This window comes from Gorilla gorilla, chromosome 1 (genome assembly GCF_029281585.2).
Source record: "Gorilla gorilla gorilla isolate KB3781 chromosome 1, NHGRI_mGorGor1-v2.1_pri, whole genome shotgun sequence".
Lineage (NCBI taxonomy): Eukaryota > Metazoa > Chordata > Mammalia > Primates > Hominidae > Gorilla > Gorilla gorilla.
This window is the reverse complement of record NC_073224.2, coordinates 44,321,406-44,609,763: the sequence shown is the minus strand read 5'-3', so window position 1 is coordinate 44,609,763 and position 288,358 is coordinate 44,321,406. Positions and strand designations below refer to the sequence as shown.

At 43.8% G+C, this 288,358-nt stretch overlaps 4 protein-coding genes, 1 long non-coding RNA gene and 1 other non-coding gene across 17 annotated transcripts; 3 read left to right on the top strand and 3 right to left on the bottom strand.

Moving 5' to 3' along the window:
* Positions 1–15,665: 15,665 nt before the first annotated feature.
* LOC109027579 (uncharacterized) lies at positions 15,666–29,440 on the bottom strand. 2 transcript variants are annotated; one of them, XR_010133405.1, is made up of 3 exons: positions 29,358–29,440; positions 20,657–20,713; positions 15,666–15,961 (listed from the first exon to the last, which is right to left on the bottom strand). It is a non-coding gene; the product is annotated as an uncharacterized lncRNA (long non-coding RNA). The 2 variants fall into 2 exon arrangements; XR_002006640.4 differs by lacking the exon at positions 29,358–29,440 and adding an exon at positions 24,962–25,195.
* Positions 29,441–78,860: 49,420 nt separating this feature from the next.
* PPP2R5A (protein phosphatase 2 regulatory subunit B'alpha) lies at positions 78,861–152,018 on the top strand. 2 transcript variants are annotated; one of them, XM_019030351.4, is made up of 13 exons: positions 78,861–79,779; positions 118,802–118,998; positions 123,157–123,258; positions 131,851–131,943; positions 135,462–135,592; positions 137,008–137,067; positions 138,057–138,165; positions 138,857–138,910; positions 146,806–146,856; positions 147,130–147,249; positions 147,337–147,464; positions 148,856–148,957; positions 150,803–152,018. In XM_019030351.4, exons 1-13 carry the CDS (start codon positions 79,599–79,601, stop codon positions 150,933–150,935), a joined length of 1,461 nt encoding a protein of 486 aa, XP_018885896.1. In that variant the 5' UTR covers positions 78,861–79,598; the 3' UTR covers positions 150,936–152,018. The 2 variants fall into 2 exon arrangements, with proteins under 2 accessions (XP_018885896.1, XP_018885899.1); XM_019030354.4 differs by lacking the exon at positions 78,861–79,779 and adding an exon at positions 93,748–94,022.
* Positions 101,057–101,529, bottom strand: LOC101123774 (large ribosomal subunit protein uL23-like). The gene has a single exon (XM_055370965.2). It carries the CDS (start codon positions 101,527–101,529, stop codon positions 101,059–101,061), a length of 471 nt encoding a protein of 156 aa, XP_055226940.2. The 3' UTR covers positions 101,057–101,058.
* On the top strand, positions 142,449–142,583 carry LOC115932323 (small nucleolar RNA SNORA16B/SNORA16A family). The gene has a single exon (XR_004068610.1). It is a non-coding gene; the product is annotated as a small nucleolar RNA SNORA16B/SNORA16A family (small nucleolar RNA).
* A 2,610-nt stretch (positions 152,019–154,628) lies between the features above and the next one.
* Positions 154,629–223,933, bottom strand: PACC1 (proton activated chloride channel 1). Of its 9 annotated transcripts, none has more exons than XM_063708742.1 (8): positions 223,738–223,933; positions 201,559–201,655; positions 178,014–178,223; positions 176,401–176,552; positions 171,014–171,156; positions 168,695–168,839; positions 166,338–166,445; positions 154,629–155,531 (listed from the first exon to the last, which is right to left on the bottom strand). In XM_063708742.1, exons 1-8 carry the CDS (start codon positions 223,768–223,770, stop codon positions 155,370–155,372), a joined length of 1,050 nt encoding a protein of 349 aa, XP_063564812.1. In that variant the 5' UTR covers positions 223,771–223,933; the 3' UTR covers positions 154,629–155,369. The 9 variants fall into 9 exon arrangements, with proteins under 9 accessions (XP_063564812.1, XP_018885901.1, XP_055226924.1 ...); XM_019030356.3 differs by lacking the exon at positions 223,738–223,933 and adding an exon at positions 205,851–206,070; XM_055370949.2 differs by lacking the exon at positions 223,738–223,933 and adding an exon at positions 205,974–206,062.
* Positions 223,934–223,964: 31 nt separating this feature from the next.
* NENF (neudesin neurotrophic factor) lies at positions 223,965–237,290 on the top strand. 2 transcript variants are annotated; one of them, XM_055370974.2, is made up of 5 exons: positions 225,861–226,058; positions 228,628–228,786; positions 233,745–233,805; positions 235,520–235,623; positions 236,982–237,290. In XM_055370974.2, exons 2-5 carry the CDS (start codon positions 228,685–228,687, stop codon positions 237,156–237,158), a joined length of 444 nt encoding a protein of 147 aa, XP_055226949.1. In that variant the 5' UTR covers positions 225,861–226,058; positions 228,628–228,684; the 3' UTR covers positions 237,159–237,290. The 2 variants fall into 2 exon arrangements, with proteins under 2 accessions (XP_018885920.2, XP_055226949.1); XM_019030375.4 differs by lacking the exons at positions 225,861–226,058; positions 228,628–228,786 and adding an exon at positions 223,965–224,233.
* Positions 237,291–288,358: the final 51,068 nt, after the last annotated feature.

Below are 288,358 nucleotides of genomic sequence, written 5' to 3'. Positions count from 1 at the left end.
AGTTTCCCAGTTTTTCCCCCAGGCAATGTGAAACACCTGGGATTTGGAACCTGAAACCTGAATTCAAGAGACCAAACTTCCACTAACTGGACAAACCTTGGGCCATTTACTCAAGCCCTCTGGACTTCAGTTTGTTTGTATCCTGGAAAATATAAGATTTTTCCCTTCCTGCCTTATAATCAAAGAAGCTGTGACGATGTAAGAAATAAGGTTTTGGAAAATGCTCTGTAAAGAACTATGTGAATGACAGCTATTATTTTTCATAAAGTGATTTCTTTGGTGGGTTCATAGTGTTGTAGCTCAAATGTATTAGGCACCTACTATGACCTAGGCACAGTGTGAGGTGTTTCAAGAAGTACATAATCAAGAAGTAAAAGGAGTGGCGTGAAGACAGCTCAAAGAAGGGAGCCATTCATAGACAGCACCCACCCCGGGGGGTGTCATAGGTGCTTCTGTTGCAAAAACAGCCCAGAGCCTTTCATCCTTTAGAGTTTGAAGTAACATGGAAGGCATCCTCATTTGGCTTCAGGACACCCCCAGGCCAGTCTGTGAATGGCTCCCTTCTTCGGGCTGTCCTCATTTGCACCCAATGGTACTGGCCACCAACTCTAGGAATGTTGAGAATTAACCAAATACGATCTCTGCCGAAGCAACATATGGATCATGGAGACTGTGTGATTTCAATTATCAGTGTCTATTCTATTAATAATAGGTGTTGTAGGAGGAAAAAAAATAATAGTGTCAGCTAAAATTTGCTTTTACAGATAGGCCAGGCACTATTCCAAGTGATTTATATATATATATTCATTCATTTAATCTTTACAAGAATCCTACCAGGTAGGATCTGGTGTTATCCTCATTTTACAGATGGGGGCACTGGGACACAGAATGTTTAAGTAACTTGCCCCAAGCCTCTCAGACTGGAGCTGGGGAGCCATAATTTGAACCCAGGTAGTCTTGCACCAAAGAAAACGAGGCATGCTGCTAACCTTGACAGCAGCCTCTAGGACAGCCCATGGACTGTGCCCAGAAGGAAAAAAAGCATATTCTGAATGACAAAATAAGCACTGGATGACCTCTTACTGATCACCATCTTTTCCCCAACGCAAACTCCAGAAATACCAGGTCATTAGCAATTATGCAAGGGTTGAGGAGGAAGGAGGTTTTCCACTCTTTATTCCATTTCATTATACTTCTTCTTCTTCTTCTTCTTCTTTTTTTTTTTTTTTTTGAGACAGGGTCTCGCTCTGTCTCCCAGGATGGAGTGCAGTGGGGCGATCTCGGCTCACTGCAACTCACTGCAACCTCCACCTCCTGGGTTCAAGTGATCCACCTGCCTCACCTCCCTAGTAGCTGGGACTGCAGGTGTGTGCTATCACTCCCAGCTAATTTTTTTTTTTTTTTTTTGTATTTTTAGTAGAGGCAGGGTTTCACCATGTTTGCCAGGCTGGTCTTGAACTCCTGACCTCAGGTGATCCGCCTGCCTTGGCCTCTCAAAGTGCTGGGATTACAGGCATGAGCCACCATGCCTGGCCTATACTTCTTATTTAAGAACAACTTGGCCGGGCGCGGTGGCCCACGCCTGTAATCCCAGCACTTTGGGAGGCCAAGGCAGGCAGATCATGAGGTCAGGAGTTCGACACCAGGCTGGCCAATATGGTGAAACCCCATCTCTACTAAAAATACAAAAATTAGCCGGGCATGGTGGCGCGTGCCTGTATTCCCAGCTGCTCAGGAGGCTGAGGCAGAATAATCACTTGAACCCAGGAGGCAAAGGTTGCAGTGAGCCGAACTCATGCCACTGCACTCTAGCCTGGGCGAGAGTGACTCTTATCAAAAAAAAAAAAAAAAAACAAACAAACTAAAAAAAAAAAAGATAAAATCATGACTCTCCTACAGATATAAAATGAAGACATCACTATGGTTTGAATACGTCCCCTAAAAAGCGTATGCTGGAAACTGAATTCCCAATGCAACAGTGTTGGGAGGTGGAGCCTGATGGTGGGTGTTTAGGTCATGAAGGCTCCACCATCATGAATGGATTAATGCTGACTGTGAAAAGACTCGCTGCTGCCAGTCTGAGCTCTCACTCTCATCACGTGATGTCTTCTGCTGTGTTATGATGCAGCAAGGAGGCCCTCACCAGGTGCAGCCCCTGAATCTTGGGCTTTCCAGCTTTTAGAACTGTAAGCCAAATACATTTCTGTTCATTACAAATTACTCAGCCTGTGGTATTCTGTTATAGCAGCATAAAATGGACTAAGACACACATGTTAGGGATTTTTTTTTTTTTTTAAAGACTGAGTACTGCTCTGTCGCGCAGGCTGGAATGCAGTGGTGCGATCTCAGCTCACTGCAACCTCTGCCTCCTGGGTTCAAGTGATTCTTCTGCCTCAGCCTCCAGAGTAGCTGGGACTACAGGTGCATGCCACCACGCCCAGCTAATTTTTGTATTTTTAATAGAGATGGAGTTTCACCATGTTGGCCAGGCTGATCTCGAACTCCTGACCTCGTGATCTGCCCACCTCAGCCTCCCAAAGTGCTGGGATTACAGGCATGAGCCACCGCACCCAGCCACATGTTAGGGATTTTTAAAACTCAGAACTGGATTGAATTTGGGGCTTTGCTGCTTACTAGCTGTATTAACTTAAATGCATTTCTTAACCTATAAAAAGGAGATAGATACCACATGGACAGCAGTGAAGATTAAATGAACCAACCTATGGCTATGAGGAAGATTTCTGATGCAGGTAACAGAGCCCGCAACTTAATATGATATAACACAATAATAAATTATTATATCACATGCTAGGAAGTCCAGAAATATCTCAGGCTCCAGGGGAGAATACTCGGTTCCACCCTCCCGTAGGTGTTACATTCATCCTTAGGTTGACAACAAGATAACTGTAAGAATTTCAGGAATCTCATCTAGAAATAAAAACCAGAGAGAAAGGTCATCTCTTTCTGTGTCTCTTTCACACAATCTTTCTTTTCCAGAACTTTCCTTCATGCTTCATTGGCCAGTGTTTTGTTATTTGACCTTTCCTCAACAAGTCCTTGGCAAGGGAGATGGAAATATCATGACTGGCTTAGACTAATCAATACTTACTTTTGGAATTGGAATGGGGTCACCTTTCTCTGGGTTTCAAAAGGAAACAATAGATGAACAAAATTGAGGTTCTGTTAGCTAAAATGGAAGAATGGAGAAATAGAAGTTGAGTAGGCCACCCGTAGGTTCCACTACCATCAGCGAATGCCCAGTATAAAGATTAATACCCAGCAGGTATATGTCCAAGAAATGTTAGTCATCACTTTTCTCAGTGACACCTGAACGTGATGTACAAAGACTAGTTTGAAGGCCCATCTTCATGCAGCTCTTAACTCAGAAATCAAGTCATCTGACAGGTGCCGATGAAAATTTTTTCAGAAACTTTAGATGGACAGCTTCCAGAAGTAGATGCTGGCTCTTCACAACTTGCCGCACATTGCACAGCACATTACGTTGCCAAGCAGGTATCTTGGGATTGGTGGGTTGCTCCTTCTGCTTAGAGGCCCCAAGCATCTGGTGTTTCTCTCTTCTGTGTTGGCGGATCCTCTGAACTTTGATACAGTCTTCATTCCACAATTGGCAAAGAAAATCTCCTCTGGGATACAGCCCACACACGCCTCACGCCTGGGGAGGCATGACTCCCGGCCCTGTCCTTTCACTTCAAATGAAATATAATAAATATGAAAGGAAACCAAAAGACAGGCAGACAAAAAGCAGACTCAGAAAGACAGAATGAGAAAACACATATAGGCTCACAAAAGCAAGGGAGAACAAAAGAGGGCAAAGGGCAGACATCTCTGTGTCCACTGGAGCTCTGAGGAATCAGAATTTCTAAAGCTTTTTTTTTTTTTTTTTTTTGAGACAGAGTCTCGCACTCTTGTCCCCCAGGCTGGAGTGCAATAGCATGATCTCTGCTCACTGCAACCTCCGCCCCCAGGGTTCAAGCGATTCTCCTGCCTCAGCCTCCCGAGTAGCTGGGATTACAGGTGCCCGCCACCATGCCTGGCTAATTTTTTTGTATTTTTAGTAGAGAGGGGTTTCACCATGTTGGCCAGGCTGGTCTCGAATTCCTGACCTCAGGTGATCCGCCCACCTCGGCTTCCCAAAGTGCTGGGATTATAGGCCTGAGCCACCGAGCCCAGCCTCTAAAGCTATTTTTTAAAATGTAAAGATTTATGAGTTATCCTCTCCTTCCTGATAGCCCTCTTTTCAGCAGTTACTTTATTCGTATTGAGGCAGGAGGATGAACAAAGGATCTTTCCTCCTCAAGAAACACCCCCTCCTTCCTCAGTTCCACACCCCTGCCCTAGGAATCCATGACTCCAGGAAATATTTTCAGATAAAACAATTCCAGTTACTGGAAAATTGCAAGGCTTTCCTCTGTGGGTTTACAACAGCCTGGCCTCTGACCCACCAATAAAAGAGATTTACTAAGTGATAGTAACACCTTTTATGTAGTCTCAACGTGAGGCAAGTCACTTTATCTGTCTCAATCCAGGCTCCTCAGGCTCATAATGGTGAAGGTTGGAATGGATTAGTGGTTTTGAGTGTATGAGCGTATGTATGTATGTACATGCATATTAAACTATGTACATCGTATATACTTTATGTATATGACCCTCCTTCACAGGGGCTCTGAAGGAAAATGGTGACCCTAAGGAGACCCATTTCTCTTCTCTGCTTTCCTTTGTCCCCTTGGTAATGACTTATCTCCTTCCCTCTGACACTGGGGCACCTGACTCAGTACAGACTCTTCTTCCTTCAAGGCATCTAGCTCAAAGGACTTGCCTCCCCTCCTTTTTACATGGGGAGCTATTACATATTAAACAAGAGAACATCATTTCAAATGCCAACATCTTATGTGGCACTTCAACATAAAAACAGGTAAAGGCAAGTGCTTTAATTGAAGGAAGGTGAGCATGGAAGGAGTGGAGTAAGAGCAGGAGAAATCTCTGAAATCCTTATCTTTGGCCACAGCAGCCTCTTGAAGTGTGGCCCCAGGTGGGGCTTCCCAGGGCAATTTGATAACCATTGATCTAGCTACTCTCTAAGGCACTGTAGATCTAAAACACAAAGGTCTTGCTCTGTCTTTATCAAAAAGAAAGTCTGATTCCTCCCTGTGGATTCACACAGTAGCACAACATACCTTGAAGTGGAGAAGGAAGACAAGAACCAGGAGGGCAAAAATCTCCTTCCTAACTCCATTTCTATCTTCTTTGGAATTCTGAAAAAAAAAAAAAAAAAAAAAAAAAAGATAGTGAATGGTACAGGGAATAATATAACTCATACCTACCACCTGTAAGGTTAGCCGAGAGAAAGTACAAGAAAGAAACCCAAGGTTAGGTGAGGAAGTTTATTAACCTGCTGGCTGCCCGCTTAACAGTCAGAGAGGAAGCAGCCCCAAGCTTACAGAATGAGGGGTTTATATTGGGGAGGGGAGTTTGAGGGAGTTCTTTGGTGTGGCCACATCCCAAGGTTGTTTGCTGGTTAATTTTGCCACATATCACCTTGTGACGTTTATTACAGGAGGGTGTAGGTAAAGTTTGTTTATGCTTCCCATGACCTCCCCCTTTGCTGTCTGGATGGTTTGTAATTGGAGTTTGCTTATTGCAGCAAGGTCTGGTAAGTGAAGTCTGCTGGCTTCACCGCGGTGCCTAGATAAGGGCTTAGAAATGTAAAGAGACTTGGGGGAAGGAGAAGAGTTGCAGAGCGTTAGGGGGAGAGGTGGGCAGCACGGAGAGGTTTGAAGGGGAGTGTCGGCAGTACCAAGAAGCTTTTGCGGGCAGTTTGTTTCTAACACCACCCATAATCATAAAATGACAATTTGACATATTTGTCTCAGATAACTTTTTTATTTTTTTATTATTATTTTTTGAGACAGGGTCTTGCTCTGTCGCCCAGGCTTGAGTGCCATGGCATGATCTTGGCTCACTGCAACCTCTGCCACCCGGGTACAAGCGATTCTCCTTCCTCACCCTCCCGAGCAGCCGGGATTACAGGCCCACACCACCATACCTGGTTAAGATAAGTTTTTGTTTGTTTGTTTGAGATGGAGTTTCACTCTTGTTGCCCAGGCTGGAGTGCAGTGGCGCAATCTCGGCTCACCGCAACTTCCGCCTCCCTGGTTCAAGCGATTCTCCTGCCTCAGCCTCCCGAGTGGCTGGGATTACAGGCATACGCTGCCATGCCCGGCTAATTTTGTATTTTTAGTAGAGTTGGGGTTTCTCCATGTTGATCAGGCTGGTCTCGAACTCCTGACGTCAGGTGATCCACCTGCCTCGGCCTCCCAAAGTGTTGGGATTACAGGCGTGAGCCATTGCACCCAGCCAATAAGTTTTTTTAAAGTAAAGAAAACCTGGCAGATGAAGTTCTCTTAGTTCATCACTCTAATCCTATTTTCCTCCTTCTCTCTTCAGTTAAACGCTACCATGACTGACTAATGCCTGCCCCCAACTCCCCCGCCCAAAAGATGTTCACTTACCAACCCCTGGAGCCTGTAAATATGTTGCCATGGCAAAAGAGATTTTGCAGATGTAATTACGGATTTTGAGATGGGGGAGATTATTCTGGGTTCGCCAGCTGGACCCAATATAATCACAGGGGCATTTGTTGGAGGGAGGCAGGAGGTCAGAGGCAGAGAAAGAGATGACACAATGTTGCATGAGGTTGGTGATGATGAAGCAGAGGCTGGTAAGATGCATCCAACAGCTAAGAAATGCAGGCAGCCTCTAGAAGCTGGAAAAGGCAAGTATTCTCCTTTAGATCCTCCAGAAGGAACACAGCCCTGCTTACCAATTGTTGACTTCTGTGTTGTTTCGTGCTATTAAATGTATGCTGATTTGTTACAGCAGCAATAGGAAACTAATACAATGAGCTGGGTGAGTTTCCATCTGCTCCATGTTTTTTTTTAAATATTTATTTACTTATTTATTTATTTATATGAGACGGAGTCTTGCTCTGTCACCCAGGCTGGAGTGCAGCAGCACGATCTCGGCTCACTGCAAGCTCCCCCTCCCGGGTTCACACCATTCTTCTGCCTCAGCCTCCCGAGTAGCTGGGACTACAGGTGACTGCCACCATGCCCGGCTAATTTTGTTTTTATATTTTTAGTAGAGACGGGGTTTCACAGTGTTAGCTAGGATGGTCTTGATCTCCTGACCTCGTGATCCGCCTGCCTCAGCCCCCCAAAGTGCTGGGATTAGAGGTGTGAGCCGCCGCACCTGGCCTCCACGTTTTTTACTTGGACTAGTTGGATAGACACATAGAAATAGAGAAGATAATTTTGTTTTATGTACAGTCACCTGATGTTTTTGAGAATATCCATTTGACATGTAAATATCGAATTCATCCAGTTTAATTGCAATATGGTATTTTGTCATGACTATACCACAGTTTGTTTATGTAAGTCTCTAAAATGGACTGGGCGCCATGGCTCACGCCTGTAATCCCAACACTTTGGGAGGCCGAGGCAGGTGGATCACGAGGTCAGAAGATCGAGACCATCCTGACTAATACAGTGAAACCCTGTCTCTACTAAAAAATACAAAAAATTAGCCGGGTGTGGTGGTGGATGCCTGTAGTCCCAGCTACTCCGGAGGCTGAGGCAGGAGAATGGCGTGAACCCAGGAGGCGGAGCTTGCAGTGAGCCGAGATCATGCCATTGCACTCCAGCCTGGGCAACAGAGCGAGACTCCATCTGAAAAAAAAAAAAACTGTCTTAGTCAGCTTGGGCTGCTATAATGAAAAATCATAAACTGGGTGGCTTAAACAACAATGTATTTCTCACAGTTCTGGAGGCTAGGAAGTGCATGATCAGGCACCAGCAGATTTGGTGTCTGGTGAGGGGTTTCTGGTTCATAGACGGTGCCTTCTAGTTGTGTCCTCACCTGGTAGAAGGGAGGAATGAACTCCCTTGGGCATATTTTATGGAGACACTAATCCCATTCATGAGGGCTTCACCCTCAAGACCTCATCTAATCCTAATTACCTCCCAAATATCACATCTCCTACTATTGTCACATTAGGGGGTAGGATTTCAATATATGAATTTTGGAAAGCCTAGAGCATTCAGTTTATAACAATAACAAATGTTTATTCTAGTTGATTCTGTGGCTAGTTGGGTGATTCTTCTGGTCTGAACTTGTTTGGTTGGGGCTGGATGGTCTAGGAGAGCCCCGCTCATATGTCTGGCCTCATGTGGAATCCCAGGACTGTGGGTAGGGCTGGAGCTTCTTTCCGTGTAGTGCTACCAGGAACAGCTTGTTGACATGGTGCCAGAAGAGTTCCCACAAGCAAAAGCCTCTGCTTGCATGACATTTGCTATCATCCCGTTGGCCAAAGAAGGTCATATAGCCAAGCCCAAATTCAGCAGGTAGAGAAACAGACTCTACTGCTTTTTGAGAAGAGGGGCAAAATCACATTGCAAAGAGCATGCATGCAGAGAGACAAGATAAATTGGAGGGTATTACTGTAACAACCTAACTTAGCTGATAATAAGAATCCAGCTTCTAGTGTGCTTAGAAATCTCAAAATTCATCTCAATTCAAAAAGTATGCTCATTTTCAACTATGGTCTCTGCATGCCGTAAAACTTAACTTCTTGTTGTATGCCAGGCTACTTCCCCCAGGAGCCTTTCCCATGCTGTTTGCTCTGCCTGGAATGCTCCTCCCCTCTCCGTGCCAGGCTAATTATTATATTTCCTTTAAGTCCCTTCCTAAAGTCACTTCCTTAGGGAGCCTTTCCTGACTCTTCAGACCAGGCCAGGTCTCCTGTTCTACACACTCAGGGCACCACAGATGCTGTATTTACAGCACGTACCACCACTGTCATGAATTACTTTGTTGTACAGTTATTTGTTTAATATCAGTCTCTCTCTCTTTCAACCTCAACCAAAGGTGCTCCGGGGCAGAGACTGGGTCTATCTTGTTCGCTGCTGAATTGCCAGCATCTAGTACAATGTCTAGCATGGAGTAAGTGCTCAGAATTGGAGGAATAAATGGATGAATGAATGGCCTGCAATGTGCTCAGCATGGAATAGGCCTGTTTAAAAACCTGTTGGAGTAGCAGATATGGAAAACTGCAACCTGGTGGGGAGTGAAGACTGAGTTGTACAAAATGATTGAGAACAACTCAGAACCAAATAGAGGGTGAAATACCAGATGCTGGGCTGCAAATGCCATGGAGATTGGGAAGAAGGGATCAGGATAGATCAGGTGGTCACAGAAGGTCATAGCGGGTAGCATTTGAGTGAGGTCCAGAGGAGGAGCAAGATTTCGAGGCAAGGATTTAGAGGAGGAGCAGGACTTAGAGGCAGTTTGTAAGGAGGCTAATATATTAAGGTCCTGAGTTTGCTCCTCTATAGTTCCTATTCTACTCATATCCTCATAAGCTCTTTATCATAAGAGAAAGTAGGCAGGAGAGTAAGGGGAGACGGTTCAGTGGAGCCAGTCCTACTGTTATTGAAACAGCTCCAGGAGGTTATGTTTCAGAGGAAACTGCAAAGTTGTGTCATCCACACATGCAAAAAACAGCTCATTTAGAGACCAGAGAGATTCCTCTGAGCCACTGAAACAGAACAATGGTAAACATCTGCTTCTACTCTTCTGGAAACATTGTGGTTTGGATGCTCTGTCTGTCACTCCTCTGCTCTTTTGCTTTTAACTATTTATTATGAAAACTTCCAAACCTACACAAAGAAAAGAGTTTAAGAAATTCCATCACCAACTTCAAAAAACATCAATACTTTGTCACATTTGTTCCATGTCTTTCCCTCCCAACCCTAAGTTTTTTTTCCTCCTGAAGCATTTTAGAGCAAATCCTAGATACCATGTTATAACACTCCGAAATACTTCAGTACAGATATCTAAAAGAAATAAGGGCATTTTCTTATGTAACCACAACACCTTTTCATACCCAACAAAATAAAGCATAATTTGTCAACATCCTTTAACACCCAGTTCATATTCAAAATTTCTTGATTGTCTAAAAAAAAGTCTTTTTACAGTTGGTTTCTTTGAATCAGAATCTAAACAAGATCCTCACATTAATTTAATATCTCTTAAATCTCTTTAAATCTAGACTTTGGATGTTCTCTTTGAGCTGGGGCTTCCTTTACCAACAACCAGCCTCAGCCCTCGCAGTCTTTATCTCACTCCTGGATTGGCAGGGACCTGAAAGATCAGAAGCAGGAGGAATGAAGTCAACACAGGGAGAGGGTGGGAGGGATGGTGTGAGTATCAGATGCCTAAGATCTTATGAAAAAAAAATTCCTAATCAGCTTCAGAAGAAACAGATTAGAATAAGAGACTCTTAAGAACTGGAGTTGACCTGCATGCTCTCCTAACACCTAAGAATGTCAAGAATTTACAGAGATTATAAGAGGCTGATTCCTGTGAGCAAGAGAGGGAGGGCAAGAGAAAGGAAATGACGATGACTCTAATGGACAACATACAAGCATAGGCAGGACCTAATTTACAGGGCCCAGTGCAAGATAAAAGTCTCAGAGCCCTTGTTCAAAAATTATTAGGAATTTCAAGATGGCAATAGCGGTGCATCGAACCAAGCACAGGGCCCTTCAAAGCACAGAGACCTGTGTGACTCCACAGGTTACATGCCTGCCTTTGTGAAACTGGCCCTGTGCAATGGGTGGCCGAGTCTAGGAGGCCCCAGGGAGTTGTCCTACAAGGTAATACTCTACCAACACATGTCTCGTTTGCATTTCAGAGACAAACAAAGGCAGTGGGAATTGTTTCCATATCTCTAGTCACCACCAGCATCTCAGACTTGTCAGGATGTCTAGGGATGGTGAATGGCTTTTAGAAGTCATAGAGATCCACGCTGCATAATTGAATTCTAAACCATGGATAGTGGTGGGTTTGGACCCTCTGGCCTTTATGCTTGTCTCTGTGAGTATAGGCTCTAGAGCCAGAATGCCTGGGGTCATAGCCAGGCTCTATCACTGTGTAACCTTGGTCAGTTACTTGACCTCTCTGTGCCTGTTTTCTCATCTATTAAATGGGGTTAATAAAGATACCTACCTCAGGCCGGGCGTGGTGGCTCATGCCTGTAATCCCAGCACTTTGGGAGGCCGAGGCGGGTGGATCACGAGGTTGGGAGATTGAGACCATCCTGGCTAACACGGTGAAACCCCATCTCTACTAAAAATACAAAAAATTAGCCAGGCGCGGTGGCAGGCACCTATAGTCCCAGCTACTCGGGAGGCTGAGGCAAGAGAATGGCATGAACCCGGAAGGCGGAGCTTGCAGTGAGTGGAGATCGCACCACTGCATTCTAGCCTGGGCAACAGAGCGAAACTCTGTCTTGAAAAAATAAATAAATAAATAAATAATAAATAAAATAAAATAAAGATACCTACCTCAAAGGATTGTTGAATATTAAATTGGTTTATATTTGCTGCACATGGCAAGCACGATGTGTTTGTTAAAACAAGATAAATCCAGAGGCTAGAGCTGTACAGGTCCAGGCAGATATCTGGTAATGGTGAAACCTTCAGGATGAACTGACTCTGCTTTTTCTAGGGGAGAGAGGCTGTGCCTACATCCTGATCCAGCTCCCCAAAAACATACACAGTGGTCATTCACTCAGTAAGTGTTCATCAAGTGCCTACCATGTATCAGGCACTCACTGAGTAGAGAGTGAGCCAGGCATGGTTCTGGTCCTTAAGGTGCTGACCTCTAGCATAGGGAGGGCTCCACCTGCAAAGTCAGTTGTGCCTCTAGGTCTAGGAGCAGACCTTGTTCCAGGTAGGAGGAAGGAGATACTCTCAGCCAGTAGCCCATCAACGAGGCAGTTCTGCAGCTAGTAAGCATGATTTGACTTCAGTATCCTGAGTCCTTATTCCCAGTTTGCTTTATGATATTCTGCTTTGACCAAACACCTGCCTAATAATTCAGCATTTCCCATCTAAGATTCAGTATTTTATTTCCTGCCCCAAAACTCAGACACTCCCAGTCTGACTTCTAATCCCTGCTGTTGAAACCCCTGAGATGCTGTTACCTGCTTCGCTCCTCCCCTTCTTTGAAGGGGTTCTCAGGACCTTGAATTAGGTTTGGGCCACCAATGGTTAACAGTGATCGTGTCATTAAGAAAGACAATGGAGAAGGTGGCTGGGGCACAATGCCAAGACTTTTTATGGCCTTCTCAGGCTGTCCTGGGCCCACGTGTGTCCATCTCTCCAGTAACTAGTCTCTGACCCTGTCCTCATGTCCTTAACACCTGGCCACTCCTTGACTGCATAGCTGCACAGACTTAGATTCCCATCTCACCAACATTCAAGCCCAGGATCTGAAGGATTCCGGTAGGGGAGGCTGCAGGAGCCCTTAGGAATGTCAGTTTGACATTGAAACAAGTTTTTTCCCTCAACTAACAAATTCTTGGCCCTCTGCTAAGGCCTTTGAGGGGGAGTTTGTGGCAGGATGGCCATGGGAGGATAATGCAGGGTCATGGAGATGGAAGGAGGGTCATGGATAAAGACACCAGCTGCTTTCCTTTGGCCGACATCAACCCTGAGGCCATTCTGAAACTGCTCTACTTGGCAGCCTGGAGACACTGCCTAGAATATCACCATCCCAGGCCAGGCATGGTGGCTCATGCCTGTAATCCCAGCACTTTGGGAGGCCGAGGCGGGCAGATCACAAGGTCAGGAGTTTGAGACCAGCCTGACCAACATGGTGAAACCCTATCTCTACTAAAAATACAAAAAAATTAGCCGGGTGTGGTAGCATGCACCTGTGATCCCAGCTACTCAGGAGGCTGAGGCAGGAGAATCGCTTGAACCTGGGAGGTGGAGGTTGCAGTGAGCCAAGATCACACCACTGCACTCCAGCCTGGGCGACAGAGCGAGATTCTGTCTCAAAAAAAAAAAGAAAAAAGAAAAAAAAAAAGAATACCATCATCCTAGCTGAAGGCCTCTGGGCAACTGGACTCTTCAGATAGCTGGTGATAACAAATGGCAGGTGGAAGCCAAGGGAGAACTTTTCACATATCCTTCATCTTTCCTCAATCTCATTTTAGAATTCCTGAAGTAGTGACAATTGGGGGGGAAAAAGTTTCTCCAGGGTCACTTTGGAAGAAGCAATGTATATTAATTTTCTCCTTTATAGCCACTGAACCATGGCAGGTTAGAGAGTGGCAGGTCCTGTTGATGAAGTATTAATATTACTGCAACAGGCTGGTCAACATGGTGAATCCCCGTCTCTGCTAAGAATACAAAAATTAGCCGGGAGTGGTGGCGGGCCACCTGTAATCCCAGCTACTTAGGAGGCTGAGGCAGGAGAATCGCTTGAACATGGGTGGCAGAGGTTGCAGTGAGACAAGATCACGCCATTGCACTCCAGCCTGAGTGACAGAGTGAGACTCCGTCTCAAAAATAAATAAATAAATAAAAATATTACTGCAACAGCAGAGAGCCAGACCCCACAAGGGTGATGGCAAGAAAATTGGAGAGGAATTCAATGCGTAAATCTTGGGTTGCCTCTGAATCCTTTGGCCCTGGGAAGGGAGAGCAGAGCCCACCCTGAGAAGAGGCCAAGCAAGAGGACAGACAATGGGGAAGGAGGCCAGGTCACAGTGCCAGGACGTTTTATCCTATTAGGCCACTGCATTGCTGCAACTTCTGAATATACAACCTAAATCTTTTTTTTTTTTTTCTTGAGACGGAGTCTCACACTGTCACCTGGGCTGGAGTGCAGTGTGTGTGTGTGTGTGTGTGTGTGTGTGTGTGTGTAGTGTATTTTAGGATGTAGGCTGGGCACAGTGGCTCTTACCTATATTCCTAACACTTTGGGAGGCCAAGGCAGGAGGATCACTTAAGCCCAGAAGTTGAAGACCCGCTTGGGTAGCATAGCGACACCTGCCTTTACAAAAAAATTCTTAAAAATTAGCTGGGTGCAGTGCAGTGCACCTGTAGTCTCAGATACTGGGAGGCTAAGGTGGGAGGATCGTGTGAGCCCAGGAGCTTGAGGCTGTAGTGAACTGTGATCGTGCCACTGCACTCCAGCCTGGGTGACAGAACAAAACACTGTCTCTAAAAAATTTTTTAAATTATCGAATTTTTAAAATTTTGTCCTACTAAACTATAATATGCTTTAGGGAAGTCACTTTTTTTATTCTCTCCCACCCTTCCATTAGCCCTTGGCTGTTGTTTAGGAGATAATGTTGATTAATTAATTTGTTGACTGACCCTTTAAGATATCAACATCAATTGTTTTAAAATCTTAGTTTATAGAAAAAATGTTAGCCTAAAGACTGACTCCATTTGTCCCTCATACAGAAGCCAAGAGTTTCTGTAAGATTTAGGTTGTATAGGCCGGGTGCCTATATATCCATATATACATATATGTGTGTGTGTGTGTGTGTGTGTGTGTGTGTGTGTATGTATCTGTATATATCTCCAGGAAGAGAGAAATGTAATAATTTATAGGCAATATAGAATACATTGTTCTGTGGTAGCAGAACTCTTTCCTATGGAGTGTTGAGGATGACTTGGAAAAAGCAGAATTTGGCCTTGCTGGTTGGGGGACTTAGATTATGAAGCACCTATTGGGTGCCAGGCACTGGGCTAAGAACTGGGAACACAAAGATGAGCACTTCATGGGCTCTGTCCCCAAGAGAGTGCTCACAGACTAGTGTGGGTGGCAGATCTGTGAACAGAGAACAGAGCAGAGCCCTGAAAAGAGGAGTGATACCTGTGTGGCTGGGGAGGTGAGCAGGGTGTGTGTGGAGAGAGAGAGACACAGAGAGAGAGAGAGAGACAGAGAGAGAGAGAGAAAGAAAGAAACTTCTGGAGGGGCTTCACTGAGGAGGTGGCATTTGGGTTATGTTTTCTCTGTAGATTTGGAGGAAGAGCATTTTAGACAAGCGGACAGTGAGTTCAAAGGCACAGGTAGATGCCACACAAGAAAGACAGGCATGCATTCAGAGGAGTCCGTGTGATTGGGAGAAAGGCTGCACACACCGTGTGGTAGCAGACAGTCTGGGAAAACTGGGCAGGAGAAAGGTCATTAGGGCCCGGGTGCCAAATAAAGTGTGCATTTCTTTTTATTTTTCTTTGTTTCTTTTTTTTTTTTTTTGAGACAGAGTCTTTCTCTGTCACCCAGGCTGAAGTGCAACGGCACGATCTCAGCTCACTGCAACCTCCGCCACCCAGGTCCAAGCAATTCTCCTGCCTCAGCCTCCCAAGTAGCTGGGATTACAAGTGTGTGCCACCATGCCTGGCTAATTTTTGTACTTTTAGTAAGCACAGGGTTTCACCATGTTGGCCAGGCTGGTCTTCAACTCCTGACTTCAGGTGATCCACCCGCCTTGGCCTCCCACAGTGCTAAGATTACAGGCATGAACCTCCACATCCGGCCAAAGTGTGCATTTCTATCTTTGGGGAGATCGAGAGCCGGCCACTATTTTTGAGCAGGAGAGGAGTGGGTTCATGTTTACCTTTCAGAAAGATCCCCCACTGGGAGAAGGGGGTCTTATTGCTCCAAGAAGCCAGAGAAAGGGAGACCAGTTGTGGGGTGGGTGGGTGGGTTGGTTGGGGGTGGGGGCACTGAGGCTTTTAGGCAAGGACATGGCAGCAGCTGCCAGGATGCCCACAGCTGTGTGGCATGCAAGATGGACTGAAGGCAGGAGTACTATTTGAGGCAAAGGAGACCTTTAGAGAAAATGCCCTGTCAAAGCCATTTATTTTAACAAATACTCTTCCATTGCTCTGTTTTTATTCCCCTCAGATGCAGCTTTCCTTCTGGGATTGTGAAAATGGGTGTCATTTCTGTAGCTTTCTGAAGTTTCGGTAAAGTTTCCTTTTCCTCCCAGTGGATTCTGTGTAGCAGGAAGCATGAGTTGATTTCAGCTTTTTGTCTTCTGAGACCTACTTCAGAGTGTGTTGCTGCTGGTCCGAGGCTGAAAGGAAGGTCTGTGATGTCATAGGCTGTGATTTTTCTAGAAATGTGTACTGAGATCAGCTGGCACAATTGTGTTTGTTTTAAAAACAAAAACATCTCAGGGGCAGTCCCCACATTCTGCATAACGGGACCCTTCACCCCACTGCCTAGATGGTTAATCCCGACAACTCAGAACACCCCACTAACCAAGGTGTTAATGACGTAACTCTCTCCTCACAGGAAAAGCTGCTCTGTAAGAAAAGGGCACTGAAGGAAGTGGCTTTTGTTCTAATGCCGAATTCCGGGGAGGCTGGTGCTTGAAATGTTTACCTCCTCCTGACTTTTTACATGATTTCTCCAGTTCTTGCATTTTATACACCAAAAGCAAAATACAGCTTGACCCTGGACTATTACATGGTGGCCCCACCAGGCTGGCTGTGGAACTCAGGCTCTGCCGTGCAATGGTTGGTTAGTCAGGAGACTGGAGCAGAGAGCAAATAAGGTCAAGGTCATGGTTGAAATTCCTATAGAGGCCAATTGGCTGGGCACACCCTGCCCTCCACTCTCTCTGGCCCTGTAGTACAGGGGACTGAGTAAGAGGGTATAGCTGGCTCCATGCAGCCCAGCACCGCTCTCTTAAATCGCATTGCACATCCTGAATGGCCAGTAAATAATACAGACTTCAGGCACAATGAGACCTTGCTTAAGCAACCCTCTAGAAGAAAGCACCATTATACCTTTCAGCTGTGGTTTTTTTCAGCCTTCATTAGTGATGTGGAACAGCATTGACTGCAGTAACTTTTCTACTAAACAGAAACATTTGTCTGCTGCTCCAGTCAAAAATACCTGCTTTACAGCTTTAATTCGTCCCACAGAACTGCAGGTCCATAAGGTGAGGCCGTTTCCCTTCCCCACTTCCTCTCTCCATGCCCTTTCCTCACTCACTGATGGCCTCTTCTCCTCTGGTAGCCCCCGAAGGGTTTTTTCTCCCTATCAGAGCAAGAAAGGCTCTTAGAATGGTTGTTTGCACGCACAAGTTGACAGACTGCCCTTCATGGCAATGATTCCTGTTACTGTTACTTCACCCAGACATTGAATGTCAGGGTTTTTTCTAGAAGGCTGTCAGTAGAAGTTGGCAGTTAAGAGTGGGTAGTTTAGAACCAGATCAAAGCCAGGCTGGGATCTGGCCCTGACAGTTACTATCTGCGTGCCTTGGGATAAGAACTTAACCTTGCCAAGCCTCGGTTTTCCTCTCTGTAAAGGAAAGCTCATACTGAAATTATTGCATGCCAGCTCTCAGCATTGCCTGTCACATGACAAATGTTAGTTATGACTATTTATTAGCTAACTGACACACAGAAGGCTCTATTCTACTAAAGGCCTACAGCTAGCAAGTGGAGATAATTTTTTATTCAAATTTTTTATTATAAAAAATCTCAAATGCGTAGAAAAGGTGAAATAATAGTACAGTTGACACTGAAATCCCTCTTCTAGATTCTACAGTTGTATACATTTTACCAAATATATGTTTTTTCCTAAACTATTTCAATGTAAGATACAGACATCATCCCTAAATACTTCAACACACATCTCTTGAAAATAAGGACATCCTCTGACATACTCACAGTAACCTTTATTACACTTAAGAAAATTAATGATAATTACCTAATATCCCCTGGTTCCCAATTCCCAAACCATATAAAATTTTCCAAAATGTTTCCCAATATGTCTTCTAACAGATGTTTGTGTGTGTGTGTGTTTTAAAACATTTCAGTAGCTTTTGGGGTACAAATGGTTTTTGGTTACGTGGATGAACCGCAGAGTGGTGATGTCTGACATTTTCATGCACCCATCACCCAATTAGTGTACATTGTACCCAATATGTAGTTTTTTATACCATACCCCTCTCTCATCCGCCCCCTTCTGAGTCTCCAAAGTCGACAGACTTTGGATGTTTTTTTTCAAACAAGATCCAATCAAAATTCTTACATTGCATTTGGTTGTCATGTCTCTATTTTCTTTTATTCTAGAGCGGTAGGTGTGGGGAAATTTTGAGAACAATATTGTTGCTGAAATCAACTATTGGCTGCCAGGTGGAAATGGCTGCTGCCTCCACTGAGGCACACTGGGCCCTGCCACATTTATTAGCACAAGCCCTGTGATATGGTTGCATAGCTTGCTTTGCTGAACTTGTTGGTTACTAGCTACTGCTTAATGACTGGACATTAGAGACTCTTCTGTTGTTTTTATATTCCCACCACCTCCACAGCACCTAACATACAGGTGGTCAGTAAAAGTGGATGGAAGGAAAGGAGGCAGGGAGGAAGAAGGAAGAAAAAGGAGAGTGGGAAAGAGGCAGGCACGGGCAGGCCCCTGCTTCCATGCCAGGTGGGCACCTGGAGAGTGACACTGTGCCCTCCTGGGAAGCACCCACACTCCTTTGATTGGGGGAAGACGATTCCATGTGGCATGTGCCTTTTGTCCAAATATGCCTTCTTCCTTCGCATTCTCCTTTCCCTCTTTCCCATCCTCCTTACCTGAGCACTAGTTGGGATCCCTCAGACCTTCTGCTATCTTTAACTTAGTCTTTCCCTCTCTTCCCATATACAAGATTAACATTTGATATTATTTTAAAAATAATCTATAATAGATTATCTTTTCCTACAATCACACTCATTTTCCCAATTCCCTGGAAGATAATTCCTACAAAATTTGTGGTCAGTAATTAAATTCCTGACCACAATGAATCATGAGGAATATATACTGTGTTCAGAGGGATGGCGTGGTATCCATAAGGGAGCATCTGCTGAAGGGAGAGAGAGGACACATGGGGGTTAGCCCCCCAAAGCCAAGGGGAGCTGTCCTCCAAACACAACCAACAGAGTTTAGCTCAGGCTTCAGGATCAAACTATTGCTTCTATTCTGTGTGGAGAGAACAATGACTGAATTGGCTGGAATAGAACAAAGTTGTTAAAGTGAACTTTCTCCACACCTCATCTCTAATCCCTAAAATTTTGACTTAAACAAAATTTTGAGTTAAGCAAATTTGAGTTAAAAATTTTGAGCAGATACAGGGAATGAATGCAAGAAGCTCTTGATTATCTTCATGGTGGGCTGGCTCATTTTCATTCCAGGCTGACCTCATTGATATGCTTCTGTACCACTTCTCCTTGCTGAGAAGTAGTTGGCGTCTATTCAAAGTACACAGGCCATTTAATTATTAATCGGAGCAAAACATTATTAGGGAAGTTAAACTGTTGAGTAGGTGTGTGTGTGTACACATGTGGATACTTTCTTGATTATCTAGCTGTTTTGTTTCGCCTTTTGCCTTTCTGGGTTCCTGCCCCTCTCCATTTGTGGTGATACCTGTAAGGTGATTATGCCACTGAATTCCTAAGAGCTTTTTGGTCCCTCTCTCATTCTCCTTGGATGTGTGTGGAAATGTTTGTCAGCAGGGGTGGACTGGGGAGGGTTCATGTACACAAGAAGTGACTGACCTTGGCCGCTGAGTGGAGCGTGTATTTGTGACCAGGAAAGGGTTCAGTGTTTGTGTTTGGTGATGGTTTTATGTCCTGCTGTCATTAGAGGGGACTTTATAGGGGTTTCTGATGACCTAGGGCTCCAGGAATCATCATGATTACTTAGCCAATGATTTTAATGGGCCCATATAAACTTATTCTGTTTTTATACTAGTAACAGAGAAGAAGATGTTGGAAGATTAAATATAGAGGAGGATGGGCTTTAGCTTCACTGTTCAGGGCCATTGGGAATTATTCTACAGAATTCGATCCAGCCTATTCTCATTATTTCCTTCTTCTTATGACTTTCATTCTTTCCTTACCTTCCTCCTTTTCCCTTTCTTCTTCTTCTTTTTTTTTTTTTTTTTTGAAACGGAGTCTCTCTCTGCCGCCCAGGCTGGAGTGCAGTGGTGCGATCTCAGCTCACTGCAAGCTCTGCCTCCCAGGTTCACGGCATTCTCCTGCCTCAGCCTCCCAACTGGCTGGAACTACAGGTGCCCGCCACCATGCCCAGCTATTTTTTTGTATTTTTAGTAGAGATGGGGTTTCACTGCCTTAGCCAGGATGGTCTCGATCTCCTGACCTTGTGATCCACCCATCTCGGCCTCCCAAAGTGCTGGATTACAGGCGTGAGCCACTGCTCCCGGCCTCTTCTTTTTTTCTTCCTTGCTTTCTTTCTTTTCCCTCCTCCCTTCCTCTCCCCACCTTTATTTATTTCTTTCAACATGTACCGCCTGCTTACTATATATTAGTCACAGTCTAAATGCTGGAGATGCAGAGATGAATAACACATGGCCCCAGCCCTCCTGGAACTCAGTTTAGCGTGGGAGGCAGATGGAGGCACAGATCATTCCAGTACAGTGGTTAACGATAGAGATAAGTACAGGGTGAGCTCAATGTAGGGGTCCCTAATCCAGCTTGGCTTGGGAGAGAAGGCAGGAAGCTTCCTGGAAGAGATGATGGCAGATTGATTGTGAGTGGCTGAAAAAGGAGCAGGGCTCAAGGCCTTTACCTGGCAGGCCAGGTCATTCACATGGTTTATGAGCACTGGATAAAGGGAATGGGATGAAGGGCTTTGGGGGTATGGGTCTTCCATGAGATATGACACCAGATTTTGATGTCATTGCATATGGTTAGGACCACAGGGGCAGGGCAGAAATGATGTCTACTACTGTGGCACAGTACTAGTGACTTACCTCTGAAATCTGGGGACATTCCAAGGTATCTGCTCAGATGGTTGATCCTGGGGAATCCTGAAAGGAATGAAAGCTGAAATGAAAGATCACTCTTGAAGGCCAGTACATGACATATATGTACTCAGGGGTGAAGAGTCATGTAAGGGGAAATGGGCAGTGGGTAGTCAAGGTGTGAATGAAGATCACTGCTCAATAGAATGGGGCAATGAGGCTTGGGGAGGTGGAGGAGGACTCTTGGCTTCTCTAAAAAAAAAAAAAAGGCCTAACTTGTGCTGCAAGTTTTACTGGATGCCCAGGACTCTGGAGGAGTTTTTGCGCCAGTAGACAGGCAAGTGGCCACAACAGTTCTTATGCCCCACAAGGGCAGAGCCTTACATTGGCAGCTCCCTGAGTTACTTGAAGCAGGAGACCTTTTGTAACCTCAAGAAGACAAGAGGAATTCTGTTGAGGGAAGCTTAATCCCTGCTCCTTGGAGATCTCGGCATGATAGTAGAAAGAGCACATATGAGCTAGGAAAACATAAGTATCACATCTGATGATACCAACTGCAACAATAGTAATAGCCACTGTGTATCTAGTCTCTACCCTGTGGCAGGGCTTTTCATGTATTACTTAACCCTCATAACTACATAATAATATATAATGATATAAGGTACTGTCATTCCCTCCATTTTATAGATGGGGAAATCAAAGTTTGGAAAGGTCACAGGTAGGAAGTCATAGAATCACATTTGAACCCAGGTCATTCTAACTCTAGAGCCTCTGATCTCAACTGCTGTCCTTACTGTGAATAAATATTCAGTGCAGCTTCTCTTTGACTTGACCATAGGACCACAGCCCACCTGAAATGGTAGAATAGAGAGACCCTAGAGCCTGATGAACTGCATTTCTACAGCACTACTAGTTGTTATGAAGATGGATAATCTAAAATTTTCTATTTCTCTAACATGTAGTCTTAGGGCACTCAATATTAGTATTAGCCAAGAACATATGATTTGAGGGGAAAAATATGGATTAGAAAACAATCGCTCTGAAGTCTACTACTTTGGTAGTTGTTATGGAATGAATGTTTGTGTCCCTCCAAAGTTCATAAGTTCAAGTCCTAATCCCCAACCTGGTGGTACTATTAATAGATGAGGTCCTGAGGGCAGAGGCCCATGATTGGATTAGTGCCCTTATAAGAACAGGAAGACAGACAGACTAGAGCTTTCTTTCTTGCTCTCTCTCCATGGGTACACACCAAGGAAAGTCCATGCGAGGACATAGCAAGAAGGCAGCCATCTGCAAGCCACGAAGAGAGCCCTCACCAAGAATCACATCTGCTGGTACTTTGATCTTGGACTGTAAGACACCTCCAGAACTGTGAGAAAATTGACATCTGTTGTTTGAGCCACCCAGTCTATGGTATTGTGTTACAGCAGCCCGAGTTGACTAAGGCAGTAGTTAATAGCAGCAGCTGGGTGAACACACTCTGTGTGCGTGTGTCTGTGAACTAGATCCTCTTAGGCAAAAGGGTTGTTGACCGTGTCTTGAGACCCCTCACTCTCTATATCAGTTTTGGGTGTTCTTTTTCTCATTGGTATTTATGAATAATTTATGCAAAAATGAGTTTTTAAAAACCTTCTGAAAAAAATATATTAGTTGGTTTATGATTCTTCAACAGATCAGAAATTGGGCACTTCCTGTCACCTGTGGCCCCCAGGGAGGCATGCAGATAGCTTTTACAAGTGAGAGGAGAGCTAGGACCTGCAGAGACCACTGGACTGCCTGCCTCCCTCCTTGCTCTGGGAGTTCTCCATGGTTCTGAGGGAGGCACAGATAATCTCTACAAGCTGTCTGGGCTCCCAGGTATTTGCTACAGGAGGTCTCGTGTGTTCAGAGGACCTAAAGCTACGGTACCCTTGAGGTTGAGGAGAAAGGTGTACTTTCTCCCCTGTACAGAAGGCATGTGGAGAGCTGTGGCTTGGGAGGAGAATACCAGTGTGCCTCCCACTTCCTTAGCAGCCAGGCCTCCCTCCCCAGAGGGGCTGCACCACTTCTCAACTAGTGGCAGCTCATGAAATCCTCAAGTAGGAAGTGTATTAGTCAGGGTTCTCTAGAGGGGCAGAACTAATAGGATGGATTTATATATAAAGGGGAGTTTATTAAGAGGATTGACTCACACGATCACAAGATGAGGTCCCATAATAGGCTGGCTGCAAGCTGAGGAGCAAGGAGCCAGTCCGAGTCCCCAAGCTGAATAACTTGGAGTCTGATATTTGAGGGCAGGAAGCAACCAGCATGGGAGGAAGATGTAGGCTGGGAGGCTAAACCAGTCTAGTCTTTTCACGTTCTTCTGCCTGTTTTTATTCTGGCCGCACTGGCAGCTGATTAGACTGTGCCAACCCAGATTGAGGGTGGGTCTGCCTTTCCCAGTCCACTGACTCAAATGTTAATCTCCTTTGGCAACACCCTCACAGACACACCCAGGAACAGTACTTTGCATCCTTCAATCCAATCAAGTTGGCACTCAATATTAACCATCACAGGAGGAATCTGCAAAGGTCATTTAGCCCAGCGCTTCTCAGTCCATAAGGTTCAAGCATTTTACCTGGGAACTTTGTTAGGGAGGAGATTTTTTTTTTTTTTTGAGATGGAGTCTCGCTCTGTCACCCAGGCTGGAGTGCAGTGGCATGATCTTGGCTCACTGCAAGCTCCACCTCCTGGGTTCACACCATTCTCCTGCCTCAGCCTCCTGAGTAGCTGGGACTACAGGCACCTGCCACCACGCCCAGCTATTTTTTTTTTTGTATTTTTTAGTAGAGATGGGGTTTCACCATGTTAGCCAGGATGGTCTCGATCTTCTGACCTCATGATCTGCCCGCCTCGGCCTCCAAAAGTGCTGGGATTACAGGTGTGAGCCACCACGCCCGGCTGAGAGGAGATTCTTATTCAGGAGGTCAGGGTGGGGCCTCAGCATCTTTAACAAGCTCCCAGGTGATGCTGCTGCTGCTGATCTGGGGACCACACTTTGAAGAGCAAGAATTTACTCTACGTCAAGGTAGGCTACATTTCAGTGACCATCACAGTCAACTAAATGTCCATCCTGATACAGAGAAGCAAATTCTCTTCATCAACAGCTTTCTTATCTTTTAGAAGCTCTTACTTAGCAAGCACAAATCCCTTTAGTTTCATGCCCATTTTTTCAAGTTCTTCTCTCAGCAGAGATGGAGATGCAAAGTAGCCCTCTCCCATATCATAATCCTTAGTTATTTAAAGACTACTAAGTCAGATCTATTTTTAAAAGCACCACTTCTCTCTCTGTTCTTATGCCTGCATTACCCAGGTCGGTCTGTAGGAATGAAACTCCTGGGGCACTCTTGGCTGAGGACTTGGCACTGGGAACATTCATGATCTGCTTATGCAGCTGGAATCTCCTCACATGCCCATATACTATTCTTTCTCAGTTCTCTACAGTAAAGGGATGGCAGAGTTATAAAAGTCAAAATCTGAAGAGGAGTGAAAACCTCCACTTAACCTTTAGTGTCATCACTCCTCTTCTCAGAACTCAATCAAGATGTTATTCACAGGTAACAGTGACTTGGTTTCAGTTTTCTCTTTCCTCCCTGGCTCTACATGTCTCATGGTCAAAAGAACTTGGAAGCAAAGACTTAGCCATCTACCATGGCCAAGCAAAGGAACCTGCATAACCCCCAACTGGCCTGGGCACAGTGGCTCATGCCTGTAATCGCAGCACTTTGGGAGACCGAGGCGGGCAGATCACGAGGTCAGGAGATCAAGACCATCCTGGCTAACACAGTGAAACCCCATCTGTACTAAAAAATACAAAAAAATTAGACAGGCATGTTGACGGGTGCCTGTAGTCCCAGCTACTCGGGAGGCTGAGGCAGGAGAATGGCATGAACCCGGGAGGCGGAGCTTGCAGTGAGCTGAGATCACGGAGCCAGACTCCGTCTCAAAAAAAAAAAAAAAATTAATAACCCCCAACCTGAATGAGAGTCCACAGGTTGGATCTGAAGTACCCAATAGTCCGTGTTCGAGGGTTCTATCCCCCTGAGCTCTCTGCTTTCTTTCTGCCCCAGAAAGGACTGCTGTCAGGTCTTTTCACGTTTGTGTGACTTTAAGTCAACATGTTTCCTCTCTCCAGGACACTTGTATTTTAAAAACTTTCTCTCCAGTATGGAATGAAATTTGTCCTTTGTTAAAGAGACTAATGGTCCCTGGTGACAGGTTATTTTATGTATTATACCTGCCTAGGATGGCACAGTAGACATTGCCTACTAGAAAGAAGGTACTGCCACTTACAGGTTCACAGTGATATCCGGGGTGGAAGGGAGGACTCTTCCAGGAGAAAGCAAGGCATCCAGGAGGAGACCACCAAGAGGGCCTGTGTCCTTTGCAGGTTTCTGGGGGTGCAGAGTTATTCAGAAGTCTGCTGTTATCCTGACCCCATCCTCAGCAGAACTTCCTCCATCATTTCAGAAGGTAAAATGAGACAACTAGAGCAGAGGATGAGATGGCAACTTCTGTTTTGCTTTTTTTTTTTTTTTTTTCTGACAGCCAGTGTGTAGGGAGCTCTGTATGGGGAGTATGACTCACCAGTATTGGTCATGACTCTGGGCCCAGGATTCACAAGTGTTCCAAAATTAGCAACTGGCCGTGGTGTACACCCACAGAGCAGTTAGACATTTCCCATTGAAAACACTCAATGGGAAACCTACACGGAGAAAGGGAAGGTTAAAAGAGCTGTAGATTATTACAGCTCTTCTAGTTAGCCTACGGAATATCTTCCTCTCTGCTTGGCCATTTATATTTCTCATTCTCTTTCTGGAGAACACATTCGTCTTTGCTTCAGCATTTAGTACTTGTTCATTCATCCATTTAGGAATTTTTTTTAATTGAACATCTTCCCTGTGTCTAGCACCATTCTGGGTGTGAGGGAGGCGTCAGAAATAAAGCAGTCCTTAGTCTCCTGGAGTTCATGGTTCAGTGGGGGAACCTTGGGCAAGTGACCTAATCTCTTAAAATTTCCTCATTTGTGAAATAGGCATAATAGGCCAGGAGCGGTGGCTCACGCCTGTAATCTCAGCACTTTGGGAGGCCAAGGCAGGTGGATCACCTGAGCTCAGGAGTTCGAGACTAGCCTGGCCAACATGGTGAAACCCTGTCTCTACGAAAAATACAAAAATTAGCCAGATGTGGTGGCACGCACCTGTTAATCCCAGCTACTTGGGAGGCTGAGGCAGGAGACTCGCTTGAACCCGGGAGGCAGAGGTTGCAGTGAGCCGAGATTGAGCCATTGTACTCCAGCTTGGGCAACAAGAGCAAAACTCTGTCTCAAAAAAAAAAAAAAAAAGAAAGAACGAAAAAAAAGAAATAGACATAATAATGTACCTGATTCATTGTATATATACAATGTATATATAGCACTCATCAGAGTGCCTGATGCTTAGCCGACATTTAATCAATGTAAGTTGTTAGCTTCTGTTGAGAAACAACTGGTGTGGGACTAAGATGATTGTTGTCCTGATTTGCCTGTTGGTGTCATAGTCAGATCTTCACCCTGGGAACTTACGGCCTCAACAGTACCATGGCTGGGAACTTAGCTACAGTGGGGAGGGACCCAGAGATGCTGAGCTTAGTATATGCCTCCACTCCATTGGTCAAACTCACTCAATCTAAAAGGAGCTGGGTAATCAGTGAGTGCTTGATGGTGGTAATAAAGAATCTGTCTACAGTGTAATTCAATTTTGTAGTCGTTATCTTTTCCATTTTAGTGTAGGGACCCACCCAATCAGACAGCTGCACAATGAAAATAAAGGCTGGGAATGCCAGGGTGTGTCACTGGTTGTAGTCCCACGCTAGCAAGGGGAAAGTCAGGTTGCAAAACCAGCGCTGCCTGCCTTCAGTGAAGAAACCATGTAACCTCCCAGGCCTGCAGCTTCCCTAGGCCTCAGTTCCTTCCCTGGGCATCCTCCTTGGTGAGGTTTCTGGATCCCTGCAGGCACTGGTAGTTTTTGGTTTGGGTGCTCATATAAAACTCCTTACAAGTCTGTTAACACAATCTTATCTTACTGTCATTATTTGCATGTTAGTTCCTTAATAGGTCCTATTTCTTTCTGTATTCCTGATGACCCTTCCAAGAGCTCCTTTAGGTTTGGAAAAGGCAGAGTAGATCCTCTGGCCTTCCGCAATGAGGACCTGGGTGGGTGGTGGTGGTAGTAGGGGGTCGGTAGACAAAGCCATCTTTAAGGAGGTGCCTTCTGCATCACCCTCCATTGTGAGATTCCAGGCAGGTGCCTTAAAATAGCTCTGCCACTAGCTGATCACTCAATCCCATTCACAAGGGCAAACCTTCTTCTGTCAGGGAGAAAAGGTTTAAACATACAGAGGGAGGTAACTGTTGCAGTAAGTAGCCTTAAAGCAAGCAGAGGGGCGCTAAATCATCTCTAAACTTCCAGGTCTATGATTCTAAGATCTTAATTATCCTAACTGGGAAGGAGAGAAGAAAAGAAAAAAAAAATTAGGTGGCTTAGAAAGTGAGCAGAGAGTGTAAAGCTTGGAGATTTTTCTATTTGAGATTTGGCTGCATTTAGAGCCAGTTTTTAAGCATTGCCAGGTTCACCTTTGTAAAAGGCGTTTAGAAATCTGCCACTATCAGATTTAAATCAATCTGGCTAATTGGTGTGATTGGAAAGTTGCAATGGGGCAAGTAATCAGATTGGTTCCGGAGCCTCCACCCTTTGCTGTGCCTGGGTGCTACCTCCTGCAGGGTAGCATATTCCCAATTTTTGTGGTTTTGCAGTGGCCTCCTTTCCTAAGCCCACTAAGCATTTTCCTGTTCTTTTGCAAGGTCTTCTTTTTGTGTCAGGGTGTGGTGGAGCCACACAGGACTGGCATGATATTCACCACTTGTTACTTATGGAACTTGAACATATTTAACCTCTCTGACCATCAGTTTTCTCATCTGTAAAATGAGACCACATTAACCTAGCTTATAGACTTACTATGAGAATTAAATGTATACATGTGTAGATGATCATATTAGACTTTAATTGAAAAGCTTTCCAGTAGGTGTCTTAGTCTGCTTTCTGTTGCAATAACTAAATCCCTGAGACTAGGTACTTTTTTTTTAAAGGAATTTATTTGGCCAGGCGCAGTGGCTCACGCCTGTAATCCCAGCACTTTGGGAGGCCGAGGTAGGCGGATCACGAGGTCAGGAGATCAAGACCATCCTGGCTAACATGGTGAAACCCCATCTCTACTAAAAATACAAAAAATTAGCCAGGCGTGGTGGCAGGAGCCTGTAGTCCCAGCTACTTGGGAGGCTGAGGCAGAAAAAAGGAATTTATTTCTTACGGTTCTGGAGGCTGAGAAGTCCAGGGACAAAGGATTCCATCTAGTCGGGGCCTTCCTCTTATGGGGACCCTCTGCAGAGTCCCAAGGCAGCTTGGGACATCACATGGTGAGGGGGCTCATGAGAGAGAACCAACCTGGCTTTTTATAACAGACACACTCTTGTGATAACTAACCCACTCACACAATGATAACCTATTATCCATTAACCCAGGAATGGACTAGTCAATCCAATCATGAGGGCAGAGCCCTCATGACTCAGTCACCTCTGAAAGGCCCCACCTCCTGATACTGTTTCACTGGGGAGTGAGTTTCAACATGAGTTTCAAAGGGGACAGTTTCAAATTATAACAGTAGAATTATGTGCATGTCCAGGTGTGCCATTCAGTAGCTATGAGACCTTAAACAAATTACTGTGCCTCAGTTTTTTTATCTGTAAAATAGAGATAATAATACTACCTACTTCAATGGTTTTTGATAATGATTAAAAGAGTTAATATGTGTAAAATGCTTGGCATAGTAATTGGCAGATGGTGTGTACTATGTTTTAGCTTTTAATATTATTATTATGCATATTATGATGCAACACACCCAGTCTAATACCTGGCACAGAGGAATGTTAAAAAAAAAAAAAAGTTTGAATCCCTGTGCTCTGACACCTTTAGCTCCAAACTTGCTGCTGCTACTCAGGATCTCCTTCCTCTCTAGTTGTCCTGTTTAGCTGAGCCTCTCTCCAGCTTATGTGAAACCATGTCTTGGTAGCTGCTGGGCAATTAGGCATTCAAGGCCCATGTTTGGTGGCCTAGGTAGGCCAGCAGGCAAGTTCAGGAGGGACTGAATCGGTGAGAAGGACCAACAACTTTCACTGACCTCATGACTTCATTCCCTTTATTTGTCTGGGGTTCTAGCCTCAGGACACACCAGAGAGGGAAGCCACAGCGTGTCCTTCAGGCCTTCTCAGGAAGCAGGCTTTCCTGAAGGGAGGAGTCCCTAAAACAGACTTGCACCTCTACATTTTGTCAGCCCTGGCACATGCTGTAGGAGGTTCTGGGTTAGCTTCGATGGGGATGTTTTTTCAAGCCTGCAAACTGCAATAGGTGACAACTTCCAGTCCCAAGAGTTTGGCTGGCTCTGCGTTGAACACAAAGCTTCCACTTGCTGCTGAGGGCTGCTGTGCTCTGCCTGCCTTCCAGGGAGAGTTACTTCTGGAAGGCTGTCATGGAGGGAGGAGAGCTAGGCTGCCGGGCCAGCTGCCCACTACGCTGGTTCAAACTGGCTGTGCTGGCTCAACAAGGAAAAGACAATCTCACCAATCAGCAGAATCAATCACAGATTAGGAGCTTACCCTGCGAAGGCACAGTGGAGGGTAAAATGGAACAGAAGACAAAGCCCATGTCCTCAACGAGTTCGCCAAGCTGGTGGAGGAGACGAAAACACTTAAAGAGTAAACTAATAATAACAGGGTATCCGAAGTCACCAGTTTGTCCTTGCAGGTATCAGTGACCTATAGCACTCTTTAAACTCCTGTGGTTCTAGGTAAAACAAACCTTCCCAGCAGAGGCATAATACTACCTATTCTATACCAGGCATTCTTCTAAAGGCTTTTTAATATATTATTTTGTTTAGTTTTCACAGCGACCTTTTGTAGTAGGTGTTAATCTCCTCATTTTCAGATGAGGAAACTCAGGGTCAGACAGGCAAAGGGACTAACCAGAGATCCTCTAGGTAAGAAGTGATGGAACCAGGATCCAAAGCCAGGTTCTCTGGCTCTGGAGGCTGTCCCTTCACCCTCCAGGTTAAACTAGCCGGAGCCAGGGAGGGCAGCTCTGGGAACCACACTGGATAGGACTCCTTCCTCTCTGAGGTTGTGGGGAATCCACTGTTGCCTGCTCCTGCCCTTGCTGACTAAAGGCCTCTTGTGTGTGTTGTGTTCAGTAACTTGAGGGAGAATCTGCTCAGTTTGTCCACCCACCACCCAGGGTAGGAATCCCTCTCAGGGAAGGGGTCTCCTGCCCCCTCATAGGCTTTGGGCCACTCCCAGATGGTTGCTTTTAGGGGAGAAAAGGATGCTAATCCAATCAGTTGTGACCAGGATGGTGGTAGTCACACGGCATAGGGGAATCAAATGGTTCCCGTAACCATCTGATTGTTAGGAGGAGCTTGCCTAGTGCATGCATCTATAAAGAAGGATGTGACAGCTCCTTCCTCCCTACTTATGCTGTATTGCTGCTGGCTGTGCACTCAGAAGCCTTAAAAAACATACATGTTTGCACATAGTATATTTATAAACTGTTAATAGTGAAAAATAAATGTAACTATCCAGCCATAGGGGATGTACCTAAACAACAGACTACCATATAACTGTTGAAATCAATGCTATATAAGTATACTTATTAACATAGAAAGATTTTTTTCAGTATGTTGCTAAATGTCAGGATCCACTTGAAAAACAGAATGAATAGTCTGATCCTATTTTCAGAAGGAAAAAATGTATATGTGTGTATAGAAAAACATTTTCATTTATACATCAACATATTAATGGGGGCTGTCTCTGATAGGAAGGATTTTAGGTTATTTAAGTTCTTTTTGCTTATGTGTATTTACATTTTTCCACAGTAAATATACATTTCTTATTTAATAAACCTGTTATTTTTTTTTTTCCATTTTTATTTATTTATTTATTTATTTTTTATTTTTATTTTTTTTTATTGATCATTCTTGGGTGTTTCTCGCAGAGGGGGATTTGGTAGGGTTACAGGACAATAGTGGAGGGAAGGTCAGCAGATAAGCAAGTGAACAAAGTTCTCTGGTTTCCCTAGGCAGAGGACCCTGCGGCCTTCCGCAGTGTTTGTGTCCCTGGGTACTTGAGATTAGGGAGTGGTGATGGCTCTTAACGAGCATGCTGCCTTCAAGCAACTGTTTAACAAAGCACATCTTGCACCGCCCTTAATCCATTCAACCCTGAGTGGATACAGCACATGTTTCAGAGAGCACAGGGTTGGGGGTAGGGTCACAGATCAACAGGATCCCAAGGCAGAAGAATTTTTTCTTAGTACAGAACAAAATGAAAAGTCTCCCATGTCTACCTCTTTCTACACAGACACGGCAACCATCCGATTTCTCAATCTTTTCCCCACCTTTCCCCCCTTTCCATTCCACAAAACCGCCATTGTCATCATGACCCGTCCTCAATGAGCTGTTGGGTACACCCCCAAGCCGGGGTGGTGGCCGGGCAGAGGGGCTCCCCACCTCCCAGTAGGGGCGGCCGGGCAGAGGTGCCCCTCACCTCCCGGACGGGGTGGCTGGCCGGGCAGGGGGCTGACCCCCCCCACCTCCCTCCTGGTCGGGGCGGCTGGCCGGGCAGAGGGGCTCCTCACTTCCCAGTAGGGGCGGCCGGGCAGAGGCGCCCCTCACCTCCCGGATGGGGCGGCTGGCCAGGCGGGGGGCTGAACCCTCACCTCCCTCCCGGACAGGGCGGCAGGCTGGGCAGTGGGCTGACCCCCCCACCTCCCTCCCGGACGGGGCGGCTGGCCAGGCGGGGGGCTGACCCCCCACCTCCCTCCCGGACAGGGTGGCAGGCTGGGCAGTGGGCTGACCCCCCCACCTCCCTCCCGGACGGGGCGGCTGGCCGGGCTGAGGGGCTCCTCACTTCCCAGTAGGGGCGGCCGGGCAGAGGCGCCCCTCACCTCCCGGACGGGGCGGCTTGCTTGGCGGGGGGCTGACCCCCCCACCTCCCTCCCGGACGGGGCGGCTGGCCGGGCGGGGGGGGCTCCTCACTTCCCAGTAGGGGCGGCCGGGCAGAGGTGCCCCTCACCTCCCGGACGGGGCGGCTGGCCAGGCGGGGGGTTGACCCCCCCACCTCCCTCCCGGACAGAGCGGCTGGCCGGGCAGAGGCGCCCCTCACCTCTCGGACCGGGTGGCCAGCCAGGCGGGGGGCCGAACCCCCACCTCCCTCCTGGACAGGGCGGCAGGCTGGGCGGTGGGCTAACCACCCCACCTCCCTTCCGGACGGGGCGGCTCGCCAGGCGGGGGGCTGGCTCCCCCACCTCCCTCCCGGACGGGGCGGCTGGCCCGGCGGGGGGCTGACCCCCCCACCTCCCTCCCGGACAGGGTGGCAGGCTGGGCGGTGGGCTGACCCCCCCACCTCCCTCCCGGACGGGGCGGCTGGCCGGGCTGAGGGGCTCCTCACTTCCCAGTAGGGGCGGCCGGGCAGAGGCGCCCCTCACCTCCCGGATGGGGCGGCTTGCTTGGCGGGGGGCTGACCCCCCCACCTCCCTCCCGGACGGGGCGGCTGGCCGGGCGGGGGGGGCTCCTCACTTCCCAGTAGGGGCGGCCGGGCAGAGGCGCCCCTCACCTCTCGGACCGGGTGGCCGGCCAGGCGGGGGGCCGAACCCCCACCTCCCTCCTGGACAGGGCGGCAGGCTGGGCGGTGGGCTAACCCCCCCACCTCCCTTCCGGACGGGGCGGCTCGCCGGGCGGGGGGCTGGCCCCCCCACCTCCCTCCCGGACGGGGCGGCTGGCCGGGCGGGGGACTGACCCCCCCCCACCTCCCTCCTGGACGGGTTGGCTGGCCGGGCGGGGGGCTGACCCCCCCACCTCCCTCCCGGACGGAGCGGCTGGCCGCGCAGAGGGGCTCCTCACTTCCCAGTAGGGGTGGCCGGGCAGAGGCGCCCCTCACCTCCCGGACAGGGTGGCTGGCCGGGCGGGGGGCTGATCCCTCCACCTCCCTCCCGGACGAGGTGGCTGCCGGGCGGAGACGCTCCTCACTTCCCAGACGGGGTGGCTGCTGGGCGGAGGGGCTCCTCACTTCTCGGGCGGGGTGGCTGCCGGGCGGAGGGGCTCCTCACTTCTCAGACGGGGCGGTTGCCAGGCAGCGGGTCTCCTCACTTCTCAGACGGGGCGGCCGGGCAGAGACGTTCCTCACATCCTGGACTGGGCGGCAGGGCAGAGGTGCTCCCCACATCTCAGACGATGGGCGGCCGGGCAGAGAGGCTCCTCACTTCCCAGATGTGATGGCGGCTGGGAAGAGGCGCTCCTTGTTTCCTAGATGGGATGGCGGCCGGGCAGAGACGCTCCTCACTTTCCAGACTGGGCAGCCAGGCAGAGGGGCTCCTCACATCCCGGACGATGGGCGGCCAGGCGGAGACGCTCCTCACTTCCCAGACGGGGCGGCAGCCGGGCAGAGGCTGCAATCTCGGCACTTTGGGAGGCCAAGGCAGGCGGCTGGGAGGTGGTTGTAGTGGGCCAAGATCACGCCACTGCACTCCAGCCTGGGCACCATTGAGCACTGAGTTAACCAGACTCTGTCTGCAATCCCGGCACCTCGGGAGGCCGAGGCTGGCTGATCACTCGCGGTTAGGAGCTGGAGACCAGCCCAGCCAACACAGCGAAACCGCGTCTCCACCAAAAAAATACGAAAACCAGTCAGGCGGGGCGGTGCGCGCCTGCAATCGCAGGCACTCGGCAGGCAGAGGCAGGAGAATCAGGCAGGGAGGTTGCAGTGAGCTGAGATGGCAGCAGTACCGTCCAGCTTCGGCTCAGCATCAGAGGGAGACCGTGGAAAGAGGGGAGAGGGGAGAGGGGAGAGGGGAGAGGGGAGAGGGGAGAGGGGAGAGGGGAGAGGGGAGAGGGAGAGGGAGAGGGCTAAACCTGTTATTTTTAAAAGATCTAATGATGTTAGAAATAATCTTAATTTTATAAAAAGAATCATCTCACCTTAAATATGAGAAAACAAAATATCTGAATTTCTTGTTCTTTCTCCCTTTTTCCCCCTTGTTTTTGGTGGAAAGCAGATAGTATTCATTGTGGAGAATGACTCTAGGCTAGTAATTTACCTTAGAGCCATGGCATATGAGAGCTGGAAGAGATTTTGGGGATCATCTAGCCCAATTCCTTATTTAACAGATGAGGAAACTGGACTGAGAGGCTTAGCTAGTTCTATAAGTGCTCGGTAGCAAAACTTTGGTTGGAATCCAGGTCCTTGGACATAGTCCAGGGAATTTTCTTTTCTTTTCTTTTCTTTTTTTTTGTTTCGAGACGGAGTCTCACTCTGTCACCCAGGCTGGAGTGCAGTGGCATGATCTTGGCTCACTGCAACCTCCGCCTCCTGGGTGCAAGTGATTCTCCTGCCTCAGCCTCCTGAGTAGCTGGGACTACAGGCATGTGACACCACGCCTGGCTCATTTTTTGTATTTTTAGTAGAGACGGGGTTTCACCGTGTTAGCCAGGATGGTCTCGAACTCCTGACCTCTGGTGATCCATCCACCTCGGCCTTCCAAAGTGCTGGGATTACAGGCGTGAGCCACTGCACCCGGCCCAGTCCAGGGCATTTTCTACACCACTATGACAGGCTGTTATATTTGCCTCGTTGACACATAGAGAGGACTGTAATCTTTTCGTGTGGAGGTAACAACTCTTAAGCGTAGAAAAGGTTGTCATGCTGACCAGTCACTCTTCTTCAGTCACTATTCTACTGAGAGGAAAACATGGGTTTAACTGATTGCAGATCCAATGTTGAGAGTTACGACATTGTGATGGGTGCTGGGAAAATAATTCTTGCAGTCCCTTCTAGAAATCTCCTACCTAGAAATCTTATATGTGATTCCACAAGAAGGCAGAGGCCAGGCCACAAGGGTTTTTCCATGTCCCCTCCTCTTCTTCAGCTGTTGGGTCATAAAATGCTGCTTGGGATATTTTCATTCCTCTTCCCAACATTTATCTTTCTGAAAAGTAGGTAGTGATAGTTGTTCAAAGTCAGCATACCATAAACATCGCTCTTAACCCTTTTGTGAAACCAGTTTTGAGATATTGCACTGATCATATTGCTTTGCCAACTCTCCTGGAGAATCCTTGGCATTAACTATATTGCATCAGTTAAGACTTTTGGCTACACACATCAGAAACTCCCCTTGAACTAGTTTAGCAAAAAAGGGAATATATTAGCTTATGGAATCCATAGAAAGATTGAGTATCCAAACTAAGAAAAGGTCAGGAAAACATGGAGCTGGGCCTCAGGAACCACAAGCACCAGGGACTTCACTGTGCCGGCCTTTGTCTCTACTGTGCATCTGTTTCTCACTCATGGTTGCTTCATTTCTCTTTTACTGCAGACAGGCTGTCTCCATTTCCATGGCCATATTTCCATAGTACTGTTTCTATCACCAGAGATGAACTTAGCTGATCTTTCACTTGTTCTAAGTTAAGAAATCCCAATGGGAGGGCCAATGTGTGTTCCAGCTGTGACCAGGTTCTGGGTCATCTAAGAACATGATGTTTCCAACATGAACACATTGTCTAGGGGAAAAGCAGGTCTTAGAAGATTGGGAGGTAGGGCTAAGACGAGGATATCCTTCACCCCTAGCTACTCCTTAGAGATAATAAGTTTGATGAGGAGGCAGAACAATTAGGTGATGAGTGAGAATTCTTAAGAAGTGAAAATAAAAATCCTGAGAGTGTGGATGTGCCTGGCCAGGGACATCCATTTTTACAATGTTTTGACATCCAGTGAAAAAATAATTGCAATGAATCTCTCCCTGACTTGGCCCCCAAAGAGGCAGACTTAGGTATTTTAGGACATGAGTCAAGTTTGAAGAACTGTGCTGTCTCTTCCCAACCTTCTCTTCAGAGAACTAAACCACGGGGGTAACAATCCTGTAATTTTGGCCGTATTTATAAATCCCTGATCCTTTATGTAGCGCATTTTTTCTACTCTGCGCTTAGTCTGAATGTTGCTATTTTCACAGAGGAAATCAGAGGAAAGAGACTATAATTATAGGTCAAACACCAGCTCCGGAAACAGTGAAGGCAGCAGAGAGCCTATGACTCCCTGCCCTCTTCCGGGTTACACCCTGGACATCTCCCCCTTCTTTCCTGGAGCCTAGGTCAGCTCTTCGCCTCTTTATCTTCATATCTTTGCTCTCTTGTTTTCCAGTCCAGCATATCACGAGACAAAAAGGGAAAGTTACAACCAAAAGCCGGTGAGTTAAAACTGCACGATACTTGGGCAAGCCTGCCTCTTGGAGATAATTCAAATGGAAAAGAAAAGACAAAAAAACCCACAACATTTCAGGTCATTGGCCTTTTTAAACAGACCGCCGGCAATATTTACTCCTCCTGAAATAGCACAGTCACATGAAATAAAACCGTGTTCGGTAAAGCCTGCAAAACAAAAGGACAATTTACAGGCTGGCATGCTCACTGAGGGCCCTCTGTTTACCGGCCAGATCAGGGCTCTGCTTCCGGGCTCTCTAGCCACCTTCTGCCCAAACCTGCTGGAGAGCTGTGGGGGTCAAGGTCAGATTTTCTTGGAGACCCTCCCCACTCTTTTCCCCTTAAATAATTTGGAAAGGCAGGTTGAGAGTTGGGAACAGGGCTGTGAAGAGTATGTGGCTGATGTGGCCTCTACTGTAGAAGCCCAGGTTGTGAATGTCGCAGGAGGAGCTGCTAATGGTGTCTGCCCTTGTCCAGCATGGTCACCTCTTGTTTCCTCTCTGTTCTTTACTCCTTACTTCTTAATGCATTTACCTCCCCCACACCTCCCCCAGACCCCTGCCTTCTCTCTCTCTCATCTGTTTTCCCCCCTCAGCCTATCTTGTATTCCCCTTTTGCCTTCTCTCCTGACCTTAGTTCTGCCAGGGACCCTTCATGGACCTTTAGTGATTAGTCCAGCTGTTGCCTGGAAGGTCTAAAGTAGCTGCTAATGGTGAGGTTAATGAATGTACAGTCACAGGCCAGATCTGGGGTCATGGTGAATTCCCACTGAGACTGAGACTTCACTGAGGACTCAGGGGAACCTTCTCAATCTCATTCTTTAAGCTTTTCCTCTCCATTACCTGATATTTCTTTGTAAAAATCCAAAAACCATTTAAAATAATACATTATACCTTGTTTCTCAAAGTCTTTTTATATCCGTTGATTTCATCTTTACATCAACCTTGAGAGGGAGGCAAAACAGTTGAGGAAAGAGAAAAACAAAGAAGCTCAGCAACATTCCCAAGTCAGTTACAGAGCTATGTTCTCTGCTCCCTGGGTTCTCCTGAAGCAGGAGAATCTCTTGAACCCGGGAGGTGGAGGTTGCAGTGAGCTGAGATCGTGCCACTGCACTCCAGCCTGGGTGACAGAGAAAGACTCCATCTAAAAAAAAAAAAAAAAAAAGAAGAAAGAAAATAAGATTCATTACATACACCAGAGAGGGATCCTCCAACACCCAGGGTGAGAAGTACATTATCAGGCATCCCTGGCTTATCAAACACTGGACAACACTTTGTTGACAATCAACTTTGTCACCTGGAACTTCATGAAACAGATTTCCCTGAGTGTCTGTGTTTCCTTTCTTTCTTTCTTTTTCTTTTTGAAACGAAGTTTTGCTCTTGTCGCCCAGGCTGGAGTGCAATGGTGCAATCTCAGCTCACTGCAACCTCCACCTCCCAGGTTCAAGTGATTCTCCTGCCTCAGCCTCCCAAAGAGTTGGATTACAGGCGTGTGCCACCACACCTGGCTAATTTTTGTATTTTTAGTAGAGACGGGGTTTCACCATGTTGGCCAGGCTGGTCTTGAGCTCCTGACCTCAGGTGATCTGCCCGCCTTGGCCTCCCAAAGTGCAGGCCTGAGCCACCACGCCCGGCCTGTGTTTCCTTTCTTTACATCAACCATCTAGCAGCTACGGGTTTCATTTTCTTTTGCACATGCCAAAGTATGTACAGTAAGTGGAAGAGTTAGCCAGAGATGTATATAATGTACTCTTATTTTTTCAAATGATTCAAAAGAAAATTATGACTGTAAAAATTTACTTTTAGGCCTCTAGTGGAGCCTCGCTCTCTCTTTCCTTCTCTCTCTTTCTCTCTGTCCATCTACCTATTACAGATACTAAGTGCTCAGCACTGTGATGTAGGAGGTTCTGATATATTTGTTGGAAAAAGAAACCTCGAGAAACAGTGTAGCAGAAATGTGTGCTTTCACTTCTAACAGCCAGCACTTGCATCTCTATGTCAAAGGGCTGCTCTCAGGCTGCCAGGACCACCTTTGCATGAAGGCACAGAGAGCTGAAGGGTCTGGACTTTACACACCCGGAAAGCAGCCCTTACCCAGTGACTGGCAGGTGCAGTGAGTAAACACCCCACTCTGAGGTCTCACTTACACTGTCACTGCCCTGTGGGACTGAGCTCAAGTTACCCTCTGTGGGATTTCACTTGATTCCATATCTTTTTTTCTGGATTCCACATATTCCTCATTCCACCTTCTCACACCCCTACTGTTTTTCCCTGGGAACACATCCTTAAAAAAAATCACTTCCACACCAATTCTTGTCTTAAGATGTGCTTCTGAGGGAACCTAGCTGAAGACAGAGAGTTTGTTTTGTCTTGGGCTCCCTCCCAACCCAAGTCTCTAGGATCAGAGTGAGTGAGAGAGATGGGGGAATGGAAGAGCAGGCTTGTCTTCAGACACCAGAAGGAGACGTAATTAAAAGCTGAAGATGGTGCCTTCCTAAGGACTGGTGATAACAGTTTGCATGTCCCTTCCAAATCTTATGTTGAGATGTAATTCCCAGTGTTGGAGGTGGGGCCTGGTGGGAGGTCTTTGGGTCATCGGGGAGAATCCCTCATGGCTTGGTGCTGTCCTAGTAATAGAGAGTTCTCATGAGATTTGGTTGTTCAAAAGTGTGTGGAACCTCCCCTGGCTTGCTCTCTTGCTCCTGCTCTTGCCGTGTGAGGCACCTGCACCCCCTCCACCTTCCACCATGATTGTAAACCTCCTGCGGCCCTCACCAGAAGCAGATGCCAGCACTACGCTCCTTGTACTGTCTGCAGAAGTGTGAGCCAATCAAACTTCTTTTCTTTATAAATTACCCAGCCCCAGGTTGTTTTTTTTTTTTTTTTAAATAGTAATGCAAGAATGGCCTAACGCCATTCTTGAGGGCAGCACTCAAGCAGGGAGAGACAGTGTTCCCAGGTCTGCACAGAATGTATCTCTAGTGCAGAGGGGAGAGGACTGATGGGAACTGAATATCATTTGACACTTCAGGGTTTGCAGTTTGAAGAATACCAGGAGATGGAACCCATGTGGGAAAATGACATCCTTAAAGTGGGCAGAGGGAGCAGCTTCGAGGCCTTTCTTCCAGGTGGTTTCTGGGGGGCAGATGTGCATGAGCAGACTTAGGCCTGAGTGCATGAGAACCATCATCTGGGATGCCCAGAAATAACTGGGAGAATGAATGAAGCACCGATACATACAACCACATAGATGCACCTTGACAACATGCTAAGGCAAGAAGCCAGTCATAAAAGGCCGTATACTGTTTGGTTCCATTTATATGAAATGTCCAGAACAGGCAAAGCCATGGAGACAGAAAGCAAATTAATGGTTGCCGGGGGCTGGGAGGAGATGGAATTAATGGGAAGTGACTGTTTTGTGGGTAGGGGGTTATCTTTTTCAGTGATGAAAATATTCTGGAACTAGATAGTGGTGATGGTTGTACAGAGTTGTGAAATACTAAAAGCCGCTGAATTGTACACCTTAAAATGGCACATTTTATGATATGTAATTATATACGTAAACCTCAATTTTAGAAAAGAAAGAACTAGGAAATTTGAGGTGGCAGAAGAAAAGCTGAGGTCCTGATTCACAAGAGGAAGTTGCAAGTTAGTAAAATATTTGTTATTAATGCTACTTTCTCTTCATTTATTGCCTGAATTGTTTCTCATTTGCCTGGTGATGATTGGGATCATCTGTGTTACATGAGACAGTATAGAATTCAGTGCTAAGTTGTGCAGCACACATTCTAAGTGTGGAAGGTGGGTTGTATAGATCACATACTGTACAACCTCCTTGTCTGTACATGGTAGCTCTGGTCAGTTACATATTTCTGCAAACTTCAACACAGGATCTCCACACACAAAGATAGAATGCTAGATTCTTTCTTCTAATTGTTTCAATGGAGTGCAGTGGCGAGATCTCAGCTCACTGCAACCTCCGCTCCTGAGTTCAAGCAAATCTCCTGTCTCAGCCTCTCAAGTAGTTGGGACAACAGCCACATGCGTGACTAATTTTTTTGTATTTTTAGTAGAGACAGGGTTTCACCATATTGGCCAGGCTGGTCTCGAACTCCTGGCCTCAAGTGATTCACCCAATTCAGCCTCCCAAAGTGCTGGGATTATAGGCATGAGCCGCCACCGCACAGAACCTGAGACCATGTCTTTTTAAGCAAAGGGATTCCCCCCTTTCTTTGCTGCCTTGAGTCGGGGAGCTATAGGTTCTTCCTGATGCTGTGATCTCCCTACCTGACTCCAAACTGGGTATATACCAGGGGCCTGGCACTGGTGCCCACCCTATGAGAGTCTTCAACCCTGGATAGGGTTCTGTTCTGTTTGCTACGGATCTTCCCAGATTCTTCTCCAAATGTCAGGGTTGGTACGTGGGTCCAAAGATATGCCTCATTTCTGAGGCAACAGAAAAGCAGATTTGATTTCTAGAAGTCATTATGGCATCTGATTTTTCTTGGTCACAATACACTCTAACATGGAGTAGGCTAATTATGATAATGCATTTGATATAAAACTATAGTGAAATTGTCGTCTAAGCACTAATGCCAGTTCAAAAGTCATTACAAGTTTTCTTTTTCAGTGAAAGAAAAAGGAAGTTCCAATTAAAATGTAGGATTTAGCTCCATCCATCCAGTTCTTCTAGCATTCCCTAAGCTTTTGGGACTAAAAATAAATCATTTTCTGACAGTAGTTAGACAGTTCCTTTTCCTCTGAACAGCACGGTCTGAGAGATAGTCAACTTCCCAGGATTCTTCTGTGTATTGTGCGGTGTGTCCAGCCCTCCGCTCCTCACCTCCACACTTCCACCCCGCGAGAGAAATCAGCATAGATGGGTCTCTCCTCCACGGCCTGCATTTCATAAGGGGGTCTGTCTCCAGACACCCAGGTTGGGTGTTTACTTGAAGGCTTGGATGGATAGGAATGCCACTTTCTTATTCCAGAGCTGGTGGAGTGCCTGCTCCCCGCTACTGGCTGTGAGCCAGAGGTGGCCTAAAGTCTAAACATTCCCACTATGTAGGCATGTTTTCAATGTCCCTGAGCTTGAGTCACATCTGAACTCAGAGTTTCTGCCTCCTGAGGGAGTTTATGTGGTTGTGTCTGTGTGTTGGTGGGGTTTGTATATGCATATTATGGATTGGAGTGTTTGTGTGTATGTATGGGTGTATTCTGGGAGTTAAAGTGGCTAAGTGTATATATAAAAATTGATATTTATTGTGAAACAAACAGTAAAGAAAAATGTAAGTTAAAAAACCGTAAAATATCACTTTAGTGGACATTTTCCCATGTATTTCTACACACACACACACACACACACACACACACAGATGTAATTTTCTATAAGTGTTATCAATATATTGGAAGGCTGTTTTCTAAGCTAATAATAAGAAGAATGGAGAGTGAGTGCTTGCTGTGTGCTAAGTACTGTGCTGGTCCCTTGTCCCTTGATATAGATTAACCTCACTTAATTCTCATGGCCACTTTATGAGGTAGGTACTATCATTATCCCCATTTTACAGATGAGAAGACTAAGCCAGAGAGAGGGTAGATAAGGTTAGTCTCAAGTGGGTAGCCACACAGCTAGTAAGGGAATGGAACTGGGATTTGGACTCATCTGACACTGGGGACTCTATTCTTGACCACTGCTTGATAGAACCAGGTGACAGTAGGCAGCACAGCTGGGCAAGGTTATTCTTTCATCATTTACTGAGTGCCTGACATGGACTAGGCCATAAAAATCCGTACAAGACACAGATCTTCTTGAGGCTCAAAGTCTTTTGAAGGAGACAAATGTGTAAGTAAATGATGGCAATTCAGAGTAATTAGGCAAATTACAAAGAGAACAAAAGGGAATCCATTAATAGTACCTGAGGAAATTGTAGAGATAACATTGTAACTGTGTCTCAAAGGAAAAGGAGGAGCTGTTTGTCAGGAGTTAAGGTTGGGTAGGATGGGAAGGAAGGGGAAAAGGCCACTTTAGGCTGAGCAAATAACATGTGCAAGGGTATTGGAAATCTCAAGTGTGTGGTGTAGCTGCAGGTAAAGAGTAAGGGAAGGTCTTTGGCTCATGCCTGTAATCCCAGCACTTTGGGAGGCCGAGGCGGGTGGATCACCTGAGGTCAGGAGTTTGAGACCAGCCTGGCCAACATGGTGAAACCCTGTCTCTACTAAAAATACAAAAAATTAGCCAGGCGTGGTGGTGGGCACCTGTAAGCCCAGCTACTCGGGAGGCTGAGGCAGGAGAATCGCTTGAACTCGGGAGGTGGAGGTTGCAGTGAGCCAAGATTGCACCATTGCACTCCAGCCTGGGCAACAGTGAGACTCTGTCTCAAGAAAAAAAAAAAAAAAAGGCCGGGCGCAGTGGCTCACGCCTGTAATCCCAGCACTTTGGGAGGCCGAGACGGGTGGATCACAGGGTCAGGAGATTGAGACCATCCTGGCTAACACGGTGAAACCCTGACTCTACTAAAAATACCAAAAATTAGCCGGGCGTGGTGGTGGGCGCCTGTAATCCCAGCTACTCGGGAGGCTGAGGCAGGAGAATGGTGTGAAGCCGGGAGGCGGAGGTTGCGGTGAGCTGAAATTGCGCCACTGCACTCCAGCCTAGGCGACAGAGTGAGACTCCGTCTCAAAAACACACACACACACACACAAAACAGTACGGGAAGGGTGGTTCACAGATGGGCATGCAAACTGAGAAGAGTCCGGCTGCTCCATTGAGGATGTTGGCCCCTATTGTATAGGCAGAGGGGAACCACTGCAGCTGCTTGAGCAGGACAGTTGCATCATCACAGTGGTGCTTTAAAAGAACAATTAGACAGCAGTCTGGAGGAAGATCCAGAGTGGAGTGGGATTGGAGTAGAGAAAGTGGTTATGCATACAAACAGTAATGCAAGGGTTCTCAGTATTGACTGCCTATGACAATCACCTAAAGAAGTTTTAAAAAAATACTCAAGTGCAGGCCAAACCCTCAGAGATTTTGATGCAGTTAGTCGGGGTTGAGGCTGGGAAAATGGTAGTCTTTAAAAGCTCCCCAGGTGATTCTAGAGTGCCACCAACGTTGGGACCACATCACTACATGGCAGTGTTTAAGAACACAGGCTCTTGTCTCCACAACTTACCAGAAAGCAGGAGATCTTGGGCAAGCTTAGTTGTTGTTGTCGTTGTTGTTTTCAGACAAAGTCTTGCTCTTGTCCAGGCTGGAGTGCAATAGCGTGATCTCGGCTCACTGCAACCTCCACATCCCGGGTTCAAGCGATTCTCCTGCCTCAGCCTCCTGAGTAGCTGGGATTACAGGTGTGCACCACCACGCCCAGCTAATTTTTGTATTTTTTAAGTAGAGATGGGGTTTCATCATGTTGGCCAGGCTGGTCTCGAACTCCTGACCTCAGGTGATCCACCCACCTTGGCCTCCCAAAGGGCTGGGATTACAGGCATGAGCTACCGCGCCCAGCCAGTTACTTAGTATTTTTAAGCCTTTGGTTTTCTCACCTATAAAATGGGGATGATAATAGTTACCCCATTGATTAGTAATTATGATATAATATTTATTATAAAACAGTCAAACAAAAAGGAAAAATATAAAGTATATGTATGGTTTGAATAACCCCTTGAAAACAAATTTGATTGCTGTTGGCAAAAATATCTGTTTAATTGCAATTAAACAGTTTAAGAGGTAAAACCTTTATTTTTTATTTATTTGAGATGGGGGGTCTCACTCCGTTGACCAGGCTGGAGTGCAATGGTGTAATCACGGCTCATTGCAGCCTTGACCTCCCAGGTTCAAGCAATCCTCCCATCTCAGCCTCCCAACTGAGACTGGGACCACAGACGCACATCACCATACCTGGCTAATTTTCACATTTTTTTTTTTTTTGTAGAGACAGAGTCTTGCTACATTGCTCAGGATGGTCTCATAGAGATAGAACCTTTAAGAGGTGATTAAGTTATGGCTCCACCTTCATAAATAGATTAATGCTGTTATCATGGGAGTGGTCTATTTGTCACAGGAATAGGCTCCTGATAAAAGGATAAATTCAGGCCCCATCTTTCTCTTTGTCTCACAGACTCTCTTGCCCTTCTGCCATGGGATAATGCAACACAAGGCCCTTGCTGGATGCTGGTGCCATGCTCTTGCTCCTCCCAGCCTCCAGAACCATGAATCAAATAAATTTCTTTTCTTTATTAACTACCCAGCCTGTGGTATCCTTTTATAGCAGCAGAAAACAGATGTAGTTAGTATAGTATATAAGGATTTGAGTACTGTTTCTGACACAGAGTAAGCATTCAATATATAGCAGCTATCATTAATACACTGCAGTGACTCAGGAAAGAGATGATAAGGATTGGAACTAAGTCAGAGGCAGGGGAGATTGCAAGAAAATTATGCATTATCCAGATATTTCAAGAGAGTAGGTGAGGAAAAGAGAATAATTGAAGAGAACTCCATGATTTCGAGCTTGAACAACTCGAGAGATGTTGATGCCATCACTGAGTTTGGAGAAACAGGGATAGGACATAAAGCAAGGGGATAAGAAGTAAGTATTGGGATGGAGAAAATAAGTTGGATTAGATGTACTGAGTTGGAGATACCTGTGGGTCATCGGGTGGAGACATCCAGCAGGAAGTTGGCATGATGGTCTGAGCTCAAGAGAGAGGTCTGGGCTGGAGGTATTTTTTTGGGGAGCTATGAACATATGAGTGGAAAGTTGAAGCTATAAAAGTAGATAATGGGCTGGGCGTAGTGGCTCACGCCTGTAATCCCAGCACTTTGGGAGGCCGAGAGGATCACCTGAGGTCGGGAGTTCAAGACCAGCCTGACCAACATGGAGAAACCCCGTCTCCACTAAAAATACAAAATTAGCTGAGCATGGTGGTGCATGCCTGTAATCCAAGCTACTCGGGAGGCTGAGGCAGAAGAATCACTTGAACCTGGGAGGCAGAGGTTGTGGTGAGCCAAGATTGTACCATTGCACTCCAGCCTGGGCAACAGAAGTGAAACTCTGTCTCAAAAAAAAACCAAAAAAGTAGATAATGTTTATCAAAGAGAGTCTATTAGTGAGAATAGATGAAGGTTGAGTTTAGAACATGGGAAATGTCCAAATATATGGGGTGGATAGAAGGAAAAGGAATCTGCCCCCCAGGAATAAGGTAGGGGATAGAAAGAATAGCAGGAATTATAAGGAAAACTAAGAAACAACTATTATCCACAGGAAAAGAAATAAGCCTGGGATAGAAAAAAAGTCTAGTTGGGAGCATTGAGCAAAATAACAAAATTTTTTTACTTAGTCACTTTGATTCAATTTAATAGGATGTTCTTAAAAGACTTTAAAGTTTTTTTCATTTTGTCCACTGCTTCCAAAGGCCATCTTTTCATTCCATATCTAGATGGCAGATACTGGAGCAGAAGAAGTGGCAAAAAGCCTCAGTCACATCTTGCCCTGCGGTAGTCCTGTGCAGGGATGGCATGAATTACTGTAGGAGGCAAAGGAGCAGGCATACCCTTTATACCCTGAGACCTTTGCTCAAAGCTGTCAGTATCTGGCCTGGGAAAGGCTTTTGCTGCCCATCATGCCTCTCAGGCTTTTTGGGACTCAAAGAACCTAGATGACCCTTTTCATCTGTATCAGGAAGCCACTTTTGAACCCTACTGTCAGCACCATCATCTTACTCCTCTCCACCAGGAGGACATATCTTCAAAGTAGCTCCTTCCTACCAGAAAGTTTGGACAATCAGGCCACTCACTGAGTTCAGAGAGACTTCAGAAGTGGCAGCCTAGGGAATCAGTACTGTATAAGTGGCCTGGGCACCAGAGGCTGTGGGAGACTTTTTGAAGCTCATGTCTGATAGTAATGGTTCTCAAAGATTGACCCCTGGGCCAGCAGCAGCATCTGGGAAACTTATTAGAAATGCAGATTCTCAGGACTCATTCCAGGCCTACTGAATCAGGAGCTCTGGGGGTAGGACCCAGCAGTCTGTGTTTTTAACAAGCCTTCTCAAGTTTGAGAACCACTGTCCTGTATAAACAGGACTAGAAACACCAAGGTTAGGAATCTGTCTCCTTTTTTCTCTGTATCTCTCCCTAGTACACAATTCTTCAGGTAGTAGACTTAATAAATGTTGTTCAGCAGGTGTTTATTGAGGATGTAGTATGTGGAAAACTAACGTTGAAGCCAAACACACACGCACACACATGCGCACACACACATTCATTTGCACATACACACGAGACTTTTTCTTTGGGAGTCTATAATTACATATACAAAAGTTAGATCAAAGATAGATCAAGGCTGGGCACAGTATCTCATGCCTGTAATCTCAACACTTTGGGAGGCTGAGGTGGGCGGATTACCTGAGGTCAGGAGTTCAAGACCAGCCTGGCCAACATGGTGAAACCCTGCCTCTACTAAAAATACAAAAATTAGCCAAGCGTGGTGGCACACACCTGTAATCCCAGCTACTCAGGAGGCTGAGGCAGGAACCTGGGAGGTGGAGGTTGCAGTGAGCCGAGATCCCACCACTGTACTCCAGCCTCAGTAACAGAATGAGACTCTGTCTCAAAAAAAAAAAAAAAAAAGATCAAGACAAGGTATTAGGATTGTAATGAGTAGGCTATAAATGATACCACAGGGCAGATCCAGAATGTAGGACATTCTACAGGACAATTAACTTGAGGGGAAAAGTAGAGGAGAGACTATTCTAGCTTAAAAGGAGTTAAAGGGCTGGGCGTGGTGGTTCACACCTGTAATACCAGCACTTTGGGAGACTGAGGCAGGAGGACTGCTTGAGGACAAGACTTAGAGACCAGCCTGGGCAACATAGCAAAATCCTGGGACAGACACGGTGGCTCAGGCCTGTAATCCCAGCACTTTGGTAGGCCGAGGCAGGTGGATCACTTCAGGTCAGAAGTTCAAGACCAGCCTGGCCAACATAGAGAAACCGTGTTTCTACTAAAAATATAAAAATTAGCTGGGCTAGGTGGTGTGCACCTGTAATCCCAGCCACTCTGGAGGCTGAGGCAGGAGAATTGCTTGAGCCTGGGAGGCGGAGGCTGCAGTGAGCCGAGGTCATGCCACTGCACTCCAGCCTGGGTGACAGAACGAAATCATCTCAAAAAAAAGAAAAAAAAAAACAAAAAACCGTCTCTACAAAAAATACAAAAATTAGCCAGGCACGGTGGTGCATGTCTGTAGTCCAGCTACTCAGGAGGCTGAGGTGGGAGGATCGCTTGAGCCTGGGAGGTTCAGGTTGCAGTGAGCAGTGATTGTGCCACTGCACTCCAGCCTGGGTGACAGAACGAAATCATCTCAAAAAAAAAAAAAAAAAAAAAAAGGATTGAAAAGAGACCTCACAGACATAACCAAGTACAATCCTCCCAAAGTGCTGAGATTACAGGTGTGAGCCACCATGCCCGGGATCACAGGCGCCTGCCACCATGCCCGGCTAATTTTTGTATTTTTAGTAGAGACAGGGTTTTGCCATGTTGGCCAGGCTGGTCTGGAGCTCCTGACCTCAGGTGATCTGCCTGCCCTGGCTTCCCAAAGTGCTGGTATTACAGGCATGAGCCACCGCACCTGGTTCTGAAAATGAACTTTTAAAAAGAACAATTTGGGAAACTTCAATATAGACTGTAGACAAGAAGGAATTATCAATTTTTGGCATTGTGGTGATAGAAGAAAATACCCTTTCTAAGATGCATGCTAAAGTATTTGGGAGTAAGTTGACATAACGCCTATAATTTGCTTTAAAATGCTTCAGCAGGTTGGGCGCGGTGGCTCACGCCTGTAATCCCAGCATTTTGGGAGGCCGAGGCGGGTGGATCACAAGGTCAGGCAAGTTCAAGACCAGCCTGGCCAACATGGTGAAACCCCATCTCTACTAAAAATACAAAAATCAGCTGGGCATGGTGGCACATTCCTGTAATGCCAGCTACTCGGGAGGCTGAGGCAGGAGAATTGCTTGAACTGGGACCTAGGAGGCAGAGGTTGCAGTGAGCCAAGATCGTGCCACTGCACTCCAGCCTGGGGTACAGTGAGACTCTGTCTCAAAAAAAGAGAAAAAAAAAAAAAAACTTCAGTCAAAAAGCAAAAAGGTGGGGAGGTAAAGGGAGGATAGATTAAATACGTATGGCAAACTTGATGGCTATTGAAACTGGTTGATGGGGTCATAGGGGTTTTTATGTAAGTCTGGAAATTTTTATAATAAAAGTGGTTTGTTTGTTTTTTATTTATTTAGTTTTTAACACACTTGCACATCATCTGTAGCTTGTCTGTTTTTTAATGAATGGCGTAGACACTGATGGTGGAGTTCAGACGAGGGTGTAGTAGCAAAGACTAGAACCACTGCAGAAAGATTTGCGGGTGAGATGGAAGTGTGCATTTCCTTCCTCCCTCCCTCCCTCCCTCCCTCTCTCCCTTCCTGTGTTACCATCTCCCATACCAGGTAGGGTGCGGTATTAAAACAGCATGGCAGGAGTGTGGGTATCTTTTGGGGAGGTGGGAGATTGCCTGGGGAAGTTGGTGGCCAGAAAGGAGAGGAATGTGGGGAATGCCAGGCTGGGCACCCGGCTGGACCTTGTACTGAAGCCAGTGATGAGGCTTCTGTGCAAAGAGAGTGATGCAACCTGTGTTCCAGGCAGATTAATGTGGATAATGCTGGCATGAGTCCGAGAGGTCTGGTAAGGGGCTGTTACCCAGGTCCAGGCATGAGGAAGGGATAAAAGCTTGCATTGTACAGAAGTGACAGTGACAAGGGACATTTCAGATGAATCAAAAATCAGCAGAATCTGCTGGTGACCATTTATGAAGCTAGTATGGGTGAGGCAAAGTAGTACTTGAACAATGGGATAAAGGGCCGTCCTGTTTAATGGAAATAAGGAAACTGAGATGATTTGGGAGATGAGGATTAGGGGTTGATTTTGAACGTGCAAAATGGGTGGAAACAGAACAACCAAGCTGAGATATTTCAAACAATAGATTGTCCCAAACAATAGGCCATTTCAGGGGTGAGATGAGGAGATGCAGAATCAAATAGATCCACTGGGATGAAATCGTTCACCCCGGCCCCTTCCCCATATAAAACCTGATTGAAGTTTGAGGATGAAGGTCTGAAAATGAATCTGGGAAAGTGAGTGGTCTAGCCAAGATGGAACTATGGGGGAGGGTGAGGAGACAAGTTGGTGTCTCCACAGGTGCTGAAGAAACCTCGCTTTTGACATCCTGCTCTCCTGTGACTTTGCTTCCTGTTGTGATAGGAGAACCTGCCCAGTGTTCCACGGGGCATGGCTCTAGAGTCATTCTGTTTACACCGAGCTGCCTCTCGGTTGGATAACTGTGTGGCTGAAGAACGACACGGAGCATTAAGCTAGGCCCCCGAGAGTGGGGACCAGCTCTGTTTCCCCTGTCCCAAGTACACAGGATATAATGTGCCCTCCCTGGAGATGTCCACAGGGTGCTGCTGACCTCCCAGGTCCCTGCCTCACAGAACAGGGGGATTCTCTTCCTGTCATGACTATTTAGTTACTGGGCTAGCAAACAAGAAAAAGTCACATGGGGCAGGATTTCAAGAGCAGAGTTACTTCAGTTGCCTGTGGAAATAACACCAGGTTGTGCAAGAAGACTTTTAGGCTGAAAAAGGCATGTTAAATCTTGGTCTGATGGTCTGACCATCTGAAAAACACAGCCCATTTTTTCTTTTTCGGAGCTGCAGATAGGACAATGATGAGACCGTACCTCTCTCATGCCCCATAAAAGACACAAAAAGAGAGAGGCCTGAGTTTTGTGATACCCGAGAAGATTTGCATTGGTTTATCTGAGTCCTCATTTTCAGCAAATGACAGCAAGAGGCCAATAAGACACAAAGGGATTTTTTTTTTTTTTTTTTTTTTTTTTGCTCAACTGCCTTCCTTCCTGCTAAAAATCTCTCAAGCTCTGCCCATCCCTCTTCTTTACCCCACCCTGTCCCTACCACAAACCCACTTCCTCCTCAAAGTCCCAGCCCTCCCACTAGCACCCTCTTTCTCCCCTGCCCCTTCTGCTCCCCTCCCATGGCTGCTAGCTCAGGGGTCATGCCCAGGCAGCCTGATGCAGGCCAGGATTCTCACTTCACTCAGCAGCCCCCAACAAAGCTGGCACTGTCTAACTGGGTCACCTTGGGAGAAGGCAGGCAGGAGTGACTGGGGTTGTGTCCTGAGAGCACGGCCAACATGGCCCTGTCTTGTTGTAATCACTTTCAATATGGCTTCTTATTATCACTATTTACAATATTATGAATGTATGAAGAAGAGCTACCACCAAGTGAGTACCTACTGTCTTCCAAGCATAGTGCTCCACACATTACATGCCTTTTCTCCTTTAATCACCCCGCAAACACATGAAGTAGCAGCTATCACAATCCCCTTTTTAAACATGAGGAAATAAGGTTTAGAGAGGTTAAGCAACTTGCCCAAGACCAGGTAACACCAAGCGGCAGCACTGGGATGCAGATTCAGATGTGCCTAGTTCCCAGCCCCCTCTTCTTAACCATCTTGACATAGGCTTGAGTGGCATTTATCTTGACTTATTCCCACCTAATGAAGTAGGAAGACCATTCAAACAGGAAGCCATCTGGGGTGAGGGGAAGCTGGTCACCAGGGATCTGGGGTCAGACTGCCCAGAAACCATGGGGATCTAGAACTGGTCATCTGCAGAGTAGCCTGCTCTTTCTCAAGGGAGTTGTGGCCAAGCTCTATCTTTGCCAGGCCTCTGGGCTAATATCCTAGTTGGTTTAGTGGTAATAGGGCCAAGGTCACGAATCTGATTCCTCTGTGGGCCAGTGTACTTCCATCCACTCCAGTGTCACAGGCAGCACTCCTAACTTTGACCAACGGTTCTCAACTTCAGACCATTGGATGAGAATAAAAATGGTTTAGGCTGGGCGTGGTGGATCATGCCTGCAATCCCAGCACTTTGGGAGGCTGAGACAGGGGGATTGCATGAGCCCAGGAGTTTGAGACCAGCCTGGGCAACATAGTGAGACTCCATCTCTGCAAAAAATATTTTTCAAAACCATTAGCTGGGGATGGTGGTGTGCACCTATAGTCCCAGCTACTCAGGAGACCGAGGTGGGAAGATCACTTGCGCCTAGGAGGTTGAGGCTGCAGTGAGCCAAGATTGTGCCACTGCACTCCAGCCTGGGTGACAGAACAAGACCCTGTCTCAAAACAACAACAACAAAAAAATGGTTTAACACAACTCTTTAATTTTTTTAAATAAATAACCCATAAAAGCATGTACTCTGCAGATGGATGGGCAAGAGTTACAACCCTTATATAAAAACTGTTTTCTATTTGCAATAGAAGAGACCTGGTATCTCAGTGAATCCCAATCCCTGAAAGGACAAGCTCCAAATTTACTCCTTCTCTCCCAAAAGGTATTACTGGGAAATGGTAGAAGTGTTCCAGTCCAGTTGAGATATCACATTTTGTTTAATTGTTTTGAGCTGGTTGAGGTCACGACACACCACGTTCTCATCAGGTGTCTCTGAGACAAAAGTGAAATCTTAATGTTCAGTAACTCAGCACAGATCCAGTACAGGACACAGAACACTGTGGAAATGAATACTATGAGGAAAAGCTATACAAACTGGCCTCTTGTAGAGATGGCTGCAGACTGTAGGGATTGTGAATGATCCCAAACAGGCTCTGGGCCAATGAAGGAGGCAACCTCCACTGTGTACACAGCACTGCAGTGGGCTTGGTGGAGAGCCATGGCCGTCTGTGAACTTTAGCCTGAACTTTGGAGGAGACAGAGCACACATGCATGCATGCAAAAACAGACAGAAACATGCAACCAAAACATTGTGTATGTAATGGTGGGAGGGCAGAGAGACAAAAGGAAAAGAACCAAGTGGATTTAAACAAGAAACAAATTTCTGGCTGGGCGCGGTGGCTCACGCCTGTAATCCCAGCACTTTGGGAGGCCGAGGCGGGTGGACCAACTGAAGTCGGGAGTTCGAGACCAGCCTGACCAACATGGAGAAACCCCACCTCTACTAAAAATACAAAATTAGCCAGGCGTGGTGGCACATGCCTGTAATCCCAGCTACTCAGGAGGCTGAGGCAGGAAAATCGCTTGAACTCAGGAGGTGGAGGTTGCGGTGAGCCGAGATTGCGCCATTGCACTGCAGCCTGGGCAACAAGAGCAAAACTCCATCTCAAAAAAAAAAAAAAAAGAAAAGAAAGAAAAAGAAAGAAAGAAAAACAAATTTCCAAAAGAGGAAAGAGGGAGAGCATGGAGCTTGGAGTTGAAGATTCCAAGTCTAGATGGAGAGAATAATGTGAGTCTGTGTGTAGACAGAGGACTGCGCTCCTAGGGTGCCAGTGGAGCTCCAGGCCTGTGCCCAGGAGAGAACTGGAGATGAGGCCAGCTCTAGTCTATGGCATTGTGCAATGCCAGTTGGTTGGGATGGTTCTACCCCCAATCTATACCAAATTAATTAATTCATCAACATTTATTGAGTGTCTACAAGTGACTGGCATTGTACAAGTCACAGAAATATAATGATGCTTAATAAATAGTTTTACCTTCAAAGAGTCTATGATCCAGTCTAGTTGGGGACTAAAAAGCAAAGAGATGATTACAGTATCCTGTGACTATGATAGAGATCTGCCTGGGATGCTCAGAGGTAACAGAGGAGGGAGATTGAGCTCAGGACAGTGTCAAGGATGGTGGTACCTGAGTTATCTTAAAGAACACATAGAAAATAGATGGTAAAGAAGGTGGGAAAAAGGCAATCTTAGAGCTCAATCTGGGCAAAGGTATAAAAGAGAGTTGCCACCTCACTGGGAACTGTAAGCAGTGTTTAGTGACAGAGAGTGTTGAGAAATGATTTTGAAGATACAGGCAGAACCAAATTTGAATTTAAATGTCAGACCAAGGATGCAGTGGGAAGCATTGTTCAGATGAAAGGTTTTAAGCAAGGAAATACTAGTGTTAGCATTTAATCCTGAGTTGTAGTCATGGATATAGGGTGAGAAGATAGAACAGCTTTTATGGTAAATAACTACAACACCCCTCCTCAATGTCTACCCTTTCTCCCAGCAAGCCTGCTACCTCCAACATTTCCTTTTCCTCATGCCACTTGTACTACTCAACACATACCAAAAATGCTGGGAAAGTCAGCCTAATTCTACTTCCACTAAGGAACATCACCAGGACTGGTGTGGCACTTAAAACGGCCTCGAATTAACTCCAAAGTGCCCTCTAAAGTTACCCAGGAGACCGAGAAGTGATTTGTTAGGAAGATGCCATCCAAAGTCTTACAAATATCTTTTACCTGCCAGTCCAAAATCTCAGGAAAATGGTAGACTCCTGAGTCAGCATAGTCATAATTTTTTTTTTTTTTTGAGACAAGGTCTTGCTCTGTTGCCCAGGCTGGAGTGCAGTGGCATGATCACAGCTCACTGCAGCCTTGACCTCCTGAGCTCAGGTGATCCTCCCACACCAGCCTCCTGAGTACTCAGGACTATAGGCATGTACCACCACACCTAGCTAATATTTTCATTCTTTGTAGAGATGGGTTCTCACCATATTGCCCAGGCTGATCTTGAACTCCTGGGCTCAAGCAATCCTCCTGCCTTGGCCTCCCAAAGTGCTGGAATTACAGGCATGAGCTACCTCACCAGGTCTCATAATCTTGATGTTAGCCCAGAACAATCTGTGACTAGGTAGGATGGATGGATGGTAGATAGATAGATAGATAGATAGATAGATAGATAGATAGATAGATCAGCCAGTACTAGTTTTGGCTTCACAATCATATCCTGCTACCAAATTTTCCTTTTCAACAGCTGCCCTCTTAAAGTTGTAAGAACTTTAACCTATTTATATCTGATTGTTTTGCCTCTAAAGTGATTAAAATGCCCATTTGATTTCCAAGATGCTGTGGGTATTAGGGGCACAGGCTAGCTTTTCAAATGGGTTTGTCTCTTTCAAAACAGGAAGCAGCATTGTCCAAGTTCATTAAAAATCAGCATTGGAGAACACTTACTGAGTGCCTAATTATGTAATCAGATTTTGGCCTGGGGCTGGGAATAACATTTTAAAGAGAGAGGAAGAGTCTGGCTGAACCTGGTTGGATTTAAAAAAAAAAAAAAAGAGCAAAAGTGAAAGATCAAGCCAGCTGGGTCCCTATCCTTGTATGCTGGTCTCTGTTAGTTCCATGTCCTTGAGCCAGGTGGCCAAGGTAACCAGACTTGGCATGTCCTACTTCCCCAGATCCAGAAATTAGCGATCCTTTCCCAGGGATAGTGTCAGACCCCTTTCACGTGTGATTGTCATTGGGGCATCATGCCTAGTGGGAACAGACTAACTTTGAATAAAAAATTTTGAGGCAGTAAGACATGTCTGTATTTTTCAAGCTCAAATGAGTTGATACCCAGCCCAACTCATACTGCGGTTGGTGACAAGAACTGAATCACACCTCTCCTGACTTCCACCATGCTGTCTCCTTTTCTCCTTGCCAATTCACTATCACCTTGGAGCCACAAAAATGCAAAACAAACCTGAACCTTGTGTTGTGAGGTAAGCCCATGAGTCATGGTTGAATAGCAGTTTCTTTTTCTCCATGTTAGCTGTGTTTTTCCTTCACTGTGGCCCAAATAAGCATCAACTTGGTGACATCAATTCATCATGTTATGGAGTAGGCACTGTGTTTGGAGATGGTGGATTCTGCAATGACTCAGGTGGTAGGGTATTTTCTCCTGATAGAGTACCCAGGAGGGATTTATGAGTTCAGAAGGCAGTAGAGTAGGGCACCTGCTTTCATTCACTGTCAGGTGGTCGGCAAAAACTTCAAGCAGAAGAAAGAATTTCAAAACTTGTTAAATGCCTGGGTGTGGGGAAAGCTCCCAGGGCAAGAGGAAGGCAACTCTCAGAATAAGCTGCCTGAGATTTGCAAGATAATTGATTGGCTGAGGCCTTGTGGCACCTTCTAAAATTGGGTGTGGCTGGAAATAGCTGTTGGGGGAACCATGGGAAAGACGGAGCTCTGCTTTGAGTTCTAGGACTGTCCTGCAGGGCAGGTGTGTCCACTATGCTCCTAATCTCTGCTCTGTCCTTAGCCACCACCTCTGCCCTTCTTTTTCCATATCAGCTGTACTCAGCCCTTTCAAGCTTATCTCAAACTTTTGCATAAAACTCCTTCTATCCCGTGATACTTTTTGTCCTTTACAGAGTATACCCAGATCTCCAGGGTCAAAACTCCTTTTTTCCTTCCAACTTTTCCAAATGTTCCTACTTGGTGGCCAAATGTTTTTTTGAGCAATTATCATGTGCTGTTGGGAAATTCACAAGTTATAAAACAGTCACTGTAGCCTGACCAGGGAGACATACAGATGATAATATTAAACAATAATACAAAGTAGTATAGGATTACCTGACAACAATATACAATGGGTGGGAAATGTCTCAGGAATTTAGAGGGTTAGGAGATTATACTGGGGCTGGAATCCACAGTGAGGGCCTCATGGAAAAGCAAATTTTCAGTCTAGCTGGTAAGTGAGTGGGGCTAGGAAGGCTTTAAGTAAGGCAAGTTTAGGGAACATATACTTGGAGAGACAGTTTTATGGTAGGGGATAATAAAAATAACGTTTAACAACTAAAGAGCACCTTATAATTTACAACTTTTCTCACACACACATACACACACACACACACACACACACACATACACAAACACAATTGAATTTAAGAGGGGCAAGATAAGCCAGATAACAGAACCTTCTGAATATCATCAAAGATCTGGAAGTTTCAGCAATGTTGTGGTCACCTACCTCCTGCCAAGCAATCTTGTATATCGTATCTCATTTAATTCAAGAAGTAGTCTTGTGAGGTAGATGTTGTTATCACCATTTTACATATGAGTAAATTAATGGTTAAGGAACTTCTCAAGATCACATAGTTAATAATAATAATAATAGCAATTACACATGGTAATCACTATATGCCAGACACTATTTAAGTATTCTTACAACAACTCTATAAAGTAAGAACTCTTGTTAACCCCATTTTTAGATGGGAAAAACTGAAGTGTGGAGATGTTAAAACACCTGCCTAAGGTATACAACTAAGAAATGTCAGAAACTAGCCACAAATGTGAGACATATACATAATTTTAAATGTTCTAGCAGCCACATTAAAAAATAAAAAGAAACTAGTAAAATTAATTTTAATAATACATTTTATTTAGCCAAATATCTCCAAAGTATTTTAAAATTCATTTTTATGTTTTATGTTTTTAGAGACAGTCTTGCTCTGTCACCCAGGCTGAAGTGCAATGGTGCAATCATAGCTTATTGCAGCCTCAAACTCCTAGGCTCAAGGGATCCTCCCACCTCAGCCTCCCGAGTAGCTTGGACTACCATGCCCAGCCAAAATATTATTTCAACATATAATCCATATTAAAAATTATTAAATATATATAATATTCTTTTTAATGTGAAATCTCTGAATTGAGTATTTTTAAACTTACAGCATATTTCAATTCAAATGCTAAATTTGCATCAGAAATATTTGATCTGTGTATTTCACACACTTTATAGTTTTAAAAAATAGATTCACATACCCAAGTTATTCCAAACATACTTAAAAGTTTTCCAATAACTAAGTTGAGTATCAAAAATAATTTTCTTTTAACATTTACATCCATATTGTCAAATCTGGTTTCTTTATTTTTAGAAGAATTAACTTGACTTTAAAGCAAACTATTATCAGTTTCAAATTATGTCTGTTTAATTCAGTAACTCTTGTGTCAACTCAGTATTATTAAAGTTGAATTCAAAGGGGTATTACATAAGTTGAAAATAAACGATACATTCATCAATTATTATAATGTATTCATATTCTTAGTTTTGCAACAAATTTGCATAATGCTGTTTAATATAATGAAAATTTGCATGTTAATTTGTTAGAAGAATGTATAAGATTGTTATTGATTTGTATTATGAAAAATTTTAGTTTCAACATAGATTTTTGTACTTGTCTAGCTAGGTCATGGATAAGACTTTTCCTTTCCTCGAAGCTTCAAATTTAGCTCATTCATATGCTGTGTGATATCAATGAGAAAACAAAATCACACTGCTGTTTTTGGTCTTTTATTATTAAATATTTGGAAAGTATTCCTTTTGTTTCAAGAAAATTTTAAATGAGAATTAACAGTAAATTAAACCTTTGTAAAGATCTCTCCACTACTCAACCAGTGGGCATTGGAAAAGAGCACAAGATCATTACATTTACTTTCTTTTATGTATTTCTACAGTTCTACAAGCTGATGATTCATAGCATTTGCACATATATTTAACAACTGTATCATGACACTGTTCAGAAAACTGAACATAAATATCTTCAATATGTATAAGAGCAACAAAGTAATAGAAGAAATATCAGTTTCTTGCTTTAAAATTGCAGTAAATCTAGACTTTTGACTTAACATAGCCAGAGCACCCTTCTTTGTGATAGAATCTGTGTTATATCTAGCTGACTGTTTTCTTTGACAGGAATAAAAGACTCAAAAACATCTACACCAGTCAGTTCACTAAATAGGCTGCAAAATAGCAATACTTGTTTTTTATAAGTTTGAAAGTCCTTTTAAGACAAAACACATTCAAAGTATTAATTGGGCAGGTCCTCTTATATAACTTCTCAAAGTAGAAGAAAGTCCTTGTAATTTTCCAAAACTTAAATCAATTGAACTTTGATATTGTTAGAAAAATTTTGTATTCAATAGGCAATTGTTTGGCAGGTTAAATTGAAGGGCTTTCATTCCCCTCCTCCCAGTTTTACTGAGGTATAATTAACAAAAATCGTATATATTTAAGATGTATGATGCAATGATTTGATATACGTATATATTGTGAAATGACTACCACAATCAAGCTAACATACCTATCACCTCACATAACAACCTTTTTTTGTGTGTGTGGTGAGAACACTTAAGATAAACTCTGTTAGCAAATTTTAAGTATACACTACATTATTATTAACTATAGTCATCATGCTATACATTAGATCTTCAGAATTTATTAATCTTATAAAGGAAAGTTTGTACCCTTTGACCAGTATCTCCCTATTTCCCTCACCCTCCATCCCTGGTAACAACCATTCAACTCACTGTTTTTATTTTATTTATTTTTAATTGTTATTAATTAATTAATTAATTAATTTATTTATTTATTTATTTTTTGAGATGGAGTCTTGCTCTGTCACCCAGGCTGGAGTGCAGTGGCACAATCTCGGCTCACTGCAACCTCTGCCTCCCAAGTTCCAGCGATTCTCCTGCCTCAGCCTCCCGAGTAGCTGGGACTACAGGCATGCGCCACCACACCCAGCTAATTTTTGTATATTTTAGTAGAGACAGGGTTTCACCACATTGGCCAGGCTGGTCTCAAACACTTGACCTTGTGATCTACCCGCCTTGGCCTCCCAAAGTGCTGGAATTACAGGCGTGAGCCACCGTGCCCGGCCTATTTTTTTTTTTTTTCAGACAGAGTCTTGCTGTGTTGCCCAGGCTGGAGGGCAGTGGCGCAATCTCGGCTCACTGCAACCTCTGCCTCCCAGGTTCCAGTGATTCTCCTGCCTCAGCCTCTTGAACAGCTGGGACTACAGGCACACGCCACCACACCCAGCTAATTTTTGTATTTTTAGTAGAGATAGGGTTTCACCATATTGGCAAGGCTGGTCTCGAACTCCTGGCCTCAGGTGATCCAGCAGCCTTGGCCTCCCGAAGTGCGGGGATTACAGTCATGAGCCACCATGCCTGGCCAACCCACTGCTTTTATGTTTGACTTTTTTAGATTTCACATAAGTGAGGTTACACATTATTTGCCTTTCTGTGTCTAGCTTTTTTCACTTAGCATAATGTCCTCCAGGTTCATCTATGTTGTCACAAATGACAGGATTTTCTTTTATTTTTTAGGCTGAATAATATTCCTGTGTGTGTGTATCATATTTTCTTTATCAATTCATCTATCAATGGTCATATAATGCTGCAGTGAATGAAGTGCCGATATCTCTTTCAGATACTGATTTCATTTCCTTTGGATATATACCCAGAAATGGGGTTGCTTGATCGTACGATAGTTCTATTTTTTGATTGTTTTAGGAACCTCTGTGCTGTTTTCCATAATGGCTGTACTATGCTTTAACTTTTTGTAAAATATATTTTACATTTTTTATTATACTTTTCCACCAATATATCCATGACTAAAATAATAATTTCTTTTATTACCTCTCTATCTAAAAATGACTTTCTTTTTTGTGTAAGAATCTATGTCATCTTATAGTAGGCCAACATTATATGCTCAGATACCGCGAAAAATTGTTTAAAATATTTGTTGGGCATATAATTCTAATTTCAGGCAACCAATATTAATTCTTTTTTAACTGCTGAGAGTAAATGTCTTATCAAGTTCACTATATATTTGCTGAAAATGTCTCGTACTATTGTTTACTTCTTTTTTTTGATGGGGGGATGGAGTCTTGCTCTGTTGCCCAGGCTGGATTGCATTGGTGCCATCTTGGCTCACTGCAACCTCTGCCTCCTGGGTTCAAGCCTGCCTCAGCCTCCCAAAGTAGCTGGGATTACAGGCATGTGCTCCATGCCTGGCTAATTTTTGTATTTTTAGTAGAGACGGGGTTTCGCCATGTTGGCCAGGCTGGTCTCGAACTCCTTTCCTGAAGTGATCCACCTGCCTCAGCCTCCCAAAGTGCTGGGAGTACAGGTGTGAGCCACTGCACCCGGCCTGTTTACTTTATATTTTTAAATAAAATAAACAGCTTTTAAATTTTGCTCTGCTGCAGCAAATTGCAATTGCTGTTCACTTTGTAAATTTGTGACTTGACTTCTTCCAGTCTCTTTTTTGTTGAGACAGTGTCTGCTGTGTCGCCCAGGCTGGATTGCAGTGCCCCAATCATGGTTCACTGCATCCTCACCTTCCTAGGATCCAGCGATCCTCCCACCTCTTCCTCCCAAGTAGCTGGGACTACAGGTGTGCATCACCATGCCTGGCTAATTTTTTGTATTTTTTGTAGATATGGGGTTTCATTATGTTGCCCAGGCTGGTCTCAAACTCCGAGGCTCAAACGATCCTCCTGTCTCAGCCTCCCAAAATGCTGGTATTATAGGCATGAGCCACTGCACCCTGCCAGTCTCTTTTCTTTTCCTTCTTTTTGAGACAGAGTCTTGCTCTGTCGCCCAGGCTGGAATGCAGTGGCAGTGGCACAATCTAGGCTCACTGCAACCTCCACCTTCTGGGTTCAAGGGATTGTCCTGTCTCAGCCTCCTGAGTAGCTGGGATTACAGGCACGTGCCCCCATGTCTGGCTAATTTTTGTATTTTTAGTAGAGACTATTTTGGTATAGGGCTTCACCATCTTGGCCAGGCTGGTCTCGAACTCCTGATCTCAGGGGATCTGCCTGCCTCATCCTCCCAAAGTGCTGGGATTACAGGCATGAGCCACTGTGTGCAGCCCAGTCTCTTTTCTTTATGGTCCCAGTCATAGTACTTATTAGCTACTGAATCCCTATTCAATTCTGTATCGGTAGAATGTCTTCATTTTAAATATTAAAAATTTTCCATACTCACTTTTTAAACTAAAAACCTAGTTTATTATATAATAATTAAAATTAAAATATGCATTTTAATTATTTATATTATTGTTATATATTATTTATATTATTGTTTATATTAATTATTTATATTATTGTTACAATGTAACAATATTTTCCACACTGTGTTTAATGGAAAAATGATTTTCAGTGTCTCAGGTTTTTGATTAAAATTAAATATAAAATTCAATTCCTCAGTCACACTAGTCACATTTCAAATGCTCAGTAGCCACATTTGTCTAGTGGCTAACATATATTCGACAACACAGCTCTAGAATGTCTCTTAGTGGCAGAAGCTGAGCTATGATTCAAATCCTGATTCTAAGTCAGTATCCCTTCCTCTACCCCTCATTGCCTCTCCAGCAAGGAGTTCTGGCTGCTAGGAGACATCTTTGTGGCCTCCCAGGTTCAAGGTCTATAAACTGGGTCAAGAGATCCAACCAAGACTCCAGGCAAGTAAGAGGCTGAAAGGAGAGGCATGAGTCTACCTAGAAGTGAAAGGAGACAAGTGAAGCATAAACCACTTCTAATAGTTGTGGTCCAAGGACACACAAAGACCTAGGCTCAATAAAAGCAAGAAAAAGCAGAAAAGAATGGAGCTTCAAGTTCAGTTCTGAGATGACCGTTGTCCAAAAATGAGGTAAGAGGAAAGGCTGAAAGCTGGAGATGCCATTCTATTATTTTATTCTCATGAGTTTCTCTCCTCACTCTGCAGTTTGTCTGCACCTTCCAGTATTTGGTTCCTCCAGATGGCCCATCTCTTCTCTTTTATTATCTTTTAGTGTTTGTGCCTTCTAGGTAGGTTTCTATTTTTTCACAAGCTGTACAGTTCCCTACATTTTACAAACCTTTCCCTCTCCTCCCTGGACTAGTGCCTTTAGGTCCAGTCCATTCAGAAAATCACTCCATTATTAAAAATACTCAGAATGCACTTTCTACCTAAATTGATTTTTATTCTACTTGGGGTCTGTTGGATTTCTTGAATGTGTGAGTTTATAGTTTTCATCAAATTTGAAAAATGTTCTGCCATTATTTCTTCAAATAGTATTTCTGTTCTCTCAGCCCTCTTTTAGGATTTTAGTGACACTATTTTAGACCATTTGACATTTTCTCATGGGTAACTGACGTTCTATTTGTCTTTTTTTTTTTTGATAGGAGAATATGCTATTGGGTAACAAGAACTATAAAAAAACTATTGTCAATATGTTTAAGAATTTGAGGGAAAACATAAAAAATGTTGAGGAACAAAATTGAAACTATAAAAAAGAATACAATGGAATTTCTAGAGTTGAAAAGTACAATATCTGAAATAAAAAATTCATTGAATGGGCTATCTCACTCTGTTCCCCAGGCTGGAGTGCAGTGGGGCAATCTTGGCTCACTGCAACCTCCGCCTCTCAGGTTCAAGTGATTTTCATGCCTCAGCCTCCCAAGTAGCTGGGACTACAGGTGCATGCTGCCACGCCCAGCTAATTTTTTTGTTATTTTTAGTAGAGACAGGGTTTCACCATGTTGGCCCAGGCTGGTCTCAAACTCCTGGCCTCAAGTGATCCTCCTGCCTCGGCCTCCCAAAGTGCTGGGATTACAGGCATGGGCCAATGTGCCTAACCTGTCTTTTTCTCTTTTCTTCTAGTTTTCATCCTCTCTGCCATATGGATAGTTACTATTGCTATATGTTCAAGTCCACTGATCTTTTCTTCTTCATTATTTAAGCTGCTGTTAAGCCCATTCAATAAATGTTTTATTTCAGATATTGTACTTTTCAGCTCTAGAAATTCCATTGTATTCTGTTTTATAGTTTCAATTTTGCTCAACATTTTTATGTTTTCCTTTAAATTCTTAAACATATTGACAATAGCTTTTTTTATAGTTCTTGTTACCCAATTGCATATTCTTCTATTATTTCTGGGTCTGTTTCTGTTGACTGATTTTTTTTCTCTCGTTTATGAACCACATTTTCCTTCTTCTTTGGATATCTAGTAATTTTTGATTGGATGTTGGATACTGGATTTCTATATGGCTTGGTGTCTGGTCAAAACTAGCAGATCAGTTTGATCTTTTTTGATGCTTGCTTTTAAGATTGGTTAGGGAAGGTCTAGAGTAGCCTTTACTTTAGGGCTAGTTTTGCCCTACTGCATATACATGAAGCCCTTCTGGGGTCTTTTCTGAATGCCACAGGGGTTCAACAAGGTCTCTCCATTCTCCCTGGTTGGAACTGGAATGTTTCCCAGCCCAGTGGGAGCTCAGGAAATTGTTTAGCTTACAGCTCCCTAAGAGTTTTTTTAGTTATTTATTTTTGCCCAGTGTCATGGAGTTGCATGGACTCAAGGGGGCTCAAGATTTCTGGAGCTCTTTCTCTGCATACCTCTGTCTTCTCTGGTATTCTGCCTCACAAATTCCAGCCTCCTCAGTCTCCTCAAACTCTGATCTTTTTTGTCCTCCTCATAGCAAGATTGTCATATCTACTTGGGTCCCCTTCTTTGTGGTCTGGAAAGTGCCTCCAGGCAGAAAGCCAGGAATATTGTAGGGATCTTTTCATTTCTTTCTCTTTTCTCAGGGATCACAATTCCTCACTGTGTATTGTCCAATGAAAACAACTGTTTCATACATTATGGCCAATTTTCTAGTTGTTACCGGTGAGAGGGCAAGTCAAATTCCAGTTAATTTTCACGTCTGGAAGTTGAAGTTTCTTCATAGCAATCGGTTTTTGCACTGCTGGAATTGTTCTTGATAAGTCAATACAGGTATTTTCCAGAGAAGTCCAAGTGTCTTCTCTTTCTTTCTTCCCTGCTGCTACTGACAGATTACTTCCTAGTCTATGCTTTTTCCCCTCAAGCATCTAAGGAATTACATTTCCCTTGTTTTGTTATAGCAACCCATCTGTTCCTCTAGCTTTCCTCTGCTGGTGCTACTTCAGTGTCACTTTTCCTGTGGTGGGTAATCTCTGGGGGTAGTGCTTGACGCTTTCCATTATTCAGCTCCTTTTGGGGATTCCTACTTTGGTGCATGAGGCTTCGCAGTCATCTGCTGGCTGGATCAAGTGCATGCTGCAAAAGACTCGCTCCATATTCAATTTCCCCTTTTGTAAGTGCCCAAATATCAGCTCAACCTCATCATTTCTAAAATATATAGACCCTACTTTCCTCATTCCAAAATAAAAAATATATATATTATACATACACATCATTTCCTACATACAAACTGTAGAGAATAATGTAATAAACATATACCAATCCAACATCTAGCTGAAAAAAAAAAAAGCATTAAGATATAGCCGAAGCCCTCAGGGTATCCCTCTCATTTATATTTTCCTTCCTGCCTTCCTTCTAGGAAGTAACCAGTTTTTGAATTTGGTGTTTTCAATTCCCATTATATATACAGGAATGTTTCGGAATATATACATATATATATAAAATTGTGTGTGCATGCATATATTTACATGCACTATATATCCCTAAACAATAAAAAGTATTTTACATGTTTTTAGCTCCACTCATTCTTCCATCCAGGGTTATAGCTTTTCTGAGCTTCTGTGTCTGAATGCAACAGACAAAACAAAGAGACATTCAACAGGACTCTTTGCCAGGGGCTAAACATTTTCCCAGTAGAGTGGTTATCTTACGGGGGTGGGGAGAAAAAGGAGCCAGTACAACTGCTTGACTCAATATACAGCCATGATCATCTTAGGAGAAGGGCAATTCTGGCTACAGCAAGAGTTTGCCATTTGGTTTTGTTGCCTGAACTCATGGCAGAATTCTGGGAAGAACAAAAGGGTTACAAGGAAGAACTAACTGTACAACTACTACTGATGCTACCATCGCCACAAGTACCATCACATCTGTCTCACATGCCCATTATGAGTCAGGAACTGTTGTAAGTGTTTTTCAAAGCATTATCTTCTGATTACCAAAACAGTCCTCAGAGTAAAGAAACTAAGGCTACAAAGAACCTTAACCATACCTTTTTCCTGAATATCAGACCCTCATTCCAAGTGTTAATGAGCATCTTTATTCAGAGAGTGCACAGACATGTTAAACACGTCTAAAATTTTGCCCTGCCTGTAGCTTCTACCCTCTTTTCCTCCCAGTTAACAGACGTGAGATTAAACCTCTTAGATCAAAGTCTAATCAACTGCTGTCCTGCCCCAAAGTCTTCAATAGCTTCCCACTACTTGAAGAATTAAGTACAAACTCCTCAACCTGGCATTTAAAGTCCTCTGCAGTAGGTCCCCGACCTATGTTCCTACCTTTATCTCCTACTTTTTTCATATACCGCAGCCAAACCAAACTATTTGCTGTTCTCCAAATATGCCACACATATTCCTCTCTCCGTGACCTTGCTCATGCTGTTTCCCTTACCTGAATGTTCTTCTCCTTTCCCCTACCTAGCTACCCACTGAAATTCTGTGCAATTTTCAAAGTCAATTTTAACCTTCCAGCTGCTCCTCCATGTCCTTTGTTCTTCATTCTCCAATCATAATATTATTTTTCCTCCTTTAGCCCCAATTGCATTTTGTTGATACATCTTTTCTCTTCTTGAATTATACAGTGATTCTCTGTGTGCTTGACTTTTCTTCATCATGAAACTGTAAACTCCATGAGAGCACAATCTGTGTCCTCCTCAACTTTGCTTCCCTAGCACCCAGAAGGATATAGTGCTGTATTAAATCATTGGATTGATGTAGTACTTTCTCTCTTAAGGCCACTATGCAAATAATTCACACTGAAACATGCCCAATGTGTGTAAGGACTGAAATTGCATCTTTCAGTCTGAAGGGCTAAGGTCATTCTCCAGCCCTAGCCCATATCCTTGACCCAAAGTAAGCTGAGAAACAATCACTGTAATTCAGCGTGACGGAGTCGGACTTATCTGCTGAGTGTAAGAAGAGGCCTTAACTAATCAAGAAGCTGGGAAAGCTGGAAGACTTTGCACAGATCTTGCCTGAAACTAGGAGGAGGTGTTCAGTTGGTAAATTGATTTTTTTCTTCCTCTATAAAGGCATCATAAAAAGATCTAGGTATAGTTTTGCTTAGAAGGTGGTTAAGAATTTAGAATGCAGGGTGAGTGTGTGTGTGTGTCTGTGTGTGTGCACATGGTGAGCCCAGAGTGACGGCTGCATTGTTCCTGATCTTTGGCCCACAGCCACAGCAGATACAAGGGGTTGCCCTGGGCCTGGTCCTCTCCTGTGCAGTTCTACTGACTGTTTGGCACTGGAGAATGCAGAGGCACATGACAGGCCATCTTTTGCCCATTTGTTTCTGTCATGATTTTTTTTCCTTAAAGAGGAAAAAGAGGCTTGTGTTGTTTGTGTAATTTCCTTCTTTGCTTTGGCCTACACTAGGCTGTCAGCCCATTCTAGTCATCTTCTTTCTCCAAATTAATATACAACATGTCATCACCTCTTTTTAAAAATAAAGATCCAGCTCTTCAGCTTCAACGACCTTAAAAAGCTCTTTTAACTCAACATTTCTAACCTCAGACTCAATGTTTGCTTCTCTTTCCCTTCCTTCCTCTGACACCCCTCTCTACCTCCTCCCACAAAAGAAAACTGGATCAGCTACTGGACTTTTGTTAAAGGCCCCCAATTTATTTGGTCGCCCAATTCAAAACCTTGGCATCATTTGTAATTTTCCTCTTTGACTTGCCACCTCCCTCCTCCACCTTTAGTCAAATCTTTCCAGTGTAGTATTCTTTTGTAGTATCTCTCACATCTATTCCTAAGGCCATTTTTAGTTCAAGCCACTCATCACCAAGAAATGGAGGATAGGATAGGGGGAGGGGACTGGAGTATCACTTGGGATTTTTTTGAAACTACACGTTTTGCCTTTTCTACCCCAAGATTCTCATGTCCACTGGGGGGCCAGGAAGTTATAGCTTGGAAAAGCTCCATGGGTGCCACTGACACACACTGCTTAGCACCACTCATTCAAGTCCTGGCTGCCTGGACACCTGTAATCATCTCCAGCCAATCTCTTTGGCTTCCATTGCCTTCACCTGGTGATCTTAAAACACTACTTCAACATGACATCTTCTATTCAAATAGTCTCCAGCATCTCCCCACTGACTTCAGGATCAGGTCCAAACTTGCTGACACTCCATAATTTGATACTATCTTCTTTCTCTGCAGTGTCCTCAAGTAAGGGTACCCCAGGGTTTTTTTTTTGTTTTGTTTGTTTTTTTTGGGGGGGGGAACGGAGTCTCACTCTGTCACCCAGGCTGGAGTGCAGTGGCGCGATCTCGGCTCACTGCAAGCTCTGCCTCCCTGGTTCACGCCATTCTCCTGCCTCAGCCTCCTGAGTAGCTGGGACTACAGGTGCCCGCCACCATGCCTGGCTAATTTTTTTGTATTTTTTAGTAGAGACAGGGTTTCACCATGTTAGCCAGGATGGTCTCGATCTCCTGACCTCATGATGCACCCACCTCGGCCTCCCAAAGTGCTGGGGTTACAGGCATGAGCCACTGCGCCCAGCAACCCCAGGGGTTTTCTCACCCTCTTTCCTTATTCTATACACTTCACCCAGGAGAACAAGGGTATTCTTAGAGTTCCAACTCCTAACTGTATACTGATGACTACCAGATCTCTACCTTCAGTACAGATCTCTTTCCTGCAAGCCTGTACTATCCAACTGCTTATTCTCAAAGTGTCCAACTTATTATGTCCACCTCTTCCTCCCTTCCCTGTCTCACTACATGACATTGCTGCCCACCAGTCACTCAGTCTGGATACCTGGGAATCACCCTTTCCTCTTCTGTGTCCCATACCCTTATCCATGCCCAATAAGTCACTAAGTCGTTTTATTTATTTACAATATCTCCTGAGTCTGATCTTGCCATTCCATCTCAGATGCCTGACACAGAGTCTTACTATTTGTCTTCTGGCCCACAGGTCTCCCTTTCTCTGGCCTTGCCCTCTGTAATCAGTTCGTCCTCCACACTGCCAACAGTGTAATTTTTCTAGAATGCAAATCTGATCATGCCACTCTCCTGCTTATTAAAATCCTTCAGTGTCTCCCCACTGACTTGAGGATAATGCCCAATAACCGCACACAAAGCCCTTCATGACCCACTCTGCCCTCCTTAATAGACACGCAGCTTCTGCCCACTGAAGAAAGCTTATACCAAATTCCTTTGGTTTCCAGATGTAGCCCCTTCTCTCAGGGTTCTGCACCTTATAAGTTATATTTCCACTGCTTGGAATGATTTCCTTTTTTTTTTTTTTTTTTGTCTTCCTAATTCCTTCTGGTTTTTCAATTCTCAGATCTAGAGCATCTTCCTCTAGAAAGCCTTTCTTGCTCTCCACGCCAGAGATTCTGTACTTACTCCTCTGTGCTTACCTCTGTCACAGCATTTATGAGACTATCTGTGGTGGGTATGGGGTTTGGAGGGCTTTTTCTTTCCCTCTCCAGACTCTCTGAAGGAAGGAATTGTATTTTTTTTTCCTTTCTATACCCAGAACCTAGACCAGAAAACAGCCAATAATAAACACTGAATGTTTGTTGAATAAGTAAGTAATTGTACCTTTTCCAGCTTTCCCTCCCACTGTTCCCTCCAAAAAGCATCTTCTCCAGTCAATACATCTTTTAACCTCCCATCTACATACTTGTTCTTTCCACTTCCACACCTCGATGTCATTTCTCTCTTTGTTGACTGGTGGATAGCAATATAGTGAGACAGAGAGGGGAGGAAGAGGTCAACATAATAAGTTGGAAACTTGGAGTTTAAGAGGCATGCAGTAAGCAGTTGGATAGTGCTTTCCCTTATCTCTTATCTTTTTCTCTATTTATGTAATTATACCTGAACCTCCAGTTCAAGCTTGAATTCCGTCTTCTCCACCTGAGCACAAATACCACCTATGACCTCCCTCCAAATGTACTATCTTGGCTCTCATCAAATAGTGTTCTGAATGAGAAGTTATCTTTTTGTGAATGCATGCCTCATCTCATCTCTACCCTAGAGCTTGTGCTCTCTTAGGGTAGAGGCCACAAGGTTTAGCTATGGGCCTTGCTAATAATAGGCCTTGAATAAATGTGTTGCTGCGTGTTTAGTTCATAGAGTGACTAACCATCCTGGTTTGCCCAAAAGTGATGGGGTTCCTGGGACACTGGATTTTCAGTACTAGAACTGGGAAAGTCTCTAGCAAACCAGGATGAGTTGGTCACCCTAGAGGTTCTCCTAAGCAGCTTTGAAGGTCTGTGTGTGTAGTCACATGGTGTTTCCTCTGGTGCATATTCCCTGCTTTGTTTCCACAGTTGGACTTTAATTGATGTGAGCTTTCACCATTGGAGACAAGCTCCATGCAGGCTGACTTCGTCTCATTTACCACTATACTCCAAGCACCTGGAACAGGCCAGGCACATTATAAGAAGTTAATTAATGATTTTTGATTGAATGAAAAGAAAACATTAAGCACCATTACATCTCTTGATAATCTCATTTTCCTTCTAGGTAGTAGGCTCCAAAGTTCCATAAACACAAAATTTTTAAAGTGCTAGGCAAGAACAATGTTCTTATGCTAATCCATTCTAATTTCATTTTTTTGTAAATGTTTTTATACAGAGTTAATAAACAGAGCCTTGAATTTCCACTGATTTTTATAAGAATGGAGAACTCCAGAGATGCTAGAATACAAAAAATTGCTCCTGAAAATGGAAGAAGTCACCAAGACCAAACTCCCAAGGGAAAAGACAGGAGTGTCACATAGATGAAAGAGACTTTAAGGGGGGATCTCATTTGATCTCTTTCTGCCAGATTTTTTATATGAATGGTGCCTAGCATTTATAGTAGGTGTTAAATTTATGGTAGAGATGATATGTTTATTTTATTTTGAGACAGAGTCTCGCTCTGTCCCCCAGGCTGGAGTACAGTGGTGCGATCTCAGCTCACTGCAACCTCCGCCTCCCGGGTTCAAGTGATTCTCCTGCCTCAGCCTCCCAAGTAGCTGGGACTACAGGTGCCCGCCACCACGCCCAGCTAATTTTTGTATTTTTAGTAGAGGTGGGGTTTCACTATGTTGCTGAGGCTGGTCTCAAACTCCTGACCTCAGGTGATCCACCCACCTTGGCCTCCCAAAGTGCTGGGATCACAGATGTGAGACACTGCACCTAGCTAAGATTATATTTACACTTACCTACAGACACACAAATTTTTGAAAAAGCCATATTGTTTGCATAGAAGTCAAAGCATAGGGTCTGAAAACATTAATTTCCAATTTAATAATTCCTGAAAAACTCTTAGTACTACCAGTATTATCAAATTGTAGACAACACCTTACATAGAAGACAACAGTGAGTTTGTAGGATTTTCAAAGTAATTTGATCCAAAATAGTAAGCCAATGAGAGAGAATACATTGCTGACATTCAGCAGCTAGGTATTTTAAGACAGGGACTGCCTCAAAACCTACTAGATGCGGACACAGAGTCTTACTATTTGTCTTCTGGCCCACAGGTCTCCCTTTCTCTGGCCTTGCCCTCTGTAATCAGTTCATCCTCCATACTGCCAACAATGTAATTTTTCTAGAATGCAAATCTGATCATGCCACTCTCCTGCTTATTAAAATCCTTCAGTGTCTCCCCACTGACTTAAGGATGAAACCCAATAACTGCACACAAAGCCCTTCATGACCCACTCTGCCCTCCTCAATAGATGCAGCTTCTGCCCACCGAAGAAAGCTTATACCAAATTCCTTTGGTTTCCAGATGTAGCCCCTTCTCTCAGGGTTCTGCACCTTATAAGTTATATTCCCACTGCTTGGAATGATTTCCTTTTTTTTTTGTCTTCAGATGGATGAAAGCAGAAGACCACTTATATATTTACATAAAATATGCATAGTAGAGGAACATGAAGGAACCATATAGTACTTTTGCAATCATTGCTTTTTATGATATACCCAGAGGACAGTTATGTGTTGAAGTTAATCTCTACTTTTTCTTTGCTCATCCACTTCCAGGTCAAATTCTGATACAAGGTGTGGCAGAATATATTCTCCTCTTGCAATGAAATTTTACTTTTTGGTAATAGTTGTGTGGAATAAGTAAATTCATTGAGATACAGAAATCTTCATAGTGACGGAGAAATGTGGTAAGCTAATTTCTGAATGGCAGGCATTTTTCTTCTTTTTTTGGTCTTCTCCATATGATAATTTTGTTTTGTTTCTTTTCTTTTCTTTTTTTTTTTGAGATGGAGTTTTGCTCTTGTTGCCCAGGCTGGAGTGCAATGGCGTGATCTCGGCTCACTGCAACCTCTGCCTCCCGGGTTCAAGCGATTCTCCTGTCTCAGCCTCCCAAGTAGCTGGGATTACAGGCACATGCCACCACGCCCGGATAATTTTTATATTTTTAGCAGAGACGGGTTTTACCATGTTGGTCAGGCTGGTCTCGAACTCCTGACCTCAGGTGATCTGCATGCCTTGGCCTCCCAAAGAGCTGGGATTACAGGTAAGAGCCACTATGCCTGGCCTTTGTTTTGTTTCAAGACTGGCTTCAAACATTACTTTTTCTGTTAAATTTTCTCTTTCTTTCCAAACCAAATTAGATCCTGTATTTCACTGTTTTGCCACACCATAAAAAATATTTCTGATAATTGTTTGTTCATTTGTTTATGTTGTCCCTCCTCACTAGATTGATTTTAAGGCCCATCCTTATCTACCTCTTCATTCCTAGTGACTGGCATATTGCCTGACAAACAGAAGGCACTTGGAAAGTGTTTACAGGGTTGAATTAAAGTGTGGAGAGTTTGCTAACATCAGGTTCTTTCGTCCCACTCTGCAAGGGCAAGGGTATATTGGCATGAGTTGAGCCCCTTCAAACTATGTCCTGGTTCCTCATCTATACAGGTAAAGAACTGGGTAGACCAGGGGCTATTGAACATTTATGATTATAGCCCATTTAGATGGGGCAAAAGATTTCATAGTTATGGAAAGATGATTCAGTGATAATCAGAAAGTATAAATACAGGAGCAGGTTTTCGGGGATTAATAATACCTCTGCCGTATCAACAGCCCACATTCAGTCTATCTGCAAATCCTATATACTCCTCGTCCAAAATAAATCTCCAGTCTAGCCATCTCTACTGCCACTGGCCTAGTCTAAGCTCCTGGTTGACCAACACAATAGCCTGTACAATAGCCCACAACAAATGAGGTGAATCATAATATTAACTAAAAGAAGTTTAAAGTTAAAAAGCAAAAATGGCAGCAATTGAAAATCATGACTTCTAATCATATCAGTATGTTCTTGTGCTTGCAAAATGGCCAGATAGACAATATGGAATTAGAATTCTTTAAAAAAATCTAGAAAAGTAGATAGTAAAATGGTTACTCTAGTAAAGCAGATTAATAGATCTACCCTCTTACATAGTTACCTTTTTGTGACAAGAGCAGGTATGATCTACTTATTTAACAAAAAACGCCTAATATAATACAATTTTTATTAACTTTCCTCCTACATTAGATCTCTAAACTTATTCATCTTACATACATGCTGTTTTGTATCCTTTGACCTACACCTCCCCGTTTCCTCTTCCTCACTGCATCCCACTGTTTCATTCTCTGTGTATTTGAACTCCTTTTTTTTTTAAATCTGCATATAAATGAGATCATGCAATATTTTTCTGTATCTGGCTTATTTCGTTTAGCATAATGTCCTCTAGGTCCATCCATGTTGTGGCAAACGGCAGGATCTCCTCTTAGAGGGCTGAATAACATTCCATTATATATATATATTATATATATTATATATATGTGTCTATAATGCATATGTATATATATATTATATATATAAATAATATCCCATTATACACACACACGTACATACCATTTTCTTTATATGTTCGTCTATTGATGGACATTTAGGTTGTTTCCATGTATTGCCTATTGTGCATAATGCTGCACTTAACATTGGGAATGCACATATCTTTACCAGTGGTATTTCACATTCTTTGGATATACATCCACTAGAAGGATTGCTGGGTCATGAGGTAGTTCTATTTTGAATTTCTTCAGGAACTCCATGCTGTTTTTCATAATAATTGTACCAATCTACATTCCCATCAGTTGTGTACTAGGGTTCCCTTTTCTCTACACCCTCGCCAACATTTGTTGCCTATTGTCTTTTTGGTAATAGCTATCCTTATGGATGTGAACTGATATCTCCTAGTGGTTTTAATTTGCATTTCCCTGATGATAGTGATGTCAAGTACATTTTCATATATGTGTTGACCTTTTTTTTTTTTTTTGAGACAGAGTTTCACTCTTGTTGCTTAGGCTGGAGTGCAATGGTGCAATCTTGGCTTACTGCAACCTCCGCCTCCCGGGTTCAAGCGATTCTCCTGCCTCAGCCTCCCAAGTAGCTGGGATTACAGGGACCCACCATAATGCCCGGCTAATTTTTTGTATTTTTTTTTTTAGTAGAGACGGGGTTTCACCATGTTGGCCAGGCTGGTCTCGAACTCCTGAACTCAGGTGATCCACACACCTCAGCCTCCCAAAGTGCTGGGATTACAGGCATAAGCCACCGTGCCCAGCACCTGTTGACCATTTTTATGTCTTCTTTAGAGAAATGTCTGTTCAGGTCTTTTGTCCATTTTTATTTTATTTATTTATTTGTTTTTGAGACAGAGTCTCCCTCTGTCATCCAGGTTGGAGTGCAGTGGCACTATCTCGGCTCACTGCAACCTCTGCCTCCTGGGTTCAAGTGATTCTTGTGTCTCAGCCTCCCAAGTAGCTGAGACTACAGGTGTGCACCACCACGCCCAACTAACTTTTGCATATTTAGTAGAGACAGGGTTTTGCCACGTTGGCTAGGCTGGTCTCAAACTCCTGGCCTCAAGTGATCTGCTTGCCTTGGCCTCCCAAAGTGCTGGGATTACAGATGTGAGCCGCTGTGCCCAGCCTTGTCAATTAAAAAAAAATTTTTTTTAGGTTATTTATTTTTCTGCTATTGAGTTGTAAGAGTCCTTTATAAATTTTGGATACTAACCCCTTACCAGATATGTGGTTTGCAAAGTTTTTTTCCATTCCATAGGTTACCTTTTAATTTTGTTGATTGTTGCATTTGCCATGCAGAAGCTTTTTGGTTTGATATGTCCCATTTATTTATTTTTGCTTTTGTATCCTGAGCTTTTGATATAATATAAAAACAAAAATCATTGCCAAGGCCAATGTCAAGGAGCATTTTCCCTATGTTGATTTTAAGATGATTTTAGTGTATGGTATAAAGGTCCAATTTCATTGTTTTGCATGTGGATGTATGGTTTTCCTAGCACCTTTATTGAAGAGACTATCATATACGGTTGAATTTATCTCTGGGCTCTCTATTCTGTTCCACTGGTTTATGTGTCTGTTTTTATGCCAGAACTATTCTGTTTTGATTACTATAGCTTTGTAATATACTTTTAAATCAGGAAGTATCATACCTCTAACTTTTCGTTTTTCAGTATTGCTTTGGCTATTTGGGAATTTTTGTGGTTGCAAATGAATTTTATTGTTTTTTCTATTTCTGTGAAGAATGCCATTGGAATTTTGATAGGGATTGGGTTAAATCTATATATTGCTTTGGATAGTATGAACATTTTAACAATATTAATTTCCTTGCTGGAATAGCAGTTAGGATTTGGTGCTCTCTCCTGCAGCTTATTAAAGTGTGACTTTGCTAAGCCTTAAGCAATTAAACACATTATATCTCTGGAAACATATATAAGAAACTGATAGCAGTGGTTGTCCCCAAAGCGGGGAACCAGATGTTGGGAAGCAGGGGTGGGAGTGAGATGTTTCCTGTGGCCCTTTTACTCCTTTTGAATTTTAAATAATGAGAATGTATTTAAATAAATAGAAATGAGGCACTAAAAATTAGTGTATTTTTATAAGTCAGATACTATCTTGATTTAGATTCTAGTAAAGTGGTAGTAAGATGCAAACATTTTTAAAAGATATGAAATATTTTTTATTTTTATTTTTTGAGATAAAGTTTCACTCTTTCTCCCAGGCTAGAGTGCAGTGGCACCATCAGTGCTCATTGCAGCCTTGACTTCCTGGCATCAGGTGATTCTCCCACCTGAGCCTCCTGAGTCACTGGGACTACAAGTGCACACCCCCACCCCCACCTAATTTTCTGTATTTTTAGTAGAGATGGGGTTTTGCCACATTGCCCAGGCTGGTCTTGAATTCCTGGGCTCAAGTGATCCTCCGGCCTTGGCCTCCCAAAGTGCTGGGATTACAGGCATGAGCCACTGTGCCTGATCACGAGAGAAGTTTTGTGTAAATTTGGAAAATACTACCACTCTTTGATTCTGTAGATCCGGCACCTTGGTCTGGTGTTCTATTGGAGCAGTTTGGGAATCATGACTCTTAAGGAAAGAGAATGTTGACAGTCGAAACTTTGCTTGGATATGCTTTAGAGAATTTCACAGTGATTTGAAAAGAACACTCTCTGTGATGTGCTCTTTAAAACCATTACACAACCATTATTTTGATGTTGTGGATATTACTTTTTCTCGCATCATTTTTCTCAACAAAAGGATAAGGTCAGCAAGTGTATATATGTTTATAAACTAAAGAAGTTAAGTAATGTAAGCACAATCCATCCAAGGAATTTGTTAGTGATGCAGTCCTGGCCTCTAAATTGCTCTTGACCAAGGAGCTTCACATATGGGAAGGATCAGAAATTCTATGGCATGGAATCAAAGACACTCTTCCTGCTTCAGGGGCACATATAGATTAGTACTATCATTGCAGTTTCCTATTAGATGATTCTTAGTGACCAAATCTCTGTCTAGGACCCAGATACCTTATTTACTCAAAATAGTGGACGGAAAATAAATGTTTGATATACATGTATGCATAATATTTTCATCTACATAATTTTTATTTCCCTGAGTGTTTTTTCTTGGGTCATATTTAAAACTCATGCCAGCCCTGTGAAGAAGGTTGTCATTTTTTTTTCTGATGTACACATGTGGAAAAAGTGACTGGACAGGATCATTCTATTGATAAGTAGCACAGAGTCAGGCATTTTGATTCTTGGGCTTTTGTTCTTCCCCCTGGAAAATGCTTAGTGACTTGATCTGGAATGCCATCCTCTCTTTTCAGGTTTTGACTTGATCTTTAAAATTATGCTCAAAATTCTTCCCCAAGAGGCTGTTTCAGACAAAGCCCAGATGGTTTTTGCTGGTTCCAAGACTCCCAAAAACTTGTTTCCAGTATTTTCTATTCTATCCAGTATCTATTATTTATCACATTCCAGTATGAACATGGAATATGATTTATTGTATTGACTTACAGAACTTGCTTTATTGTATTTATTTTTTTCTTTTCTTTTTTTTTGAAACGGAGTCTCACTCTGTCACCCAGGCTGGAGTGCAGTGGCGCAATCTTGGCTCACTGCAACCTCCGCCTCCCGGGTTCAAGTGATTCTTCTGCCTCAGCCTCCTGAGTAGCTGGGACTACAGGCTCGTATCACCACGCCTGGCTAATTTTTTATTTTTAGTAGAGATGGGGTTTCACCATGTTGGCCAGGCTGGTCTCAAACTCCTGACCTCGTGATCACCCACCTCGGCCTCCCAAAGTGCTGGGATTACAGACGTGAGCCACTGCGCCCGGCCTGTACTGATTTACTTTCTGCTATTTGTCTCCCTTTCTTATTTTATGTAAATTATTATAAATAGTACTACTCCTGACTTACAGACATTTACATTCTTTTTTTAATAACTTCTAGATGACTAGAGAATAGTAGTTCCAAACTTTTGTGTACATAAGAATAACCTAGGGAAGTTATTAAAAATAGACTTCTCAGTGCTTTTCCCATAGGTTCTAATTCTGTGGGGGGGAGGCGGGGGAGGTCCAGGAATCTGCATTTTCAATAAGCACCCCAGAGGATGCTGATGCAGGTGATCCAGTAACCAGGCTTTCAGAAATTCTGCTGTTGAGAACTAAAAATGTGATTGTTATCCTCTGCTCAGTAGGGGAAACAGAGGTGTAAAGTAAAATAACTGAGTTCTTGCTCTCTTGGTGTTGACAAACTTTCAGCTGTGAGTGGTGTGGACACTAAACGCAATAGGAATACAAAGAAGGGAGGCATCACTTCTGGCTGGATTGTCATGCTTCATAAAAGATAGGGGGTTTGAAGAAAAGAAATTTCAAAAAGATGAAAAAAAAGTGGGCCGGGCGCGGTGGCTCACGCCTGTAATCCCAGCGCTTTGGGAGGCGGAGGTGGCCGAATCACGAGGTCAGGAGTTCGAGACAAGCCTGGCCAACATGGTGAAACCCCATCGCTACTAAAAATACAAAAAATTAGCCGGGCGTGGTGGCAGGTGCCTGTAATCCCAGCTACTCGGGAGGCTGAGGCAGGAGAATCGCTTGAACCCGGGAGGCGGAGCTTGCAGTGAGCCGAGATTGTGCCACCATTGCACTCCAGCCTGGGTGACAGAGCAAGACTCCGTCTCAAAAAAGAAAAAAAAAAGTGGATTATTTCAAGATGTTGGAACAGCAAAGACTAAGTGTTGAGGATGCATAACTTCTTTTAGGGGATCAGTATGTGGAATGATGTGCCTGAACTAAAAAGAGTTTTTGTGGGCACATGTAGGAATTCACACTTGGAAAGACAGGAGTCAGATCGCAGAGAGTCTTGAATTTGGACTCTATTCTGCAGGTATTGGGTGGTTCCTCAAACACGCAGGTAAGATAAAAGTGATCTTAAAAGATTGATGTGGCAGTGAGTTTGAAAGCCCTGAACTACGTTTGGCGGTCTTTGTACACATTGGGAGAAACGCCAATTGTGAAAGTAGATTTAACATGATCTGGAGCTTGACTATGTGAGAAAGCGAAAAGTGTCAGAAACGCTGCTGAGGTTTGAACCTCCTTGACTGGGAGGATTATGTACAATTTCACCGCCCAGCAAATCTGAAGGAGGAAATGTTTTGAGGATAGTATGTTTGGTTCTAGGTCTAGAATTCAACTTCCTGCCAAATTGGGAATCTTCTGTACATATGCATCAGGTGGCTTCGTTTAAATATACGACAATTACTTTTATTATGTTGAAAGGAAAAGGTCTGGAGCTCGAGGGAGGGGATTACAGATTTGGGTCCATTGGCGCAAAGGGAGGCTGACTGTTCAGATTAATAATTATTAACGGCCACCGTATGGAAAGCACTGCACGAAAAACTAAGATGACCAGTCCTCGTCCTTAAGAAATTCAAAATCTAGACGGAATCTCCAAGAAAGAGATTCCGGTAAGAGTACATGGCAAGCCTCCATATCCACACACCACTGACCAATGAATTTGTACTCTTCTCGTTGGAGTAGTTGAGGGCCTTTGGCTCAACGAGGGGTGAAAATTAGCAGGATACTAAATCGGGAATGAGAAATCTCTTTTTAGACGGCATGGACTTGCAGAACTCTTTGAAGCAGCAGATGCTAGACTGCCCAAACCCCACGCGAGAGTAGCTCTCTGGAGTTGCGGAGTCCGAACCTCCCAAGAGCTACAAATTTATTCCGCAACTACCAATTTTGCGGTTTGGGGCCACTAAGGCGCCAAGACCCGCCCAGGTGTCCAGACCTCGCAACGATTGGACGAGCTCACCTTCTCGCCTTCCCCAGGCCCCTCGCCCGTCAATCACACTGCTTGCTCGCCACCTGACCTCTGCTGCGCCCCCTTTCAGTGGTGTAACACCTGGCGCTCTTTCGCGCCCCAGCCCTCCGGCGCCCCACCAATCGCTTCAGTTCTTCATTGGCCAGCAGAGAGGTGAGGGAAGGGAAGGGGCGCTCTATTTTGCTCTCTGAACGCACCCTCTCAAGTTTCCCGGTCTTCTCGCAGACAGTCAGGAGAGCAATGACAGCCTGGAGCAGTCGCGCGTGAGCGCAAAAGTGCCCGCTGGTGGAGGGGCGCTTCCCCTCCCTCCCAAGCGATTTGCCACATTTGTTGTGACGCAGGGGCACCCCGCTCGCCGTCTTCACTAACGATTGGCTGTGGCCGAAGCCCGTCACACAGCCCGCCCCACTCCTCTGCCTCAAGAGGCCGCACCTCACGCCGTCGCTGCAGCTTAGCCGTGTGATTGGCTAAGAGGGCTGGCATGCTTTCCCGCCCCCTCCCCCGCCGCCGCACCAAGAGGCGGGCGGGACCCCGCGGAAGTTGTCAGTCAAACTCCTCCTTCCCACCCCTCGCGAGGCCCCTCCCCGGGCCGCGCGCCGTGGCGCGCGCATACGCGCACACACTCCCCACTCGCCTGTACCAACCACCTTCTCAAGTTGTAGCGGTCGCTCGCCAGGGGTTCTCCGTGGGCGGCCGACGGGCGCGTGGGGGAGGGGGTTCGGGCCGCCCAGCGCGGCAAGGAGCGAGTGTGTGCACGCAGAGGGCCGGGGCTACGGGGCAGCGCCCCGGGCGATGAGGGGCCGGCGTTGACCGGGAAGAGCGGGCACCGCGGCAGTGGCTCCGAGGGGACCCGCGATGGCAGCGCCCCGAGAGGAGGCTCCAGGCAGGGCGGGCTGCGCCGGCAGCGGCCGCTGAGGTGCTGGCCCGCCGGCTGGCTGGCGACCGGGGCAGAAGCGACGAGAGGCGCGCTCGGCACCCGCACCCCCGTGCCCCCGCCTCAGTTGTCTAAACTTCGGCCTCTCTTCCACCCGCTCTGCGCGCCCAGAGTCAACAACTTCTTCAACCCCCTCCGCCCCCGCCCTTCCCTCCGTCAGCCCCGGGAGCTCGCCGCGCGCCGGGGACCAGGAACCTCTGGCGCTGAGATGTGGCCGTGAGGCGTTGGCGGGCGGCGAGGAGAAGCTCGGCGGCGTCCCGGGGCCGGAGGGCCGTGGGGCCGGGGCGCAGGGGCGCGAGCACCCCGCGCCTCTCCCCCGCCTCCTCCTGCCGTCTCCGCCGCTGCCCGTGCCTTGCAAGCAGCAGCCGGAGCTGCCAAGCGTCAGGGCCGCGGAGATGTCGTCGTCGTCGCCGCCGGCGGGGGCTGCCAGCGCCGCCATCTCGGCCTCGGAGAAAGTGGACGGCTTCACCCGGAAATCGGTCCGCAAGGCGCAGAGGCAGAAGCGCTCCCAGGGCTCGTCGCAGTTTCGCAGCCAGGGCAGCCAGGCAGAGCTGCACCCGCTGCCCCAGCTCAAAGGTAACCTCCGAGGGCGCAGCCCCAGCAGCGAGCGCAGGGGCTGGCAACGCTTGCCTCTGCGCCAGCAGAGCCATTTCCTGCTGGGTTTCTCCTGCTCAGTTGGGACTGGTAGTGTGTGAGCCGAGTTCCCCACAATGCCTTGGCGTCACCTCACGCCCTCCTCCTTATTCAAACAGGTTTTCTGTGAAGTCTTGGCTGTTTCCTTCTAATTCCCACCTGAACTCTTTCCATCCTAGGGGAGGCCAACACCCTTTCCCACCTGCGCGCTTGCTTAACCTGCACTTCCTATCTTGCGTCCCGTGAAGTAGAGTCCTTCACTCTTCTTCCAGGTTTGCCCTTTCCCGGTCTTGCTTTAACAACCGCACGAACCTTCCCCGACCTTCACTTTCCCGAGTGTCAGCTCCTCTGTTCGGCCACTTTTAGCTAGTCCTTTACTTTTACAATTATAAAGCCGTCTGCACCCACCTTCTTCTCAACTTCACTTCACATTGATTGCCCCTAAGAGTCATCAGACCAGGAATCCGAATGCAAACAACGGTTAAGAGTTAGCTGGCCTTTGGATGTATTTATAAAGAAAAAGCCTAAAATTTGACCAGTGTAGTATCTTATTCACTGGATCGTTAGCTTTAAATGGTATCCTTTAGCTCAAAGAATAGATTTAAAATATTCTGTTGTCTGAGCCGATACACATGGTCTATTTGGAAATATGAAGGAGTAGGTAGTGTTGCTTTGCAGTCGAATGGGAACTTAATTTGCCAGGCAGTAATTCCAGGGACTTTGTAGGTTTGTACAGGAATTCAAATTGGTATCCGTGCCTAATGCCTTGCAGGAGAACTTGGCACTCTTTTTGGCTCACTTTTCCCACTAGGTTTAGAGGATTTTCGATGTTATTTCCTGGTGTTCTAGTTTATTCTTTGTGTATTACTCATGCTTAATTTTATAATTTTAATGTCCTTGCTTTTTATGAGATAGAAATGTTGGAACAAGATGATAATGCTCCTACATATTTAAATAAAATTTGCAACCTGACGGAAATCCCTATCATCTGATGTTCAGGTTTTTCAATTCATTTGAAAAAGCTGCAGCATCCCCTTCAAGGCCAGTCTGGTTCTCATTTGTCTTTGGGCCTGTGAATCCAGCCTTAGTTTGGCAAGGAGTCTAAAGAAAACCCCAGATCAAATCACAGTTGACCTACAACAGCTCCAGAACCCTATTGAGACCCTACCTTGCCCTGTCTCTTGGAGTGCTTCTAAATCATGACATCTCACAGTTAGAATCAAACTGGCTTTTGAAAAGAGATTTTGAGATATTAGTCTGTGCTATCGAATTTATCATTTGATTGCTCTTTAGCATATAAAAATTGTTAAAATTTACATAGCAAAATGGTAGACTATAATGATAGGCATTGCCAAGACTTTAATTCTTGAATGATGTCATAGCTATAAAAGAATATCGTCTTTGCTATTCATAGATTTTAAAATTTACACTTATTTAAAATATCATAGTTTTTTTATACTACTGATCTTTTTTCTCCCATTAAATTGTCAAACTGTAGTTTGAAGGTTTGGTGCTAGGGTTATTTCATAGTTATTTAATTTGCTTTTTAGTAAGATATTCTAGTTTCTTAGTATTGTACTTCTTAATAGTATACTTTAATAAAAGTAATTGAATATTAAACATTTGGTTGGTTTCAAGCCAGGAGATGCAGCTTTGATAGGTTTTGCTTTTATTTTATTTATTTTATTTTATTTTTTCACTTTCGTTGCCCAGGCTGGAGTGCAATGGCGCGATCTCGGCTCACTGCAACCTCCGCCTCCCGGGTTCAAACAATTCTTCTGCCTCAGCCTCCCAACTAGCTGGGATTACAGGCATGTGTCACCATGGCCGGCTAATTTCGTATTCTTAGTAGAGATGGGGTTTCACCATGTTGGTGAGGCTGGTCTCCAACTCCTGACCTCAGGTGATCAGGCCACCTCAGCCTCCCAAAGTGGTGGGATTACAGGCGTGAGCCACCGCGCCTGGCCACATTTTGCTTTTAAAAGCTTGGCAAAAATATGCATAGAGTCAGTAATCATCTAAGTTATATGATGTAGGGTTCAACAAGTTGAAGGTGCCATATAGTATTTGGTCACTAGTAAAGAAAAAAGTAAATTGGAACTTTACATTAATTGTAGATATTTGCATGAAAATACAGTATTCATCATAAGGAAAATTATTCAGGATAAATTTATGCAAATTTAATTGAGGAAATAAGACCCTTACTTGGATTACAAACTAATAGGAACAACTTCTTTTACTCCAGATGCCAAAATGCTTGAAAGTGATTTAAAAAAAAAAAAAAACCAACATTCAATTGCTTCAATTGGAACTTTGGCAGTGTACTTGATACCACAGTGTTGTGTTTTTTCTGCCAGTGGTAGTTTTTTCCATTTGTGGCCTTCACAAAAACATGGAAAGCCCTTTAGTATGTGTATGAAAGAAAGAATTTTCTTCCTCCTCTGAAATACCATCTTACTGTGGAGTGATTCAGATATCCATGGACTCCAAGATCTTTTAAGTTTCATACCAGCCTGCTTATGTTACACTTTGACCACATGCATCTGAACTGGAAAGGTGCCAACTAGTTTTCCTCAAACCATAGTAAGGATTAACAAAATAATCCAGCCTTTTCACCTGTAAGAAGTATTTGTGCAAAATAATTTAGTAAGTGGGTTGTGGGATTTTAATGGCAAAAATGTTCAGAATAAATTGTTTTATAATTGAAAGTATTTAATAAACAAGCCTTGTTAAAAGGCTTTTCAGTCTAACCTATTTTGTTTAAGATTCTGGAAGGCTTGGTTTGGTAAAGTAGTTGATGCCTTACATTTATATAACATGTTAGCATTTTAAAATTATTTTACCTTAAATTTTTTCTTAAATTATAAAACAGTATTGTTCATACCAAGTGAAACAATCCAAAGATATGTAACCCTTAATCCCTGTGTATCTCCTGCTTTTTCACACCTAGTAAGTAAGGGTAATAACTGTTGTTTGATAATCCATGGCTCATTGTGTTTTTACAGACATCCTATTCATTGAGTCATCCCTGAACTTTTTGCAAGGTCACTATTCCCATTTTATTGATGAGAAAGTTGAGGCCTAAAAAGAATAGTTTCTGGCCTGTGATTAGGTATCTGGATGATGTTGCAGCTGACACTGGGACCTAGGTCAAATGATTTCAGTATTTGTGCTGTTAACTGTTTTACATAAATTTGAAGCAGTGTGATAGAGTTGGGTCTCTGGGGTTAGTCCTGGGTCAAAGGTAAATTTTTAATCTTTCTAAGTCGTTTTCCTTATCTGTAAAATGGGGATAATACAAATCTCCCCAGGCCTGTGGGGATTAAGGGGAATAATTTAAGTGCCTAAAAATAGGCAAAGAATGTTAGTTCCCATTCTCTTAAATATTTGAAAATCCAGATTAAAAATATTTTTAAATGAAGGATTATTAATAGGATTACTTACTTAAATGGTAAACTTTCCTAGTGTATTTAAAGTGTGATTTTATTTATAATCAGTTTTCAGATATGATTTATGTGAACTAAAGTGCAGCTGTAACATCTTTCAGCACGAGTGTAGAAATGGAAATAGGATTAAGTCAGACTCTTTAAAACATTAAAAGCTGTGGTAAGATTTTTTTACCAAGCGAAGAAATCAACCTAACCAGTAGAATTATATAGATGTGCAGTCATCATAGGAGACAGCCGGGAAATAAATAGCAAGATAGGCTGAAACTGGCTTTGAGATTGAAGTCCCCTTCAGAAGAGGTAAAACTTTCCCAAGTAGCACTCAAGATTCTTTGTTGGTCCATTCTTAGCAACTGTCCCACTAGAGGTATTGAGGCCAGTAATAGTGGTGTTGATTGCAGTGCTTCCTTACCTTTAGGGGGAAAAATGTGTGTGTTTTCTAAAGTAGGTGATCTAAGGTAATTGTGGAACAAGAACACTGACATTATCCTAAGTTCTATAGCTAAACCTTTTTGTGGAGAGAAAACCGTACTACTCACTCAACTTTTAAGGTTTATAGATCTTCTCAAAGTTACTATCATTCCATCTAAACACAATTGGGATGGCACTAGAGGAGAGTTCAAATTCATCTGAAGATGTTAAGAAAATTGTTTACAAAAAGAAATAACATTTTAGTCATTTTAGGACTATTTTCTGAGATATCTCTTCTGGAAGAATTATTTTTAAAAAATTTAAAACATTTTTAGGATATTCTTAAGAGAAATTGCTAAATAAAGTGTTCACTGCTAGTCCTCACATAAAGGAAAAACTTTTCTATTTAAACCCATTTTAACATCTTTAGAATTCCTGTTTAGGATCATCTCTTCCTCCTCTCCATTTTATTACCTTTCTGATTGTTAATTGTGGATTATTTTATGAAGTGTCTAACTGAATAAAGTGCTAATCCAATAAAATGTATTTGGTAAAATAATGCAACCATTGTAGTATGTTACTGTCATGTAAACAGTAGATTTAAATTGTCTTCCTGCATCAGTGATGACTTATTCCTTTCAACTTCAGTTTAGCCATTTTCACCTGCAAGAATAACATTTTTCTCTTGATAAAATAACAAAGATGAATTAGTCTTTAAGGAGTTATTGCTGCCTTGGATTTCAAAGACAGGTTTACTAACAGAAATAACACATTTAGATTTTTGTGTTTTATTTTTAAAAGTTAGATTTTTGTAGAAAGCTGGGGATAAAGACTAGTTTGTTTTTATGTGTTTAGCACTGTGGTTCCCAACCCTGGCTATACTTGGAGAGGTCATTTTTTTTTTTTTTTTAATTTTTTTTTTCAGACTGAGTCTCGCTGTGTCCCCAGGCTGGAGTGCAGTGGCACGATCTCTCGGCTCACTGCCACCTCTGCCTCCCAGGTTCAAGCGATTCTCTTGCATGCACCACCATGCCAAGCTAATTTTTGTATTTTTAGGAGAGAGGGGTTTTGCCATGGCTGGTTAGGCTGGTTTCAAACTCCTGACCCCAGGTGTTCTGCCTGCCTTGGCCTCCCAAAGTTATGGGATTACAGGCGTGAGCCACTGCACCCGGCCTATACCTGGAGAGTTTAAAACAAAACAAAACAAAACAAAACAAAAAATCAATACCTGGGCACATCCCTAAGAGATTGTAAATTAATTGGCCTAAGGTAAAATCCACTTACAGTATTTTTAAAAGCTCCCAGGTTGATTCTAACGCGCAGCCAGGATTGAGAATCACCGGGTTAGCATTGTCTGTCTATTGATTTAATTCATTAATTGAGACTTTGTCCTTTTCTCTCTGATATCGTGATTCATTACCCAGCCTATTAACGTTTCCTGCCCTGGCTTCACCTCATGCTATTTACATTTCACTCTCTTAACTTTGCTGCCCCCTATGGCTTATTAGCTACTTTCCTGAAGGGGAGATACTGCCATTAGATTCTGGAATTTAGGTATGATGGGATGATTCTACTGGTTTATTGTCATTACCATAATTAAAGCCCAACTATTATTTGATGTAGGGTGGTCAGTTTTCTTTTCTCTGTGATTTTTGGAGCTGGCAAGTAAAATCGAGAACATATGATAGAGGTTTGCCTAATTTTAATCCCATCATTCAGGGTAGTAAGTAATGATTTCAACCACTTTGGGATGTAAAACTAGTTTCCTCTATATGCTTACAACACTGTTCTGTTTCTTGAAGATCTAGGCCTGATACTACCATTGTATATGTTAAATACAAGATATTGAACAAAGGAACTATTCTTGAACTTTACTGCGTTTTTGGTCATGCCTTATTTTTATTTCACATTAAGAAATGTTTTTCTCCAGAGTGTTTTCATGTCCATCATCTAACTTAATCTTGACCACAACTTTTTATCAAAGGTAGGGCAGTGAGAACTCAGGGCTGCTTATATTCCATATTCCTATTTCGTCTTTGTCTTTTCTGGTAACTGGTTTGAATAATACTTGTGTTAGTTGATTTGTTGTTTGGGTGGGTTTTCAGTTGTTATGTTGTGATGCTCTCTCCAGAATGAGATGGTGAATTTTTCTGTGAAAGCAGAAGTCATTATCTGTTTTTTCAAATCCTGTTATGGTACCAAATACAGTATTTTGTGCATAATGTGGTCATAGAGACAGAGTCACTGTTTTGATGAAGAAATTGTATGTTGGTTGTCTTATAGTCACTCCTTCCCCTTTAGATTGTGCTGCTTTTAGTGATGTTTGGTGCTGTCTACCAGATGTTGATTCTTATCTGTTTTGTTTTTTGGTTTTCCGTATTTTTTTGAGACAGGGTCTTGTTCTATCACCCAGGCTGGAGTGTAGTGGCACAATTGTAACTCACTGCAGCCTCAAACTTCTGGGCTCAGGCAGTTCTCCCAAGTAGCTAGGACTACAGGTGTGTGCTGCCACACCCAGCTAAGTTTTTTATTTTTATTCTTGTACAGACAAGTTCTCGCTATGTTGTCCTGGCTGGTCTTGAACTCCTGGCCTCATGTGATCCTCTGTCTTTGGCTTCCCAAAAGCTGGGATTACAGATGTGAATCACTGCCTCACCCAGTTTTTTGGTTTTAATATATTTATGCCTAAAACTGGTTCAGGATTATTTAAAACAGGGGAATCCAAGGGAGAGAATACAGTCATGGGTTCTTAGTTTCTGTTTTTGGTTGTGCCAGTAAAGCCCCTTCCTCATCCTTCTTTTCTGCTTATCACTAGAGACAGAAACTAAAAACCATGGCTTCAGGATGCTAAAAGCCTAAAACAAAACGAAACAGAACAACAACAACAAAATAAGGTGGATTGGACAAGCTTGATTTAAAGTAAATGAATTCTGGGTCCTTAATATCTTGGTAGTAAATAGTAAATGTAGGTTTAAAACAAAAGATTATTTGTATTTTGCCAATGACCAGTGTGAGTGACATGTAGCATTATTGATTGATTTGTTGCTATGAAAGTTACTGTATAAGATTTGTGAGGAAAAGTAATACTGGGTTGACTCCTAGACATGGACATGTGTGTATAAAATAACTGAAACAATTTGTTTGCAGTAATTTCTAAGTTTGAGATGCAATCTTTCTTTATGAGGATGTCCTTGAAGGAGGTAAAAGGAACAGATTTGAAATATATAATACTTTTAGTGTATTATTATGTAACAAGGAATCTAAATGCTTTGCTGAAAGAGTTTTATATGACAGACTGGGATTATGCAAAATAAACTCTACTTCTCTGAGCAGGATGTTGACTAATAAGCAGTTTCAAGCCTAGTTTTTATATCTGTCTTTTTGAACTGTTACCTGAAGGATTTTATTTATGTGGGACTTTTAAGTAAGTAATGAAGAATTTTAGAAATCCTGTAATTTTGATTGGGTTTGCTGAAGAAACATACTGGAATTTTTTTTTTTTTTGGTGGGGGTAGTCTAACTTGGATACTGAAGACAAGGGATTTCTTGGAAACACACTCCTCCTACTGGAATGGTGATGCTAATTGCAGCTACTATAACCTTACTGTGATGTTATATCTAGTTGAGCTTTCCAGTGCTGAATGGGATCTCAGAAGTCATTCTGGTTTAGCCTCTGTTGGGAATTGATTTCACTCTTGTTATTCTAATAAATATCTTGCCATTTCATCAGAGAAGTTTTCTTTAAGGTAGGGAGGAAAGTACAGGGTTTTAAAACCCTTATTCTCTCAGGTTTTGCTTAGTTAATGAATAAACCATTTAGATAATAGCTAAAAGAGGTTGAATACCTGAAACAAGAATTTTTAAATGGCTTAGAACTTGCAGTTCAGTAGTATCAGATCTAAAATTGTATATTTTTTCAGCAGAACACAGATTTTAAAAAATTGTATATTTTGTCTAATTGGTTTTGCCTTTGTTTCACATTGTATCAAGGATATTCCATAATTATAGCTATTACCATAAGTCAGTGGTTATTTGAACTCATTGTTAATCCCCTGCCTCTAAATTGATAAAAGTGAAAAAGGGAAAAAGGTGAGACAGTTTTTGTTATAACTCCTGAATTTTAATTAGCAAAACTGGGTATATTTTTAAAACAACTTTTCAGACAGGCTTTTCTGAAGAAAAATATCTATTGAAGTTAAAAAGTAAAATAAGACATAACTTCTGTAGGAATGTTTCTAATTTTATTGAAACAAACAACAACAACAAAAACTTGCCCTACCATTCTTCTTTAAATTGGTCAGTGGCAAAATATTTTGTTTGCTGTGAAATTAGACACACACTTTATTTTCAAAAATCTAGTACAGAAATCTTTTCCTTTCTTTGGTTTTCCATAGTGCATAAAATTTTGGTGAACCACTGCAGAGATTAAAACTTAGTAAAGTGAAAACAATGATGAATGCTTTTTCTTTTAAATTTAATGTCTTTAGGAGTTTATAGTTGGTGAATACAGACTTGTAAGCAGGCAGTTGCAATTAATGTGTTCAGTGTCATGATAAGAATAAGCTCTAAAATGTTAAGGGAGTATATGAAGGACTCAGTCCCGTTTTGGTACGGGAGGGGAGCGATCAGGGAAAGTTTCCTGGAGAAAGTGACAGGTAAACTGCCATCTAAAAGGCCAGAAGGTGTTAGGCCAAGATAGATGGGCTAAGAGGTCCACCCAAAAGACAATATATGGAGACCCAAAGGTAATTGAGCATAGCATATTTTGGGAATTACCAGCGGTTTATATAGCTGTGATCTAGAATATAGGTTACATTCTATATCTCTGTGGTATATTCTATATCACTAGAGAAGTGGAACAGCATTTAGGGTCTAGTGCGTAGTCTTGTTGCTATGTTGAAGAATGGATGTAGGCAATTTATTGCATTCATACCTGCCAGTAACATGAAGAACGTATTGGGAAATGAGAGTGAGTAACACTAGTGAGGATACTGACACAGTAATCCAGACAAGAGATAAAGGTGCTTGTCCAAGTGGGGATGGGGTGGTATCATAGGCAAAATCTGGTGAGAGGGAACAATCAACGATGATACATTTCTAACTTGGGCAACTGGATGTATGATAGCAGTTTATTGAAAGGGAAAAAAGACATTAGATTTGGGAGGAGAAGATAATGGTTCTTTGTTGGACAGGTCGAAGTGTCCATGGGAAATTGAAGTGAAGCTGCCTAGTAGGAAGGTGGATTATTTGGATATGGAGCAATGTGCTAGAGATAATTTGAGAGTCTTTGGCTTACATGTGGCATTTGGAGCAATGGAAGTAGAAGCAACTGCCCACTGAAAATGGATAGAATGAGAAGACTCCAAGGAATACCAACATTGAGATAATGGGTAAGGGAAAAAGGTACAACCAAGAGCCAAGAGAGACAGCTGGAGTGGAGGCCAAAGAAGACAGGAGAGAGTGGAGACAAGGCTGTCAGGGGAAGAGAGTCTTTAAAAACTGGATGATGGGTTGGGAAAGTAGTAACAGTGGATAACTGTGGACAAGTCAAGTAAGAACTGAAAAGTTCCCATGGGTTAGTCTTTAGGCAACATTGGTGACTTGAGAGGCGTTTGGAGGACTGATAACGTGAAATGAGATTTGTGTAAGGTGGATAATGAGTGGAAATTGTAAAAGCTGAATGAGTAAGTATGGACAACTCTTTCAGAAAGTTTGGCAGTTAAAAATTACTATAGCTACTGGGTAGAGAATGCATTGTAGCAAAAGAAGATTTTTAGGAGGACAAGTTAGGAGATTAATAAGCCAGGTAAGACTATGTGACTTGGGCCTGGGTAGTAGCCCAAGATGGAGAGAAAAAGATGCATTTGAGATATATCTTAGATAGGACCTTGTTAATGAATTGTTTGGGAGGAGATGGAAAGGCAGAGGTGTAGGAGTCAAGGATGACTCTCACGTGCTTTAGCTTGGACACCTGGGCGGATAGGAATGTGTCCCACCACCGAGAAAGGAGTACACTGGAGGGGGAATCAGGTATAGAGGGAAAATCCAGAGTTGTATTTTGGAAATTTTAAATTTGAGATGCCATTTAGAAACCCAGTTATAAATATCAAATAGATTACTGCATATGTGAATCAAAGAGTGCCCATTTGTTAATTTCTATGACTTCTAAATATTAACTATATTCTTTACATTAACCTTTACTGGCCTGCCAAGACTTTCAGATTTGCTTATAAGAAGACATTGATAGTTTGGGTTGCTGGCCACTTAGTCTCCTGGCCAAATTGGGATTATCTATTCCCTACTCTATAGAACATCTTCTGTGTACACTGCATGATAAGATGTCATTGTTATGTGCATGAAGGAGAGCACAAAATATGCTGGGACAAGTTGCCTGAATAAGGTTAAAGTGCCTGCTTTTTGTCTTTAGACTATAAGTGCTTTGAGACCCAAGACCATATCTTCCTACACAGGATTTAGTCAATGCTATTTTATATTTATTGAATGAAAGAATGAAGCAAAAGCTATTAAATTGATTGAAAGAAAAACATCATTTATATCATACAATAATTTACAATTTTAGGACGATTTATAACTGAGTAATGTTTACCTGCAACACTAAACTGGTTAGCATTTTATAGGTGAAGAAACCAAAACCTAGGTAGGTTACATTCTTATGCCGGTCATGTATGACTTGCTCTTCTCAGTTGGTTGCTGATTCCGCTATTAAATGGAAGGCGTTTGTTGCCTGGACTGAAGCAAAGTTGGATTTCCTTACAGTGCAACAGAGAAATATTTATAATTGAGAACCTTATCAAGAGAAATACGTTTCTTTTCTTTTTCTTTCCTTCTTTTTTTTTTTTTTTGTGACGGAGTCTCACTCTGTCGCCCAGCCTGGAGTGTAATGGCACAATCTCTGCTCACTGCAACCTCTGCCCCCTGGGTCCAAGTGATTCTCCTGCCTCAGCCTCCTGAGTAGCTGCCACCATGCCTGGCTAATTTTTTTTTTTTTTTTTTTTGTATTTTTAGTAGAGACAGGGTTTCACTGTGTTGGCCAGGCTGGTCTTAAACTCCTGACCTCGTGATCCACCCGCTCCGGCCTCCCAAAATGCTGGGATTACAGTCGTGAGCCACCATGCCCAGCCAATACGTTTCTTTTTGATAACTTGAAATGAGATTTGCATAAGGTGAAAAGTGAGTGGAAATTGTAAAAGCTGAATGAGTAAGTCTTTAGACTATAGTCTTTAATCTAACTAAAGACTAAGACTAAACCTATAGCATATAGTCTTTAGACCTTCAGACTGTAGGTGCTGGGCAAGTAAGCCAGTATTGAACATAGATTTTTCTAAGACCTGTTAAAGCAAGGGATCTTTGTTTCTTAAATTCTTCTGATATAAAAATGCTTCATTGATCTTCTTTGAAGCACTGTCCTCTCCTTTTTATGTAACCTAAAGTTTTTCTCAAAAAAATATGAGAGCATTTGTTTTATGAATGAGTACTGAGAAACAAGATGAAGTGAATTGTTAATCATTCAGCACATTTGTGTCACAGTTAGATTTTGGAGTCACCCCTCAAAGTTATAATGATCTGTAATTAGCTTGAAGAAATTGTAGATTATCAAGAACTGATTAGAATCTACTTGTTTTTGCTTCTTTTGGAAATGTTGGTTATATTCTGGTCCCCTTTTACACAAAGTTTTTGAAAACTTTTTAAAATACTCTTCCACATTAGCATAGTACTATCTTTCTGATCATTTCTTCTCAATTTGATAGAGGAAAAAAGTTAGGTCAAGATAACAGAGACTGGGATATAAAAGTCAATTGGGCTAATCTACCACTTGTGACTGATTTTATTATTCCACTAAAACTTCCAGACAAGCTGAAATGAGAGTTAGATGTCATCTCCTCAAATAGTTTTCCACATACTTTTGTGCTTCCAGTGAATGAACCAACCTAATTTTGAATCCAGAGTGAACATAAAGTAGCAAATATGACAATGAAGTGCTTTTAAGATGCATTTATTTCCCCAGTCATATTGCCTTCATAAGACTTTTTTTTTTTTTTTGAGACAGGGTCTCGCTCTGTCCCCCAGGCTGGAGTGCAGTGGTATAATCTTTGCTCACTGCAACCTCCACATCCTGGGTTCAAGCAGTTCTTCTGCCTCAACCTCCCGAGTAGCTGGGATTATAGGCTCCTGCCACCACAACCGGCTAATTTTTGTATTGTTAGTAGATACGGGGTTTTGCCATGTTGGCCATGCTGGTCTCGAACCCTTGACCTCAAGTGATCTGCCTGCCTCTGCCTCCTAAAGTGCAGGGATTAACAGGTGTGAGCCACCGCACCTGGCCCATAAAAAATTTTGATTATTCATATAGGAAAGGTAAAAATAACTCAGCCTTCACCTAGCTGCCATATATCTAGTCACTGGTTTTGGTACTTCATCTGTTTTGATAATCTGTTTTTAATTTGGATCACCTGGATACTCTCTCTATATTTTTAAGAGCTAATTTTTTTAAGGTCTAGAGAAGTAACTTCTCCTATAGAACAGGAATGACTATTTTAGGTTATAATACAATACTTGCTGTGAGTCATAAGCGAATCTCAGTTTTCATGGTTTTCTAAAATAAACTCATTTAAAGAATATGTAATGGGAAGTGTCATATTTTAAACTACCCCATTTTATTATTTATTTATTATTTTTGTAAAAACTTACAGACTCACTGTTAAAACAACTCAAAGGAGAATCTTAACAATGGTAGAAAGTAAAAATTCCCACCCAGAGGAAATCTCTTTTAAATTTTTGAGCATCTTCCCATATTTTCCCGTGAGTGGGATCATACTGTGTATGTTGTTCCATAGCCTATTATTTTCTGTTAATAGAATATTACAAATAGCAAATTTCTGAATGAAAAAAATATTAGAATCAATTTAGAATTGTTTGTGAATAAAGTTTTTATTTCTCGAAATACGGAATCAACTCATTTGAAACCTTGGTTATAAGTTTCTTACGTTTAATGGAAAGGAAATAATTTCTAAGAGTACTAGTATTTAATTTCATGGAAATTATATGCGAATCTCTTGGAAAATCCAATTTAAAGAATGTGCCGTTTTAAAAAATATATATAATATTTTATATAATTTCCAGGGTTCTTGGATTTCCCCACCACCACCATCCCAAAGCCCATTTATGCTGATGGTAGAAGGAAGTGGGATGTCTGTAGAGCTTAGGTCCTGCTCTAGAGACTTGAACACCTTGTTTTTGTTTGTTTGTTTGAGACAGGGTCTTGCTCTGTCACCCAGCTAGAGTGCAGTGGTGCAATGTCCTCACTGCAACTTCTGCCTCCTGGTTGAAGCAATTCTCCTACCTCAGTCTTCTGAGTAGCTGGGATTACAGGTACGAGCCACCACGCCTGGCTAATTTTTGTATTTTTAGTAGAGACGGGGTTTTGCCATGTGGGCCAGCCTGGTCTCGAACTCCTGGCCTCAAGTGATCTGCCCACCTTGGCCCCCCCAAAGTGCTGGGATTACAGGTGTGATCCACCATGCCCAGCCCAGTTAATTTTTTGAAATAAAAAATAGCAGTAGTTGCGGATATACTTACATTTGAATGGTAATTGATTAAAACATGGAAATATTTAAGTTCTTGAAAGTTTTAGTTAGTATTGTAGGGGTTTTCTTAAAATAATACATACATTTATATATTAGAACATTATCAAACTGGTAGTGCGTATGTGTTCTAATTTCCTGAAATACGATGTCTACAATTTTTTCCCACCATTTTCAATTTTAATGAAATCACAGAACCTTAATAAGTCATATTTAGTCACAGTGCTGTGAATCATTTGTTAATAAACATTTCCATTGTTACTTTATAATAGCCTGCTCTCTAAAGTTTCAAATAGAAGCTGATTTTAGATTTTTAGTTATTAATGTTCTAGGGGTATTGCCAAAAAAAGCTACATGTCCTATATTCTGTGCCAGTTTCTTAAATTAGAATCTTGGATTGCATCCTCAGCGTGTCACTGTAGTGGTATTGCTGGGTTGCTATGATACAGTGCTTGTTCTGTAATTTGTAGCATGAATCCTATATGAGATCTTACTTTAGATTTCAAGTATGTTAGCAGCAGTAATTAGGGATGTTTTCCTCTAAAGAAAATTATAGTTATAAAATTATTATTTGTTAGAAATAATTCCTGCTACTTCAAATTATTTATCCTTAAATGTAGAGGATTAACAATGAACAACTTGAAATAACTTGGTTATCACCTCAGAAGTTTAGTTTATCACTGATTTAATGAAGATGGGCAAGAAGAGGAAGGCTTTATGATAATGAGTATGTATATTAAGATTTCAGTGTTCTACTTGGTATTTGAAATCTTGAGGAGAGAAATGAATAGAGACTAGATTTTCTGGGAAGATGCATTTGAAACAGTACAAGCAAAACCACATTACAGGGGAAAACTACAAATTATCTTTACTGTATTGTATTAAAAATTCAGTGAACTGTTCTTAAAACCAACCCTCTGTGGCCATCTTAATAAGCTATTGTTACTACCTCTTTTTCATTTTATGTGTTGGTTTTAGTATTTCATTTACATGTTCCTTGAAAATTTTTATTAACCTAACTTAGTATTATAAGTTATAGGAAACATAAAGACAAAACTAGTGGATTCTATGTATGTGTTGTATACACATTGGTGGTGGAATGAAGTTTATGTGATTATTGGTCAGTGGCATTGCTGCAATTGATCTTTAAACTTTTACTGTCTCTCAGCAATGTTTTGGGTATTTGATTTGAAAGTATTTTAGAGATCAGAACTGGACTAAATTTTTAAAACAGCTCTATTGAGATATAATTCATACACCATGTAATTCCCCATTTAAAGTATACAATTCCATGGCTTTTAGTATATTCACAGACACGTGCAGCTACCACAGTCAATTTTAGAATAGTTTTATCATCTCAAAAAGATATCCCATGCCCTTTAACTGTCACCCCCTATTCCTTTAGGGATTCCCTGAGTAACCATTAATTTACTTTCCGTCTCTAGATTTCCCTATTCTGGACATTTCATGTGAATGGAATATTATAATATGTCGTCTTTCGTAATAGGCTTCTTTCATTCACTTTGCATAATGTTTTCAAGGATTTATTCATGTTGTAGCATGTGTTAGTACTTCATTCCTTTTTATGGCTGAATAATATTCTATTGTATGGTTATACCATGTTTTATTTATCCATTCCTCACTCGATGGACATTTCGGTTCTTTCTACTGTTTGGTTATGAATAATGCTGCTATGAACATTTGTATACAAGTTTTTGTGTGGACATATGTTTTCATTTCTCTTGGGTATATGTAGGAGTGGAACTGCTCGGTCATAAGGTAATTCTGGGCTTAGTCACTTGATAAATTGCCACAGTTTTTTCCATAGTGGCTGCACTATTTTACACTCCCACTTGTGGTATGTGAGGATTTTCATCGCTCCACATCCTTACCAGTACTTCTTATTTTGACTTTTTGATTATAGCCATCCTAATGGATATGAAGTAGTATCTCCTCGTGGTTATGATTTGCATTTCCCTAATTACTAATGATGTCAAGTGTCTTTGAACATGCTTATTGTCCATTTGTATATGTTCCTTGGAGAAATGGCTCTTTAGATCCTTTGCCCACTTTTGAATTGTTATTTGTCTTTTTATCGAGTTGTAAGAATTCTTTATACGTCCTTGATATAAGCCCCTTGTGTCTTTTCACTTTCTTGGTAGTATCCTTTGAAGCGCAAACGTTTTAAATTTTGAGTAAGTCTAAATTCTCTTTTTTCTTGTTACTCGTGCTTTTGGAGTCATTTCTAAGGATCCTTTCCCAAATATGAGGCTATGAAGATTTACTTTGTGTTTTCTTCTAAGAATTTTGTAATTTTAACCTTTACATTTAGGTCTTTGGCCATTTTTAGTTAATTTTTATATAGGGTATGACTTAAGGATTCAAATTCATTATTTTGCGTGTAGTTATCACATTTATCTCCACACCACTTGTTGAAAATACTTCTTTCCCCGTTAGATGGTCTTGGCCTTTTTGTTGAAAATTAGCACATGGTTTTATTTCTGGATTCTCAATTCTATCCCATTGATCTGTATGTCTGTTCTTGTGTCAGTACCACACTGTCTTGATTACTTGTTTTATATAGTAAGTTTTGAGATGGGATAGTGTGAATCTTCCTACTTTGTTTTTCTTTTTCAGGATTGTTTCGGCTGTTATTGGGTTATTTATAATTGCAAAGTTAAGTTTTTGATTTAAAATCTTTTGTTCTTTCTTATATAGACATTTATAGCTATATCTTTCTCTCTAAACACCCTTAAATTTTGGTATGTTATGTCATCATTTTCATTTGTCTCAACGTATTTTTTATTTTCTGTTAGGTTTCTTCTTTGACACATTAGTTGTTTAAGAATCATTTAATTTCCAAAGATTTTTGAATTTCCCAAAAATGTTTTAACTTCTCTTTTTTAAGAGATGGGGTCGGCCAGGTGCGGTGGCTCACTCCTATAATGCCAGCACTTTGGGAGGCCGAGGTGGGTGGATCACCTGAGGTCGGGAGTTCAAGACTAGCCTGACCATCGTGGAGAAACCCCGTCTCTTCTTAAAATACAAAATTAGCCAGGGTGGTGGCGCATGCCTGTAATCCCAGCTACTTGGGAGGCTGAGGCAGGAGAATCGCTTGAACCCGGGAGGCGGAGGTTGCGGTGAGCCGAGATCATGCCATTACACTCCAGCCTGGGCAACAAGAGCAAAACTCCGTTTCAAAAACAAACAAAAAAAGAGATGGGGTCTCGCTATGTTGCCCAGGCTTGAGTGCGGTGGCCGTTCACAGATGCTATAATAGTATGCTGTGGCCTCTTAACTCCTGGCCTCAAAGGGATCCTTGTTGCCTAAGCCTCTCAAGTAACTGAGCCTACAGGTACATGCTACCAAGCCTGGCCCCAGTTTTTTTTTTTTTTTTTGAGAACGGAGTCTCACTCTGTTGCCCAGGCTGGAGTGCAGTGGCATGATCTCGGCTCACTGCAACCCCCACCTCGCAGGTTCAAGCGATTCTTCTGCCCCAGCCTCCTGAGTAGCTGGGACTACAGGTGCGCGCCAACATGCCTGGCTAATTTTTGTATTGTTAGTAGAGACGGGGTTTCACCATGTTGGCCAGGATGATCTTGATCTCCTGACCTCATTAGCCACCCGCCCCTGTGTCCCTGAGTGCTGGGATTACAGGTGGGAGCCGCCACACCCGGCCCCCAATTTTTTTTTTTTTTGTTTTTTTGAGATGGAGTCTCGCTCTCTGTCAGGCTGGAGTGCAGTGGCTCGATCTCAGCTCACTGCAAGCTCCGCCTCCCGGGTTCACGCCATTCTCCTGCCTCAGCCTCCCAAGAAGCTGGGACTATAGGTGCCCGCTACCCCGCCTGGCTAATGTTTTGTATTTTTAGTAGAGATGGGGTTTCACCATGTTAGCCAGGATGGTCTCAATCTCCTGACCTTGTGATCCTCCCAAAGTGCTGGGATTACAGGTGTGAGCCACCGCGCCCGGCCCCAGCCCCCAATTTTTTAATGTTACTGATTTCTAACTTCATTCCTTTGTGGTCAGAGAACATAGTTTGTATTTCTGTTCTTTTAAAATTTTTGAGGTTTGTTTTATTATCTGGTATGTGGTCTGGTCTTTCCTGGTGGATGTACCATGTGTACTTGAGAATATATATTCTCCTGTTGTTGGGTGGAGTGTTCTATAGTGAGTATAAATTCTATAGTGTTCCATAGACACCTCTTAGGTTGTGGTTGGTTTATGTGTGTTCAAAGTCTTCTTCTCGTTGATCTTCCACCTAATTGTTCTATCCATTATTGAAAGTGGGGTGTTGAAGGCTTCAACTATCATTGCTTTTGAATTTTCTATTTCTCTGTTTCTGTCAGTTTTTCTTCATATATTTTGGTACTGTGTTAGTAGGTGCAAATATGTTTATAATTGTTACCCTCTTCCTGAAAGACTGACTCTTCTATCATTACAAAATGACTCTCTTTAGATATGAGATAAAGAGTATCTTTATATAATGATATTTATATCTAAATAAGATATAAGGATGAAAAATAATATATATCCAAACAGCCACAAGAAAACTGGAGTGGCTATACTAATGTTAGGAATAACGCTCAAAATCCTAAGGAAATTGAACACTTGAACAAAGGATTCTTAGCAAAGCAATTTTACTTCTGCACAGAGGGTGCCTCCCTGGCCAGTTGCCCTGAGAGCACACCTGAACAAAGGGGCACGAGAGCCTTTATTCCTGATGCAAGTCCTGCCCCTGTACCCTTTCCCCATTGGCCGGGGTCGGGTCGTACAATCTAAACTAATCCTGGTTGGCTAAACATTATGTTTTTTTTTAGATAGGGTGGGCACGTAAAGGAAAGTGGAGGGAATAGGGGAAGGGGTGTCTGTCATGAGCCATAAAGTTAGTCCTCTTTCCAAATAAGGAAAGGAATGTGAGCTGGTACTGATAACACATGGTAGTGTGGCGTGCCTGGGCATTTAACAAAGGCAAGAAGGGAAGAGGGGAAAAAAGGAGAAGAATGGAGAGGGGGTAACTACGAATTAAAAAATAAAAGATTGATCAGATTATTTGAAGAGAAACCTCATCATATCCCACACTAATGTCAAACAAAACAGACTTTAAAAATATATATAGTTTGATATATATCTTATATCTATGTCTATTTAAGATATGAGACAAAAGTTTTCTGTATATGTCAAACATTTACCTATTTTTTTAAAGTCTGTTTTATCTAATATTGGTATAGCCACTCCAGTTTTCTTATGGTTGTTTACATGATATGTTATTTTTCATCTTTTTATTTTCAATCTACTTGTATTTTTAAATTTAAGTTGTATCTTCTGGAGACTTAGATCATTTTTTAAAAATTCAGTTTGACAATCTCTACCTTTTGATGGGCTTGGTTAATCCATTTACATTTATTTATTTATTTATTTATTTATTTATTGAAACAGAATCTTGCTCGGTCGCCCAGGATGGAGTGTAGTGGCGCAATATCCACTCACTGCAACCTCTGCCGCCAGGGTTCAAGCAATTCTCCTGCCTCAGCCTCCCGAGTAGCTGGGCTTACAGGTACCTGCCACCATGCCTGGCTAATTCTTTTTGTAGTTTTTAGTAGAGACAGGGTTTCACCATCTTGGCCAGGCTGGTCTTGAACTCCTGACCTTGTGATCCACCCACCTGGGTCTCCCAAAGTGCTGGGATTACAGGCGTGAGTCACCACGCCCCTCCGGTTAATCCATTTACACTTAATGTAGTTGTTCATATAGTTGGATTTATGCCTGCCATTTTACTTTCCGTTTTCTCTGTCCCTCATGTCTTTTTTGGTTCTCTATTGTATTCTTTTACTGTTTTCTTTAGTATTAAGTGAATATTCTCTAATGCAGCATTTAAACTTGTGTAATGATTATTTTTCACTACATATTTTTGAGAGTTTTTTTTTTTTTAGTGGCTGCCCTTGGGTTTATTATATGCATCTTAACTTATTAGAATCAGCTTCAAATTTATACAAGCTTTGTTCCAGTGAGATGTAGAATCATTATTCCTATATGCCTCTATTTCCTTTCCTCCTTTTTTGTGATATTAGTGTTATATAATATCTGTTAATGTTACAACCCCGAGAATATATTGTTATAATTATTACTTTACCATCAGTAGTTATTTCTTTAATGCAGCACAACTTTCCTCCCACCTCCTCCTTTGTACTGTTATTAGCAAATACATTACATTTCTATGTATTAACCGTCCAACGGTACATTATATAATACTATTTTATGTAATGGCTGTTAAAATCAGGTAAGAGAAGAAAGAAAAATAGGCACTTATAATGTACTTTATAGTTACATAATTATCTTTACTGGTGCTCTATGTTTTTAAATACAGATTTCAAACTATCATTGGTGGTCATATGCTTGAGCCTGAAGGAAATCCTTTAGTGTTTCTATAAGGTAGAACAGCTAGCAAAAAATTCTCCGTTTTTATTTATTTGGGAACGTCTTCATTTTGCCTTCATTTTTTAAAGATTTAAATACTTCTCGAGATACGGTCTTGCTCTAGTGCCCAGGCTGGAGTGCAGTGGCGTGATCTTGGCTCACTGCAACCTCTGCCTCCTGAGCTCAAGTTATCTTCTTGCCTCAGCCTCCAAGAAGTTATCTTCTTGCCTCAGAATATCTGCCACCACACCTGGCTAATTTTTGTATTTTTTTGTAGAGACAGGTTCTCAACTGTTGCCCAGGCTGATCTTGAACTCCTGAGTCCACCTGCCTCAGCAGCCAAGCCTTCATTTTTGAAAGACCGTTTTATTGGATATAGGATTTTTGGTGACAAGTTTTTTTTTTTCTTTGAGCACTTTGAATATGTTATTCCACTGTTTTCTGGCCTCAGTTGTTTTTGCTAAGAGTCAATTGTTATCTTAGCCCTTGAAAGTAACTAGTTGTTTTTCTCTTGGTGCTTTCAAGGTTTTCTCCTTGTCTTTGACTTTCATCATTTTTACTGTGATGTTTATTTGTGGATCTTGTTGAGTTCATCCTTCTTGGAGTTTCTTGTGTTAGGTTAATGTTAGTCAATACATTATGTTGGTATACTTTTTTTTTTTTTTTTTTTTTGAGATGGAGTCTTGCTCTGTTGCCCAGGCTGGAGTATAGTGGCATGATCTTGGCTCACTGCAACCTGTGCCTCCCAGGTTCAAGTGATTCTCCTGCCTCACCCTCTTGAGTAGCACCTGCCACCATGCTGGGCTAATTTTTGTATTTTCAGTAGAGACAGAGTTTTGCCATGCTGGCCAGGCTGGTCTCAAACTCCTGACCTCAGGTGATCCTCCCGCCTCGGCCTCCCAAAGTGCTGGGATTACAGGCGTGAGCCACCGCACCTGGCTGTATGTTGGTACACTTAATGGTGTCCTACAGGTCTCTGAAGTTCTGTTTATTTTTCTTCATTCTTTTTTCTTTCTGTTCTTCAGATTGCATAATTTCTGTTGATGTATTTTCAAGTTCCCCAATTCTTTCTAATGCCAGTTCTCATCTCCTCATGGGTCCCTTTAGTTTATTTTGCTATTATGTTTTTCAACTCCAGGATTTTCATTTTATTCCTTTTTATTTTTTGTAAATTCTATCTCTTTATGATATCCTCTATTTGATGTGACATTGTCATCATACCTTCTTTTTTTATGGTGAAAAGACATATACATATATATATATATACATATATATATATACACACACATATACATATATATATATATATATATATATATATATATATATTTAGCCAGCTAGACTCAGTTTAGATGATCCCAATTTTGTTGGCAACATCCAAAGCATTGTAATCAGGAGCCAGTCGAACATATGCCTTCTTCTCTCCGTCAGGCCGAATCAGGGTGTTGACCTTGGCCACATCCGTGTCATAGAGCTTCTTCACAGCCTGTTTAATCTGGTGCTTGTTGGCTTTAACATCCACAATGAATGCAAGTGTGTTGTTGTCTTCTATCTTCTTCATGGCAGACTCAGTGGTCAGCGGAAACTTGATGATAGCATAGTGGTCAAGTTTGTTTCTCCTGGGGGCGCTCTTCTGAGGATATTTGGGCTGCCTCCGGAGTCGCAGTGTCTTGGGCCGCCGGAAGGTGGGTGACGTGCGGATCTTCTTTTTTTTGTGGCTGTGGACACCTTTCAACATTGCCTTTTTGGCTTTTAAAGCCGTCGCTTTGGCTTCGGCTTTAGAAGGGGCAGGAGCTTCCTTCTTTGCTTTTGGCGCCATCTTGTGAAAAGCCCTTCTTTACTTCTTTAATCATAGTTTAGTTCTTTGAACATATATAATGACTACTTTAAAGTCATATATTCTGTTAAATCCAACATACGGTCACTCTCACAGGCAGGTTCTACAACCTTCTTTTTTTCTGGTACATGGGTTATATTTTTCCTGTTTCTTTGTGCGTTTTGTTATTAACTGGACATTTAAAATAACAGGTATCCAACCTTTTGGCTTCCCTGGGCCACATTGGAAGAAGAATTGTCTTGGGCCACACATAAAATACACTAACACTAACGATAGCTGACGAGCTAAAAGAAAAAAAAAAGTTCATGCGTAATTTTTGTGATACCCACCACCACAGATAAGCAAAAAAGTCCTCACATCCTAAGGGTTGGACTCGGCTGTTTAAAATAATATATTGTAGCAACTCTTGATACCAACCTTGTTATTGTCACTTGTTTGTTTAGTGACTGGGTGTAGTTTTTCCCCATACTTTGTAAAGCCTCTGATCTTGTTCCGCAGAGAGGTGCAGCTTTGGATATGCCCAGGCACCTTGGGATGACAGTGGTTTTGGCAGGGTTCTCTTTGTCTTTTCCTGACCATACTCCCAACTGTTAAGTTCCATTGATTTTCAGCTGATTGCTCAATTGTTTTCAATAATGCTTTGGGGCACACATTGTTCTACAGACTAATCCAATCAAATCCAAGCTCCTTTGAAGGAATGGTTCCCAAGGTCAGTATGTGATATTTGTTCTAACATCAGGAGGGCTCCACACTGCTGGTTTTTTTTTTTTTTTTTGTCTCTCCTGAAAAATAACTAGCCTACAGTTTAGTCTGTATCCTCATTGAATTTACGGATCTCCCCATTATCTTTCACCAAAACCTCCACTGTTTTTAGGAGTACCCTTAGGCTTGAACATTTTTTTTAATGTCCTGTTGTAAAGAAGTCAGTTGTTTTGGGAAAAGATGAAGAGCTAACTGTTTTATGGCCTACTTCTCCCCGCCCCCCCCCGCCCCCCCCCCCCCGCCCCAAAATCTCTGGAGTCGGGGCTCAGAGCTGGGAGTGGGGACAATTGTATGCTTCTCTCTGAAACCCTGCTTTAGAAGCTGAGCAGTTTGGGGAAGTGGGAGCAGCAGCCTGAGGTCTTCTTTTTGGCTTGCCTCTTCCAGTGTGGAATCACCATTTTATAGGCCAGAACAAAGGTGATTGAGACCCCAGTTATTTTTTTAGCAGTGTTGCACAAAAGGTAGAGCCTCTGCCCCATGCGTGGAGGTTGGGCAGAAGAAAGGAGGCCTGCCTTTCAGTTGCACTTGTCTAGAACTTATCCTCAGCAACAATAAGTTGCTGTGGAAAGGATGAGAAATGCTGATAGGTCCTGCTCCTTACCTAAAGATGTCTGGGAGCTAGAAGTAGAGGAAGAGCCCTGTGTTCTCCGCTGCATCTCTTTGAAGTAGGGTTTCTACATAGCTGAGCCAAGGGGGAAGGAGCTCTCTTGCTTAAAATACAGTCATGTGCTGCATAACGATGTTTTGGTCCATGACGTGGTATATAGGATGGTGGTCCCAAAATATTACAATGGAGCTGAAAAATTCCTATCTCCTAGTGATGTAGCTTTAGTTCATAGAACAAGGCATGACTCACATGTTTATGGTGATGCCAGTGTAAAAAAACCAGCTGCACTATCATATAAAAGTATATATAGCTGCTGGGCATGGTGGCTCACGCCTATCCCAGCACTTTGGGAGGCTGAGGCAGGCGGATCACGAGGTCGGGAGATCGAGACCATCCTGGCTAACACGGTGAAACCCTGTCTCTACTAAAAATACGAAAAATTAGTCGGGTGTGGTGGCAGGCGCCTGTAGTCCCAGCTGCTCCCGGAGGCTGAGGCAGAAGAATGGCATGAACCCAGGAGGCGGAGCCTGCAGTGAGCCATGATCGTGCTACTGCACTCCAGCCTGGGCGACAGAGCAAGACTCCGTCTCAAAGAAAAAAAAAGTATATATAGCATATACAATTATGTACAATACATAATACTTGATGATAAATGTTACTGGCTTATGTATTTATTATACTATTTTTATCATTATTTTAGAGTGTGCTCCTTCTACTTATTACAAAAAAAAAAAGTTAGCTGTAAAGCAGCCTCAGGCAGGCCCTTCAGGAGGTATTCTAGAAGATGTGGAGATGAGACAGTGACGTAGATGATCCTGACCCTGGGTAGGCCTAAGCCAATCCGTGTTTGTGTCTTAGTTTTTAACAAAAAAGTTTAAAAAGTTAAAAAGTCTGAGAAATAGAAAAAAGCTTATAGACTACTGATAGAAAAAATATTTTTATACAGCTGTACAGTGTGCGTTTTAAGCTATGTTATTGCAAAAGAGTAAAAAAGTTAAAATTTTAAAGTTTATATAAAGTTACAGTAAGCTAAGGTTATTATTGGAGAAAGAAAATGTTTTAAATAAATTTAGGGTAGCCTAAGTATACCGTTTATAAAGTCTATAGTAGAGTACAGTAATGTCCTAGGGCTTCACATTCACTCACCACTTACTCATCCAGAGCAACTTCCAGTCTTGTAAGCTCTATTCATGTTAAGTGTCCTAGACAGATGTGCCATTTTTAAATCTTTTATACCATATTTTTTATTGTACCTTTCTATATTTGGATACACTTACAATTGCCTATAGTATTTAGTATAGTAGCATGCTGACAGTTTTGTAGCCTAGGAGCAGTAGGCTCTACCATATAGCCTAGGCGTGTAGTAGGCTGTGCCATCTAAGTTTGTGTAATACCTTCTATGATATTCACACAATGATGAAACTGCCTGAGGATGCATTCTCAGAATGTATTTCTGTCATTTTAAGTGATGCATGACTGTACCACTAGCTCTTGGTATTCTAACTGAATTTTCATAGATATTCCTGAATAGATATTTTTTTGCTGTTTGCCCTTAGGACCATTTCAGAGGCTATAAAAATGGCTGTTTTAAACATAACTTCTATCAGTTTCCCTGGTGAGTAGGTCTGTGGAACTTCTCACCTTGTCTTGTCAGAAGTTGATCTCCCTCTGGACTAGAATTTTAGCTTTTTTTGTAGTAATAATTAGTATCAGCCTTATTTAGGACTTCATAGCTTTCAGGTACATAATCATGCCAATAAATCTGAAAACCTAAGAGGAAATGGGAGAATTCCTTGAAATAAACAGCTTTCTGAAACTGACACAAGAAGAAACAAAAATCTGAATAGTTATGTATCTCTTTGACTGATTCCTAATTTAAAACCCCAACAGGGAAATTACAAGAAAATTATAGACCAATATCCCTTATGAACATAGATTTTTTTAAAGTTGTATACAAAATATTAACAAATTGAATTCGAAATATATAAATAGAATGAGATATTTTGATCATGTGGGATTTATGCCAGGAATGCAAGGCTGGTTTTACATTAAAAAAATGATTTGTTACATAAATAGAATAAAATAAAAATTATCACTTCAACATAAATAGAGAAAATAGAAAGTTCCTTCTCTGTATAGTTGCCTTCTGTTTAGTACTTTTCTATGCAAATCCTAGCCACCTCAGTAGCCCTATCTCTAGTCTTTATTTTGCTCATTAAATCTGTTGTTCTTTTAGGGTTTCTTTTTCCTGTGCTTTCTCTCTCTGGAGAGCCCTAGCAGATAGGGAGCTGGTGCGATTGTGGGGCTTTGTTTTCCTTCCCACAGCGATCACAGTCCTGTACTGCCTGTTTTCTAGCATCTGAAAACAATTGTTTTATATATTTTGTTCAGTTTTTAGTAGTTTACAGTGGAAAGGATAGTCTTCTGGAAGAAGTCTTGCCCACACTTTTTGTCATTCTTACCCAATAGGTATAAAGTGATGTATGACATTTCATGTATAAATTCATGTATACTGTTTATACATACTTACATTTTTTTGGTTACCAGTGTGGTTGAATATCTTTTCATATACTTACCGGTCATTTATGTTTCATGTGACCTTTTTTTCCTATAGATTTTGGGTTTTTTTCTTAATGATTTGTAGGTGTTCTTTTGTACATTCTGTATACCAATTTCTTGTCCACATTTAATTTTTTAGTTCTTTTGGAACTAATTTTTGTGTGTGAAGGAAGGATCTAATTTTAATTTTTTTCGTATGAGTAGCTGGAATAATTTATTGAATTTTAAATATTTCCTACTGACTTAAAAAAAAAAAAACACCAACCCTATTATATGCTAACCTTTTGTATGTGTACACTGGCATGTTTCTAAGTGCCTTATTTTTTTTTCCTCAGTGGTCTGTGAATTCCTGCACAACACCATGTGGTTTTAATTACTAAATGTGGTAAGATGACTCTTCCCTTCTTCATCTTAAAAATCATCTTGGCTATTCTTGGCACTTTATTTTTCCAGATGCATTTTTAAGAACAACTCTAATAGTTCCACCAAAATACCCTATTGAGAATTTAATCTGAATTGTATTCCTTGTATAGATTCATTGGGGGAAAACATTGATTCTTCTCATCCATGAATATAATATATCTCCATTTATTTATCTCTTTCATACATTTCAAGAATGTTTTATAATTATATTCATAAGAGCTTTGCTTGTTTTTCGTTAGACTTCTCAGATTCATTGCCCTTGGAACACAGTTACCATATTATGAGGGAGCTCAGACCGCATGGAGAGGCTATATGTTGGAGGTTCTAGTACTAGCCCCAGCTAGTCTGTCAGCCAAAAGCCAGCAACTACCAGACATATGAGTGATTTAGCCTTCTCAGAATTCCATCCTCTAGTTTTCTAGTCCTTTAGCTGAGGCCTTAGACATCATGGAGCAGAGATAAGCTATCCCTGTTCTGTACTTTCTGAATCCCTGACACAAAGAAATTGAGAAAGGTAGTTTTTTTTTTTTTTTTTTTTTTAAGATGGGTTCTTAAAAAACCCATCTTAAACTCCAGTACTGTTGTCCAGGCTGGAGTGCATGATCACAGCTTATTGCAGCCTCAACCCTCTGGCCTCAAGCCATCCTCCCACTTCAGCCTCCAAGTAGCTGGAACTGCAGGTGTGTGCTACCAAGCCTATTTTTTTTTTTTTTGAGATGGTGTCTCGCCGTAATGCCCAGGGTGAAGTGCAGTGGCTCAGTCTCAGCTCACTGCAAACTCCACTTCCTGGGTTCAAGCGATTATCCTGCCTCAGTCTCCTGAGTAGCTGGGACTACAGGCACGTGCCACCATGCCTGGCTAATTTTTTTTTTTTTTTGTATTTTAGTAGAGATGGGGTTTCACCATATTGGCCAGGTTGGTCTCAACTCCTGACTTGAAGTGATCCGCCCACCTCAGCCTCCCAAAGTGCTGGGATTACAGGCATGAGCCACTGTGCCCAGCCAAGTGTAGCTAAATTTTAAATTTTTCGTAGAGACAAGTTCTTGCTGTGTTGCCCAAGTTGGTCTTCAACTCCTGGGCTCAAGCAGTTCTCCTGCCTCAGCCTCCCAAAGTGTTGGGATTACAGGCGTAAGCCACCACGCCCAGCCTAATAATTGTTTTAAGCCACAGAATTTTGGGATAATTTGTTACTAAGAATAGAAAATGAATACCCCAGGCATCATTATGCTTATGTTATGATTTGGCTTGTTTTATAACTTTTCCTATGGGAACACATAATCAGAATATTCTAATATAGTATATGGGGAATAGTTTCTCATCCTGAATTAATAAATTAGTATTTATTACTGTCTTATGAGCTTGGAGAATTTGCATTTGTATTATGTATGATTTTTAAAAACATACCTGAGTTTGTAAGGCAGAGGAATAGACTCAGACATTGAAAATTCATCATGAACACTATGCTTCTTGGGAAACTGGACTTACTGTCTATTGAGGGTGTACTAACATCCCTGTGTGGTTGAGAATGAGGTTTCATTTTCCATGACATTTCTGTAGTCAGATATATATTACACAGAGTTATAACACCCAAACTTGTCTTAAAGACCTCTTAATTTAGTTGTACAGTCTTCCTAAGTAGGTTTCATAAATCGACATTAAAGAACATAATGTAAAACTTCTTTGCAACATTTTCCTAAAGATTCTAATTTACTTCGAAAAATTCTCACAAAGTTTGCTAATATTGAATGAGTCATTGATATAAGCCAGGCTATATACTCAACTATGTAGATTTTATTTTTTCTCTGATATTTTAATTTTATGTAAATATGAAGTATACATACAAGTACATCTCATTGTATTGTGCTTCACTTTATTGCATTTCCCAGATATCGTGTGTTTTATTTTTTTAAAACAAATGGAAGGTTTTTGGCAAACCTGCATTGAGCAAGTCTGTTGGTCCCATTTTTCCAATAGCATGTGCTCGCTTTGTGTCTGTGTCACATTTTGGAGATTCTCGCAATATAATATCTGTTATGATCGCCTCCAATTAGTGATCTTTAATGTTACTATTGTAATTGTTTTGGGGCATCATGAACCATAGCCATATAAGATGTCACACTTAATCAGTAGGTGTTGTTTGTCTTCTGATGGCTCCACCAACTGGCCATTTCCTGGTCTTTCTTCCTCTCCTTGGGCCTCCCTATTCCCTGAGACAGAACAAAATTGAGATTAGGCCAATTAAATACCTCTGCAATGGCTGCTAAGTGTTGAAGTGAAAGGAAGAGTCTCTCACACCTCACTTTAAATCAGAAGCTAGAAATGATTAAGCTTAGTGAGGAAGGCATGTTGAAAGCTGTGATTGGCCAAAAGCTAGGCCTCTTGTACCAAACAGCCAAGTTGTGAATGCAAAGGAAAAGCTCTTGAAGGACATTAAAAGTGCTACTCCAGTAACCGCATGAATGATAGGAAAGCAAAACAGCCTTATTGTTGATTTGGAGAAAGTTTGAGTGGTCTGAATAGAAGATCAAACAGCCATAACATTTCCTTAAGCCAAAGCCTAATCCAGAACATGTCTAAAAATGCCCTTCCTGAACCTCTGTACTTAATTGATAGTTGACTAGTTACAGAGTTCTAGACTGGCATTAGAATTCTAATAGGATAGCCCCATTATCTTCTGGCATGACTTCTGCTGATAAGAAATTCCATGGATATTTAACCTCTGATTCCTTTGTGGGTGACTTTTTTTTTTTAATCTGAAAGCTTTTATTCTTTCTCCTGGGCATCTGAATTTTCAGTAATGTGCTAAATTATCCCTTTGGGATCATGTATTTCTCTGTATTTGGTTTTATGTCATGTTGCGGTCTCTGGCGATCCTTTATTTTCCATTAATATGTATGGATAAACAAAAAATTACTGTAAGAGTTGGTTGGGGCTTATTGATTATCTGGTTTTGTTTAGAGTAATTGGTTAGGGATCTAGTTACATGCTGGAATGTAGGAACCTCCTCTGGCACTGTTCAGTTTCTTTAGGGAAGAACCTTCTAATTTTCTTTTGTCTGAAGCATGAATGCTTGACTGTCTTTTGGAGTGGGATGGTAGACTCTTCAGCAAGTCCAGACTTTTATTTAATCCCCCATTTCAGTTCATGTCTTAATCCTTTCCGCTGTTTCACTAGATATTTCTTAATCTTGAACTAATCTGAAGTTCTGTAGGACCCTTGTCTGTATTCCCCCTTTTTATTCTAGGACGTGACTTCCTCTTAGTTTTGCCAGTTACCACTTCTCCACCTACTTTGAGTTTTCGCTGAAATTTGTTGAAGTCTCTTGCCTAAGGGCCTATTCTTCTGTTCTCTGTTATTGTGGGTTTTTATCTCTTTTTTTTGGTGGGGGGTCTACTCTCATTTTAGAGGGAAGGGGAGAAAATAAACAAAATTGCCATTTTTAACTGATAGGTACTGTGAATCTCTAATGGGTAACGATTTAGAATACAGCTTTTAAAGGAACATTTGATATTTCAAAAACAGTATTCTCATACTTGTTCACCTTACGTTCTAGGTGGTTTAAATCCCAGCTTCAGTACAAATTTGCTTTATGATCTTGGGCATGCTGTGTAGTGTGGGATCCTGAAGTACTTCACATACTGTAAAGCAGTGGTTTTCAAACTCTTTTTCACTGCAAACTATAGTGAGAAACACATTTTACTTCACAACTTACATACTTCCATGACATCATATCCTTACGTGCAATACACTCTGATTTTTTTTTTTAAACTCTTGATTGTGACCCACTAACTTGATCCTACTGCCCACCAATGGCGTGCAACCTACACTTTGAAAAACAGTATACTAGAGCAGTATTTCTTAAAAGTGTGAGCCAGGGCCAGGTTCAGTGGCTTACGCCTGTAATCCCAGCATTTTAGGAGGCCGAGGCGGGCGGATCACAAGGTCAGGAGTTCGAGACCAGTCTGGCCAAGATGGTGAAACCTCGTCTCTACTAAAAATACAAAAATTAGCTGAGTGTGGTGGTGGGCGCCTGTAGTCCCAGCTACTTGGGAGGCTGAGGCAGGAGAATCGCTTGAACCTGGGAGGCAGAGGTTGCAGTGAGCTGAGACTCAATCTCAAAAAAAAAATTAAAAAAAAAAGTGTGAGCCAGATATATTTTCAAGTTGAGTATTGAAAAACACGTAAGAATTTAGGAAAAACCTAGCTGGGCTTTTGTGAGTTTTAAAAGGTATGTTAATAATCCTCCAAAGATGAAATTCTGCCTTTCCCTAGAGTTATCTTGAGTCACCCTTGGCCCTTGGCTTGAGGCCATGCAGGGATTTTTACAGTGAGAATTATCTTTAGTGAGATCAAGTGGCAGTCATAATAAATTGAAGTACCGTTTAAAATGTGCTTTAAAAACACATCTTTTAGCCAAATTTAAATTAATTATGTATTTAGCAAAGCAAGGCATATCTGTTTTTTTTAAGGTAATTCCTAGATTGTGCAGTTTGTTGTACCTTTCATAATATTCATGCAGAGCTTTTTATATTGTGGATTTAGTGATATTTTCTAGAAGAATGCTGTTTTTAAATTTTTTTATTTTTTATTTTTGGAAGAATGCTTTTAATAAATCCTTAGCTCTGATGCGAGATGACTACAAATTGATACTGCAGGTTATTACATATATTAAGTGCATAGTCAAATTTCCTTGAGGCAACAAAAAGACTTAAGGCATTTGAAATTGTTAAATATGGTATACCATGATAGTAGATAGTAGTCTGAATTGCTCCTTGGTTAATACTTGGGAAGATCAAAATACAGTTGGCCCTCCATATCTGTGGGTTCCACATCTGTGGATTCAACCAATCTTGGATCAAAAATACTCCAGGGAAGGGAGGAAGAATCTATACAGACTATGTACAGACTTTTTTTTCAGGTCATTATTCCTTAAATAATATAACAACTGTTTACATAGCATTTACATTGTATTAGGTATAAGTAATATAGACATGATTTAAAGTACACAGGAGGCTATGCATAGGTTAATGCAAATACTAGATCATTTTACATAAGGGACTTGAGCATCCTCAGATTTTTGTATCTGGGGGAGTCCAGGAACTTGTCCCCATGGATAATGCAGATCAACTGTATACTTATAAATTTATGTGTAGGACATTCTCTTCATTTAAATAGAGGTCACTAGGACCTTAAATACTCATCTCTTATTTACTCATCTATTTATACATTTTGGAAGAAATCAGCATCCATTTGAAACAGATATATGTCATCAGTTCAAGAAAACCTGGTTAAAATTGCCCCAACAAAAACTTGTACCTCTTGTAACAATTAAATTCAGAGTGACTGAGCAAACTACTGTGTTGTAGTACTCAGGGCATGATCCAAAAGTTACCTTGTCAGCCACAACTCTAGTTGCTGATGATGCAGTGCTATAAGGTGTTGTGAATTTTTCCTGTGAACTTGTTTGTTTCTAAAGATGTTTTCATTTTTAAACCTTTAAGTGAAATTTTGATAGAAAATATCAGCATCTCTTGCAGGGAGAATGCCAGGTGAGCAAGTTGTCACTGTAGGAATCAGAATGGACGTTATCATCCGTAGTGAGAATGGCAAACGGATAATCAACATTAGCCCAATTGCCAGACTAAAACATCATTATGACAGACTTCATTTGCAAGAATTCTTAAAACGGAGAAGCTGAAGAATAAAGTGGCCAGTGCAGATATTGTCTGTGCTTTTTACGTTTAACAGATTTATTATGTGTTCTTTTTGTTTTGTTTTCTTTTTTTTTTTTTTGAGACGGAGTTTTGCTCTTGTTGCCCAGGCTGGAGTGCAATGGCGCGATCTTGGCTCACTGCACCCTCTGCCTCCCGGGTTCAAGCGATTCTCCTGCCTCAGTCTCCCGAGTAGCTGGGATTACAGGTGTGCGCCACTACACCCGGCTAATTTTTTTGTATTTTTAGTAGAGGTGGGGTTTCACCATGTTGGCCAGGCTGGTCTCAAACTCCTGACCTCAGGTGATCTGCCCGTCTCAGCCTTCCAAAGTGCTGGGATTACAGGCATGAGACACCGTGCCCAGCCTATGTGTTCTTTTTCTTACAGATTGTTACTCATGTTTATAAAATATAGCAAGAAGACAGGCTGATCTTTTTTCAACCTATTTATATTTTCTGCTCTTTTTTCTTACGAGAAAATTCAGTGTTACTGTTTCACAAATGTACCAGAGTTGGGACATATTAAGCATCTACAAATGCAAAATACTTCATAATTTTTTAAATAATGAAAACCATGATTACCATCTTTTGTTACAGGATAACTACTATGAAAATGTTTTTGACCTATATAAAAATGTTGCATGTCTTGAACCTACAAGTAGGCCAGCCAGCAGTACATGACAGCAGCTTCGCTTCTCTCATTTAACCGTTTACAGTATGGCCTACTCTTCACAACTGTTTTACCTTAGCTGCCAAGAAACTTAGTAAAAACAAAAGCCCTTAAATATAGCAGTGAAATATCTTGTAAAGCTTTCTTGCATTTAATTAATTCTCATTTTATATATTTATTTATTTATTTCATTCTTTTGAGATGGAGTCTCACTCTGTCGCCCAGGCTGGAGTGCAGTGGCGGGATCTGGGCTCACTGCAAGCTCTGCCTCCCGGGTTCACACCATTCTCCTGCCTCAGCCTCCCGAGTAGCTGGGACTACAGGTGCCTGCCACCACGCCCAGCTAATTTTTTTGTGTTTTTAATAGAGACGGTGTTTCACCGTGTTAGCCAGGATGGTCTTGATCTCCTGACCTCGTGATCTGCCCGCCTCAGCCTCCCAAAGTGCTGGGATTACAGGCGTGAGCCACTGCGCCCAGCCCTCTTATTTCATTTTTAATTTTTCTGTTTATATTTAATCTTGTAAGCACTCTTGAATTATTTTTGATTCCAGATTGTGTGGAGAATAGTCAGTATATATGTGGTAAATATATACTGTGGTTGTACCTTTTCCATTTTGTCTGATAGCATTACTTTCTGTGTTCCGTATCTTGCCTTCTCAACTTGCTTCTAATCTTTTGAAGACAGGAAATCATCTCTCAGAATTCGCTTCAAAGGATTGTGTGAAATTAGTGCATATAAAACACTTAGAATTGTCTTTGGAATGAAGTACTAACGTTAGCAGTGGTACTGTATTTTGATACGTAGCACAGCAAGACTGCTCAATAGACCTTATATACTTAATGAGAAGGGTTTATTAGGAAAAGATCTTTCTATATCATAATACCTAAAAATAATCAAGAATTGGAAACTTCTGTTTTAACCCAGAGCCAATGGAGTTGTAACATTAACTGCTTCTAAATACTTCTAATGTTTGGGAAAATTCAGATGTGACCTATCCCACCCAAGCATTATGTAATGCTGGGATATAGTTCTGGGGGAGAAAAAACAAAAACAAATTTAAATGCATCTTTAGGCTAAGAAATGGATAAGCTATGAAAAACATTAATTTCTTTCTAGAGGAGACCCAGGAGTTAGGTGCCCAGAGAAAGTCTTTTTTAAAAAATGTGTAACATGGGGCTGGGCATGGTGGCTCACGCCTGTAATCCCAGCACTTTGGGAGGCCGAGGTGGGTGGATCACGAGGTCAGGAGATCGAGACCAGCCTGACCAACATGGTGAAACCCCGTCTCTACTAAAAATACAAAAATTAGCTGGGTGTGGTGGTGAGCACCTGTAATCCCAGCTACTTGGGAGGCTGAGGCAGGAGAATCTCTTGAACCTGGGAGGCGGAGGTTGCAGTGAGCAGAGATTGTACCACTGCACTCCAGCCTGGGCGACAGAACAAGACTCCATCTCAAAAAAAAAAATGTGTAACATGTTCTTAAACCTACTACAATTATGCTTAACGATGGGGCTATGTACTGAGAAATTCATCATTAGACAAATTTGTCATTGTGCGAACATCATAGAGTATACTTCCACAAACTTAAATGGTATAGTTTACTACACATCTAGGCTGTGTACAAACCTGTACAGCATGTTACTGTTCTGAATACTCTAGGCAATTTGCAAAAGGAAGTGTATGTGTATCTAAACAAGAAAAGGTACAGTAAAAATAGGTTTATATGGGACCACCATCACATATGCAGTCTGTTGTTGACAAAACTTTGTTATGTGGCGCATGACTGTATTTTCCAATCCTGAAAGTCATTTTGTGTCTTCTTTTGTGCTGGCCACAGGCTACTTAGCCTGTAGTGTTAGAAAAACATACTTTCCATTTGTATTTCACCTTGAAATATGTGCACTCATCTTCATGATTGTTATCTCAATCCATTTAATTCTACCATCAAGGTAGATTGTTGATAAAAATGGTCATTATGATTAATTCTTTTTTTTTTTTTTTTTTGAGACAGAGTCTTCTTGCTCTGTCCCCCAGGCTGGAGTGTAGTGGCACAATCTGGGCTCACTGCAAGCTCTGCCTCCCGGGTTCATGCCATTCTTCTGCCTCAGCCTCCTGAGTAGCTGGGACTACAGGTGCCTGTCACCATGTCCGGCTAATTTTTTGTTATTTTTAGTAGGGACAGGGTTTCACCATGTTAGCCAGGATGGTCTTGATCTTCTTACCTTGTGATCCACCCACCTCGGCCTCCCAAAGTGCTGGGATTACAAGCGTGAGCCACCACAGCTGGCATGATTAATTCTTAAACATAGCCATGTTGTAATAATTCATTATTTATGTCACTGTTGATATCCAGCACCAATTTTGAACTACTCCTTGTTCAGTAGACTGTATTTCAGTGCAGTATCTTATTCTTCAAATTCAGAGTTTTTTCAAGCATCAAATAAGTATTTATTAACTCCTTATATACCCTACCCTAGATAAAAAAGAAATAAAAAGGAAACCCTGCTTAGTGAATAATCCTTCCCCTTGAGGAGCCTGAAATCTTTTGGTGGTTGATGAAAGAAACATCTGTTGAATATAGGCCTAAAGATAATGGGTACTCAAATACGTAATTGAAGTTGTGAACACTATAGATCATGAGAGATGGGAGAGATCATTGTATCCTGACCTACCTAAGGGAAATTTTGTGGAGAATGTGAGATTAAGTTTGTTCTTAAAGGGCAAGTAGGATATGGAAAGATAGGGGAGGAAATCTAGTGAAGTATTTCAGGTAGGGAAAAGACTTTGAACAAAGACACGGCCTTCAGAGAATAAGAGGGCTGGTTTCATTCACATTGAGGAGGTGGTAGTGGGAGGAAGGAGAGAATAGGACTGGCGGTATAAGATGATCACATAATTGAAGTGGGATCTTGTGTGAGTTTGTATTACTATTAGCGTTAGGGAAAAAGGGCTAAAATATATCTTAAAACTCTTTTAGAACGCAGCCTCTCAAGATATGGCAACTGTTTCACCAAGTCATCATTATGGAATTTATATTAATTATAAAGATATATATTATAAAATAAAGCCATATATTAAGGATATAGATATCTTTGAAAATAGATAACTGTATAAAGATACTACTGAATAACTGAGAGAACTATGGGGATTTCCTGTACACTATGGATTGAGAAGGATTCTTATAGCCCACATAGTCAACATGTATCTCGTTTAGTGTGTAGTACATACATAAGCAGAGGTGTCCATCTTCTAATTTTCAAACTAAGTACCAATATCAAGCAGACATCTTTTTGTTAGTTGAAATAAATTATTAGCAGACATCATTTATTAATGAAAATTAAATGCACATAACCATTTTAACTTTAAGGGTAAAAAGCCCCAGAAGATTTAAGAAAAGGGCCATTCAAGATACAACTGATTTTACAGAGAAGAAGCAGATTCTGCTTAGAATGACTAATGGCCATTTTGGGATTAAAAAAAGGTAGTAAACATAAGACTGCTGGTTATGTGTAGCATGTATGTTGGCTAGTGGTTCATTTTCACCCCCAATAGAATGAATTTTAATTCTGGGATAAAGATAACTGTTTAGCATATTACTTAGTATTAAAAATAGCTGCAAATTCAATGTTTGTTTTTTTTTTTTAAGGATACATAAAAATACTCCCACTTAAGAACAGTTCCATAAAAGGTGATCTTGAATCAGGGTGAGGTGGCTCACACCTGTAATCCCAGCACTTTGGGAGGCCGAGGCAGGCGGATCATTTGAGGTCAGGAGTTTGAGGCCAGGCTGGCCAACATGGTGAAACTTCATCTCTATTAAAAAAAATACAAAAATTAGCTGGGCGTGGTGGTGCAGGCCTGTAATCCCAGCTACTTGGGAGGCTGAGGCAGGAAAATTGCATGAACCTGGGAGGCAGGGGTTGCAGTGAGCCAAGATCACGCCACCACACTCTAGCCTGGGCAACAGAGTGAGACTCCGTCTCAAAAAAAAAGTGACCCTGAATCAAAAACTTTACCAAATTGGTAGTAAAAAATGTCATATATGTCAATATTACATGGATTCTGAATGCCAATCTTAGGATTATAGACTTTAACCTTCATAAAGCAGAGAGTCATTATTGATTCTGGAACAGGAAATGTTAATACAAGTTCTTTGTAAGTGTGGAGCTATCTTATTTTACTGGCATAGCCACAGATGAACTGCAGCAAATTCAAGTCTTCATATTTTTACTTCAAAAATCATGTGACTTTTGCTGTTCTTTATAATATATCCACATTTGTTTTATTGTAAAATTATTTAATAATAATTGATCAATGAAAAGAATGCGCCTTATGTCTTGTGACTTTGTGTGAGCATGCTTAGAATACCTGACCTACTACGGTTCAGCAGTACCTTATCTAAATCAGCTTTTTTAAAGACAGCAACTTGAATATAATTGAAAGGTAATTTTACTAGCTTCCTGCCCTGGAGTAATTACAAAGCATAGGCATTCTTGATTAGGTTATCACCTTTATGAAGATTTCTGCCTGTATCTTTATATAAAGTATGTACTGGTTTTGAATGGAGGCATAGTTTTGTATATTATGAGATAAATATCAGAGTTGAATATGATTTTTAAAATTTACTCTCAGAAGTTCAGTAAACTTAAGTGATTGAACTAATTGAATTCCTTGTTTATAGAATGAAAGTTCAGAAGTGAAGTTTTATGGTTTTGAAGGTTAGAAACAAAAGGATTTAACATTTGTTAGAATCAAATCAATACAGTGTGTCCATATTTTTGTAATAAGTAGAATATAAAACAATAAACTTTTTAAATCGAGACTTGAGTCTCACTCTGTGGCCCAGGCTGGAGTGCAGTGGCGCTATCTTGGCTCACTGCAACCCCCACCTCCCGCGTTCCAGTGATTCTCCTTCCTCAGCCTTCCCAGTAGCTGGGATTACAGGCGCCCGCCACCACGTTTGGCTAATTTTTGTATTTTTAGTAGAGATGGGGTTTCACCATTTGGCTAGGCTGGTCTTGAACTCCTGACCTCAAGTCATCCGCCTGCCTTGGCCTTCCAAAGTGCTGGGATTACAGGCATGAGCCACCACACCGGCCCATTTTTTGAGGGCCTATTATATGCCAGGCATTGTATTAGATACTAGAAAGAGAAAGAGAAGTAGAGAGATAGAAAGACAGAGATAATTAGATAAGTAAAACTTGGTTTCTGCATTGATTGATTGAGATGTTGTCTCTGTTGCCCAGGCTGGAATGCAGTGGTGCGATTTCGGCTCGCTGCAACCCCAGCCTCCTGGGTTCAAGCGATTCTCTTACCTCAGCCTCTGGAGTAGCTGGGATTACAGGCATGCGCCACCATGCCCGGATAATTTTTGTATTTTTAGTAGAGACGGGGTTTTGCCATGTTGGCAAGGCTGGTCTCGAACTCCTGACCTCAAGTGATCTGCCCGCCTTGGCCTCCCAAAATGCTGGGATTACAGGTGTGAGCCACTGTGCCTAGCCATTGGTTCCTGCTTTTAGTTGAGGGGTGCTGAATATGTAAAATATAATTGCTGTAAAGCACAGTAAATACTATAACAGAGATATGCACCTAAAACACATTTGGGTAAAAGTGGATAAACCAACCAATTTAGCTTCAGTACCATAAGGAAAGCTTCTGAAAACTGTACTCCAGCCCAGGCGACAGAGCAAGACTTTGTCTCAAAAAAATAAAAATTAAAAAAAAAAGAAGGGACTTATGCTGAAACTTTATAAGTAGGTAGTGTTCCCAGGGTGGGAATGTGGGAAGAAGGGCATTCCAGACAGAGGAAACATTGTGTAATCTTCAGGGAACTGCAGAGAGTATGGTTTAACCAAAATGAAGAGGCATGTTGGAAAGGGTTGAGAGATGACTCTTGACAGTAGACAGCTGTACTTTTTATACAGCCCAGAGGAGTTTGAACTTTATTATTTAATTATTGGAGTATCATTGAAAAACATGGAACTTGAACACACCGATTCTCATTTTGGCAAGATTTTGAGGTTGTTTGGAGGGTAAGTCAGGAGTGGTAATGGTTATGGGACCAGATAAGAGGAGCAATTGGAATATCATTGCTGTAGTCCAGATGAGGCATGGTGAGAGTCTGAAATGGCAGTGGGAATGACAAGAATAGATTTCAAATATGTTAAAGACGCCGAATCAGTAACATTTAATGATTAGCTGGGCATGGTGGCACATAATCTCCACTACTCTGGAGGCTGAGGCAGGAGGATCACATGAGCCTAGGAGTTTGAGTCTATCTTGGGCAATGTAGCAAGACCATATTTCTTTAAAAAAATTTTTTTAATGATTGATTGTGAGTAATGAGGGAGAGAGAAGAGTCCAGTATAAATCCCTGAATGATGGGGTTAGATGGGCACATTTCTCACTAGATTTTTGGAAGAAGTTTTACATATGTGAATAGCTTCTACAAAATTAATAAATATATAAAAGTAACTTCTGAGTAGGTTATTTCTAAGTTTTTCTTTATTTTTATTTATAGATGCCACTTCAAATGAACAACAAGAGCTTTTCTGTCAGAAGTTGCAGCAGTGTTGTATACTGTTTGATTTCATGGACTCTGTTTCAGACTTGAAGAGCAAAGAAATTAAAAGAGCAACACTGAATGAACTGGTTGAGTATGTTTCAACTAATCGTGGTGTAATTGTTGAATCAGCGTATTCTGATATAGTAAAAATGGTAAGCCTCTAGAATTATGTTCCTCAGATTTATGTAAATTTAAGATCTGAGGTATAATAATGAATTAATGAGACTGATTTTAAATAAATGTACAGTAATTAATACATCCCCCAAATTTTAGAAAATAGTTCATACCCCATCCATTCCAATGATACCATCATTGCATATACAAGTTTGGGAATTGAGAGTCATAGTGGCTGGTGGCTTCCATATTGGATAGTGCAGATCTAGAGCTTAAGAGAAGGGTTTAGGCCTGGGATTATACAGATTGATAGGTAGTTAATGTCATGGAGGTGAATAGTTACTGAGAACTTTTATTTTTATTTATTTATTTTTGAGACGGAGTCTTGCTGTGTAGCCCAGGCTGGAGTGCAGTGGTGCGATCTTGGCTCACTGCAACCTCTGCCTCCCAGGTTCAAGCAGTTCTCTGCCTCAGCCTCCTGAGTAGCTGGGATTACAAGTGCCCACCACCACGCCCAGCCAATTTTTGTATTTTCAGTAGAGATGGGGTTTCACCATCTTGGCCAGGCTGGTCTTGAACTCCTGACATGGTGATCCACCTGCCACAGCCTCTGAAAATGCTGGGATTATAGGCGTGAGCCACCGCGCCCGGCCATTACTAAGAACTTGTAAAGGGGAAAGGGAAGACCAGTGAAAGACTAGGGATCTCCACATTTAAGCAGTGGGTAAGGGAGTCAGGTATAACACTTTAATTGAAAGTGAGGATCTTTAAGAAGTTATAATATCTGATGTGAAAAAAAACTGCAGCCAACTTTATTGAAGTAAGGTTGTTTAGGATGCTTGCTGTTTATTAATAATTCAACCTTATTTTCTATCAAACAGTATGATTTTGTTGAGTATTTGTGATTTTTTTAAATTTTATTTTATTGTATACTAACAAAATATAAAAATTCAGGCCAGTGCAGTGGCTCACTTATGCTTGTAAACCCCAGCACTTTGGGAGGCTGAGGTGGGAGAATCACTTGAGGCCAAGAGTTCAAGGCCAGCCTGGCCAGCATAGCAAGGACCCATCTCTACAAAAAGTGCTAAAAATAAAAATAAAAATATTAGCTAGGCATGGTGGCATGAGCCTTTAGTAAAGGCCCAGCTACTCAGGAGGCTGAGGTGAGAGGATCGCTTGAGCCCAGGAGTTCAAGACTGAAGTGAGCCATGATCACCACTGCATTCCAGCCTAGGTTGACAGAGAAACACCTTGTCTCAAAAAAAGAAAGTAAAAAAATCAAGTTGGACTAATTAGAGAGTCGCTGAGTACATAATTTAAACTTAGAGTATTGAAGCTAAAAGCAAATATAAATATAACCTACAGTTGCCTTCATTTCTTTCCCCTTGCCTAATATATGTTCTTGGGAAAGAACCAAATGTGTAGTAGGAAATATAAGTTTGGCCCTACTATAGTAGTTGGGTTTCCTTTTATCAATCTGTAGTAGAAGACCTCTCAAAAGGAATTAGGAAATTTTTGATTGTTGGGTTTTTTATTTTTTTCTTTAGAGAGAATAAAAGCCTTTAAAAAAATTTTTTTTTTTTTGGAGACAGAGTTGGCTGGGCACAGTGGCTCATACCTGTAACCCCAGCACTTTGGGAGGCCAAGGCGGGTTGATCACCTGAGGTCAGGAGTTTGAGAACAGCCTGGCCAACATGGTGAAACCCCATCTCTGCTAAAAATACAAAAATTAGCCAGGTGTGGTGGTGGGTGCCTGTAATCCCAACTATTTGGGAGGCTGAGGCCAGAGAATTGCTTGAACCTGGGAGGCAGAGGTTGCAGTGGGCCAAGATTGTGCCACTGCACTCCAGGCTGGGCGACAGAATGAGACCCTGTCTCAGAAAAAAAAAAAAAGAGAGTGTCTCTTTTCCCAGGCTGGAGTGCAGTGGCGTAATCATAGCTCACTGCAGCCTTGACCTCCTGGGCACAAGCTGTCCTCCTGCCTAAGCCTCCTGAGTAGGTAGAACTACAAGCATGCACCACCATGCCCGATTAATTTTTTCATTTTTTTTTTTTTTTTAGAGGTGGAGCCTTGCTTATTGCCCAGGCTGGTCTCAAACTCCTGACCTCAAGCAGTCCTCCTGTCTCGACCTCCCAAAATGCTAGGTTTACATGCATGGGCCACCATGTCCAGCCTCAAAAAAATTTAAAGATTAGCTATAGAGAGAACATTAATCAAAATGAAATTGGCTTAAACTCCTACAGACAATAAAAGGAAGTGATAGTTTGAGAACATAAATATTAAATATTGATGGACTTCTTCAAGTTTTTTTATCATTTAAAAAGTTCAGGGAGAAAAAGCAGTATTTCCTACTGTTACTGATTTCAAATGGCTTATATTCAGGAATTTTTAAAGTCCTGGGAATTAATCTCTAAAATTGTTGACAGATATTGAAAGTCTCAAATATTTGGGTCAAATTTGCTATATACTAATAAATTATGGGATTTAATTTCTTTGCCCAAGTAAAAAGGTGTGTGTTTGTTGTTGCTTTCTTAAATATTTTATTTTGATTTCTGTGGGCACATAGTAGGTATATATTGTTGGTTTTTAAAAAATTTATGAGTACTTAATATCTAAGTAATACTTGAGTCATCTTACCAATTTAGACTCTTGAAGCTCTTCTGAATATTTGTTATATACAGTTAATTTTATTAGTGGCTACAAGGTTAACTTTTTCTTTTACTACTGACAATAATAAGTATGAACTCAAGGACAAATTCTACGCTCTTGTGAAATAGATTTCTTTTCAAATTGTATCGATGGCTTGCTGCTATTCTTTGTGAAATTGATGTCCATCAAACTGTTTATTGGCTTTGCCCTCAAGTACTGACTTTGAGTTCTGGCTGATCAAATTTTAGGTTATTACTTATTAAGTCTTACGGTTACAGTAATTGACTATTAGCAGTTAATTTGTGTACCAAAGATGCCACTTCATAAGAATAGTTGGGAATTTGCTTGCAATTCCTTGTCTTGTCCTCTACCTCTGGAATAGTTTGTCTCAAAATGATCAACCCCTTAGTAGTTGGGCCTTAAATGTTTATTAAACTACTTAGTCTGTCAGTCTGTTCATTATTCTTAAAAAAATTGTAGATTAGGACCACAGTCTATCCTTTGCTAGAGAAAAAGGATATATATTTACCTTAGTACTAATACTAAGATAATGCAAAGCATGAAATTATAAATACTCTATTTCACTGGATCTAAAATGAAGCACATCCTGATTTCAAGGTGGTTAATATGTTTTTTAAAAGTCTCAAAGTAGATGAAATACAGTAAATTAAATCATCAAAAGGTATTATAAACACATTTATATTAACAGTGAAGGCATTCTACCCTCGCTCACCTCTCCCTTAGTGTGGTATGTATGTATAAGAATGGAGAGATTTTACCAAACTCTGAGTTATAAGGCAAGTATAGAATATGGCCATGTTGGAATATGGGAGGAATTATAGAAAGATGAAATGAATCAAATTAAAGATAAGTAGAATTAGTAACATTTTCCCTGGAATTCCCTGTACTCCCTTTCTCTATATTCTCCCTTTCCCTTCTTTTTTATTTTTTTATTTTTATTTTTATTTTTGGAGACAGGGTCTGGCTCTGTCACCCAGGCTGGAGTGCAGTGGTATGATCTCGGCTCACTGCAACCTCCGTCTCCTGGGCTCAAGTGATTCTCCTGCCTCAGCCTCCCCAGTAGTTAGGACCACAAGTGTGCGCCACCATGCCTAGCTAATTTTTGTGTTTTTGTAGAGATGGGGGGTTTCACCATGTTGCCCAGGCTGGTCTTGAACTCCTGACCTCAGACAGTCTGCCCCCGTCGGCCTCCCAAAGTGCTGGGATTACAGGTGTGAGCCACTTCGCCTGGCCCCCTCTTTCTTTTTAAGCAAAATTCGGAAAGAACAATTTATAATTTAAAGAAGATGAATCCAGAGGTTATCTGTAATCTTCAGGATCTTAGGTCTGAGGAAGTCAGAGTTATTGGATAGAGAAAAGAGAAACAAACACCTGCTTTCTTTGTATCTTGAAGAGGTTTACAGATTTTGAACTAAGCTTACAGCTATAACTTTTTTCTTAAAGTGATCTTTGAAATACTTCGTTTTGAATTGTCCAATTCAATTACACATACAACAACGAACGTAAAATTATTTTTTCTTTACAGATCAGTGCTAACATCTTCCGTACACTTCCTCCAAGTGATAATCCAGATTTTGATCCAGAAGAGGATGAACCCACGCTTGAGGCCTCTTGGCCTCACATACAGGTATGAAACATAATTACGTATTGGCAGTTTTTATATTTATGCTATTCTGCAGAAATCATGGTTTTCTCATTTAGATTCTGAGTGTCTGTGTAAAATATTTGACTTTTATGGTTTTATTAACATTATTTTCTTTCATGCAAGTACTGTTTTTCAATGTTTTTTCATTGTAATAAAATACTCTTAACATATATTTACCATTTAAACCATTTTGAAGTATACAATTCAGTGGCACAAAGTACATTCGCCATGTTGTACAACCCATCACCACTCTTTAATTCTATAACTTTTCTATCACCCCAAATGGAAACCCCATTGGCATTTAGCACTCATGCCCCATTCTGCTCTCTTTACAGCCCCTGACAACTACCAATCTGCTTTCTGTCTCTGGATTTGCCTATTTTGGATACTTCATATAAGTGAAATTATGTAATATGTGGGCTTTTGTTTCTGGGTTCTTTCAGTTAGCATAATGTTTTCAAGGTTCATAAATGTAGTCTGTATCAATACTTCATTCCTTTTTTTGGATGAATTATTCCATTGTATGGATATACCACATTTGTTTATCGACTTACCAGTTGATGGACATTTAAATTATTTCCATCATTTGGCTATTGTGAATAGAGCTGTTATGAACAGTTCTATGTATAAGTTTTTGCTTGAACCCATAAATTTTTATACATTATGTTTTTCTTTTCTTTCCTTTTTTTTTTGAGATGGGGTCTGGTTCTGTCACCCAGGCTGGAGTGGAGTGGAGTGGCATGATCTCAGCTCACTGCAACTTCTGCCTCCTGGGCTCAAGCCATCCTCCCACCTCAGCCTCCTAAGTAGCTGCAACTACAGATGTGTGACACTACACCTGCTAATTTTTGTATTTTTAGTAGAGATGGGGTTTTGCCATGTTGCCCAGGCTGGTTTCGAACACCTGAGCTCAAGCAGCACACCCACTTGGTTCCCAAAGTGCTGGGATTACAGGTGTGCAATTAATGACAAATTCTTTCAGTGTTTATCTAGGAATGTCTTAATTTCCTGTTCATTTTTGAAGGAGAGTTTTGCTGGATGTACAACTCTTGGCTAACAGTCTTTTTCTTTCAACACTTTGAACATGTCATCCCATTTGTCTTCTTACGTCCATGGTTTTCTGATGACAAGTTAGCCATTAATCTTATTGAGGATCTCATCATGTATGTGAAAAGTCGTTTTTCTTTTGCTGCTATAAACGTTATCTCTTTGTCTTTAAGTTTTGTCAATTTGATTATGATGTATCTAGGTGTGGATCTTCTTGACTTTATTCTACCTGTTGTTTATTGAGTTACAATTAGAATTCATTATGTAAACTAATATTTTTCATAATATTTTATTTATTTTTGGTCATCATTCAAATATTTTTCCTGCCCTTTTTCTCTCATCTTTTGGGACTCTCATTTATGTGTATGTTGCTATACTTGATGGTGTCCCACAGGTCTCTGGAGCTCTGTTCAATTTTCTTCATTTATATATGGATTCTAGGTATTAATGCCAATTAATTTGCTGATTTTTTTTTTAATTTTGCAAGTATTTATATTTTGTAGTGACCTTTACATTTTCTGTTATTATAAAAAGATGAGAGAGGCCAGGCGTGGTGGCTCACACCTGTAATCCCAGCACTTTGGGAGACCAAGCTGGGTGGATCACCTGAGGTCAGGAGTTCCAGACCAGCCTAACATGGAGAAACCCCGTCTCTACTAAAAATACAAAATTAGCCAGGCGTGGTGGCACATGCCTGTAATCCCAGCTACTCAGGAGGCTGAGGCAGGAGAACCGCTGGAACCCAGGAGGCGGAGGTTGTGGTGAGCCGAGATTGCGCCATTGCACTCCAGCCTGGGCAACAAGAGAGAAACTCCATCTCAAAAAAAAAAAAGATAAAAGATGAGAGAAAGAAAATTACATTCTATGTTGTTTGGGATACTTTATGCAATAGTCTGCCTCATTTATTAATTTATTCATTCTGTGTAGCACCTATACATCCAAATAAAATGGAGCGGTGTCCTAGGATTAGTGAAAGCTGATAACGGTGTTAAGATCTTTCAGCACATTAGAGCTTACAGAACTAGAAAAATCCGAAGTGGTAAATTATTTTTTAATAGAACTGTACACGTTTATCTGAAATTTTGTTCCATAGTTGGTGTAAAATTAATAATGCTGTATTTGAAATGCAAAGGTTTTACATATTCTCATTAGCTGATAAGTTGATAAGCTGATAATGAAAAATTCTCATTAGCTGATTTTTTAATCAGATGTTGTTGAATAGTCTGAAAAAGACCCCTTGGTCTTTGAATTTTTAAAAGTAAAGAAAATGTTTTCATTAGAATATATTTATATGCTCATGGAAAGTAACAGTGGAAATTGAGCCAAGTAGACAATATGCTTTCCATTTTTAACTGGTATGATTTGAGGTTTTATTTAAATTCCCTGAAACCAGTGGTTCTTAACATTTTAGGAGGTGGTAAGTTGCTTTCAAAATATGATTTTTTCTTTTTTTATTTATGTATTTATTTTTGAGATGGAGTCTCACTCTGTTGCCCAGGTTGGAGTGCAGTGGCATGATCTCGGCTCATTGCAACCTCCACCTCCCAAGTTCAAATGATTCTCCTGCCTCGGTCTCTTGAGTATCTGGGACTGCAGGTGCTTGCCACCATGCCCAGCTAATTTTTGTATTTTTAGTGGAGATGGGGTTTCAGCATGTTGGCCAGGCAGGTCTCGCTCAGACCTCAAGTGATCCATCCACCTCAGCCTCCCAAAGTGCTGGGATTACAGGCATGAGCCACTGCGTCCAGCCCAAAATACGATTTTTGAGAAGTAGTTCTCTCTCAAGACAAATTCCCAGAGATACAAGAAATTCTCATTCATCTATGGTCCCTTGATTAAAAGGCTCTGCCTTAGATATATATGTTTATAGTTAAAAAATCTTTCTGAAAACCAAAATTTCTAGAAACCAAAATTTGGCATACAGTTTTTAAATTTGGCAATTAAATAGTCTAAGGACATCAGAAACTGGTAGATACTAAAGTGACCTGATTTATAGGATTTGTCAATATATTGTAGCTACGTTATTAATCATCTTTAGTTTTTTTAGATGGAATATTAAAACTACTCTGACAAATTAGATTATAGGGAATTGTAGCACTGAAGAAATTTGCTCAATGAAAGTTTCTTCTGCTATTATAATGTGTGCTTAACCCACCTGGAATTTGTTTCGTACTAAAAGTTTACGTTTTACATTTAGCTTATGAGATCCTAGATGCTAGAAATTAATTTATTAGGGTGGAAAATAAACATTAGTTGTTAATGAGGGAGTAATTACAAGTAATCTCAAAACTTTTCAAGCCTTTGTTTCCCCACCCTTTTCATGAATTTTCTAAACATGTGCTAATAAAAGTTTATCTCTTTTTACTTATTCTTACACTGTAATGGAAATACTAATGAGCAATGGAATAATGGAATAAAAAGAGATAAAAGAAAGGACCACAAGGAAGGTCATTTCAGTATTAGGGGATAGGTTGTATCTTCTAATTTATTAAGTGTAGTATTACATGGTAACTTAATGTACAACAGTTTTAAATTATTTTCTCATTTCTTTCCTAAGTATTATTGCTTTCTGTTTATTGAAGACTAACAATATATTAATTTTCTGCACTTTTAGATAATTAGGACACTTGGCTGCTGTACTAGCCTGGAATACAGGCAGATTGTGTATTTTCACTTTCTTTTATTAATTACTTTAGTGGCACAGATAATTAAGATTTAATTATGTAGGATAGTGCCTAGAACATAGACCTTTTTAGGAATAAGTTGTATTTTAGGGATTAGAAGGCTTTTCTCTCTGGGCAATATAATTAGAAATTTAAACTAGCAACATACATATTTTACAGTGTACACCTTTACATTCAAATAACTCTTGGCCATATACTATATTTTAAATATTTTCATGGGCTAAGAATCCAAAATGGTAGGAATCATAGCCTAATGCACTAACTTTATAGCCACAAAAATAAAAAGGAATATCTTTTATATAAGGTTGAGAAATACTTTTATTGCTTTGGCCTTTTTCATTGTGAATAGTTATTATCTTTTTAGTTCTTATGGATAAAAGAGCAGAGGGAAAAAACCTAGGCTAACTGTATTTAAACTATTCAAGGTTTATGCACAATCTGTTGTTTTCATAAGGATTACAGAGAAAAAGAGATTCTTAAAAAACTAAGATTTTGTTAATGTTTACCTCATCCCAGGCAATGTTCTTTTTGGGTGCTTAATATATAATATCTCATATAGTTGACTATGCATTAATTTTTATATGAATTCTTTTATATATTAAATCAATTAAAAACCTTATTTACGTTTCCTCTTAATAGAGGTTGGAAAACATTGGTCACCTGTATTACTTGAAAGCAGCCTCTTAGGTACTTGTAGGTCTTTAAAGTTTGCTTCTGAGTCTTTGCCTCTCTGACCCAAACGTTTCTATTCCTTTAGCTTTTTGTATAGGTCTTATTTTTCAGATACTTTAATCATCCATGCTGTTTTCTGTTGGAACTTCTCCCAAGTCTTTTTAATGGTGAAGACCAGAATTTTATGTTTTATTTTAACTCCCTTAGGAAAGACATGGTCAGAACTGAGTAGAATAGTAAGATTACACACCTCAATTCCCTATACTTTTTAGTTATCTTTCACTTTTTAGGGTATTTTTGGTGTACAGAAGTAGGACTAGCCATACATTGAACATAGTTGAAGTTTGTCATTTTATTGGTGAACTGAATTCATTGGTGAAGTGCCTGTTTTTCTTTGCAACACTGTTTCTTAGATTCTTGGAGCAAGTTATTTGTATAGAAGACCATAGAAGGCTGGGTGCAGTGGCTCACGCCCACTTGTAATCCCAGCAATCCCAGTAATCCCAGCACTTTGGGAGGCTGAGGCAGGTGGATCATGAGGTCAGAAGGATCATGAGGTCAGGAGTTCGAGACCAGCCTGAACAACATGGTGAAACCCCGTCTCTATTAAGAATACAAAAATTAGCCAGGCATGGTGGCACACGCCTCTAATCCCAGCTACTCAGGAGGCTGAGGCAGGAGAATGGCTTGAACCCAGGAGGCAGAGGTTGCAGTGAGCCGACATCGCGCCATTGCACTCCAGCCTGGGCGACAAAGCAAGACTCTGTCTCAAAAAAAAAAAAAAGAAAGAAAATAAGATCATAGAAAAACTTCAGTCACTACATAGAAACACACCTTCTTAACAAATGCGATTTTCATTCATTCAGTAAGCATCTATTGTGTGTCAAGCATTTTTGTAAACATTCAGGGTAAAGTAATGAACTAAGCAAAATCCCTTACATCCTAGCAGAGAAGAACAAAATAATAATAAAATAATTGGCATATATTCTATGTTAGGGTGTGATACATTTTATAAAATGTAGGATGGAGTATATAGAGAGTGACACTGGGACAGGATAAATTTTATAGAAGCATAATCTCAATTATTCCATTTTGAAGATTTCCAGCTCTGTAGATCACTAGTGTTTCTTCTACCTCTATTTGGGATAACTATTAATCATTTTTATTTATTTATTTTTCTGAGACGGAGTTTTGCTCTTGTTGCCCAGGCTGGAATGCAATGGAGTAATCTTGGCTCACTGCAACCTCTGCCTCTCAGGTTCAAGCAATTCTCCTGCCTCAGCCTCCCAAGTAGCTGGGATTACAGGCATGCACCACCATGTCTGGCTAATTTTGTATTTTTAGTAGAGACGGGATTTCTGCATGTTGGCCAGGCTGGTCTGGAACTCCCGACCTCAGGTGATCCACCCGCCTCAGGCTCCCAAAGTGCTGGGATTACAGGTGTGAGCCACTGCACCCGGCCCTCAATATGTATTTAAGTAACTTTTTGTCATCATCTCTTTAGTGGTGCTAAGTTGGCGGCATAACAGCATTTTGCTGCTAATTTTGACTGATCACCTAATGTTAACTGTGTCAGGTAAATGATGTAGATGAAAACTATGAAAGAATTTATATGTGGTATTTGTGAATGGCACAGGTTTCAATTATATATATGGTTCAATTATATATGGTTTAGAGAATTCAGTTTGAGAGAATTAGAGAATTCAGTTTGATTTGTAGCTTGATGTCATAAAAGTCTCCCATAGGACAGGCTATTACTCTGAAAACTATTAAGCCTTAAACCCTATATTTCTGATGAAGATCTTAAGAAGGGAGAGTAAATAGGCTAATGCATGCCACATTTGGCTCATGTTTAATGTTTAACCTGATCCCACCTTATGGTGGAATCTCCAGGGATTTGCATGAATATTTGGAGTCTATAATTCCATACCATCAACCTATACTCTGCATTCTCTTCATCTCAAGACATGCTGCTTAAAAAAAAAAAAAAAAAAAAGCCAGGCATGGTGGCTTACACCTTACCAGCATGTTAGGATGCTGAGGCAGGTGCATAGCTTGAGCCTGGGAGTTCGAGACCAGCCTGGGCAACGTGGTGAAACTCTGTCTCTAAAAATAAATAAATATATATATTTTTAAATCAAGACATGCTGCTACATTTCTATAAAATAAAAGCCATCCTCCTCCTGAGGATCCAGAATCAAAACAAAGGATCCAGAATCAAAACAAATGCAGGGCTCAAGTTGCATATCTTCCTTAAAGCTTTTCCTACCTATTCCACAGTGATACACCCCTTTTCTAAATAGCTCCTGCACTTATAGTCTGTGCCACATAATATAATTTTTGTGTAGTGAATGGGCTTTTGGAGCCATACCATCCCTAATGTCTGTTCATACTATACATAGCCCAGTACTGGACATGAAAATAGGCACTGCATGAATTAAGTTGTGCCATTAATGAAACTACATAGCAGTCCATGAGATTGTGCTGACTTTTCAGAGCACTCTGTGATCAGTTTTGTATATCTTTTTGCGTGTGTATACCCCAAAGCAAAATTATCTTTTATCTCTATTGTTGTTTGACTAGAAAATTATCTATGAATAAAAACTTAAATTGCTATCAAGTTTTATTTCTTGTTATATCCTTAATTTATGATAAACACAAAATGTTAGGTAACATTAGACCAGATAAGCATCACTCCTTTTCCACAGTTGGGCAGAGATACATCAAGCAAAATTGTATTTGCTCAGATCCCCAAACTTTTGTTAGCCATAGACTGTTACTGAACTCACAGTAATAAAAATGTGTTGTTACTTGGTGAATGATAAGGCCTAGATCTGGTAGTGCTTTTGTTTGCTCTAAGGTCTATTAATTTAATGTAGCAATCTTTCTTTTCCCTTTTTCTTTTCTAACTTCTACATCAACCTAACTGGCTACCTAAATGTTCATTGAATGACTGTTTTTGCTTTGGGATAGAATCCTCCTTTTTTATTTTTAGGGTGTTAAATTGATATAGTATTGTTTAATAGCTAATAAGATACATTTTGGTCTAAGTTTCTGCCTTTTTATAGCTATTAGGTTACAATAAAAAAAACTTTAGTCATATTTGCCTTTCTCCTTGAAAGCAGGTATGATAGTGACAAGCTGAACCAAATATTTAATTCTGATTTGTGGTAGCAAGTGAACATTTGCTATTACTTGTAGGTTGCTTGGCACTTTTATAGATGGCCTGCTATGACTTCTAGTTTATTTGCTGTGGTTGGTACACAGACATTTCTTCCCTAGCCCTGTACTTAGGTAATTTGGTTCATTATTTCTCAAGTGTGGATAGGATATGCCTGGTTTTGATTTAATTAGTTTTCCCACTGTAGTTTTATAGAAAGACCAGAAGTTTTTCTTTTCCTTTCTTTTTAAAAATTAATGATACACTGCCTGTTTTATCTGGAGGTTGTTGACTCTGCATTTAAGAAACTCTGTAGTGATTAAATTGAGGTAGGTAGCAGTCCACTGGGAAGGAACATGTTCCTAGTGAGTATGGATTACAAAATAGGAATATATTTAATTAAGAAATACTTAATTTTATAGGCATTGTCCTTATTTTCTAGCTCCTGTAATTTAACGTTTTGCATCAAGTTATGTAAATCAATAAATAAATCTCAAAGTTTATCAGCTTAGGAAACCAAATGGTGAATATATAGTTTCTAGGTTTGTTTGTTTGTTTATTTATTTATTTATTTTTGAGACAGAGTCTCACTCTGTTGCCCAGGCTGGAGTGCAGTGGTACGGCACAGTCATGGCTAACTGCAGCCTTGACCTCCAGACTCAAGCAGTCTTCCTACCTCAGCCTCCCAGTAGCTGGGACAACAGACATACGCCACCATGCCTGGCTAATTTTTTGATTATTTGTATAGACAGCGGTCTCACCATGTTGTCCAGGGTGGTCTCAAACTCCTGGGCTCAAGGGATTCTCCCATCTCAGCTTCCTAAAGTGTGTTGGGAGTACAGGTGTGAATTTAAAAAAAAATTTTTTTTTATCAACTCATTACATTTTATAATGAGATCTGAAATCTCCCCACTAAGTTGGTAAGAAAAGGTGTGTTTTTAATATGAAGTGATTATTTAGGGTAATATTCTGTAGCCATCATCTTAGCCTTTATTTGACTTTCTCTCATAGTTGGTATATGAATTCTTCTTGAGATTTTTGGAGAGCCCTGATTTCCAGCCTAGCATTGCAAAACGATACATTGATCAGAAATTCGTACAACAGGTAAGGAACTCTTTTGTCTTAGATTCTCTTATATTCATCTTAGCAATGATTTATTAACTTATGATTAAAATAGTGTAGTCTTTCAAAACTTTAATGGTTTAATTTGACAGCACTTAATATTACTGCCAAACCATTAGAATAAAAGTGAAGTTAGCTCTGAGAGTACAAGAGTATTTTTATCAAGGGTGAGAGTCTAATGAAATCAATCAAATTATCCTATTTAATCCTAAATTATCATAGTTATTTTATAAATACCAGAAAAACAAGCCTTTCTGCAGTATCTGAGAAAATTTGGTATGACCATTCAATCCAAGGGCAAATCTTTGTTTTACGTTTGTAAGTCTTTGAACTTGACATATATTTTAAGCATTGGGACTTTGAAATGACAGGGGAAAAAAGGAGTAGAATCATTGTGAGGAATTTGGGCTTTAGGCTCCTTTCCTAAGTATCAATTACCTTTTCCTTTTTCTTTCCTCTTTGCACCTAAGCATCCCACCACCCAGTTCCTAAACCACAGATAAAATGGAATCATTAAGAACGTAAGGAGGTAGAATTAATTGTGATGCCTTCTTTTTTTTTTATAAACTGCTTATTAGTTGTTATTTTTGGAACCTACATATTCACAATTTCTAAGAATATATTTTTATTTTCAAAACCTTTTCAAAAATTTAAAGGCCTTTTTTTTTTTGAGGGAGTCTTGTTCTGTTGCCCAGACTGGAGCGCAGTGGTGCAACCTCAGCTCACTTCATCCTCCGCCTCCTGGGTTCAAGCGATTCTCCTGCCTCGGCCTCCCAAGTAGCTGGGACTACAGGCACATGCCACCATGCCTGGCTGATTTTTTTTTTTCTATTTCTAGTAGAGACGGGGTTTCACCACATTGGCCAGGCTGGTCTTGAACTCCGGGCCTCAAGGGATCCTCCCGCCTCAGCCTCCTAAAGAGCTAGGATTACAGGTGTGAGCCACTGCACTGGCCAAAGGCCCCTTTTTAACTATATGGAATTGGCTGGCCCCAAAGAAAATTGTGAAATAGACCAAACCTTTCTAGGCCTTTCTAGGCCTGAGTATGCAGGCCTCTTCAGGAATTTGATGCTGAGGCCAGGATTAAAATCATTGCAAGGACCTTTCCTACCCTTCAGACCGCTTTGTATGTGCCCTATGATAAAAATTCTACTAATGTGAGTTTGGTATATTTAGAGCTGATCTTTGGTCATTCGTAACTACCCATGACCTCATATAAAGTATTCTGACCTGTTGCTGTGAAGGATTGATAAATGAAGAACATTGTCAGCCTAAAATATTTCCTTCAACCATTGAAGTAGCTCTTCATAAACTATAAGGAAATATTAGGTGTGTATTAACAGTAACATATACATTTTAATCATGACTAAAAATTACATTAAATGGAGTTGTTATTTTGGTAATTGCAAATGAATGCCTGTTTATTTCCTTGTGCAGCTCTTGTGTGGGATACATTAGGGAGCTCTAGTAATGCCATATGAAATTGTATTTAATACAGTAACAGGTTGAGGGGAACAATTGCCTTAGTGCTTTGTTAGTCTAGAGCTTGAGGTATTTAGACTGCTGTATTATTTTGTGGTGTGAGGGGAGCAAAAAGAAAACTGGTGGGGCAGGATCTATTTTCTACCTTCTACTTTAAATGCCTGAATTATCTGAGAAGCTAGGGCCCAGTAATTGCTTTTAGCAGTTTATATGGCTGTTTTGCTCTTGTTGCCCAGGCTGGAGTGCAGTGGCTGGATCTCGGCTCACTGCAACCTCGGCCTCCCAGGTTCAAGCGATTCTCCTGGATCAGCCTCCCAAGTAGCTGGGACTGCAAATGTGCCGACATGCCTGGCTAATTTTTGTTTGTACTTTTAGTAGAGACAGGGTTTTACTGTGTTGGCCAGGCTGGTATCAAATCCCTGACCTCAAGTGATCCGCCTGCCTTGGCCTCCCAAAGTGCTGGGATTACAGTTGAGAGCCACTTTGCCCGGCTGCCATTTTTAATTAGAACAATTTGATCTGAACTTATTAGGTATATTAACAAAAATTCTCATACTCCATAGATATTTTTTGCTGGAGTCTCATGAGGGCCTTAACAGCCTAGCAAACAAAGAATGGAAACTATAAGTATGGCAGTTGTTTTGGGAGATATAAATATGACTTAAGTCATCCACTCTCGTTTCAGATGCATGTGTTAGCAATTGTATATAATTCAAAACAAAATGGAATAAGAACTTCTGATGAGGTTCAGAGCTTGCTATCTTTATTGTAACTATAAACACGAAAGTTCAGAACATAAAATTCCTTGACAGCTTTACAGATACTTGTACTCTAGAGAGAGTATTTTATATTTTTCTAAGAAAATCCAATGTTTAAAATAGTTTTTTTTTGACAGAAGAAACTAAGTTTCTTTACCATTTTAAATGGAAATTTGAGATTTTGACTTTAACTTTTTCTAAAGTCTCTTCTCTCAGGTTTTGCTGAAAAGTTGTGCAGAATATAGGAGTACACTGATTGGGCCAATTGAGGTATAGGAGAGTGCTGATTGTGGAACTGGTTTAAAATTTTTCAGCTATTTGCTAAGCTGAAAAATCTATGGGCTGGGCATAGTGGCTCACGCCTATAATCCTGGCACTTTGGGACACCGAGGAGGGTAGCTCGCTTGAACTCAGGAGTTTGAGACCAGCCTGGGCAACATGGTGAAACCCTGTCTCTACCAAAAAATATATAAATTAGCTGGGTGTGGTGGCATGTGCATGTAGTCCCAGCTAGTTGGGAGGCTGAGGCAGGAGGATCTTCTGACCCCAGGAGGTCGAGGCTGCAGTGAGTTGTGATTGCATCACTACCCTCCAGTCTAGGCTACAGAGCAAGACTCTGTCTTAAAAGAAAAAAAAAAAATTGGCCTCATCTTTTAGTCCAGTGTTATTTTATATATGATTTCTACTCTATTAGTATGTATCTGCCAATATTTTATCCTAATAACTGAATGTTAATTTTTCAAATGTCTGCATGGTAACTGTCTTGAATTTATTGTAAATTCACAAAAAGAAGTCTTAGTATGTGTACATCTTTCTAGTAAACTAGAAATATACATTTACACATGGATATTTTTAAGACTATTTGATGACTTGCAATCTAAAAACTTAAACGATTTCCTATGTAGTTTTGACGATCAAAAAGCATTAAAAATCCCAAATTTTAACACTCCAAAATTGTGAGCCTCTTTACTATTCAAGAGTAGGATTGAATTTTAAAATCAGTGGGAAGGTAAAGAAAAATCCACTTTTTGAAATATTTATATTTATTGTAAATGTCATATTTTGAAGTGAAATAAGTGAGAAGAAATATTTCCTAAGCTTTTCCTCAGCTTCATTACTTAGCAAGAATAAAGTCAGTGTGGTAAGGAAGAACTCTAAAAAATTTTTAAAAGATGTCATGGATAATCTTTAAAATCAAAATTAGAATAAAGCTTTAGCTCGATTATTTTTTAAAAGTAATTTCTCAGATTTCTTTTAAAGCTCCTGGAGCTTTTTGATAGTGAAGATCCCAGAGAACGTGACTTCCTCAAGACTGTTCTGCACCGAATTTATGGGAAATTTCTTGGATTAAGAGCATTCATCAGAAAACAAATTAACAACATTTTCCTCAGGTAAATTAATCATTTATTGTATATTGCACCTTTTCCTCCTGCATATCTTCTTGTATTCAAGTTCTTTTATTTTTATTTGTTTTTTTGAGACAGGGTCTCACTCTGTCATCCAGGCTGGAGTGCAGTGGTGAGAACATAGCTCATTGTAGCCCCCATCTCCCAGACTCAAGCAATCTTCCTCTCTCAGCCTGCCAAGTAGTGAGACTACAGGTGTGCACCACCATGCCTGGCTAATTTTTTTGACTTTTAGTAGAGACAAGGTCTATGTACTGTATGTACATAGTATATATATGTAACATATGTAACATAGTATATATATGTAACATATATATGTAACGTAGTATATATGTAACATACTATGTATGTTGCCCAGGCTGGTCTTGAACTCCTGAACTCAAGCAGTCCTCTTATATGGGGCCTATCATTTGCTTGTAGTCATCCCTCAGTATCTGGGGAGGATCGATTCCAGGGCCCCTGCTAATAGCAAAATCCAAAGTCCCTTATATAAAATGGCATAGTATTTGCATATAACGTCCACACATCCTCCTGTATACTTTATCTCTAGATTACTTACAATACTTAATACAGTGTGAATGCTATGCAAATAGATGTTATTCTATATTTTAAATTTGTATTTATTTTTCAAAAATATTTTTGATCTGTAGTTGGTTGAATGCACAGATAATGAAACCTGCGGATACAGGGCCAAGTGTACTTTATAAATATTAATCTGTTAAGTAGTTGCTTCAGATCAGGAGATTTCATAACAACACCCACATTCAAGGTTTGGTTTGTTTGTTTTAATTAATTGAAGATCTGGCAAAATTTGGTTACTATTCCCACATTGCAACAATTAGAGATGAGTAATATCTGCCTCCTCTAGAGTGAGTATCTTTCTCCAGTTCTCTGTCATCACTTCCTAAGCCCATTTCAAATATCTGCCCTATTATATTTATGTCTCCCTGCTTTAAAGGCAGCCCTAATCTCGGAAAGCTATGCAGCCTATATAGTTAGAGGTTTAAAGAAATTCTGATTAAAAATGGCTTTATTACATATGGGTCTTTTTCTCTTGGATTTCCCTATAATTAGAGGTTTCTTATTTTAAAAAGTATTTCTTTGAGGAAACTTATCTTTCTTATTAATTATTAAGTTGAATATTCCAGGTGAAATGACAATCTGTTATCTTCACATATGGTGAGTTTTGGCAAAGGCATATGTAGTTCAGTAGGAAACAGATCTTCTTTTTAAAGATTGATATGAATTAACTGTTTAGGGCAAAAGAGCTTATAAGACCCAAAACATGCTTATGTGTTTCTAATAGCTGTCCTTTGGATTGATTTCTTCACCCTCCTGCCTGTTTCTCTTAGTTTTCTGAAGTTTGATTTTGATTACATCTGTCTTTATTTTAAATTCAGGTTTATATATGAAACAGAACATTTCAATGGTGTTGCTGAACTTCTTGAAATATTAGGAAGGTAGGTCAGGTTTTTTTGTTCTTTTTAAGAATTAAGTAAGTGAATGTTTTATGTATTAAAATCTTAGCTGGGGTTGGAGAAATTATGTCATATTTTAGAGTTTAAATGTAGAACACATAGTTTCTCAACTGAAGTCTTTTTTTTTTTTTTTGAGACAGAGTTTCGCTCTTGTTGCCCAGGCTGGAGTGAGTGCAATGGCGTGATCTCGGCTCACTGCAACCTCTGCCTCCCGGGTTCAAGCGATTCCCCAGCCTCAGCCTCCTGAATAGCTGGGATTACAGGTGCCTGCCACCACACCCAACGAATTTTTTAATTTTTATTTTTAGTAGCGATGGGGTTTCACCATGTTGGCCAGGCTGGTCTTGAACTCCTGACCTCAGGCAATCCACCCCCCCGGCCTCCCACAGTGCTGGGATTACAGGCGTGAGCCACCATGCCCAGCCTCAGCTGAATTCTTATTACCTTTTGCCATAACACTTCGCCTTCCTTATTCACTACGTATTAGTATTAAGAGAATTTTAGACCCTTCTGTTACTATTTAGACAATGATTTTAGTTTCCTTTATTAATAGCAGAAAACGATTGTGGAGAGAACTACTTCTTACTTTCACATTATCCAACAAAGTAAGAAAAACTACCCATTTACTTCAGAAAATATTGAACGTTCTAACAATACTGTGATACTGACTCTCCTGGAGCTTTGGGGGCAAAAATAAAAGCAACAATGCATAAAGTGACAGGTTTGATAGAAAATGAAGATAGAAATTACTTGGGAATTAATTGACAATCCTAATTTTCTTTTGGAATCATCAAATGACTTAGAGGAACAGACTTCATAGTAATAGTCTTCCTAAAGTAGTTTGAAGATGAGCAGTCATACAACACCAGGATTGAAGCAGAGCACTGTTCCTTATGTACTCATGGATATGACAGCTTTTAGAAACAAAGTAGTAACTACTTAACCCTTCCCCTGCCTTTTTTTCCCTCCAGTATTATCAATGGCTTTGCATTGCCACTGAAAGCAGAACATAAACAATTTCTAATGAAGGTTCTTATTCCTATGCATACTGCAAAAGGATTAGCTTTGTTTCATGCTCAGGTAAGTTTCAGAAACATTTCAGATGAAATGAATATTATTTCAAAGGCAAATATAAAGGCAGAGAAATTGAGAAATACTGAGATGATAGTTTTAAGTATAATTAAGCAATTTGCTTACAAAATTACCCAAAGCAAATTTTTCTTAAAGTATTTAGTTGTTAAGTAAGACCAATTATTTAATTTCTGTATCTACACTTACAATTTAAGTATAAGATACACACTTTCCTCATATTATAGTCCAGGTCTTGACCTAATTATGTGACTTTGAATAAATCCCACGTATCTACAGAATGTTTCTTCCAGCTGCAATAACCTAGACCTAGTTAGAGAGATTTTGGTCTCTTCTATTAATATTTAGAGAATAATATATCAGCATAGGTGTACATGTAGAAACATGCTGAAAAACTAAATTGTTAGCTCTAGTCTTATTTCAGTTAACTTTATAGTCAGAAATTACTACTAAAAATGTTTTTTAAACTTGAAGTTACTTTCAAGGCTAAAAAGTTACACAATTGTGAGTATAGTTTCACGATTGAGGTATTTCACAATTTCATTCACAGTTGTGAGTATATTTTTATATATTGGAATAATTTATCAAAATGAGGTAGTCTAAAAAAATTGGCTAAATATAAAAATCCTACATTATTAAGTGTTATCTCACTAATATTTATAAACTGTCCCTTACCTTTTAGCTAGCATATTGTGTCGTACAGTTCCTGGAGAAAGATACAACACTAACAGAGCCAGTAAGTGTTCTATTTATTTTCATGTTTTTGGTCTGCATTAATAGCATTTCATTGTAGCTTTCGTTTTATAGCCTTTATAGTTATTAAATAGAATAATGTATGTTAAGCTAAAATCATTTAGAAGAAGAAATGTGAGATTAATCTACATTCAAAGAAGGGGTTAGGAGGGGAGAGTTCTCGTGAGTTATATGTCTTGAATAACCGAAATACAGACTACTGTTAATATGTAGTAGTTAAGATGTACGATGATAGGATCAGATGACCACAGTGAAATTTTATATGCATACTGTCTTCACCAATAATCTTTTAAATCTTCATTCACCTTTTGGAATTAAAGCATACTTCGAGGGTCCCAAAACTACTACTCCCTTGAATTTTGTTTTGTTTTTAATAATAGAATTTTTGCCACTAATTAACAATAAACCACTTGATAGGGATAGAAAACATTTCCTTGCTTTTGGTGATTAAGAGATAAGATGTAATCCTGGAATAAAAGTTGTTTATGAACCAGCAAGGCAACTTAGTCTTTGAATTCTACTGTTATTTGCCTCTAGAATGAAAATTCAGGAGAGAGTGAAAACATAATTAGTTATGAAAATTTACAAGAAAAACAAAAGATGAAGTAGCGTGAAACAGAAAAGTATAAAAGCATAGAAAACATTTTAACCTTGGTGAAGTAAGTATTTTGAGAGAATGCTTTCTAGGCATGTTCAATCTAAATATTTACCTAGTATTAGGTTGGTACAAAAGTGATTGTGGCTTTTGCCATTACTTTTAATGGCAAAAACCACAATCACTTTAGCAGCAACCTAATAAATATTTATAAATAGCAAAGGGTTTGAAAAACTAAAATATATATGTATTTTTACTATATTATGAACCTTCTCAGGCTATCCGTAGGGATGCTTGAAAAAATCATATACTTAGTATTCTCCCTTTCACTTGAACTTTGTGTAATGGAACAAAAGACATTTTTCCACTCCTTAATTTTTATTAGTTTTTTCACTTTTAGATTTACAGTCTTTTCTAGAAACAGCTGTAAACAGTTTTTGAAGACAATTCAGGAGATTTAGAAACCATATATTTATACATGAAACCACATAAACCTCTGAAGTTGATTCCCAGGTGTGCAGTGGCTCACGACTGTAATCCCAGCACTTTGGAAGGCTGAGGCAGGCAGATAACTTGAGGCCAGGAGTTTGAGACCAGCCTGGCCAACATGGTGAAACCCTGTCTCTAGTTAAAATACAAAAATTAGCTGGGCATGGTGGCACAGGCCTGTGGTCCCAGCTACTCAGATGGCAAGGGCACAAGAATTGCTTGAATCCAGGAGGCGTAGGTTGCAGTGATCTGAGCTCATACCAGTGCACTCCAGCCTGGGCAACAGAGTGAGACTCTGTCTTAAAAAAAAAAAGAAAAGTAAAACCTTAATACAAATCTATGATAACTCCCATTAGAATTAAGAAAAAGAAAACCCATAATAACACATATTGAAAAGTCATGGTTCATGCTTGGTAAATAGTATACAAATAAAATTTTATTTAATTAATTTGGGGTGGATAAGGAAGACAGGTGATTTATTTTTAAAGAATGGAAGACAGAGGCTGGGCATGGTGGTTCATGCCTGTAATCCCAGCACTTTGGGAGGCTGAGGCAGGCAGATCACCTGAGGTCAGGGGTTCAAGATCAGCCTGATCAACATGGTGAAACCCCATTTCTACTTAAAAAAAAAAAAAAAATTAGCTGGGCGTGGTGGTGTGTGCCTGTAATCCCAGCTACTAGGGAGGCTGAGGCACAAGAATCACTTGAACCCTGGAGGCGGAGGTTGCAGTGAGCCGAGATGACACCAAAAAAAACCCAAAAACTTGAGGATTAGGGAGAGGGATGATGGCCAGTTATTCAGCTTTTATCTGGTTTGGCTGAGTTGGGTTAATGAAAATAGGAGCAGGATGAGGAGAGAGAGTAAGATAAATACCCAGGTTAAGAAAGGAAAATATTTTCCAACTCATAAAGATCTCTCAATATAGAGATCTTGCAATTTCTAACATAGGCCATTCCAGCACCAAAATAACGGCCATATTATTTGGGTTTAAGCCTTAATACTATTTCTGGAAAGCAGGCATTCCTATCAAAACTTTCTACAAATTGTAAGTAGCTCAGAGCTTTTGTTAGTTTATTACTCAAGCCTGTAATCCCAGCACTTTGGGAGGCTGAGGCAGGCAGATCACCTGAGATCAGGAGTTCAAGACCAGCCTGGCCAACATGATGAAACCCCGTCCCTACTAAAAATACAAAAATTAGCTGGGCGTGATGGCGGGCACCTGTAATCCCAGCTACTTGGGAGACAGGCAGAATTGCTTGAGGCAGGAGAATGGTTTGAACCCAGGAGGGCAGAGGTTGCAGTGAGCCGAGATCACAGCACTGCACTCCAGCCTGGGCAACAGAGTGAGACTCTGTCTAAAAAAAAAAAAGTGCAGAGTGAAAGAGTTAACTAAATATTTATTACAGCTAAGTTTCCATGTAAAGAGGAAAAAAATGAAGAGTCGGCATGACTTTCAAAACTTTTTTTTTTGGCAGTGTAAACCTTTCCTTCCACTCAAAGCTGCATTTTTATAAAACAAGCAAAACAAAACAAAACACCGTTCTTATTCCCAGAAAATCTAACTTGAGCCCCAAAATAATTTTTTTCTTTTTCTTTTTTATTTTATTTTATTTTATTTATTTTATTTTATATTTTATTTTATTTTTTTTTTGAGACAGAGACTCACTCTGTTGCCCAGGCTGGAGTGCAGTCAGTGGCACCATCTCGGCTCACTGCAACCTCCACCTCCTGGGTTCAAGCAATTCTCGTGCCTCAGCCTCCTGAGTAGCTGAGATAACAGGCGCCCGATACCACGCCTGGCTAGTTTTTTTTTTGTATTTTTAGTAGAGATGGAGTTTCGTCATGTTGCCCAGGCTGGTCTCGAACTCCTGAGATCAGGCAGTGTGCCTTCCTTGGCCTTCCAAAGTGCTAGGATTACAGTTATAAGCCACTGCACCTGGCCCACATTGACATCTTTTTGGGGGCCACTAGTCAACCCAGTGTTCGTTATTCAATACTGCCCGACATTGAAATTTGTGTATGATGAGGGTAAGGAACTACATTTGGGTTTGTTTGTTTGTGTTTTGGGGTTTTTTTTTTTTTTCTTTTGAGACAGGATCTCACCACATCACCCAGGATGGAGTGCAGTAGTATGATTGTGGCTGACGGCAGCCCTGACCTCCCAGGCTCAGGTGATCCTCCTGCCTTAGCCTCCCAAGTAGCTGGGACTACAGGCATGCACCACCATGCCCAGCTAATTTTTTTGTATTTTTGGTAAAGATGAGATGGGGTTTCACCATGATGCCCAGGCTGGTATTGATCTCTTGGGCCCAAGCCTGCCTTGGCCTCCCAAAGTGCTGGGATTACAGGCCTGAGCCACCATGCCTGGCCTGCATTCATTTTCAATTACGCATATCAAATGATCACAAAATTTACTGGCTTAAAATAGCAAGCATTTATGGCCTTTATCAAAGCTGCAGCTGCTTCCATGTAGCTGCTGTGGTCAAAAAGAAGCCGAGAGTGACAGTTTTCCTTGATGGTCATAGTTCTGTTTGCTGTAACTGATCTGCAAGATTTTGGGAAAATATCGTTCCATTGGGAGGAAAAATGACAAGCATTTGTTGCCTTAGTTGCTGTGAATCCAGAATCTGGTCACGGCTTACGTGGGCCCTCTGCTCAGGGTCTCTTACAAAGCTGCAATTGGAGTGTTGGCCAGAAGTTGAGTCTCATATAAAGTGTCAGATGGGGAAGGATCTGCTGCTAAGTTCACATGTATGTTGGCAGAATTCAGTTTGTCAAGTTATGTTGGACTGAGAGCCTCAGTTCCTGGCTGGCTGTTGGCCAGAGCCCACCCTCAGATCCTTGTCACCCAGGCTTCTCCAGCATGGCACCTTACTTCATCAAAGCCAAGACAGCGAGTCTACTAGTAAGACAGAAGTCACAGTCTTTTGTATCTTACTCATGAAGTGACATTCTTTCACTTTTGCCACAGTCTGTTCGTTAGAAGCAAGTCACTAGGACAGCTCACACTTAAGGAGAGGGGATTACACAAGGGTGTGAGGAGAGTTAACAAGCTCATGAGATCATCATAGAAGTCTGCCAACCAAAGGAGCCTGCTACATTTTTCCTTTCTAAATAGTGAGCTACCTGTCTCAGTACCACCACTGTTTCCCATGGAACTGAAAGGCCACCTTTGTCATATATTAAAATCCATATATACATGAGTATGTCTAGATACTCATATATATCTTTTCTCTCCATTTCTTTGCCAATATAATCTTGTTTTAATTGCTGATATCCATAATACAGGTTCTGTTCCATTAACTCCCCCCACCAAAAAAAACAATTCTTATCTATTTGCTTATATTTATGGATTTTAGAATAAATGTTTCTAGTTCCAAAAAATAATTCAATTGGCATTTGATTGAAATTATATTAAATTTACTTATAAATTAAGTACAGGAAAAATATCTCTGCACAATATTGAACCACCTCACTTATTTACAGTCATGTGCTGCATAATGACGTTTCGTTTAATAACAGGCTACGGGCCGGGCGCTGTGGCTCAAGCCTGTAATCCCAGCACTTTGAGAGGCTGAGGTGGGTAGATCACGAGGTCAGGAGATCGAGACCATCCTGGCTAACACAGTGAAACCCCGTCTCTACTAAAAATACAAAAAATTAGCTGAGCCTGGTGGCAGGCGCCTGTAGTCCCAGCTACTCAGGAGGCTGAGGCAGGAGAATAGCGTGAACCTGGGAGGCAGAGGTTGCAGTGAGCCGAGATCGTGCCACTGCACTCCAGCCTGGGTGACAGAGCGAGACTCTGTCTCAAAAATAAATAAATAAATAAATAAAAACAACAGGCTACATATAAAATGTCAGTCCCAGACAGGCGTGGTGGCTCAGGACTGTAATCCCAGCTACTTGGGAGGCTGAGGTAGGGGGATCTCTTGAGCCTAGGGGGTTGCAGTGAACTGTGATCACACCAGTGCACCCCAGCCTGGCCGACAATGCAAGACTGGACTGTCTCTTAAAAAATAAAAATGGAACTGGGCATGGTTGCTCATGCCTGTAATCCCAGCACTTTGGGAGGCCAAGGTAGGAAGATTGGTTGAAGCCAGGACTTTAAGACCAGCCTGGGCAACAGAGCAAGACCTTGTTTCTACAAAAAGTAAAAAATTAAAATTAGCCAGGTGCGGTGGCAAACACCCATAGTCCCAGCTACTTGGGAGGCTGAGGCAGGAGGGTCACTTAAGCCTAGGAGTTCAAGGTTACAATAAGCCTAGGAGTTCAAGGTTACAATGACCTCTGATCATGTCACTACACTCCAGCCTAGGCAACAGAGTGAGGCCTCATCAAAAAGAGAGAGAAATGTTGAGAGAGAGAGAGAGAGAGAGAGAGAGAGAGAAATGTGATTCCAAGAGAAAGAGAAAGAAAAATGGTGATCCCATAAGATTATAATGCTATATTTTTACTGTACCTTTCGTGTTTAGATACACAAATACTATTGTTACAACTGCCTACAGTGCCTACGGTATTCAGTACAAGAACATCCTGTACAGATTTGTAGCCTAGGAGCAAAATACAGCCTAGGTGTGTAGTAGCCTAGGTGTCTAGTAGGCCATACCATCTAGGTTTAAGTACACCCTGTGATGTTTAAATGATGAAGTTGCCTAATGACACATTTCTTAGAACGTATCCCCATCATTAAATGACATATAACTGTATTTGTAGTCTTCTATGATCTTCAGTAAAGTTTTATACTTTTCTCCATATGTCTTAAGTATTTCTTGCAAATTTATTCTTTATGAACATTATAGTTCTTGTTGTGAAAAGTACCTTTTTATTATTCATCTGATTTTTACTGATGTTTTATAAAGGTATTGATTTTTATATATTTTTTTTTAATGTGGCCACATACTGAATTTTCCTACTCACTCTAGTAACTTGCAGGTTTGTTTTTTTTTTAAGTTTTAAGGGATATATAAATATATAGTTACACAAATAAGTGTAATTCTGGTATTCCTTTCCAACATTATTCATCACATTGTTATCTTACTGGATTGTCTCCAAAACAGTATTCTTCCCAATTTTAATTTGAATTAGTGTTCCACATTACTGGACCAGACAGACTATAAAGTAACCTAAAAAGCTGTCAAAGATCTATTTCCACAAAACCACCAGGCCTAGATGGTTTTACAGCCTGTCTATCCCCATCATTAAATGACATATAACTGTATTTGTAGTCTTCTATGATCTTCAGTAAAGTTTTATACTTTTCTCCATATGTCTTAAGTATTTCTTGCAAATTTATCCTTTATGAACATTATAGTTCTTGTTGTGAAAAGTACCTTTTTATTATTCATCTGATTTTTACTGATGTTTTATAAAGGTATTGATTTTTATATATATTTTTTTTAATGTGGCCACATACTGAATTTTCCTACTCACTCTAGTAACTTGCAGGTTTGTTTTTTTTTTAAGTTTTAAGGGATATATAAATATATAGTTACACAAATAAGTGTAATTCTGGTATTCCTTTCCAAAATTATTCATCACATTGTTATCTTACTGGATTGTCTCCAAAACAGTATTCTTCCCAATTTTAATTTGAATTAGTGTTCCACATTACTGGACCAGACAGACTATAAAGTAACCTAAAAAGCTGTCAAAGATCTATTTCCACAAAACCACCAGGCCTAGATGGTTTTACAGCCTGTCTCTAATAAATCATTATGTAGAATGATTGCTGGTGGTTTCTGATAAATTCTTTTAGTTCTAGCTTATTAAATTTTTTTATCAGAATATATAGTCAATTAAAAATGTCAAATGACTTGAAAATCTTTTAAAATGATCTGGGTTTTTTTTTTTATTTCCCCTTTTAACCTATGAGTGGAACCATCCTGGCATTTCTGGAATAAGTTACAATTAGGCATATAGCATTCTTCTATTGTGATTCAGTTTAATGCAAGTGTTTTCAACTATGTTTATTTAAATAAATAGTCTCCACTTTGGGAGGCCGAGGCTGGTGGATCACGAGGTCAGGAGCTTAAGACCAGCCTGGCCAAGATGGTGAAACCTGTCTCTACTAAAAATACAAAAATTAGCTGGGCGTGGTGGCAGGCGCCTATAATCCCAGCTACTCGAGAGGCTGAGGCAGAGAATTGCTTAAACTTGGGAGGCCGAGGTTGCAGTGAGCCAAGATCACACCACTGCACTCCAACCTGGGCGACAACGTGAGACTCCATCTCAAAATAAATAAATAAATAAAAATAGTCTCTTTTGTTTCATTGTATTCTGGTTATAAAGATTGTGCTAGCCATGAAATAGACTGAGAAGCTGTCCGGGGTTTTTTTTGTGCTTCATAATGGTTTAAGTAACAGGAATCATCTGTTCCTTAAGGTTTCTCCCTAAAATAACCTCCCTCTCTCACCCCACCAACTTATATTTTCCTTTATTTTCTTAGAAGTAGCACATACTATTAAATTGTTTTATTTATGTGTTTAATTGATCACTTGCATTGGTCTTCCTCCATTAGAATGTAAGCTCTGTGAAAACCAGAGACCTCATCTGTCTTGTACATCAGTGTGTCCCTAGCATCTAGAACAGTATCTGGTACATAATAGGCACCCAGTAAATATTAGTTGAATTAATAAAATTCTAAAGCTGAGCAGAAAGTCTACTTATACACTTATATATTAAGCAATATTGATTTACTTCAGAATGAGTGTTGATATAATCACAGCTATGGAAAATATGCTGGGATTAACTAGCTTCGTTATTAAATTCATGCTAAACTTTTTCTTTTTCGCAGGTGATCAGAGGACTGCTGAAATTTTGGCCAAAAACCTGCAGTCAGAAAGAGGTGGGTTTTGTTCACTAAATGTAGTGCATTTTACTAGAACTTGTCAATCCCAGGGCTATAAACCATGCTTCTTTGGGCTGGCTGTGTTGCTGTTGCTAAACAGCGGGAGATGTACACAGACTTGGTAGAAGACCTGTGCTATAGTAAACTCTGCCATCCAGACATTTTTTTGCCTATTGTATACTATGCAGATTAACCTTCTCATTTGTATGGTTTCTATATTAGTTTCACATAATTTATCATGTTTCTTAAAATAAAATTTTTTTAACCTAGGTGATGTTTTTAGGAGAAATTGAAGAAATCTTAGATGTCATTGAACCAACACAGTTCAAAAAAATTGAAGAGCCACTTTTCAAGCAGATATCCAAGTGTGTATCCAGTTCTCATTTTCAGGTATGATGTTTTCAGTGAAGCCCTTACTTTACACTAGTATTTCTTTCCTATTTTAGTTTTGACTTTTCTCTAAATGTCTTTTTTTAGGTTGCAGAAAGGGCATTGTACTTCTGGAATAATGAATATATTCTTAGTTTGATTGAGGAGAACATTGATAAAATTCTGCCAATTATGTTTGCCAGTTTGTACAAAATTTCCAAAGAACACTGGAATCCGTAAGTATCTTTTATATAGGTCGTATTTTTTTTTTTTAATCTTTTTGTTATTGATTTCCTAACTCATACTTGAAACCTATTACAGATTTGGAAGTTACTCTAAGGTTAACATCAGTTGTATTCTATTCTGTATTTTATATACATATACCTTTATCAAGTTATAAATGTGTGTGTTTGTTCAGTATGTGGTCTTAATGTCAATTTATTTTTAAAATTTTTTTAGAGACAGCCAGGCGCGGTTGCTCACGCCTGTAATCCCAGCACTTTGGGAGGCCGAGGCGGGCGGATCACAACGTCAGGAGATCGAGACCATCCTGGCTAACACGGTGAAACCCCATCTCTACTAAAACTACAAAAAATTAGCCGGGCGTGGTGGCAGGTGCCTGTGGTCCCAGCTACTTGGGAGGCTGAGGCAGGAGAATGGCATGAACCTGGGAGGCAGAGCTTGCAGTGAGCCAAGATTGTGCCACTGCACTCCAGCCTGGGCGACAGAGCAAGACTCCGTCTCCAAAAAAAAAAAAAAAAAGAGAGAGTCTTGCTCTGTTGCCCCGACCGGAGTGCAGTGGTGCAGTCATACCTCACCGTAGCCTCAAACTCCTGGGTTCACGCAATCCTCCTGCCTCAGCCTCCCGAGTAGCTATGACCACAGGTGTGCGCCACCATACCCAGCGAATTTTTATTTTTTTGGGACAGTTGAAGTCTCACTGTATTGCCCAGGCTGGACTGAAACTCCTGGGCTCAAGTGATCATCTCACCTTGGCCTCCCAAAGTGCTGAGATTATAGGCATGTACCACTGTGCCCAGCCTTCATGTCAATTTAAAATTGCAAATCTCCCTGGAGGTTGTGGTCAGACCCTCTTGGGGAGACCAACTGAACATTTGCAGAGGATACACAAACTACTCCGTTAATGCAGAGTTGTGTTGGTCTACTCTCAGTGTATAGTCTCCCCTCTATAAATGGCACTGTCCCAGGGGAAAGCCGAAGTGCTAAGGGTAATATATTCTAACTTCTTTAACATCCTTATCCAGCTTTCTACTTTTCTTATAAGTTTTGGTAATTGGATCTTTTTCATCTTCTTTTAATGTTGTTACTCAGGATTTCAGACATGAGACTGTAAAGCAGAAATGAAGATAACTATAGTGAACATTTTTAACTAGAGTTTAATGTAAGCATGATAAAGTGGAAAAGATTTAAGTTTTCTTAGACTGTCTCTACCACCACTTGCTGTATGACCTTGAGCATATTACAAACCTCTTGAGCCTCAGTTTTATCATCTCTAAAATGGATTAAATGAAATCAGCCAAGCTTTAACCCATTTTAGAGACCATAGTGTTACATTTCCTCTCTGTTAGCAGTATCATAACTCAGGACTGGCTCATTTTCATTTCAGGACCATTGTAGCACTGGTATACAATGTGCTGAAAACCCTAATGGAAATGAATGGCAAGCTTTTCGATGACCTTACTAGCTCATACAAAGCTGAAAGACAGAGGTATTTGATATTTTGAATTACAAAATTATCTATACATTTTATGTTAGTTGAATGTGATTCAGTTCAGGAAGGTATCTTCTTAAATATGAAAATCTGAACTGAGAGAAGTTAATTACCTTATAGTAAACATTACAATGTGAAAGTCTCTTAACATATAAGTCATTTCCAGATAAACTAGCCCCAGTATTTTTATAAATTTGTTAAAGCAGAAAAAGCAGTAACATTTATTTTTGAGGGTAGTTACATAATTTACTTCCTCTAAATGGTTAGATTATGATTTTAATGTGGATCATAAATCCTGTTAATCTCATTCTGAGCCTTAGATTTCCTCAGTCTGTTAGCATCTGCATATGAAATATAATTTATGCTGAATTTTAAATATCAATTTGTACAATTTGATTTTTTATCCATGCATTTACGAAAATCCTTTTTGTCCACGTGGGCTTCCAGAGTGAGCTTTACTTTTCAAGTGTTGTTAGCAGTAGGTAATTCTATGCTGTGGATTATCAGAAGGTGGTATTTTAAAGTCAGCATAGTTCTCATTTGGGAAGAGGGAAGTCACATAATGATATGGCTTAGGGTACTATTAATATGTTGTCCTTGCAATAATATGTATTTTAGAGTATAAATGTTAGCACGTATCAGCCTTTAGGAACATGGCTTAGTGATTACCTCTTTTTGAGAATTTCATAAATTACTATAAAATAATCTTTCAAGAGTTACTTTCTTCTCATGTGTTTATTTCAAACTCAAGAAGCACTTTCTTAAACTTAAGTGGTTAGTAACCAGTGTACCTGAGCCCACCCATTATTTGAGGATAATAGTTACCATTTACTTCTAATAAGCATATTACCTGTTCTGTTTAGAAAAGCTATCTATTTTGACAAGTTCCTAGTTATGGTTATCTTAAAGTAGAAAATGGATAGCCTTTCTTCAAAGCCATCTAGCCCATTAATAACTAACTCAATGCATTATTTCCTTTAAATAGCATTCAGGCAGGAATAGAAATTAAGTACATGTTTTGAGCCTCAGGAAGCAATGGGAAGAAAATAAGATGACTAGGATCATAGGAAACTTGTATTTGAAAAATATGTATTTCACATGACTAAGAATATACTCATCATTTCTTATCTGCATAAATCAGCAAATCCTTTAAAAGGATTTGTCCTTTTAACTCATAACTGCAGAATTATAAGCCTATGTTTTACATGTTCATGGAGCCTTTCAGAATAGACAGGTCCAAGTTATTCAGAAATGTTTTCCTTAGAACTGAAATTAAGTAGTTGAAACGACATATGAAATATTTTGACTTTCATTTTGTTCTAGAGAGAGATTACTGAAACTAAAGTTTTCATTTGACATGTAAAAGAGGAGCTAGTAAGATACAAACTGGTTAGTGGCTAGAGATGTGGCTGTTAGTGGCAAAAATGATGTGGCTTCTGTCTGGTGTGGTGAAGGAAGTGCTTCCTACTGACCTAGTGGCCAGCCCCTTCAGCCTTTGTAATACTGATTAGACTACTACAACTGCAAGATGTTTACGTGAGAAAATTGACGTGTAAGTACTTTGTTGACTATAAAGTACAGTGTCATGGTAGTGGTAATAATGTGTAGGGGACAGAAAGCAAGTAGTAACGTCTAGCTGGTACAGGAGATGCACAGACTCAGTACATTTAGGAGAGTGACAAGAAGAAATTAGGTGCTCCAGGTAAGTGGACTCCAAAGCTTTAGCAGAGGGATTTAAGTGAAATGTGGGTAAGTAATGTGTTCTCCAGTAAGCTGTCAAACAGCACCTCTCTTTGGGTTCTGAAATAATTTCTGATTACAAAAATTTTGGTTTATCTACAGAGAGAAAAAGAAGGAATTGGAACGTGAAGAATTATGGAAAAAATTAGAGGAGCTAAAGCTAAAGAAAGCTCTAGAAAAACAGAATAGTGCTTACAACATGCACAGTATTCTCAGCAATACAAGTGCCGAATAAAAAAAAAGCCTCCCACCTCTGCCGGATAGGCAGAGTTTTGTATGCTTTTTTGAAATATGTAAAAATTACAAAACAAACCTCATCAGTATAATATAATTAAAAGGCCAATTTTTTCTGGCAACTGTAAATGGAAAAATATATGGACTAAACGTAGCCCTGTGCTGTATCATGGCCATAGTATATTGTAACCTTTGTCTAATCATTGGATTTATTGTGTCACTTCTGAAGTTTCACAGAAATGAATGAATTTTTTCATCTATGATATGAGTGAGATAATTATGGGAGTGGTAAGAATTATGACTTGAATTCTTCTTTGATTGTGTTGCACATAGATATGGTAGTCTGCTCTGTATATTTTTCCCTTTTATAATGTGCTTTTCACACTGCTGCAAACCTTAGTTACATCCTAGGAAAAAATACTTCCTAAAATAAAACTAAGGTATCATCCTTACCCTTCTCTTTGTCTCACCCAGAAATATGATGGGGGGAATTACCTGCCCTAACCCCTCCCTCAATAAATATATTACTGTACTCTGGAATTTAGGCAAAACCTTAAATCTCCAGGCTTTTTAAAGCACAAAATATAAATAAAAGCTGGGAAAGTAAACCAAAATTCTTCAGATTGTTCCTCATGAATATCCCCCTTCCTCTGCAATTCTCCAGAGTGGTAACAGATGGGTAGAGGCAGCTCAGGTGAATTACCCAGCTTGCCTCTCAATTCATTCCTCCTCTTCCTCTCAAAGGCTGAAGGCAGGGCCTTTCCAGTCCTCACAACCTGTCCTTCACCTAGTCCCTCCTGACCCAGGGATGGAGGCTTTGAGTCCCACAGTGTGGTGATACAGAGCACTAGTTGTCACTGCCTGGCTTTATTTAAAGGAACTGCAGTAGGCTTCCTCTGTAGAGCTCTGAAAAGGTTGACTATATAGAGGTCTTGTATGTTTTTACTTGGTCAAGTATTTCTCACATCTTTTGTTATCAGAGTACCATTCCAATCTCTTAACTTGCAGTTGTGTGGAAAACTGTTTTGTAATGAAAGATCTTCATTGGGGGATTGAGCAGCATTTAATAAAGTCTATGTTTGTATTTTGCCTTATGTCATCTTTGCTTCTTTTAGCTCTAAGCTTAGGCATACAGGAGAAGTCTGCCCCCCTTTTTACATACATATGTGTATTTATAGAAACTTTTAAGACAAATTGTGGGACGAAGTCTAATTTAAAAATAGGAAGATTGTGTGCCAAGGTTGAGTGTTCTAGCCCTTTACCAAAATATGTTTTACAGAATATTTGCATAAAATTCTAAGTTCTAGGATATCCTTCCATCATCTTTCCTATCCTTGTATGTTAAGAGGATGGGTTTAATTTACTTTGAAGCTAATTTTTCATAATCCATAATAAATAGCACTTTTAATGAAGAGCAGGGAGCCTGTGGCACAGTTAGAAATCAGGTATTATTGGCTGGGTGCGGTGGCTTGTGCCTGTAATCCCAGCATTTTGGGAGGCCGAGGCAGTCCGATCACCTGAGGTCAGGAGTTCAAGACCAGCCTGGCCAACATGGTGAAACTCTGTCTCTACTAAAAATATAAAAACTAGCCATGCGTGCTGGTGGGCGTCTACAATCCCAGCTACTCGGGAGGCTGAGGCAAGAGAATCACTTGAGCCCGCAATGACCCAAGATGCACTCCAGCCTGGGCGACAGAACAAGACTGTCTCAAAAAAAGAGAAAGAAATCAGACATTATTGTAATAAAGTGTTATCTGCTACTGATGTTTACTTCTGCTTTAATATTAAAAACTCTAGCACAGGGAATGCACACTACTCCCAGGTCATCATGAAAGCAGTGTACCAAAAGGAAGAGCACTAAAATTCTTTTACAACAATAGCTCATGCTTTATTTTTCTCAAGTAGTAGGTATTGCAAAGTCATCTTGTCATGGCCATCAGGTTAAGGTGTTCCTTCTAGATTCTCTACACTCACTCAGGGTCAGCTAGTATTGCTGACAGCTGGGGGACAGCGCAGTTAAAAATGATGATCCTACACAAAACAGAAGGAAAAGGCAAGCACCTGCCTTTCCAGAAAGTGAAGGTTATGTCTAAATGTCTATTCTGTAGAAGGTTTAGGTATATTTCTTTTACTGAAGAGCAACCAGAGTAGATTCTGACAGGTTACAGCTAATAAAGGTTTTTCTCTCTGAAAAGGTAAAATCGTTCACTTCCTAATTATGTGCTTACATGAAAGCACATTTAATAGGTCTCTCAAATTTCTTTCTTTCTTTTTTTTTTTTTTGAGACAGAGTCTCACTGTGTTGCCCAGGCTGGGGTGCAGTAGCATGATCTTAGCTCACTGCAACCTCTGCCTCCTGGGTTCAAGTGATTCTCCTGCCTCAGCCTCCCAAGTAGCTGGGATTATAGGCACGCACCACCACACTCGGCTAATTTTAGTATTTTTAGTAGAGATGGGGTTTCACCATGTTAGTCAGGCTGATCTCGAACTCCTGACCTCAGGTGATCCACCCGCCTCAGCCTCCCAAAGTGGTGGGATTATAGGCGTGAGGCACCATGCCCAGTCTCAACTTTCTACAATACAGAGAATATAGTATGTTCATTCAAACAAATTTTATTAGATATTTAAGTAATATTAAAGTGACTGGCCGGGCACAGTGGCTCACGCCTGTAATCACAGCACTTTGGGAGGCTGAGGCGGGTGGATTGCTTGAGCTCAGGAGTTCCAGACCAGCTTGGCCAATATGATGAAACCCTGTCTCTACTAAAAATACAAAAATTAGCCAGGCATGGTGGCACATGCTTGTAATCCCAGCTACTCGGGAGGCTGAGGCAGGAGAATCACCTGAACCCGGGAGGCAGAGGTTGCAATGAGCCGAGATAGCGCCACTGCACTCCAGCCTGGCAACAGAGTGAGTGAGACTCTGTCTCCAAAGAAAAAAAAAAAAAAAGAGAGAAAGTGACATATTGTCAGACATGCTTTAAAAAAACACACCCCCCTTTTTCACCCCCCTTTTTATCAGTACTGTTAATGTAAACTTTTATGCCTGGCTTTGCATTTGCCCTGCAATAAAATAAGATTTTATAAAGAGACCTAGGCTAAAACTTGAATTCTCATGCTTCTGTGGAGCAGAAAAGTGGCAGGGAATATTTCTTTATACAGTTAACTTTTAATCATTCATCCAAAAAACAGTTTCTTCCCATTTAAAATGCCTATTCATACATTTGAGTTATTCCCTTTGGATTATCGGAAGCCAGATTACAAAATTTAGGAAATGCTACCAAGTCCTCTTTGAAGCAACAGGCACATAAATAATTTAAAACTCTGGAAACCATTTTTAGAACCTTAATGTGAAAAATAGACTTTTTTTAATGCATACTCATTTCTGTCAAAGGCTAGGCTAAAAGCTTTTTGAGGGTCATACTGCATATGCCCCTTCCTCAGATGATGGGTAGTTTTGTGGACACAGTAAAGAGTTAACCCAGCTTCCTCGGGGACACCAGGTCACTCTTTCTGGACACCTGCCATCAGTCGCCATGCCTAACAAACCCTTCCCTGGAAGCAGTTAGAACATACCTTGGGAGTCAGATCCATCTTGGGAGTCCAGACTCATACTACCTTTTTGTCCTTGGAAGTCACCAAATGAAAGTAATTGTGCCTGATGATTGAGCAGATATTCATATTGTCACACTCGTTCCTTTTGTATTAACTTTTATTTACCTGTTAATGAAATCATCAAAATACAATGAGTAGGCACCTACTATGTACATCTGTCCTAGTGCTTTTGAGTGTTAATCTAAACTCATACATCAACAAACATTCTAGCCAGACAAGTAGGTGGCTACTCAGTCCATTAAGAAACTTAATTACTAGTTTCTAGTAGCCTTAAAGTCTCATTTAACATTTAACAAATCAAAGAGCATGTCAGAGGCTGGACATCAATGGCAGATGATGCCAAAGTCATAGGGTTTTGCCTTTGTGTACAGTGCATAGGCTCCAAAGCATGACCTGCACGTCTTGATACTCAGGAATTTTTGGAAAAAGAAAATCACACTCTTTTGTCCACTTTTAAAAAGTGAAAAGTAGAGCCTTCATTACCCTAGTAGAGCTTAACCTAATACAATACAATGAACCAAACAGGAAGAAAGGCATCTTCTACAAACCCTATTCAAAAGTCATTGGCCAGCTCTTTAAAAAGTTTATTAATAATTTAAATATTTAAATAACTTGTAGGTTATCCATTAGCTCTCTTCTATTAGGCTCTACACGGCCTCTTTTGGGGCGAGGTTAGAAGTTCCAGTTTGACATGCTGTTCCTCCCAGCAAGGCCCCATTTGTTCAAGTGAGTACAGGATTGTTGATAGCTCCGTTTACAAAGTGGAAGTGATGACAGCTCCCATTGATGTGGACAGTTCTCTAAACAACGCGAGGTGACTTCAGCTTATGTGGCTCGTTGCCTGACCTCTTCTTTTAAGGTATCTCTTTCTAATTTTGATCATCCATTTTATACTCAGTTTGGCAAACTCTGCTGCTTTAAATAATGCCAAGAAGGCGCCACAGAGAAGAGCAATTGTGTTCCAAGGATTGGCAGTGACTATCTGCGAAGCAAACAGAAACAAACAGGATTACTGGTTTGCTTCAGTCTTGATTCTTTTTTTTTTTTTTTTTTTTTTTGAGATGGAGTTTCACTCTTGTCGCCCAGGCTTGTGTGCAGTGGCGCAATCTCGGCTCACTGCAAGCTCCGCTTCCTGGGTTCAAGCAATTCTCCTGCCTCAGCCTCCCGAGTAGCTGGGATTACAGGAACCTGCCACCACGCCTGGCTAATTTTTTGTATGTTTAGTAGTGTTATTATCAAGAGCCCTTCCCAAATTATTGGGACTCTAAGAAAAATACCTGGGTTCTGAAACTGTCATAACTCTATATACTTCATTCAGACTATACTTTTAATGTCCATAGCTCAGTTTGAGGAGAAAAATACTGACTCCTCCCTATAATAAAGTGATTCTGAAAGAAAGCTGTTTTTCAAAAAAGCTCTGCACAAATAAGATAGGCAATATTTAATTTTGTGGCCTAATCCAACCATAAGTGACCTTGCTTTGAGACGAATTTCCCTAAAACTATACCCAATCCATAAGAAGGTGAGCTCCTCTTGTTCCCATCTCATAGTTACCATAGTTTCAAGTGTTTCCTCATTTCTAGTCCAATGGCTGTCTTTCCTCCCAAACTCAGAGGAGGATTCCTGCCTCCAGTCCTCTGCTCTTTTCCCCATCTGCGATGCTTTCCTCCTGTCTAGGTTTACTCATCCTTCAAAGTCTCAGAGCTTTCCCTGACCACTAAGCTAAAACCCTTTCTGGACTTCAGCAGAGCTATTTATCCTATGAATGCCTTTCACAGTTCCTTATGGTCTGGAATCAATAATTTAAAACAATAGGATTGTTCTCTCACTAACTCTTTAAGGCAGAGTTGTAACTCTTTAAGGCAGAGTTCTTATCTTGGATTTCTGACTTCCACAACCTGGTAAGAATAAAATACTTTTTTTTTTTTTTTGAGATGGAGTCTCACTCTGTCGCCAGGCTGGAGTGCAGTGGCGCGATCTCAGTTCATTGCAACCTCCGCCTCCCAGGTTCAATCTATTCTCCTGCCTCAGCCTCCCAAGTAGCTGGGACTACAGGCACGTGCCACCACGGCCGGCTAATTTTTTGTATTTTTAGTAGAGACGGGGTTTCACCATGTTGGCCAGGATGGTCTCGATCTTATGACCTCGTGATCCGCCTGCCTCAGCCTCCCAAATAAAATACTTCTAAGCTCAATTTAGCAGGGTGACCTTAGTATGCATTTCATTGTTCACATATGAAAATGGTGATACCACCACTAGACTGCTGTGAAGCTGAGTAAAGCATGCCTCGGGTACTGGGCTCCACTTGGCCCATAATAGGTACCTCATACTGAATACAGTAGGTTAAAAAATGTTTTATCACACATTACACAACGAGCTGCAAGCCCTTCTCCCCAGTCTTGATTCAATAAGCCTCTGCACATCCCTCTTCATACAAAGCCTTGCCAGTCCATAATTAATAGTGGTAGTGGGTGATAGCAGAGCAAGCACATCCGTATCACAGAATCTCCACCTGGGGGTGGAAGCTTACACGTTTGGGTCTCAGCTATGAAACTGTTTCCTGTAAGCCATGATCACATCAGGATATATTATGATGACATGAATGCCAATCAGTACTAGATTTAGGCCTGGCTCTGGTGGACGGTGTGTCTTAAATGTTCCTTTAGCAAAGCTGTCCAATTATTCCTCCCCTTCCAAGATCATGAGTCAGAATTTGACGTTAGAGGAGGTGGAGCCAGATGGCTAAAGAGAACCCTCCAGTGACAGTCGTCTGCAGCAGCACCAAACTGAGCTACCCATGTAAGAAAGTATCTACACAAGAGCCAAAAAACCAGGTGAGAGATCACAGTATCTGGTTTAGTATAACAACGGGAAAAGACACACTGAAGAAGAGTAGAAAGGAGGGTCTCACGTTGCCTGCACACCCCTCCCCCAGCCTTAGGCAGTGCAGCAGAGAGAATCTGTGGGCTTGGGAGAGGGAAGTGAGTCTGGAACTTGCATTGGAACTTCACGAGGGAAAACAGCACCAGGCAGAATTCTGAGGCCCTGATTCCAGGCTAGAGCCCGTGAAAAGAGTATTAGGACCACCCCAGATCAGAGGGGCATCTACCACCCCAGTGGGAGGAAACCAAGTCTGGGCCCACTTTACAATAGACTAAAGTGGCCTTAGGCCCCAAATAATTTCAGTGGCAGCCAGGCCATAGCAACCACAGCCCTGGTACTGCACTGGTCTGGGAGTCTGTGGGTTTGGGGTGTGATCCAGCATGACACCAGCTGCCTCAACTCCAGGCAGTGCAGCATGGTGGAACACTCCTGCTTGGGCAAAGGAGAGGGAAGAGTGTGAGGGACTTTGCCTTGGAACCTAGTACCAGCCCTGCCACAGCACCAGGAAGAATCCCGAATCCCCTGATTATAGGCTATTGCTCCCAAATGGCACTTCTAAACCCACCCTGGCCAAAAGGCAATCTGCCACCCTAGCAGGATGGACCCAAACCCCAGCCAGCTTCACCACTGGCTGACTAAAGTGGCCTTAAGCAAACCCCAGTATTGCATTGGTTTAGGACGGACCCAGGGTGGTGCCAGCTGTGACAGCCATGGGAGTACCTGCCTTACCCCTCCCCAACTCCAGGCAACTCAGAGCAGAGAGACTCCTTCCCCTTGAGGGAAAGATAAGGGACTTTGCCTGGGAACCCCCAGGGCATTCTCTCTGATCCTCCCCAAGTACATCAGGGCTGGATATCTAGAAGTCTACAAGATAGTCACAGTGTAACTTGGCTTACACTGCCCTCTAGTGCTGAAACAGCTGCAGTGACTGACTACACGCTTAGGGAACTCATCATGAGTCACCTTTCAATTTGTAGAAAATCTCCTGAAGATAGATGGGTATAAACAAGGGCAGACTGTGAAGACTGAAATAAACACCTAAGTCTTCAATGCCCATAGACAGACGTACACAAGCACCAGAAAAGTTAGAGAAATACAACCTCATCAAACAGACTAAGGTGCCAGTGACCAATCCGGGAGAGACAGAGATGTGTGACCACTCAGGGAATTCAAAATAGATGTTCTGAGGAAACTCCAGGAACTTCAATGAAACACAAAGACTCCATTCAGAAATTTATCAAAGAAATTCAACAGAGATTAAAATAATTTTTAAAAATTCAAATAAAAATCCTAGAGCTGAAAAGTACAATTAACAGACTGAAAAATGCATCAGAGTGCCTCAAACACAGAATTGATCAAGCAGAAGAATTAGTGAGCTTAAAGACAAATTATATGAAAATTCACAAATAAAAAAAAAGAATGAAGAACACTCACAAGGTCTAGAAAATAGCCTCAAAAGGGTAAATCAAGAGTCGATGGCCTTGGCCGGGTGCGGTGGCTCATGCCTGTAATCCCAGCACTTTGGGAGGCCGAGGTGGGTGGATCATGAGATCAGGAGATCGAAACCATCCTGGCTAACACGGTGAAACCCCGTCTCTACTAAAAATACAAAAAATTAGCTGGGCATGGTGGCGGGTGCCTGTAGTCCCAGCTACTTGGGAGGCTGAGGCAGGAGAATGGCGTGAACCCAGGAGGCAGAGCTTGCAGTGAGCTGAGATCGTGCCACTTCACTCCAGGCTGGGCGACAGAGCGAGACTCCAAAAAAAAAAAAAAAAGAGTCAATGGCCTTAAAAGGGGGATAGAGAAAGAGATAGAGGTAGAAAGTTTATTCAAAGAAATAATAGCAAAGGACTTTCCAAACCTAGGGAAAGATATGAATATCCAGGTACATGAAGGTCTAGAGAAGGATATGAATATCCAGGTACAAGAAGGTCAAAGAACACTAAGTAGATTCAACCCAAGTAAGAATACTACACTAAAATATATAATAAACTCTCAAAGGTCAAAGCAAAGAGAGGATCCTAAAAGCAGTAAGAAAAAAGCAGCAGACAAGATAAAGGAGCTCTGATACATCTGGCAGCAGACTTCTTAGTGGAAACCTTACACGTCAGGAGGAAGTGGGACGACATATTCGAAGTGCTTAAGGGGGAAGAAAAAAAAGAACTGCCAACTGAGAATACTGTACCCAGCAAAGCTACTGATGCCTTCAAACATGAAGCAGAAATACTTTCCCAGAATAAGTCTGAGGAAATTCATCACCACCAGAACTCTCTTATGAGAAAATCTAAAGGCAGTTCTTTAATCTAAAATAAAAGAACACTAACATGCAATAAGAAATCATCTGATGGTATAAAACTCACTAGTAAAAGTAAGCATACAGACAAATTCAGAATCCTGTAATACTGTAACTGTGGTGTGTAAACCATTCATATCTTTAGTATGAAGACTAAAAGACGAATCGAAAATAAGAACTACAACAATTTATTAAGAGATAGGCAATACAGGCCGGGCACAGTGGCTCATGCCTGTAATCCCAGCACTTTGGGAGGCCGAGGCGGGCGGATCACAAGGTCATGAGATCAAGACCATCCTGGCTAACACGGTGAAACCCTGTTTCTACCAAAAATACAAAAAATTAGCTGGGCATGGTGGCAGGTGCCTGTAGTCCCAGCTACTCGGGAGGCTGAGGCAGGAGAATGGTGTGAACCCGGGAGCTTGCAGTGAGCTGAGATTGGGCCACTGCACTCCAGCCTGGGTGACAGGGTGAGACTCCGTCTCAAAAAAAAAAAAAGAGGCAAAACAAAAATATAAATAGATATAATAAAAAGTCAAAATGTGAGGAGTATGGAGTTGAAGTGTAGTTTTAAAAGTTTTTTGTTTCTTTGTGATCAAAGTTAAGTTGTCCTCAATTTAAAATAACTTGTTTTAACTGCAAGATGTTTTTTATAAGCCTTATGGTAACCATAAAGCAAAAACCTATAATGGATATAATAAAAATAAAAAGTAAGGAATTTAAAGAGATAATCATTTATCCACAAAGACAGTAAGAAGAATGAAGTTACAAAAACAAAAAACAAAAAACGAAATAGCCGTAGTAAGTCCTTCTCTATCAGTAATAATATTGAATGTAAATGGTCCAAATTCTTAAGACACAGTTGCTGAATTTATTAAAAAACAAGACCCAACGGTATGCTGCCATACAGCGTATAGTTCACCTGTAAAGACACACAGATTGAAAGTGAAGAGATAGGCCAGGCGTGATGGCTTATGCCTATAATCCCAGCACTTTGGGAGGCCAAGGTGGGCAGATTGCTTGAGGTCAGGAGTTTGAGACCAGCCTGGTCAACATGGCGAAACCCTGTCTCTACTAAAAATACAAAAATGAGCCAGGTGTGGTGGTGCATGCCTGTAATCTCAGCTACTCGGGAGCCTGAGGCAGCAGAATCACTTGAACCCGGGAGGTGGAGGTTGCAGTGAGCCAAGATCATGCCACTGCACTCCAGCCTGGGCGAGAGAGCAAGACTCCATCTCAGAAAAAAAAAAAAAAAAAAAAAAAGTGAAGGGATAGAAAAAGACATCCCACACAAATATAAATAAAAAAACAGGTTTAACTATACCTGTAACAGATAAAATAGACTTCAAGTCAAAAACTGGAAAAAGAGACAAAGATCATTATGTAATGATGAGGGAGTCAATTCAACAAGAAGATACAACAACTGTAAATATGTATGCATCCAGTATCATCAGAGAAACCAAATATATAAAGCAAATATTAATAGATCTAAAGGGAGAGACAGACTGCAATACAGTAATAGTAGGGGACATCAACGTCCGACTCACAAAAATGGACAGCTTATCTAGACAGAAAATCAACAAACGAACATGGGATTTAAACTATACTCTAGACCAAATGGACCTAACTGACATTTACAAAACATTTCATCTGGCCAGGCGCGGAGGCTCACGCCTGTAATCCCAGCACTTTGGGAGATCAAGGCGGGCAGATCAGGAGGTCAGGTGATTGAGACCATCCTGGCTAACACAGTGAAACCCCGTCTCTACTAAAAAATCCAAAAAAAATTAGCTGGGCGTGGTGGCAGGCGCCTGTAGTCCCAGCTACTCGGGAGGCTGAGGCAGGAGAATGGCGTGAACCCAGGAGGCGGAGCTTGCAGTGAGCCGAGTTCGCACCACTGCACTCCAGCCTGGGCGACAGAACGAGACTCCGTCTCAAAACTCCAACTGCTACAGAATATACATTTTTCTCATCAGCACATGGAACATTCTCCAGGGGAGACCATATGTTGGGCCACAAAACAAGTCTCAACTAATTCAGAAAAATTTAAATCATATTAAGTATCTTGTCTGACCACAGTGGAATAAAACTAGAAATCAATAATGAGGAATTTTGGAAACTGTACAAATACATGGAAATTAAACATGATGCTCTTTAGTGACCAAAGGTCAATGAAGAAATTAAGAAGGAAATTTTAACATTTATTGAACAAATGAAAATGGAAACAATATACCAAAGCCTATGAGATACAGCAAAAGCAGTACTAAGAGGGAAGTTTATAATAAACGCCTACATCAAAAAAAGTAGAGATTTCAAATAAGCTAATGATCACCTCAAAGAACTAGAAAAGAACAAACCCAAATTTATCAGAATAATAATGATCAGAGCAGAAATAAATGAAACTGAAACTTAAATGAAAAGTTAGTTGTTTGAGGCCGGGCGCAGTGGCTCACACCTGTAATCCCAACACTTTGGGAGGCTGAGGCGGGCAGATCACAAGGTCAAGAGATCAAGACCATCCTGGCCAAAATGGTGAAACCTGTCTCTACTAAAAATACAAAAATTGGCTGGGCATGGTGGTGGGCGCCTGTAATCCCAGCTACCTGGGAGGCTGAGGCAGGAGAATCGTTTGAACCCAGGAGGCGTAGGCTGTAATGAGCCAAGATCGCAACCGCACTCCAGCCTTGTGATACAGCAAGACTCCACTTCAAAAAAAAAAAAAAAAAAAGAAAAAGAAAGAAAAGTTAGTTGTTTGAAAAGTTAAACAAAATCTAAGTTAAACAAAATCTATCTAAGAAAAATAGAATGAAGACCCAAATAAATAAAATCACACCAAAATAAAAGACATTACAATTGATGCCACAGTAATATAAAGGATCATTAGAGACTTAATGAAAAACTATATGCCAATAAAGGAAAACCTAAAAGAAGTGGAAAAATTCCTGGATACATAGTCTACCAAGATTGAACCATGAAGAAACAGAAACCCTGAATAGACCAATATGAGTAACAAGATAGAGGCAGTAATAAAAGAAAAGCCCAGCACCTGATGGCTTCGTTGCTAAATTCTATCTAACATTAAAAATTAATAGCAATTCTACTCAAACTATTCCAAAAAATTGAAGAATATTCCCAAACTTGGTTCTGCAAGGCCAGCATTACCCTGATACCAAAACAAGACAAAGACACAACAATAAATGAAAACTACAGGCCAATATCTCTGATGAACACAGATGCAAAAGTCCTCAGCAAAGTATCAGCCAAACAAATTCAGTAATACATTAAAAAGATCATTCACCATGATCAAGAGGGATCCATCTCAGAGATGCAAGGATGATTCAACATATGCAAATCAATAAATGTAATACATCACATTAACAGAATCAAGAACAAAAATCATGTAATCATTTCAATAGATGGTAAAAAAGCATTTAATAAAATTCAACATACTATCATGATAAAAACTCTCAATGTGCCGGATATGGTGGCTCACTCCTGTAATCCCAGCACTTTGGGAGGCTGAGGTGGGCAGATCACTTGAGGTCAGGAGTTTGAGACCAGCCTGGCCAACATGGCGAAACTTCATCTCCACTAAAAATACAAAAATTAGCTGAGCATGGTGATGTGCACCTGTAATCCCAGCTACTCAGGAGGCTGAAGCACAAGAATCATTTGAACCTGGGAGGCAGAGGTTGTAGTGAGCTGAGATCATGCCACTGCACTCCAGCCTGGGAGACAGAATGAAACCGTGTCAAAAAAAAAAAAAAAAAACTCAACAAACTGAGTATAGAAGGAACATACCTAAAAACAATAAAGGCCATACATGACAAACCCACAGCTCACATCATATGGGGAAAAATTCAAAGTCTTTCTTCTAAGATCTGGAACAAGACAAGGGTGCCTACTTTCATTACTTTTGTTCAACATAATACTGGAAGTCCTAGCCAGAGCAATTAGACAAGAGAAAGAAATAAAGGGCATCTGAATTGAAAAGAAGTCAAACTGTCTTTGTTTGCAGATGATATGATCTTATATTTTGAAAAACCTAAACACTCCACCAAAAAACTGGTAGACCTGATAAATTCAGTAAAGTCACAGGATACAAAATCAACACACCCAAATCAGGAATATTTCTATATGCTAACAGCGAACAATCTAAAAAACTTATAGCAATGCAAGAATAAAATAAAAAAGAGAGCAATCCCATTTATAATAGCTATAAGAATATAAAATACCTAGGAATAAATTTAACCAAACAAGTAAAAAATCTCTATAATGAAAACTGTAAAATAGGGATGAAAAAATTGAACAGGACACAAAAAATGGAAAAATATCCTATGGTTCATGGATTGGAAGAACTAGCATAATGTCCACACTACCCAAAGCAATCTACAGATTGAATGCAATTCCTATAAAATACCAATGACATTCTTTACAGAAGTAGAAAAAAAATCCTAAATTTTGTATGGAACTACAAAATACCCCAGATAGCCAAACCAATCCTGGGCAAAAAGAACAAAGCTGAAGGCATCACACTACCTGACTTCAAAATATACTACAAAGTTATAGTAAACAAAGCAGCATGGCATTGGCATAAAAACAGACACATAGACCAATGGAACAGAACAAGAGAATCTAGAAATAAATCCATGTATATGCAATGAACTCATTTTTGACAAAGGCACCAAGAAAATACAATTGGGAAAGGATAATCTCTTCAATAAATGGTGCTGGGAAAATTGGATATCCATATGCAGAAGAATGAAACTAGACCCCTATCTCTTACTATATAGAAAAATCCACTCAAAATAGATTAAAGCCTCAAATCTAAGACTTGAAATTATGAAACTAGAAGAAAACACTGGGATAATGCTTTAGGACAAAGATCTTTTTGGTAAGACCTCAAAAGCAGAGTCAACAAAGGTGAAAACAGAAAAATGGGATTACATTAAGCTAAAAAGCTTCTGTACAGCAAAGGAAACAATCAACAAAGTTAAGAGACAACCTACAGAATGAGAGAAATTATTTGCAAACTATGCATCCAACAAGGGATTAGTAACCAGAATATATAAGGAACTCAACTCAATAGCAAAAAAAGCCAAATAATCCAATTTTAAAATGGGCAAGAGATCTGAATAGAGATTTATCCCAAAAGATGATATTCAAATGGCCAAAAGGCATATGAAAATATGCTCAACAACACTAATCAATCAGGGAAATGCAAACCAAATCCAAAATAAGGTTATCACCTCCCCTCAGTTAAAATGACCACTATCAAAAAGACAGTAAGTAACAGATGCTGGTGAAGATGTGGAAAAAAGGGAATGCTTGTATACTGTTGGTGGGAATGTAATAATTTACATTATTAAACTCACTATGAAAAAACAGTATGGAGGTTCCTCAAAAAGCTAAAACTAGAACTACCATATGATCCAGCAATCTCATTGCTGGATGCATATCCAAAAGAAAGGAAATCAAAAAAGAAAAGAAAAAAAAAAAAAAAAGGAAATCAGTATCCGCACTCCCATGTTTACTGTAGCACTATTCACAACAGCCAAGATATGGAATCAACTCAAGTGTCCATCAACACTTAGGATGAATGGATAAGGAAAATGTGGTATGTATATATATATATATATATATATATAACACAATGGAATATTATTCAGCCATTAAAGAATGAAATCCTGTCATTTGCAGCAAAACGAATGAAACTGGAGAACATTATGTTAAGTGAAATAAGCCAGGCACAGAAAAACAAATATCACACGTTCTCACTCATGTGGGAGCTAAAAAAAAAATGAGTCTCATGGAGGTAGTGAGTAAAATGGTGGTTACCAGAGGCTGGGAAGGGTTGGGGGAAGCAGGAGATGAAGAGAAATTGGTTAATGGGTACAAAAATACAGTAAGATAGATGACATGACAATACAGTAGAGCAATTATAGTTAACAAGAATGTATTATATATTTCAAAATAGCTAGAAGAATGTTCCCAATGCAAGGAAATTATAAATGTTTGAGATGATGGATAACCCAACTACCCTGATTTTTGATCATTAGACTTTGTCTGCATGTATCAAAATATTACATGTACCACATAAATATGTATATTATGTATCAATTTTTAAAAAATATGGCATTAATTAATGCTTTGTTAATATTTTATTTGTACCATTATGTTCTTACTACAAGTAGTATTTATCCTACAGGGAACCATTAAGAAAAAGAATAACTTGCAACTGCAGTAACCTGTATAGTGGTAACTTAATGCTTTCTACTCAATTTATTCAAGGAACATTACTACTAAGCAGCTACTTTGCACTAAGCACTCCACTATATCCCAGATAAATTATGGTGAGCAAAATGAAAGTCCCCCTCCTTTACAGAGAAAGTCTAGTGATGAAGACAAGACCAAACACAAAGAATATATAACACTGATGTCATAAATATAAATTACAAGCTGATTTGTGCTATGAAAAAAGATGAGGACAGGTAGGTAGACTTATCAGTCTACAAGAATGAGCCAAAATGCTTCAGGGCAGCATCATAATCTTAAATAATACTCACATCTATCATAATCTTAAATAATACTATCATAATCTTAAATACTCACATCTTGGACTTTCTGGATGAAAGGATCTTTCCATTCAAAGACCACAAAAAACAACTGAGCACTTTTTTCGGCAGCTGGCCTCTGGTCAATGTAGTTAACCACACTTGTCTAGATGTGGAGGAGAGAAAGCAGTGTTACCACCTCTGTGTGCCCTTCCCTCGCCTGTGCCCAGGGAAAGGAGAGAGAGTAGGCAGGGGATCACAGTCTGTGGTTCTCCTCACACTATCTTTTGGAGAGAGAGTGGCAAAAATCTCATATATACAAGATCCTGACATTGGTAGCAAAGCCAAGGCTTTACCTTGGTTTCCACAGTTCTCTGGGGAAATGCGATCTGTGATTTACAATAGGTGTTTTGGATTGTCACTGAAATTTGTCACTAGGTATCTGTACTCACAGTTAAACCATATTCAGGCCAGGCATGTTGGCTCACGTCTGTAATCCCAACACTTTGGGAGGCCGAGCCAGGCAGATCACCTGAGGTAAGGAGTTTGATACCAGCCTGGTCAACATGGTTAAGACCCGTCTCTACTGAAAATACAAAAATTAGCCAGGTGTAGTGGTGGGCGCCTGCAATCCCAGCTACTCAGGAGGCTGAGGCAGGAGAATCGCTTGAATCTGGGAGGCAGAGGTTGCAGTGAGCCGAAATAGTGCCACTGCACTCCAGCCTGGGGGACAGAGCAAGACTCTGTCTCCAAAAAAAATAAAATATTAAAAATAAACCATATTCAAACTACCATGTAAGACTCACAATTAAAAGCAATAAAAATTCCAAATTTCAAAGTACTTGGTTTTCAGATCAAGTATTTCTCTGAATTTTCAACCCTTGTTTCAACCCTTCAAGTTTACAGGGACAAAGCACAGCTGCATAGATCCACACAGCTGAGCATTCCCTGTAAATACTTAGTAGGTGTGCTTGGTGAGATCTGGTTGTCAATAACTAAAGAGGCTGTGTGGTGTAACGGAGAGCAGACAGGTAACAAAGGCAGAAACCAGCTCCACCCAGAGGCTCGGATCCATCATCGAAGCTGAGCCTCAGCTTTGCCACCCACAAAGTTGAACAAAATGCCTATGTCACTACAGTATAGGGGCATACCTATGTGAGAGCACTCTAAACTCTAAAATGTGATTTTAAAACACATTTTTTAGTTTTGTTCAAAAGAGCTCATAACGCCAACAAAAGACTTCCAATTTAGACAGTAATAAAAGATGCTAAAATTTCTTTAATGTACAGGTTGACTAGAGTTTTCACCCTTTGGTTTCGGATCACAGTGGGAGCTATCAGAAGAGCCAGGGTAGATGGGGTTGAACTTAATTGTAAGGTAAGTGAACACAGTCTCCTTCCTCAGAGCTGCTGTGAAGCCAGATAAGAAAGGACTTGAATTTCTTGGAGCAAATTTGGAGGTAAAAATCTGGGAGATGACAGTTATCTTACAAAACAGGAAGATTTTAAGGTCCAATCACCAGGAGGGGTTGTCACTTCCCAAGGCAGGAAAAATAGCCTTGCTTCCTTGAAGAAAACTGGCTTTGAGCCTCTTCCAAGTATCCAGCCTGGACTAGTCTGAGGAGCTAGGGCTCATGACAGGGCCCTGTTTAAGACTAACCCAAGACAGTCCTCTCCGGCCAGTGATGGCCTAGTTGGCTGGAGTGTGTCCTTCTGCTCCAGATGAGCATCCCAAGCCACTGGGATACAAGAAGAAAAGACTAGCTTTTTTTAGTATTTATTTTTATCTCATCCTTTTAACATTTCTATTTTTGAATGTTTAAAGTGTATATAACACTAAGACAATAATAGTATGTTATATCACCTGCAAAGTTATATGTATATGGAGTATATGATCAAAAAGTTTTTACTAATGGGAAATCTGAACAAAAAGCTTTCAGCCCACTGGCCTAGCAGCCAGGAGATACACGTGGCATCTCTCGCTGTGACACCTGTGAGAGCTGAAGAGGACCTTAGGAAAAGGATCAGCATGCACACTTGGGACCACTGTGTCTAGTCTCTCTTCCCTGCAAATAATCAATCTGCTAGGCCACTGCCAGCCCCTCAAAGTGCTGCTAGATGCAAGACATCAGACACGGCTGGGCGAGTTACTGACCTCTCTGCAAGCCACAATGATCTCTGCCCCACACGTGCATTCCGTGAGGACTGGCCGGTATGTGCGCTGCCTGCAGAAGCACACACAGACTCCCTGGCATAGCACAGGAAGCCCTCCATGGGAGTCCCTTCTCATCCTGACCAAGGCCTACTCACCCTTAAGGCCCTGCTCAAAGGACCCTTCTCTGCAAAGCTTCCCTCCACCTCAGACTCGAATGTGGAAAAGTCACCAGCAGTTTCGAGCAAACCCAGAGCCACCTACCTCCTGCCGGAACTCCACTGCTTCCCGCCCATCCTCCTCCTTGGTCTTCACCAGTGACATCTTGACCCAGGTGCGGAAGCCCCCAGAGAACTTCCAGCTGGAATAGGCACTCTCACAGGCCTGCATGAAGCCTACCCTGTTTGGGCTTGGAGGAAGGAAGAAGGAAGATCCAGGTCAATGCAGGTCTGGCAGCAGGAGTCGAAGCCCCCACTGCAAGCTGGTTTCTTTGCTGGCACAATCAGCATGCTGCCCACTCCCTGCCTCCTCTCCAAATTGTGGTTGCCTCAACAGGGCTGTCAGTCACCAGCAAAAGCAAGGCCCATCCTTCTTTTCTCTCCATTTGGTTTCCAAATGGAGGGGTAGTCACTGGCCTCAAGGCAGGAACATGATCCTTGAAGCTCCCAATGGGAGAAATCTTCCTCCCTCCTCCCATCATTCCTATCGACGGCTACCAAAGCTGTCGGCAATGAAGTTGGCAGAAGCTCCCCAGAACATGGCGCTAACAGCTCCTCAGAGAACTCTGGACTTGAGCAGAGCCTGAGGAAGCCCTCACCGGCCTGTCAGCTCCCATGGAAGGCCCAAAGAGGGGAAGAGGGTTCCTTGGGGAGGTCTCAGCCAGATGGGTCACCTACAGCATCAGCCCCAAGACGGTGCAGATGCAGCAAAATCAAAGCGAACATAAAAACAAGTAAAAACTGCAGCAGCGTACCGAGGAAGCTCACGAATGGAGCGTGGAGTGGGGGCGGGATCCTGGGGAAAGTCTTCTAGGAGGAAGGCAAGATGGCCAGCCTGAAGCAGGGAAGGGAGAGGGAATTCTAGGTGGCAGAAAGGGTGGAAAATGCTAAGGCAGAGGCTCCGAGCTCTGGGGTGGAAGAACAAAGCAGTGGTGGTGTGGAATGGAGGCAGCTCGCAGCATGTCCAGCTGGGGAGCAGCCTCCCTGCTTGCTCTGAATGGAGCCTCTGGGCTCAGTAGGACCTGGTAGGAACTGAGTCCCTCTCAGCTCAGGCACATGAAGAAAATTCTCCTGCCCTCTAGGCTCCACGGTGTGACCCCAAAGCAGTGTGTGCGGAGCAGACAAGAACTTTCTGATGGTCAGGGGACATTCATCACTGTAAATCGAAGACTAAGAGAGGTGGCAGAGCTTATATCCTCATACAAGAGATGCAGTAGACCCTTGAACAACACAGGTTTGAACTAGCTGGGTCCACTCACATGTGGATTTTCTTTTGCCTCTGCCACTCCTGAGACAGCAAGACCAAACCCCCTCCTCCTCAGCCTACTCAACATGAAGGCGATGAGGATGAAGGCCTTTACAATGATCACTTCCACTTAATGAATAGTAAGTATATTTTCTCTTCCTTATGATTTCCTTTTTTTTTTTTTTTTTGGAGTCTCGCTCTGTTGCCCAGGCTGGAGTGCAGTGGTGCAATCTCAGCTCACTGCAACCTCTGCCTCCTGGGTTCAATCGATTCTCCTGCCTCAACCTCTTGAGTAGCTGGGACTACAGGTGCCCACTACCATGCCTGGCTAATTTTTTGTATTTTTAGTAGAGATGGGGTTTCACCATGTTAGCCAGGATGGTCTCGATCTCCTGACCTCATGATCCGCCCACCTTGGCCTCCCAAAGTGGTAGGATTACAGGTGTGAGTCACCACACCTGGCCATGATTTTCTTAATAACATTTTTTTCTCTAGTTTACTTTATCGTAAGAACACATCTATGATATATATAACCACACAATATGTGTTGTTTATGTTATTGGTAAGGCTTCTGTCAACAGTAGGCTGTTAGTAGTTAAGTTTTGGGGGTCAAAAGTTATACACAAATTTTTGGCTGCATAGGCAGGAGTGGTTAAGTTTGGTAATCCCAAACCCCAAGTTGTTCAAGGACCAACTGTATTTCAGGCAAACATACATTAAGCCCGCACTAAGGGCAAGATGTGGTTCCTGTGCACACTGTGGGGGAAACCAAGGAACCACACAAGAACTTGCTCTCAAAGGGACTTACAAATCAAAGGCAACTTCCCCTACTCCTCAGCAGCCCCAGGCAATGGTGAGACCAAATGATCTCTCTAGAACCAGCCAGCACTATGTGCATGGAGAGCCAGCATGCTCCTCCACACCAGATTTGCTTAACTTTGTGATAAGACGTTGAGTGGACCGGCCAAGCTCATGAGGTCCCTTTCTGGGCCAGTGGGTCATCTGAGAATGCCCCTTCCCTTCCCTGCCCTCACCCCTCCGTCTCTAGCCCTGGGACATACACAGCTGGAATAAGATAAAAAGTAGACAGTAAGCCCACTGTGAACTCTAAAAGGCCACCTTTGCAGGAACTCCTGGAAAGAAGAGAAGAGGAGGTAATCAATGGCGCTGAAGTCCTCAATACTCTTGTTCAGGCGGAACTGGAGGAAGACCAGCTCCCGCTTTTTCACTTCCTGGGGCCCCTGGACAATCAGGGCAGATTTCTGCAGAGAGACAAAGGACAGAGTCTCAGTCCTGGGAGAGCACACAGAGGCCTCTGGGTCTGAGGGCAGAAGTACTGACTGGAAAGCCCATAGCTCCTTGCCCAGTGGTCTCCAAAGGGACCACTAGCCAAGAACAGGACTGGGCTGGGACTCATGCTCATTCCTGGGGAGTTTTCCCCATATGATGCCCAACCAGAGCTGAATGCAGCTCATCCTCTGTCCACTTTTCTCATTGGTTGTTTGAGTTATGGAAGCTCTTAATTTAGCAAGGATGATCACTTTCATCTGTTATGTGTGCCAGTCTTTTCTTCCAGTCTGTCATTTTTCTTTTAACTTTGTTTCCAATGTCATTTTTCCTATGGAAACTTTAAATTTAACGTAGTAAAACCTATAAATCCTTTTCTTTATGGCTTTGGGTTTTGCTTGCTGAGGAAAGCCAAAATTATATCAATATTCTCCTCTATTTCTTTATAGCACTTTTTAATCTTTTTTACATTTAGATACTTTATATACCTGGCTTTAAGCTCTGTATATACTGTGAAATAGGGCTCTAACTCCTACTTCCCAAACAATGCATAGAGACAGGTTTTGAAGCCTCTTCCCCTCCCTCCTTTATCCTATACTAAATTCCATGCAGAACCAATATCTATGTCTGCTTCTGGCCCTAGCAGAGCCCACACATTTGTCTGTCTCTGTCCAGTACTGTGCCACTTTGATTCCTGTGGTTTTTCCACTGTTCTGAGGTCTGGGAAGGTGCTCTCCCTACTACTCTTCCCCATCCCCAAACTTGTCTTGGTTATTTTTGAACGTGTTCTAAGTATGCTTTAAGACTAGCTTGCTTAGTTCCACAAAAAAATTCATTGGGACTTTTAACTGTGATAGAAACTGAATTTATAGATTAATTTTAGAAAAAAATGTCTTTTACATCAACTTTTATAAATAAATGCTCTACAGAGATTTGAAAAAGAGTGAGTACACTGTCAGTTACAAAGTTTTGTGCCCCCACATGTATACACACACGTACATACTCTAAATTTATTAACTGCACTATTCAATTCTTATCCTTTCTAGTTTTTGTCTATTTGATCTGTGAATTTCTGAGAGGGGTGTTTAAATCGTGCTCTAAAGTGATGGTATTTTTTACTTCTAATGGGTTTTGCTTAAAATATATAAATGTCATGCAGTTTTGTACATAAAGTTTTGGAACTGTTCAGTCGTCTTAGTGGAGAGTATGGAGTTGAACCTCATCAATATTAAACATCCTTCTTGCAAACTTTTGCACATGGAATTCCACACTGACTATTAATATTGTCACTTCTGGTTTTCGTTGCATCTTCTCAAGACAGCTTTGTCCATCTATTTATTTTTCAACCTTTCTGTACCATTTTGTTTTAAGTGTGCAACAGAAAGCACTGTCCCTGGTTTCTATTATCCATTTCTTCCTTTAGTACTAGAATGGCTTTCCCAACCCAGATTTCAGCAGAATCCACTCCCCCTGCTGGAGCCTCATCTCTGCCCTCAAATGCAGCCACGTGATAAAGTTCCTAATGTGCGAAAGAAAAGGGGACTCATTCAACTCCACCCCATTTCCTGAAAAGGGAACTGCTTGCCCTCCACTTTCCCAGGCCTGGGCATGTGCACAGACACAGACACACACACACACACACACACACACACACACACACACACACTGCCCACAGGGACCAGAACAATGCCCAGGGGACAGCACAGTGACACACACACACACACACACACACACACTGCCCACATGGACCAGAACAATGCCCAGGGGACAGCACAGTGACAAGACAAAAGTCATGGCTGGACTATCCTATGAGGCAGCACTGCCCACTACGCCACACGGCCTGCATGCCAGGACTGTTCTGAGAGAGAGAAGGAGGCTTCTCACTCATCTCAGCCATTGTATTTGTGGGTTTTGTTTTTATTTGGTAGCTTAGCCTATACTCTGACTAATACACAATTTGTTAGCTGACACTGGAGTGTTGTTGTTTTTTTTTTTTTTTTTTTTTGAGACGGAGTCTCGCTCTGTTGCCCAAGCTGGAGTGCACTGGCGTGATCTCGGCTCACTGCAAGCTCCACCTCCCGGGTTCAAGCAATTCTCCTGTCTTGCCCTCCCAAGTAGCTGGGACTACAGGCACGTGCCACTACACACGCCTGATTTTTTTATTTTTATTTTTAGTAGAGACGGGGTTTAACCATGTTAGCCAGGATGGTCTCGATCTCCTGACCTCGTGATCCACCCGCCTCGGCCTCCCAAAGTGCTGGGATTACAGGCATGAGCCACCACGCCCGGCTGGAGTGTTTTATGGTTGCAAAAAAAATCAAAATGAGGGAACAGCCAAACATTTGGGCAGTGGGAAAATAGCGGGCAGTAAGGAAATAGATAAGGATCCCACAGGCTGGAAAGGTGGCAAACCTTATTGTGCCGGAGCAGAGCATTTGGTAAAAAAAAAACTACCATTAAATTGAGAGCATGAAAGAAAGCACCAGAAAATCAGCAAAATTCCGAAGATTTTACAAATACAACAGGATGAGACCCTCGACAGGGGTCACTTTCACATGGACTTGATTACACGCGAACAGCCAGAAGCCTACATATTTCTGAAATCTCACTGCAAACAAAGGCAGTGGCAGGACGCAGGTAAGACGCCGCCCTCCAAGTTTGCGATTGTTTAGCCCTAAAGCTGCTCACACAAGCAGGAAGTGAGTGGCACAAGCTGTGCAGCCACCAGGGAGGGCGTATTTTCTAACGTCCACTTCAGATATGGCCACAGAGCATTACCACCAAGGCAGAAGCTCCCAGGGGACGAGGCCAGAGCACACAGGAGTCTCTTTCTGAGGGCAGCAACAGGTTCAAACCAAGGAGCTTACTTCATGCCAAGAAGGCGTCTCACCGGTCCCACCCTGCAGGGTTCCACCACTGCTGCAGAGCAGAGCTGCGGGCCCTTCCCCTTCTTCCTTTTCCAAATGGGAGCTCTACTGCTCTCATCATATTCTTCCTCCACTGCTATACGCTGGTTTGGGTAGGAAACTTGGTGGATAGGGAGGAGATAACTTCTCTGTTAGTTTATAGCTTGTGGACTTCAAGAAATTGATGGAGGAGATGAACCATCACTCAGAGTTGGGGGCAGTAGCTGCATTCAACTTCATTTCCATAAAAACAACTCTCTCTTTGTGCCCTTATTTCAAGGGTTTTTACACTCTTTAGTCGAATTATGTAACTATTGTAACAAGTGCAACTGGCCTACACAGGTTTGGAAACGACCCTCACTGACTCCTCCTAAGCACACCCTTCAACTGGGGGAGGAGAGGAGGGCATCCAGAGAATAGGCACCCGGTGGGACGGAAGCAGCCACGAGTTTTCATTAGCGTGTTTTACAGAGATGAAGGGAGTTGGGAATCCAGACAAAGAGCTTCTATTATACATATAACTCCACATTGGAATTGTTTAAAAGTTGCTTTCCTTTTTGTTTTAATTAGCTTCCATTTCCCTATTCTAGAGTCCATTCTATTTGTTCATCTTGGTCCTTTTCTGTCGTTGGTTTCATGCAAATGTCTGGTGACCATTAATTCTCCATTCTTATTTATGAATGAAGGATTAGGTTGACTAGTATAGGTCTGGGTTTTGGTTTCTTCCAAAGTAGTAAATTTCTGTTTCTCTAATAGGCCTCTCCCTTGCATGGGAAAGCTAAGTATGCTCTGTGGAAGCACACTGAGTATTCCAGTGTGTTTTACTCTGGGAAGAGTCCTTTCCTTTAGTTCTCTCTCCTTTTCCATTGTAGAAGTCTGCTCTGTTTCCTATGCCTACACAAAGAATCTTCCCTTCGCTTCTGTAGAGAATGGTTCCAGGGTATTTTACCCAGAAGCAACCATCCCCAGCGGCTCTGCATACCTGGGGAGGGTATAGGGTGTGTCTGGCCCAGCCAACAGGCAGTCCAGTAATGACTACCCTGCTCTCTAACGGTGCTGATTCCAAGCTGGGGGTTTGGAAGGAAAGCTTGTACCTCTACAGCAGGTCTCTCCTTCATCTGTTTTGGGTTAGGGGTTTGCTCTAATTTGTTTGCTCCACCAATCTGGCCCAAGCTGTTTTTTATACTTTATACCAGTTCCTCAAAATGTCTGGTCCACTGGTGATATCCTTTCTTCACGTGCAAAGCTATTATTGATGTTCTAGTCTGTTCTATCTCGTTCCTTAGAGAATCATTTCAGCAGGATTTTAGGAGGGGGCCTAGCGTTCACATACTAACAAAAAAAATATTAGTGTGATTCTTTAATCTTAAAACCCACTAACAGTTCCCTGTTACCCAAGGGAGCAAGTGTGGCTCTACAGCACGATGCATGTTCTTTTCTCATCTGGCCATTACTCTGTCCACAGCTTCATCACCCATCAGTCTTCCAGGGCTCCTGACCCTATGAAACATTTCCCCACCAACTGCGATTGTGCCCAGAGGCACAAGTACAACATGTCCTCTCTTCCCTCTAGGTCATGGTGCAATTTCCTCTGCACAGAAAACCTTTCCTTCCCAATTTAATCTGGAAAACTACTGTAGCCCCTTTCAATGCTTTCTGAAGCAAGGATATGAAATGAAAAAGATGAAATATAAATCAATACAAAACGCCTACCCTGTCTTTGAAACCCTGTGCAGTGCCACTCCTCCAGGGCGCTCGGAACCCCATCCCTCAGTCATCCTTCCCAGCCGTGCTGTGTTGTGCATGACAGCATGGCCAGCCCAGGGCCCAGGAGTCCTTGTCCCCAGACCGACACTCCTTTACGCTGGCATATTTATTTCAAACTATGGATTCTCAGGCCCCACCTAAGGAATTATAATTCAGTTGGCTTCACATGGAACCTAGAAATTCATATTTTCAAAAAGTATCCTGGCAATTCTGTCAAGTGGTCAGGTATGGGACCCACTTCGCTATATCACACCAGCCCCACCCTTTAGCCCTGTCATTCTTCCATTGGGGACAGGGTCTCACCGCACTGTCAGGAATCCCTGAGCATTACTCAGCAAAGGCTGGAGGCCTCACTGTCCTCCCTGAATGCAAGTGAGCCAACCACAGCCAAGTGTCCACATGGCACAGCCGCATGTCTCCTTGGGGACTAAGGCCCCACACTGAGTGAGTGGAAGAAGGACTCCTAGGAAGAAGGAAACTTGGGGCCTCGGGTTGAGGGGCTAACAGAGCAGCTGCCCAGACCCAGCTCAGGCAGACAGGAATTACCACAGTCTGATTGGAGAAGGGGTCCGTGTAGTTGATCCTCTGGGTGGTGCAATCCATGTCACCCGGCTGGCCAGGGCTTGTCAGAGGAGGAATGACCTCGTAATGGTGCTTACAGCTGAGCAACTGGGCCTGACCGGGGTACAGGGCAATACCTGGGGGCACAAACAGGAAAAGCAAGTGTCAGAAATCACACTCCTGACCACATCCCTGAAATCATCTCACACCTACCAACAACCTACGTTCTGGACTCCCTGGATGACTGCAGGGAAGGGAGAAGAAAAGGGTTTCAGAGGGTGAGGAGCCACATCTCCTGGCCTCAGAAAGCCCCGCTCTAGCAGAGGGCACAAGCCCCTCCTCAGTAAGCCCCTGGCCAACCTGGGATCCAGCCGCCCTGATGCCCACATCAAAACCCACTCCACCTCAGAGCCCCGCTCCACACCCTCCGAAGGAGTGTCTCTTGACTCAGCCCCTGTGCCATCCCTCTGGGCCAACACCCACCTGCAGAATCACTGGGAGGCTCTAAACTGTGGAACTCCTCAGAACTCATTTTGTCTCTTAGACTGGGAGCCCCAAGTGTGCAAGTCACATCCCAAGAGTCCCTCCCTCTTCCCAGCCCAGGCACCTCTACTGACAGTAGCTGGCCAGCCTCAAGGGCAGCAATGCTAAGACAGCAGCACATGGCATCAGAGACAGACTTCAGAGACACTAAGACACCAGACAGAGAAAGTAAAACGTACAGATAAAGAAGACTCAAGCAGACACACAGAGAAGAGGGACAAACACAAGACAGGAAGAGATGGGCAGAGGAGCCATGACCAGCACACCTGACTCTGCTGGAGGCTGGCAGGAAGCCTCAGAGAGAGGGCACCCGGACTCTGGCTCTGCCATGTGAGCAGGCCCTCCCACAGGTTACTCAGGGGCATCTGTGGGCAGAACAGGTGGCACACACTGGGTGGACAGGGCCCAAGTCACACAGCTCATGCCTCCTCATTTGCTCTACAGCCCCTAGAACATCCAGTGTCAGCCCTGCAGCCCAGAGCAGACAGCCTGCTCTATAGCAGAGTGGACTCCCCACTCAGGGACCAGACACCCCAGTGAGACAGGTATACCCAGTGTGGCCTGGGAGTCCCTCTCCAGGCAGGGTTGAATGGCCTTGCCTCCCCTGCCACCCTCCCCACCCCACAGTCCAGCCTTGACTCCTGCTTCTCCTCATCCCTGCCCTCTGGCCCCAGCCAAGTTAGTCTCATCCTCTCCAGAGAAGCCCTCTGCCTCCCTACACACCCCTTCGCTCTGCTGATCCCCATCCCAGAGACACTCTCTTCCCATCTATGTGCTTTTCGAGGCCCAGCTCAAATCCTACCTCTCTGCCAAGATTTCCCTGACCCCTCTAGTAGCCTGCAGTAGCTACTCCAGGCTCTGTCCATTTCTGTCCTCAGCACGTAACACACTCCCAACAGCAGCTCCTTGGGCGTAGACTCTATACCTAGACTATGCTTGGTTGGACTCCTCTGCCCTGCCCGTAGTACCACAAATACAATGGCAGCTCAGGGAGTATCTGCCAGCTGACACCCTAGATCTGGGGCCCTGATGCCTGGCCCAGGGGCAGGCTTTACCTGGGGCATCATAGCGATCCACTTCCTTGTAAGACACAGACATGACAGGGTGCTTGAGTTTCTCACGAAAGTCTGTGATGGTCCGGTAGACCAGGAAGACGGCCACAGCCATGAGCAGCAGGTAGATGAAGATGAGCAGGACCGAGAAGACGTTCTTCAGGCAGGCCTTGCTGAAGCGGATGCTGCTGGAGGCGGACTCGCTGTCCAGGCCTGACAACAACAAAACACCATGTGACCTAGGGCACAGGGACAAGGTACAGACAGAGATGGCCAGCAACCTCCAGGCCCCTGCCTGCCTCACCAAGGAGGTGAAGTCACCTGCACGCCCAACCTTTCCACCTCACCCCACAAATCATAACAAAGGGCACCTGTAAACATTTACTACACAGCTTCTCTGCCAGGTAGAGGACACCAAGCTGAAGGAGACTTATTCATTGTCTTTAAGGAGTTTACTCTCAAAAGAAAAAAGATAAAAGATAAAAAACGATAAAAATGTTAAAAGAAAAAGCAAAAAACAAACAAAAAGAACAGAAAAAAGGAGTTTACTCTCTAGAGGGATAGGCAGTTACAATCCAACAAGTGAGCTGGCCCCAACCTACCTCTCTGGCCTTACCCCTCACCACTCCACTTCCCCAATTCTCCCAGCTCTAGCTCCACCTCTACCCATCGACTTTCTGTTCTTCTGGAGTGCCCTTCTCAACCTGGGAGTCCCTCACACTTACCATTCCCTCTGCTTGATTTTCTTTTCTTCCACAGCTGATGCTTCAGTCATCCTAAGCCCCGAAAGCTTTTTGCTTGGCATCTGGCTTCCAACAGTGACAGAGTAGCTTGGTCACGCCATCCTTCCATGGAAGCATTTTAATTTAGAAAGACATTTTCTTGGCCAGGCGCAGTGGCTCACACCTGTAATCCCAGCACTTTGGGAGGCCGAGGCGGGAGGATCACCTGAGGTCAGGAGTTCGAGACCAGCCTGACCAACATGGTGAAACCCCCGTCTCTACTAAAAATACAAAATTAGCTGGGCGTGGTGGCGCATGCCTGTAATCCCAGCTACTCAAGAGGCTGAGGCAGGAGAATTGCTTGAACCCAGGAGGCGGAGGTTGCAGTGAGCCGAGATTACTCCATTGCACTCTAGCCTGGGCAACAAGAGCGAAACTCCATCTCAAAAAAAAAAAAAAAGAAAAAAGAAAGAAAGACATTTTCTTGAGGAAGCCTCTCCTGACCCCTAACCTTTATTTGGGCACCTCTTCCTCAGTGTTCCCAGGGAGCCCTGTACGTCCCCTACTTCATCACTCTGCAATGTCATGTCTATACATCTTTTATCCTCCTAGGCTGTGAGTTCCATGAGGGCAGGGATGGGGCCAGTCTTATCCCTAACTGAATCCTTAGCCCTTCATGTTGTGCCTGGAACATTCTGCATTTACATGGTGACTGATTAAACACGTCCTGATGCTATTGGTACAACACAACTCTGTCTCCCCTACCTCCCTCACATAATCCTGAGGCTAGAAGCTAGATTAATCTCTGTTATGGACGAAACTGTATCCCCCACCCTCAAATTCAGGTTGAAGCCCTAACCCTCAATGTGACTATATTTAGAGACAGGGACTTCAAGGATATAATTAAGGTTAAATGTGGCCATAAGGATGAGGCCTGATCCAATAGGACCAGAATCCTTATAAGAGGAGGAGACACTAGGAGCACATGCACACAGGAAAAGAGGCCATGTGAGGACACAATGAGAAGGCAGCCGTCTGCAAGCCAAGGAGAAAGGCCTCACCAGAAATCAATCCTGCTGACACCTTGATATTGGATTCTCGCTTCCAGAACTGTGAGAAATAAATTTCTGTTGTTCATGCCACTCAACTGTGGCATTTTGTTACAGCAGTCCGAGCTGACTAACATACTCCCACAGGGCTCCCTGTGCCCTCTCTGCTCCTCAGCTGAAAATGGAGCTCCCTGAGAAGAAGCCCTATTTCCTCCACAGCCCAGCTGAGCACAAGGCTGAGAACAATGGAAGCATCTGAACGTAAGCCCCAAAAGGTATCTGCTTGGCATCTGGCTTCCAACAGTGACAGAGTAGCAGTGTCACATCACCCTTCCACAGAAAACAATTATAAACTTTGGACAACATATTTTAAATTATTTGAAGGCACTGGGAGAATGATCAAAAGCAGGTAGAAATTGAAAGAGGCTACCCTTGAAAGAGAACAACTGTACTTGGTGAGATTTATACATCCATAGCTTTTTGCCTAAGAATACATGCCAATCCCTATAAGGCATGGTTCAGAGTGACAGGGACAAAGTTCAGGGCTGGAAGAGCAGCCAGAAAGTTAAGACAAAACCATGAAAGGGAGGGAGCCACACAGGGGGTGAAACTCCCAAATCTGCAACTAAATATATGTTCAGATCCTTGGCTGGAGAACCCGGGGGGGCTGGGGGCCAGCAAAAAGTAACAACTGGAAATTGAAAGAACTGCATGGAGATTTCAACTACGGCTAATGCAGTGGAGATAGGAGTTTAGAGCTTAAATCTTGCCACATTAACTATATGCCAAGAAAAAAAAATACCCTTCTGAAGATCATAACAGAATCCAGAATCTCTATATCATTCATAATGTCCAGTGTTCAATCAAAAATCACTAGACATGCTACGAAACAAGAAAATGTGACCTGTACTCAAGAAAAAAGCAATCTATAGAAACCAACACCAAGATGACCCAGTGTTGCAATTTAGCAGAGAGGAAATTTACAGCACTTAAAGGAAAATATCTGAATAAGGAATAAAGACAAGATCAATAGAGAAACAGAAACTAATAACAATGGCCAAATATATAGAATTTCAGTTTTGCAGGATGAAAAAGCATTGTGGAGATGGATGGTGGTGACGGTTGCACAGCAATATGAAAGTGCTTAATATCACTGAACTACACATTTTAATGAGTAAGATGATGAGTTTTACATTATGTGTATCTAACCACTGTAAAAATGTTTCATTAAATTTAAAAAAACAGATGGAAATTCCAGATCTGACAAGAAATAAATGAAATAAAAAGTTCACTGTATAGGCTTAATAGCAAAAGATGGCAGAAAAAGAGTTCGTGAACTCAAAGTTAAATCAACAGAAACTATCCAATTTGAAGAAAATATTGAAGGAAAAAAAAAACTAAATGGAGCCCGGAAAATTGTTACAGTATCTAGCAGTGTAATGACATGTAACTGGAGACAGAAAATGGGTCACAAAAAATATCTGAGGCCGGGGGTGTGGTGGTTCACCCCTGTAATCCCAGCACTTTGGGAGGCTGAGGTGGGCGGATCACAAGGTCAAGAGATCGAAACCATCCTGGCCAATGTGGTGAAACCCCGTCTCTACTAAAAATACAAAAATTAGCTGGGCGTGGTGGTGCATGCCTATAATCCCAGCTACTCAGGAGGCTGAGGCAGGAGAATTGCTTGAACCCGGGAGGCGGAGGTTGCAGTGAGTTGAGATCACGCCATTGCACTCCAGCCTAGGAAACAAGAGCAAAACTCCATCTCAAAAAAAAAAAAAAAAAAAAAAAGACTATTGATATTGGGTTCCAAGACGGCCGAATAGGAACAGCTCCAGTCTATAGCTCCCAGCAAGAGAGATGCAGAAGATGGGTGATTTCTGCATTTCCAACTGAGGTACTGGGTTCATATCACTGGGGCTTGTCGCACAGTGGGTGCAGGACAGTGGGTGCAGCACACCAAGTGTGAGCTGAAGCAGGGCGAGGCATCGCCTCACCTGGGAAGTGGAAAGGGTCAGGGAATTCCCTTTCATAGCCAAGCAAAGCTGTGACAGACGGCACCTGGAAAATCGGGCCACTCCAACCCTAATACTGCGCTTTTCCAATGGTCTTAGCAAATGGCACACCAGGAGATTATATCCCGCGCCTGGCTCAGAGGGTACCACACCCACGGAGCCTCGCTCATTGCTAGCACAGCAGTCTGATATCGAACTGCAAGGCAGCAGCGAGGCTGGGGGAGGGGCACCTGCCATGGCTGAGGCTTGAGTAGGTAAACAAAGCAGCCGGGAAGCTCGAACTGGGCGGAGCCCACCACAGCTCAAGGAGGCCTGCCTGCCTCTGTAGGCTCCACCTCTGGGGGCAGGGCATAGCCGAACAAAAGGCAGCAGAAACCTCTGCAGATTTAAATGTCCCTGTCTGACAGCTTTGAAGAGAGTAGTGGTTCTCCTAGCACAGGGTTTGAGATCTGAGAACAGACAGACTGCCTCCTCAAGTGGGTCCCTGACCCCCGAGTAGCCTATCTGGGAGGCACCCCCCAGTAGGGGCAGACTGACATCTCACACGGCCAGGTACCCTTCTGAGACAAAACCTCCAGAGGAACGATCAGACAGCAACATTTGCTGTTCATCAATATTCGCTGTTCTGCAGCCTCCGCTGCTGATACCCAGGCAAACAGGGTCTGGAGTGGACCTCCAGCAAACTCCAACAGACCTGCAGCTGAGAGTCCTGACTGTTAGAAGGAAAACTAACAAACAGAAAGGACATCCACACCAAAACCCCATCTGTACATCACTATCATCAAAGACCAAAGGTAGATAAAACCACAAAGATGGGGAAAAAAACAGAACAGAAAAACTGAAAATTCTAAAAATCAGAGTGCCTCTCCTCCTCCAAAGGAACGCAGCTCCTCACCAGCAACGGAACAAAGCTGGACAGAGAATGACTTTGATGTGTTGAGAGAAGAAGTCTTCAGACGATCAAACTTCTCCAAGCTAAAGGAGGAAGTTCAAACCCAACGCAAAGAAGTTAAAAACCTTGAAAAAAGATTAGACGAATGGCTAACTAGAATAACCAATGCAGAGAAGTCCTTAAAGGACCTGATGGAGCTGAAACCCATGGCATGAGAACTACATGATGAATGCACAAGCTTCAGTAGCCAATTCGACCAACTGGAAAAAAGGGTATCAGTGATGGAAGATCAAATGAATGAAATGAAGCGAGAAGAGAAGTTTAGAGAAAAAAGAATTAAAAAAAACGAACAAAGCCTCCAAGAAATATGGGACTATGTGAAAAGACCAAATCTACGTCTGATTGGTGTACCTGAAAGTCACGGGGAGAATGGAACCAAGTTGGAAAACACTCTGCAGGATATTATCCAGGAGAACTTCCCCAACCAAGCAAGGCAGGCCAACATTCGAATTCAGGAAATACAGAGAATGCCACAAAGATACTCCTCGAGAAGAGCAACTCTCAGACACATAATTGTCAGATTCACCAAAGTTGAAATGAAGGAAAAAATGTTAAGGGCAACCAGAGAGAAAGGTCAGGTTACCAACAAAGAGAAGCCCATCAGACTAACAGCTGATCTCTCGGCAGAAGCTCTACAAGCCAGAAGAGTGGGGGTCAATAATCAACATTCTTAAAGGAAAGAATTTTCAACCCAGAATTTCATATCCAGTCAAACTAAGCTTCATAAGTGAAGGAGAAATAAAATACTTTACAGACAAGCAAATGCTGAGAGATTTTATCACCACCAGGCCTGCCCTAAAAGAGCTCCTGAAGGAAGCACTAAACATGGAAAGGAACAACTGGTACCAGCCACTGCAAAAACATGCTAAATTGTAAAGACCATCAATGCTAGGAAGAAACTACATCAACTAATGAGCAAAATAACCAGCTAACATCACAATGACAGGATCAAATTCACACATAACAATATTAACCTTAAATGTAAATGGGCTAAATGCTCCAATTAAAAGACAGATTGGCAAATTGGATAGTCAAGCCCCATCAGTGTGCTGTATTCAGGAAACCCATCTCACGTGCAGAGACACACATAGGCTGAAAATAAAGGGATGGAGGAAGATCTACTAAGCAAATGGAAAACAAAAAAAGGCAGGGGTTGCAATTCTAGTCTCTGATAAAACAGACTTTAAACCAACAAAGATCAAAAGAGACAAAGAAGGCCATTACATAATGGTAAAGGGATCAATTCAACAAGAAGAGCTAACTATCCTAAATATATATGCACCCAATACAGGAGCACCCAGATTCATAAAGCAAGTCCTGAGTGACCTACAAAGAGACTTAGACTCCCACACAATAATAATGGGAGACTTTAACACCCCACTGTCAACATTAGACAGATCAACAAGACAGAAAGTTAACAAGGATATCCAGGAATTGAATTCAGCTCTGCACCAAGCAGATCTAATAGACATCTACAGAACTCTCCACCCCAAATCAACAGAATATACATTCTTCTTAGCACCACACCACACCTATTCCAAAACTGACCATATAGTTGGAAGTAAAGCACTCCTCAGCAAATGTAAAAGAATAGAAATTATAACCAACTGTCTCTCAGACCACACTGCAATAAAACTAGAACTCAGGATTAAGAAACTCACTCAAAACCGCTCAACTACATGGTAACTGAACAACCTGCTCCTGAATGACTACTGGGTACATAACGAAATGAAGGCAGATATAAAGATGTTCTTTGAAACCAATGAGAAGAAAGACACAACATACCAGAATCTCTGGGACACATTTAAGCAGTGTGTAGAGGGAAATTTACAGCACTAAATGCCCACAAGAGAAAGCAGGAAAGATCTAAAATTGACACACTGACATCACAATTAAAAGAACTAGAGAAGCAAGAGCAAACACATTCAAAAGCTGGTAGAAGGCAAGAAATAACTAAGATCAGAGCAGAACTGAAGGAGACTGAGACACAAAAAACCCTTCAAAATATCAATGAATCCAGGAGCTGGTTTTTTGAAAAGATCAACAAAATTGATAGACCGCTAGCAAGACTAATAAAGAAGAAAAGAGAGAAGAATCAAATAGACGCAATAAAAAATGATAAAGGGGATATCACCACCGATCTCACAGAAATACAAACTACTATCAGAGAATACTATAAACACCTCTACGCAAATAAACTACAAAATCTAGAAGAAATGGATAAATTCCTCGACACATACACCCTCCCAAGACTAAACCAGGAAGAAGTTGAATCTCTGAATAGACCAATAACAGGCTCTGAAATTGAGGCAATAATTAATAGCCTACCAACCAAAAAAAGTCCAGGACCAGATGGATTCACAGATGAATTCTACCAGAGGTACAAGGAGGAGCTGGTACCATTTCTTCTGAAACTATTCCAATCAATAGAAAAAGAGGGAATCCTCCCTAACTCATTTTATGAGGCCAGCATCATCCTGATACCAAAGCCTGGCAGAGACACAACAACAAAAGAGAATTTTAGACCAATATCCCTGATGAACATCGACGCAAAAATCCTCAATAAAACACTGGCAAACCGAATCCAGCAGCACATCAAAAAGCTCATCCACCATGATCAAGTGGGCTTCATCCCTGGGATGCAAGGCTGGTTCAACATATGCAAATCAATAAACATAATCCAGCAGATAAACAGAACCAAAGACAAAAACCATATGATTATCTCAATAGATGCAGAAAAGGCCTTTGACAAAATTCAACAACCCTTCATGCTAAAAACACCAATAAATTAGGTATTGATGGGACGTATCTAAAAATAACAAGAGCTATTTATGACAAACCTACAGCCAATATCATTCTGAATGGGCAAAAACTGGAAGCATTCCCTTTGAAAACTGGCACAAGACAGGGATGCCCTCTCTCACCACTCCTATTCAACATAGTGTTGGAAGTTCTGGCCAGGGCAATCAGGCAGGAGAAGGAAATAAAGGGTATTCAATGAGGAAAAGAGGAAGTCAAATTGTCCCTGTTTGAAGATGACATGACTGTATATCTAGAAAACCCCATCGTCTTAGCCCAAAATCTCCTTAAGCTGATAAGCAACTTCAGCAAAGTCTCAGGATACAAAATCAGTGTGCAAAAATCACAAGCATTCTTATACACCAACAACAGACAAACAAAGAGCCAAATCATGAGTGAACTCCCATTCACAATAGCTTTGAAGAGAACAAAATACCTAGGAATCCAACTTACAAGGGATGTGAAGGACCTCTTCAAGGAGAACTACAAACCACTGCTCAATGAAATAAAAGAGGACACAAACAAATGGAAGAACATTCCATGCTCATGGATAGGAAGAATCAATATCATGAAAATGGCCATACTGCCCAAGGTAATTTATAGATTCAATGCCATCCCCATCAAGCTACCAATGACTTTCTTCACAGAACTGGAAAAAACTACTTTAAAGTTCATATGGAACCAAAAAAGAGCCCGCATTGCCAAGTCAATCCTAAGCCAAAAGAACAAAGCTGGAGGCATCACGCTACCTGACTTCAAACTATACTACAAGGCAACAGTAACCAAAACAGCATGGTACTGGTACCAAAACAGAAATATAGACCAATGGAACAGAACAGAGCCCTCAGAAATAATACCACACATCTACAACTATCTGATCTTTCACAAACCTGACAAAAACAAGAAATGGGGAAAGGATTCCCTATTTAACAAACGATGCTGGGAAAACTGGCTAGCCATATGTAGAAAGCTGAAACTGGATCCCTTCCTTACACCTTATACAAAAATTAATTCAACATGGATTAAAGACTTAAATGTCAGACCTAAAACCATAAAAACCCTAGAAGAAAACCTAGGCCTTACCATTCAGGACATAGGCATGGGCAAGGACTTCATGTCTAAAACACCAAAAACAATAGCAACAAAAGCCAAAATTGACAAATGGGGTCTAATTAAACTAAAGAGCTTCTGCACAGCAAAAGAAACTACCATCAGAGTGAACAGGCAACCTACAGAATGGGAGAAAATTTTTGCAGTCTACTCATCTGACAAAGGGCTAATATCCACAATCTGCAAAGAACTCCAACACATTTACAAGAAAAAAACAAACAACCCCATCAACAAGTGAGTGAAGGATATGAACGGATACTTCTCAAAAGAAGACATTTATGCAGCCAACAGACACATGAAAAAATGCTCATCATCACTGGCCATCAGAGAAATGCAAATCAAAACCACAATGAGATACCATCTCACACCAGTTAGAATGGCAATCATTAAAAATTCAGGAAACAACAGGTGCTGGAGAGGATGTGGAGAAATAGGAACACTTTTACACTGTTGGTGGGACTGTAAACTAGTTCAACCATTGTGGAAGACAGTGTGGCGATTCCTGAGGGATCTAGAACTAGAAATACCATTTAACCCAGCCATCCCATTACTGGATATATACCCAAAGGAATGTAAATCATGCTGCTATAAAGACACATGCAAACATATGTTTATTGCAGCACTACAAACTATAGCAAAGACTTGGAACCAACCCAAATGTCCAACAATGACAGACTGGATTAAGAAAATGTGGCACATATACACCATGGCATACTATGCAGCCATAAAAAATGATGAGTTCATGTCTTTTGCAGGGACACAGATGAAGCTGGAAACCATCATTCTCAGCAAACTATCGCAAGGGCAAAAAACCAAACACTGCATGTTCTCACTCACAGGTGGGAATTGAACAATGAGAACACTCGGACACAGGAAGGGGAACATCACACACCGGGGCCTGTTGTGGGGTTGGGGAGGGGGTAGGGATAGCATTAGGAGATATACCTAATGTAAATGACGAGTTAATTGGTGCAGCACACCAACATGGCACATGTATACATATGTAACAAACCTGCATTGTGCACATGTACCCTAGAACTTAAAGTATAATAAAAATATACATATACATATTGAAAAAAAAGAAATCTGAAAAAAAAATGGCCCAAAACTGGAGAAAGACAACAACTTACAGATCCAAGATGCTCAATAAACGCCAACCAGGATAACTTTAAAAAAAAAACAACAACAAAAAAACCATCCCAAGGCAAATCATAATCAAAGTGCTAATGTAAAGAAAAGAGAAAAATCTTGAAGGCAGTGAGGGAAAAAAATTATCTATCTATCTATCTATCTATCTATCTATCTATCTATCTATCTGTTACACATAGAGCACTGATACTAACGACAACTAATTTCTGAACAGAAACAATGGAGGCCAGAAGACAATGGAACATCTTCAAATGCTGAAAGAAAAAAAATTTTTTGTCTACCAGTATAATTCTCTATCCAGCAAAACTTCAAAAATGAAGATGAAATAAAGATATTTTGAAACACAATGGCTGAGAGAATTCATCACTAGCAGACCTGCACTAAACTGCATGCTAAGAAAAATTCTGAAAGCTAAAAGGAATTGACACTAGATGGTAACTCTCAGATGTAAAGAGCACTGAAAATGTTAAATAAGTGAGTAAAACAAAAAGCTACTTAAAAAAAAATTAAGACTGCCTACAGCAGAAATTACTCAACAATATTGTAAGGTTTATAACTTGCAAGAAAGAAAAAACAGAGAAACAAACAAAAAAACCCAGCAAGTAGAAAACAGCAAAATGATAGAGCCAAATCCAGCCATATCAATAATCACATCAAATGTAAATGGACTGAACCGTCCAATTAAAAAGCAGAGACTGTCAGTCTGGATTAAGAATAAAACCCAACCATATGCTTTGATAGCATATTTCAAATACAAAGACACAAAAGAATATCTGCTCATAATTATTTAATTTTACTTTATTTAAAGCACAGAAGCAGGCTCAGCACAGAACTATCAAAGTCTCCTGGGTTGGTAAAGACAAGGAAATAATTCATTCTTTACTTCTACAAGATCAAGCACCAACTCTACATGCATGATTTTGTACTAGGTGCTTCAGGGAGATATCAAATGGAGGACCGATGGTCTCTAATCCAAAGTGCTACAGAATTCAGAAACATATAAGGATATAAAACATGAGGTTTCCTTCAACTGGAGGAACAATGGGAAGCACAGGGAGAAGGGCAGTTATCAGCAAAGACTCTGTGGAGGGGGTCATGTTAGTTCTGCACCTAAACCACAAGGAGAATTTTAAGGAAGAAATAATTTGGCTTCCATTATTCATTTATTTTCTGACTGAAAGAGCAGATATACTGTGCAGTGGTTACGAGCATGAGCTTTAGAGTCAGAGTTTTGAGCTCCAGCTGCAGCTTTGCTACTAACTACTCCATGATCCTAGACAAGTTACTCAGTGCTCCTAAAGCCTTACATTTTTCATGTAAAAAGAAAATAATCATTTCCATTTTACAGGATTTTTGAGAGAAGCAGATGACAGAATGTTGCAAAATGCATTACACAGTGCCTGCTCAATGGTAACAATTACTGGTACCAAAGAAACAGAATGTACCCTCTACCCTTCAAAAAATGAAGTGCTCATTTATGAAAATAGCAAAAATAAAGATCATAGAACTATAATCTCTTTTGAAAAATAAATCTGAAAAGTTATACACTGAAAATAAAATGGAGGCAGGGCAGAATATAGTGTCTTTCACATAGTAGGAATGTAATGTTTCCATGTTTGTCGAATGAATAAATAACCTAAATAATAGATGAACTAAGTCTTGCCATGCTAACTCAATCCATCACAGAATATTAGTGCAATCAAGCATGTAAAACTATAAACCAGTGAATGTTCCTTGCTGTTTTTTGGCAAAATACTTTAGAAGGTTTTCACTTTACACAGAAATGCAAATTTCCAGAACTGTCAGTGAGGCCCCTTTAGGTTTTAAGGAACAGGTTACTGTGGGCAGTGGAGGTTTACTCTACAGGTACGAGGATAAGTGAGAACTGGGGAAACCCAATGGGTAGCTGAGAGCTAAGCCACCAAGGTCCACAGCAGCTCTAGTTGTCCAAAAGGAATTAAGGCAATTCTTTCTCATCTCAGCCTCTTTTGTGTTTGATTTCACTTTTGCCTCTACCTATTGCTAATAGACACTGTGTCAATTTCTGCTCCTTCTTGGCTTTGCTATCTGCCTTTTCTCCATATTTCTCTCATGACCCTGCTCCACTTTACTAAGTCCTTCTCCGTGAGTCTTGCACTCAAATTCTCCCCGAGAAAGTATCCTGTATAGGGTGTTCCACCAGATACCTCACAAGACACTGACCTCCTTCAAGCCCAGCCTATAGATGGCTTCCCTTTCTTGGGTGCTGACCCCTGAGCAGTCAGCTGTAGCTGGGCTGCAGGGCCACAAGATCTATGCACAGGAACCTACCCACAGCTATTTAGCTTGGAAGGTACAACCAACTCCCATGGTCCAAATGGGACCATGGGTATACTTCAAAACCTGATGGGTGAAAATACATTCACTGTCATGAGCTGCTCATAACTGCAGTGGCAATGAGTACCAGCTTACTACATTCTAACGGGGTTTGAAAAGATCACAAGATAAAAATGAAGGAACTCTGAAGTGACTGATTTGTTGCATAACATCTGAATCTAATTTTTAAGAGTTGATAGGGACCTAAAAGGCCATCTGGCCCAACTCTACTCTTTGTACAACAATCCATATCCCACAGCCAGTAACTGGCACGATCAGAATGAGAGAGTCTTAGAGTCCTGACTCCTAGCCCAATGCTCTTTCCCTACACAACTGTGAGCATTTTTACAATTACAGTCATTAATAATAAAAGATATAACTGAAAGAATATAACTTCGTAACAAGTAGAGAAGTCTGAAACACTTTTTTTTTTTTTTCTTAAGAGACATGGTCTCACTCTGTCACTCAGGCTGGAGTGCACTGGTGTGATCATAGCTCACTGCAGCCTTGAACTCCTGGACTCAAGTAGGGTCTCACTCTGTCACGCAGGCTGGAGCGCAGTGGCATGATTTTTGGCTCACGGCAACCTCCACCTCCCAGGCTCAATCAATCCTCCCATCTCAGCCTCCTGAGTATCTGGGACTACAGGCATGTGCCACCATGCCCAGCTAATTTTTGTATTTATTGTAGAGATGGGGTTTCACCATGTCACCTAGGCTGGTCTAGAACTCCTGTACTCAAGCAATCCACCCGCCTCGGCCTCCTAAAATGCTGGGATTACAGGCATAAGCCACTGTACCTGACCTGGAAAACTTTTTTTTTTTTGAGACGGAGTTTCACTCTTGTTGCCCAAGCTAGAGTGCAATGGTGCAATCTTGGTTCACCGCAACCTCCGCCTCCTGGGGTCCAGTGATTCTCCTGCCTCAGCCTCCCAAGTAGCTGGAATTACAGGTGTGTGCCACCACACCTGGCTAATTTTTTATATATTTAGTAGAAACGGGCTTTCACCATGTTAGCCAGGCTGGTCTCGAACTCCTGACCTCAGGTGATCTGCCCACCTCAGCCTCCCAAAGTGCTGGGATTACAGGGATGAGCCACTGCACCTGGCCTGGAAAACTTCTAAGACAAACTCTATACTACATCCAGGCTGAACAATATAATAAAGACGAACGATGACTGGCATCTGTGGACAGGTGTGTCCACTCTGCATTTAAGCCAGATAAACATGATTTGAGATGTTTTGCCTTCATCATGGCCTTGGTTAAGGAAAGAGATGAAGTTCTCCCTACATGTTCTTGAAAATTCTAAAAATAGGCATCAAACAAGAAGATCACATGCCAATTCTATCACTGCAATTCATCTGGGAGAGGTACTTGGAACAAATTACTCTCATGGGAACATTGACCAAAAGCCTTCTCTTCTGTTTTACTCACAGAAGCCAAGTTTAGCTTCTTTACAGGCCTCTTCTTGATCCACAAATAGGAGTGTGATCTAAATAAAAACTGTAAAACTATTTACTTATCCTCCACACTTGCTATAAGTAACACTCCAATTCTGAAACTAGACACTATTATACTTTATCATAAAAAAAAACAGTGCTGGTTATTTGATAAAATGTCCCACGCACTATGTAGTGAGAAAACTAACACTGGCTTTTTGTGGCAAACTGGATGAATGTGCTTTAAAAGTATCATCCTTTAAATGAATGCAAACTCAGGGTAGTAGGAAGACAAAAATAATGCACAAGATGTTCCTGGGAAAGGTAGTTTATATGCTTTGTAAAATTCAAGACAGAATTCCTTCAAAACCCCAAACTTGCCCCAGAATGCAAGTTCATCCACTAAGGGGATCTGTGATGGGCAATTCAGTTACTGAAAATATCATGGAACCTCTATTTAGAGGAAGGGGGCTTGGTTGTCTGCCATAATCCTGTGAAACTCCACCTTGCAGGGAGCACTAGGCTAAGAGGCATTCTGAATTTTTTGCCTACCGTTTTTTTCTGTTTAGGGTGGTCAATTTTGTTTCTCTTTTTTAGATATAATTTACATACCATACAATTTACCCTTTTAAAGTAAATATATTCAGCAGTTTTTAGTATATTCACAAGATGTATAACCACCACCACTATCTACAGAAAATTTTCATTACCCAAAAAGAAACTCCATACCCAAGAGTGGTTACTTCCCCTTTCCTGGCAACCACTAATCTAATTTCTGTCCCTATGGATTTGCCTGTTCTGAACATTTCACATAAAGGGCATCATACATGTGGCTGTGTCTGACTTCTCTCACTATGTTTTCGAGATACAGCCAGGCGCGGTGGCTCACACCTGTAATCCCAACACTTTGGGACACTGAGGTGGGAGGATCACCTGAGGTCAGGAGTTCGAAAACAGCCTGGCCAACATGGCAAAACCTCGTCTCTACTAAAAATACAAAAAGTAGCTGGTTGTGGTGGCACATGCTTGTAATCCCAGCCACTCAAGAGGCTGAGGCAGAAGAATCACTTGAACCCAGGAGGCAGAGGTTGCAATGAGCCGAGATGGCGCCACTGCACTCCAGCCTGGGCAACAGAGACTCTTGTCTCAAAAAAAAAAAAAAAAAAAAAAAAAAAAAATTTATCCAAGTTACAGCATGCATCAGTTCCTTTTTTTTTTTTTTTTTTTTTTTGAGACAAGAGTCTCCCTCTGTCACCCAGGCTGGAGTGCAGTGGCACCATCTTGGCTCACTGCAACCTCCACCTCCCAGGTTCAAGTGATTCTCCTGCCTCAGCCTCCCGAGTAACTGGGATTACAGGTGCGCACCACCATACCTGGCTAATTTTTCATATTTTTGTTAGAGACGGGGTTGCACCATGTTGGTCAGGCTGGTCTTGAACTCCTGACCTCAAGTGATCCACCCGCCTTGGCCTCCCAAAGTGCTGGGACTACAGGCATGAGCCACCGCACCCAGCCAGTTCCTCATTCTTTTATTGTCAAATAATATTCTATTGTGTGAATGTACCATTTTACTTATCCATTCATCAGTTGATAGTCATTTGGCTTATTTCCACTTTTTGGCTATTACAAATAAAGCTGCTATGAATATTCATGTACACATTTTTTGGAGATGTAAGTTTTCATGTGGACGTAAGTTTTCATTTCTCACGAATATACACCTAGGAGCGGAATTGCTGGCCCATATGGTAACTCTGTAGTTAACCTTTTGAGGAACTGCCAGACTATTTTCCACAGCAGCTGCACCATTCTACATTCCCATCAGCAACGTATGGGGGTTCCAATCTCTCTACATCCTTGCCAAAACTTATTATCCACTTTTTAAAAATTATAACCATCCTAGTGGGTGTGAAGTGCTATCTCATCGTGATTTAGAGTTGCATTTCCTTGATGACTAATGATGTTGGCATTATTTCATGTGCTTACTAGTCATTTGTATATCTTCTTTGGAAAAATGTCTATTCAGATTCTTTGCCCATTTTTAAACTGAGTTATTTGTCTTTATTGTTGAATTGTAGGCGTTCTTTATATATTCTAAATACCAGTCCCTTATCAGATGTATGATTTGCAAATACTTTTTCCCATTCTGTGGGCTGTCTTTTCACTTTCTTGATAGTGTCCTTTGATACACAAAAGGTCTTCTTTTGAGGGGGAGGGGAATGGAGTCTCACTCTGTCACCCAGGCTGGAGTGCAACGGCACGATCTTGGCTCACTACAACCTCCGCCTCCTAGGTTCAAGCAATTCTCCTGCCTCAGCCTTCTGAGTAGCTGGAATTACAGGCATGAGCCACCATGCCTGGCTAACTTTGCATTTTTAGTAGAGGTGGAGTTTCACTATGTTGGTCAGGCTGGTCTCAAAATCCTGACCTTAGGTGATCCACCCACCTCGACCTCCCAAAGTGCTGGAATTACAGGCGTGATCCACCGTGCCCAGCCAAGGTTTTCATCTTGATAAGGTCTAATCTATGAATTTTTTCTTTGTCTATCCCATTATATACAGTTGTTTCTATGGAGAACTGATTGTAATGACTAATTAACCAAGGGTTTTCCTCAGTTTGATTACATCTCTGATATAAGAAAGTGCTTATTCTATTAGCATGTCTGATGTCATTTCTCCCTTTGAACAGAATACTAATTGGTTCTGATTCACTTGATAGACAGGAAATGAATAGACTAAAGCTTTTAGTGCATTATGGTATGGAATTATGTATTCCAGAGAATAAAACTGATTTACAACCCTGCATGTCTGGGTACTTAACTTGAATCTCTGCTACACTGTCCTCCTTTCTTGCAGCTCCTACCTCCAGGCCCTCCATTCAACTCCTTTTCCAGCCCCAGCTCCTCTTTTGGCCCCCAAACAGGGATGTTTGTGAGGTTCAGTCTTCATGGCCCCCCTACTCATTTTCCATCTGTCCCTGTGACCTTGCCCCCATGGGATTTCTCCAGGTTGCACAACTCCAGCCCTCCCTTCTCTCCTGTCCATCCTGTAACTGTCATTGCCTCTGGGCCATCTCGACTTCAACTGACTGTATGCCAACAACAAATAGGCTTTTTTTTTTTTTTTTTTGTGAGACAGGGTCTCTCACTCTGTCGCCCAGGCTGGTGTGCAGCAGTGCAATCTCAGCTCACTGCAACCTCCGCCTCCTGGGCTCAAGCGATTCTCCCACCTCAGCCTCCCAAGTAGCTGGGATTACAGATGCATGCCATCATGCCCAACTAATTTTTGTGTTTTTTGTAGAGACAGAGTTTTGCCATATTGCCCAGGCTGGTCTTGAACTCCTGGCCTCAAGTGACTCACCTGCCTCAGCCTCCCAAAGTGCTGGGATTACAGGCGTGCCACCACACCTGGCCATCTTCTTTTCTAAGCCATTTGCCTCTCTAGGCTCCATCTCTATGTAGTATCATTCTCCCGTTTGCCTGGCTTCAAAATTAAGAATCCTCTTTGATTCTTCCTTCTCCCCATCTGCTACAGCAAAGCAACCTCTCACATCAGCCTGTGCCGCAGCATGGTTGTCTCCCTTTGCCTTAATCCAGCCACATTCATCTGAATCCTCGCTTTACTCCTCTTACTGTCCTGTTCCAATCCTTTTATTTTTTATTTTTTTATTTTTTTGAGACAGAGTCTCGCTCTGTCACCCAGGCTGGAGTGCAGTGGCGCGATCTCGGCTCACTGCAAGCTCTGCCTCCCAGGTTCACGCCATTCTCCTGCCTCAGCCTCCCGAGTAGCTGGGACTACAGGTACCCACCACCACTCCTGGCTAATTTTTTGTATTTTTAGTAGAGACGGGGTTTCATCGTGTTAGCCAGGATGGTGTCAATCTCCTGACCTCGTGATCCACCCACCTCAGCCTCCCAAAGTGCTGGGATCACAGGCATGAGGCACCCCGCCCAGCCCCAATCCTTTTAAATACTCCCTGCTCCCTACTAGATAATGTACAGACCCTGACACTCAGACCCCTCCACAATCTGACCAAGTCTATCTTTCCTACCTCATCTCCCTCTACTTTGCTCACCAGCCCTCTGCCCCAACCATACCATGCTATTCATGATCTCTGACATGTCCTATTTTATTCCCATCTCTATACAGTTGCTCATGTCATCTCCCTTCCCTAGCCAGCCCCTTCTTTTTCACCTACATGTTACCTTTCCTTCAGAGTAGTCCCACTTTCTCAAACCAGCCAGGCTTCCTTTTTTTTTTTTTTTTTCCCCAAGTAGCTGGGATTACAGGCGTGCATCATTCCTGGCTAATTTTTGTATTTGTATTTGTATTTTTTGAGATGGAATCTTGCTCTATCACCCAGTCTGGAGTGCAGTGGCACAATCTCGGCTCATTGCAACCTCCGCCTCCCGGCTTCAAGTGATTCTCCTGCTTCAGCCTCCCGAGTAGCTGGGATTACAGGCATCTGCCACCATGCCCCGGCTAATTTTTTTGATATTTTTAGTAGAGATGGGGTTTCGCCACGCTGGCCAGGCTGGTCTCGAACTCCTGACCTCAGATGATCTGCTCGCTTTGGCCTCCCAAAGTGCTGGGATGAGCCACAGCGTGAGCCCCTTCAGGTGTGAGCCACCACGCCAGGCCCCTTCATTAATTTTGAAGCACCTGACTCTACCATTTCTTTGGCCCTCATTCATTCATTCCAGTTAGCTCAGTTGCTCCTAGATGAGAGGCTGTCTTGCTCTAAATCTCCACTGCTCTCCCCCAGAGGACAAATAGGTACTGAGTACCTACAGTACTCATACTTCTATGGAGTCATACTTCCATACTACACTCCACACTAGGCACTGGAGTTACAGTAAAGGAGGAGAAGACAAAATCTGTGTGCCTCACAGAACTTGTAGGGCAGTGCCAAGGGGTGGATAACAATTAACTGAATAATTAAACTCAATAAATGTGACCTATCAACTGTGTTAACTGTTACAAAGGAAAGCATATCACAGGGAGAAAGGGATCTCATCAGGGAAGTCAAGGAAGGCTCAGAAGGAGGGACAAGTTCTTCCTTGGGTAACCAGCCTTCTGTCTCTATATGTCTGAGTTCCTGGAGGAACTTACTCACCCTTTGTGGTGTCAGCACTTGGCATAACAAGTGAAGCAGTCCTTAATTGATCTGCTACAGGGAGGGGAGAATTTGGAGCAGGAAAGCTCTCATCTAGGAACAACTGAGCTAGAGTCAGAATACCTTGCGAGACAGCTCTGGGTACAGATTTGAGCCCTGCCACTCATGAGCTCTGAGCATATTCCTTAACGTCTGTGCCTTGGGTTCCTCATCTATAAACTAGGACTAACCATTCACCTCACAGAGTGGCTGTGAAGATTAGAGGATAAAGTGTATACAAAAAGCCCTATAGGCTCAGAATGGCTCGCACCTGTGATTCTCGCACTTTGGGAGGTCAAGGCAGGAGGATCACTTGAGCCCAGCAGTTTGAGACCAGCCTGGGCAACACTGCATGACCTTGTCTCTAAAAAAAATTTAAAAATTAGCCCGGTATGGTGGCGCATGTCTGTAGTCTCAACTACTCGGGAGGCTGAAATAAGCCATGATCACACCACTGTACTGTAGCCCAGTCCACAAAGCAAGGTCCCTTCTCAAAAAAAAAGAAAAAAAAAAGCCCTAAAGCCCTACACAGGCCTAGTACATGAAAGCACCCCCAAAATGGCAACCACTATCACCATTACCATTATTTTTATTATTATTATTAGAAGACTCAAAGGGGCCAAGCATGGTGGCTCACGCCTGTAATCCCAGCACTTTGAGAAGCTGAGGCAGGTGGATCACTTGAGGTTAGGAGTTCGAGACCAGCCTGGCCAACATGGCAAAACCTCATCTCTACTAAAAATACAAAAATTAGCCAGGAATGATTGCAAGTGCCTATAATCCAGCTACTCGAGAGGCTGAGGCATGAGGACTGCTTGAACTCAGGAGGTGGTGGTTGCAGTGAGCCAAGATCGTGCCACTGCACTGCAGCCTAGTTGACACAGGGAGACTGTCTCAAAAAAAAAAAGAAGACCCAGAGGCAAGAAATGAGCTCTGAGAGTTGTGTATCAGTCCATCAAATTTGAGCCAACTCACTACTGACCCAGCCAAATGGACTCCTGAGATCTGAATCTTCTGTGATTTAGAAAGGAGATGAGCCCAGCTCATCTGGTTCCCCCAAAGCAACTGGGAAGGCTACCCCAAAGCAAGTGGGAATGCTCTTGCCAGTTGATGGAACTACCCAAAATTTGCTCTGCCTGAGGCCTGGCTTCCTATTCTGATTGACCCCAGGCTTTGCAGCCCCAGGAATCTGACGCAAAAGAGAGGCTGCTAAGGTCCAAAGACATTAGGGCCACCTCCTGATTTACCTGGGCACTTCTCTATGAAAGGAAACACAAAGACAAGCCTCATCTTTCCAAGTCTGGCCTCCCTCCTCTTCTTTCTCCTGCCTCCATCTATGCACTTCTGGTTGGGGGCAAGAGGGTAGTGCAAGGTGTGGTAGGCAGAATAAAGGCTCCCAAAGATGTCCAAGTGTTAATCCTTAGAACCTGTGAATATGTCAAGTTGCATGGAAAAGGGGAATTAGGGCAGCAAATGGGACTAAGGTTGCTAATCAGCTGACTTTAAAGCAGGGAGATTATCCTGGGTTACCTGGGTGGGCCTGATGTGATCACAAAGGCCCTTTAAACACAGAAAAGGGAGGCAGGAGAGTCAGCGTCAGAGTGATGTGATGTGAGAAAGACTCGATGAGCCACTGCTGGTTTTGAAGCTGCAGGAAGGGGCCACAAGCCAAGGAATGCAGGAGGCCTCCAGAAGCTAGAAAAGGCAAAGACCAGGCTCTCTCCTCAAGCCCCTAAAAAGGAATTCAGGCCTGCTGACAGCTTAATTTTAGCCCAGTGAGATCCATTTTGGACTCCTGACCTCCAGAACTATAAGATAATAAATTTGTGTTTTTTTAGGCCACTAAGTTTGTGGTAATTTGTTATAGAAACAATAGAAAACTAATATACAGGTCTTTCAAGTTGTTCTCCCGGGAGCCTTAGGGCTTTAGAGGCAATGCCTCATGTCAGAGGGAGGATTAGCCATGCTACTATCTTTTACATACTGGGCTTTAATGAAGAATGCTTATTGTTTTGTGTGAGTGTTTTTGGTTTTTGTCTGTTTGGTAGAGGCAGGATCTCATTTTATTGCTAAGGCTGGTCTCAAACTCCTGGCCTCAAGAGATCCTCCCATCTTGGCCTCCCAAAGTGTTGGGATTACCACCACTTAAAATAGTTTTTATAAACCACTGATGTAGGCCAGGTGCGGTGGCTCACGCCTGTAATCCCAGCACTTTGGGAGGCTGAGGTGGGCGGATCACCTGAGGTCATGGGTTTGAGACCAGCCTGGCCAACATGGTGAAACCCCATCTCTACTAAAAATAAAAAAGTAGCTGGGTGTGGTGGCACACGCCTATAGTCCCAGCTACTTGGGAGGCTGAGGCAGGAGAATCACTTGAACCTGGGAGGCAGAGGTCGCAATGAGCCGAGATTGCGCCACTGCACTCCAGCCTGGGTGACAGAGTGAGACTCCACCTCAAAAAAAAAAAAAAAAAGAAAACACCACTGGTGTAGTAGAGAGAGTTGAGGTTGGGCAGAGTTTGATTCAGTCTGTGTTTACCAGCTATATGACCTCCCCATGCTTTACTCAACCTCCCTGAGGTTGGGGGCCTCATCTGTAAAAGGGGGATAACCACTTCACAGGGTTGATGTGAGAATTAAATGGGGCAAATGGGGTAGGACAGATCCTGGCACAGGGGAAGCAGTCAGGAAATGTTAGCTGCCCTTCCAGCCTCCTTCCTTCCAGGCAGTCTTTTTTTATTTTATTTTATTTTTTTTTTTTTGAGGCAGAGTCTCACTCTTGTCACCCAGGCTAGAGTGCAGTGGCATGATCTCGTCTCACTGCAACCTCCGCCTCCTGGGTTCAAGCGATTCTCCTGCCTCAGCCTCCCAAGTAGCTGAGATTACAGGCATGTGCCACCACACCTGGCTAATTTTTGTATTTTTTAGTAGAGACAGGGTTTCACCATGTTGGCCAGGCTGGTCTTGAACTCCTGACCTCAGGTGATCCACCCGCCTCAGCCTCCCAAAGTGCTGGCATTACAGGCATGAGCCACCGTGCCCGGTCCCTTCCATGCAGTCTTCTGTAAGGAGCAGGCAGAACCACATTAGTTCCTGTCTTGTTCCCCTCTCCCACAAACAGATGGGATCCATCCAAGAAGTTGAAGTCAGGCTGGGGCTTCATTCATTCACTCAACAAATCTTTATGGCGTGGTCAAGGCTAGGCTGGTGAGCAAAACAGACTGGTCTCTGCCCTCAGGGAGTTTCATTCTAGTAGAACAGGGGTCCCCAACCCCCAGGCCACAGACCAATATGGGTCCATGGCCTGTTAGGAACGGGGCCAATACAGTAGGAGGTGAGCAGTGAGTGAGCATTACCACCTGAGCTCCACCTCCTGTCAGATCAGCTGCAGTGTTAGATTCTCATAGGAGTGCAAATCCTATTGTAAGCTGCACATACAAGGGATCTAGGTTGTGTGCTCCTTATGAAAATCTAACTATGTCTGATAATCTGAGGTGGAACAGTTTCATCTTGAAACCATCCCCCAACCTCCATCTGTGGAAAAATTGTCTTCCACAAACCGGTCCCTGGTGCCAAAAAGTTGGGGACTGCTGTAGTAGAACAGACAGACATCAGTCAGACAAACAAACGCACCATTCCAACAGCAATAGCCGGAAAGGAGAGGCGCGTGGACTATGAGACAGTGCTGGAGGGTGGGAGGTAATCTGGCCAGAAGGTTAGAGAAGGCTCTGTGGAAAAAAATGAGTGAGCTGAAAGCTGAAGAATGATTAGGCCTTAACTATGTGAAGAAGGAAAGTGAATTCCAGGCAGAGAAATAAAACAACAACAAGGCCCTGTGGTGAGAGGGAATGAGGCCTAAAATAAAAAAAGATCAGCATGGCTGAGGGCCAGAGAAAAAGGGGATGAGAGGAAGGAAGGAATGGAGAACTACTCTGAAGTTCAACTGCGTTAAGTGGTAGTACCATTCCTGCAAACAGGAAATACTGGGAGAGGACCAAGCTGGGACTGAGATGATCATGAGGTCAATTTTGGACATGTGAAGTTGAGGAAAGCTTTGGGAGATCCAAGCAGAACTATGACATGGGCAGCTGGAAATACAGGATATATAAATTTGCGGTTTGTAGGTAACCTCTGGGCTAGAGATGTAAACATGGGAGTCACGTGTGAGCAAGCAGTGGCTGAAGCAAGGGAGCAGGCCTGGGTAGAACTGCCTATGAGAGTGAGAGAAAGGGGCCTGCAACCAACATTTCATGCCCAAGAGCTGGAGAGTGACCACAATGGAGCCTGGAAGGAGTGGCCTGAGAAATGCTGCATCACAGAAGCTAAGGGATCAGCGTGTATCCGGGCGGAAGAAGTAGTCAGCAGTGTTAAACATTGCCGCAGGGCTCCATAAGATGCCAACTGACTGATGGGACCCTGCTTACCCAACTGAGCAGCATTACTGGACAGGCCTAGTATCTGAAAGAGGGGGCCTATTAGATCTTCTTTGACCTGGATATTAGAGGCTCACCTGCTAGCAGTTTCCAGGGAAAGAGGAACAGAAGAGCAGAGATCCAAAGCATCTGCCATTGTATGCAATGACCTGGCCTCAGGAAGTGGCTCAAATTGGAGTTAAGAGCAGATACCAGCCTAGACATATCCTCTGTTCCAAGGCTGGTTAAATATGTATGGCTTTAAAACTAGGGCAATACTTGAGACCTGACACCAGGGTGCAGGGAAGGGGGCTCCTCCTTTCCCACAGTTGGCAAGGCGCCTAGACTGGGGTGTCCAGCTGCAGCAACAGCACAGCAAAGCACCAAACGCACTCACCTGGTAAGATACCCGGACCTTGGACTTTGACCGTCTCCTTGTCCTGCTCGTCTGCCAGCTCTGAGTTCTCAACCACCTGGTCCAACTCCTCACTCAGCTAAAGGGAGAAGCAAAGAGAGCAAAGACAAGTCAGCTATGTCAGCCTTGCTTTTCTACACTAGAATAAGAAAGCAGAAGCTGCTTCTCACTTAATTGTCACCAAAAACCACATGACATAGAGTGTGTTACAGCAATTTTACAGATGAGGACACCGAAGCTCAGAAAGCTCAATAAACTTTCTGCTCTCTGTGTTCCTAGGACTACTGTAGCAAGTACCACAAACCGAACAGCTTAAAACAACGGAAATGTCTTCTCTCACAGTTCTGGAGGCTAGAAGTCTGAAATTGAGGTGTTGGCAGGGTTGGCTCCTTCTTCTACGAGTGGTGAGGGGATCTGTTCCATGCCTCTCTCCTGGCTTCTGGTGACAGCCAGCAATCCTTGGAGTTCGTTGGCTCATAGAGGCATCCAATCTCTACTCTCCGCTGCCATCTTTACAAGGTGTGCTCTCTCTGTGTCTTCACATGGTCATCGTCTTGAAGGACACCAGCCATGTTGGATTAGGGGCCCACCCTACTCCTGTATTACCTCATCTTCACTAATTACACCTGCAATGACCCCATTTCCAAACAAGGTCACAATCTGAGGTACCTGGGGTTAGGACTTCAACATATCTTTTTTAAGGAAAAACAATTCAACCCACAATATTTTCCATGGCCATAAAGCCAGGGAAAGATATGGCAGGAATAAAATCCAAGTTGGTCTAGTTCCAAAGCCCATAGTCTTAACCACTTCCCAAAGGAAGAGGAAATGCGGCTTAGAGTCTGCTGAGAGAAAAGAGGGAACAGTGAAGGTGGTGTCAGAGCTCTCTCTGGCACTCTGGCTGAAGTCCACTGACTTGGGCTGCAAATGGCAGAACACAGCAGGAAGGGCAGGCAGTCCATCACAGGGATAGGTGCTAATTATAATCAGCAGCCTGGTAGCCAGCAACCTCAACCTCACTTCATCAGTGGTCTCACCTGTCAAATGGGGAAAATTATACCACTGAGAAGGGTAGAAGGACGGAAAGGATACCATGATAATCAACAAGTCTCTGTAGGATTAAGGAGGAGGGCAAGAGAGGTCAAGACCAGAGCTTAGAAGAGAAGCCATCCCTGAATTGGGAGAGGGGACAGCTTTCCCAAGCACTTTCTCAGGTTCACAGCATCAGTGTTTAAGGTTTCTAGACATTTTCATTAAAAACTCACCTCCAAGAGACAAGTGAAAAACATCTCTTACGAATCTATTCTTCTATCTCCCTCTCCACGACTCCACTCCTGCCCCTTAGAATCAGGCAAAATCTCCAGTTTAAAGCCCTCGAAGCACAAAAGAAAAGGCCGGGTGCGGGGCCTGACACGGTGGCTCATGCCTGTAATTCCAGCACTTTGGGAGGCCGAGGTGGGCAGATCGCCTGAGGTCAGGAGTTCGAGACCAGCCTGGTCAACATGGTGAAACCCCATCTCTACTAAAAATACAAAAATTAGCCGGGCATGATAGCGCACACCTGTAGTCCCAGCTACTTGGGAGGCTGAAGCAGGAGAATCTCTTGAACCCGGGAGGCGGAGGTTGTAGTGAGCCGAGATCGCGCCATTGCACTCCAGCCTGAGTGACAAGAGTGAAACTCAGTCTCAAAAAAAAGAAAGAAAAGAAAAGCAACCAGTGGGAAAGGGCAGGGAGGCTGGTGAAGGAACCAAGAGATATAAGCCACTAGCAGGAGCACAGATAAAGAGGTCCCCAGAGGTCTCACTGGCCAAAGGGAGAGGAGGATGTTAGTCCTGGGAAATCTCAAAGTTCCCTGATCCAAGCCTCACTCAGGTTCACCCTGACCCAGGTGCTAACACCCTCCTACCGAGTTCCCTTCCTGACTACCCACAGCCATAATGAGCCTGCCTCCTTGCCTGCCCCTGGCCAAATTCTCAGTATATCCCACCCTCCCTAAGGAAAAATCCCCCCTCAGCAAATAAACCTACTCAGAGCTAGGTACACTCACAGAATGGTTCAGGCAAGAAAGATGCCGGCCATTTTCTGGGTGGCCCCTTTCTCTGAAGAAGTGAGAGACAGGGACTCCAGAACAGGCCTCTGAAGAAGGCAAGGGGAGGGCACCCTTCCAGTGCCTTCCACTTTGGAGATGCCTCCAAAGAGAAACTGAGTCTACCCTGGGCCTTGGCCCTCCAAGCGGGGTAAGTGCCTATATTTTAATAAACATTTTATGAGCCCTGCTAGGCTGACTATGTGTGGATGGTGAGGCACATGTTCCTGCTAAGCCAGGACCCCAAAGCGCCCTGGATGCAGGAGCTGCCCACACCCTGTTAACAAGAGCTATCATTCACTGTGGGATCACTAGTTGCCAGACACTGAGCCAAGCACTTTCCACACCAACTTATCTGATCCCCAAACAACCCTGGGAGGTAGGGACTTTTATTATCTTCATCTTTCAGACAAAGAAACTGAGGCTCAGAAAGTTATGTGACTCAATAAAAGTCACACAAACGGCAAGAGGCACAGCCAGGCACGAACGTGGGCTTTCTGACTTTTATCCACTGTGCTCCACACCCTATAAACCTAAAAACTTTCAGACCCATCTCATTCCCCAGGATTCCCCCACTGTTTAGGGTACAGAATCTAGGGGTCATGGAATCCACAGCACTGGTTAAAATCCCTCAGACTCCTTTCAGACAAAGGAAACAGATGGAATAAAGGGGATGGGAGGAGAAATATAGAAATCTGTCCAAGGCCAGATTCCAGCCAAGATCCTACACTAAAAAATGGCAAGCTTTAGGCAAATCTCATCTGCCTTCAAGTTGGCTTCTCCCTCCACTGTAGGGCTAAGCCACCTGCTTTCTATAGTCCACAAAGCCCTTCTGTGAATCAGTCTTTTATAACGGGAGATACGTACAGCAGTAACTACTGACTAAGACAGAAGGCAGCAAGTTCATATGAGAAGGAGACAGAAATGCGGACGGGTCTGGAAAGCGGACCCCTATGGAACACATGGAACTTGAGGTAGCCCTTGACTTCTGGGGGCATTTTACCCAATGGAGCTTGGCGGAGCGTTGATGAAGAAATGGAGTGAGCACATGCACAGAGGCAGGAGCACATTTTAAAACCGAGTTTCCACTGTGGCCAGACCCTAGGTGGGTGAGGAGGTGGCAAAGGTAATGGGAGACATGGCTGCTGTGCTGTTCAGAGCTTTGGGAGCTTGCTGAGAAGTCTGGACTGTTCTGGGCAGACGAAGGGCAGCGTCAGGTCTGAGAAAAAAGGAATGCTCCGAGGTGAAGGCAGGGCCTCAAGGCAAATCTGGAGAGTATAAGAGACTAAAGGGAGCGATGGTAACACAGTATCGCACTCAGAGGTTACAGCAAACACAGGGACACAAACTGGAGGAGGACCGACCTGGAACTGCCTGACTTTGGCCAATGAGGGGGCACGATGGAGGGGCACAGAAGAGGATGGTTGCCAAAGATGACCAAGGTTTGGGGCCCGAGAAGTGGAGGCGGAGGAGGAGAGCAGTTTCACTAATACAGCTGGAGAAGTCAGGAGGCAGGGCTTGCCTGAAGGAAGCGCTGGACGCACAGCCTGCAGCGCAGGACAGAGAAGAGACAAAGAACTGGAAAGTGATAAAGTCGTGGGAGGAGGTGAGACTGGAGGGAGAGACGAAGAGGAGCGAGAACTAGCAAAGCCCATGAAGGCACTTTTTCAAAGTTAGGTGGTCACCAAAAAACAGGTAATCAATCCTGTCACCAGCCGCGGGGACAGCGAGGCCTTGGGCTTGGAGGGGGAGGATGCCGACGATGCCGACCGCGCATCAGCTCTCGCCGGGAGGAGGGCGCGGGCGCTCCACTTGTTGCAAAGAACGCCGGGTTCCTCTGGGCCATTGGGCTGCCGCTCCGGCGGGGAGCGCGGAAGGCTGGGCCTCAGGTAGCTTCAATCATTCACCTGCTGGTTACGGGTCGCGGCGCCGGGGACCCTACTCCGGACCTCGGCCATGCAACCCACAGCATACGGAGAACGCTGGGCGCCCGCTCCGCTGCCCCGCTTCCTTCCTGCCCCTGGGCCGCTCCTCTGCACCCCGGGAGCCCTCCCCTGACGCACCCGTCGGTCCCTCGGAAGAGCCCTCTGCCGCGCAGCCCCGACACCCCCCGCCCCGCATCCGCCCAGGCCCCCGGGACCCTGCTCCTCCGCCTCAAACTTCCCTTCCGTCTCTCACAACCTCGTACCTCCTGGTAGGATGTGGAGCGCTCCTGCCGGATCATGGCACTGACCAGAGCTTCGGCACACCTGAGACCGCCCCAGCCCGTAGCGCACGGACGCAGCACTGCGGCCGCTGCACCTGGACCTACCGGCTCCGCGAGGCGAAACCGGTCCGGAGGGGCGTCCCGGAGACCAGGAGTGGCGATACTCGGCGCATGCGCCTGGCCGCTGCCGCCCGGGAGCCGCGAAAGTGTTGATGGGAAATGTAGTTCTGGGCGGGGGCGCCCCTCACACCAGCTCTCATCCCTGTGGCGGTAAAGCCTGCATGTGACCCTGGGCCAGCTAAGCTGGTCCTTAGACGCGTGCCTCTGCGCCTCTCACTTCCTCTCTTTGTTGGAGGGGGAGGGACGGAGAAGAGGAGTGGAAAGTGGAACAAAGTCAGATGAGTAGGAGCCCCTAATCTATAATTGCAAGAGGAAGCTTGGCCTGGCGGTTTAAAACCGTAATAAATGTCTGGAGAGCACTTTGTATGTTAGTTACAAAGCGCTCTCACTCACATTATGCCGTTGATTCTGCAAGGAACCCTGTAAGAAGGACATTTTTCTCCCTAATTTACAAATGAGGAAACTGAGGTACTTTGTTTCAGAAAGGATGCAGGTGGAGCGGTAATCAAATGAAGATTATTTCATCCAGGGGTAGACTGCGGAGCCCATGTTCTCTCCATTATTCCAGGGGCAGGAGTACCCCTAGGTTCTTGTCCTGGCTCTGACCCTCCCCTTTAGGTCTTGCAATGCTCTGAGCCCTCCTCTCCTCGCCTTAGAATGCAACTGCTAAACCCTGCCCTGCCTGACAAGGCCTATGAAAGCAGAAAGGAAGGATCGTGCAGAGAAAGCCTAAAGGCGCTGTTCAGCCACAGAAGAAGCCTCAAGCGCTAGATGTGGCGTCAAATCTGGTGTTGGCCCTGTGGCAGGGTGGACCTGAAGACCACATCTTCCTCTCCTCCCACTGCCTGAAACAGCTGTTGTGTGGGGGCCCTCGGCTCCTCAGTGGTGAAGCAGATAGAGGCTGCTTGTTGTGCCTCGGTGAATGCTGCTCTGTGTCTCTTGCAGCTGCAGCTTGGTAACCCCTCCACTCAGGCCACTGGGAGCCTCTTCTCTCCTCAGTGATAAGCCGAATAGCGCCAGCCACATCAAAGAACCCTGGACCTCCTGGAGCATTAGCAATGGGAGGTCCCCATCACCTCTCCTGACCACTCACCCCTATCCTAGGCCCTCTGCTCTTACATCTGTTATATGGGACAATATATATAGTGCCTAACACATCGTAGGCAGTCGACAAATGTTTGTTAAATTTATGAATGGAACACTGATTCCAGCCATTTCATTTAACAGTTGCTTACCAAAACAAATTAACGATAGCAGACCACTAATTAAATTCCTTACTGTGTTAATACAATGGTACTTGATAGAACAAGTTCACACCATCATAGAATATTAGAGCAGAAAGGAACCAGAGAATTCTATTCCAACCCTATCATTCCTCTCTAGTCTTTGTTGGTGTGACCAAACTGGAAAATTGTGAGCTCCCACATTTGAAGGAGATACTGGTTAATAAAATATAAAATATGGCTTAACAAATACAATGTGCTGGGCACTGGGATACAGAAATGGATAAGATATCCTTGGGTCCTGGCTTTCGTGGCTCTTTCATGCAACTGTGGAGAGACAGGTCATAAACATGTAAATAATGTTCTGTCCTTGCAGCCCCCAAGTCCTCTCTCCCATTCCTTCATGAGCACACACCAGTCAGGCTTTACTCCCCTCCACTCCACTGGAACAGTGCTTGTCAAGGTCACAAGTGACCTCAGTGTTGTCACATCAGATGGCCATTTTCCCATCCTCCTCTTTCTTGATTTATCAGCCACAGTGGACTTGGCTGATCCTCCCTCCTCCTTGATACGCGTTCCTCCCTGGCTTCCAGGACATCACACACTCCCAGCTTGCTCCTACCTCACTTTGAAGCCATCCTCACAGGGTTAACACGAATTCTGCACAGAAATAGAGTTATAATTAAGCATTAATCAGGCTGTACTTTGACCCACTTCCTTGTAGCCAAAAGTCATGTAGCACTAGATACTGACCATTTGCATCTCCACTGCTCCTATAGGTAGGATTTCTGACATTAGAATCATAAGGCTTTTGCTTAAGAATTGTTTAAGGCCAGGCCCAGTGGCTCACGCCTGTAATCCCAACTCTTTAGGAGGCCGAGGCGGGCGGATTGCCTGAGGTCAGGAGTTCGAGACCAGCCTGGCCAACATGGTAAAACTTCATCTTTACTAAAAATACAAAAATTAACCAGGCATGGTGGTGGGCACCTATAATCCCAGCCTCCCTAGCCTCCCTACTCAGGAGGCTGAGGCAGGAGAATCGCTTGAACCCGGGAGGCAGAGGTTGCAGTGAGCCAAGATCGCACCATTGCACTCCAGCCTGGGCGACAATAGCAAAATTCTGTCTCAAAAAACAAAAATTGCTTAAAATGTTTTTCAGATCACAAATTCCAGTGAAACAGCTGACACCAACAAGTTTGAAGACACCAACAGAGGAATGGAATCAGCATGAGAATACAGCTGCTTCTCTCTCTGTCCGATGATTTCACCCTGTTCTCTTTGGCCAATCAGCAGTCTCCACACTTCAGCCTACTCCTTAAAAACCCTTAGAAAAGCCCCAAACTCCTTGAGAGAGGGTTTGAGGTTCCCCTCCATCTCCTCGATTGGAGGCCCTATTGGTAAGCCTCTTTTTCTACTGCAACCCCATCTTGGCATATTGACTTGCTGCACACATCAGGCAACAGGCCTATTACAGTTACAGTTACTGCTCCTCCTCAGCCTCTCTGCTGACTTCTCCTCATCTCAGCTCTACAGGACGGACTTTCCCAAAGCTAGGTTTGTTGTTGTTGTTTTGGTTTTTTTTAGATGGAGTCTTGCTCTGTCACCCAGGGTGGAGTGCAGTGCGGCAATCTTGGTTCACTGCAACCTCTGCCTCCAGGGCTCAAGTGATTCTCCTGCCTCAGCCTTCCAAATAGCTGGGATTACAGGTGCCTGCCACCATGCCTGGCTAAAATTTTCATATTTTTAGTAGAGACGGGGTTTCGTCATGTTGGCCAGGCTGGTCTCGATCTCCTGACCTCAAGTGATCTGTCTGCCTCAGCCTCCCAAAGTGCTGGGGGAATATAGGCGAGAGCCACCACGCCCAGCCCCAAAGCTAGATTTTCCACCTCCTTTCTATTCACTCCGTAGGGGCTACTGAAGTGGTCACCTCTAGCCTCATGGCTTGAATTATCATCTATACCCTAAAGATTCCTGCTATAATTGACTTGTGTTCCCCCAAAATATGTTGAGGACCTAGATCTCAGTACCTCAGAATGTGACCTTAGATGGAAATAGGGTCATTGCAGATGTAATTAGGATGAGGTCATATTGGAGTAAGGTGATCTCTCAGTCCAATATGACTCGTCCTTATAAAAAGGTGGAAGACATGGGCCAGGGTGGTAGGATGCTAATATATCTGGGGGATGTCAAGAGAGGCCTCCTGATGGCAGTTACTTTTGAGTTGAGACCTAAATGACAAGAAGGGACTAGCACATGATGGTCAGTGCGGGTACAGGCAGAAGGCACAGGTACAGTACACAGGCCCTAGGCTGAAGCCAAGCAGAAGGCAGTGTCAGTGGGGAGGACCACTAGGGGCATGTAGTGTAACCACCTGATGGGTTCTCCCTGCCTGCTGTATAGACAATATCAATTCACTGAGACCATGGCATCGCAGTAAAGAAAGAGTTTAACTGACTGAGGCCACAGGGAGACAGAGTTATTACACAAATCAATCTCCCCAAGCATTTGGGGGCCAGGGGTTTTCAAAGGTAGTTTGTGGGATAGGATAGGGGTGGGTGCTTGCTACTGATTGGTTGGGGCTGCAATCACAGGGGTGTGGGAAATGGTCCTCCAGTGCACTTAGTCCTTGCTGGGTGGGGGCCACAGGAGTGATTGGTGGGTCCACGTGGAGCCATCAGTGTCGGACATGCAAAGAACCCGAAAAGACATTTCAAAAAGCCAAGCTGAGGTTCTACAATAGTGACGTTATCTGCAGGAGTAATTGGGGAAGTTGCAATGTCTTGTGACCTCTAGAATAATGGCTGGCAATCATTTACATGTATACCTTAGCAGGAGGCATTTTCAGGAGTCAGGGCAAGGGAGAAGCCAGGGCTTTTTTTTCCCTGTTCTCTGCCTCTCACAGTTTCCCTTCCATGGCTCCAGCCCCTGATACAAAGGCTTTTTGTGGTCCTAGCTTCAGCCAGGTGACTCAGGCCCTTAGACTCTAATAAACACCACTGTTGCCTGGCGTGGTGGCTCACGCCTGTAATCCCAGCACTTTGGGAGGCTGAAGCGGGTGGATCACCTGAGGTCGGGAGTTTGAAGCCAGCCTGACCAACATGGAGAAACCCTGTCTCTACTAAAAATACAAAGAATTAGCCGGGCGTGGTGGTGCACACCTGTAATCCCAGCTACTCGGGAGGCTGAGGCAGGAGAATCACTTGAACTTGGGAGGTGGAGGTTGCAGTGAGCCGATATTGTGCCACTGCACCCCAGCCTGGGCAACAAGAGCAAAACTTCATCTCAGAAAAGATAAATAAAAATAAATAAACACCCCTGTTACTCTTCCATTGGCTGGAATGGTGACTTCCTGCTGTTGATACTCTTGGTTGCCTCAGGGTTATTGTCTCAGCTTCTTTCATCACCTGTGTAACTGGCTCCCTGTATTCAGCCATTCTGTTCTATCCAGAATAGTTTCTATTTTGGGAGAGAGAGCATCAGGATAAATAGCTAATGCATGTGGGGCTTAATACCTAGGTGATGGGTTGATAGATGCAGCAAACCACCATGGCACACGTTTACCTATGTAACAAACCTGAACATTCTGCACATGTATCCCAGAACTTAAAATAAAATAAAATTTTAAAGAAAAAGAATACTTTCCATTTTTCTTGCCGGTGACTAATGGATTCCAAGTGCTTTGGAAAAATATGTCTGGGTTCAAGTAGAAAATGACAATCAGAGGGGTGCCTGGAGAAATCCAAGGGCCTATGAGCATGTTATTCATGTATAGACTTATCTTCAGCATCTCAGGGAGGGGGGAGTTATATGGGATCAGTAGAAATTAGAAGGGTCTTTTGGCTTAAAGATGTTCCTTACAAACAGAACTGTAGAAAGAGAAAGGGCCCAAGCAGAGAGGCAGTACAAGGTATGATAGGGATGTTATCGTGACATGCATCAGGAAGGGGATGATATTCAATTCGGGGGTTTTCAAGGGCCTCCTCCATCCCCAGAGATCTTGTGACACAGTGTAATGTAGATACCGCACTTCGAGCTTTACAATTCCACTACCGTTGTTAGTTTTAACACAGTCCTATGAAAGAGGCAGGCTGGCATGTTGCTAATGCGGAAATTGAGATTCAGAGTAAAGTTAATGCACACAGATCCTGTTTAAGTCACTCTGCACTAGAAGCCCATCCTGTTAAATAAGTAAAAGTATAAATTTTGGTATAGTCGCTGGGGGGAAGGATAGCCTGGTGGTTATGGCAGGCTGTAGGACACATGGCCTGTGCTTGACTTGGCTCTGTCACCTACTGTGAGAGCTACGCGAGGTACTTAAGGTCCCCTGACATAGTAATAGTTATGTCCCAGAGTTAAAGTGAGGATTAAAAGAGCTTATAAACATCAAAGTGCTGAAACCAGTACCTGGCATACAGTGAGCCCTTTTCTGGTCTCCTTTGCCAGTTCTACCAACCACCAAATGTTAGGAGCTCAGTCCCCTCTGTCCACATGCACTTCCCTTGGCGATCTCATCCATTCCTGTGGCTTTACATACAACACCTATGCCAGTGAATTCCAAAATTTCTATCTCCAGCCCAGAACTCTCCCCTCATTCTAGACTTGTATATTTAATTGCCAATTTGATACCTTCAGTCAGATGTCTAACACACATCACAAACTGAACAAGCCCCAAATTGATCTTGATCTTCTCCTCCAAAACCTACTCCTATATCAATAAATGGCAATCCCATCTTTCTAGTTACTCAGGACAACAACCTCCAACTCACCTCTGACTCCTCTCTGTTTCTTACATCCCAAGTCTCATCTGTCAGCAAATTCTATCAACCACATCTTCAAAACATATCTATAGTCAACCACTTCTCACCACATCCCCAGGCACCACCCTGGTCCAAGCAGCCATCATCTCCCACCTGGATTATTGCAGTAGCCTCCCGGCTTCAGCCAGAGTTATTCCATTAACATTTAAACTTATTCTGTCACAGGTGTCCTAACCAGAATGACTCCATCTTGAATAAAGGCCATATAAAGCCAAAAAAAAAAAAAAAAAAAAAACAAAACTGCTGGGTGACTTTCTCAGGAAGTTAGGCACTCTTTATCACAAGATGTCTAGGGCTGAGGAAACAAGTTAATGGAAAAAAGCATTCTTAGTTTAAAAATGGGGTTTACTCTAATGATACTATTAATAGTACACCCATAAATTCTCACTGAAATCAATAGTTACACAAGAGAACATGAATACTAATATCCTGTCACAAGCTGATCACAGGACTTTATAATAAAGTACACTATTCTTAGCCCTAATATCCTATGTAAGCAAGCGTTACATTAAGGTAGAGGCGTTCCTCCTCTTGCTTTCTGAGCATGCCCTACTCTGTAATAGAGTGGTTTCTAATAAACTATTTAAACTTTACTATACTCTGTGACTTGCCCTGAATTATTTCCCTGCAAGAGCCAAGAACCTGCTCTTGGGTTCTTGGATGAGACCCCTTTTCTGGTAACATTTTCCCATTGCATCTCCACTGGAACCTTAATGAGGTGAGACCCTCCAACCCAGAGGAAATACACTGTGCAGCACCAATTGGCCAACTTTGGGTAAGTAGTGGAATATATTTTTATAGTGGTAAAGGACGGGGTACTTGTCTAAAACTGGTTAGAGGTCCAACTAGGAAGGGTTGGAGGCCCTCCACATCCTCATAGCTGGATATGGATTCAGTGTGACGAGATATTAACCATTACTCCCTTTAGATTAGCCCTCCTTGCACTCTTGGCTGCTCGTTAAAGGCTGCTACTTGCCAGTTTCCTGATTGCTGTCTATGTTTTACTGCTGCTTTTCACAGGCCTCACTTGACCAGTCCTGATATTTTTAACTTTTCACTTTCCTCATTTGCCTTCAGATTATCGGCTCTTCACCTGTCTGCTCTGGCATCCTGTTAAGGTACATTGGGGATGAATGGTTCTGCAAGATTTACTTTCCCTATATGCAGCCCATTTACATGAATTATTTATTGCCTCCCCTTCTCTCAAAATTGAAACTTGGTACTTCCCATTTTTATTTATTTATTTATTTATTTATTTATTTATTTATTTATTTGGAGATGAAGTTTTGCTGTCGCCCAGGCTGGAGTGCAGTGGCGTGATCTCAGCTCTCTGCAACCTCCGTTCCCCAGGTTCAAGTGATTCTTATGCCTCAGCCTCCCGAGTAGCTGGGACTACGGGTGTGTGCCACCATGCCTGGCTAATTTTTGTATTTTTAGTAGAGACGGGGTTTCAGCATGTTGGTCAGGCCGGTCTTGAACTCCTGACCTCAAGTGATCCACCCACCTCGGCCTCCCAAAGTGCTGGGATTACAGGTGTGAGCCACCGCACCCAGCCAGTACTTACAAATTTTAAATGAAAAATTCCAGGGTGTATGATTGAGCCAGGCAGTAATTATGCCAGTCCCATGTAGACAAACAGCTATAGAATAGGGAATTGGAGATTTGTTTTTAGCAGTTCCTTTTCATCTGCTCACTAATCAAATGACTTTTACTTCTTGGTTACGGACAGCAAGACCATGTAAGTTTCACCCTGCTTGCCATCACTGTCCTGAGCCTGGACATTCCTTCCCGGGTCTGTGTCATTTCCCTTGCTTAATGAGACATTTCTTTGTCAAGTCCCCTATTGTGGTCTCTCTAGTGCAAATGGCCCAACTCATTATTTGGGTAATATGAATAGCTGAATTAAAGTGACCACAGGGGCTGGGTATAGTGGCTCACACCTGTAATCCTAGCACTTTGGGAGCCCAAAGCAGGAGGATCATTTGAACTGAGGAGTTCAAGAGCAGCCTGGGCAACATAGCAAGACCCCGTCTCTATTTTTATTTAAAAAAAAAAGTGATCACAGGATCATTTTCCCTTGCTCATTTGGCTCTGAAAGCTCTTTCATCCTTTTTAGTGGAGCTTGGCCAGTGGCAGTACAACCTCATTCACAATGATCTCTATTTTCGCCTTTACCTGCTCCCTTCATGGGTAACACAGCCTTAATCCTAAAAAGCTCACCACTAGGGTACATATTAGAGCATTGGGACCAATTTAAATTAGGTGGGCTTAAGAAAAAGAAATTTTTATTTTTATGTAATATTGTTTGGCCCTAATAGGGCCAAATAATAATGTTATTATTCCAAATAATAATAATGTTATTTGGAAAGTCAAGAAAAATGGCCACCTAATGGAACTACAGCCTTTAATAGTTATACTTCAACTTGATTTGTTTTGCAAGCAGGAGGGAAAATGGGGTGAAATACCATATGTTCAAACATTTCTATTGCTTAGTCAGGATAAAACTTTAAAACAAGCATGTGCATATTTAATGAAAACAAAAGAGGAAAACTAATTAGATATTCTAGATGATCTTTCAATGCAAGCCTTGGTCAGTTCCAATGCTTCAGGTGCATCTGCCTCTGTCCCTTCTAGCCCTTCTAGTATTTCTGTTGAGACCTCTTCATCTCACCCTCCTTACCCGTCTAGCCCTATTTTACATCTACCTCCTTCTGAGATGCTTAGTCCTATTCTGTACCCGTTACTCCCTGAGGAACCCAGCCCCACCTGTACTACCCATAGCGGAGCCTCTTAGCAACTTTCAAAGGAAAATCTTTGCTTAGAGAAGTGGTAAATGGGGAAGAGGGCACTATAAGGGTATGTGTCCCTTTTTCTATGTCTGATTTGGCATTATGCAAAGAAAAATTTGGTTGTTTCTCTGAAGACCTAGGAAAATTTATAGATGAGTTTGAGAAACTAACTCTGACATAATTTAACCTGGCAGGATTTGCATATTTTGTTATCCACCTGCTGTACAGTGGAAGAAAAACAGTGGATTTTGGAAATAGCTAGGACACATGCAGATGAAATGCTATCCCACAATTCTAATCATACTATCTACAGGGCTGGGGGTATTGCAGTTCCTGATCAAAATCGAGGATGGAATGATCAAAGGAATAGTGAAGACTGAGAAGAGAGATCACATGATCACTTGTTTATTAGAAGGGATAAACACATCTACGAAAAAACATGTTAATTATGATAACGTGAAGGAAGTTACCCAAGGTAAAGATGAGAATCTGGCTTTGTTTCAGGGACAATTGAGGCAATTAGGAAATATACTGATCCCACTTCAAAAGGACAAACCTGATTAGGGGTACATTGTATAATCCAGTCTGCCCTCGATATCCATTGGAAACTGCAAAAAAAGCAGCCTTGGGTCCCCAGACCACTATGAACCAGTTTTGGGACATGGCATTTATGGTTTTTAATAACAAGGACAACACAGAGAAAGCAGAAAAACTTAAGACAGCTTCTCAAAAGGAACAGCTCTTAGCTGTGGCCTTAAGCTTGCCATCCACATGGGGGTTGCCCTTACACTTCTCAGCCTTGGCAAGGGAAGCTAGAAGGCAGAAAGCCCCAATCTGGGCTTCCAGATCACCGCAACTTGAATATAAATTAATGTGCTTGCTGTAAGACAACTGGCCATTAGGAAGAGGGAATGCGCACCACTCACTCTCGGGTTTGCTCAGACATCCTTGGTTTAGGTGCTGAAGGCCAGGAGTGACGGGGCTCAAGACCTTCTGCCACAGCTCTCATTGGGCAACAAAACCATGTATCTGGAGGATCCTGGGGTAACCCTTGAAGTGGCAGGTAAGAATATTAATTTCCTTCTCTATACAGGGGCTGCTTGCTCTGTTTTGGCGCATTATGAAGAGGCTTTATCATCCCGAGACTGTATGGTCACAGGGATAAATGGACAAGCTCATAGAGCATCCTATAAGCTGCTCTTCTTTTTTTTTTTCTTTTTTTGAGACAGAGTCTCACTCTGTCACCAGGCTGAAGTGCAGTGGCATGATCTCGTCTCATGGCTTTGTATGTTTTTCTTTTAATGCCTGAATGCCCTGCCTCTCTTTTGGGAAGAAATGTATTAATTCAGCTTCAAACTGTAGACTCTTTCAGAGATTACAATGTGGATGAGGAATTGCTTTTACTTCTCTCCAAGACAATGGAGAAAAATTAATAGAGATTCAGCTAGCTTGCATGTTGTAGTAACCTCCCAAATAGATCCTATGGTTTGGAACATTTAAGTTCTGGGGAGGGCATTACATACCCCTCCAGTTTGTATTTAACTTAAACCTGGTGTCTCATATTCCCTGGAAAAGACAATACCCTCTGAGACCAGAGGCACAAAGAGGAATCCAGCCATTAATAAATAAGTTTCTGCAATTTGGTTTGCTGAGACTCTGAGTCTCCCTGTAATACTCCAATCTTGTCAGTTAAAAAGACAAGTGGAGACTATAGATTTGTTCAAGACCTCCTGGTTGTCAATGAGGCTGTTGTTCTCATACATCCTATAGTATGCAATCCTTACAGGCTGTTAGCCCAGGTCCCTGGGGGTGCTAATTGGCTTACAATCTTAGATCTTAAGGAAGCCTTTTTCTGTATTTTGGTACACCCTGATTCACAATCCATCTTTGCTTTTGAATGGACTGACCCACATAGTCATTTAGTTTCTCAATTAACTTGGACAGTTCTTCCCTAGGGGTTTGGAGATACCCCTCATTTATTTGGAAATGCATTGGCTAAAGAATTTAAAATGTTATGATTGGATAAGGGCACCATTATTCAGTACTTAATGATCTGCTTATTGCTAGCCAACCAAAAGGGACTCAGACAATAACACCATTTCACTGTTAAATTTTCTGAGAACTAATGGGTATATAGAGTCTTGCTGTACAAGGCCTAGATTTCTTTTCTTTTTATTTTTTTGAGACAGGGTTTGGCTCTGTCGCCCAGGCTAGAGTGCAGTGGTGTGACCTCAGCTCAATGCAACCTCCATCTCCTGGGGTCAAACAGTCCTCCCACCTCAGCCTCCCAAGTAGCTGGGACCACAGGTGCACACCACTACACCCAGCTAATTAAAAAGAAAAAAATTTTTTTAGAGACGGTTTTGCTGTGTTGCCCAGGCTGGTCTTGAACTCCTGAGCTCAATCAAGTGATCCTCCCACCTCGGCCTCCCAGAGTGTTGAGATTACAGGCGTGAGCCACTACGCCAAGCCAAGGCCCAGATTTCAACTCAAAAAGTTAAGTATTTGGGATACATCTTAACTCCTGGCACCCGGGCAATAGCCCTGGTACAAAAAGAAGCTATTTTGGGTGTTCCAGAACACCAAACTAGAAAACAATTACGGGCTTTCCTAGGGATGGCAGGATTCTGCCATTTATGGGTACCCACATTTGGGATATGGCCAAGCCTTTAGATGAGGCTCTATGAGGAGCAGACTCAGATCCTTCTGAATGGGACAACAATTATAAACACACTTTTAATACTCTCTAAGAGTACATCTCCAGCCTTAGGAATCCTCAGTCTTGACAAACCAGTCTTCGTTTACGTGGCTGAAAAACAACAAACAGCCCTGTGCATTCTTGTCCAGAAACTAGGAGATATCCCTTAACTGGTGGCATACTTTTCTAAGCAATTATACCATGTAGCTTCAGGATGGCCCAGATGTCTCAGAGCAGTTGCAGCAACTGCTATTCTGGTAGATGAAGCTAACAAATGAACTTTGTGGCAACATCTGGAGTTTTTGACCCCACACCAAGTACAAGAGGTTCTAGAAGCTAAAGGACACCTATAGATAACCAAGATATGCTTATTAAAGCAGCAGGCTTTATTGTTTAGACACTCCTGATATTACTCCTAAAGGATGCCAAACCTTAAGCCTGGCTACTTATCTGCCTGAGGCTATGGACCCTCTAGATCATTCTTGCATGCAAGTTATGGAGCAAATTTATTCCAGCTGGGCAGACTTAAAAGATGAGCCACTAGATAATCCTGAAACAGAATGGTTTACAAATGGTGGCAGTTTTATGTATCAGGGAAACTGGAGAGCCAGGTAGGCTGTTGCCAGTCAGCATGAGGTAATCGAAGCCCAGGCTCTGGCTCTAACAGCTTCTAGCTCAGCTCAAAAAGGAGTTAATGGGCTGGGTGTGGTGGCTCACACCTGTAATCCCAGCACTTTGGGAGGCCGAGGCGAGTGAATCACCTGAGGTCGGGAGTTTGAGAGCAGCCTGACCAATAGGACGAAACCCCGTCTCTACTAAAAATACAAAAATTAGCTGGGCATGGTGGTGGGCACCTGTAATCTCAGCTACTCGGGAGGCTGAGGAATCACTTGAACCCAGGAGACGGAGGTTGCAGTGAGCCAAGATTGCACCATTGTACTCCAGCCTGGGTGACAGAGCAAGACCCCATCTCTCTCTCTAAAAAAAAAAAAAGAAAAAGCAGTTAATGGCTCCTACCACAGCCCTTCAATTGGGAAATGATTTAAGAATGAACATTTACACTGACTCCAAGTACGCCTTTCTGGTCTTCATGCTCATGTTATCATTTGGAAGGAACAGAGATTCCTAACTGCTGCTAAGGGTTCCCGTATAAAATACCACTTGGAAATTTTAAATCTACTAGATGCTGTCCTGCTATCAAAGGAAGTTGCTGTGAGTCACTGCAGGGGGCATCAGAAAGGAGACTCCACTATAATAAAAGGAAATTCTTTTGCAGGTGCTATGCCTAAGGCAGCTGCATTAAGGGAGCCAGTCAACTTTGTGGGCATGTTGGTACCCACTGCCCTGATGATGATAAAGCCAGAGTACACTAAAGGAGAACAGGAATGAGCTAAAACCCATGGATTAACTTTAAACCCTTCCAGATGGCTAATTGATGAAAATGGCAAGCTATATGTACCAAAGGCTGATCAATGCAAAGTAGTTAAACATGTGCATGACTCCACTCATTTGAGAAGAGATTCCCTATTTCAACTGATGTCTTGTCTTTTTATAGGAAAAAACCTTCTTAAAACAGCAAAACAAGGGACTTGGGCCTGTGAACTATGTGTCCAAAATAACCCAAATAATCAACCTTTACCTCCTCCTTTAGTAAAGCCTGTTCAGCACAGGGGAACATACCCAGGTGAAGACTGGCAAATAGACTACACTCAAATACCCCCATGGAAAGGATTCAAATATTTATTAGTATTCATTGATACCTTTACTTGTTGGATTGAAGCTTTTCCTACCTGGTCTGAAAAGGCAACTGACATTTCTAAATTTTTATTAAAGGAAATAATCCCTAAGTACCTTTACCTCCTCCTTTAGTAAAGCCTGTTCAGCACAGGGGAACATTCCCAGGTGAAGATTGGCAAATAGACTACACTCAAATACCCCCATGGGAAGGATTCAAATATTTATTAGTATTCATCGATACCTTTACTTGTTGGATTGAAGCTTTTCCTACCTGGTCTGAAAAGGCAATTGACATTTCTAAATTTTTATTAAAGGAAATAATCCCTAAGTTTGGGCTGCCCAAAAGCTTACAGAATGGCTCATTTTTCACAGCAACAAGAACCCAAAATATATCACTGGCTCTAGGAATTCAGTATCGCCTTTATTCAGCATGGAGGCCACAGTTTGCAGGAAAAGTAGAAAGGGCCAAACTTCAAAGAGGCCTCTTGCCAAGTTATGCCAGGAAACATCAGAAACCTATTCGTCTCTATTGCCTGTGGCCTTGTTGCTAGTTTTGGCTGCCCCTAAGGGAAACGTGCAGCTCAGCTCTTTGGAAATAATGTATGGAAGTCCTTTCTTAACTGCAGATTTCCTAGTAGATATAGATACTTTCAAATTACAGAACTATGTTATTAACTTAGGTCGGGTGCAAAAAGCTCTTCTTGAATATGGAAATCAGAGACTTCCTCCCTCCACTAAGGAAGAAAATGCTACAATCCAGCCAGGAAACTGGGTTCTATTAAAAATTTGGAAGGAAGGGTCTCCGTTAGATCAACTTTCCCCAAAGTACTTGTACAAAGTACTCTACCAAGTACTCCTTAGTACCCCAACTGCAATTAAACTTCAAGGAATAAGCAGCTGGGTTCATTTATCTCGAATTAAACCCATTTCTTATGAAGTCCCACAGGCTGAGACTGATCTCACTTATTCCTGTGTACCAACCACTGATCTCTGGCGCCTGCTCAGAAGGAACAAGAAGGATGAATAACTTAAAGATTTGGATTAACATCTTAATTCTGCGCATGTATTGGAACCAGCTAAGAAGCAATCTCTTTGCCAAATGGGCACAAACTTTAGCCTCCCTACACAACAACACTAATTGCCGAGTATGCATGGAACTAATGCCTCCTCCACCTCAGGCTGCCCTGGTACATCCTGCCAGCCACTATGAGCATATGGGGAAATTATTATGATTGGGGTAAATGGACCACCCTTTTTCCCTTCTACTACAGAAACACAGGGCCCAGCCCTTTCCCTTCCCACCGTGAAACAAAGAAGCCTCTTTTTTGTTTGATCAGAAAATTAAACTCCACTCTGATGTAAGGTTATACTGTACACGATGAATGGATGACAGCTGTCTAAGTTCAGGTATTAGGCAGAGTGCCCCTATGCTTTGAAAGACAATAGCAGTGATTACTACACTGAAACCTGTAACGTGGAATGGTTACTACCCCAACACTATAATCGCACCCTTCTTGTAACTAGCCAAATGTGGATGGGATGGCAAAATGAGTCTTTATGGCTAGGTGCTTGTATTTCTCCTTGGGGTTGGTTATGGGCATGTGGGTCACATGGCTGGCCATATATGCCTTATAATTGGACTGGAAGATGTACATAGGGTCATCTTCATCTCCCAGGATGTATCCTCACTAGATTATAATCTCTCCCATCTAACTGGGAAACTGTAAAAGCTCGTCATAAGTGACAAAAGCAGTCTTCTTGGTTGTTTTACCCATTGGCTATCAGTCACATGTGTCCGTATAGAAGACCACCTAAACAGGCTTTGTGTGAGCAACAGGGCTGTTTATTCACTTGGGTGCAAGTGGGCTGAGTACGAAAAGAGAGTCAGTGAAGGTAGATAGGAGAGGGGCAGCTTTATAGGACTGAGGTAGGCAGTGGAATGTTACAGTTAGAGATGGTTATCTATTGTCAGCAGAGGAGGGGGTCACAGGGTCCATGGTGGGGAGATCATAAGATTCATTGTCCAGAAGAAGAATGTCACAAGGTTGATTGATCAGTTGGGGCAGGACAGGAACAATTCATAATGGTGGAACGTCGTAAGGCTGGTCAATCAGTCAAGGCAGGAGCTTCTTTTGTTTCACTTCTTTTGTGTTTTTTTGGCTGCTCCAGACTTCTTGGCTCCTGCAGGCCATCTGGACTTATAGGTGCAGGTCACAAGGGTTACAATGGCTGAGCTTCAGCTCAGAGGCCTGACACTGTCTTCTCCCCACAGGCAGCCACAATTGACATTGAGCTTCAAGCCAAAGCCGTAGCTAAACACAGCTGCAGTTTTCAATAATACACGCCATGCCCTTACCCTCTTGACTGAAGAAACATCTCAAATTAGACAGATAGCCTTATGAAACTATGGCTCTGGACATGTTAACAGCAGCTCAAAGGGGGAACTTATGCTATAATCAAAACAGAATGTTTTGCATACATTCCAGACTATTCACATAATGTTACTCAGGCCACAAAAGACTTAGACACCCACATCTCTGCCATTGACACGCTGTCAGTTGACCCCATATCAGCTTGGTTCTAACAACTGCCTAGTCCTTGGGAAACTGTTTTTGTTTAGCATGCTTGGGATAATTCTATTCATTCTGTTTCGTGCTGTGGAATATACTGCATTGTACTTTTTATGTAGGAATAAAAGTTAAGCTTACTCAATGCTTCTTTAAATTTAACACGTTAATTTTCTAGATTTCACCTTTTTCTGGGACTTAGAATTATGTATGATTGGTCCTCACTATACAGATGCTTTCTGACTGGCTAGCTCTCTACTTTAGGCAAAGGGATCCTAATGGTTAGGCAGGAATATCATCGCTTCTGTTCAGCTTGAAGTTACTGAAGATGGATCTCTGTCCCCCTGCACCCCTTAGGATTAAAGGTCTCCTTGTAAAAAGGAGGAGGGAATTATGTCAGAAGTGTCCTAACCAGAGTGACTCCATCTTGAATAAAGGTCAGATAAAGCCAAACCTGCTGGGCGACTTTCCCAGGAAGACAGGCACTCTTCACAAGATGTTTATGGTTGAGGAAATGAGATAATGGAAAAAGGCATTCTTAGTTTAAAAATGAGTTTCACTTTAAAGATAACAGTACACCCATAAATTCTCCCTGAAGTCAATAGTTACACAAGAGAATAACAATACTAATAGTCTGTAACAAGCTGATCATAGGCTTTTGTAATGAAGTACACTAGTTTTAGCCCTATAAAAGCAAGCATTACATCGAAGGCAGAGGTGCTCCTATATAAACAATACTGGCTTAGTACTACTTCAAAGCAAGGATACTACTCAGAAACACAGTAGTACTATTATTAGAAATGGATTAGTTTCTAATGAACTATTTTAACTACTATACTCTGCGACTTGCCCTGATTCTTTGCCGTGGACGTCTAAGAACGTGCTCTTGGGTCTGGAATGAGACCCCTTTTCTGTTAATTCCTCTATTCCATTTACTCAGAGTAAAAGCCAGTCTTGAAAATAACCTGTGAAGCTCCCAAGATCCACCCCCACTCCCTTACCCGCTTCCTTCCTGACTTCACCTACCCCTCTTATCTTCCCTTGATCCTCCAGCAAGCCGGGCATCCTCATTCCTCCGCATTTATGCACCTGATCCTTTGGCCAAAGTGCTCTTCCCTCTAGACCGCCTCCTTCGCCTCCTGTAGATTTTTATGCAAATACCCTGTTCTCAGTGAGGCCTTCCCTAACCTGCCTATTTAAAATGACCATCCCCATAACCGGGCACCGTTCCTCACACCTGTAATCCCAGCACTTTGGGTGGATGAGGTGGATGGTTCACTTGAGGCCAGGAGTTCGAGACCAGCCTGGCCAGCATATAGTGAAACCCCATCTCGACTAAAAATTTAAAAAAAAAAAAAAAAATTAGCCAGGCGTGGTGGTGGGTGCCTGTAATCCCAACTACTCTGGTGGCTGCAGCAGGAGAATCACTTGAACCCGGAAGGTGGAGGTTGCAGTGGGCCGAGATGGCGCCACTGCACTCCAGCCTAGGCGACAGACTCCATCTCAAAAATAAATAAATACATAACAATAAAATAAAATGTCCATCCTAGTGCTCCCTATCTCTTTGCCCTACTTTTTCTCCCTAGTATTCACCACCATCTAACATACTACTTAGCATCTTATTGTCTATCTGCCCACACAATGTAAGCTTCACGTGGGCGTGGATCTGTCTTGTTCAGTGGTGAGTCCCCAGTGACCTGGTACATGGAGGTACTCAAAAATATTTGTTGCATAAAGTAATGAGCAAAGTTTGGCACAAATGTTAGCTATTATTATTTCTGGGCGTATCGGTGACAGCACCCTACCCTTTGCAAAAATCTCCTTGGGAACCAGAAACTTAAACACAACCAGGAAGAAAAAAAATCAGCCAAAAATAAAAGCGAATTAAGACAGTTGGAGTCTTATTTTAGAAATTTACCTTTCTAGGTTCTGGTATGTTGGGCTCTGTCATCTTTCTACCTGATCAAGGAACCACTGTGACATTTTTTGGTAACTTCCAGTCTGTAGTTTGGATTTAGGAGTTCAGGATTCCAATCCTAATTTCCAGGTTCCAGCTGCGTGGCCCGAGTAGCCCGGCCAGCCCCACCCCGGGGCGCAGGAGGCGCGCGGAGGGCGGGAGTTCTTGGGTCCCCGCCCTCGGGGAGGCTCTGGGCGCGGGGCGGGACTCCGGGACGCTGGGCGGGCGTGCTAGGGCCCCGCCGCCCTGGCCCGGCCTTGCCTTGCGCTGCGCGCTCACCATGGTGGGCCCCGCGCCGCGGCGGCGGCTGCGGCCGCTGGCAGCGCTGGCCCTGGTCCTGGCGCTGGCCCCGGGGCTGCCCACAGCCCGGGCCGGGCAGACACCGCGCCCTGCCGAGCGGGGGCCCCCAGTGCGGCTTTTCACCGAGGAGGAGCTGGCCCGCTATGGCGGGGAGGAGGTAGGCGGGGGTGGCGCGGGCCGAGGGACCCGGGGTGGCGTCCGATCTGCGGCGAGCCGAGCGGGGACCCAGGAGGCGCCGGCGGCCCAGGAAGCTCTGGGGGACGCGCGGCCCGCGGCGGGCGCCCTGGGCCAGCGGGGGGCCTCCTCTCTCTAGGCCCGGACGGATGGCCGAGGGGTGAGGACGAGTCCTCAACAGTCGGAGCGCCCCGCTTTGCCCGCACACCCCACCCTGAACTTCCCCCTCGGTCCCCGGGAGATTTCCCCTCTAGCCGCCTTTTCGTTGATGATCTGCGTACAGACCTCAGAACTTTTTGGTTTTCATGTTAGCATCAGCCGAGGCGTTTACTGTGCCCACGCATAGTGGGGAGTGGCGGGGGACGGAGGGAGGGAAGCAGAGCCTGCTGCCTGGGTTAGGTGGGAATTGAGACAGGTCCCGGGATAAGCCAGTCTTTGCCTGCACTTCCTTTTCCTGCCCCTGTATCCCAGGCCCCTGCATCGGACTCCTCAAACCCACTTTTAGGTCATGTACCCCTGGGGCTCAGCCAAAGCTGGAAGCGAGCGCAGAGGGTGGACTGGAGGTTAGAGACCCCCACAACCCCCCCACACACACGTCAATAGAGACCCCCCACACACACACACACACCCACACACGTCAATAGTCTAGGGGCGTCCAGAAAACTCACAACCACCTGTCCACCTGAGTTGGTTGGGACTGGAGCGATGGCTGTGTCGTGCGGCAGCATCTTGCTGCTGCACGACAAGGACCACCAGGGGGCTGATATTAGATGCGGAGCGGGGGAACGGCACTGGGGGGAGGTCATAGTACCATAGTATTTCAGAGAGCTGGCAGGAACCCATCTCCTGCTTTTACACATAAGGAAACTGAGGCCTGCCACCTGTTAGTGGTAGAGCAGGAAGGGGCCTGATGTTTTTCAAAACCCTCCGGCCTGGTCTCCCTAATTCCTGAGTTAATTGGCCTTATATGGACTAGGATGGCATGGGGGTATCAGAAACCTGGCCCTTAGTCAGTGATGCCAGTTTGGGCATCATTTGTGAAGGGGCCGTTTAGAACCATGAGTCAGTGAGGACACCGAGGGAGGGAGACATGGCTGGGATGTGAGGATGTTAAGGGATGCCTTTTTGCCGGTAGCAGAGGGAACCAGATGGTTCAGAGTCCAGGCATCCGTGCAGAAAAGAATTAACATGGCAGGCCTGCTCTCCTTAGAAAAGCCTGCTTGCAAGGGTGGGACTTGTCTAGTGTCTGGATTTCTCACCCTTCCCTACCCAATAACGGTGGACTCACTTGCCTAGGCTGTATATACAGATGGTGTGGTTAGTATTGAACACTGTACATGCTAGGCAGAGGGTGCCCCATGTGACCAGCCCCCAGTGAAAACCTTGGGTGCTGAGTCTAATGGGCATCTCTAGCAGAGGAATGTTCTGCCAGAAGAATGGCACATACTGTCAAGTTTTGTTGCTGGGGGAAGAGTGTGCTCTTCCTCATGGGAGGGAGAGAGCATAGGAAACCTGCACATAGATTCCCCTAGATTCTCCCTCTGTGTTTTTCCTTCCCAGCTGTGAGTAGAACTATATGCTGAGTTCTTGGAATCTTCTTTCTAGGGACTCTCCAACTGACCCGATGATCTTTGGGACCACTGGCACAAAAATCTAAGGAAAGAGAGAATTCACCACTGAGGTTACAGCAAGAGTGCCAGAACTGCAAGATGAGGACTGAGAAAAGACCCTTGGTTTTTTGATGCTGATGTTATAGATTGAAATTTAACTGAGAGAAACAGAGAGAGGACCTTGAGATGGAAACAGGGGTAGGAAACAGTTGTTTTGGGAGTGGAGCCTGAGGATCTCTGTAGGTGGAAGGAAGGAGCCAGAGAGAGGAGGGGAGCGAGGGACGAGAGAGGCAGTTGAGTGCAGTGGGTTCAAGCTGTGCTGCGCTGTTGTTTGACCTAGATTGTTCTGGTCTATGCCTGTTATCCAGGGATAATTATTAATAACACCCTTTTACTCAGAAGTGTGACAATTTGTATAATACATCGGATCATACCTGGTTTTGAGTCCCTGTTCTGCTGTGTGATTTGGGGCAAATTACTAAACCTCTCTGAGTCTCTACTTTGTTCATCTGTAAGATACTTGGATTAGTCAAGGTTTCACCAGGGAACAGAACCATTTGGATATCTATATCTATACAGTTGATCCTTGAGCAACACAGGAGTTCGGGGTACTGACCCCCATGCAGTCAAAAGTCTGCATATAACTTTTTTTTCTTTTAGAGGCAGGGTCTTGCTGTGTCACCCAGAATGGAGTGAGTGGCTTTTCACAGGCAGTCATGGTGCACTAGAGCCTGGCAATCCTGGGCCCAAGCGATCCTCCTGCCGCAGCCTCCCAAGCAGCTAGTATTACAGGTGTGCACCCAGCCATGTATAACTTTTGACTACCCCCAAAACTACAGTTTTTTTCCTTTTTTTTTTTTTTTTTTTTTTTTGAGACAGGGTCTCACTCTATTGCTAAGCCTGGAGTGCAGTGGCAGGAACATAGCTCACTACAGCCTCCTCCTGGGCTCAAGCAGTCCTCCTACCTCAGCCTCCCCAGTTACTGGCATTACAGGTGTGCACCACCACACCCGGCTATTTTTTAAATTTTCTGTAGAGATGGGGTCTTCCTGTGTTGCCCAGGCTGGTGTCGAACTCCTGGGCTCAAGCCACTCTTCCACCTCAGTTTCCCAAAGTGCTGGGAATACACGTGTGAGCCTCCATGGCTGGCTCAAAACTTAATTACTAATAGCCTACTGTTGACCACAAGACCCAAGAACATTGTCGATTACCACATATTTTGTAAATGTATTATATACTGAATTCTTACAGTAATGTAAGCTAGAGAAAAGAAAATGTTACTAAGAAAATCATAAAGAAGAGAAAATATATTTACTATTAAGTGAAAGTGGATCATTATAAAGGTCTGCATCCTGAGAAGGAAGAGGAGTGGTTGGTGTTGCTATCTCAGGGGTGGCAGAGGTGGAAGAAAACCCACATGTAAGTGGACCCATGCAGTTCAAACCTGTGTTGTTCAAGGGTCAACTATATATAGATAGAGAAATGGTTTATCATAAGGATTGGTTTACATGATAGCGGGGGCTGGCTGGGCAAGTTGGAAATACATAGAGCAGGCTATCAGAAGGGGCAGGCTGGAAGCCCTCAGGCAGGAGCAGATGCTGTAGCCCACGGGTCTTTTTTTTTTTTTTTTTTTGAGACGGAGTCTTGCTCTGTTTCCCAGACTGGAGTGCAGTGGTGTGATCTCAGCTCACTGCAACCTCCGCCTCCCATGTTCAAGCAGTTCTCTACCTCAGCCTCCCGAGTAGCTGGGATTACAGGCGCCCACCACCACGCCCAGCTACTTTTGGTATTTTTAGTAGAGACAGGGTTTCACCATCTTGGCCAGGCTGGTCTTGGACTCCTGACCTCGTGATCCACCCGTCTCAGCCTTCCAAAGTGCTGTGATTACAGGCGTAAGCCGCTGTACCCGGCCTTGTTAAGGTCTTTCAATTATGAGATTAGGCCCACCCAGATCATCTGGGATTATTTCCTTATATAAAGCCAATTGATTGTAGATGTTAAACACTTCTAAATACCTGCACAGCAGTATCTAGGTGAGTATTTGATTGAATAACTGGGTACAGTAACCTATGCAAATTGACACATAAAATAAATCATCACAATGGTTATAATAAGAGTTCCTACTTGGCTGAGTGTGGTGGCTCACACCTGTAATCCCAGCACTCACTTTGGGAGGTCGAGGCAGGAGGATTGCTTGAAGCCAGGAGTTTGAGACCAGCCTGGGCAACATAACAAGACCTCACCTCTACCAAAAAAAAAAAAAAAAAAAAGAGTTCCTACTCTAAGCAGGTGTTTTGTGAATGCCTGCATTAAATGAGATGGTGGTGTGCACAGGCTTAGCGTAGGCCTGGAATAGGGCATAGCACCGTAAGTCTTAATAAATGTTAGCTACTATTATTTTTATTACCTTATTAAAGATACAAGCAAGAGGCATTATAACAGGTCCACGGTCCTTTCATGCACTACAGAAATCTAATAAGCTCTGAAACCTAGACATTTTTGTTTTTCACAAGTCATTTGACAGAAAAACCCAGCTTGATCTGAAATCACTTGATGACAGAACCTTGTTGGAGCTGCTATAAGTCTACGTTAGTCTTTATCCCATTTACTGTGAATGTTCATGTTTCACTGGAGAAATACTAGCATACTTGATTATAGGTGTTGCCTTGGACCTCCCTAGAGGTATTGCATAATATATGGTATGTTCCCCATAACACCTTTCTAAAATCTGACATATTCTCATATTGAAAACATGTCTGACCCCCAGGAGTTTCTGCTGTGGGATTGTGGACCTGTGTAACAAGTCTTTCTGAAACATCTAGCAATGAGTGACTTGCTTCTACTATATATAAAAAACCTTCTTTCTTGGATGAGAGACAAGGCAGACCCGCCTCTATCAGTCACACATCCCACTGTGTGGTTCAAGGTGAGAGAGCTCAGACACCCACACAGGGATTTGCGTAGTTTCTCCAGTGGCAGCTTCAGATGGGAAATCCGTGAAGCATGGGTGTCCTGGCTGCTGGTGTCTTTCACAGAACCACACTGTGTTCTGGATCTACTGCACCAAGAGCCAGTTCTTTCCTTTTAGGCATTGTAGGGCCTCAGAGTGATCCATGGCTCTCTAAATCATTCACATATGGGAATAGAAAAATCTTTGGTATACATTAGTCCTCTTCGAATGCTTGCTGAAAATCTGGGCGGGATGTGGTGGCTCACACCTGTAGTCCCAGTAGTTTGGGAGGCTGAGCTGGAAAGATCGCTTAAGCCCAGGAGTTTGAGACCAGCCTGGGCAACGTAGTGAGACCTTGTCTCTATTTTAAAAAAGAAAAAAAATCTGGACAGCATCTCCTTGGTGCTTCTTTAAAACTCCATTCTCCCAGTAATTCTAGTAAGGGTTGTACAGAAGAGGTGATTTTGAGGACCTCTTACGTAGATAACAGGTTATAGAGTGAGTGTGTTGAACAAAATTGAAAATAGAGAAAAAAAAGGTAGTGTGTTCCAGAGTGCCTTTGGCGCTTGTTTTCTTCAACTCCTGTCAAAATTGCCCTGATAGGTAGAGATATTGCTTGCACATGTTCACAGGTAGCTTTTGCCTTGTCACACACCTGTTATGATAGCAGGGTTTCACTGTCTACAAATTGCAGGCCAGAGATTGGTATTCAAGTTTTCAATAAGGAAGAATTACCCTAGGAAGGGCAAAGGCTTAGAATCAGACAGGTATGAGTCTGAATCCTGACTTTTTATTTACCAGCAGAGAAACCATTGACAGGTTATGTAAACTCTAAGCCTCAGTTTCTTCACCTACGAAATGGGTATAGTAATAACTGCCTTACAAGGTTATTTTATTTTAGTTTAGTTTTTGAGACAAAGTCTCACTCTGTCACCCAGGCTGGAGTGCAGTGGCTGATTTTGTTTTGTTTTGTGTGTGTGTGTCTGTATTTTTTTTTTTCTTTTTTTGGAGACGGAGTCTTGCTCTGTCATCAAAGCTGGAGTGCAGTAGTGTGATCTTGGCTCACTGCAACCTCCGCCTCCCGGGTTCAAGCAGTTCTGCCTCAGCCTCCCCAGTAGCTGGGATTACAGGCACCTGCCACCACACTCGGCTAATTTTTGTATTTTTAGTAGAGACAGGTTTTCACCATGTTGGCCAGGCTGGTCTCAAACTCCTGACCTCAAGTCATCTGCCCACCTCAGCCTCCCAAAGTGCTGGGAGCCACCATGCCTGGCTGTTTCTGTGTCACTTCTATTCCTGTGTCTGCATTTATACTCCCAAGCCTTCCACCCATCCTCCACCTTCTCAGTTGTTATTTCCCAGGCCTGAGAGTCTGTGCCTGGGGGTTGTGCTATCCATGGATGTCCATCTACACTGGGTCAGAACTCACCATCACAGCACGCTCTGTTTACTGATAAGACCATTCCTCTGCATGGCATATGAGGTATCTATGTCACTCTGAGGCCTCAAAAATGCTAAACATTCTTTTCTTCCCCTATAATATGACTTCCTCTTAGCACTTACACCTTCAAGTAAGTAGTTTAAGGAGGAAGTAAAAATTTTACTGTTAAGAAAAGGAGATTGCTGGGCACAGTGGCTCACGCCTGTAATCCCAGCACTTTGGGAGGCCGAGGCGGGTAGATCACCTCACGTTGGGAGTTCAAGACCAGCCTGACCAACATGGAGAAACCCCATCTCTACTAAAAATACAAAAAAAAAAAAAAAATTAGCTGGGCATGGTGGCACACGTCTGTAATCCCAGCTACTCGGGACACTGAGGCAGGAGAAATGCTTGAACCCGGGAGGCGGAGGTTGCGATGAGCCAAGATCATGACATTGCACTCCAGCCTGGGCAACAAGAGTGAAACTCCTTCTCATAAAAAAAAAGACTGTTGGCCGGGCGTGGTGCCTCATGCCTATAATCCCAACACATTGAGAGGTCAAGGCAGGCAGATTACCTGAGGTCAGGAGTTCTAGACCAGCCTGGCCAACATGGTGAAACCTGTCTCTACTAAATATACAATAACAACAACAAAAAAATTAGCCAGACGTGGTGACACACGTCTGTAATCCCAGCTACCCTGGAGGCTGAGGCAGGAGAATGGCTTGAACCTGGGAGGCAGAGGTTGCAGTGAGCCGAGATTGTGCCACTGCACTCCAGCATGGGCAACCGAGCTAGACTCCGTACCCCCCCACAAAAAAAGAAAAGAGTGTTAGTGATAAGATGCATGTTTTTGTTTATCTTATGTATGTGAATGTTATATTTATATGGCTGTTTGCCCATAGAAAATAAGTGTCGGCTGGGTGTGGTGGCTTATGCCTGTAATCTCAGCCCTTTGGGAGGCCGAGGCGGGCAGATCACTTGAGGTTAAGAGTTTGAGACCAGCCTGGCCAACATGGTGAAACCTGTCTCTGCTAAAAATACAAAAATTAGCTGGGCATGGTGGCGTGTGCCTGTAATCCCAGCTACTCAGGAGACGGAGGCAGGAGAATCGCTTGAACTGGGGAGGTGGAGGTTGCAGTGAGCCGAGATTGTACCATTGCACTCCAGTCTGGGTGACAGAGTAAGACTCTGTCTCAAAAAAAAAAAAAAAAAAGGAAAAAGAAAAGAAGTATCAAGGAAAAAGCCACAGAATGGAAGATATGACAAAATACTGGGGTTAAATGATAGCTGTAATATATTTTTAAAATTGATATAAATACATAATCCCACTTGATAAATAATCAAAACTGAGGAATAAGGAAACCTGGTAAAGGAAAGGCGGTAAATCCTCACAAAGAAAAATGCCGTCTGCTGGCTTGGAAATCCAGGCCGTTTCAAATGACCCGTGTTAGATGAGGTGGAGCAAGTGTCCACAGAGTCAATGGCAGTCCTCTAGGGCCTGTCTTTAGGAGCCGGTTTGGAGTAATAAAAGGCAGCCCTCTGCTGAGCTCCTGTGTCATGCCTGCTAGGTGTTACATACACTCTTTTCCTCAGCATTCCCGAGGCAAGTGGGCGTTACCCTCATATGACAGGCAGAGAAGCAGGCCTGAGTGGTTATGAGGCAGTGAGGTGTGTTTCCTTGGGCAAGTTGCTTAGCTTCTCTGAGCCTCAGTAGTTCCTCTGTCTGTTAAATGGGATCATGAAAACCCTTCACCATAAGCTGCACAAGCGCAAGAACACTAAGGCCCACCCCAAAGAGAAGGCCAAGCAGCAGGTGCTTGCAGAGCCTGAGATTCCTATGGACCCAGCAGCGACTCCCACCCTCGCCTGGGCTGTGAGCCACCTGGCTGATGCCCCTGCACCTCTGATGGCACTGAGACAAAGGAGAGATCTGGTCTTGGGTGTCTTGGGACTGTACCCATCGTCCCAGCCTGAGCCCAACTTGATGGAAGCTAGAAAAGTCATGCCATCCTTTTTTGTGTAATTCTTTCTTGGTGGGGAAATTCTGAGGTAACATTTTATGCCTGCTAATAGAGCCAAAAAAAAGTGTAAAGCCCATTGTTAGTAGAACGGTGGGGAAACAGCATTGCTTACATATCTCTAGCACTATAAATGTTGTTACAGGACAAACTAATAAAATATAAACAGTGATTAAGTTTTCATATACTTAGGCCCAGGAATTCCATATATTGAAATAGGGCACTTTCCTATGCATTCACTGGGTGGAGAGAAATTTTTAAATAAAGGCCTCAATGAAATAAGTCACCAAATTAGAAAGTAATTGATAGAAACATGTATTCATAATGCTGCCATTTATAGTTCTAAGGATTGGAAACCACCCAAATACCCAAAATAGAAAGCTAGCTAAACAAATAGGTAGACAATATCACTAATATAAGATGGGGCCCTACGCCGGGCATGGTGGCTCACGCCGGTAATCCCAGCACTTTGGGAGGCCTAGGTGGGTGGATCACGTGAGGTCAGGAGTTCGAGACCAGCCTGGCCAACATGATGAAACCCCATCTCTACTAAAAAGACAAGAAATTAGCGGGGCGTGGTGGCGGGTGCCTGTAATCCCAGCTACTCAGGAGGCTGAGTCAGGAGAATCACATGAACCCGGAAGGTGGAGGTTGCAGTGAGCTGACATCACGCCATTGCACTCCAGCCTGGGCAACATGAGTGAAACTCTGTCTCAAAAAAAAAGATGGGGCCCCATGGAGCTGTTTAAATGACAGTCATTTTGGTGGAAATGTTTATATGAGGGAATGTTACCTGTAAGAAGCAAAATATAAAATAGATTGCTCATATCAGTCACATCCGTGTATGTCTATTGATGAAGAGGAAAGGAAGTTTGGACTGATAAGTAATTCATCATTTACTATTCTTTTGAATTTTCATCTCCATGAAGTTGCTTCTGTTCCTGATTTTCTTTTTTTTGAGACGGAGTCTCACTGTGTCACCCAGGCTGGGGTGCAGTGGCATGATCTTGGTTCACTACGACCTCTGCCTCCAGGGTTCAAGCAATTCTCCAGCCTCAGACTCGCAAGCAGCTGGGATTACAGGCATGTGCCACCATGCCCGGCTAATTTTTGTATTTTTAGTAGAGATAGGGTTTAGCCATATTGGCCGGGCTGGTCTTGAACCCCTGACCTCAGGTGATCCGCCCGCCTTGGCCTCCCACAGTGCTGGGATTACAGGCGTGAGTCACTGTGCCTGGCCCCTGATTTTCTCTATAAAGGAGAGAATTGCCACATTCTTGTCATGAGACTTTATGACTTTTCCAAATTTCTGTATGTGGGCATGACGCTGCCCAGGCAGGTGGCAAGCTCGCCAAGGACCAGGCTTAACAGAAAGCCTTTGGGACTTGACCCATTGCTCTTTGCTCAGCTTGTGATGGGAGAAGATTTTAATAAGTTGCACTGGAAGAGCTGGCTCTTCCCCTCCTCTTCACAGCTTCTCCCCTGCTTTCTAGGAAGATCAGCCCATCTACTTGGCAGTGAAGGGAGTGGTGTTTGATGTCACCTCCGGAAAGGGTAAGTGGTGTGGCATTTTGAATCTTCATTTCCAGGGAGCACAGAAGCCAGAGTGAGCAGCACTTGGAGGTGTGAGGAAAGGGAGGGAACATTAGGCAAGTCCTTTTCATTCCATTTTATTTTATTTTATTTTTTGAGACGGAGTTTCACTCTGTCACCCAGGCTGGAGTGCGGTGGCACAATCTTGGCTCACTGCAACCTCCGCCTTCTGGGTTCAAGCAATTCTCTGCCTCAGCCTCCCGAGTAGCTGGGATTACAGGCACCACCACCACTGCTGGCTAATTTTTTTGTATTTTTAGTAGAGACGGGGGTTTCACCATCTTGGCGAGGCTGGTCTTGAACTTCTGACCTCGTGATCCACCCGCTTCGGCCTCCCAAAGTGCTAGTATTACAGGTGTGAGCCACCGCACCTGGCCATCCTTCCATTTTAAATGGGCAGATTGAGTTAATCTTTGTCAGTGTTTTACTTCAGCAGGGGCTTTTTTCCCCCGATAATGACATGCTTCTACTCAAAAGCCTTCCATGACTTTCCATTGCCTGTAGAATTAAATTCAAACTTAATGATTTACCCTAGTTGAAGCAATGAGAGAAGTGTTCTTTAGTAAAGAGTTGGCATTATAGAACATTACAGAACATTTTAGTGCCATTTAATGTAACTACTAATGATATCTTGGAGATAGTTTTGTATTGGTTTATCTATTATTTGATAACAAACACTGCTGAATGGAAATAGATTTGGCTTCCACCAACATTTAAGAAGAGGGAACATTTTTCTTGTTTGCATCTTTAATTTTTTTTTTGGAGACAGTCTCGCTCTGTCGCCCAGGTTAGAGTGCAGTGATGCGACCTTCTCCAGCTGCCAGGTTCAAACGATTCTCCTGCCTCAGCCTCCTGAGTAACTGGAATTACAGGTGCACGCCACCATGCCCAGCTTTTTGTATTTTTAGTAGAGATGGGGTTTCACCATGTTAACCAGGCTGATCTTGAACTCCTGACCTCAAATGATCTGCCCATCTTGGCTTCTCAGAGTGCTGGGATTACAGGCGTGAGTCACTGCCCCCAGCCTGCATCTCTAATATTTTTAAGAGACTATTTTCTCAGTATTAACACTTAGGTGAAAAAACAGAACAAGAAGGGGGCCAGGCACAGTGGCTTATGCTTGTAATCCCAGCGCTTTAGGAGGCCAAGGTGGGCGGATCATGTGAGCTCAGGAGTTCAAGACTAGCCTGGGCAACATGGTGAAACCCCATCTCTTCAAAAAAAAAAATACAAAAATTAGCTGGGCATGGTGGTGGCACATGCCTGTAGTCCCAGCTACTCTGGAGGCTGAGGTGGGAGAATTGCTTGAACCTGGGAGGTGGAGATTGCAGTGAGCCAAGATTGTGCCACTGCACTCCAGCCTGGGCAAGAGTGAGACCCTGTCAAAAAAAAACAACAACAAAAGAGGTTGTAGGGGGACTATTCTCATTTTATATTTTCTGAAAATCCCTGCTCAGAAAGCATGTGTGACTTACGTCACATTTAGAGTAAGTGGAATCCAACCTGATGGCTGGGGTGGCTTACTGGACTTTGTATTGCCATTGTTTGGCCTCTCCGTGAGCCTGGAGTCTTTTTTAGGATTGGGTGGGGGCCTTGGGAGCGCCCCCACGTGCAAGCTCCTGGTTACTCTGCATGTAAACCCACGCTTACGTCTCTTCCTTCCTTCCCACTACAGAGTTTTATGGACGAGGAGCCCCCTACAATGCCTTGACGGGGAAGGACTCCACTAGAGGGGTAGCCAAGATGTCCTTGGATCCTGCAGACCTCACCCATGACACTGTAAGCCAGATTATAAGCCTTTGTAAAATCCTCTACCTCCTTGTTCATGCCTTTTTCTCTTTTTCTTTTTCTTTTCATGTGTGTGTGTGTGTGTGTGTGTGTGTGTGTGTGTGTGTGTGTCTGGGCAAGAGCAAGGCTTCCTAATTAGCTTATTTACCCTTCGGTCTGCTTGGTATGGTGGCCAGGCATTTTCTTGAAATAGATTATCCTACCATGTCACCTCGACTCAGAAACCTTCCATGGCTGTCTGTTGCCTAGAGTCAAGTCCAAACTCTTATGAACTTGTGATCCAACTCAGTGATCATCACAATTTGGCCCCAACCTGATTTGGCAACCTAATGTTCCTTATGGTCTGTACCTGCCACCCCATCCCCTCAGCCCCTTACAGCCTTGCTGTTAGTCTCTGAGACCCATTCCCCAGGCCATGCTTGGTAGCTTTGTGGATGAACTGGGTTGGGAAGAAAGGTCTCCCTCTATGCTTATATTTCTGTGAAGGAGAAGATAGCATTAAAACATTTTTTAGGCCAGGAGTGGTGGATCATGCCTGTAATCCCAGCACTTTGGAAGGCAAAGGCAGGTGGATCACCTGAGGTCAGGAGTTTGAGACTAGCCAGGCCAGCATGGAGAAACCCCGTCTCTACTAAAAATACAAAAATTAGCTGAGTGTGGTGGTGCGCACCTGTAATCCCAGCTACTTGGGAGGTTGAGGCAGGAGAATCGCTCGAATCCAGGAGGAGGAGGTTACAGTGAGTTGAGATCATGCCACTGTGCTCCAGCCTGGGCAACAGAGTGAGACTCCATCTCAAAAAAAAAAAAAAATTTGTTTTTTAAACCTATTCAAGGTCTAAATAATTCCAACAGTAAGGCTGGAATTTCCTCTAACTGTGCTCAACATCAAACTGACATTGAGATAAATTGAGATGAGCCAAACTCATAACAAAATGAATGTAACTATTACAAAAATGAATGAAGAACTTAAGAAAGGGGAAAGTGCCAAATGTATAATGGGAGGTGTGTAGAGAGAGGGAGGATTAATCGGGGGGAGGAAGGGGATGCAGATGCAATAGGGCATGCCCTGCCCCATCCCAGCATGCTCTCTGGAGTCTTTCATCCCTGCCATCAGTCAAACCACAAAGTGTGATGAAGCATTGCTCCCCGTATGTTATACCCTCCCACCGCCGCGCCCCCCCTCCGCCCACAGCAGTGTCTCTTAAGCCATTTGTCCATTATTTGGTTTGTTGAGATATCTTTTCTCTTGCATTAGGGATGTGGGAGGCAAGGCAGGGATGGAGAAAGGCCAGTGCCAAACACTATCCACTTACCCCATCTCCTGTCTTTCTTGGGCTTTTCTCCCCAAGACGGGTCTCACGGCCAAGGAACTGGAGGCCCTGGATGAGGTCTTCACCAAAGTGTACAAAGCCAAATACCCCATCGTCGGCTACACTGCCCGGAGAATTCTCAATGAGGATGGCAGCCCTAACCTGGACTTCAAGCCTGAAGACCAGCCCCATTTTGACATCAAGGACGAGTTCTGATGTTCCCCCTGCAGGAGCAGGTTCTTGGGAGCGTGAGGCAGGAAGACACTAGGTGCTGAATCTCCTGCAAAACTGGCTGCCTGGAGGCCCTGAGCCACCCAGATCCGAATAAAACAGATGCTTACCCTGGAAGAGCAAATGCCTCCTGTTGTCCTTGGTCAGGGGTTCTGTCTACCTGGGGACCCCTGTCTGCACACCAGGGATCAATAAGAGCCGAAGTGGGACACATCCTAGATGTCAGTATCAGCTGGCTGGGCAGTGGAATTTTGAGCGACCTTTACTTTATACTTTTCTGTGCTTGACAGATTTTCAGCCATGACCATGTTCACTTTATAATCAAAACAAAAATAAAGGTCCCATTTTTACAAAAGGAGAATTCTTTCCTAGAGGCCATTTCCTTGGAGCCCCGTCAGCACCCCACATAAGCGGGTGGGCTGTGTTGTTCTTCCGTAGTCCTGTGGGGCCGGATGGTGGGGCATTTAGGCAATGGGCAGGAAAAGAGATTGGTGAGGTGGGAGGGTGGGCGATGGGAAGGGAGCCAGGAAACCCGGCTGGAGTGAGGGTGGGAACTGGCTTCAGCGCATATGCAGCTGGAGATTGGTGAGGAGGGCCAGGGTCAGTGTGGGCAGAGCCTGGTGGAGGTCATTCCAAGAACGGGAGACGTATTCCTTATGCTGGACTGAGGTCAGATTTTAGGAGGAAGCCCCTTTTGTTAGAGGGGGCAGATTTTTCCCTCTGGGGACATTGGGTGATGTCTGGCAACATTTTTTTTTTTAAATTTTTGTTTGTCATGACTGCAGGATGCTACTGGCATCTCGAGGCCAGGGATGCTGGTCAACATTCTGTAATGCACCTGACAAAGCATTATCCGGTCCGAAATTTCACCCATACTGAGGCTGATAAATACTGTGTTAGATGGATCCTGGACATTTTACAGTGGAGATGAATTTCCTTGACATAAAACTTGTATTTTATTAAAATAAATAGCAACTGCCCTCAAGAGAGAATTTTCACATTAAGCAGAATAATCTGTTAAGGTGATTGTTCAAAATGCTGATTCCTGGGCCCCACCTCCTAGCGCTTATGATTCAGTATTTCTAGAACATGGCCTGGAACAGTGCTTGTAGTGAGCTGCTCAGGAAGTTGTGATACAAACAGGCCCAAACACACTTTGAGACACCACCTTATTGCCTTATCAGTCATCACAAGGAGAACTCAGATCCTTTTTGAGGGCAAGGTTTGACCTTTAATGTGTTCCAGGGCTGGGAAGTCTAATGGTAAACCTCTGGGTTGCACTGAAGAAGATGGGAGCTTGATGGCCATCCAAGAGTAACGCGCCTGGATCTTATCAGATAGGACTTTTTGGCCTAGAATTCTAGAAGTTGCTCATGCAGCCAAGGTTGTCTGTATCGGACATTTTGCCCCAAAACAGGATGTACAAATAAATACAAATGGTGTCCAAGTCCTTGGGAATAGTCGAGAGATGACTTCTTTTACTTATGTGCCCACCATTCCCTACATCACTATGTAATGTGGGGCGGGAGGGTGGGTAGAAATCCACTCCTTAGACACAGATTTCTGCAGTGAATCAAGGTCTCCAAATTCAGGCTCTGGGAACTTCCCAACACCACTGTCTGCCCCACTCCCCACCTTTGCCCCCATGAAGGCAGTTTTCCCTCATGGTCTCAGGCTCACCACCCCTCCCAGGATTACCCTGCCCAGTTCCCTGAGTGCACATCAAAAGCTGCCAGCCAGCCAGGACAGTGGGCAAGAAATCGGCAGCCTGTGTGGGCTCTAGAAAGGGTGGGTGCAACCCCAGGGGAGGAGGCACAGGCCGGCCTGAGGATTCTGCATCATTGAGGTCTGCAGGGCCTAAAAGTCTTGCACAGATCCTGGGAGGCCTGAAGTCCCTGCGTCATGTGCCCCCTGCTCCTATGTCTATTTATAATGTTTTTCTTTTTCTCTGAAGGCTCATATCCTCCTTTTAAGACTCAGCCTAGGTGCACCTGTACCAGGAAGCCTTCCCCCTCCTGTGTGATCCCCTTAGCCTAGACTCACCTGCTTTGCTGTGATTGCCTGTTTGTGAGCCTGTCTCCTTCAAACAGGGGCATCTTACGGGCCCAGCACACTCTCCTACAGTGACCAAACTTTCTTTTTTTTTTTTTTTTCACTTTTCATTATCTTATCTCATTGGAAATTATACATAATGTAAACAGTAGAACGTGATTCATTGATTTTTTTTCCCTTAGTTTAATACAAGTGTGCCTCACTTTAAGCAAAATATACTAAATGATTTCTGAGACAGGAGTTTCCTTACTTTTTCAGTTAAAAAGATTTGCTTACAGAATTTCTTTAAATAACAAGGCTTCTTTGGCCAGTTTAGAGTATTCAGATCACAGAAATTGATTTCACACACAACTTCTTTGAAATACCTACATTGCATAAAATGAGGCACACAGACACATGTGCCCATTCCATCAAGATTGCCTCATTATTTTGTGTTATTTTATATTTTTCATTTTGTCATTATTAACACTTTAGCATACCAGGTTCATTCACTCTCTATTTTAGTTGAGATGAGTTAGTGTTTCTAAGGAGTGTTTCGTAATCTCTTGTCCCAAACTAGGCTGGTTTGGGAATCCAGTGAGAGTGACTGAAAACTGAAATTCAAGTCCTGAACATCCTTCCAGAACACAGCCTATCACCCTGTGGAGATAACACACGAACTATCTCAGAGGACCCCCACCTGTGGAAGTGAAAATCATGTGAGAGTCGTAGTTCAAAAGAAAAAAGTGCTGGGCACCGTGGCTCATGCCTGTAATCTCAGCACTTTGGGAGGCCGAGGTGGGAGGATCACTTGGGCCCAGGTGTTTGAGGCCAGTCTGGGCAACAGAGGGAGACCCTGTCTGTACAAAAAATTGGCCAGGTGTGGTGGCTCACGCTTGTAATCCCAGCACTTTGGGAGGCTGAGGTGGACGGATCAGCTGAGGTCAGGAGTTTGAGACCAGCCTGGCCAACATACAGTGACCAAACTTTCTGATTTGCCTGGGATTTTCCTGGTTTTAGCACTGAAAGTCCTGCATCCCGGAAAACAAAACCCCTCTGTCCTGGGCAAACCTGAGGACTGACCGGCACCAGCAGCGGAGTCAAGGCCTCCTCCCAGCTGTGGGGCTCTAGGGCGACCACGTGCCACCCTGGGATGAAGAAGGAGGGAGGACGCTGGGAGAGCGCAGGGGGCTGGGTTTTTGCCAGTCCCTACAAGTTCCAATTCAACATCTCCAACAGGAAGCTCAATGCCTGGTCTGCAGAAGGTGCTCAGTGCACGGAGTGTTGTTGATATTGGTGTAATTTGTGAAGTTCTCCACATTTAAATTCCTTCTGCTGAGGTATAGCCCCTCCCTGCCCTCTCAGAGGAAACGTGTTTCCTTGCACCCCAGAATGCTGATCAGTACCCTTCCCTCTCTGAGCTCCTGGGGCCTGGGGCACAGAGCCTTCCTCCCTTGCAGATGGCTGGGGGTCAGCCCCCATGCCATGTAATGGGAGAAAAGGAAACAAGGTTTTGCTGTGTGGAGCCCGCTTCTGTATTTCAAACTATTGAAATAAGACTGCTAAGGGCCAGGCGCGGTGGCTCACGCCTGTAATCCCAGCACTTTGGGAGGCTGAGGCAGGCGGATCACCTGAGGTCAGGAGTTCGAGACCAGCCTGGCCAACATGACAAAACCCCGTCTCTACTAAAAAATACAAAAATTAGCCGGGCATGGTGGCAGGTGCCTGTAATCCTAGCTACTCAGGAGGCTGAGGCATGAGAATCACTTGAACCCGGGAGCCGGAGGTTGCAGTGAGCTGAGATCGTACCACTGCACTCCAGCCTGGGTGACAGACGAGATTCTCTCAGACAAACAAACAAACAAACAAACAAACAAAAAAGACTGCTAAGAATTAAATGCCCCAGAGGGTAAGTGATGGAGTTGATTGTCCCGAAGAAGAGCAGGGCAGAGGGGTCTGACCAGCAGACCTGGTCCCTAGAGGTGGAGGCTGTGCAGAGGTCACCTGGCCTAAGGTCTGGCCCAGGCCCCAGCCCTATCCTGCCAAGATGCTCACCCCATACCTTAGGCACCTGCTCCAGGGGATTTCCTCACCACCACTACCCAAGGGCCTGAACAAAGCAAACTCATCCTCTACATTGGCTTCCTTCAGAAGGCTGCTTTTCAAGCCCCAATCTCCAAAAAGCATGGTCCACTGGGCACCGCCAGCCTCCTGAGATGCTGCTGTGAGGGGCTGAAGCTTGAAATCCATGGCTGGAACCTGGGCCCTGAGAGGCAATGAGTGCCCTGGTTCCAGGCCCTACCCCGAATCACTGTGATGACCAGAGATCACCTGCAGGGCCTAGAGAATGCAGCTGGCTTTCTGATGGATGGTGGCTTCCAGCACACTAGGGCCACACTAGGGCCTTGCTCAAGCAGGCCTGGAACTCCACAGGCTTGACTGGAGAGGCCTGAGCAAGCCAGCGGGCAAAGTGACCGACCAGGCAGAAGTTAGCCCTGTGGGCCTCTGTCCAGGACATCAAATGCAATCATTGCCTGGAGGATTATTTAATGCCACGTTGTGTCGGTCATCTTTTATGCTCCATTTCACAGCCTGTCAGCCCAGCTGTAATCTCTCAGTGCCTGATTTAGCTTTCTTGCCTGGGCTTCTCTGCCAGGCGGAGCTGCTTAAGCTGTTCTGGGACATCTGCAAACCGGCAGGTGCAAGGAATTAACATCCTCTGGGGGCAACCTGCAGCTGATAGGGGATGAGTAGACACATTCTCCCCACAGCCCTGAGGCTCACTCTACAGCTTCCTCAGAAGGCCTCCAGTGATATTGAGCCTCAGCTGCCCACAGTGGTGTCAGCTTAACAACAAAGCCATGGACTGGCCAAGCCTCCTTCCCAGTTTCATTCTTCCCAGTCCCTGATGCCTGAGCCCATGGATCACTTTCTAAATGTGTGTTCCTGCATGCAAACCTTTGTTGCAGTTTCTGCTTTTGGGAAGAACTCAGCCTGAAACACAAGTTTACTTCCTCAGATACCGACACATCCTGTTGTGCCAAACTCAGGTTTACTAATAACGTTTTACACATGTATAGTACTTTACAGCTTACAAAGTTCTCATTCCAGCTACGACAGCTGTGTAACCAGTTGCCCTAGAACTTAGTGGCATCACTATGACGACATCACTCAGGATGGAGCCGCTCATGATGCTCAGAGATTTTGTGTGCCGGGGACCAAGAGGGTGCAGTGGGCATAGCCTTTCTGCCTCTGATGTCTGTGGCGGGTGTCACATGGAATGATGAGGGCTCACTCACATTTCTGGCGAGTGGTGCTGGCTGCCAGAAGCTCTACTCCTCTCCGTGGGTAACTTCTCACAGCATGGTGGCAGGACTGTCCCTCCTCAGCCTCTGAAGTCAGGCAGCATCATTTCTGTTCACCAAGGCAGGCAAGCACAAAGTCTCACCTAAGGTCAGGGAGCATGGGGCCATTTTGGGAAAATACAATCCCCCATGGTTACTTCCCATATTATCTCCTTTGATTCTCACAAAAGCGACTGTATCTAATCTTTGAATCTGCAGTGCTGAGGTCAGGTAGCAGGTGTGCATGCAATAAATCACATTTGCCTTGTGGACAGAGACAGGTTTTAGAGTCAGACTGATCTGCCTTTGAATCCTGGTTTCATCACTTAGCACCTGTATGATCGTGGAGAAGTAATTTAGCTTCTCTGAGCCTCAGTTTCCCAATCTTTACAATGAGGGCCAAAATACTCATTTCCCTTGCTGGTGCTAGAATTTGATGCAGTTGTGTGTGTAACATGCCCAGCAGGCTCCTGACACCTGTGGGATATTCAGCTTCTCTCTCTTTCTTCCTCTTCTACTCCATCCTACCTCCCACCTCCCACCTCTTGCACTGATGAGCATCTTGGACTTCCCAGCAGGTGCAGGGACATAGGTGAGCAGAAAGCATTTAGACACGTGTCCAGGGTCTTGACAACAGGCTGGAGTTTGGAAGAAGTCCGGATAAGCAGCTACAGTGCCCTCTCTTTTCCTCATCCCTGGACACATCCCGCCCAGCCCAGAACTGAGAGCATTAACTCAGCTCCTCTGATGGAAGACTCCCTCGTACAGCCTCAGAGTCTCAGGTTTCCCAGGTGCCCTATAGATTCTCCCAGAGTCCCAAGGGCAATGGGAAAGCCTGCTCCTCTCTCCCAGGGGCCTTGCCCAGACTGCAGTCTTGCTGCCAGAGGCCTAATAGCAGGTGTGCTGGGTGTACCACTGTGGTGCAGTTTGTCTCACCCCCAACCCCCTGATGGTTTGGGTCTCTACAGCTTTCCACTTCCCACTGGGTTGGGCCCTAGCCCTGATTCCAGAAGTGAAGTGACTTTTGTTCCAGAAGGTGCGGTATTCACAGTCTCCCCTGGGCCTTTGCACATGCTGTTGTTCCTCTGCCTGGAATGTTCTTCCTACTTGCCCACATTGCATGTAAAATCCTATCTTGGCTTAGATATTACTTCCTCAAGGAAGCTTTCTCAGACCTCTCCCTGCCAAGGTGGGCACACAGTACCTGACTTGCCCCTGCGGTATCAGATCTCACTGAACTGTAATTGTATTTACTTTGTGTTTTCCTCCCCACCAGGCTGGGATGCACTTGCCCCATTCACAACTGTATCATGTAGCACAAGCCCAGCACCTTTGATGTGAGATAAAAATGAATGGATTGGCAAATGGACAGGTGGTGAATGAATGAATGAGTCAATGGATTGGTGCTCCCTCACCCAGGGCACATGCCTTCCTTGCAGCCCTCTTTCACCCCTTACTCAGGGATGTGCATCTGATTCCTGAAGCATCAGAGCGGCTCCCCACCCTCCAGCCAAGTTTCCAGCAGAGCCTGCCTGGGCATCGCTTCCAGGATTACTCCTGGACCAACTTCGCCTGAACATTTCTGCAGCTTCATCATCTGGGGAATATATAAAAATAGTAAGTGGTTCCCCTGGCAACCACCACAGCAAATGGTAACTAGGGTGGGCGGTCCAGGAAAGCCTTGAGGCTGGGAGGAAAACAAACGCCGCCCTCACTGCTCACTCTCCAAATCTTGGCTGGCCAGCGTGCCCTCTGAGCTGCCTCTCCTAGTCTCATGGCTTCCTGGAGACCACCTGCTCTGAAGCCCAAAGGGAAATAATGGGCTGGAGGAGCTGCCCCATCAGCCCAGACCATCCACCCCATCAGTCCCTGGGCTGCTGCCCCTGCGCCCTCTCTGTAGGGTCACCAAGGGCCTCTTCTGGCTGTCCTGCCCTGTCCAGTGCCTTATCTGGGTAGTCAGAGGACTTCAGAAGCTGCCAGCGGGAGACTCAGCCTTGCTGCCAGGGTCTAATATCATGTGTGCATGTGTGGACCCCTTGTGCTGGGCTGACCAAGCCCCTTCACAACAGTTTGGTCTCTGCCCAGGTCTTCAGCTTCCCTGCCCTCCAGCCGGGCTCATGGCCTAGCTCTTGCAAGTTTACCCCTCCACCAAAGTTTAGTGTAGGTGCTGCCCAAGGTTCAGATCTTGTCACTACTACCTCCTCTCTGGGATGATTAGAGGGCATGGGGCTTCTGCATGCTAAACCCTTGGGGTGACAGTTGGGAGCACGGGCTGGGAGGGTGCTGGGAAGGCATTGCCAAGCTGGCTGCAAACTGTCCACAGGAAGCCAGGCTCTAGGAGATCCTGAGAGAGGGAAAATCCAGCAGCTGAGACACTAAGCGGGGCTGGAGGCAGAACCTGGAGTGAGTGTGACCCTGAGGTGTCAGGGAGCGGAAGCCTAAGGTCTCCAGTGGGTGGCTGGTGGGTGCAGCTATTTCAGAGTAGCCTGATCAGCCAGGCTGCTGCTGTCTTTTCCCTGTGCGTGAGCCAGGCTTTTTCTCCCCTGCCGTCCCCCAACCCCCTTGGCTGTAGTTACCTCTACCCTGTCCTTGCCTCTCCCAGCTGAAGCCTACTTCCTGCCTCACTGCCCCTGCCCCTGCCTCTTGTCTAAGTCAGTGCTGATGGTCATTGCAATAGCGGCACTGGGCTAGCATGAGCCAGGTGGGGGCATGCCATGTTTGCGGCTTAATTTGATTTTCTTCAAGGAGGTACTAACATTTGCTTGGGTCTCAGGAAGCATAAGTAACTTGCAAGGGAAACTACACCTCTGACAACTGAGAGGTGCTGGAGCTGAGATTCCAAGGCAAGTCTTCCTTCCAGCCTGGCCACTTTCCATCCTGCCCTGTTGTGCCTGAAGATCGAGCCTTCCAGGGAGCTCCACCCCAGGGCCGTTGGCATTAGGATGTGGCATGCTGAGCTGGTGGCAGAGACTCTAAAATCATAGCCAGGGAAGGTACCTGGAGGTCCTGTGGAGAGAGACTCTACTTCTGTGTGTGTGTGTGTGTGTGTGTGTGTGTGTGTGTGTGTGTGTGTGTCTCTCTGTCTCTCTGTCTCCCAGGCTGGAGTGCAATGGTGCAATCTGCAACCTCTGCCTCCTGGGTTCAAGTGATTCTCCTGCCTCAGCCTCCCAAGTAGCTGGGATTACAGGCACCTGCCACCACATCCGGCTAATTTTTTTACTTTTAGTAAAGACAGAGTTTCACTGTGTTGGCCAGGGTGGTCTTGAACTCCTGATCTCAAGTAATCCTCCTGCCTCGGCCTGCCAAAGTGCTGGGATTGTAGGCATGTGCCACTGCACCTGGCCTTGTTTTGCTTTTTTTTTTTTTTTTTTTTAACACATAGTTTAATCCTTTAGTTAACAAGTATTTCTTGTGCTCTAGTCTTCACAGAATTCTTGGTGAACAAGACCTGCTGTCATTTGAGAGAGGCTCTCTCAGACTAAGGATGTGTGATACAGGCTCAGGGTACTAAGCCCCATGGCATCACCCAGAGGGAGGTCGTGGGACCCAGGCCCACCTGTGGGAGCTCAGAGCCTGCTGGTGGCAGCTGCAAGCCACCCCAAAGATAGGAGAGGTCATAGTGGCTGTGGTGGCCGGTGATGCCCACCTGGAGGCCATGTGAGCTGTGGCTGGGACTCCTTTGTCTAATCTCCCCCATATTTCTGGATTTGGCCTCCACATTGAGGAATCTCTTACTACTCAGGATCCCTGAAATACATCTGTTGCCTTCCTGCCTGAGCCCTCTCACTTCTTCCCCTTTCCCGTTTATCCATGACCCTCCCCTTAACTGTCACTCATAACCTCTGTCTGATTCACACCACTGCACTCTCTCTGCCATTCCTTCAAAGATCAAGCAGTTTCCTTCTGTTAAACAAAATGTATGGGAGGCCATTATTTGGACTGACCTCCTGCATTAGGCTCCAACAGACCCACCCAAAATGGAGTCACTCACACTAAGTTTCCGCACCACGAAACCAAAAACGAAGCTGTTTACTTGGATCTGAGCTTCCGAGAAATCAGGAGAGAGTTGATAGTCATATCCCATTAGGCTAACAAGATCCTCAATAAGGAAAGTAACTTTGAAACGGCCAATCTGCATCTTATTTCTTGTTTTGGCTTTCTTCAGCCTTTTCTGCCTATAAAGCTCAGCCCTTAGCTCAGCTCATGGGAGTTCCTTTTTATTTTGTAGACTGGATACTGCCCAGTTCATGAATTGCTAGTAAAGGCAAACTAGACCTTTACAGCTCAATTTATTGAAATTTTGTTATTTGATACGTCCCACAATTTATCAATCGCACCTGATTTCACATATCCATTAATCAACAAAGGAGATGCATATTTCTTGCTTATTATATGTCCAGCACTGCCCTAGGTCCTGGTTTTGGGGTGAGGTGGGAGGAAGGATCGATTAAAATAAATGCAGGAACCTGCTCTGCTCTTAAGGGTCCCCAAAGAGGAGAGCAGTGGGCTGAGTTGCAAAGTGGTTTCTCTAGGACCAGGAGCTGTGGAGATCCACAGGGATCCCAGCCACAGAGTCCCCAGCAAGGCAGGCTGGGGTAGGAGCTTGCTGAAGGGTGTTGGTTTTTTCTTGGACACTTCTGTCCTGGTCCGACCCACCAGCAGCTGCCTGCATGGGACGACAGTGCCCCCTGGTGGTCAATTCCGGGAACTCTCCAGCAGCTGTTTTGTAAAGCCCAGAGGATTAAGCTCCCTCAAGAACTTCTATTTTTGGTTCCCAGTATTTCCATAATGAAATGCTAACAGAAGCAGCCAAATGGCTTCCCAAAGGACCTGAAAGCTGCACTGCCAAACTCCTGTGTTCTCCAGCTCTCTGCTTCCCAGGGGTCAGATCTGCTCTTGGTTCTCAGGGGCAGTTCTCTGTTCCATACGGTTTAATTAAAGGGTCCCAGGGAGAGCAACTATATGTTCGCCTTGCCGAGTCTGACCTCAGGCTGTGTGCACATTCAGAGTGACGTGTTGGAAAGAACACTGGATCCAGGATCAGGAGGCTGATCCCACGCCAGCCGCTAAGTAGCTGTGAGATAATAATTTCAATATATAGCTACATTTTATTCAGTATTTACTCTGAGCCAGACATTGAACCAATAGCTTCACATACATTGTTGACTTTGATCCTCACAACAAGCCTATGAGATTGATACTGCTGTCATCTCCAGAAATCAAGGCAGAGAGAAATCAAGTAACTTGGCCAAGATCATACAGTGTGTGGCAGAGTTAGGACTTGAGTTCATGTTTCTGGGCATCCACTATGCTACACTGAACTGTGGACCTCAAAGAATCGGAAACTAGCGGTAGTGTCCAGACACTGATGTTTTTAAATGTTCCCCGGGTGATGGTGATGTGGAGCCACCTTTGTAATCTATAGGGTCCCACCAGCTATAACACTCAATGAGCCCCATGCCTTCCAAGAAGCAGAGGTGAAGTTGGGATGAGGGGAGAAGCCTGGGTTCAGGCCCTAATCTCCATGGATGTACAGGGCTGAACAGGGCCACAAGCACAGCAGAAACACCATGATGGCAGAGCAGTCATCCTGCCTGCTGTTCTCTTTATCTGGAGATGGTTTGTAGGAAAGGAGAGCAATTGCCTTCCACAACATTCCTCAGAGTTCGTTATGTCACATACACCCCAATCTACAGATCCATCACCTGTCCATTTATCTCAATGCCTCTAGAGCCATTTTCTAATTTTTAATAGATTCATTTGACAAACACTTGAGACTTATGATGTGCCAGGCCCTGAGTCTGCAGGGGTGGAAGAAGCTGGCATGGCCCCACTCTTGTGAGTTGGCAATCTAGAGGAGGAGATAGGCAGACAGCACATTTTGAAAAAAAAAAAAAAAAGCACACTGTGACACATGCTCTGAAAGACACAGCAATGCACAGTGGTGGAAAACAATAGGACAGCAGAGGGACCTAATAAGACAGAATGAGCTGGGATTAAGCAGAGACCAGAAGAATGTGTTTAGTGTGTGCCTCCTGTTGGTAAATGAGCTCTGTTGTGTTCACTACACACTGGGCAGTTTGGTGCAGAGCTTGCTTTTCCCTGGGCCTCTACTGGAGTCCCCTCCAGGAGACATGGGGTGGCTGCTGTTGACATTTTCTCCCTGAAAGCCCAGGTATCTCTCCGGAGATGGAGAACTCTGAGCTTCCTTTTTACATAAAGGACTCAAACTGGTGGCTGTTTGGGGATGGGACGATGATGGGTGATGTTTGAGGCCGGAGTTTCAGAATCAGAAAAGTCTCTGTAGTCAGGGCCTTGAGATTTGCTGACTTTGCATGACACCCAAGGCATAGGACCCACAATCAAATCTGTGGAGAGGGCGCTTGTGGTCCATGTGTAGGTGTATATCTGTGAGCATAGGCAAGTGTGCGTGCACACATGTGTGCATGAGAGCAGGCTCAGGCTTCAGCTCCTGGTCACACTAGTCCTTCTTCTATTCACTCTTCTGTGATGGTAGGGCTGGGACTTGGCAAACCACTTTTGGCTTTGGCAGCTGCTTCCTATCGGATTCAGCCAGTAGGGGGTGCTAGAAGGACACTGGAAAGCTGGAGGGAAGCCCTCTTTTTCTTGTTTACTTCTGTTCTTGTAAGCGGCTCTGGTAGTACTTCTTCACCTTGGCAGCAGCAGTTCCTTACCATAGCAGCAGCTAAATTCAGTTTACAATCTTTCTAACACTTGTAGAACTAACTTCACCCCTAACTCAGAGGCCAACACCAGCCGGCAGGCACCCCCCACCTCACCAGATGTCTGGTTCCAGCCCCACAAGGTGCTCCTGTCTCTAAGTTTTAATCATTCCAAATGCACCCCTTTGCTGCCTCGTCCTTGGGGTGGTAGTGCTTCCTCCATGATACCTTCTTAGCATCTCTGACATTAGTGTTAAGGGGTCCCAACCCCTAACATGAGTTTCCTGGACTATGGGGGGCCTTTTGTGCCCTTCTGAGCCCTGGGGAGATCAAAAGCAGTTGTCTAACCCCTCGGTGGTTAGTAACTGCTCTACTCTGAGAAAGAAGGGCTGGCTTATCCTTGGAGAGGCCAGTAATTCTGTTCTCAGCTCTTCCCTGTGCGGGCCTCCACATCTCAGGAAGAGAGGACAGGTGCCATCTCAGTTCCAGTCATCTTAGCACACGCCTCCCTCTCTGCCTCCCTGCTGATCTGCACCTTACCTGTGGCCTGGCCTGGTCTCAAAATGCTCCCAGGAGGAGAGGCCATGGCCTTCCCCATGCCCACCCTCCCCCACCAAGTGTGAGCAGAACTGATGGAGAAGCTGGGCCGAGGGAGGAGAGAAACTCGAGTGGGAGACCTTGGGGCCGTTGGGAGAGGGTACAGAGAAGGTGGCTGCCTCAGATGCAGTGGGTTTCTGTTTCCTTCCCCATTAGTGTCTTTCTCATGGAGAAAATCTGTTTTCCTTGAAGTAACTTGCCTGAGTCTTTGACTGGTTCTCCTTTGCAAGGTGAACCCAAGAAAGAAAAGAAAAGAAAAGAAAAGAAAAGACAAGGAACCCAACATCCACAGAGGACCTGCTATGTGGCAGGAAGTGCTGGGAGCCCTGAACACATGTATGGCCCTCGAGGACTGACTGAGCAGCTCTGGCTGATGGGGGTGCAGCTGAGGGGGAGGAGGGGAGGGGCTAGGAAGACAGTCTCAGAAGAAAGAATAATGAACACTAGATGTGAAAACTTCCACAAAGCAGGTGGCCCACCAGGCAGGATCAGAGCAGTTCCCTGCCATTATAGAGCTTCCTTTTGCCTAGCTCTTCTGTGTTTGTATTGGGGTGGTGTGTGTGGGGGGAACACAGTTTTGTTTTGTTTTGATCATTTATAAAGCTTTACTGAGGTATAATAGATACACAAAAAAATCACATACATATAAAGAGTACATCTTGATGAGTTTGGACATATGCATACACCCGTGATACCATCACCAAAATTTAGGTACTAAACATCTCTATCGCCTCCAAAAATTTCCTTGTGTTCTTTTGTGTTTTGGTTTGTTTTTTTGGTAGTAGGAACACTAAACATGAGATCTATCGTCTCAACATATTTTAAAGGGTGCAATTCTGTATCGTTATCTACAGGCACCATGTTGTACAGCACATCTCCAGAACTTACTCATCTCGCATAACTAAACTTTATACCCATTGAGCAACATTTCTCCATTTCCCCTTCCCCCAGCCCCTGGAAACTGCCCTTCTATTCTCTGCTTCTGTGAGTCTGACTATTTTAGATACCCATTTAAGTGGAATCATGCAGTATTTGTCATTCCGTGTCTGGCTTTTTTCACTTAGTATAAAACCCTCTTGGTTCCTCATGCTGTTGCAACTGGCAGGATTTCCTTCTTTTTTAAGGCTGAATAATATTCCATTGTATGTATTTGTCACATTTTCTTTATCTATTCATCTGTTGATGGACATTTGGGTTGTTTCTCTATCTTGGCTATTGTGAATAAGAAAAAAATACAGTTTCTCAACCCAAAGCAAACAAAGAAACATTGTGCAAAATATAAGTGTTGACAGAAAGGCAGGCTGGGAGGGTAAACAATGGCTGGCATACAGCACAGATCAGGCTTCTGAGAGAACCGTGATGCCCCGGGCACACCTCTTCTGCCAGGACTAGCTCACTGGGGGAATTTGTCAGTGCTGTGCAGACCCATAGGTCTCACCTGGTTCTGGTTTGTAGAGGGAGGCAGTGGGACCCAGGCCCACCAGTGGGAGTTCAGAGCCTGCTGTCAATTCTGCCTTTTCTGCCAGGGCTGTGTCTGAAAGGACTAATAAAAAATGCTCCTGTGTTCGGCTCTCTCTGCACCATTTTAAAACTCTTCGATAGTGATCAGCATAGCTATTAAAGGTATCAGGTGGAAATCAGCCACTCAGGGCTGACAGGTGGCTGATTCTGACCCCCACTCCCTAGCCATACATGTCTGGGGTAGAAACCGGTCACATAAACAGGAACTACAGTCTTTCTCAGGCTTTGCACTTGTCCCAGCCTCTGAGCAGGGCCTCTGGGTCTCCCTTTTGGGCTTGACCCAGCAAGCATCCTACCTGAGCTCACTCCTCACCTGCCCAACTCCAGCGATCTGGGGTGATATCTGCAGGAGCTGCCCTCAGTGCCTCCAAAGCTCGAGAAAGTGCTACATCACAGGTAGAGGGAGGGATGCTGCCCGTGAAGATTTCCTCCCCCACAGAGTGTCCCGGACTGCCGTGGTGCATGGCGCCCTCCTTGGAGGGGAGACACGTGCATCTGCCCTGGGCCACATGTCAGTTCTGACGCTGCATGGCCGTGTGCTCCCTGGGTCTCACCAAGATTCTTGGGCGAGCAGCCTTCCCTGTAGTCTCCTTAGGCTCAAGCCTTCAAGGACTAGGCTAGAGGCTGACCTGAGTGACCAGCACCAAGCGGTCCTCCAAGCTGTCCCTCCTCCTGGACCTCCGCAGCGAGGTGCTCGTCACTCTCAGACCAAGGCCTCTAGTCTTTCTCTTGGGATGAGTTATTTCTCATCCTTAGTCTCTCACACCAGTGTACTCCTGGGGTCCCAGCCCGTAAGACATGTCTGAATCTCCCCTATGCAAACACCCCACTGTGCACAGGTGTTATTATCCTCATGTTGTGGGTGGGGAAACTGAGGCTCTCAATGTCGGATGACTTGCCTGAGGTCACTCAGAGTCTCCAGATCCCTAACACTGAGTCAACCCTATGCTCACCACACAATACTGTGTTACACACCACCTCACGGTTGTGGCCAAAAGTTATGCTTTGAGATTGTCACCTGGCTCTGTCCAGGGACCCGCAGGCTGTTCTGAGGTTGGACTTTGGTGGTTCCCATGTAGGCCCAGCATCGGAATTGCCTGTGAAACTTTGAAAAACTCAGGTGCCAGGGCCTAAGCCCAGGGAATTCTGACTCACTAATCCAGGTGGGCTCAGGTGCACAGGTGTCTGTAGAGTCAATTCTCATTCATGGTAGTTATGTTTTATAAAGTCTCTGTGAACACTGAATGAGCAGATACTGAACCTTTGTGCCTAGGGGAAACACAGGGTTAGATTTCTGCCTGCCTCTGGTTACAACCAATACATAGCCTTGTTTTATGTGTATTTCTATTAAAGACACCTTCTTTACTCTCTACGGTTGATTCATTGACACTGAACTCATGGTCAACAGCACCATAACTTGTGTCTGAAAGAAGCTTGTCTGATACACGTGTTTTCTCTGTAAGGGACATCACGGCCTTCTTGTGCTTAGGAACAAACACCAACACTCTGCTTGGGGGACATTAAATTTTTTTTTTATTTTCATAGGTTATTGGGGAACAGGTGGCATTTGGTTACATGAGTCAGTTCTTTAGTGGTGATTTGTGAGATTTTTGTGCACTCATCACCTGGGAAGCATACACTGAACCCAGTTTGTAGTCTTTTATCCCTCACCCCCTTCCCGCATTTCTCCGAGTCCCCAAAGTCCATTGTGTCATTCTTACGCCTTTGCATCCTCATAGCTTAGCTCTCACTTATGAGTCAGAACAGACGGTGTTTGGTTTTCCATTCCTGAGTTACTTCACTTAGAATAATAGTCTCCAGTCTCATCCAGGTTGCTTCGAATATGCTTAGGGGACATTTTAAACAGTGAAATCACCAACACAAAGCACAAAAACATGAAAAATGTGGCACCAAATAGCCTGCGAAAAGGATACTTGTTTGCATTGTGGGAGCTGAAACCAGCAGGCTGAGCGGGCCTTGTTCCATCCCCGCTGGGAATGTGCATGTTGAGCAGCCCTCATTCTTCCCCACTCTGTGTGTGTCCGGGAATGACCCCAAAAGTGCAGCCAGTATTGATTTTGGGCTTACAGATACAATTTTGCAAGTAGGTGAATTTGTATATATGGAATCCATGAATGGTGAGCATGGGCTGCATTTTGCAAGCTCTGTTTGCCCAGTGGTGAGCTGGGTCTCACAGCAACTGGCAGCAAGAGTTGGCCAGGCATGAGGATGGTGCAGGGGAGCCGTGGAGTGGGGGCCTGAGTTGCTGTGGAGGGTCGAGAGGGCAGGTTGGCTGGTGCCCATTGAGGACTGGGGACCCAGCAGTGCAGCCACTGCAGGCTCTGGGCTGTGACTTCTGCCCTTGCATCAGCACCCAAATCACCACAGATCTTGGACTTCCACCCTCAGTGGGCTGATGATTCAAAATTCAGAACTTGGTTTTCCCGTAGAAACCGTGTTATGAGCGGTGGGTTAGTCCTCAGCTTGGGTCACAGAGGCCCATGTCACACCTGGTTAGACAAAAGGGGTCAGTGAGGCATTGTGGGACCCACCACACCTGAAGCTACCCCAGCAAGCCTCCCCCAGGGCTCAGGGCTCAGGCTGTGAGAAGGAGGGGCTCCCTCTGCTCCTCCTGGGGTCCTGAGACTGAGGGGTTCCTCCAGGAATCTCTAGGGAAAGTGAGGGCAGGAGTACCAGACAGGCAGTGGAAGATGAGGTGGCAGCCAAAGTCAGGGTTTCAGTGGGGATGGGTTACAGGCATCTAGGGCAGGGCGGTGGGGAGTGGATAGGAATACGTGAGGAGGGGCCAAAGAAAGGAAGGTTTCTGCAGCCACAAGCCTCTCTCCGCCTGCTGCCCTGCTTGGCCATGCACATTGTCTATAGTCATGGCATGGGCAGAGGAGCCCCAACCTCAGGGCAGCTCCGTAGGAGCTTCCCAGGTTGCAAAGCTGGATCCATGCAAGACCTGAAGCTGAGGCCAAACTCTGCACGGCTTCACTAGCTCTTGCCACTGGAGCTGGACACTATATCGTTGGGATGCCCTCTCCCATCCAGAGCTGACAGGTGGCTGAACACCCTGCCCCTGCCTCAGACACTCTTGTTTGCCCTGTCCCCACAGGTCTAGCTGCAGTGAGGATAGGGAGTGGTTCAGAAGGAGCATGAGGCACAGCCTGTTAGGTGGGGCCCAGAAGATACTGACTACTCATTGATACCTAACCTTGCTTTGTCTGTATCCACGTAAAGACACCTCGTTTACTCTCTATTGTTGGCTCATGAGCGTTGGACTATAATTCATGCCTGATTGAAGCTTACCTAACCCACGGACGCTCTCTGTAAGGCACAGTGCAGCCTTCTTGCCCTTAGGAACACCCCAAGTTTGACTTGACCCCTCATCCTCTACCTGACCCAGCCTGTTCTGAAAGTAGATAAACAGAGCTCATGGGGAACATTCTTTCTCCAGGAAGGTCAAAGGAGGACGAGGGTCCCGGCCAGGCAGTGCTGAGGACTGGCTCCCAGGAGGACTAGGTCCTTCCCCGCACTGGGGAGGAAGGAGGTGTGAGGGTAAAAAGGCCCCAGAGCTGAGCTGGGGAAGGGGGATTCTGAGGCGCTCTATGCATACCAGCTCTGACAGTCTGACAGTCGGTGCCTCTGGGGACATCTGCAGCCTGTCCTCCTAGGAAGCTCGGATTCCTGTCTACCTTTCCAGTTTCCTGGGCCCCCAGCTACCTGTGTGGGAGGAAAGGGGTGGCTCATCTGGGAAGCCCTTGTCACTGGGTTATGGTTATCCTCTGGAGAGGGTGAGGTGTTTATTCAGAAGCTGCAGGGAATTGACACCAAAACAGAAGCTCCCTGAACTCATCTCTCCAGAATTCTCCCTTCTGTCTCTTTTAAAGGGTTTAATCTTTACAAGCTCCAAACAGCTTATCCAGTAAAGTCATTCAGCAAAAAATAAATCCTCATTGATAATGGTTTAATTTCCTCCTTCCCTCCCTCAAGGACAAGGATTATCCAGCTAAGGGATCCATTCCCTCCCTCCCTCTCTGCTTTCCCGCATTCAAACATCATTTAATTTACATTTGCTACATGGCAGGGGCTGGGTGCAAGTGGGTTTCTCCCCCAGATAAATGCCTTGACTTATGGATCCCTTCTGCCTAGCTGCCCTGTCTCCCACTGCTGCCCCTCACACATCCCAACTGGGATCATCTTGGACACCTCCCGGAAAGTGCTCCACCCCACTTCCGGCATAGGGCACGCTCTGTCTGGCATGCTCTGGCCCTGGCCATGTGTAGCACCTGCCTTCCTGGTAGCCGGGGTGGCTTCAGGCATTTTTTTTTTCTCACTGCATGCCACTTCCTTGAAGACTTTTCTCCGATTGCCTCACCCGGCTCAGCCCCTGCCTTTGCGTCAGCAGTCCACTCGGAGGCCTGTTGCCCTGCAGGCTCTGGGGTCTGGGCTTGCTTCTGTGGGATTTCTTGTTTGAACTGGCTTGTGTGTGTGTGTGTGTGTGTGCGCGCGCGCGTGCCTGTGTGTGTGCATACTTTCCATCAGTCCTCATTGGAGCTTCCTAGGAGCAAGGATCATTTCTTTTCCTCCCTCTGGACCTTTGATCTATCGTCCTGACTGACCGTCCTGAACTCATGGGTGAAGGGACACCTTGGGCCCCAGGCAGGATTTCTGGGGGAGAATTAGATAGCTGCCCCCTCCGCACTCCCTGACTTTCTATCATTCTCCCACTGCTACCTGGCTTGCCCAAGGAGGCCACCCCAAATGGGGTTTCAAGGACTCTGATTGGCAGAGAGGAGCTGCTGAACCTAAACAAAACACAGCTCCCCCAAGACAGGGAGCTCTCAGCCAGGAGGACTCTGGGATGGTTTGCAAACTATGCAATGACGTGGACTAGGGATTCCTTGCAGGTGACTGCAGGGCCTGGGGAGTGAGGGTTTGCCTTGTTGGGGTGGGGGAGGCAGGGCCCAGCCCCAAACCTACATCAGTCAAGCAGCTCCTCCAATTTTATTAGGCTATTGTGCTTAGTTGAACTTGAAAAATGTGCTTCTGTGGCCTCAAAGCTTAGAAAACCTTCACCCTATTCTAAACCTACAGCCTTCTATTCCTGCCATACTCACAGCTGTCAACCAGGGGCTGGAGGGTTGGAGGGAGGAGCCCATGCTTGCCTTCTAGAAGCTGGGACCCCAGTGGCCATGTCTCTGCAGGAATCCAGCCTTGAGCCTCTGCTTGCTGCTAGTTGGAGAAGGCAGTGCCCAGGGCTAGCTCAGGGCTGCAAGTGCTCACGGGGGCCACACTGGAAGGGTGTGGAGAGATGGGACCCTGGCACTTCCCTGGCCTCAGACCCAGGGGGCTAGGGATCCCAGATGCATGACATACACCAGGAAGTGCCACTCTCTGAAGGAAAGAGCATTTACCTAGGAGTCCAATGGCACGGGCTCGAGTCCGGCTCCCACTCACCAGCCAAAGGACCCAGTTTACTCACTCACTGTGTAGATGGAGGTGACACCCCTGCTCCTCCTTCCTCACTGGCTCATACTGTGAAGCTGCCAGTAGGCTCTGAAAACTGTTGAGTGCTGTTGACACGCAAGGTGCTGCTGTGGCTCTGGTCACAGTCCCCAGGTGAGGAGGAGGGCCAGGGCTCTCCTGGGGTATTTGGGGCAGCCCTTGGCCTGGTGCTTCTGGGCTGAGCTTGAGAAGAATGGGAGAGTCACCAACTTAGTCATGGGCAGGGTTCACTTGGGAGGTCCCAGCCTGTCTTGGTCCATTTTGTGTTGCTATAACAGAGCTCCTGAGGCTGGGCAATTTATTAAAAAAAAAAAAAAAAAAAAAAAGAGGCCAGGTGTGGTGGCTCAGGCCTGTAATTCCAGCACTTTGGGAGGCGAAGATGGGCAGATTGCCTGAGCTCAGGAGTTTGCGACCAGCCTGGGCAACACGGTGAAACCCCGTCTCTACTAAAATACAAAAAAATTAGCTGGGCATGGTGGCACGTACCTGTGGTCCCAGCTACTTGGGAGGCTGAGGCAGGAGAATCCCTTGAACCCGGGAAGCAGAGGTTGCAGCGAACCGAGATCGCACCATTGCATTCCAGCCTGGGCAACAGAGTGAGACTCTATCTCAAAAAAAAAAAAAGAAAAAAAAAAAGAGGCTTATTTGGAAGAGGCTTATTTGGCTTAGAATTCTGGTGGCTGGAAGGCTCCAGATTGGGCAGCTGTACTGGTGAAAGACTCAGGCTGCTTCAACTCATGGAGAAAAGAAAGGGGAGTGAGTGTGTGCATGGAGATCACATGGAGAGACAGGAAGCAAGAGAGAGAAACTGAGGAAGCAAGACTCTTCTTAGCAACCCTGCTTTTGGGAACTAATCTATTCTCTTGAGAGCCAGAATGCACCAATGAATCTATTCACGAAGGATCTGCCCCATGACCCAAACACCTCCCACTACACCACCACACTGGGGATCAAATTTCAACATGGGTTTTGGCGGGGACAACCCACATCCAAATGGTAGCATGGCCAGACCCACCAACCTGGGCAGTATGTGGGCATCTAGGGTTTTGTCAGGAATGGAATAGGTGACCCTGGGCCTCCTGAGATGGCTCCAGGGGTTTGGAGGAAGGTGAGCTTTTCTGTTAGGCGTAACATTGGACCTTTCAGAGTCAGCCCCAAGACACAAGTCTGTTTATTTCCATTCGTCTAGTCCTGGATGAACTAATTTGCCCACCCTAATCCAGGGCAGGCACAAGACCCAGGTGTCTTCCCAGGGGAAGTGGAACGAGGGTGGCCTGCCTGGTCCAGGACGTCAGCTGAGCAGGAGGCCTGGAAGAGGGGAACCTTTGACTCAGGAGGGCTCACATTAGTGGTAGGCTGGGAAATACCCCACAAGTGATGGAAAAGAAGCAGATAGCAGATCAGGAACTGGATGTGGCAGTTAGGGTGACCTGCAAAGGAATGCAAAAGAATGGGTTTGCAGGTCCCAGGAGGGAGTTGCGGATGTGCAGCTTCCTTCTTAGGCTGCTTTTTCTCCCATCCTCCCTACAGAAGGCCTGTCAGCTTTGCCAAGATTCAGGGGTCTGGAGATCAGTGAGCTGCAAGCCGCACATGCACCCAGGACTGCTGTCTCTGTCAGGCATCTTTGAAATATCTTTGCATTATGCAAGTCATAGGTGCTTGCAGGGGAAAAAAATGCAAACAACAAATGTACGAAGAAAATGAAAGTTCTCCTCCCTGCTCACCAACAGCCTCTGGCCCCTTCTGAAACCAAGCCCAGTAAAAGAATTCCTAACTTGGGAAAGCCAACGACTGGTGTTGAAGTGTCATTCTACCTGCAGGCATGCCTGTTAACATGCATTGCCAGGTGACAGCCCAAATCACACACTCAGGGGTTAATTTTCCACGAGTGTGGGCATCAATGACAGAGATAACCCCAGCAGCAGGTAATCTCAAGCCAGCTCTCTTCAAGTGGGTTGCATTATTTGGTTGCATACATTTTTGTATGCTGCAAAATTACCTTTCTAGAGGTGCCTGGTTCTGGCTGAAATGGAGTCGAGTTTGGATTAAATGAGCCTAAATCCATCAGTGGAGTTGGGTGGGTGACCTGAACCCAGAGATGATCTTCTGGTGTAGGGGGAGGATTGGTGAGAAAGCTGGAGTGAGGACTCTGCAGCAGGAAGTGACCTGAAAGACAAAAGACCATGCTGTCCCGAGGCATCTCTCCCCTGCCGGAAGTCTCTTCCTGTAGGTTAATAAGAACTGGTTCTGGCACTGACTCCATGACCTCTAGGAAGCATTTGAGGAGTGCTCCCCATGTGCTCCTCCAGCCAGCCCTCCATCCCTCTCCTCCTTGCTGGGGAGGCTGCCTGAAGCCACCCCTGTGGGCTGCCAGCTGGTCCAGGCAATGTGTGGGAGGAGCGTGAGGTCCCTTTGTCAGCAGCCTGACTGCCTCCTAAAGGACTGGGGGGTGGCAGTGGCTGATTTCTCTCCTGAAGGCTTCCTTGTTCTCATGGACACAGGCAGCCCTCTCCTACAGCTACAGCACACGCCAGGCCATGGAAACCAACCAAGTGGCCATTACTACTCAGTCAAACTCCAACCAATCCAAACCACAGGTGAGGGGGTGGAGGACTCAGAAGAGAGAAACACCGTCCCAGAAAGTGACAAGAACACAGATGCTGTGGTGAAGATCATGGACTTTACCTGAGTTGGGTGAGTCTCCACATCACCACTTACTAGCTGGTGGCTAGTGAGCCCAAAGTGGCTTTGGCTTTGGGCAACATACTTAACCCCTTGGATCTTCAGTTTTTCCCTTCCCTTCCCTTCCCTTCCCTTCCCTTCCCTCCCCTCCCCCTCCCCTCCCCCTCCCCTCCCCCTCCCCTCCCCCTCTCCTCCCCCTCCCCTCCCCCTCCCCTCCCCCCTCTTGTCTTCCCTTTCTTGAGTCTCACTGTTGCCCAGGCTGGAGTGCAGTGCCACGATCTCAGCTCGCTGCAACCTCCACCTCCCAGGTCCAAGTGATTCTTCTACGTCAGCCTCCCAAGTAGCTAGGATTACTGGAGGCATGCGCCTCCAGGCCCAGATAATTTTTATATTTTTAGTAGAGATGGGGTTTCACCATGTTGGTCAGGCTGGTCTTGAACTCCTAACCTCAGGTGACCCCCCCCCCCTTAGCCTCCCAAAGTGCTGGGATTACAGGTGTGAGCCACTGCACCCGGCCTGAATTTCAGTGTTCTTATCTTTAAAATGGGATGGCCGGGCATGGTGGCTCATACCTGTAATCCCAACACTTTGGGAGGCTGAGACAGGTGGATCACCTGAGGTCAGGAGTTTGAGACCAGCCTGACCAACATGGTGAACCCCGTCTCTACTAAAAAATGCAAAAAAATTAGTCGGGCATGGTGGCAGGCACCTGTAGTCCCAGCTACTCAGGAGGCTGAGGCAGGAGAATCTCTTGAACCTGGGAGGTAGAAGTTGCAGTGAACTGAGATGGCACCATTGCACTCCAGCCTGGGTGACAGAGTGAGACTCCATCTCAAAAACAAATAAACAAACAAAAATTAAAATAAAATAAATAAAAAAAAAATAAAATGGGGCAATAATACTTTGATTGCATTGTTGCTGTGAGGATTAAATCAGTAATGTATGTGAAGGACAGTGTCTGGCCCACAGTAGGAGCTCTCTAGGTGGCATTGTGGAGAGGCAGTGTGTTTAAAGCACAGACTCCAGAGCCAGATGATTTGGGTTAGAATTTTCTTTAGTAGCTGTCTGACCTTGGGCAAGTTATTTTGTGTTTCTGGATAGAATTTTCTCATCTGCAAAATGGGTTCACTGATGTTTCCACAGGGCTGTTAGGATGATCAAGTGGGATAGCACAGGTCAAGGACTTAGATAGTGACTGGCCTTTGTATTAAAAATAAATCAATTGGACGGGTGTGGTGGCTCATGCCTGTAATCCCAGCACTTTGGGAGGCCAAGGCAGGCAGATCACGAGGTCAGGAGATCGAGACCTTCCTGGCCAACACGATGAAACCCCGTCTCTACTAAAACACACACAAAAATTAGCCGGGCGTGATGGCGCACGCCTGTAGTCCCAGCTACTCAGGAGGCTGAGGCAGAGGAATTGCTTGAACCAGGGAGGCAGAGGTTGCAGTGAGCCAAAATCATGCCACTGCATTCCAGCCTGGTGACAGAGTGAGACTCCATCTCAATAAATAAATAAATAAATAAATAAAATAATAATAAACACATCAATGTTTTATTAGAACCTTTCTGATGATGGTGAGCATGTGTCTGCTGTACCTGGTGGGCCTGGGGTGTGGTGTGGAGAAGTCAGAGCCCGTGTCCTGGTCTGCAGGAGAGTTTGACCCTATTCTGCCCACACCTGTCTGACTACTTTCTTCCTCAAATTTTTCCAACCTGGATCTTCTGACTTTTTCACCTTCCGTCTCCAGCCACTGTCTGCAATCTCCTCAGACATCTCTCGGTTAGCCCATGGCAGCCCCAGACCCTTGCGGGCAGAGCTGCTGGACTCATTGCTCTGCCTGGGAGGGGCCTGGGCCTGAGAAGCTCAGTGCTGCGCTGCCCTTGCCCTGCGAGCACGTGCACTCGACAGGCAGTCCCGGATGAATCACGCCCCACACCGAGTAGTTAGCCCAACTCGCAACAGAGGCCCTGTGTGCTGCTTTTGTGTGTAGTGTTTCTTTCCATTCCGTGAGTCAGAAAACACCGTCACTCAGCCATGTGATCTCCCTATCTTCTGCCAAGGAGCTGTGTGCAAAGGATTGCTGGAAAACCCTCGAGGGATGAGGGAGGGAGCCGTGACTGCCAAGAGGGAGGCTGAGCTGAGAGAACTGGAGAATGGAAGTCATCTCAGGAAAAGAGCGTTCCGGGGGGCTCTGGTATGGTGAGACCGGAGACCCGCCCACAAAGGCAGCTGCTGGTGGGTGAAGGGCCCTACCTTGGCCACGTGTGGGTGGGATCTCTACCCCCTTGACCCCTGGAGTATAATCTGATTATTTTGTCTAGTTGTAAATGGAAAGCTTGCTTATACAAAATTCCAGATCGATACAGAAAACTATAAAAAAGAAAGGACATATCTCCCACCTGCCACCACCAGATGCTGTATTAATCCAGTGAGACATTTTCCATTTGCCTTTGGGCGCGGACCTGCCAGGCTCCGGTCCATTGAACTCCATTGCGCTCCTAGCTGCAGCCCAGGTCTGTTCCTGCCCCGGTCCTGGGACTCTGTCCTTCCAAACACCACAGGGAGAGGTTCTCGTCCCAACTTGGCCATTAGCTTGCTGTGTGCCCTTAGGCAAATCGCTCTGTCTGAGTCTTATTTGTCTCTTCAGTTAAAAATGAGATAATAGGGCTGGGCACGGTGGCTCACGCCTGTAATCCCAGCACTTTGGGAGGCCAAGGCGGGCGAATCATCTGAGGTCAGGAGTTTGAGACCAGCCTGGCCAACATGGCAAAACCCCGTCTCTACTAAAAATACAAAAATTAGCCAGCCATGGTGATGGACGCCTGTAATCCCTGCTACTTGGGAGGCGGAGGTGTGAGAATTGCTTGAACCCGGGAGGTGGAAGTTGCAGTGAGCCAAGATGGCGCCACTGCATTCCAGCCTGGGCGACAGAGTGAAACTGTCACAAATAAAATAAAATAAAATAATAAAAAAATGAGATAATAATTGGGCAGACTTGTTGAGAGAGTGGAAGGCATGGGGAGATATGAAAATAACTGCAACATCGCAAAAATCTCTTCAATGTATGAGAAGTGCTGGCTTGATGCCCTTTTCCCTGCCTCAGCTCATTTAACCCCAAGGGTGGTGTTGAGCCCAGCTCCCCTGCTCCACCATTGACTTGCCCATGTTGGCCGAAGGCCTTCCCCAGACACCCTAGGATTGGCTTAGGGCAGGGAGGTCTCAGGCTGTGGTTCTGACTGACCACTGAGACCCCATGCCTGAACACTGGCCAAGCCCTGGGGCCGGCAGTCACCTGGTTCAGAAGAACTCAAAACCCTGTTTTGTTGCCAGTTTGGAGCCAAAATAACTGTGCCCCCTCCTCCCCTATGCAGGCACTCATCCCCACCATGGCTGGAGTAATAACCAAAGCCGTTCTTGCTCAGAAGCCTTTTCTGATTTCAGAAACCTTTGTAACTTTCCCAACTTGTTGTGTTATCTTTAGATTGTAGTGATTCTTGTAAAACAAAGGGTTTGCGTACTTACCCCAAGGATAATTAATGACACTATAAGAACATTAGTTCAGCTGTTTGCAAACCACTCCTTGTATTCATTTCAGTAACAAGCCTATGAATTTATATATTGGAAGTCATCGCCATTCCCGCCTTCTAGAAGAGTAAAAGGGGGCTCAGGGGACAAACGTCTCTTAGTATACAGTGAGTATTCTGTGAGCCTATTTCCCATGCCTGCCTCCTGGCTCTGGGAGTGCGGAGCCAGCTGCAGGTTCTGTTCCGACTGGCCCACACCCGTCTTCAGGCAGGAAGACCCCAGGACCAGCACAGCCCCTCCCCACACAGCGGCCTTAGCAGGGAGGGGTTCAGCCCCTCCAGGCTGATCCAGGGCTCAGGGCCCAGGTGGGTCGCTGCAGCGAATCCCCGCATTGGGCTCATCATCACCCGTGCTCATAGACTGTCCCCATGTAGATTCCGCAGATGGTGAACCTTCAGCTACCAGTGTGTGCGTCCAAGACTTTTCCACAAAAACAAGACATCGCAGAAACTCCCCCCGCCCAGGTTGTGTGTCTGGGCTCCAGCCTCAGTTCCCTCAATCTGAGGTCCTGCTCCCATTGTGTGTCCCTTGAACCCTGTCCAGGAGATGGACAGAGGCTGCCTGCCTGCTCCCGGTTCTACACCCTGGCCCCAGGATGCATCCTTCTGCCTACTGGACATTAGTTGCCACTTCCACCTGCAGCAAGGAGCCGTGGTCACAAACCTTAGGCCCTGGGCCCTGCCTGATGGGTGAGACCATCCTTGTTGGTGGAGTCTCAGACTTGGTACCCATCTCTGGTCCATCCTGATTTACTTGAAGGACACAGCAATGCCTCCCTACAGGCAGCAGCCAAGCAAGGACTCTAACCCATGTCCTTTCATGCCAGACCCCACATTATCTTGTTCATACTGTGGCAAGGACTGTGGAGCCAGGGTCCTTCAAAGCCAGCCTTGGGTTAGAGAAGAGAGGTGAGCTACGAATAGGTGAGACAGCAGGCAGGTCCTGTGGAAGTCAGGAGGCCTCACAGTGGGAGAAGGTCAGTGAGGGTGATGGAGAAGTGGATTTGGGGAATCAACCAGGAGGGGCCCTGTGGGGCTCTCAGACCTATGGCCACTCTGGGGCTGCCTAGAGACTGTCATAATAACCACAGTCATTATGATGATGGTAGGTAGTATTTAGTGAGCATTTACTATATGCTGAATATTGGATTACCTGCCTTCCTGTATTACCTCATTTTATTCTCATGGTAACCTGCCGAAATAGGAGCTATTATTATCTTCTGCTTTACAGGGGAGGCCGCTGACCCTTGGGGAGGCTAAACAACCTGCCCACAGGCATTCTCTCATAAGCAGATCTGAGATGAGAGTCCAGGCTGCCTGATTCCGGGCCCCACTCTCTCTGACTTCTAGAATATTTGCTTCTTGGAAAAAAACAAAACCACCTTGCCCAGATGGTGGGGAGTTGGGAGTGTCAGGAGTTTCAGTTTTGTAGAGGAAAGATAAGTGCATTTATGTGGTTTCCACACAGAGGCATACCTTTGATTGTAGGGTCTGGAGAGGGGCCCTTTTGGAGAAGGTCATCTTCCCTGAATGAAGACGCAGCTCTGGTTGGAGGGGCCTCTGAGAAGCAGCCAAATCAGTCCTGCTAACCCACAGGCCAGTGAGCCACGGCCAGACCACTCTCCCATTCACAGAAAGTGGGTCCGTGCCTGGGATACACGGAAGAATAAGTTCAGTACATTCAAGGCCAGGCATGGTGGCTCATGCCTATAATCCCAGCACTTTGGCAGGCCGAGGCAGGAGGATTGCTTGGGGTATACCCGTGGGCTGCCAGCTGGTCCAAGCAATGGGTGAGAAGGTTCAAGACCAGCCTAGGCAACAAAGCTAGACGTCCAGCTCTAAAATAACAATAATAATGATAAATAAATAAATTCAATACATATGCCAGGCCTTGTTGGTTAGAGACCAATGCTTAACAGCCTGCGGAAGAACAGCTTACAACCACTCTGTGGTTTTTCCTCCCCATTTGGCGGCCTGAGCGGTGCAGTGGGAGCTGCAGACCAGGCTTCAGTAGGCAACAGCTGAATAGGCAAGAGGGCATCTGCATGCCTTCTGGCCAGTCTTGATCTCGGGTTGGGTAGCAGCGAGCCTTGGGGTTTTCATGAACAGGTGACTGGGCCAGGTGCAGTGACTCATGCCTGTAATCCCAGCACTTTGGTTGGCTGAGGTGAGAGGATTGCTTGAGGTCAGGAGTTTTGAGACCAACCTGGTCAATATAGCGAGATGCCATCTCTATTTAAAAAAAGAGAGAGAGAGAGAGAGACAGAACAGGTGGCTTAAGATAGGCAGGTGAGGAGCGGGGCCCTCAGTGTGAGCCAGTTATCGTCCATGCAGCCCTTTGGCCAGCCCTAGCTCTGCTGCAGTGTCTGGATCCAAGGGCTTCCCTCATGTGCTGGCTCAGCCTGGCTCCTCTGCTCCTTCACAGGTCCGCGGATCAAAACTCTTTTTTTGTATTTCCTTGAACAAACCATGGGTTGTAAAACTGCTGCAAACAATTATTTTGAAGCCAGAGGGAGAAAATATTAAGATATGTGGTGCTTTAACTTTTTGACTGGACTCACAGTAAAAAATGTATTTTATATTGTAATCAAGTGTGTAAACATGCACACTCGCACACACACATATACACTCAAATACACACAACTAAAACAGAAATTTTCTTGAAACAATTATTAATTGTACTATATGCAATACACTTCATGTTTTGTATTTCATTCAATTTCATTTAAATAAAATGTGAGTTGAGATGCTAGTTTGTGGGTCATGAAATCAATTTAGAGACTCTCAAACTACATTAAAAAACACCAGGTTAGCTGAAGATGCTGATAGCTAGAATAACAAACAGACTGAATAGTTCATCTGTCTTGACTCCCCCTGGGACCTGAATTTTCTGAGGTCAGAGGCTGAGCCCTCCCTGTGAGTCCTAATGTGGGATCCCGCACCCATTAACCTTCTGAAAATACAGACACTATGGCAAACACCAGGACTCCAAGCAGAAAGGGGGGTCCAGGGGAGAAGGCAGGAGGTGCCTGTCTTCAGAGTTAACATTTTGTTGGGATTTATTTATCCATAAAATGACTTCCAGGGAACAGGAAACAGGTTGAATGAGGCTAGAGAACAAGATGAGGACATTTAGAGGCCAAACACTCCCCAAAGCTGTTCTGAGCATTCTGAACATTGCTGTGTGATTGGCACAAAGAGGCAGGAATAGCAAATGGTTAAGAGGATAGACTCAGGAGCCAGCTGGCCTTGGGTGCAACCTGCCTTGCTATGCCTCAATTTCCTTATTCCTATAAAGTGGCGATGTAGTAGTATTCAATTCTTAAGAGTTGTTACCTAATCAGTATGCCAGTTATCAGTGCTAAAAAAATAAAGCAGCTGAACTGCCCACACAAATCAGGCTCCAACTCTTGCCAGCGATGGTCAAGATTTTGGGGCTCCAAGTATGTGGGCAGGTCCGTGGCTTTCTTCCGCATTGTGCAGAAAGGGGAGAATGTGGGTTTCTGGGTGCAGCTTTGCAATTCCAGCAAGCCTGGCATATGTCTTAGATGAATGAATAAAGGATGAATGGGTTCTCTTTTCTCTGTCCCCACTGACATTGCTTAGCTGAGGGCAGGGCCTCAGCTACTAGACTCTCTATTCCATACTCCACACTCTTGCTAAAATGATCTTTCTAAAGTGCAAATTTGATAATGTTTCTTTCTAGGAGGAATCCCTATATTATGCCCCTGCTTAAACCCTTGGAAGGCTTTCAGTGGTCTATGATGCATTCCAAACTCCCTTCTAGGCAAAGCCTCAGGCCATCTCTCAAACCCATTCTTCTTCTTTTTTATTTATTTATTTTTTATTATACTTTAAATTCTAAGGTACATGTGCACAACATGCAGGTTTGTTACATATGTATACATGTACCATGTTGGTTTGCTGCACCCATCAACTCGTCATTTACATTAGGTATATCTCCTAATGCTATCTCTCCCCCAGCCCCCAACCCCCTGACAGGCCCCGGTGTGTGATGTTCCCCCATCCTGTGTCCAAGTGTTCTCATTGTTGAGTTCCCACCTATGAGTGAGAACATGCGGTGTTTGGTTTTCTGTCCTTGTGATAGTTTGCTGAGAATGATGGTTTCCAGCTTCATCCATGTCCCTGCAAAGGACATGAACTCATTCTTTTTTATGGCTGCATAGTATTCCATGGTGTATATATGCCACATTTTCTTTAACCAGTCTATCATTGATGGACATTTGGGTTGGCTCCAAGTCTTTGCTATTGTGAATAGTGCCACAATAAACATACGTGTGCATGTGTCTTTATAGTAGCATGATTTATAATCCTTTGGGTATATATCCAGTAATGAGATTGCTGGGTCAAATGGTCTTTCAAGTTCTAGATCCTTGAGGAATTGCCACACTGTCTTCCACAATGGTTGAACTAATTTACACCAACAGTGTAAAAGCATTCCTATTTCTCCACATCCTCTCCAGCATCTCATCTGTTGTTTCCTGACTTTTTAATGATTGCCATACTAACTGGCGTGAGATGGTATCTCATTGTGGTTTTGATTTGCATTTCTCTAATGACCAGTGATGATGAGCATTTTTTCATGTGTGTTGGCCACATAATGTCTTCTTTTGAGACGTATCTGTTCCATATCCTTTGCCCACTTTTTGATGGTTTTTTTTTTCTCATAAATTTGTTTAAGTTCTTTGTAGATTCTGGATATTCGCCCGTTGTCAGATGGGTAGATTGCAAAAATTTTCTCCCATTCTGTAGGTTGCCTGTTCACTCAGATGGTAGTTTCTTTTGCTGTGCAGAAGCTCTTTAGTTTAATTAGATCCCATTTGTCTATTTTGGCTTTTGTTGCCATTGCTTTTGGTGTTTTAGTCATGAAGTCCTTGCCCATGCCTATGTCGTGAATGGTATTGCCTAGGTTTTCTTCTAGGGTTTTTATGGTTTTAGGTCTTACATTTAAGTCTTTAATCCATCTTGAATTAGTTTTTGTGTAAGGTGTAAGGAAAGGATCCAGTTTCAGCTTTGTACATATGATTAGCCAGTTTTCCCAGCACCATTTATTAAATAGGGAATCCTTTCCCCATTTCTTTTTTTTTTTTTTCAGGTTTGTTAAAGATCAGACGGTTGTAGATGTGTGGTGTTATTTCTGAGGCTTCTGTTCTGTTCCACTGGTCTCAGGCCTATTCTTCACCACCCTCTTTACACCCTAGCTTCTGGTCCTACCAAATAATTTGCATTCTCTGATGGTGCAATATAATCTCAAGTCTCCATGGTTTTGCCCATGTCATTCCCTGCACCTTGCCTGTCACAGCCCTGCCAGCTGGTCTGGCCCCATTATAAAGACTTATGACGCTCAGTGGAAGCACTGTGTCCTCTGACCTGTAGAGCCGGGAGCTTCTCCTCTGTGCTCCCACTTGCTCTGACATTATTCTAAGGAGGAAAGCTGAAAGGCTTGCCCGGCTTCCGGACTCTGGCCACTAGAGAGCAGTAGAGGGTAGACAAGCATCTGGCCTGGGAAACTCCAGACCTGCTCTTCTTGCTCTGTCCTTCCCGACACCACCACATCTCACTCCCGGAATCTGCACAGCCCCTTAGTGGGTCTTTTGGCATCTGCCACGCCATCTTCACTTTTATGCACAGAGCTGGCCAACCAAGGGCACTGTTAAAAAATAAAATTTCAACATAGTGAAACAAGTAATTGCCTTTCCTTTTTTTTTTTTTTTTTTTTTTTTTTTGAGACAGGGTCTTGCCCTGTCATCCAGGCTGGAGTGCAGTGGTGCGATCTCGGCTCACTGCAGCCTTGACCTCCCAGGCTCAAGCGATCCTCCCACCTTAGCCTCCAGAGTAGCTGGGACTACAGGTGCGCACCATAAAGCTGAGCTATTTCTTTTGTAAAAGAAGGGGTTTCACCATGTTGCCCAGGCTGGTCTTGTGCTCAAGTGATCTGCCAGCCTTGGCTTCTCAAAGTGCTGGAATTACAGGCATGAGCCACCACACCCAACCTTTTTTTTTTTTTTTTTTTAATCGAGACAAAGTCTCACTCTGTTGTCCAGGCTGCAGTGCAATGGGGCAATCATAGCTCACTACAATCTTGAACTCCTGGGCTTAAGTGATCCTCTTGCCTCAGCCTCCTGAGTAGCTGGGACTGCGGGCATGCACCACTGTGCCTAGCCCTACTTGGCTTTTATTAGTGATCCAGGAATCAGACAGCATATCTTCCAAAATAGAGGGAGTTCCACTCGGCACGACAGATCCATTGTAAGGTAGCTTGAGCAGGAACAAGGAAACAGAATACCACAAAAAAGCAGATGAGTTAACATCAGGTTGCTTTCCTTATAAGGGTTAAAGGAAAGAGGACTGTCTTATCGTGCCAGCTCAGGTTGACTGGGCCCTTTCCAATTGGTTGCCATAAATCTCCTATTTTTAGGAAAACATGATCTGTTAGGGGATTTTCCTGCTTCATAAAGTTTCAGTTTGATTATGCAGCACTTAGCACGAGTGACTCCATTTTGGCTTGGTCTGTTGGGGCCTAGTGTAGGACCTCAGTCCAAAACAATGGGCTCCTATAAATTATATTTAACATCACCACGGAGTGGGGCAGTGAGTGAGAGGGGTGAAGTGTGACAAGCTATAGATTGTATCTGTGAGTGCTCTTGCTGCAAACGGCAGGAACTCACTCTGGCTAACTCAAGCTAAGAACGAGCTTATGAGAAAGAATATTGGATGGTTTACAGAATTGATTCGTGTCTGGCAAACCAGGTTCGGGAAAATGGGCAGGGAACACCCTGAAGGCCAGGTAGCTAAGAACCTAGTCATAGCTGCTCAGCCTCGGGGTCAGGATGCCTGTGTGAGTTCTGCTATCAGTTACCATGGACTGCTGGACTCTCGACCCCACTGCCATGGCTTGACCTCCCAGACTCAAGCAATCCTTCCACCTTAGTGTTCTGAGTAGCTGGGACTACAGGTGTGCACCATCTCTAATTACCTGTCTCTCCCTCAAGAGTCAAAGCCCCCAGCCTGAGCATCCCACGGGCTGAGCCTGGGTCAAACATGGGCCCTAGAAGACTGTCTGCTTCCTGTCGAGACCACCCCCTGGAGGACTCCTTCACATAGGAAGGACTCAAATGTAAGCAGACAAAAATCAACAGATGTCCTCTGCGGGATTCACCGGTTCCCTCTCTAGAATGAGCTCATTCTGGAAGGCACTCAGGAGTTCGTCTGAGTATCCAAGAAGTCCTTTTGCTGCTTTGTTGGGGTGAGGGGAGTGAAGACAGAGAGGTGTGTCAGTTGCCCCGTCATCTCCAGCACTGGTTCCCACAGAAGTCACCAGTATCCACCCAACAGAACCAGGATGAATGGTTTGAGTGTGGTCATTCCTCACAGAAGGAATGGGCTGGGGAGCAGGAAGGGGAAAGCAAGGCAGCTGCAGTTTTATAATGTGCCTGCCCAGGACAGGCGGCCATCCATCCGGGAGAAGGAGGACCTCTGTGGAAACAGAGTATGAAGCAATCTGTTTCACTTGAAGTGATTGTGTGAACTGATATAGTTGTTTGTCATAAATGTTGGCTATGTATGGAGTTATTCTGACCCTTAGAAAACACTCCATCCAGGCGTAGTGGCTCACGCCTGTAATCCCAGCTACTCCGGAAGCTGAGGTGGGAGGATCACCTGAGCCCGGGAGGTCGAGGCTGCAGTGAGCTGAGATCGCATCACTGAGCTCTAGCCTGGGTGACAGAGTGAACCCCTGTCTCAGGTAAAAAAAGAAAGAAAAAAGGAAACACTCCAACGCTTCAGGAAACTAAGTCCATTGTTTCATAGACTTTCCTCCACTGGAAGCACACAGATGCTGGGGTCTCAGGCACTGCTGCTGGGGAAGGGAGCCTTAGCTCTGCTCGAGAGCAGAATGGCTCCAGGGACAGGAGAGAGAAGCAGAACGAGAGAGCCACACTTTTCCCTAAAACTGTGGTTTAGAAACTGGACTGCACAGACCCCAGTCACCTCTGGGACCCCAGGCATGCACAGCCCTGGGTAGAGGTCTGTCAGATAAAACAGAGGACACTCAGTTACATTTGAAAATCAGATAAAATTTTAGTATAAATAGGTCCCATGTAATATTTGGGATCTTTACACATTTTTTATTTTTTTAAAAATTGAAACTTAACTGGATGTCCTGTGTGACATTGTGATATAATAAGAAATAGATATTTGGTCTTCATCCCCAGTTCCTGGACAGAGCTCCTAAACACTTGTAATTTCCTGAGTGATTGGGGAGATAGGCGCATCTCTTGTACTATTTGGTCTCAGTCTCCAGTTCCTAAAACAAAGCTTCTAAGACCCTTGAAATGTCCAGAGTGATGAGTGTCTTTTTATATGTTAATGAGATAACTGGTGGCTGGGGGCCACTAGATAGCTTCAGGTTGGGAGACAGTCACCAGAAAGACCAGAGAATGATTAGAGTTTTCAGTTCTCTCCCAAATCTGGGAAGCGGTTAGGGGCTGGAGATTGAGTTAGTTAACAATGGTCAATAGTTTTTACCAATCATGCCTGCATAGTGGATCTCCCATAAAAACCCTAGAGAACACAGCCCAGAGAACTTCCGGTTGGCAAATGCATCTGCATGCTGGGAGGGTGGTGCACCCAATTGCATGGAATAGAAGCTCCTGTGCTTGGGACCCTGGACCTCCCTGTATGTACAGTACCTTCCCTCCTTTTTTTGAGATGGGGTCTTTTTATGTTTCCCAGGCTGGTTTTGAACTCCTGGCCTCATGTATGCTTCTGCCTCAGCCTCCTGAGTAGTTGAGATGATATATACAGTACCTTTTCATCTGGCTGTTCATTTGTATCCTTTATAATATCCTTTATAATAAATCCATTATAGTAAGTAAAGTGCTTCCCTGAGTTCTGTGGGCCATGATAGCAAATTATTGAACCTGAGGAAGGGGTCATGGGAACTCCTGATTTGCAGCCAAGTGTGGATAACCTAGGGACCCAGTACTTGCGATTGGTGTCGGAAGTGGGCGCAGTCTTGTGGGACTGAGTGCTTAGCCTGTGGGGTCTGTGTTGACTTTGTATAGTGTCAGAATTGAATTAAATTGTAGGACACTCGGTGTCCTCAGAGACTTAGAGAATTGCTTGGTGTGAAAACCTCACACGTTTGATGTCAGAAGTGTTATGTGAGTAGAGAAACTGTTCTATTTTTCCTTTGTTCCTGTATTTTTACTTGCTAAACATGGCAACCTTACTTGAGTATGCTGCTTTTTAAAAATTTATTTTGGGGCTTAGGCTGGGTGTGGTGGCTCATGCCTGTAATCCCAGCACTCTGGGAAGCTAAGATGGGTGGATCATTTGAGGTCAGGAGTTTGAGACCAGCCTGACCAACATGGCAAAACCCCATCTCTACTAAAAATACAAAAAAAATTAGCCGGGCATGGTAGTGCATGCCTGTAATCCCAGTTACCTGGGAGGTGGAGGCACAAGAATCACTTGAACCCAGGAGGTGGAGGTTGCAGTGAGGCTAGATTGCACCACCACACTCCAGCCTGGGCAACAGAGTGAGACTCTGTCTCAAAAAAAAAAAAAAAAAAAAAAAAAGAGAAGAAAAAAATTTCTTTCGGGTCTTAGGTTAGATTTTCTTGGAATAAGAAAGGTGTTTTGTTTTGCTTTGTTTGTTTTATAAAAATGCAGCTATGCATGGAAGGAAAGGTTTGTACTGCCAAAAAAAATAAAAGTTTTGAAAGTCATGCTGACTTTTCATTTTTTTCCTCTTTACATGGAAAAACTTAGCTGTAATGAATATTTAATTAATTCTTTCACCCTGTACATTTTTTTTTTTTTTTTTTTGAGATGGAGTCTTGGTCTGTTGCACCGGCTGGAGTGCAGTGGTGAGATCTCGGCTCACTGCAACCTCTGCTTCCTGGGTTCAAGCAATTCTCCTGCCTCAGCCTCCTGAGTAGCTGGGATTACAGGCACATGCCATCACACCCAGCTAATTTTTGTATCTTTGTATTTTGTAGAGACCATGTTGGTCAGGCGGTCTTGAACCCCTGACCTAAGTGATCCACCCTCCTCGGCCTCCCAAAGTGCTGGGATTACAGGCATGAGCCACCTCACCCGGCCCATCCTGTACATATTTTACAGTGCCTCTATCACAGCCCAGGCACTGTTGCAGATGATGGGGACAAAATGAAGTGAAGAAGGCAAAGCTGTTGCTGTCTGACAGGTCTCTCCAATTTATTGGAGCAGACAGACCACATGGAGAGAAGAGATCATGTGTGGTCGGAGGTGCAAGGTGCAGAGAGGAAGTTGGCACCACTTGGATCTTGGCAGAGCAGGGAAGAATGAAGTGAGGCTGCAAGTGATGGGAGCCAGATGTTGACACGGACACTCTGGTTTCAGTGGGTCATTGGTCAAAGCTGATGTACAGGCAACCGGAAGAGACTGGTCCTCTTGGACTTCTTCCCTTACTATATTGTTTAATCCTGTCTTGGTTAAGATTGATTAAATAGTAAAGCAACTATTTTCTGTTTGGTTGACTTCAAATATGTGGCATGGGTGAGCCATTTCCTCAGGGCATCTTCAGGATCTGACTGGAGGATCCAGCCCATGGCCCTGTGGGTTTGAGGGGAGGAGAGGACACAGTCCAGGAGCCACCTTTACCTGTGGACTTGAGGCTCCTTCCAGCCCTGACCAATGACAGGAGCATGGCAGAGGGAAACCAAGAGATTCTGAAGAAGGAGGAATGTTCAAAGGGCAAAAAGCTTTCAACTTTATTAACTCTTGAATAAACAACTCGTCCTTAGGGACAGATGAGTAACCCAGGAGGAACCCAACTCTATGAAGGGCAGAGTTGCATTCTATTGCCCTAGGAAACAACAAGGGAAAATGAGATTTCTCTGTTATTCTGAACATGGATTATTCTTGTCCCCCCTCCCTTTTTTTAAATCATTAGAGGAATTTATTTCCTTTCCGGAAGAGTCACTCTTCTGCGGTCCTTCCACACCCAGCTTTGGACTGGGCCACCTGGCAAGGGTGTGAAGTGGACTTGTGGTTGATGATCCAAGGTTCTCCAGCCATACACGCGTTTGGGTCCAGCCATTGGCACCAGGTGACTCAGCCTTTGAGCCTGGCCACGCTTGGTCAGGAACACGTGAGATCCCCAGCATGTGACCAAGCCTCAAGCAGTCATGTGGGCTGTGGACACGGAGGCTTAGAGACAGCATAGTGGGAGCCCAGAACCACAACCAGTAGCCCAAGGATTAGTGAGCCAACCGCAAGTGTGCGGAACACAAGAGCATCATTTTCTCCTGCTCCTCCGGGGAGCTAGAAATAGAACTCTGCCCTTTATCTTTGAGGAGCTGAGGCAACTGCCTGGCATGGCGTGGGTGTTGGTGACCACAGGCCCCTTTGTTCCTCTCTCCCACTCACCCTCCCGCTCCTTCCTCGCTCCTGTGACCCTCGGTCCCTGGCCCGTGGAGACTGTGGGCAGGGCTCAGGGCCACTGGGTGGTGTCTGGGTGAAGGTGGCTGCTTAGCACTGGTACATGTGGAGAATGTGGTGGTGAGCTCCCTCTCAGCTGCCGTTTCCTGGCCGGCATTAGCGTTGCCACCCAAAGCCTTCCTGAGCGTGGCTGACCCTGACCTGGGGCATTCAGAAGTGTCTGGCTTCTTCCTGGCAGTAACTTCGGTGTCAGACACGGGCCTCTAGGGTATTGTTTTTCAAATGTCATTAACTGGCCGGGCACAGTGGCTCATGTCTGTAATCACAGCACTTTGGGAGACTGAGGCAAATGGATCAATTGAGGTCAGGAGTTCGAGACCAACCTGACCAACATGGTGAAACCCCATCTCTACTAAAAATACAAAAATTAGCTGGGGGTGGTGGCACGTGCGTGTAATCCCAGCTACTTGGGAGGCTGAGGCAGTAGAATTGCTTGAACCTGGGCGGTGGAGGTAGCAGTGCACCAAGATTGCGCCACTGCACGCCACCCTGCGCAATGAGAGCGAAACTCCATCTCAAAAAAAAAAAAAAAAAAAGTCATTAACTGAAACCCATAGTGAAAAACACTTGTACTTTACTTTGCATCCTGTGCACACATTATATACTGGATGTTTCCACTGAACGGCCTCCTCCCTGGCTCCCCTGCTCTCAGTTTCCCTTGGGTTCAGCAGCAGGGCAGGCCTGGCAGGACTGCAGAGACAGGGAGAAGGGGGAAGTACTTACTCCCCAGTGGGGTTGCCACAGGCTAGCTGGTCCCTCACCTGATGATCCCCGCTCTTTCCACATCATTCTCTGTCTCCAAGTTCTGAAAACACTTTCCTCCTTCAAGCCTTCAAGCCTAAAGGTGATAAGTGAGCCCCACTGTCCCTTATGATTTACCCACACCCTGTCCCATCTTTGTAAACAGCCTCTATCAAATGCTCCGAGAAACTATTCAATTAGAATGTGCTGTTTTTCTATTTCAGGGGCATTGGCTCAAGTTTATCCATGTATTATGTGTGTGTACATACACCCATACAACACACATACATATACACATATATGTATATATATACACACCAATGATTCATGAAGTAATACTCACCCTTACTCGGCTGTGAGACACTCTAATATGTTATTCTTTTTTCTTTTTTGAGACAGAGTTTCATTTTTGTTGCCCAGGTTTGAGTGCAATGGCATGATCTCAGCTCACTGCAACCTCTGCCTCCCAGGGTTCAAGTGATTCTCCTGCCTCAGCCTCCCAAGTAGCTGGGATTACAGGCGCCCGTTACCATGCCCAGCTAATTTTTGTATTTTTAGTAGAGACGGGGTTTCACCATGTTGGCCAGGCTGGTCTTGAACTCTTGACCTAAGGAGATCCACTCACCTCAACTTCCCGAAGTTCTGGGATTATAGGCGTGAGTCACCATGCCCTGCCCTCTGTTATTGTATTCTGTAGACTTTTTGAAGAATGCTTATCCCACCTACTAAAGTGACTCCATGACCCACTTATGGGTCTTGATACACAGTCTGAAGGGCATTGCATTAGGGCCAGCCCAGGGCGAGTGGCCTTAGCTGGGCTGGCTATAGCGTGTAGCAGAGGTCAGTATGGAAAATGGCCCTAGGTGCATTCTGGGGCTCCCCTTGGGGAAGGTTCCTCTTGTGGGGGGTTCCCTAGAGAGTATTCCTCCCTGTAGTCATCACATTCCAGTGGCCAGTTTTCCACTTTGTAGGCCTAGAAATCCAAGTTGGTTAGGAGCCTTGGAGGTGGCTGAGTTGAGGGGTGACTCACACTGCAGCCCAAGTGTAAATATCAGAGTGCTGATTCAGTCGCTCACGGTGAGGATCCAGCTACCTAGTGGGCTGTGTTCACCCATCAGCACCTGTTCTCCAGTAGGGAATTCTACCCAGAAGGCCAAACTGTCATCAGAAGGTGCTTGGCCAGCACAGTCCTGGAGCAAGGGAGTTAGGAGAAGCCCAGAGATACCTGCTGCGCACATGGGAGGCCTGAGCATCTCTCCAGGATACTCTCGAAATGCCTGCCTCCCGGCCTCCTTGGTCCTCACCACCTGTGCTGACCCACCTCTTTGGCTGACCTGTCAAATCTCTTGTTCTGTCCTCATCTATGTCTGCACAGTTGAAGCTTTCTATTTCAAGTTCTGGTGGTGGGCGATGGGGCTGGTTGTGTGCATGGTGGCCTCCCATGGCTGCCCTGCAGGTGAGGTGGGTGGCACATGTGTTGGGGGAGTAGCAGGAGCTCCCTCTGATTTACCTTCAGGTAGTCCAGAGATGTGTGGCCAGGGTCTACCCATCAGCAATAACCATACGCGGCTCTTTATTGAGTGCTTTGTAGAATGCTGGGCATGGTGCTAAGCACTTCACTGGCACTCTCATTTCTTTCCCATAACCATCTGATGAAATAGTACTACTTTCCCTATTTTGTGCATAAAGAGATAAAGGCTTAGAGAGGTCAAGTGGCTTGGCTGAGGTCACTGAGTAAGCCAGTCGACAGGTGGCCCTAGAAACTGTCTGTGAATATATATGTGTGCTCTGAAAGGACAGGGACCATGCCTCCCCATAAGCCCTGAATCCCTAAGGGTAGGACTGTGCCCTCCTCAGTAGCTTCCCTCCCCACCTTGCTAGCCTCCCTGAAGTGCCCAGGGCAACATGTGGCACAGCAGGGGTGCTCTGTTGCATGCTTGCTGACAGTCACGGACAGGGGACCAGCCTCTTGCCAAAGAGAGGAGGCCTGTGGGAGCCTCAGACCACAGAGGAGTGACTGCGTGGATGCACCAGACCATGGCTGGGTGACTCAGCGGCTGGCTGACGGATGGACGAATGGACGTCAGTCCTATGGTGTGGCCCTTCCCTTTTCTCCCCGGAACAATAACACATCCTGGCTCTGTGATTTCGTCGCCATAGGAACTGGAAAACATTTGATAACATGGCGCCTCTGGGACAGGTGGGCTGAGCAGGTCTGAATAAAAACAACCCTTTCCTGCCCCTTCACCCAGAATCCAGGCATCTCGTCTATTTGCAGCAGGTTAGGTAAATAGCCTGGGGGGAACCATGCAGCCACCTGAACTGACCGACCTTGTCCAAACTAGGAAGTCAGGGAAGTCACTGTCTATGCTGGCAGGACCTGGCACAAATTCCTGGTAGGAGGAAATGGGGCCTCAGGCACCCTGTCTGGACATTCTGAGTATCCTATGGTGTGCCTGTCCCCAGCACATGTGGGCTCTGTCCTGGACACTGTGGGGAATTAGAAGAAGGAAAGAAGGGGGACAAGGCTCCAGGCTCAGAAAGCACCTGGTCTGCTAGAGGGCAGGGCACATATGGAAACAGTCCTATTAGGTCCCAGTCCTAGCACAGATGGGGAATTACAGGGATCAGTAGGGAAGGAGTTGGGAGGTAGGTTCTGGGAGGGGATGGGGTTTGGTGGAATGGACCAGAATTCTCCATTCCCCAGCAAGCCCTAACCAAGTGTGGCACCATGCTCACATGCACAATCTGGGTCCTGGGGTGACTGCTGGGGGCCAGGGCACTGCATTCTCTTACAGGCTTGGCCATCTCAGCCTTCTCTGCCTGATGCTTTTCGGTTCTATAGTCCTTGCTTTTACTCTTCCAGTGCTATTGGGCACTTTCTATGTAGGGCACTTGGCTTGGACATCTTTTTTTTAAAATTTAATTTAATTTTTAATTGACAAATAATAACTGCATCTATTTATGGGGTACAATGTTTTTTTTTTTTTTTTTGAGTTGGGGTCTTGCTCTGTCACCCAGGCTGGAGTGCAGTGGTACCTTTGTGGCCCACTACAGCCTGAAACTCCTGGGCTCAAGTGATCCTCCTGCCTCAGGCTCCGGAGTAGCTAGGACGCCAGGTGCACACCACTGTGCTGGCCAATGTGATGTTTTGATACACGATACATTGTGGAATGACCAACTGATCATCTAGATGTCAATATGTCCCACCCGCCCCTAAGATTAAGCACACTCACCCCCTACACCAAATGTCTCTTCTTCCCTAAAGCACTGACAGCATTCCAGGTTAAAGCCATTCTCTATATCCAGCCTGTTGCCAATGTCTAAGGAGTCTCAGACAGCAAACCTCTCACAGGGGCCTCCCTTCCTTTCCCCACAGCCAGTGCCCTTGGCTGAGGTCACATCTTGCACAGGACCCCCTGGGGTCATGCCCTGGGGAAACTGTGTTGCCTCTCTCCTCCTCCTTGCTCCCAGCCCATTGGCGACAAAGGCCTGTCAACTGTGGCCTAGCAATGTTTTCCATAGGCAGCCTCTAATTAGTCTCTGTCTCCTGGCTCTGTCCCCTCGCGTCCTCCTCCCTGCAGAGTCAGAATCCACTATTTTTTTTTTTTTTTTGAGATGGAGTTCCGCTCTTTTTGCCCAGGCTGGAGTGCAGTGGCGCAATCTTGGCTCACTGCAACCTCCACCTCCTGGGTTCAAGTGATTCTCCTGCCTCAGCCTCCCGACTAGCTGGGATTACAGGCATGTGCCACCACGCCCGGCTAATTTTGTATTTTTAGTAGAGATGGGGTTTCTCTATGTTGATCTGGCTGGTCTCAAACTCCCAACCTGAGGTGATCTGCCCACCTCGGCCTCCCAAAGTGCTGGGATTACAGATGTGAGCCACCATGCCCGGGCAGAATCCACTTTCTAACACACAACTCTGGTCCCAGCACTCCTGCTCAGAAACCATCAATGGTCCGTCCCAAGTTCATGTTCAATGTGTAGGCTGAAGCATAGCATTCCAGAGCCCTGCCCAGGGTTAAGTAGTTCATTCTGGGTACTTGGGGAAGTTGCCCTGCCAGCCTTTGTCTCCTCTCCTGTAAGGTCATGGAGGAGGTGGGAGCTCTGCAGATCACCCCCGTCCTGGCCCTCCACAGGCCTGTGAAATGATTTGCTCACGGACCCAAAGTGAGTATGTGGGTGCAAGGCTGTGCTTTGATTCCAGGAAAATAAATGGACAGAAGCAGAGGGAAGGAGGGGAATCCAGGGTTTTCCGATACCAGCCAGCCTGAAGAGGGGAAAGGGGAAAAGAGATACACAAAAGCATATGAGGTAGCAGGACCTGGCCGTGGGCCTTTTTGGCTGATCCAAAGAGGTTCAGAATCTTAAGTATGTTCTGGGACTGACACAAGAGGGGCTGGACACCATCATTTCCTCTGCCTCAGGGTGTCAGCCCACAAGAAATGAGATGGCTCCAGGTCCAAGTCCTGCCAAATTCTCTGTAGAATATGTTTACAATCTGGTTATCTTGGAAACTTCCCCCACCCTAGTTCAGGTTTACTATTTACCAAAAACAAACAAATTAAAGAGCCAAGCAGCAGAAATGATGCAAGTTCCGTGTCAGCTCTCAGAGGCCGTGAAACACCTGGGCAATCAGCAAGGGTGTGATGTCATCCGGAGAAATGCTTGGCTCACAGACATCTCTGGTCACATGGGGGCTTTCCCCACTGAGCTCAGTGTTTCTGATGGACAACCAAGACACAACAGAAACTATGTCACAATAAACTCTGTAAGTCATGTGATGGAACACAAAGCTGTAGCCACAGAGCAAAGATTGAGAGCAAGCATTACTTAGCAGAATCTGGCTCTGCTGGGATGCTGGCCTGCTTTTTGCTTTGGCTGGAAAGTCAGCTCCACTGCAATTTCAGCTACTCTCCTTCCAGGAAAGAAGCTCTCTATGAAAGGGTTTTCTCAGAGGCACCAGCTCTAGAATTTCTTTAGCAAAAATCCTGAACTCAACACCAGTCTTCCCTACTGAGCTGCTGTCTCCTTGTGTGGGCTTGGCCTCCATGTCTGCCCCCAGGGATAGGCAGGCAGCCTGAGCCAGCGACTCCTTCATCCCAGACCAGAGTGGCCCACGTGGAGGCTTTAATGATTACTGGTTTAAGCCAAGGGAAGGGTTTGGATTGATGCAGACAAAGCATTCTGCTCAGAAAATGCCTGGTAGCAAGTTGCGAATTTTAGGAAGCAGAAAGGTAAAGAGGCATCGCGATGGGAGCAGGCTGTAGCCTACACCATTCTCTTGCCCTCATTCTTCCAGACTCCCACTCTTTGCAAAATAGCTGTTGACCACCTGGAATCCTGGCACTGGGCCCAATGATGTGGGCAGTTCATAAGTGGACAGCCAGGTCACTGTCCTCAAGGGGCTTATGTTCTACTCAGGAAAATAAAACTGCCACAGCCCAGTGCAATAACAAGCAATAGAGAACAGCATGCAATCTACCATAACACCAGAGCAGAAATGCCACACAGGGGGAAAAGCACAGATGTTCCCAATGCAACTGAATTCTAGCCCAGCCACTCACTAGCAGCTGTGAGACTTTGGGCAAGTTGCTCAAACTCTCTGAGCCTCAGTCTACACATCTCTGAAATGGAGATAAAAATGCCCACCTCACAGCGCTGTTGTGAAAAATGAAATAATGGCTGCAAAACAGCTGGTCAAATGCCTGGCACATAGCAAGTACTTAGGAAATCATTATAGTCCCCTTAATTCCTTTTAGGGCCAAGATGTGCTATCAATAGATGAATCATTTATATCTGATCTCTCACCTCAGAGCAAATTAGAAGCAATAAAGTGAAAGTACTAGAAGGGCAGCTCAAAAACAGCAAGGAAAACTCACACATGAAAGCCTAGTGGTGAGAGAATGCCTGGAAACAAGTATAAAAGTAGATGCAAAGACAAAGTAACACCCGGGGACTACCTAGTTGGGCAGCAAACAGCCACAACCCCCAAGGCCATCATCACATTACAAGACAGCAGAATAGATGATGTTTGTAACAAATATGTTCAATAACCTCTAAGATGCCAGGGATGCGTGTAGCATATTTTAAAAGTATTTTCATCCAAAATATGTAACATTTACAAAATTCTCTTAAAAGTGTGTGTGGGTACTGTCCAGAAAATTCCTCTGCCACAATTTCCAAGTGGATGCATTAGCTGGGTTTTTTTTCTACTTCTCTACTTCTCTTGTATTTGACAGAGAGCTTAGAGTCATGCTGAGCACATCAGGAGGGCTTAACAAATCCCTGTTTACTAATGAATCCGTACAGCACTGGAATATGGTTTGTTCTGTTTTCCATTTTCAACCATTGTATGCATTAACTGATTGAGGTCAAGGATGGGCTCCATCTTCTCTTTGAAATAACCGTTATCTCCAGGCTCCCCTGGCACCCCCACTGACCTGTTCCTCTTTCCATATTCCGGATTTTAGTTAATGGGGCATCATCTACCAGAGAGCAAAATGTTAACAACAAAGATAATAGCTACATTAGTCAAATTAGTGTGTCACCTGTTCTAAGCACTTGCTAGGATTCTGGCTCTCTGTGTATGTCACCTCACAGGGTAGGATTAGTTATTTAGGTTTTTAGATTCAGAAGGTGACAGTCAGAGAGGTTAACTTACTTTGTACATCACCCATCTCTTCGCATCTGACCCCAACTCGCTCTGCTTGCAGTCCCAGGGTCCTGTTGTTCATGGGGGTAGTGGTGGGGAGTGCTTGGCCACAGCTACTGCCCAGGGATCCCCACCCCTCCCGCTGTCCCCCTTACATTCTCTAACCCCCTGAGCTGCCAAGTCTGGGGTGAAACTCAAGGCCCCAGGCTTTGTGACATGCCTGTGGGGTTAGGCGATTTTCCACTTGCTGAGGCATGAAGATGACCCCGAGAGCAGGAGTGTGGCACCTCACCCAAGGTGAGGATGTCCCCAGGATTCAGAAGAGCCTGGCCACACTCCTTACCTGTCTGGCCTCTGCCTGGCTCCTGGCAGGTGTCAGCCACTGCTGGCTGCTGCCTGAGGGCAGAGGGTGCTGGTCCTAAGCAGAGACGCCCCCTGTTCACCAGTCCCGGCCTCCCAGCCTGGGGTATGCCTCCCACCCCCTGCCTTGCCCTGCCTCCGGGGTCTCCAACAGAAGGCTCTCAACTCCTCCTGCCCCACCACCAAAATGTCTCCTTCCATTTTCCACTTCATTTTTGACTTTCATTTTTTAAACGTAAAAAAGACTAAATCCTTTTGGGAATTATCCCATGAGTAAATAAGATCTCTCTGTGTTCACAAATTCCTGCTTTGAGCAATCGGAGACTCTGCTCTTCCTTTCCCTTCTGAGGCCTAAAGCCCGTCAGTGGTCCTGGAAATACAAGGTGAGCTTCCCTGTCTTGGAATCCTTATCCTTCCCCTCTACATACACTCATTGGAATGGGGAGGTGAGCCCAGCAGAGAAAAGGAAGTCTGCTGGGTTTTGGAATTGGAAGCTGGACTCTGCCAGTTGCTTGCCGTGTGACCCTGAGTGAGTGAGTGGAGAGCTCGAGGTTTCGTTTTCCTTATATCCGAAATGGGAACTGAAACTGTTCCCTCACATGTGAGTTTAACAGAAGGAGCCTCCCCTCCCCCACCTATCCAGCACGCAATAAAGTTCTTGGCATGCGCTAAATTCTTGTCTGAATTCTACTGATGCCCATGTCTTCCACGAAGTCTTCCAGATTATCCCAACTGTGGTAGAGACAGCTAACTAACCACCCTGTATCTACTTCCTCCACTTCTTCACTAACAGAATCCCAATGTTGCTTTGGGGAGCAATGTGCCCAGCTAACAAACTTCCCAGGCTTCCTGGCATTCAGGGGCTCATGGGTCACAGGTAAGGCCAATGAGATGAAAATGGAAGCATCTGGGGATGACTTCCGAGAAAGCCCTTTAAAGGAGGCTGACTCCACGGATGTGTGCTCTGCTGCCTCTTACCCTCTTTTCTCTTTTATTCTATGGGATGAGAATATGATGTCTGGAGCCACAGTGGCCATGTCACGACCACATGGCAACCTTGAAGATGGAAGTCACATCACATCCTAAGTATGGCAGAGCAAAAGTGTAGAAGGAGCCTGGGAAACTGAGGTGTGGCGAGGAGCTGCAACGCAAGCTCTGGTCCACCAGACTCCAGGGATTATGTGACATGAGGAAAGAAGAAACCAGTCCTGCTGGGCTATTGGCTGGTGTTCAGCACCTGGCAAGGTGGCTAGAACTTGTGAGGCTCTCAGTACATTTGATGTTAACTGGCAGGTACCAAGGGAGCAAGATGAGAAAGGAGATGGAGGAGGCTGGAAGGCTGTTCAGATTGTTCAGATTTGATCAAATGTCCCACCGTTTATCCTATAGATACATTACCTGCACATAACATTTTGTGTGGGTGAGTTTATTCACTGTAGTATTAGATGCAATAGCAAAAAACTAGAACCAGCCTAAATGTCCATCAATGGGACATTGTTTAAATACATTATGGTTCATCCATACATTGAAATATTATATTTTTGTACAGTTCTTGAGCTAAGCATGGTTTTTACATTTTTAAATGTTTAAGGGAAAATTAAGAATAATATTTATTTATTTATACATATATTTTTGAGACGGAGTGTCACTCTGTCACCCAGACTGGACAGTGCAGTGGCTATTGGCTCACTGCAACCTCTGCCTCCCGGGTTCAAGGGATTCTCATGTCTCAGTCTCCCCAAGTAGCTGCGAATACAGGTGCGTGCCACCACACCCAGCTAATTTTTGTATTTTTAGTACAGATGGGGTTTCACCATGTTGGCCAGGCTGGTCTGGAATTCCTGACCTCAGGGGATGGCCTGCCTTGGCCTCCCAAAGTGCTAGCATTACAGGCGTGAGCCAATGCACCTGGCCAAGAATAATATTTTGTGATATATGAAAATTACATTAAATTCAAATTTCAGTGTCCATAAAAAAATTTCACAGGAACACAGCCACATTCATTAGTTTAGGTATCATCTGCGGCTGCTTTTGTACTACCATGCAGTATTGAAAAGTTGTGAGAGGAGGCCTATGGCTCTCAAAGCTGAACGTATTTTCTACCTGGCTCTTTACAGAAACCATTTGTAAGGCCTTATGCAGACATCTCTGGAAAGCTGCAGAAGAAACTAACCACAGCTGGAAAGTGAGTGTCCACAGGATAGGGTCAAAAAGGAGACTTCTTACAGCATAACTTTTGTATGTTTTGAATTTTGAATCATGTGAATATTTAACCTACTGTAAGCTTACTTTGAAATCTATTTATTTTTAATTTTTTAAATTAAAAAAATAGAGATGTGTTCTTGCTATGTTGCCCAGGCTGCTCTCAAACTCCTGGCCTCAAGTGATCCTTCTGCCTCAGTCTCCCAAATTCCTGGGATTATAGCTGTGAGCCACAGCATCCAGCCCTTAATTTGAAATTTAAAAAGAAAAAAAGAAAAAGGGCCCCATTTCCCTTCTGGGACTGAAGGAAGAGGAGGAAGAGATGGAAGAAGGGGTGGCTAACTTAGTGCTGGTCTGGGTGAGGTCATGGGCCTACAGTGGAGAGGCTGCAAGGTGATCCCAGACTTGCCCTCAGCCTTGTGCTTGCTACGTGACCCAGGACATTCCCCTTCCCTGTGGGCAAGTGGTCAGCGCTGCCCATGTGCCTAGAGGCCCTGGCCCAGAAAGGGGCCAGAAGATTGGCCTCCATCTCTCTGCCTGCAGGGGAAACAAGAGAAATGGACACGTACACCCGGACTGTGGCCTCATCAGTAGCTGATAAACAAGAAGCAGAGTGGATTGGGAATGTGGAATGGTGAGAAGGACATGGACACTGGCTTTTAGTTCTGCTTAGCCACCAACTGTCCCTGTGACCTTAGATTGGCCATTTTCCCTTCAGGGCCCAGCTCTATCCCTGCCAACTGGGGCCTTGACCAGAATGATGGTCCTGCAACTGCCATTCCTCTACTCCCTCCACCCACTCCCTTCTGTTTAGCCTATTGGGCATCCACTCAAGACTTCACAGAGGCCCTGGATTGAGAAAATGACAACATACAAGTCAAAACAATAGCCGGTGTGCTAAATAATCTGTAGGACACATAGTTCTGCCACTCCATAGCTCTGAGAGCCTCCCCTGGTACAAGTTCTTCAGGCAGAGAAGTCCAGGAAACACCCTTCAGACACAGGCGGAGCAGTGGGGACACCACAGCCCTGGATGATATCCAGTCTGGCAAAGCAATGGCAGGCAGGAGGTGGCAGGAGGGGTTCATGGACACGGTGGAGGGCTTCTCATGAGCAAATCCAGGTGGATGCACTAACACCCTGAGTGCTGGGAATTCATGGCTGCAGCTCCAGAAGATCCTTGAGGAAGTCCTGCTGGCGGCGAAGCCCACATGGACATGGCGTTCTGTGGAGGTCTGTCCATCTGAGCAAGGTGTGTGGCTGCATCCTCCTGGCCCTCATAGTGAGGACCAGCCAGCTCAGAGGACAGCCAACATCCTCAGAGGGTGCTAGCTATGTCCTCAAGGCTCCCTCAGGCCTGGAAGCCTTTCCTCTCCCTCTTCTCTGACAAGCCCCCATGCCTTGTTCATGACCCTGCTCAGAACTTTCCTCTTGAACCCACGAGCTAACATGAAGGGGCTGCTGATGGCCAAAAATGAGATAGTTGGAGCCACAAAATAAATAATGATCACAATAGATTATAACTTACAGCATTTAAGGATAAAACAAGAAGTAATGAGTCTATACCAATAGAGGTAAATATTCGAATAAGTAAATAAACAGGCAAGAAGGGACAGTTCTTCCTTAAAGCAGGATTATAATTAGTAGGAATTAGAAGGCATGATGGAAATAGAAAACACTTGGCAAACACTTACCATTATAGTTGTGTTAAGCAAGAATCATCAATGGAAACAAACACTCATGAGCGAAAATGTAGAGAAACAAGATGCTTACATTATCTCAAAGCACCTTCCCATAAGATGGTTAGTAATTGCAAAGAGAAAAGTAGTCACTTTATAGTAGGAAAAATGTGGCAGACTCCACCTTAACCAGGTGATCAGAGTTAACATAATAAATAACAGAACATATCAACCTCATGTACCATCTGATATAATGTACCAAGAAAGGCACAACATAAACTTATGTGGTGCTCTTAAAAAATCTGGCTGAGCATGGTGGCTCATGCCTGTAATATCAGCACTTTGGGAGGCTGAGGCAGGAGGATCGTTTGAGTCCAGAAGTTTGAGATCAGCCTGGGCAACATAGGGAGACCTTGTCTCTATAAATAATTTAAAAATTAGCTGTAGCGTGCTGTGGAGTGTGCCTGTAGTCCCAGCTGCTCAGGAGGCTGAAGTGGGAGGATCACCTGAACCTGGGAGGCGGACGTTGCAGTGAGCCAAGATCGTGCCACTGCACTGCAGCCGGGGTGACAGAGTGAGACCCTGTCTCAAAATAAATAAGTAAATAAATAAATAAATAAGTAAAGAAAAACAAATAATAAATAATTCACAACCTGAGGAAATACCAGCTAAACCCAAATTGAAGGACATTCTACAAAATAAGCGTCTAGTATTCTTCAAATGTTTGAAGGTCATGAAAGTGTAAGTGTAAGCTGAGGAACTATCCCAGACTAGAGGAAACAAGGAAGCTTGGCAACTAAATGCTCTATGTGATCCTGGATCGGCTCCTGGTCAGATAAGGACATTAGTGGGGCAATTGACAAAATTTGAATCAGGTTTGTAGTTATGTCAATTTCCTGGTTTTGATGACGCACTGTAAACGTGTAAGATGTTAACATTTGGGGAAAGTGGGTGAAGGGTATCGGGAATTCTTCGTACTATTTTTGCAGCACTTATGTAACTTAGAAATGGTTTTTGACAAAACAAAACAAAAACCTCTTCTGTCCAACTTCCCCAGAATCACTCCCACAGCTGTGTCACCAGCTACTTCACATGTTGTATTGCTATTGTTTACACATCTGTGTCCCTCAGGCTTTGAGTTCCAGGACAGGAACTCTGTTTCTTCAATCTTCAGTTTGGCCTCATTTTAGAAGTCATGTTTGGATGGAGGCTGGCTGTCCCTCTTCAGAACAACTCTCCACTCTACCCCTTCATTATCCCACAGTAAAAAGCAGCGCTGTCCACTCCGTTGCTAAGACCAAAATTGTAAGGGTCACAGTTGACTCTCTTTTTGTCTCATCCCACGGTGGGTCCACCAGCAAGTCCTGCTGGAGTTCTGCCTCCAGAGTTTATCACCAACCAGATCACTTCCCTGCTCCTCCGCCAGACGCCTCATCTGAGCCTCCATCACTTTGCAGCTGAACCTGAGCCTCACCTTCCTAGCCGACTTTCCCCTGCCTCACCTTCAAGTCCACTTGGGGCAGCCAGAGGGATCTTTTCAAGGGGAAAGTAGGGTCTCACATCACTCTTTGCCTAAAACCACTCCCCGCATTGGTTTCCCAGCATGTACCATGAAAGTCCCTACCTGCTCTGGGGCCCTGCCTTCCTTCTGCCCTCAGCTTGAACCTGTCCACCCTCCCTCACCTGGCTCCAGACACACACCTTCCAGCTTTGCTGCAGATATGGCAGGTTCGTTTCCATCTCTAGGATGTGGATTTTCCCCGGCTTTTCCCACAACCATCTCCTTCCCAATATTCAGGTCTCAGCCCCAGTGTCACCTCCTCAGATAGACCTTACCCGATCTGGTAGCCAAAATCCTGCTCTTCCCCTGACACTCTTTGTCCCTATATTAGTTTGCAGTGGCTGCTGTAACAAAGTGCCACTAACTGAGTTACTTAAAAGCAACAGAACTGAACTGTGTGAACTGTGTCACAATTCTGGAGACTACAAGTCCAAGGTCAGGGTTGGTTCCCTCTGGGAGCTGTGGGGAGAATCTGCCCCAGCCCTCTCTCCTGGCTCCTGATGGTTTGCTGGCGATCTCTGG

Coding starts and splice junctions, on each gene's coding strand:
- PPP2R5A (XM_019030351.4), top strand. CDS start 79,599: ATGTCGTCGTCGTCGCCGCCGGCGGGGGCTGCCAGCGCCGCCATCTCG. Junction 79,780..118,801: donor CCCGCTGCCCCAGCTCAAAG/GTAACCTCCGAG, acceptor TTTTATTTATAG/ATGCCACTTCAAATGAACAA. Junction 131,944..135,461: donor ATCAGAAATTCGTACAACAG/GTAAGGAACTCT, acceptor TTTCTTTTAAAG/CTCCTGGAGCTTTTTGATAG.
- LOC101123774 (XM_055370965.2), bottom strand. CDS start 101,529: ATGGCGCCAAAAGCAAAGAAGGAAGCTCCTGCCCCTTCTAAAGCCGAA.
- PACC1 (XM_055370958.2), bottom strand. CDS start 205,317: ATGGGCTTTGCTAGTTCTCGCTCCTCTTCGTCTCTCCCTCCAGTCTCA. Junction 201,656..205,026: donor CCAAAGTCAGGCAGTTCCAG/GTCGGTCCTCCT, acceptor TTCTCCCTTTAG/CTGAGTGAGGAGTTGGACCA. Junction 155,532..166,337: donor TCATCCAGAAAGTCCAAGAT/GTGAGTATTTAA, acceptor TTTGCTTCGCAG/ATAGTCACTGCCAATCCTTG.
- NENF (XM_019030375.4), top strand. CDS start 224,057: ATGGTGGGCCCCGCGCCGCGGCGGCGGCTGCGGCCGCTGGCAGCGCTG. Junction 233,806..235,519: donor TGATGTCACCTCCGGAAAGG/GTAAGTGGTGTG, acceptor TTCCCACTACAG/AGTTTTATGGACGAGGAGCC. Junction 235,624..236,981: donor CAGACCTCACCCATGACACT/GTAAGCCAGATT, acceptor TTTCTCCCCAAG/ACGGGTCTCACGGCCAAGGA.